The sequence below is a fragment of the Watersipora subatra genome, chromosome 9 (genome assembly GCF_963576615.1).
Source record: "Watersipora subatra chromosome 9, tzWatSuba1.1, whole genome shotgun sequence".
NCBI lineage: Eukaryota > Metazoa > Bryozoa > Gymnolaemata > Cheilostomatida > Watersiporidae > Watersipora > Watersipora subatra.
In genome coordinates this window covers 19,051,329-19,333,317 of record NC_088716.1, presented here as the reverse complement: position 1 = coordinate 19,333,317, position 281,989 = coordinate 19,051,329, and the positions used below count along the sequence as shown (strand labels likewise).

The 281,989-nt window shown below is 35.2% G+C and overlaps 8 protein-coding genes across 11 annotated transcripts; 2 read left to right on the top strand and 6 right to left on the bottom strand.

Annotated features, from left to right (window-relative positions):
• Positions 1 to 44,811: 44,811 nt before the first annotated feature.
• On the top strand, positions 44,812 to 63,101 carry LOC137404863 (carboxypeptidase B-like). The gene is made up of 10 exons (XM_068091091.1): positions 44,812 to 44,890; positions 45,692 to 45,767; positions 47,142 to 47,275; positions 51,208 to 51,307; positions 52,530 to 52,631; positions 55,834 to 56,055; positions 58,617 to 58,704; positions 59,896 to 60,101; positions 62,381 to 62,465; positions 62,899 to 63,101. The coding sequence occupies exons 1-10, from the start codon at positions 44,814 to 44,816 to the stop codon at positions 63,099 to 63,101; spliced, it is 1,293 nt and encodes a 430-aa protein (XP_067947192.1). The 5' UTR covers positions 44,812 to 44,813.
• Positions 63,102 to 65,837: 2,736 nt separating this feature from the next.
• On the bottom strand, positions 65,838 to 79,092 carry LOC137403796 (arginyl-tRNA--protein transferase 1-like). Its single transcript, XM_068089846.1, has 10 exons — positions 78,895 to 79,092; positions 78,227 to 78,290; positions 76,413 to 76,538; positions 75,257 to 75,366; positions 74,539 to 74,738; positions 73,549 to 73,710; positions 72,383 to 72,555; positions 69,547 to 69,639; positions 66,812 to 66,939; positions 65,838 to 66,086 (listed from the first exon to the last, which is right to left on the bottom strand). The coding sequence occupies exons 1-10, from the start codon at positions 78,983 to 78,985 to the stop codon at positions 65,905 to 65,907; spliced, it is 1,329 nt and encodes a 442-aa protein (XP_067945947.1). The 5' UTR covers positions 78,986 to 79,092; the 3' UTR covers positions 65,838 to 65,904.
• Positions 79,093 to 83,620: 4,528 nt separating this feature from the next.
• Positions 83,621 to 95,902, top strand: LOC137404396 (endoribonuclease LACTB2-like). Of its 2 annotated transcripts, XM_068090596.1 has the most exons (8): positions 83,621 to 83,837; positions 87,577 to 87,674; positions 88,434 to 88,573; positions 90,258 to 90,366; positions 92,361 to 92,456; positions 93,542 to 93,663; positions 95,347 to 95,552; positions 95,678 to 95,902. In XM_068090596.1, exons 1-7 carry the CDS (start codon positions 83,677 to 83,679, stop codon positions 95,509 to 95,511), a joined length of 891 nt encoding a protein of 296 aa, XP_067946697.1. In that variant the 5' UTR covers positions 83,621 to 83,676; the 3' UTR covers positions 95,512 to 95,552; positions 95,678 to 95,902. The 2 variants fall into 2 exon arrangements, with proteins under 2 accessions (XP_067946697.1, XP_067946696.1); XM_068090595.1 differs by having other exon boundaries at positions 95,347 to 95,902.
• A 672-nt stretch (positions 95,903 to 96,574) lies between these two features.
• On the bottom strand, positions 96,575 to 133,358 carry LOC137404365 (transcription initiation factor TFIID subunit 10-like). Of its 2 annotated transcripts, XM_068090564.1 has the most exons (5): positions 133,260 to 133,358; positions 109,771 to 109,914; positions 103,712 to 103,776; positions 99,062 to 99,170; positions 96,575 to 96,878 (listed from the first exon to the last, which is right to left on the bottom strand). In XM_068090564.1, exons 2-5 carry the CDS (start codon positions 109,903 to 109,905, stop codon positions 96,789 to 96,791), a joined length of 399 nt encoding a protein of 132 aa, XP_067946665.1. In that variant the 5' UTR covers positions 109,906 to 109,914; positions 133,260 to 133,358; the 3' UTR covers positions 96,575 to 96,788. The 2 variants fall into 2 exon arrangements, with proteins under 2 accessions (XP_067946665.1, XP_067946664.1); XM_068090563.1 differs by lacking the exon at positions 133,260 to 133,358 and having other exon boundaries at positions 109,771 to 110,075.
• Positions 113,558 to 126,644, bottom strand: LOC137403980 (chloride intracellular channel Clic-like). The gene is made up of 5 exons (XM_068090131.1): positions 126,522 to 126,644; positions 122,458 to 122,638; positions 118,360 to 118,538; positions 115,645 to 115,877; positions 113,558 to 114,567 (listed from the first exon to the last, which is right to left on the bottom strand). Exons 2-5 carry the CDS (start codon positions 122,617 to 122,619, stop codon positions 113,747 to 113,749), a joined length of 1,395 nt encoding a protein of 464 aa, XP_067946232.1. The 5' UTR covers positions 122,620 to 122,638; positions 126,522 to 126,644; the 3' UTR covers positions 113,558 to 113,746.
• A 5,124-nt stretch (positions 133,359 to 138,482) lies between the features above and the next one.
• LOC137404241 (target of rapamycin complex 2 subunit MAPKAP1-like) lies at positions 138,483 to 151,977 on the bottom strand. 2 transcript variants are annotated; one of them, XM_068090405.1, is made up of 12 exons: positions 151,828 to 151,977; positions 151,525 to 151,592; positions 151,050 to 151,166; positions 150,125 to 150,267; positions 148,887 to 149,050; positions 148,421 to 148,502; positions 146,830 to 147,020; positions 146,354 to 146,447; positions 145,653 to 145,779; positions 144,144 to 144,332; positions 141,553 to 141,687; positions 138,483 to 139,357 (listed from the first exon to the last, which is right to left on the bottom strand). In XM_068090405.1, exons 1-12 carry the CDS (start codon positions 151,974 to 151,976, stop codon positions 139,167 to 139,169), a joined length of 1,650 nt encoding a protein of 549 aa, XP_067946506.1. In that variant the 5' UTR covers position 151,977; the 3' UTR covers positions 138,483 to 139,166. The 2 variants fall into 2 exon arrangements, with proteins under 2 accessions (XP_067946506.1, XP_067946507.1); XM_068090406.1 differs by lacking the exon at positions 141,553 to 141,687.
• A 2,181-nt stretch (positions 151,978 to 154,158) lies between these two features.
• Positions 154,159 to 269,974, bottom strand: LOC137404862 (uncharacterized). The gene is made up of 9 exons (XM_068091089.1): positions 269,887 to 269,974; positions 268,045 to 268,261; positions 264,943 to 265,083; positions 176,975 to 177,063; positions 173,824 to 174,040; positions 159,545 to 159,685; positions 158,061 to 158,201; positions 156,182 to 156,322; positions 154,159 to 154,441 (listed from the first exon to the last, which is right to left on the bottom strand). Exons 1-9 carry the CDS (start codon positions 269,954 to 269,956, stop codon positions 154,159 to 154,161), a joined length of 1,440 nt encoding a protein of 479 aa, XP_067947190.1. The 5' UTR covers positions 269,957 to 269,974.
• On the bottom strand, positions 234,844 to 242,722 carry LOC137404475 (target of rapamycin complex 2 subunit MAPKAP1-like). The gene is made up of 11 exons (XM_068090695.1): positions 242,574 to 242,722; positions 242,271 to 242,338; positions 241,795 to 241,911; positions 240,867 to 241,009; positions 239,911 to 240,074; positions 239,448 to 239,529; positions 238,999 to 239,189; positions 238,698 to 238,791; positions 237,999 to 238,125; positions 236,497 to 236,685; positions 234,844 to 235,857 (listed from the first exon to the last, which is right to left on the bottom strand). The coding sequence occupies exons 1-11, from the start codon at positions 242,720 to 242,722 to the stop codon at positions 235,847 to 235,849; spliced, it is 1,335 nt and encodes a 444-aa protein (XP_067946796.1). The 3' UTR covers positions 234,844 to 235,846.
• Positions 269,975 to 281,989: the final 12,015 nt, after the last annotated feature.

The window sequence follows — 281,989 nt, the reverse complement described above, 5'->3', positions numbered from 1 at the left end:
CCAGTCACAAAATGATAACTCTACGGGCAGTTTTGCCTGTAGTAATACTCCAGACAACAATGATATCTCTATAAATATTGTGTGGATAACAGTCCCACAACACACAAACATAGCTCTATGGAATGTGGGGTTAGCAGCGTCACATTAGACAACAGTGATAACTCTATATAATTGTGTGGATAACAGTAACAAATCAAAAAGCTATAACTCTATAGATTTTGGGAATAGCAGCAACAATGAGATCTCCACAGACACCATTTGAACTTGATGGTTCAGTCTGTTCAAGACGCTCAGCAAATTTAAACAACTCCGGCTCAGCAACTCCAAAGCTACCAATGCACCCAGGAAATTCATATTTGCGATACGTTGATGACACGCGACAATTCAAAACAGGTGCTTAATTTTTATATCGTACTGTATAGGAGGAAAGTTATGTGCGAGCCTGATCAACTTAAAGGCCCACTTAAAATATCTGTGCTAATGAATGGCTCATAGAAATAGTATGTCTATGATTAGGTTTGTCCTAGGCAGGTGTCTATGGTCTAGGTAGAGTGAACCAAAAGCTATTACAACAGCAACAGGTTTTAACCATTAAAATATTTATATGGCTCAAATGATATAAGCAGGTCAGTAAGAAAATATTTTATACCTAGAAAAGAAGAACCCTACCGTTAGGGAGAGATTACAAACTTGAAACAAAGAAAAAGGTCAATGAGAAACAAAACATTCAATGAACTGACCAATAAGAAGCAAAACATTCAACGAACGGACCAATGAGAAGCCATAAACTCGAAATAATGTAACTAACCAATGAGAAACTATCCCCTCAAAACACTGGTTACTGACCAATGAAAAAAAATACCCTCAACGAACTGACCAACCATACACTCAACAAACTGACAAATGAGAAACTATACACTCGACAAACTGACCAAGGGGAAACAAAATAACCTAAACAACAAAATATTGTACTTTAGAAATAACTAAGCTACAACAGTAAGATTTCACAGAAAAAAAGCGTGGCAAAACTACTGCCATGTTTGATGTTAGCAAATATACACAAAACTGGTATAAATATTCATTCTAACTGAAATTTCACCTAATGTTGGTCTCAGTATCAACTCACAACCTATAACTTAAAGTATTTCAGCAGCAAATGCAAACAAACACTTTAATGCTACCATAGAAAATGAATGCACATTTTGGCCAATAGGAAAGGAGAAGCCTTTCCTTTTGACTAATGGAAAAGAAGAAGCCTCACCTTCTGACCAATAGGAAAGGAGAATCCTTGCTGTAGTCTCATACGAGAGCAACTAATAGAAGCTAGTTGATCGAAGAGTCTAATGCCTTCTTCTTCCTCTTCTTCGTATTCCTCATCTTCATATTCTTCCCCATTGTCTTCTCCTTGAAGGGGCCCCTCTTCTTCGTCGCTGCCATAGTAACCCTCCTCAAACACACTTCGCATGTCTAGACACACTTCTGTCATTGCCTGATGACAAAAGAAATCTAGTAGACCCCTTGTTGATCATCATACTAAAGACTTAGCGGGAGATTAGCCAGTCCCAGCACAAATACAGTATCTAATACAAATAGCCAATCATAGATGATCAGAGCAACATACTAACCAATCACCGAAGGTCCTCACCTCAACCGTAATCAAATAAGACTCACCAGTAACCTTTCACAAACAACAACCAATAAAAAAAATTGAACAAGTGGTACATACTTGTGGATTGTAGCTACGCATCTCCTCTTGAAATCTCTTTTCCTCCAGAAACCTTTCATAGTCTTCAACAAACTCGCGGGAGGACTTCAGGTCTTTGACCTTAACAACGAGCTAAAAACGACAAATATTTACAATTTTACACACTCTTTCAACTTTGTATAAATGAAACTGTAACAAAAAACAGATACTCGGCGTAATAGCATGCAGATGAATACCAGAGATATACTAAATAAATCTAAAATCGTGAAAAGATCTAATAGAATTTGGATTTGGAGACCAACAGCATTTTTGTTGTGACTACTTTTTGTAATAGCCTATGCCGAAGGCTTGTTTTACAGTCAATTTTCAAACAAAAAGGTTTACAGCAAATAGCCAATAATGGTCTCAATTTGTTGGTTAGATGCCCTCGACAGGGTGCTGACTAATGACAGTACAGTCATAGCTCGAAATATGAGTGCCCAAGATACGAGAAAATCGAGATGCGGGCGACATTGCGAAGTTTCTTCCTTGAGATACGTAATCTTAGAGATACGAGCCGGTTAGTAATGGCCGCTATATGGCCGAGTGCGCGAGAGGACAGTTTTCAGAACAGCATGTCGCAGTCTTTTTCCTTGATTAAGTTTGATAAAAGTATTTAAAAGGTTGACTAAAAGTTAGAGCGAAAAAAGTACAACCAGAAACAGAAAATAAAAAATTAAGACAACCAAATCAAAGTTTCGTAAAAAATCAAAGCTTGACTTTAGATGCGTGTTTAGTAAAGTAAATACATTTAAGTTAAATTCAAAGCTTCTGTTTCGTATCGTCTCAAAAGTTTAGTGTACCAAACGTGTTGCTGCCGAGCGTCTCTCCGACGGCCGTTAGCTACTACCTTTGTATCCAAGGTAAAAACTTACAGTAAGTAGAGCACATAGTGGTGCTACATTTTATTGCAAATTTTAACAACTAAATGGGTATTTGTTACTTTGTTAACGGAGGTACTAAATTACAACACTTAAAAACACATTTTTCCATCGTAGTATCTTGTTTTATGTGTGTTTTTGTACTCGTAACGGGTTAATTTGTATTTAGTTATTTTATGTAGGAAATACATGTGGTGCCTTGAGACACAAGTAAATCGACATACCAGCGCAGTGCCAGTACGCATTAAGTTCATAAGTCAAGGCATGACTATGGCCATATTCAACAAGAATAACTAATTATGGTTCGAGACCTTTTAAGCCCCTTCCATACAAATTGCTTCATCGATGCATCTCCATTCATCACTCACCCTTGACTAGGCTGTTTTGCAGTTACAGAACTTCAAGAAGTGTCAGTGAAGTTGAAATTGTCTACTTGTGTTACCACCTGGCCAACCCTTGAAGATGAGCTTACACAAAGCACTCGTGAATTTCATCAATAAGTATCGATATTTTTAGAGCACTTGCGATAGTTTTTTTTATGTTTGAGGTGATCTCTGACTACCTTGCTTCAAGATCAAAACCTGATCGCGTTTGAAACGATAAGAAGAAAAATACACGTGAAATGATGCCATTAGTTGCAATCCTTGCTATAGTTGATATCAGCTATTGCGTTCAAGTTGTGACCTTACGAGTCTCTATTCTGTCAGTCTCTTTGCAACTATAGATATCATCATCGAACTTTCGCTTGATCGCGATCCAGTTTTGTCGATTTTAATCATGAAACATCCTGGCAGTCCGATCACCTCAAATATCAAAAACAATCACAAATGATAGAAAAAATATCAATACTAAATTTGGTGTATGTCTATCTTTAACCTGACAAGATAAAAAACTTCAAGCAAGAAAAACTTGTTTCTGGAAATTTCTCCAGTCAATCAGGGCTCACCTGCTGGTTTTCAAACTCTGCAAGCCCCTTCGGTCCAAGAGTATCATAAACACGGCGTAGATGTTCATCACAGAGAACTACAAGGGATATTTACTCATATATCAATGCTGACCATAAACTTGGAACTATGTAAGCGAAGAGACTACAACATGAAGATCTATAAAAAACTAGTGAGAAGATGCAAGTCATAAAACTTTCAAAGGCAAGTCTCATTTAAATCTATATTTTGTACTCGATGTCGGTAGGCAATATCAATCACACACAGTTATCTTGCCATGACTTCTACATACAAATCTTTTGATCTGACATGAAAATTAACCAAATAATTGTTTTAATGTATGAAGTAATGTTCAACATTATCTCAAATTCGTGCCAACATTACAGTTCTGCAAGTAAAAGCAAAAGTAACCGGGAAAAACTGAAAATAATTCATACGAATAAATTAAACTATAATATAAAATATAAAGAGTACTTAGCTGTTAGTCAACCACTTGTAGTGAATATCTGACAGTTAAGTGCTCTTTATATTTTATATCATTGAGTATAATGATAATTATAATGATTATTATACAACCATTGAACGTTTGCTACAGGTATTATTACAAGAAAAAATCCAAAGAAATGAACTCATAAAAAACAACGAGTGAGGTTCACAGAACCTGAGCATTACTACTAGCCATAGGCTAAGGGTAAATGGTGACAATACTGAAAAGTTTTACATTGCTGTACCAAAGAGGACTTGAGGGGTAATCCAAGTGATGAATTAAAGCTTTGTTCAATTTTATAATCCCATTTATAACACTAGCTTTTAATATATTTGATACATTCCTGTCATTTCATAGATTTATATTATATATTTTTAATGAATATCCAGCAAACTTATCGGTAGTGCTTATCTAGCAGCTTGCTTATCTAGCAGTTTGCTAGCTTGCTTATCTAGCAGTTTGCTAGCTTGCTTATCTAGCAGTTTGCTAGCTAGCTTATCTAGCAGTTTGCTAGCTAGCTTATCTAGCAGCTTGATAGACCGTGTTACTTGCTTATCAGCAGGCATGGCTTATCAGTAGTAGGGTCGTATGTGTTTAAGGGCAATTTTATGGCATGAAACTAGAGCTGATGGAAACCAAAAAGTGTTTGTTAGGCTTCCAAATAAAAGCAGTTAGAGTTTCCATCCTCCCACATAAAAGATGAGTTCAGTATTGTAGTAAAAACATTAATATCATTAATAATCGAATTTATTTCCAAAATTCTTTGCCCTTAATAACCCACCATCTCTGGCCCGTTTGATGCGTTGGAAGAGGTTTTCGGCTGCCTTCTGCGATGAAGGGGAGACATGCTTGTCTGGGTGAAACTGAAGACTCAGCCTTTTGTAAGCAGCATTGATTTCAGCAGCACTGGCCTATTACAGTAAAAAATGATAATTGAATGAGCGAAGCATCCAATTTCGCTGGAAGTCAACAGCATTACCCATTACGGTATTTCCACTTGTACCGCGAAGGTAGGCAAGAAACAATCCTGACTCCAAAACTATAGAGAGCTGTAGTCATTGAAAAAGGAATCTTTCCAGTGCAAAGTTAGTCAAGGTTGAGAATGTCTATATTGTTTTCACTACAGACCTGTCCACATGGTGTTTTAGACAAAATCCTACTGGTTACTGAGAGTAATTTCTAATAATAGAATTGCTGAGTCACCAATGAAATGTAAAATCGATTCCAGAAAATACATTTACCACAGTGATCCAAAATAAACTACAGTATTAATATGAACTATAAAATGCTATATATAAGCAAAAAGAAAATCCGTCTAATGTAGGCCTAAGTGGCGTTCCAATCTAGTTAAATTGGAAATGTTAGATGTTAAATGTTAATTAGATTGTCCAAGTGTTGGAGGCGTTTGAGTTTAGGACACTTTGGTGAAACGAAAGGTCATAATGTCAAAACTCCATATATGAAGTCATAAGATTCAAACAGTATTTTTTGCAAAATTTAATTTTGGCTTTTGCTATACAGATAGCCAGCCTAGCAGTGCTGGTAAGACTCAAATTCAGAACGCGAACAGTGAAAAAATTGTCACAGGGCCTTTAATTTTCATTAAAATTGCAAACCAGTCGTTGAAAACGTTTTTATTTGTTCTAGTGCTATTTAATTTGGAGAATAAAAAACTATTATAACATGGATTTTACAATAGTTGCAAGTCTGCAAGGTATTGAAAACTAACTAAAGCGATTAATTTTTACTGCATACCTTCCTATCAACCATTAAAATTCCATAATAAGCCCATCGTTGCTCTGAAGCTTCGCTATCAAAGGTATCACCGTCTTCATCATCGGAGTTTACAACTTCATCTTCAAATATTAAACGCTCACCTTCGGGCCGCTCATGTTCTACGGAGGCTGACATATTTGTTTGCACTCGCTAACAGTGCCGTGCCTTGGAAACATTTTGTGCAAAATTGTTTTTGATTTTTTATCAAATACAAAATAAATAAAAAATAAAATTTTCAAATAAAAAGTTTTCTGAAACTAAATAACACAAAACCATCTTGAGACTAGTGTGTGACAACTCCAAATTTCAGCTCCAGACACAGAAGGAGAAAACCCCATAGTTTGCGAGTTGAAGTGATAAGCAACGGCAAGAGGATAGCATTTTACAGGATGAATAAGTGCGTTATATTCCTATAAATTATTCGACCTATTATAACTATGCATTAAAAACCCTTAAAGTTTTGCTAACAGCAAGCAATCTGCCTCTATAAGTTTATAAATTAGAAAGGGTGCACCATCTCCCAGTGTGCTTTATCAACTACATTGTTAAAAGAAATTATTAATGAGAAAATGTTGTGTTGCCAACGATGTGATGAGAACAAACTAAAAGAAAATTAAACGTTTTTTGTGCATATTACCATCTGCTATTTTCACTGCAGAATCATTCCATCATACAAATAGTTATATTTTTCTTACAGGCAAACAAGCTCGATACTTCAAACTTTATAATATTATTTCTTCTACATTTCACTATTTGCTGTCATACTTATACTGTACTCCACATATGTTTAAAAGTGCATTACAACTTACTTCATACATGCATCTGTAAGACATTATTGTTTACTGAGAGGGAGGTCTATCTCAATACAGTCCTACATGCATATGCACTTAGAGATATATACACATATATAGGCTACACAACAAACATACATGTACATAAACACCTACCTACACATCCATATACGCAAGCATAGATTTATATATGCATGCACACCCACACACGTGTATAAATATATTAATATATATATATATAATAGTAATTATATATATATATGTCTCTTAATCCTATTTATTTTAAACCTATAAATGCTTTGCTTGCGTTTATACATTTTACCAACTTTTGATCATTTTACCTGAAGAGTGCACCTACTATGCACAAAAATATTTAGTAGTAAAATGCTTTAACCATTTTAGTAACTTTTACTCAAACTTGATTTTAGTCAGCCTTAGTTTTACTATTGAGTCCTTTTTCAAACAATGCAATAATCTTTCATATATAATAGTAAATATAATATGTATTATTTCTAGATATATATTATATATTACATTGTATATACAATATAGACCTATATAATTATAAATCTGATATGTATTATATATATAATTGCATGTATATATATTACATATATAGTTTCTTTTCTAGATTACACTAATTTTATCTGTTTTGACCTTCTGATCCAATAGACCAAACGACAAACAACAGGCACTATCAGCTTTATAATGTGGCAATTTATTAGTTATTATTATTATTTATTGTCATTGACTGTTGTAGAGAATTAAATGTTGGTCTAATGTGTGAAATTTGACAAAACAGATAACTTAACAAAACAGATAACACAAAACAAATAACTTAACTAACCTGATAATTTAACTAAACTAATTATGGTAAAACAAAAACCTCATATTCATCCAAAGTTATTCACAGATGAGCCCAGAAAGTTGTCACCAGCTTCTTGTATGTTTGACTTTTACTCTTTAGCATGCGTCAACATGAGCTCTTCTACTCTTTAGCATGTGTCAACAGGAGCTCCTCTACACTTTAGCATGTGTCAACAGGAGCTCTTCTACTCTTTAGCATGTGTCAACATGAGCTCTTCTACACTTTAGCATGTGTCAACAGGAGCTCTTCTACACTTTAGCATGTGTCAACAGGAGCTTTTCTATTTTTAGCATGTGTCAACAGGAGCTCTTCTATTTTTAGCATGTGTCAACAGGAGCTCTATGCAATGATCTATGCCTCCGTCTATGTATCCAGATTCGACAACAACAGTAGACAAATGTCTCTCGTTGTAGCATCCGTACAGTGATGCGTATCAGGGTAGAAGGTAGTTACTCAGGCTTTTGTATTGGTTGGCTATTTATAAGAAGTAATATATTTTTAAGACAAGAAGTGACATCCTATCAAACCTTGGTATTTCCAGACGATAGCTTGTGGAGAGCTCTAAAATTCACACCCATAGATCTATTTATTAGCCGTCAGGGTAGAATTTGCTTGGCGACACATTATTTGGTTTATTTTCTATTGGTTCTTATTAATCTTTCATAGAATTTGGCATTTTTGTTCTTTAATTTTTATGTTTAGACTGTGAGCATTCCTTTTAACATGCATAAAAACAATGAGATGTAACTCTATTACATGCGAACCAATGAGGAGTAACTCTGCTACATATGAACCAATGAGATGTAACTCTGCTGCATATGAACCAATGAGGTGTAACTCTGCTACATGTGAACCAATGAGGAGTAACTCTGCTACTTGCGAACCAATGAGGTGTAACTCTGCTACTTGAGCACCCAATGAGAAGTAACTCTGCTACATATGAACCAATGAGATGTAACTCTGCTACTTACGAATCAATGAGGAGTAACTCTGCTACATGCAAACCAATGAGGTGTAACTCTGCTACATGTGAACCAATGAGGTGTAACTCTGCTACATACATAAAAACAATGAGATGTAACTCTGCTACATGCGAACCAATGAAGAGTAACTCTGCTACATAAAAACCAATGAAGAGTAACTCTGCTACACACAAACCAATAAGGTGTAACTCTGCCACATGCGAACCAATAAGGAGTAACTCTGCTACATACGAACCAATGAGGAGTTACTCTGCTACATACGAACCAATGAGGTGTAACTCTGCTACATGCATATAAACAATTAGATGTATCTCTGCTACATATGAACCAATGATGAGAAACTCGGCTGCCCTTCAACTACTGCTCATAGCAAATTTTTTAAACATTTAGCATTGAAAAAAACCACGTAATTTTTATGAACTTCACATGTTTTCAGTTATGATGATGATGCTTATGATTTTTTTATTATGCTGTGCTTAAAACATAAAGCATCGCTTTTGTTTTATGTATTTGTTTTGTTGTATTCCCCATTGCGAGTGCATTTTTTTCCTATGATGCATACAGTTCGAACTAGTTATAAGCATGGAGCAGTTTTTTAACATTTCTCACCTAAGTTTTAGTATTATAGCTTTCTATTAACAGGATACAATCACGTATGTGTCAAAGTTGTCTATCCTTTTACTAATCAATGTTTATTTCCTGCATTAATCATTTGATTCTTCGGACTTTTGTCAATTCAACTGGTTTTATATCTCTATTTTTCTTGCAGCATCAATTTTAGAATCTGAGATTATTTTAAGCTTTCTTATTTACTCCTTCCAGCTTTTTTCATTTAGAGGTCACCACCGCAAATGCTATGCATAGCAATTTGTTCATGCGATTTAGTACAGGAGCAATCATGACTAGATGCCCTTCCTAACACCATTAATGGTTCTCATGTGATTTGAACCCATGACCTACTGATCATATGCCAGCGCACTAACCACTGAGCCACGGCTGCTCCCCACATGATTACATACTAGTGCTGGGCACGAGTAGTAATACTCATTGAACTCACGGGTTTATCTTCTTTCGAGTATCGGGTAATAGAGATTTTGGGTCTTTCGGTTTCGGGTTTTGACTTTCGAGTTCGGGTTTTGGTATACGGATCTGTCGGGTAGTGTGAACAAAAACTCGGTCTATTGACATGGTCATTCTCCTAGCGTGGGATTTGCTGTGACCATTTGCTTATGATATTCAACACAAGAGCAATTGTGACTAGATGCCCTTTCCTAACACCACTAATGGTTCTCATGTGATTTGAACCCGTGACCTACTGATCATATGCCAGCGCACTAACCACAACCAAAGTTGTTCCCTCTTTCATACTTACTAATAAAGGTAAATATGTAATACTTTGGCAGTTTCATGTACTGTGAGAGATTGTCAGATGAGTTGATAAGCGTAAAATTAAGTATATTCACAATTATTCGACAATGTCTAATGCCGTAAACTGGGGCAGATGTCATCATATTGAGCTACCAAACCTAATGCTGCCATCTTGAACCCTGTTTGGTAGTTTCACACCGTTGTTTCAGACAGACTACTATGGCTCTTATTATAACAAAGACTAGCATGGGTATTAATAACAGCTTATAAACATAGGCAGGTGTTGTAGTTGCCCATCACTTGCTATTAGCGTGGCACATTGTCAATGGCTAATTTGAGTTAGCTAGTATCCATATTGCTCAACTTACTAATACGAGCCGTGAGAGCAAGCTTTGGTGACATTGCGCATAACGCAGAAAGATATGCGTATTTTATCCCAGAAAACCACTCATACCGCAGTTGCATCTTGCAAAGCTTAATGGGTTAAGGTATTGCCTGGTGAATGGGATGTTCCGAGATCAAACCTTCTGCAATACGGAATTGTCATTGCTAGATACTAATCGCTATACCTGAACAAACAGACGACAAACTATGAGATTTATATATATAATATAATATAATATACTAAGACAATAAAATCTTCAGTTATAAGCACTCTTCAACATCACAGTTAAAGGCTTGTTTTTAAAAACTGTTTTCCAACAGATGATTTAAATAAAATCAGATGTAATTTATTCTGTTTTCTCTAATATGATGGCGTTTGTGATACAAAACAATAATAGCTTGTACCTCATACCTTTGACTTCGCTTGGGCCTTTTTACATGTTAGACTTTTCAAGTCATATACTCTTTTGCCTTCCCTGTTTAGTTTACCTATAGCCTCACTAACTACTTACTGACTTGTGTGAACATTTTATTTGTTAATGACTAGCAGTTATGTCCAGTTGACAAAAAAATTTTTTTATTTCTAATCAGACAGGTAGGTGTTTAGGTGGTTGACTCTCAGAATTCTGTCGGAGATTTGAAACCAAATGTTTTCAGTGTTTTGGCGGGAGGCACAGAACATATGCATGTGAGATTTAGATGAAAAGTGTCAGAAAAATGTGGAAGTGCATAGTGTTTATGCAGACTAATAGACATACACACACACACATGCGCGCACGCGCACACATTCTAGTAAACACGTGCAATTAGGGATGATGTATTTTTACCATCACTTTGAGGACAACTTTTTTCTGTATTAAGAGCTCTAAAGTTTAACAGATAAAGACCTTTTCTAGGTTTTTACTTGCACTGCTTTTGAAAATTGTCAACAGTGTGTAATCGTGTTTTGAGGTCTTATGTAGCCTAACGATGTCTAAGGCAATGGTGAGACGCTACTAGAAGTCGAGGTAAGTGATGCTATCACCATGGCATTAAAGCTATCAGATTAACAGTATAGGATTCACGGCATTATTGGCTTCTCGGTGCTATGACATATACATGTAAGTTACACGGCAACTCACGAACGAGCTCATTCTACAGTGTTGTATCAAGGTATGTACTTGCACGTTATTTAACAATCACTGTATCTGTTTTCAAACTACAGCTCATGTGAAATTTTACACTAACTTTGGGGACTCTAGCTGACATGTGTGTAAATTTTTATCTAATAAATAGGGACTTATAGATTGAGAAGATAACTTTGGTTTAATGTTTTTTCTTTCATCTATTTTGAAGTTGTCGATACCTGATAATTTTTGTAAAGCTTTGTAACTTATGCTTTTGATAATTTCATATTTTTAATAAATTTTGCATGACTTAATTTTTTCTCAAATCTGAATTCAAAGGTTTGATGGTTATTGATAAAACATTTGCAGCACACGCATGCACGCACCATAACACACACGCACACACACGCACACACACACACAAAATAGTGTAAACTCTCAATTTGCTTCCGAAGCTACATTTTAGATAAAAACTCACAAATATTGTGACTTTTCACTCACAAATATTGTGAGTTTTCATCTTTTGTAATTTCATTCTTGTAGAAACTCGCAAATATTGTGAGTTTTTACAAGATAGAAATTAGCTCCCCAATAAAATATATGTCCCCAATTGTTAGGTAAAAGGTTTCTATGAGAAGAAAACTCCGCAAATATTTGCCTACTATCAAATGGAAACAGGTCAAATGTGTGTGAGAATTTAACAAACTTTATGGGAACTTACATATTCTTTCACACACCCACACTCACAGATGTTCTCGTACAAATGCAGGCAATTGGGGACAGTGCTCAGATTTTGTCGGAAGTTAGATTAAACTATATATTTTTTTGTTTTTTACAAGAAAAAAGGGGTTAAAAGATTGGGGACGTCCCCAATTTTCGAACGTCCCCAATTTGTCTGTTAAATTCTGGTGTGAGTCCCAATTGCATGCATTTACAAGTTCACACACACGTACACACGCGCACACACACACGCACCCGCACGCAAACACACACACACACATGCAAACACAATGACAAAATGTGATCTATTAATATCAAAAATATTTTCTCACCTACTGGCTAATGAAAAGAGCCAAGTACTAACTTTTTAGAATATTCTATATGTCAGCATGCTAAACAAAAAGTATTTTATATTACTACTAGGATGAAACACAAAAAGATCAGATTGATGAAAAGGAAGTAGGAGGAAAAATTTTTAAGTTCCCTTAACTTAAATGACAATTTAATTATTTCATGATTGATTTTCATTTTCACTTGTCCCTCCGCAGTCTGGTGTGTTGTCAGAGATCACCACGCAAATCAAGCACAGAGAACCAGTATCTGCACAGTCATTTAGAAATCTAGGTAGTTGGTTGTTTAGCCCAGTTATTAAAGTGTTCAGGAAACTAGCCGTGAAGAGTTTGAATCCTACATTAAATGTATCTTTTTTCTAAGCACCTTTTTTTTTTCACCCTTGTTACAGGTGGACAGACAGATAAACCTCGCTCTTATTATAATGAAAATTCTCTCAAAATTCTCTCCTTTAGTATGATTATAGATTGTTCTGTTTTTGTAATCAGTTAAGCAGTTACAATCTTTTATATTTTATTTCTAGTCGGGTCGTCAGTGACAAACCGGCTCTCCATCTGCGCTCTCGTGTAGATGAGCAGGGTAGCTAGCAATCCTGCAGGACTAAAATACAAAACCTGACAAAGAGTGAAGAAACTCTTATGCCAGCCAACAGCCAGCTAGATAGAAATTTTGTCTCAATAAAAGCACCCAACAGAAGGCAATGGCACAACACCATAGATATATAAACCTAGATTGGCCAATAATATCTATTCCTATCGGTTGCCTTATCAGACTTAAATAGCATGACGTAACGTCATTGTATTGTACCTCACGCTTGACTGCACTGCTGGCAACAATAAAGCTTATGAGGAGAATTTAACAAAATCACATTTATTTTCACATAAAAACCTTCTTGGATACATAATCCAGTAAACTAAAGCAATTATGTGATAATATCTGATAACCACCTTAGATTAAAACTATAAGAGGTATGAAGTGTTGCACACAAATCATGAGCCATCAGGGCTTTATTTGCCACCCTCTCCTATCCCTATTCTCTCCTTTTCCCTTCTCCAAAGAAGAAGTGAGAAGGGGAAAAGAGAGAAGGGAGAAAGGAAATGGGGAGGCAAATAGTCCACCTACTTAAAGAGCCAGACCCTGGCTAGGTAAATAGACTAATATCATGCTGAACTAAACATGACTCAATATGATGAGTATGCAAGTACGTTTTAAGTTAAAAATGAGACAGAATGATTATTTTACAGATGGCTATGTAGCTGGCTAGGTCACCAAAGCTGAAATGTAATGATTGTATCACTAGCATCGTAGATGTTACCAACTATGATGTAAACCAAGCAACAAATTCTCTAATCACAGTTAAGAATCGTGGTGGCTTGACTTTGTCTTCGCCTGTGGTGATTAAGTTTTGCAACCACAGTGAGAAAGTGACGAGAGTGTTGCTTAGTAGTGCTGGATTGGTGAAAAACTTTTCCAGGCTAGCACTAAGTGCTACCATGGAGAAGTTGCTGAGGTTCAACATCACGCTATTGTTTAAAGGTTGACTTGCAATAAAATTCACATTACAGTTATTTGGTGTCAAAAGATTCACCATGTCTTACTCTGTTGTGTTGTAGGTGCAAAATATGTGGAAATGTGATTACAAGCTCTTAAAAGTTAAAAAACAAACAGTTAATCGCAGCCACACGAGACCGCCGTAGTTTGGATTCGCTTTCCCAAACGGCTCAAATAGGACGTAGTTGTTACAGGATGGTTTCTGTTTACACTTTCATGCAACCTCATTCGTCAAAATATTTTTACAAATATACTTCACGCATTCAATAAAACCATGTCTATTGTTCTTACGCATCTGTTTTATCGTCATTGTAATGCTGTCACTTTTAGCACTGATATCTTATAACTTACCGTAAAAAATCGTTAAACTTTTTAACTTTAGCTCGAAGGAGTACATATCATTGTCTGATAATCATGACGAGCCTGTTGGTCACCTGTGATAATCGAAAAATGCTGCAAAAATTATTTTCGAAATATTGGGTCACGCGATCAGATGATGACTTGACGATTGAATAATGCCGAAACAAAACTGTAAAGTAGCGAGCATCTATATTTGATACGGGATATTCGGTAAAACCCGAAGTGTTTGTCATAAACTAGTGCTACGATAAGTTTTATATTTAGCTTTTTATTGGCTTTTCAACTCACGTGAGAACATCACGTGACAAAACGATAACCAAACTGTAATGTCTACGTCATCGAAATAAAGAGATTCCAATCTACGGCGGCTTTTCGTTTTTGAGCTTTTAAATGCTTGTAATCATCTTTCCACGTATTTGGCACCTACAACACAACAGAGTAAAACATGGTGAATATTTTGATACCAAATAACTGTAATGTGAATTTTGTTGCAAGTCAACCTTTAAGCTACAAAGAACGGTCCACCTCGATACTATTCAGGCATTTACAACAAGGACATCCTGAGGAACTTAAAAGCGCGTCTAAGAACCTTCAATCCAGCAAATTTATTTTATTTTTAGTTTCTTTCACTAATACCAGAAGTTTTAGGGAAGTGATGGATTTTTGTTTTCCACTTATGCTGGATTATCTATTTCTATATTTGTAAAGTATTTCTTAACTAATCTCTTGTTGATTATAATAGCAGTTTCAAAATTTGTAATAAAAACACTAGCCAAATCATGCCATTAATCTATCACCCATTGAATAGCATTGATCCACCAATGTCTAGCCATAAATTGTAGATTGCATCCATAAACCAAGCCACAAAATATAATGATTGGTGTAATAAGGGTTTCTTCTATCTCAGTTTATTGATGTAACAACATTAGGCTGTAATAGAACTATCTTTTAACCTTAAATGAATAAAAAATCATGCTGACCAGGTCCGACCCGATCTTGGCCCTCATTGCTGACCCCGAGTCTGGTCCGACCCTGCATTCCTTGGTCTCGTTCCAGCTCTAGCTAAGAAAGCCGTTGGTTCCATTTCTCTGATCAGATCAAAACTTCACAGGCTCATCATATTTCGTCATGTTTAGTTCAACATGATATTAGTCTATTCACCTAGCCAGGGTCTGGATCTTTGAGTAGGTGGGCTATTTGCCTTCCCCCCCCCTCTCTTTTCTCCCTTCTCCCTTTTCCCCTTCTCACATCTTCTTTGGAGAAGGGGAAAAGAGAGAATGGGGATAGGAGAGGGTGGCAAATAAAGCCCTGATGGCTCATGACTTGTTCGCAACAATTCATAACTTTTATAGTTTTAATCTAAGGTGGTTATCAGATATTATCACAGAATTGCTTTAGTTTACTGGATTATGTATCCAAGAAGGTTTTTATGTGAAAATACATGTGATTTAGTCAAATTCTCCTCATAAGCTTCATTGTTACCAGCAGTGCAGCCAAGCGTGAGGTACAATACAATGACGTTACATCATGCTATTTAAGTCTGACAGGCTTTTTCCCTATTGGCCAATCTAGGTTTATATATCTATGCACAACACTGTTAAAATCTGCTATCCAATGTCATAGTTATAGGAGGTGGAAAAGAACCATGATCACCAGAGTCCTCACAGAACGTTGTATTTAGAGAGAAAAAAGCAAAGTTTAGAATACAGCTACTATCATTATCGTTTTAATTATGGGTGTTCTGTTATCACAACAATTATGGGTTTTCCCTAAATTATATAAATAACCTTTATCACATCAATGGTGAGTAGCCACAATGGAGTATAAAGCAGAGAGAAAAACCCAGAGAAGGAGGGAAAAAGAGAGAAAGAGCAGGGAGTGAGAGAGGAAATGAGACTGATAGAGTGAGAGAGTGAAAGAGAGGGAGAGTGAGTGAGAGAAGCAGAGAGGGAGGGATACACTCCCAGATTAACCAAAAAGGTCTGTAAGTCAGCATCTATTATGCTTAGTCCCGACAGCATATGAGTTTTATATTTTGAGTTTTGAGTTTATCTTGAACACTTTGTTATAAAGTAAAGCAAACAATGTAACTTTTTTACTTATAAAAAAGCTCATAATCTTAGCGTTTTCATGTTATGATACATTTATTTGCATATCTATACTTATGTAGAGGATCCGCCACGAACTCTTCACTTAGAGCCAACCACTTTGTTCAAGAATAATGGTATATGTTTTTATACAGTTAAGATTGTGTACATGCAGTCAACTGCCTAGACTGAAGCTTTTTCATGCAAGGCTGGATCATCGCTGTCGTACTTCTATTACACTAACTGGGATTGAGCGAGGCTCTGTCTCCTTCTGTGGCCGGATGCCGTTTTGTACCAGCCTTGCAGCTGGTTGGTTCCTTCAGTGCTGGCTCGGTAGCCGGCTAATCCTTCTACCATCTGACAGCTGGCTAGTCGTACTCCCAACTGGCTAGGCTTCTCTTTGGCTCGGTCTGGTATGAACGGCTCAAGTCCCTCTTGGTTAGGCTGGGCTGAGCTGTCCTTTTGTAAGCTGGCCGGTGGGACGCATGGACAGCTGGGACCAGTTGTAGTTTGCTCTTTCCATCACACTTACATGTATAAAAACATTTTTCAGACACAAAGTAAGACTATCGGCTACAATAGTCTGAGACTACAAGTGTTACAAAGCAAACAGGATGTGCCTTAATAAAGATAGAATCATCTTATAGAACACGAAGTGTGTGTACATGCTGACCGTGGGTCATACACAGATGTGATAAAATACATGAACTCATAGATAAATTGGACCAATTTGATGAGTGAAAAACTCACCATCTGGAAGATTTCATTGTACAAGAGCAAGTTATACTGTCAGCTGCCTGAAGAGCAACTATGCAGAGGTTGCTAGCTATTATATTGCTTTTCATAGCACCGACCATCTGCCTCGCAAAAATTGTAAGATATGATGGGTATGTATGAAATATATTACTACTGAGCAGCTAGTCTAAAATTTTAGAGTATCATTTTTGCTTCAACAAATATTTCCTATAATGAGAGCCATATCAGTCCATTCAAATCTGCAAAGAAAGGTTACAATGCTTGAGATTTGAACCCATTACATTCAGTTCAGAATCCTGAATGCTACCACCTGAGCTAATAATTCACCTATCAGATATTTGAAATAGCTATGCATTTACTTATTCTGTACACTTTATTGGCACACAATCAAGGTCAATGAGACTGTCAAGACACTAGTTTAATTTGATCAATAGAGTCTATCAACTGAATCTGCATGCATTGTAAGTAGAGATCTGCCAATAAGTATAATTTTAAACACTATACACTGTATGTCAAACAGCTTATTGAATTTCAGTAGTAGCCAAGTGTTGCCCTTTTTTTTGCTTTTTCCTTTATTGTTTTTCTGTTTTCAGATCTCCTCAAACATCAAAACAGTTGCAAATTGTAAAAAAATACTGAGACTTTTTTATAAAATTTACTAAAATTATGTATAAGTTCATTTTCTAACACTAAACCTTGACATAGCTTAGAATACATCTGATTATTTATAAAGAGTAACAGTGGTGAAATTCAAACACTCATTTCTGGTTCTTTTAGGCACAAGGTAATGCGTGTTCAGGCTTCTGACCAGGAACAACTGAAGTGGCTTGGAATTCTTCATGATAGCACTCTGGTATATTTAGTTAAACCCTTTATTAGTTCACAACAGAAAGATAAATTTGGTGTTCCTTGAAAGTAAACTGACTTATTCACCGCTAGAAAGAAGTAGTAGTCACAGTGATCAGAATTGATGCGATTAAGCTCAGAAATGGTTTTCAGAATTCCTTTTTTTTTAGATTCAAATTTAATTATAAGTACCTTGTTACGGACTCCGATAAAATAGTTAGCACAAGTACAATAGCTGACTCATTTATGGAGTAATGAGTTATTCTTATTTTGTTTACATTAGTTGGTTTTATGTCATTATTAGTAATACTGGATATTGATCTATTATACTGATTATAACCAATCAATCGATCTATTATTTGATATTATTTATGAATAGATCTATTATTTGATTATTAGCTATCACTATATCTACCATATTGATTACTAGCTAAAGGTAGGTTTATTATATTGATTATTAAAAAACAATAGATCTATTATCCTGATCTTTAGCAATCAATAGATCTATTATATGATATTATCTAGAAATAGATTTATTATATTGATTATTAGCTATCAACAGAAATTAATATATTGATTACTAGCTATCAATAGATTTAATATATTGATTACTAGCTATCAATAGATATACTATATTGACTATTAGCTATCAGTAGTTTTCATGAATACAGTTTAATCTCGATGTGCCATCACCTTAATTTGATCATTTGTAAGATCTGGCTCATAATTTGAGCTAAGTAATTTTCATAACGTGATGTCGAAGGTTTCTTAAAACAGTTTTGTAAGCAGAATATAAAATCTGGTATAAACTAGAGAGTAAACATAAGAATAATAAAGATAGATAAAATGTTTATTTAGAAATATATCAAGGGCAAGAATACATTACGCCATCTACAGTATCATATTTATGCTTTGACAAGCTTACAATTTGCTTACAGATCTGTAAGGTAAAGTAACGATGAAAACCTATTTGTATCGATTATCTTTTTAATTTCTCAGCTTTTAGACATGATTTCAAGTTGACATTATTTTATATGACTTTATATAATGTATTTTACTGCTATTACTGTTATTAAATGAAATATTTGAAATTATTATATTAATAATTTCAAATATTTCATAATAAATAATAATAATATAAGAAATAATCTTAATGATAACAGCTCGATTTCTGGACTTACCCGAGTCTGGTTCGTCCAACAGACATAAGAGTAAGCCCAGAAGAGTTCGAGCAGTTGGCTGATGACCTGGTAGCTCACGGCTTCAACTACACCATTGTTCAAGAAGATGTACAGAAGTAAGATTTTATGCATAGTATTAAAGCTAGCAAAATAATTTAGCTGGTAATTTAATCACTACCAGTTTGTTTTATTTATACAATAGATATATATTACGCATTTTACTATAATATAAATTATATATATTATAAATATATATGTATATTATATACATATTATATTTGTATATAGTAATCTAAAATCTTCTTTAAATTTACAAGGTTGATAGAGAGCATGGGTCAGCACCCTCATAGTCCAGACAAAAGGCAAGTCAACATCATTCGGGAGAATGTGCTTGGAGGATTCCCAACTTATTCAGCTGTGAGTACCATCAGAGTTTCACAAAAAAACCACTGATAAGTTAAAAATCTATTTTTACAGCAAATTGCTTGAGAGCGTCTCTAATTTCAGAAAGTTAGTTGCGTATACATGTACACTACTTAAGTGAACTCATCATGGTATGAGCCACTTCTAACTTCTAGTGAGTCATCTAAAAACATGTTTTTAGTGAGCCCACTAAAAACATGAAAAGACTAGGCGTGTGAGTTGGTGCTCACTTCCAATTTTAATAACTTTGTGTCAAAGCTTGTATTATTTCTTTTAGCCACTAGCTTTTGAATTGCAAATATGAATAGAGCGTATGGAATAGAAAAAGCATTTTAGAGTGGCTTGTTACTAGTTGCTCTTTTATTTGTGTAAGCTATGGCAAGTCCACAGCTGTTTGATTGCTTAAAGTCCATTATATTCAGCCAAATATGACGTACCTTTGCTATTATTTCTCAAACAACACAAAATTTATAAAAAAGCAATATTTAAATTTATAAGGCTTATACATAGCTTGTGTTAATGGTAGGGTAACTCCCACAAAACTGAAAATTCTGACAAATTTGGCGAAAGTACATCGTTTGTAATTATTTGTGTTATTTAATAGATCACCATCATTGCAAGCAACACGAATTGTTTAATAATTTCATTTTCACCTGCTGACATTGCATTTGGTTCATAAATATTCTTGCACTACAATATTTTAGGAAGGTTTTACAAGTAGATAAATTTATTCAAAGCTCTCTTGTTTAGGAAATAGAAAGGAGACCACATTATAGAAACTTGTAATTTTTTATCATTATTGCTTAGATACAGAGATCAATATGGGAAGTTAACAAAAATATACTCAATAAATTATATTATTTATCATATAATTAATTATTATCAATTAAATAAATAATTATATAGTAATTAATTATATATTATTATATAATTAATATTATTAATTATATAATAATATATAATTAATTATTGTGATTGTTGTGATTGGCTGATTATTGTGAGCTTCTACCCAGACTGTTTTTTGAACACTTTACTTATACCCAACACTCCAAACTTGAACGCAATAGTCGATGTCATAACCAAAAGGACAAACAGAAAGCACGACCGTTGACGTATTTTTTGAGGATGTCTGGACACATCTTTTTTTAATGTTTTAACTGTGATCAAGCTTTGTCGACTTTAATCTTCAAGCATTCTGGCAGCCAAATCACCTGAAACAACCAAAAAAATCTAGAATGACAGAAAGTATCAATACTTTCTGATAAAAACTACTAGAATTTGATTTAATCCCAACTTTAAGCAAAATGACGTTGTTTGTCAACTGACCCTGGGAAGGTTAACTGGACCACATGTCTCTCCTACAATAACTTATAACACCGTCCTTATCTGTCAATGGTAAATGTTGTTTGTCGTTTTGACTACTGAAAGCTGTTTTTTATGTGCTGTAGATATACAACTGGGCTCAAGAAAAGAGGTCTCAGAATGAAGACATAATGAGCCTACACACTCTTGGAAAGACCTATCAGGGCCAAGATCAGTATCTAGTCAAGGTAGGGGCATAGGGTACGATGTTCACTTGATTTCTATCTTACTTTTAAGGTACTCAACTTCTTGTTTTCTTTAGCCAAGTAAATGTATATAAAATTTTTGTCTTTTGTCAGTTGTATGTGTTAAATTTCCTCTGCACAAAATTATAAAACAAGCAGTCTTATTGGTTATCACTACAGGTGTATTTATGGTCTGGTAGCATCAATCATTATTTAGAACAGAACTCAATGTAGCCTACATGAAATGCATTATGCTCACCAAAATAGTGTTTTCAATTTATATTCTTATTGGCTGTTGACCACCCGCCAGCACGTTTTCAGTCATAAAACAATATTTATTCTCTGATTGACACAATTATCGTAAGGCCTCAGAAAATGGCCAATCAGCTCAGTTGGTTAGAGTGGCAGTCTAATAAGCTGAATTTCATTGGTTGAAGCCCCATTATGGCCAATATTTTAGTCATCTCATTAATTGCATGTACAGAATTTCGGTAACATGCATGAAAGTTGGCACATTTAAAACTACTGCTATTGGTACCACAGAAATACAAGGCTTTGACATCTACACTGCACGTTATCATATCGGATAATTTAGCAATTATTTAAAAATCACCTTTTATTAATGACGAATCTGTGAGTCCTTTTAAATCTCAAATGTAGCTGATTTCAGATAGAAGGAATTACAATAAAACTTGTAATCTGTCCAATGAGGTCCATTCATTTCAACAAATCAAATATACATAAATTTATTTCTTATTCATCAATAAAAAGGCTTTCAGATGAAGAGAATGACAACTATCATTTAAAATGTCTCAGGTTAATAAAATAATATTTGAAATAATTCTCTGTTTTAATCATAATTTTAAGCAAACTAAAAAATAGCAGCAGCTAACATTCAGCTTGTAATATTTACTGTCATAAGAGTCGTGTCTGTTTGTTCATCCATCTGTCTGAAGTGAAGGTTAGAGGTTAAAATAAGAGATTGCTGTAAGAAGTATTCAAACTTGACACGTTCAGCTTTGTAGACTGACACTCTAGGCACTCTAACATCTGCACCATGTACTGGCGATACCAAATTATTGTGCAGATAGTTACTTTCTGTCCTTTGGTGGCACTCCTGATGATCTCTCACAGCGCACTAGGCTGACAGGGTACTGTTGTATTAAATATGAACTTACATATAATCTAAGTAAACTTTATCATAAAGTATACGTATTGTTCTATCATTTGCGATTGTTTTTTATGTTTGAGGTAATCTGATTGTCAAGATGTTTTAAGATTAAAAATCACTTGACTGCAGTTAAAACCCTCAATTCAAGCAAAAGTGTGATTATCATTGTTGTATTCTTACTGTAATGTTCTTTATTCCAGTACTGAGTTTACAATGAATTGGTAAGAGACATCCCAGGTATATATGTGTATAGAGAGCTGTTAGCAAAAGTATTATCCTGGAATTATACATTAAGCAATTAAAGTAATATGTAATTACTCCATAGATAACCAGCTATGTATAATGACATGTAATACACTGGCTATCCATTGTAATGTCTCAACACCTCCCTGCTAGCTTGAAGTTGTATGGGTGACTTCAGCGATTAGATTGTCTCTTTGAGCATCTGGGATTGTCCCTGTTGTATTCATTGCCATCAGGTAATCTTGGATTTCGTTTTTTTGGCTTTGGTACTGTAGCTGTAGGCAATTGTTGCAATTGTGGAAGACTGCTTGGAGCGGTTGGTATTTCGGCAGGTGGTTTGGTATCTTCTGGTGAAGCATATGTCAAGGACAAAGCTGTTCCAGATGTCTCTTCCAGGTTGGTCCTCTGAGTAGTACTCTAACATTGACTGTTTGGCTGCCAAATACCTTGATAACAAGAGCTTCGAACCATTTAGGCTGTTTATCTCTTTTGGGTCCACAGTATAAAGCATAGCATGGTGTTCCAACTGTGTAATGATGAACTGCTTTAGTTGATCGGTTATCCTACATCTGTTTGCTTTGAGCTAAGTGTTTAATATTCTGCGATTGGCATTGGTTGATTAATCCATCAACTGAGATTCCAAGCTGTCGAATACCATTTCTTCCTAGAAGGTTGAGACTTGGTATTTTGCTTACAACAAAATGTAATTGCTTCTCATGTTGATGTGAATCTAACTTTGTTTTGACGAGACAGACTCCTAGTATGTCGATATTGTCTTTTGTTGCGGACTCATAATGAACTTCTGAAGTTTTGAGTGTGGGGCTCCCCATTTTCCTCTAGTTGTCCAAGGATATGAATTGTCTCCCGCTCCAGTGTCCACTTCCAAGGTCATTGTGTGACCTTGTAATTCAAGGTTGACGTGTAGCTGTGGATTAGTGTTGACGGCCTTCATTAAGTTCAAAGGCTTAGCACCTTTCTGCTTTTTACGACGACTTCTAGATGTCCAGTGAGTTTACAGTAATTGCAGATAGATAGATAGAGTTGTGGTTAGATTTTCCACACCGGTAGCATTTCTGTTGATCTGCAGATGTTGACAGTTTTGAGGTTGAACTCTTCTTTTTTACCGCCTTCACATGATTTGCTGCACCATAGACTGTTTCCTTTGCCACTTTTGCTGCTTCCTCCATTTCCATAGCAATTCCGCTAGCTCTGGCCAAAGTAAGGTCTTCATCTTTCATTTTGAATAGTGCTTTAAGTATTGCTTCATTCCCGACTGAGCAGATGAATCTTGTACATAAAGCTTCATCTTGTGCATCGGTAATACTTGCAAAGTCACAAGTTATAGCATCATGTCTTATTCTTGCCACTAACTCTTGAATTGTCTCACCTGGATTTCTTTTCATATTGCTCCAGTAACGATCTTTCTCTAACAATGAAAGTTCTAGGGTTGTATTGAGCCATCATGTAGTCCTTAATATCTTCCATTGTCAGTTTGTTGACTTCTTTTTGGGAGTTTGATCTGACCAATCAGTTAATTGTTTGTAAACAACTTTCAATTGATTGGTTAAAAATATCTGTGGAACTCTGTCTTCAGTAATAGAATTGGCTCCTATGAATGTCTTGAAGCGCAGTAAATAGTCTGTCCGCAGCTCTGTATTTGGGTCAAAAGCACTAAAATTAGGAGTAGTTCCTCCTGCTTCTTTTTCGGTCTTCTGCATTAAAAGTTCGATCAGCCGTCTATTTTCTTCTTTCTGCTGTTCCATCTGCTCCTGCTGCGCAATTTGTTCTCTTTGAAAAGCCATCAGTTGAATCAGTTGCTTAGTTTGAGTAGACATTGTAGGGAAAATCTAGAGTAGAGATGAAGTGTAGAATGTCTAGCTGGAAAGTGTCCTTGTGGCCAATTATAGCCTTGTCGCCAATTAATATGTTGTATTCTCACTGTAATGTTCTTTATTCCAGTACTGAGTTTACAATGAATGGGTAAGAGACATCCCAGGTATATACATTATGTGTATAGAAAGCTGTTAGCAAAAGTATTATCCTGGAATTATACATTAAGCAAATAAAGTAATCTGTAATTATTCCATAAATAACCAGCTATGTATAATGACATAGCCAATATCATTTGCCATGTAATGCACTGGCTATCCATTGTAATGTCCCAACAATCATGTTTATAGTTGCAAAGAAACAGACAGAATAGAGACGTGTAATACTTCAACTTGAAGGCAATAACTGATATAACCAGTCACAACAATAGCAACTAGTCAAGTTATTTTGCACTTATTTTTCTTTTGAACATTTTAATCGCAATTAAGTTTTTTTTTAACACATCCTGGCAGTTAGATCACCTCAAACATTAAAAGCAATCACAAATGAAAGAACAATACTGGTATTTCCAGATAAAATTTTCAAATATTTTGTGTATGTTCATCTTTGACATAGTTAAAGATATAAAATAGTAAAAGTGTTTTAATAAACTATGTTGTTTCATAAATGTGTTTTTTTAATAATTTAAAATATATTTAGTTTCACTATTATTGTAAATTAATTTGCTTTTTTAAGTATAACCACCCATATTTCAAATTAATCTTAACAACTGTAGTTTAAGTAAATTTGAGTTATTTGGTAAAACAAAAAATGATTTTAAATGTTTTGATTTTGATTTTGTAACTTTACCGATGCATAGTGTTTATTTTAAATTAATTAAACGTTCCAAGATTTTTCATGGTTTGTGTCCTCATTTTTTTTATAGGACAGTCACAGGTTTTCAACTCATTTCAACTTACATAAATAAACAAATCACATAAAATATCTGACAATTACTTTGAAAATATCATTGCTAGCTCTTTTAACAAACTTCAACCTAATATTTGTTCTTTTAACAGAGAAAGTTATTTTAAAAGCTATATGTCAAACCGTTTATTTGATTTTACTGGATAACTGCTGCCCTTCTTTGCTTTATGAGTTTTTGGTGGCTTAATTTAGAAATCATTTCTGTTTAAAATAAAATTATTTCTAATAAAGCGATATCGAAAACTACAAAATTTAAAGAAATACATTTTTCAAATAACCTTCCATTTAAAGAAATTAAAAGTGTTACCTAACTAACAGCAGAACAAAATGCCTCCATAACTCAATCCCAAAGTTACACAGCTACAGATTTTATAGACTTTACATAAATATCAATATATTTACATTTCGATGATTTAACATATCTTTACGTTGTCATTTATTTATAGCTAGGAGTCAACAAAAATACGGCAAAGCCAGTGGTATGGTTAGACTCAGGAATCCACGCCAGAGAATGGCTGAGTGTGTCGACAACGATAAACATCATCAATAAGATGCTGACGCAGTACAAGGCAAAAGACAGCACGGTGATGGATTTACTCTCGACCTTTGACTTTTACTTTATCCCAGTGGCTAATCCTGATGGATACGTTTATTCTCACACTTCAGGGGTAAGTAGATAGATAACATACTTACAGTGATATACTTACTGGGGTGTGCGAAATAAACTAGATTACAGTATTATTATTCATTGTGAATTTAGTCAATAGGAATAAACTGTTATAGCAATTGCAAAGTGAGCTTATTTAATTATATATTAGTAATAAAGTAATATATAAAATTAAATTGTTAAATAATTAAGGAACAAAATTAAATCCTTATTTTTTCCTGAATTCAAATATGTAAAGCAAACAGGTGTGAAATAATGTGTGTAAAGGACTGTTTGGTAAATTTTGAACATGTCATTTTTAATGGTTAAAGATAACAATCTGTACAAATATGATCATACCACATACATTTCATTTTCTTATTTCAAAAATAAGCAAATGAGAATGTATGTAGCCCTTCAGAAGTAGACAGATGGCACCTATGCCTATTTGAGAAGGATATAAGCAGCTCTGTTAGTAATCTGAGACACATAACGAGAAGTTGAACTAGCTAGAACTAAGTCAAACACAACTAAAAGTAAATATAGAATAAATATGATATAGCGCATAACTGATATGTATCATTTTTAAACAGGGTCTATATGCCCTTAATGCTGAGAAGCTAAATGTGTTTTCAGATATTCGCTGTTTAAAATACTCAAATCATATCTCCAATCTGCCTGGTCATTACATTTCTACATTCTTAAAAAACTGGTACACCTCATACTAGACACCAGCACTTTGCCAACTTACATTATAGAACAGAGTTATGCAAAAATAATTTTTACTTTCAATATACAGGCCTATGATTCACTTGACTATTTTTTTCTCATGGTCTAATATGCTCTAAATGGCATTGAATGGTGTAGGTAAAATCAATATCTATCTATATTCTTACAGATGATAGAACAAATTAATGTTTATACCTTGACTGTTTAATTGTTAACATCAATAGCCTAAAAGTTGGAGCAATAAAATTTTCCCACATGTTTAGTTCAGCGGCTACGTACTAGGACCCACTTTTATTTGATGGTTGGATTAATGGGCTATATACATGCTGCTTGCCAAGTGGTTCCAGTTAAGTCTATACCTAGATAGCCTATAACATTCCCACCCTTACATTCGGGTCAAAGTTGGGTAGGAAATAAGCTAAACTGGTGTAGATCATAGACAAAATGTATGATTTTTGTCGAATCAAAGCCATCAATAACTGGTAAATTGTATTTCGCATTTGTTTGCTCTATATATATTTGTGAACTGCGGCAAAACAAAATGGTTTTAAAAACATGACTTTTTAACTAGCAACATAACTTGGTAGATACAGAAGTACATATATGATATGATAGTTTGATTAGAGTCATCTGTAGCTTGTCTGTTGTTTTATACTTTTATAGAATGCACATTTTTAAGGCAAGGTTGTGGAGGAAGACCAGAACTAGGCATGTCAGTGGATCAATTGGCGTTGACCCAAACAGGAACTGGAACTATCATTGGTGTGGTGGGTGGTTACAACAATTTGTTGTTTTTTAATTTCTAAAATTATGCGCCAAGGCTGGTTTTGCATTTTATGACTACATGACTACTTTTTTGCTATAAACAAAATGATAATAGTAGGGCAGCAGCCAGGCAGCTACAAAAAACTCAAAAATCCTATTGACTATCATTAGCTGATCAGATTATAAACTGCTTCAGTGAGCTGGTCAAATTTGTGTTTAAAAAAAACCTGGTTCATTTTTATTTCAACATCACAATTAAGAATTTTGATATAATATGTGGTAAATTTCTTTGATGACTTGAAGAGTCATTATTAAACTTTAAAGTTTTAATTTTATTAATAAGTTGTCACAAGTTTTATTGGTCAAAAGGACCTGAGAGTGACTCATGACTCAAGAATATTATAATGGTATTCACCTAAAACTAGCAAAAAGTATACTTTGATTTTTTTCCATAATCTGTCACTTTTCTTCATGGCTAACATTTGCCCTTTTTTCTTTTTCTTTTGTATTATTTTTATATGGCATAATTTGAACGGCATTTCTATTCAAAATGAAATTATTGCCAATTAAGCAATAGAAAAATTTGTTTTTTAATACAATCAGTAGTTATGCTTATATGATGGTTAAATGTGTTATGTTTTCTTTTATACTCAAGTTGACAACAAAAGAAGTTTTTTGAAAAATTCTTTGAAAATTTCTCTATTTTTTGAAAAAATAATAAGCGATGAAAAAACTAAAAAGCCTTTGTGTATCCAAAGTTTATTAGTTTACGGATTATTTCTGTAGATTTGAAACATATTTTTCATGATACGTTTGATAGTTTATCTCAGGAAATGCTACATTCCTTTCTCTTTTAAAAATATTTTTGCATAAGGGATTTCTGATTGTCTTTTCTACAAGTCAATTTGAAATCAGCATTCATATGAAAACTTTGTATACGTTTTTGCAAAAGTGTATTTAAGTACATATGAGCAGATGACAATATCACGGTGCATAATGATGCAATCATATAAACGTGTCATTGGGTGTTCATCAAATCAAGTTAATGTATCCTTATTTTATTCAAAGATCTCTACATGTTACAAGAACCAAAAGTTTTACAAGTCTGGTTGACCTTGATAATGCTTTGTGTTTTTTACTCAGACAATAATCTTTTCAATAATATCAAAAATATTTTATTAGTATCTGGATCGTCTCGGTCAGCGAGCTCTGACAGTTACTGCGGTCCTTATGCCTGGTCAGAGAACTGCGTGTATAACATGAAGCAAACATTGCAGAACCTCGGTTCACGTCTAAAAGTCTTCATGACTTTTCATAGCTACGGGCAGATGTGGTTCGTGCCTTATGCTTGGTCTAGATATGCTTATCCCACAGACTACAACGAACTGGTGAGAACTTCCACTGACTATTCCCGTGTTTCTAGATGGTAGCGATTTCATGAGACTCTCTCCTAAATCTGGTTTTCATTAACTTTTTTAGTCTTTACAAGGCACAATTGCCAAGTTTCAATACAGAGATAGCGATGCAACACTATGCGCTGCAATGCTATCATAGAAACAGTTTGTCGCTTTCATTCTGTCTTAATCCAGAGTTACTGGTTTGAAAGTGAAACTCTTGTGTGATGCGACATTTTTGTGTTGTCAAAGCGGTTTTAGCAACCAACGGCATTGCACTTGTGCTTGACCTTTTCAAAATACAACCTTTACCAAAAACAACGGTGCACAGCCATCCCTTTACTATAGCACTTTATAGAAGCCTGATTGGTGGCCTAGCGTAGCGCTTCTGCATTGAAGCACCCAGGTGATAGGCTCATTGATAGCTTGATAGATGTATGCATACGGTCTTAGCTTACTGAGTCTGTCTGTTTATTAATCAGTATGTTACTATGTTATCAGCTATTGTCAAAGCTCTTACAAATAACTTTGCCAAATGTTTCAGTTTGTCCAACATTCAATGGTTTGAAGTGAAAAAGGAAAAAGCTGTCAGGAATTTTTAGGAAGTTCTTCACTGTTCAAACGTCCTTTATTATAATTACATTTGCATATATGCATGTTTATCATACAATATACACATGTGTATCATACAATATACACATGAGTATTGTACAATATACACATGTGTATCATACAATATACACATGTGTATTATACAATATACACATGCATATCATACAATATACACATGTGTATCATACAATATACACATATGTATCATACAATATACACATATGTATCATACAATATACACGTGTGTATTATACAATATACACATGTGTATAATACAATATACCTATGCGTATCATACAGTACACACATGTGTATCATACAATATACACGTGTGTATCATACAGTATACATATATGTATTATACAATATACGCATGTGTATTATACAATATGCACATGTGTATCATACATTATACACATGTGTATCATACAGTATAAACATGTGTATCATACTGCATACACATGTGCATCATACAATATACACATGTGTATCATACAATACACACATGTGTATCATACAACATACAAATGTGTATCATACAATATACACATGTGTATCATACAATATACACATGTGTATCATACAATATACACATGCATATCATACAATATGCACACGTGTATTATACAATATACACATGTGTATCATACAATATACACATGTGTATCATACAATATACAAATGTGTATCATACAATATACACATGTGTATCATACAATATACAAATGTGTATCATACAATATACACATGTGTATCATATAATATGCACATGTGTATCATACAGTATACACCTGCATGTCTGTTGTATATACACACATTCTTTTCAAACTTTGTCAAACGACTGTAATTTTCAAACTTCATATCATGAAGAATATTTTTTGTGCAGGTCAAGTAAATTTTAAAAACATGAAATAAAAGAGTTTAGGTGTAAATGTGATATAATTAGCAAGTAATAGCTAAATTAAGTCTGTTTTATGATGATTACAATAAAATATGATTCGGCAATGATGCAACTAATACGAACTGAGGAAACCAAATAAAAATCCTGAATATGTTGAATTAATAATACCAATTATTGCATAGAAGTGTGTATATAAAAGGTTACTGCTCCACCAGAAGCTATCTATCAAAACTTTGAATGCGACGATACTGGTACCTCTCGATACTGGTACATAGGTGAAAATGAGATATCACCCTGTCTTTGTCTGACCGAACGAAGAGAGAATGTCGAGGCTCGTCCTACAGAGATAATATAATTGTCCGCGTGAGAAAAAGTGGCTTTGACTTTAGATATAGTGATTGAGCCTTGCGAAAAATATTAACAGGGGCTCCGTAGCATATGGGCGCACCGCTAAAATAATTAACATGCGTATACTGCTATACGGTATATGATAATGTCTTAAACCATTACGCCTTGTATGGCTCAGTGGTAGAGTGCCTGGATTTCAAACTTGCAGTAACAATCTCGGTGAGATTAAATCCATCAAAACGTGTATATATAAGCTCTGAAATTTTATTAGCTATAGCTGGACACGCATACACACGTACACACATGTACACATACATACGACCAACATTGCGGAATATATATACATGTATACTAGCTATGCCTCCCGGCTTTGCCCGAGTATTAAAAATCGGCTTATAAACAAGGAGAAGTGATGAGAGTTGCCTACCACTTGTTATTAGCCTGGCACATTGCCAATGGAGAATTCCAGTAAGTTAGTTAATAAGTGCTAGGCTTCTAATGACGTACGACATGACATTGCGTCAGCGTTGTTCAGCTACAGCAATTCTAATAATAGCTATGCTTGGAGGGACACACATACACACTTTGAGAAATTTGTATATAGAAATAGATAGATATTTTTGTATGTGTTAAATAATACATATCCTACACATGCATGGGTATTAATGTTATAAGTGTATAAGTAGTTGTCTATCCTATGTTTATGTTCAACATATATGTACATATATTTATATGTACATATATGTTGAACATATATTTATATGTACATATATGTATATGTATATACTAAGTGGCATAATCAGTTTGAAGGAAAAGTGTACAAAAGTATATACGTACAATGAGTATTGCCTCAGCAAACCACAACACTGGCTGGAAGATCCTAAGGCTCCTCTAAAATCTCTGTTTCCTTTTCTGACAATGAACTGTTATTGTTGGCATTTACAGGTAAACTTGAGCATTAGTGCAACCTCTGCTATGAGGCAATCTACAGGTGCATCATACAGAGTGGGACGAGTGCCAGAACTTCTAAGTAAGTCCATCCCTAGTTTTCCAGGACTTTTCTTCATTTGAATCTGTAAAGGTTGTGTCCAATTTTCGCATGGGAAAAAATTGAGTTTATTTACTTTTTAACCAGTTATAGGTTATAATTTTTTAACATCTAATTACTGCTAAAAAATTAAACTAAATTATTGCATAACCATTAAAAACGTTTTTAAAAAGTGTTTTGACAATATCTAGAAAAATATATTATGTATATATATATTATCTATTATATGAGTTGTTTTCATATTGCAAGGAAAATTTCTAATTTTTTTTCCAATTTTTTTAACTTCTACTTTTAAGAGTCTAATTTTATCTAATTTAATTTTTTTAAATCTAATTTTCTAAGTTAATTTTAATGTAATCTCTAGGTCTAACTTTCTTAACTTTTCAGCATTTTTTAAAACCTATGGACATTGATCTTGGGAATGGAAAAGTTTGCACTTACAATACAAAAGGAAAATTTTATTGCTATTGTAACAGTTTTTAGTTTACAAACTTATATATTTACTTGTTACCATGGTGATGACATACACATGCTCAGTGAGGTATTTCCTGTATAGATGACATACTTGTTCATTACTCACATCCGGCATTCTTCGTTTTGGCTTACTAAAAAACAGACGTATTGTTTCTCTTGTATCCTGGACTAAAATAAATGCTACTTGGACAATAATTCTAACTAAACTAATATATATAAAACTCGATATGGCATCGTATGCGACGAACATTGCTTTGTTGGATGTATAGCTGGACTGAATACTACTTGAAGTGAGATTGTTGGAGTTTGAATAGGCCCGTTGTTTTTCAGCGTGTTTGTGCTGAATTGTGACTGACTTTTGGTGTTAGTCTGGTTTGGTGTCTTATTCAACAACATTATGGGTGACTTCAAGGTGTCTGCTCCAAAAGAGATGGATTTTTCTGCACCGCAGAGCTGGCCGGAATGGAAGAGGAGATTTTTGAGATATCGCAGTGCTTCTGGACTGAATGAAAAGAATGCTCAGCGTCAGGTAGACATGCTGCTGTACTGTATGGGCGAGGAGGCGGAGAGTATATAGGTCAGCTGACTGTGCGCCTTCCCCGTGTGGCTAATCCAGATGTCGGTATTGCAGCTGAGGACGCAAATGGTACGTTGTTTGATAGAACTGTGGAAGCTCTGGATAATTACTTCACTCCTCGTGATAATCACTAGCATTACGCAGTGCTGCTGGGTTCCCGAGTTCAACTTCCTGATGAGAGTAATGAGGAATTCATAAGGAACGTGCATGAACTGGCTGTGAAATGTAGCAATTGGGATGATAGACACCGACAGGATATGTTACGCACTCGACTTTTGGCAGGTATGAAGGATAAGGACTTGAGTCATGAGCTACAGTTACGTGCAGACATAACACTTGAGCAGATAAAGCAGCAAATGCGTACTAAGGAAGTAATCGCAAGGAACCAAAAGGCTGAACTAGATGGTGTTCGTTCAGTACAACCAGTAGGCTCGTATCCATATAAGCCTAGAAACTATACACCGCAAAGCCAGAATAATGCAGCAGCTAATCACATGATCACAGATTGTTCATTCTGTGGCTATGATCATGTCAAAGGTAAATGCCCTGCTTATAATAAGACGTGTAACGGCTGTCACTTACGAGGGCATTTCAAAAAAAGTGTACTGGTCTGAAGAAGAGTAATGCTACAACTCAGAGAGTGTCATTTCTACAAGCGGGTGATGCTGACGTTAGCTCAGATGATGACATGATGTTCAACGTGCACACACTGGATATGGCTGATGTCAGAACTAATGGTGTCCTTCATGAGAACAAGTGGCTACTGACAGTAAACATTCTAGATCATGAAGTGAGAACAAAGGTCGATACTGGTGCCCAAGTTAGTACTATGGCCATTTCCCTCTTCACTAAACTAGGAGGTAAGAAAGTTACTAGAACCAATACTAAGCTAACTGGGTACGGTAACAAAGAGATCACTGTAGTTGGTAGAGTAAAACTAGATGTGCAGCTACAAGATGGTAAAACCGCACTGGTCAAATTTTATGTCACCGATGATGATAATCAATTATTATTGGGCATGCCGGCTATCAAAGATCTAGGATTGTTGTCTAATGTTAAAGTTGTTGACCAAGTGAATGAAGTGCTAGGTGGCGAGTTCTCTGATGTTTTCACTGGTCTAGGCAAGGTGGGTGAACCAGTTACTTTAGAACTCAAACATGATGCTAAACCAAGGGCTGCACCTCCTCGTGTTGTACCCCACCGACTCAAACAACAACTAAAACGAGAGCTAGATAAACTACTAGGTGAGGGTGTGATAGTAAAGGATATATCACCAACAGAGTGGCTATCACCACTGGTACTGGTGAATAAACCTAATGGTGAGTTAGGTGTTAGATCCGCAGTACTTGAATACACAACTGGTAAGAGCTCAATGTGCAATACTGACCACCACTGAGATATTTTCAAGTATGTCTGGCTCGAAATATTTCACCACTACAGATGTCAAATCTTCATTCTATCAGATTCCGCTTGATGAGCAGTCCTCTAAGCTATTGAGTTTTGTCACTTCATTTGGGAAGTTCAGATTTGTAAGACTTGGTATGGGTATCTGTAACGCCACAGAGATATTTCACCAGAGAATGGTTGACAGTTTCGCCGATATGCCATTCGTGAAGGTCTATGTAGATGATGTTGTCATCTACGCTCCATCGAAAGAGCTGCATGACAAGTTTCTGAGACAGTTCCTACAGAGGTGTCGAGAGATTGGGTTGACTTTGAATCCTGATAAGACTGTGATTTGTAAGGACTCTGTGTCATATCTTGGTCATGAGTTAACAGCTGAGGGTGTAAAACCTAGTCATTCAAAAGTCGAGGCTATCAAGGATATGGTTGCTCCGGTTGATAAGCAAGGTGTTCAGAGGTATCTTGGCTTTGTTAACTATCTTGCTAAGTTCATTCCAAATCTGAGTGAGCATGCTAAGCCTCTCCAAGATCTGTGTAAGAAGAATGTGCAGTTCATCTGGGAGGAGGCCCACATTCAGGCATTTGAAAAGCTCAGGAGCCTGATTATACATGCCCCTCCTCTGGCATATTACTCAGGAGGCGAGGTGACCTTGAGTACTGACGCATCATCGCACAGTATCGGCTCTGTAGTACTAGAAGATGGTAAACCCATTGAGTTTGCTGCTAAGTCCCTGACAGAATGTCAATCGAGGTATAGTCAGATTAAGAAGGAGTTGCTTGCAGCGGTCTTCGCTTGTGAGAGATTCAAATATTACTGCCTTGGTCAGAAACGAGTGGTTGTTGAGACTGACCATCTCCCTCTGATTGGTCTTATGTCTAAGGATATCAATCAATTATCTCCAAGGTTAGCTGCCATGCGGATAAAACTGCTGGGCTATCCTATAGAGCTGTTGTACAAGCCTGGTCAATATAAGGTCCTGGCAGACACATTAAGTTGATCATGTCCAGAGGGCGCGAACAGCTATGATGACCTGGGTGTAGATCCTCTCAGATCTGTGTGTTCTGTTGTAATTCGTAGTGATGGAGTTATGGACAAGTATCAAAACGCTACTTCTCAGGATGAGGAGTTGCAGGTAGTGCTAGAGTATGTAAGGAATGGTTGGCCCACACACAAAAAGTCGTGTGGTGCTCGTTGTCTGGCTTTCTGGAATCTGCGTAATCATCTCTGTGAACTGGATGGATTGTTGTTCTATGGTGAGAGATTGGTCATTTCTACACAGTTGAGGAATGATGCGTTGAACCAGCTGCATATGGCTCATCAAGGGGTCACGAAGACTCTACAGAAAGCTATGCAGTCTGTGTTCTGGCCTGGTCTCAGGCGTCGCATAAAGGACAAATGTCAGTCTTGTCAGGCGTGCCTCAAGTCGGAAGGCTGTCAAAAGAAGGAGCCATTAATGCCTTTTACTATTCCCAACACGCCATTTGAGATGATCGGTGTAGATTTGTTTCATCTGAATGGAAGTGATTATCTTCTGTTAGTTGACTATTTGTCAAAGTGGCCTGTAGTGAAACATTTGCCTAAGAGTACAAGTAGTGGTGTCGTTATCAAGTGCTTGAGAGAGATATTCGCTGATTTCGGTCAGGCAGATGTTATTGTATCGGACAACGGTCCTCAGTTTTCTAGTGATGAGTTCAAGAGATTCTGTACTGAGTTGAAAATATCTCATCAAACAAGTTCACCTCTGCATCCATCAGGTAATGGTCAATCCGAGAGGACTATTGGTACAGTGAAATCAATGATGGCTAAGTGTGCAGATGAAGGTACCGATTGGTTAGGTGGTCTGGTAACGATACGTAATACACCAGTATGTGATGGCCTACCATCTCCGGCTGAGCTGCTTCAAGGTAGGCTGTTGAGAGATTCAATGCCAGTATCTACTGAGAAATACAAAGTCAACAGTTATGATTTGGAGCATGTTAGAAACAAGTTGGGTAGTATGAAGAGTTCTGATAAGTATTATCACGATAGACGGGCAGGTAGCGAGAAATCTCCCCTCGAACCAGAACAGTCCGTGTATTTCAGAGCTGCGTCAGGTGAGTGGAAACCAGGACGGATAATTGACATAGCAGGGGATCGCAGTTACCATTTATCGACAGGTAGTTGTACCGTAAGACGTAACCGTAAAGACATAAGGGTATCACAGCTTCCTGCGCCGCAGAATCAGAGTTATACCCTGGCTGACCATTTCCCAGAACAGGCTGAAGATCTTTGTACCCAGGCAAGAAAAACAGCCCAAGATAGTTCACTATCAGCCTCAAACGACACTGTACCCATTCCCAAAAACCCGCCAGAATCTCCACGTTCGTTACCATTATCTGAGCCAGCCTCTGATAGCAGTGTCCCTGACCAAACCCCTAGACGTGTTTTGCCTCCCCGGAATAGAAAACTCCCCTTCCGATACGCTGACTATCTGATGTTCTGACCAACTTAGAAGTCCAAACCAGTGACATTGTTACATGTTCACATCATATTTCATACCATTGTACTTACCAATGATTTTGTGTTTGCTTTAATATTTCCATGGAAAAGGAGATGTAACAGTTTTTAGTTTACAAACTTATATATTTACTTGTTACCATGGTGATGACATACACATGCTCAGTGAGGTATTTCCTATATAGATGACATACTTGTTCATTACTCACATCCGGCATTCTTCGTTTTGGCTTACTAAAAAACGGACGTATTGTTTTCTTTTGTATCCTGGACTAAAATAAATGCTACTTGGACAATAATTCTAACTAAACTAATATATATAAAATTCGATAGCTATCACCAAAATTGCTAAATAAGATTTGGTTTTATGAATGCTTAAAATTCAATGTTTCTTCATCACTTATTTTCCCACTTTTCAGATGAAGCCTCAGGATCTTCTATGGATTGGGTGAAGGGTGTACTAAAGACTAAATATGCTTTCGCTATGGAGCTGAGACCAACATTAAATGTTGCAAATGGATTCATAGCTTCAGTATCTGATATCGCCCCAACTGCTGAGGAAGTCTGGGAAGGCTTCAAAGTTGTAGTTGAGAAGGCTAAAGGAAATATATTAGCTGTCTAGTTCTATACACTTGTATGACCAGTATCTCAATAGATATACTATATATACTTGCCACTAGCGTTATTCTCTCAATTAATTACTACTAAAATAGCATAATAGTATGATAGTATATACATTTATATACCATATATATACCTGTAAATTATACATATACATTATATATGCATCATAGATATGTATATCCTATATATGATGTATATATACATAACATATACATGATATAGGTACATCAGATAGACATTACTGTTTCGGCTATTGAAGCCTCATCCGGGCAGCTCAGAGCAGGCAAAGGAGACAAATCATATTGCCAATGAGAGTTGACTTCCTCCCACGCAACAACTAGATTGCCTCACAGACTTTAAGAAAGTCCATGTGCTGACACCAGAGTACTCAAATCACAAAAGTGATGAGCTTTGCACAAAGGCTAATAGTGCCTCACTTCTCACAGAGAGCTCAACCAAATCGAAGTAAGGGAGCATAATTTATACTCATGCTACATACAGCACTGTTTCGGCTATTGAAGCCTCATCAGTGCAGATCGATTGGTAGGGCAGCGGACTGGCAATCGAGAGGTTCCGAAATCAAATATTCTGCAATACGGATTCTATGATCAGAGATTTTAATAGCTATAGATGGACATATACAACGACAACAAACTTTGAGAAATACATATATAGATGTATATGTATACTAGCTGTGCCACCCAGCGTTGCCCGTGTAATAGAAGTCTTTGGACAGAAAATTGATTTGTATTTAACGTATAATAACATTTGCCATTATAATTTTCAAAGTATACATATCATGAGAGAAGTGTGTCGTGTAGTTGAAATAAATTAAGAGAAAAATAAAAACAACTGTAAAGGTTTTAAAACTTTGTCAAACAACTGTACCTTTCAAGCTAGTAGCCTGGCATATTGCTAATGGAAAACTCCACTAAGCTAGTTAATAAGGTTAGGCTTCCAATGACGGTAAGCCATGACTTTGAGTCTGTATTGTTGTCCGGCTCAGCTGTTCTAATAATAGCTATAGCCGGATTTCCAACAAACTTTGAGAAATATATATATACAGTGAAACTCGGATAACTCAAACTTCAAGGGACCGAGCAAAAGTGTTCGAATTATCAGAGTGTTCAAGTTATCAGAGCACTGTCACAAGTCCATGTATTCACTTATTTATTAGTAGATACATGAACATATACAAACTATAATATAAATCAAAAGCACAAAAGGCTTGTTTCAAATTAAATGCTTCTAATGTAAAGTTTAAAAAGTTTTTATCAAAAAGTATAGAGATTTTTCTATCACTTGAGATTGGTTTGTTGTTTGAGGTGATGTTATTGCCAGGACGTTTTTTAGATTGACATTGGCAAAACTTGATCGTTGCTGAAATGCTCAAAGAAAAGACATCTTTTTCTTTTGAGCGTTTTACCCACGATCAATTTTGCCGATCTTTCTTGAAGTTTATGGAAAGATTACCTTACTTTACCTGGGATTCGTTAAGAGCAACACTCCGAGGCAGTTCAATTAAAAGTTTTACGAGGTTTTACAGTACATTGTATATCACTCACGCTTTTTGAATGGATACTTATTGAATGTACACACGTATTTTGTGTTTAGGTCAAACGATGAATAGTTTTTTTTTAGCTAAGATAACGTATACGTTTGATTACAACATTTTTTAAGACGTTTTAAACATTCAACATTCCGACGTTAATTCAACACGGAATCAACGTCGGAAAACTAATCATCACGGGTTAGCTGGGTCACGCACTCAAGGATTTTCACCACGCAAATACAAAACAAAAACAACATGCGATTTTTGTTTTGTATGTGCGTGGCGAAAATCCTTGCGCCCGTGGCCGGGCCAGTCCGTGCTAGTCATCGTATAGCAGTATAAATCAAATTTCACTAAACCTTTAGAACAGTCGTTGACAAAAATAATTTGCCGATGGAGGTAATAACGACGCTTATGAATTACGAAAAGTTGAGGTTTACCTCTATGGCTTGGAATAAAGTGATTTTCTAAAGTGATAGCAACCGTTTCGGTAGCCGTTGGGCAAAAAAACAGTTCGTTATAACAGTGTTGAATTCGAGTTATATAGAGCCATTTATCATTGCGTGGGAACGGACCAAGCAAATCCAGTCGAGTTAACCATGTGTTCGCTATATCCGAGGGCGAGTTATCCATGTTTCACTGTATATATGTATATATATATATATGTAGGTAGCAGACTTATGATTGGCAGGAGAGGTCATAAAACTGACAGTAGTGACAAAGATAAATACAACTATTTTCCATAACTAGTATATATATCCTTGATCGTTAGTCACATGACCTCTATTTTGCTATTATGGTAGAATACACAGTTTTCATCTAAAATCCAAAATTGATATCTGTGATCTTGTTTCCTGCCTTCACAGTCAGATAAAGTTTTCACCCTTTTAATAACAAAAGAGTTCAGAAAATGTCGACCAAATTTGAATTTGATAGCGAACTACCAAAAGTTAAAAAAACAGACCACGCAAAACAGCCTAGTTAACTAGACAAAAAACTTTCACTTGTAACAAGTTCACTTATAGGCAAGGAGTTAAAACTCACAAATGTCAGACATCTAATACGAGTGGTGAGTTATTTTTAAAAGTATATAGGTTTTCAGTTGTCACAGCAATTCTTGGCAAAAAACCATTTCTGTAACAGACAACAACTGTAACAGAAGACTATGTAACGGAAGACTGCTGTAGCGGAAGACTACTGTAACAGATACTATGTAATGGAAGACTACTGTAACAGAAGACTACTGTAACAGAAGGCTACTGTAACAGAAGACTAAAGTAGCAGTAGACTACTGTAACGGAAAACTACTGTAACAGAAGACTACTTTAACAGTAAACTACTGTAACAGAACACTACTGTAACAGAAGACTACTGTAACAGATACTATGTAACAGAAGACTACTGTAGCAGTAGACTACTGTAACGGAAAACTACTGTAACAGAACACTACTGTAACATATACTATGTAACAGAAGACTACTGTAGCAGTAGACTACTGTAACGGAAAACTACTGTAACAGAACACTACTGTAACAGAAGACTACTGTAACAGAAGGCTACTGTAACAGAAGACTACTGTAGCAGTAGACTACTGTAACGGAAAACTACTTTAACAGTAGACTACTGTAACGGAAGATATGTTAAACCATAACTGTCACGTACTTTTATCATATTTTCTAGGTCAATCAAACACGCTGATTCCGATTTTGTACTCAAAATAAAGATTGGTCCACTAACTTTCAGAGTAATAAAGGCTTTTTTACAGCGTTTTAATATCAATCTCGAAATCCATTATTATTTCAAATCAGCTTTAAAAAATAATCTCAGTCTTTTCTGAAATGTAGATAAGCTATTTAACATTGCATATTTAAAAATGAGCTCAAAAAAACGGGATAAAATTGCTAGCTTGTGATAAAATCGCGTTTTTTGAGCTCATTTTTCTCAGCGTTCAGCCTATTTAAACACCATGTAACAAGCTACGAGCAATTTTAAACAGTTTATATATCTTTCATAAAAAACTGAGATTATTTTACAGGCTGAATCTAGATAATAATGTAGTTAAGACACCCATCTCTATTATTCTAAATCGGTCTAAACATCCCTAACTTCCGTTCCTGAAAAGCTAGGTTATGACACATATTTATGGGTGGAGCTTGTTATGCCGATTGTGTTGTTTTCGAGACGGATATTGAAACACTTTAAAAAGCCTTAATGATTTTGAATGCTAGTAGACCAATATTTATCTTGAATACAAATTCGGAATCAGCGTGTCTGATTTACCTAGAAAATACGATAAAAGTTGTATGCGGCAGTTATGGTTTAACATGATAGGGAGATATGAAAGCATCAGAGATGTTGAGCATTGATTTGTTTCAACATCCATCAACCTAGCTAACTAGTTTTACTGTATGCGAACTCCATAATCTCAAACACATACCAAGTTATATTATCTTACTGCTTTAAATTAAACATCTGAACACCAGCCTATCATGGCACCTCTTAATCTGCACACCAGCCTTTCAAAGCACCTCTTCATCTGCACACTAGCTTGTTGCGGTGCCCCCTCATCTGCACTCCAACCGATCACGAAAAGTCTTCATTTGCATACAAGCCTATCACGACAGTGGTTTATTATTTTAAAGACCGATTTTTGGCTATACAGTAACAACAGGTCAAGGTTGTAGGAAAACAACAGGATCTTCACAAGCTTTCATAGATAGCAAGTGCTTATAGAAAAATAGGAGGAAGTGGGTAGTCCAAATAGAATTAAATAGTTTTATCTCTCTCGGGTTCTACCATGGAGGTATTCAAGTGGCCTGTAAATACCGGTCATACAACACATAGACCAACTACTGTTGATGTACGACAACAGTAGCATTAATTCCTGAGATATTTATACTGTGGTTTCATTTGTCAAATAAGATTCTTAGGAGTTGTTATTCTTTAATATCAATAATTGCCTGGTTTCCACATGAATAGAAGATTGTCGGAGGCCAATTTTGAGAAGCTTCATCTTAATTACTGGGTCTAAACCAAAACAGGACCAAGAGCTAATACAAATACCAATTTCATTAGTTTTCCATCTTTTCCATACTCGCAGGTTTACATATATGAATCATCATTGAGATCAACTGTGAAATATTTAGTATTCAGTTTTCAGTGTTTTGGTCATAAATTGGATAACAGTACATTATTTTTATGAAAGCAAACTTTGACAAATTTTTGCATAAAATTATAAGCCTTTAACACAAACAAAATATTGTGTAAGCAAGTTAAAAACTTCAAAGATTGTCACATCCAGTCAACGGACCCCCATAGGACTCAACCATGAAAAACAACCCTATAAGAACTACTGTAAACCATCAGTCATTTAAATTTCCCTGAATCCAATGATGCTATGATAGACTGATTTTTAAAATATGAATGGTTTTTGATACCCTGTGATAATCCTACATAATCTGGATGTACTACATAATCGATGAAATATTGATTCATAGACATCATAAACACCATAGACATCGCAAACAGCATAAAGATATCAAAGATGCAGTGATATAATTTATGAATAGAATAAAGGTTTTAATCCGGTAGGCAAGCGCCTCACACGATGTCAACACAGAATTTAAAGATGTGTTACCATAATATGGTAACACATCTTTAGTACCTATACTATAGTACCTCTCATGAAATATATTATATTTCATGAAAGGTACTATAGTTGATCTGCCTAGAGTAAAATAACTTTGGAGAAAAAATTAAAAAATACTATGACAATGAAACAACCAACCCAGAGATAGAGATAACAGATAGATTACAATTTACAAAATTTTACAATTACAAATGACAATCTATGTAATAAAATATCTTTATGATCAAAATTAAATATGCATCGTCAAAGACAAGATTACATATAGTGTAAACGAAGAGCTTGAATGAACGACATGTTCAAATATTGTATTTAGAGTCATAAATTCACAAAGATACTAAATATTTCAACTTTACCTACAGAATTCTTTGCAAATAGGAAATACTACATTGTGAAGACAACTCCAGTGGCAATACATTGATTTTCTGCTGCATTTTCTGACACATTGATTTTGAGCTTCACCTCCAGCTCACAACTGACTAGCTGTTTCTAACTTCACATCAATGACGCTAAACTTGAGAAATCCAGAAATGCAAATAGCCCACACTGAGCTTGCTGTTAGCTCAAAAATTGACACCGATGTTGCAGCATCAGGGTGTGACAACTCTCAAAGATTATCTATAATTTAGCTAGCGCATGTACAGTAGAATGGATGTAGACAATGTCTTTCCAACTAGCTTCGTGTAGAGTTTTACTTGATCATCGTTGCAGCTTTAACACCAAACTTTTTTAAAAGTATTATACGTATATATTGTGCGGTCGTACCGGCAGCAAGAGCTGCTGAAGTCGCCCTCACTTACTCAATTGGCATCTGCTCAACAAAAAAGACAAGACAATATGAATGGTCTAACAACATGGTAAAATCAGCTTAAAAGATGTTCAGATTATCTAGGTGTACTCTAACAATGTAAAACACCTACTGACTAGGATACAAGATAGAAATTAGTTTAATCCATGGTATAACCAGCAACTTGGAGTTGTCCTCTGTATGCGGCTTGTGAAAATCTAGCTAACCACAATTATTCTATCGATACCTCTACCAATGGATCTAATGACAACATTTTAAGATACAAAGAACACATACTACAATGAAAGTGTTTGGGTATTATCACCTAAAAACAAAAAGTTATTTATGAAGATCTGAGGCTACAATTTAAAAAATGCATTTACCCACTTCGACACCCACTATCAACAGACGCTACCCAGCTCAGTTTTTCCGTGCTTTAATATTTCTTGATAAAAGAAAAACCCACAGTTTTACAATTTTGTGATGTGCACAGTTGGAATCCAAATGTATTACTTGTACCCCATTATATACTCCTTATGTGTATCACTAGTACCCATCATGTATACCTTATGTGTATCATTAGTACCCCATCATGTACTCCTTATGTGTATCATTAGTACCCATCATGTATTCCTTATGTGTATCATTAGTACCCCATCATGTACTCCTTATGTGTATCACTAGTACCCATCATGTACTCCTTATGTGTATCACTTGTACCCATCATGTATTCCTTATGTGTATCATTAGTACCCCATCATGTACTCCTTATGTGTATCACTAGTACCCATCATGTATACCTTATGTGTATCATTAGTACCCATTATGTACTCCTAGACTACAAGTGTTACTATAACAGAGCAAACAAGATAGAATCATCTTATAGAACACGAAGTGTGTGTACTCTTATACTAACTGGGATCAAGCTAGGCTTGGTTTGTTTTGTGCCAGCCTTGCAGCTGGATGGTCCCTTTAGTACTGGCTCGGTGGCTGGCTAATTCTACAATCTGGCAGCTGACTAGGCTTCTCTTTGGCTCGGTATGGTATGAACGGCTCAAGTCCCTCTCGGTTAGGCTGGGCTGAGCTGTCCTTCTGTAAGCTGGCCGGTGGGACGCATGGACAGCTGGGACCAGTTGTAGTTTGCTCTTTCCATCACACTTACATTTATAATAACATTTTGCAGACACAAAGTAAGACTATCGACTACAATAGTCTGAGACTACCAGTGTTACTGCAACAGAGCAAACAGGATGTGCCTTAATAAGGATAGAATCATCTTATAGAACACGAAGTGTGTGTACATGCTGACCTTGGTCATACACAGATGTGATAAAATACATAAACTCATAGATAAGTAAGACCAACTTGATGAGTGAGAAATTCACCATCTGGAAGATTTCATTGTACAAGAGCTAGTTATACAGTCAGCTGTCTGAAGAGGAACCATGCAGAGGTTGCTAGCTATCATTTTGCTTTTCATAGCACCGACCATCTGCCTTGCAGAAATTGTAAGATATGATGGGTATGTATAAAAGTATGTTATTACTGAGCAGCTTATCTGAAAAATTACCTTTTCATTACCTGCTTCTTGAAAAGCTATCTATTGGTTTTCAAATGATGAATGTTGCGATTGGCTCTAACAATACTTTAAACTGTGTGAGTTTGAATTTTTCAAATTTCCAACTATTTAAAATTGGTTAAGCTTATACAAACTCTAAATATGAGCTGACGAAATATTTTAGTAAATTTATATAATATATGATATATATATTATAATATATAATAATATAATATAATAATTTATATTTATATAATATATAAATTTATATAATATTTAGTAAAATATATGGGTATTTTTTATATTTTGATATCGTTTTTTATGTTTGAGGAGATCTGACTGCCATGCAGGGTGTTTCAGGATTAAAATCGACGAAACATAGTTGTGGGTGAAATGCTCAAAGAGATACATGGCAAAATGATGTCACTAGTGGCTATCAATGCAATAACTGATATCAACTATTGTATTCAAGTTTCAGCATTGCAAGTCTCTATTCTGTCGGTCTCTTCACAACTGTAGACGCCATAATCGTACTTTTGTGGTCAAGCTTTATCGATCTCAATCTTGAAACATCCTAGTTGGATCATCTCAAACAAAAAGCAATTGCAAATGATGAAAAAATGTCGATACTTTTTGATAAAATTTACTAAAACTATGTGTAAGTTCACTTTCTAACATTTAACCTTGACATAGCTTAGAATACAGCTAGCTTTTTACAAAGAGTAACAGTGATGAAATTCAGACATTCAATTCTGGTTGTTTCAGGCACAAGGTAATCCGTGTTCAGGCTTCTGACCAGGAACAGCTGAAGTGGCTTGGAATCCTTCATGATAGCACTCTGGTATAGTTAGTTAAACATTTATTAGTTTATATCAGAAAGATAAATCCGGTGTTCCTTGAAAGTAAAGTAACTTACTCACCGCTAGAAAGAATTAATAGTCATAGTACTCAGAACTGTAGCAGTTAATTTCAAAAATGGTTTTCAGAACTCATGATTTTAGATTTAAAATTAATACTTAGTATCTTGTTACAGACTCTGATGAAATAGTTAATGCAAGTACAATAACTGACTCATTTATGAAGTAATGCGTTATTCTTATTGTGTTTAGATGGATTTATTTTATGTCACTATTACTAATACCGGACATTGATTTATTAAATTGATTATTAGCCATAAATAGATTTATCGTTTGATATTATCCATCAGTAGATCTATTATTTAGTACAAGTAAAACAGCTGACTTGTTTATAGAGTATTATGTTAGACTTACTGTGTTTAGATTAGTATATTTTATGTCATACTGGATATTGATCTATTACATTGACTATTAACAACCAATAAATCTATTGTTTGATTATTAGCTTTAAGTAGGTTTGTTATATTGACTATTGGCAATTAATAAATTTGTTATATTGATTATTGGCAATCAATAGATATATTATATCAATTATTAGCTATAATTAGATATATTGTCAAAATTATTGCTACCAAGAGATCTATTTTAATTATTATTAGCTATAAGTATATCTATTATATAAATTATTACCTATGAATAGATTTTATTAATACAGTCTAATCTCAATGTGCTATCACCTTAACTTGATCATTTGTGAGATCTGGTTCATAATTTGAGCAACGCAACTTTAACGTTATGTCGAAGGTTTCTTAAAACATTTTTGTAAGCAGAATATAAAAACTGGTATAAACTAAAAAGTAAACAAAGCAATAATAAAGATAGATAAAATATGTTTATTTAAAAATATATCAAGGGTAAGCAATAATACATTACGCTACCTACTGTATCATATCTATGCTTTGACAAGCTTGCATTCTGTTTACAGATCTGTAAGGTAAAGTACTAATGAAAACCTATTTTTACCGATTATCACTCTAACTTCTAAGGTTTTAGGTCAGAGTTCAATTTGACAATATTTTTATATGACTTTTTATAATGTATTTTACTGCTATTACTGTTATTAGATGAAATATTTATCATTTTAAGAGGTTCAAATAATGTGACATACATTGTATCCAAGTTTGAGTAATTGTTCCAATGAATAACGGTTTGACTAACAAAATGCATATTTAAAGAGGTTATGTTTTTGTGTCAAAGTGTTGCCATTATGAGCTTTCTGTCAAAGAGCTTTTATTAGTGTCTGTTTAGTTTGTAATATTGAAGTATTTTATCTCGTAATTTAATCTTAATGATAACAGCTCGATTTCTGGACTTACCCGAGTTTGGTTCGTCCAACAGACATAAGAGTAGGCCCAGAAGAGTTCGAGCAGTTGGCTGATGACCTGGTAGCTCACGGCTTCAACTACACCATTGTTCAAGAAGATGTACAGAAGTAAGATTTTATGCATAGTATTAAAGCTAGCAAAATAATTTAGCTGGTAATTTAATCACTACCAATTTATATATATGTATATATACCGCTAATAAAACCTTTAAGTTGACGCCACCGCTATTTGACTGCCACTTTGAAAGTCTTTGCTCTTTGCAAACCCATTGTAGAGTGTGATCGGGAGAAAAGTGTCTTCAAAATCGTACCATTAATGACTCCGTTACATCAATAGCAATTAATTCTTTCATTGTTTCTGTTTGTATCTAAGTTTGTTTTTGAACTTCAAATGCTTTTATTCTTTTCGTTAAAATTAATTAATACATTAATTTTTTTTAATTTATTGAAATACTTAACAATTGTTTCAGGCTGTTTTAACGCCGTCTTGATAGTTTGATGTGAATGAAAAATGGTTGATGTTTACTATGGCATATGAGCGACTAGTTTCAGGTTGAAAGTTGTTTGTTGCTATGCTGCAAAAAGTTTATCATTCATGCGAAATGCAATACGCAAAATTTTGCTCTGTCAACAAATTGTTTGGATGCTACGGTCAATTAGATCAGCAGTGCAAAATAAGAGTTGAGATCAAAAAACATTGTAGCAGGTATTGAACAGCTGTGTGCTCCATCAAAAGCAGCAATCAGAATGCAACTGGCTGAGCAAACGATGCAAATAGTTTTGTTTCAAACATGTTAATTTTTGTTTTTTGATGTATTAAAAGAATGATTTATTTATGTCACTTGTTCTTAAATATATTTATTTGTAGCATTTAATAGATTATTATTATGCAACTTATAAATTTGCATATTTGTAGCATATTATTTGATAGCATTCTTGCGGTTATGTTAACATGGCTTACAATGGATCGACGCTCATAACTCCTCTTCTATCGCATATAACAAGCCAGCATTGGCTGCAAACTGTAGCAAACATATCAATGAGTGTAATGAGTTTTTATGCAACCTTGTTAAATAAAGTTATAAAATAAAAATATACTTTCAAATTCATAATGATAAAAAATTTAAAACACCAACAAATTTCAAAGCAGGGCACAAGGCCACAGGCTATAATATCATCGCAGGTTGATTGTAAGCAATATATATTAACTGGTAGAGATATTTCTCAGCTTCTCAATGCATATTTATTGAGAGATCCTTGGTTAGTTAGCAAGTTTATTGCATACAAAAGTTCAATGGAGCTCAGCCGCAGGAAAGTGTAAAATATAGGCAAAATTCGCTTTGCCCGTAAAAGGGTTAAATTTATCTTCATAAAACTCTGACAAGCTATTTGAAAAACACAACACTAGCCTTTATTTGAACAACACCTCCATTTGCCGGCCACTATTGGGAAAGGGTTGGAAAATAAAGCACAATAGCGCTCAAATAGAGGTTTTACGGTGTATTTATATATGTCAAATGTATATATACTCGCATATATATAAATTGTTTCCTCACCCGGATACCCCATATGGGTGGTAGATTCTGCTCTAACTCGAGTCTCCTACCAGAGACCTGGGAGTTTGAGCACTCGCCTCAAGATCTTAGCTGTTCCCAATAGCGCACTTTTCTGCAACTCAACTGAGTTGATTGTTGTTGGTATTTGGGCAAGCCACATTTTATGCGCTGGTGTTATTGCGCCCAGTGCCCCAATGACTACTGGGATTACAGTAACTGTTGTTCTTACATTCCAGCATTTTTCAATCTCTTCTCTAAGAGGGAGATATTTCTCTACCTTTTCTTTTTCTTTGCTGGCTATATTGTAGTCATTGGGTACTGCTATATCTATTATAGTAGCCTTCTTGTTTTCCTTGTCTACCACCACTATATCTGGTTGGTTTGCTAGGACATGCTTGTCAGTTCGGATTTAGAAGTCCCAGAGGATCTTAGCGCGGTCATTTTCATTGACCTTACCAGGAGCTTCCCACCAGTGTTGTGGTTTATTAAGGCCATACTCATCACATAGACTTTTCTATACACAATACCTGCGACATGATTATGCCGCTCAGTGTATGCGTTCCCTGCTAGCTGCCTGCATCCACTGATGATGTGTTGGATGGTCTCAGGTGCATCTTTGCACAGTCTGCATCTAGGATCGTCTCTAGTGTGATAGATTTTCGTTTGGAGTTGCCTTGTTGGGAGCACTTGCTTCTGGGCTGCCATGATTAGCGACTCTGTATTGGCCGTTAGGTTTCCTTTGTTCAGCCACATATATGTCTGGTGAAGATCGCCAACCTTAGATATTTTTCGGTGGTAAGCACCATGAAGAGGTTTCGTGTGCCAGTCAATTTCCTCATCATCAGGGCCTAGGTCCGTTGTAAGAGCAGCCGATTGAAATTCAGCTAGCAACTTATATGAAATGGCCATGGAGACTGCATATGCTTTGATGCTTTGCTCCTCTTCTTTCACTGTCTGCTGTACACTTTTGAGTCCCCTACCGCCATCTTTCCTATCAAAATACAATCTAATAGTATCAGATTTTGGGTGGAGTGCTCCATGCATGGTCAGCAGTTTACGAGTTGCTATATCTGTTTCTTTGATGGCTTCCCCAGTCCACTTTATTATGCCTGCTGGATATCTTATTACTGGCAGTGCGTAGGTATTTATTGCCATGACTTGGTTCTTGGCATTGAGCTGGCTCCGTAAGACCTGCTGAAGGCGTTTCTTGTATTCGGTAATGGCTTTGTGACGTACCTCGCCTTCGTGGTTGATGTTGCTTTATATGTTGCATATATATATATATATATATATATATATATATATATATGTATATATATATATATATATACATATATATATGTGATATATATATGCGATATATATACAGTGTATATATGCGATATATATATACAGTATATATATGCGACATATATATATATATATATGCGATATATATACGATATGTAAATATATGCGATATATATATTGTGTATATATGCGATATATATACAGTATATATATGCGACATATATATATATATGTTGCATATATATATATATACGCGATATATATATGCGACATATATATGTCGCATATATATACTGTATATATATCGCATATATACACAGTATATATATCGCATATTTTTACATATCGTATATATATCGCATATATATATATGTCGCATATATATACTGTATATATATCACATATATACACTGTATATATATCGCATATATATCACATATATATATATTATATATAGTATATATATATCGCATATATATATGTATATATATTGCATATATATATATATATATGCGCGATATATATATGCGATATATATATGCGATATATATATATATGCGATATATATATATGCGATATATATATACATATATGCGAGATATATATATAAAAGGATTACATATATATATATATATATATATATATATATATATATATATATATATATATATATATATATATATGTAACCCTTATGCAAACAGAAGGATTACAAACTGGTTTCTTGGTTCTTATATATATTTATATATATATAAATAAGAACCAGGAAACCAGCTTGTAATCCTTACGTTACGCGTCATAATCTCTCACACAATCATGACCTTCAAGCATGCTAGTAGTAACTAGTAACAGTAAGCTAGTAGTGTGTTTTCGTAAGCGCTTCAAGTGTGTATATTTTAACCGGTGTAATAAGTATGTGCACATTTATTCATCAGTATGACCAGTTGGACTCGTAGTGTAATGAATAACTCTTTTGTATGCGGAATTGAAGGTTCCGTGGTCAAGTCCAGTGCGAAGCAGACTCTTAGTTCCTAAAACCTTGTCGCTATAACTGGCATTACAAATGATGAATGACAAATGTTGTAATTCATATATATAGATGCGTATATAAATATAATATTTATACGTACATGCATGTACTATTATATATACATATTACATGAATAACAATTTAAAGTTTTCTTTAAACTTATAAGGTTGATAGAGAGCATGGGTCAGCACCCTCATAGTCCAGACAAAAGGCAAGTCAACATCATTCGGGAGAATGTGCTTGGAGGATTCCCAACTTATTCAGCTGTGAGTACCATCAGAGTTTCACGCACTGTGCAAAAACTACTGATAGGTTTTTAAAAAATTGTTATAGCAGCTTGCTTGGAGACATGTCTAATTGCAGAAGTCTTGTAGCTGATACGCTACTGGTGGTAAACTCCACAAATCTAGAGCCACTATTAAAATTTAGTGAGTCATCTAAAATACATGCAAATGGTTATTATGATTATTAAGCAAAGGCTAGTCGTCTGAGTTGTTGCTCACTTTCAGTTTTAATAGTGTTATGTCATTGTTTGCAGTACGTCTTTCAACCTCCAATATGATTACAGAGTAAGGCATATAAATAACATTCTAGAATGGCTTGTTACTTGTTGCTCTTCCATGTGTGCAAGCTATGGCAAATCCATTGCTTAATTGCTTAAAGTCTATTATATTCAACTAAATATAACATACTTTTGCTATTATTTTACGAGTAACACCAAATTTATAAAAAGGTAGTATTTACGTTTGTAAGTTTTAAGCACAGTTCGTATTAAGGGTAGGGTAACTCCTCACATGATAAAAAATTCTGACAAATTTGGAGAAAGTACAATGTTCATAATTATTTGCGTTATTTAATATATCACAATCATTGAAAGAAACAAAATTTGTTTAATAATTTCATTTTCTACATGCTGACAGCACATTTGGCTCAAATATAATCTTGCCTTTTGATATTGTAGAAATGTTTTACCAGTAAACAAATTTAATCAAAGCTCTTATGTTTTGGAAATAGAAATGAGGCAACATTATAGCAACTAAGAATTTTCTACCTAGACTGTTTTCGAATACTTCACACATACACAACACCTCAAACTTGAACGCAATGGTCGATGTCATAACCAAAAGGACAAACGGAAAGCACGACCATTGTTGTATTTTTTGAGGACGTCTAGGCATATCATTTTTTAGTTTTTTAACTGTGATCAAGCTTTGTCAATTTTAATCTTGAAACATCCTTGCAGTCAAACACCTGAAACAACAAGCAAGATCTGAAATGACAGAAAAATAGCTATTTGTTCTATAAAAACTACTAGAATTTGATGTAATCCCATGTTTAATAAAAATTATGTAGTTTGTCAACTGACCCTGGGAAGGTTAACTGGACCACACGTTTTTTCTACCATAACTTGTAACACTGCCCTTATCTGTCAATGGTGGATGTTACATATCGCTTTGACTACTGGATGCTGTTGTTTATGTGCTGTAGATATACAACTGGGCTCAAGAAAAGAGGTCTCAGAATGAAGACATAATGAGCCTACACACTCTTGGAAAAACCTATCAGGGCCAAGATCAGTATCTAGTCAAGGTAGGGGCGTAGAGTACGATGTCCGCTTGATTTCAATCTTACTTGTAAGGTACTCAACTTCTTGTTTTCTGTAACCAAGTAAATGTATATAGAATCTACGTCCTTTGTCTGCTGCATGTGTTGAATTTTCTTTGCACAAATAATTAATAACAATATTATTGGTTATCACTGCATGTTTATGGCCTAGTAGTATCACTCATTATTTAGAACAGAACTTAATGTAGCCATGAAGTGTAGTATGTTCACCAAATAGTTTTGGCCATCTATGTTGTTATTGGCTGTTGAACATCCGCACGCACCTTTTCCACAATAAAGGAATTTTTATTCTCTGATCGGCACAATTAGTTTGAGGCCTCAAAAATTGGCCTATTAGTTCATATGATTAAAATTTCAGTTTAATAAGCTGAACGCCATGAGTTGGAGTCTCCCGTTGCTCAACATTATAGTTATCTCATTAAGTTCGTACAAAATTTTTGTGACATGCATGAAAGTACACTTAAAACTACTGCTATTGTATCATAGAAAGAAACGGCTTTGACATCCATACTGCACTTTATCATTTCTGGATAATTTAACATTGATTCAAAAATCACCTTTTATTATGACGAATCTGTGAGTCCTCTTAAATGAATCTCGAATGAAACTGATTTCAGATAAAAGGAATTAAGCCTACAGTAAAATTTGTAATCTATCCAATGAGGACCACACATTTCAACAAATCAATTATACATAAATTATTTCTCATTCATCAAACACGAAGGCTTTTTAATGAAGAGAGTGGCAACTATTATTTAAAATGACTAAGGTTAATAAAAACAATATTTACAATAATTCTCTCTGAACAAATTATAATTTAAAATAAGCTAAAAACTAGCAGCAGCTATCATTCAGCTTGTAATCTTTACTGTCATGTCTGTCTGTCTGTCCATTCGTCTGTTGGTCCAAAGTGAAGCTGTCTGTCCACATTCTGGCGTTACCAAATTATTGTGCAGATAGTTACTCTGTGCTTTATCGACACTCATGATGGTCTCTCATGGCACACTAGACTGCCAGGGTATTAATTCTATTAGAGATGAACCTACATATAATTTAGGTAAACTTTATCAGAAAGTATCAGAATGTTTCTATTATTTGGGATTTGTAGAGTTTTTATGGAAATTCTTAACTTTATTAACGCATAGGATCATTTGCGAGGTGATTTCACTGGTTATTATGCAAGTTACAACCTTTATTGTGTACCATGAAACCTGAAATAACATCTCAGTACTATTCCTATGCCAACTTGTTGAGCACAATAATTATGAATGCAATAAAATATGAAAAGTTACAGTATGATAGCAAGTAAAAGTACTGAACATCAACTGAAATGTGGCAAGAAACAATATAACATGGTATAATAAAATAAAACAGTATATGCAACTAACCTGTAATCTCTAGTAAATAATCCAATGACAATTGACAACCTAATAATTGACCGTAGTAATTCAAATCTGGCTGCCTTCTACAGAAGCTAGAGAAACGTCACGCTATGAGTTAAGCAAAACCTTAGCTTATGACTCAACGCCGGCAACTATCATTGGTCAGCACGGATTAGGCCAATTTGACTAGACATCAACTCCAGGAATGCTAAACTAATAAAATTTTCCTACAGGATTTTATTTTTATTTTTTAGGTGATTGGGCTACCAGGATGTTTTAAGATTAAAATCGACAAAACTTGATCGATGTTATACCCTCAAATCAAACTAAAGTGGGATTACCATGTCTATAGTTGCAAAGACAACTTGTAAAATAGTTGCAATAGTTGCAAAGACAACTTTTATAGCTGTCTTTATTTTCTATTCTGTAGCTATAGACATCATAATGTCTATAGCTACAGAATAGAAACTATAAACAGCTATAGACTATAGACAAACTATAGACAACTACTATAGTTGTTGAAGATGAATTTGCATAAAGTTTTATCAGAAAGTACCAGTATGTTTCTATTATTTGCATTTTTTATGTATGATGTGATCTGACTGTCAGGATGCTCTAGGATTAAAATCGACAAAACTCTGATCACGATTTAAACACTCAGATGAAGCGAAAGTGTGATTATCACGTCTATAATTACAAAAAGACAGACACAATAGAATAGTGTAACACTTCAACTTAAAGGCAATAGCCAATATAACCTCTCGCAACAATAGCAACTAGTGAAGTTATTTTGCACTTTTTTTAGCATTTTAACCGCAATCAAGTTTTTTATTTTTATTTTAACACATCCTAACAGTCAGATCACCTCCTACACCAAAAAAAGTCACAAATGATAGAAAAATATTGATTGGCTATTCCTAATAAAATCTACTAAAATGTTTTGTAAATTAAACTTTAATATAATTAAACATATAAAACACTAAAAGTGTTTGATTCCACTACTTTGCTTCATAAAAGCGTTTCTTATGAACTTGAAGTAGTTTTAGTTTCACTATTATTTTTAATTTAATTTAATTTAATTTTTTTCAATAGGCTTGCCACCACTTATTTTTCAAGTAAGCCTTAACCACTGTAGCTTAATTAAATTTGCTTTATTTTGTCAAACAAAAAAGAGTTAAGAATATTTTGATACTGCATTCAGTTGTCTTTGCATCTTCTAAATTTACTTATGAATAATGTTAATTTTACGTCAATTAAGCGTTTCCAGATCTTTTATGGTCTGCGTTTTCGTTCTACATGACAGTTAGAAGTTTTCAATTAATTTAAAATTTTGTGATATGAACAAACTGCACACAACATCTAGCAATCATTTTAAAAATATCATTGCTAGCTGCTTTAACAACCTTCATTCTAATATCCGTTATCTTAGCAAAAAAAGTATTTTAAAAATTACATGTATTTGGAAAACCATTTATTTAATTTCAGTGGCTAACTGTTGCCTTTTTTGTTATGAAGTTCTGATTTGGCATAATTTAGGAATCATTTATGTTTAAAATAAATTATTTCTAATAAAGTGCTATCAAAAGTTACAAAATTTAAAGGAGTACAATTTTCAAATTACTTTTAATTTAAAGTGTTACCTAGCTAACAGCAAAACAGAATGTCTTATAACTCAATCCCAAAGTTACATAGCTACAGTTTCTATAGAATTTACATAAATATCAATATACTTAAATTTTGATGATTAAATTGTAAGATATCTTTACGTTGTCATTTATTTATAGCTAGGAGTCAAAAAGAACACGGCAAAGCCAGTGGTATGGTTAGACTCAGGAATCCACGCCAGAGAATGGCTGAGTGTGTCGACCACGATAAACATCATCAATAAAATGCTGACACAGTACAAGGCAAAAGACAGCACAGTGATGGATTTACTCTCGACCTTTGACTTTTACTTTATCCCAGTGGCTAATCCTGATGGATACGTTTACTCTCACACTTCAGGGGTAAGTAGGTAGATAACATACTTACAGTGATGTACTTACTGTGGTGTGCGAAATGAACTAGACCCACTTTGGTGGAAAACTAAATTTCCCATTTACAGCATTATTATTCATTGTGAATTTAGTCAATAGTCATAAATTATATATTACTAATTAAATAACATGTTAAAATAAATCATCAAATAATCATATAAAATATTTGTTTTGTTCTAATTTCAAATATGTAGACTGCAAATATGTAAATATGTTAACCAAACAAATGTGAAATTATGTTTGTGAATGTCTGGTAAATTTTGAACTCGAAGTTTTTAATGATTGAAGATATCAATCTGTACAAATATTAACATGCCACATAAATATTTTTTTCAAGTCATATACATGTATTAGATTTAAAATACGCAAATAAGAATGTATTGTGGCCTTCAGAAGTGGACAGATGGGAAATATGCCTATTTGAGAAGAATATAAGTGGCTCTGTTGGTAGCCTGAGATACTGAGCTGGAAGTGTGCAATTTTTTGAGCAAGCCGTAAGTTGTACTAGCTAACTAGCAGAAAACTTGCCAATCAGGTATTTTTGGTCCAATCAAAGCAAGAGGAGGTCAAATTAATGGGCTAAAACATGGCATATCAGTGAGCAATGGTAAATGCTGGTAATATCTATTCTAATGAAACCTCCCCAACACTACAGAATGTAAAAAGCACTCACACATATGGAGTGCCATTTGTAAAATTTTGTGATATCCACACTATAAAAACATTTTTAGTATATCAGTTTACATGTTTAACATGTGAAGATTCATGTTTAGTATGCTAACTTACATATTTAGTATGCCAACTTACATGTTTAGTATGTGAAAATTCGTGTTTAGTATGTCAGTTCACATGTTTTATATGGCAAGGTTCATGTTTAGTATGCTAATTTACATGTTTAGTATGCGAAGATTGGTGTTTAGTGTGTCAAAATTCATGTTTGGTATGCTAACTTTAATTTTTTGTATCGCGAAACGCGCATGTTCGCTATTCCGCTGCGATCCTGTTTGATATGCCAATACGCATGTTTGTTATTCAACTTTTATTTTATTTGCGATCTCCTTTTTATTACATTTCGAAGAAATGCTCCTAAGTCAATCGCGCCCTTTTTTATATGTAGCCTGTGGCCCATCGACCAATAGTTGGCAAACTTGGAGAATTCCTCAATAACTATCTAACTTTTAATAACATCTAATTACTAACTTCCTCAATATATTATAAAAAATGTCGTTGAAGAAATCTACGTCGTTGTTACTACAAAACAGAACAGTAACCTACAATACTCACTAGCTGTGATAAAAATCACATATAGAAAGTTGAGTCTTAATAGAATCTTGACTCTTACATTTTTTTCAAAGTCAAGCAACTTTTGAATTTGAAAGAATTTTCTATTAAACGAGTGTGGCAAAGCTAGCTTCGGATGTACGCAAGTGAGGAAATCTCGCTATAGTGTCTTCGCTCCCCAGGGTTATTGATGGAAATTCTCCACGTTTGCCAACTGTTTATCGATGGGCCGCGGGCTACGTGTAAAACAGGCCGCGATTGACTTAGGAGCATTTCTTCGAAATGTAATAAAAAGGAGATCGCATATAAAATAAAAGTTGAATAACAAAAATGCGTATTGGCATATCAAACAGGATCGCAGCGGAATAGCGAACATGCGCGATTCGCAATACAAAACATTAAAGTTAGCATACCAAACATGAATTTTGACATACTAAACACTAATCTTCACATACTAAACATGAAAATTAGCATACTAAACATGAATCTTGCCATATAAAACATGTGAACTGACATACTAAACACGAATTTTCACATACTAAACATGTAAGTTGGCATACTAAATATGTAAGTTAGCATACTAAACATGAATCTTCACATATTAAACATGTGAACTTATATACTAAAAAAGTTTTTATATTGTGGATATCACAAAATTTTACAAATGGCACTCTATACACACATGGCCAACTTTGTGCTAAACGGCATTGACTGATGTCACTAAAATCAATATCTGTCTATATTCTTACAGATGATGCAACAAATTATTGTATATACCTTGGCTGTCTAATTGTTAACATCAATAGCCTAAAATTCTAAACTACTAGAACTTTCACACACGTTTAGTTCGGCGGCTATGTGCTCGAACCTGCTTTCAATTGATGGTTGGGTTAATGGGCTAAATGCAGGCTGCGTGCCAAGCTATTTCAGTTAAGCTTATAACCGGGTAGCCTATAACAATCTCACCCTTACATTAGTGTCGAAATTGGGTAGGAAATAAGCTAAACTGTTGTGAATCAAAGACAAAATGTATGATTTTTGTTGAATCGAAGCCAACAATAACTGGTAAATTGTGTTTCATAATTGTTTGCTCTACATATACATGTGAACATTGGCTAGACCAAATGGTTTAAAAAGACTTGATTTTCAGCTAGCAACATAACTTGGTAGATACAGAAGTATATGATATGATAGTTTGATTAGAGTCATCTCTAGTTTTCTTGTTGTTTTATAAAATGCACATTTTTCAGGGAAGGTTGTGGAGGAAGACCAGAACTAGGCATGTCAGTGGATCAATTGGCGTTGATCCAAACAGGAACTGGGGCTATCATTGGTGTGGTGGGTGGTTACAACAATTTGTTATTTTTCATTTCTAAAATTATGCACAAAAGCCAATTTTAAATTTTTATGGCTACAACATGGTTTTCTTTGCTAAAAAAAACCAAAATAATATTAGGGCTATCAGCTATGCAAAAAACTCAAAAATCTTATTGAAAATCATTAGCTAGTTAGATTATTAACTGCTCCTGTGAACTTGTCATATTTGTATTTGAAAAAAACTTGGTTTGTTTTTGCTTCAACATTAAAAATTAAAAATTTTGATATAATATGTGGTTAGTTCTTCCTTTAATAATGACTTAAACAGTGATTATTAATCTTTAAAGTTTTAGATTTATTAGTAATTAGTCACAAATTCTAATTTGTGACTAATTATTAATAATTATGTCAGAAGGACATGAGAGTGACTCGTGACTCAAAAATGATATAATGATCTTCAACTAAAACTAGTAAAAAATATATTGTGATTTGTTTCCAAAGTATGTCACTTTTTTCATGGCCAACTGTTGCCCTGTTTTCCCCATTTTTTTTGGCTTTGTTATTTTTTATGCCATAATTTAAAAATATTTTGTATTTGAAATAAAAAAGTTGTCAATAAAGTAAAATCAATTTCTTTCCGTAATACAAGCAGTAGTTATGCTTATATGATGGTTAAAAATGTGTTAAATCTTTTATCATACATACGTTGACTACAAAAGCACTTTGTTTCTAAAAACCTAATAGAAAGGCAATATAACAGTGATAAAATTTAAAAGAAACTGATTATCTCAAGTTGATTAGTTTACGGATTACTCCTGTAGACTTGAAATATATTTTTCATAATACGTTTAATAGTTTATCTCATGAAATGCTAAATTCCTTTTTTTTTTAAATCTTTTTGCTTTTGCATCAGAACTTTCTGATTGTCTAAGTCAATTTGAAATCAGCATTCATATGAAAACTTCTTATAAGTTTTTGCAAAAGTGTATTTACGTACATATGAGCAGATGACTATATCACGGTGTATAATTATGCAATCATCAAAACATGTCATTAGGTATTCATCAAATAAAGTTTGTGTATATTCATTTCATTCAAAGATCTCTACATGTTACAAGAACAGAAAATTTTACAAGTCTGGTTGACTTTGAGAGTTCTGTTGCTTCTTATCTAGACAATCATCTTTTCAATAATATCAAAAATCTTTTTTAGTATCCGGATCTTCTCGGTCAGCAAGCTCTGACAGTTACTGCGGTCCTTATGCCTGGTCAGAGAACTGCGTGTACAACATGAAGCAAACATTGCAGAACCTCGGTTCACGTCTAAAAGTTTTCATGACTCTTCATAGCTACGGGCAGATGTGGTTTGTGCCTTACGCTTGGTCTAGATCTGCCTATCCCACAGACTACAACGAACTGGTGAGAACTTTCACCAACGATTCATGTGTTTCGGGGTAATAACGATATTGTGGGACTCACTCCTAAATCTGGTTTTATACAATTTTTTAACCATTAAAAGTTACAATAGCTAAGTTTTCATACAGAGATAGGGTAGCGACACACCCCCCCCCCATATGGTGATGCAATGTCATCATGGAAACAAATTGTCGCTTTCATTCAGTCATGATCTAGTGTCACTATTTGAAAGCGAAGTACATGTGCGATTGGTCATTTTTGTGCGGTGGAAACGGCTTTAGCGATCAGCGGCATCACACTTGTGCTTGATCTTCTAAAGATAAAACCTTGAAAAAAGGCACACAATCATTGCACACAAACAATCTACTATATCACTCTATAGTAGCATTGTCTGCTAGTCGGCCTAGCATAGCGCTTCGGTACTGGCGTACACAGATGTCCCTACACTATGTCTGTATGGAACTTAGTAAAATATGCTTTACAACACTGTGTAGCATCAATCATTGATAGGGTGATAGATGTATGCATACGATCTAAGCTCACTGAGTCTGTCTATTTATTAATCAATATGCTACTATGTTATCGGTTAATGTCAAAGTTCTTACAAATAACTCGTCAAATGTTTCATTCTTTTCAACATTAAATGGTTTGAAGTGAAAAAGGAGAAAAGCTGTCAGGAATTTTTGGGAAACTCTTCACTGTTTAAACATCTTTTATTATAATTACAGTTGCATATATGCGTGTTTATCATACAGTATACACACATATGTGTGTTGTATATACACACAATCTCATACGTACTGCATGAAAATGCAGTTGCTGGGAATCGAACCTGAGACCTCACAACGCAGACATCCTAAAAACTGTGTGAGATGTATAAACTAGCTGGTTGCCAAAAAACCAGCTATTGCCAATTATTAAAAACAGCTTATAAACAGTGGCAGGTAATGTAGTTGCCTGCGACTTGCCATAATCCTGGCACATTTCCAATAACTAATTTGACTACGCTACTATCCGTGTTGCTAAACTTACTAATAAGAGCTGTGAGAGCAAGCTTTAGTGAAATTGCGTAACCATAGAATGCTATGTATATTTTAACGGACGTAGTGACACATATCGCTTAATGAAATCATTGCATCTCGCCTAGCTTAATTGGTAAGATTATCGATTGGCCATCAGGAAGTTCCGAGATCAACTAAGCATGTAGCAGATATTTCTTTCCTTAATTTAATAGATGGACACACATATAGATATATGTGTATGCATACACATATAGATATATGTGTATGCATACACATATATATGTGAATATATACACATACTAGCTGTGCCACCCGGCGTTGCCGTGTAATAGAAGAGTCTTTGGACAGAAAATTGATTTGTATTTAACATACAACAACATTTGCCATTATAACTTTCAAAGTATACATATCATGAGAGAAGTGTGTCGTGTAGTTGAAATAAATTAAGAGAAAAATAAAAACAACTGTACTTTGTAACTTTGTCAAACAACTGTACCTTTCAAGCTAGTAGCCTGGCATATTGCCAATGGAAAACTCCACTAAGCTAGTTAATAAGGTTAGGCTTCCAATGACGGTAAGCCATGACTTTAAGTGTGCATTGTTGTCTAGCTCAGCTGTTCTAATAATAGCTATAGCCAGAAAACCAACATACGGATCCACAGACGGACTTTGAGAAATACATATATATAGATACAAGATAAATGTGCATATATACACATATATACATGTATGTGTATATATACACATATATAAGTGTATATATACGCATAGAGGTATAATAGAAGTATAAGTAGTTGTCTATTTTACGTTTATGTTCAAAATATATGTATAGCTGTACTACCCGCGGTTGTCCGGGTAATAAAAACAAAAACATCTTTTGTCAGAAAATTTATTTGTATTTAACATATAACAACATGTGCCTTGACCCCAGATATAGTAATCGAACCTTACAAAAAATATTTCTAAACAGGAGCATTGTAACGCGTGGCCGCATCGGTACAATAATTAGCGTGCGCTATACATGTATCTATAGCCAGAATGACAGATCCACATACACACATACTTTGAGAACTATAGATATAGATATAGATGTAAATGTAACTTATATAGATGCATAATCAGGTTGAAGGTAAAGTGTACAGAAGTATATGCAATAAATATTGCCTCAATAAACCACACCACTGGTGGGAATCTCCAAAGACTCACTTAACATGTCTGTTTCCTTTGGTGACAATGAACTGTGCTTAATGATATTTGCAGGTCAGCCTGAGCATTAGTGCAACCTCTGCTATGAGGAAATCTACAGGAGCATCATACAGAGTTGGACGAGTGCCAGACCTTCTATGTAAGTCTATAGCTAGTTGCCCAGTACTTTTTTATTTAACTTTGAAAAAGTGGTGTGCAATTTGCGCATGTTTTTTATTACAATATTTTTACGACTTTCACAATACATTTTCCCAATTTAGTTTATTTTGTGTTTTTTTAAACCAATTATAGGTTATACATTTTTGATACCCAGTTACTGCAAAACCATTAATCTAAATAACTGTATAGCCTACACATTAAAAAAGTCTTTAAGGAGTTTTGAGAAGTTCTAGAAAATATTATGTGTTCTTTTAATATCACAAAAAAATCAGTCTAATTTATTTAATTTTTCGAAATTTTTTAAACATTATGGACATCAATTTTGGGAATGGAAAAGTTTCTACTAACAGTGCAAAAGAAAAATTTCATTTTTTGTCACCAGATTTGCTAAATAGATTTTGTGTACTTTTCAGATGAAGCCTCAGGATCCTCTATGGACTGGGTGAAGGGCACACTAAAAACTAAATACGCCTTCGCTATGGAGTTGAGGCCATCAGAAAATGTTGCAAATGGCTTCATAGCTCCAGTTTCTGATATCGCCCCAACTGCTGAGGAAGTCTGGGAAGGCTTCAAAGTTGTAGTTGAGAAGGCTAAAGGAAATCTATTAGCTGGCTAGTTTTATACACTTGTATGACCAGTATTTCAATAGATATACTATATACACTTGCCACTCGCGTTATTCTCTCGATTAATTACTACTAAAATAGCAAAATAGTATGATAGTATATATATGTACATTATATCTATACCGGCACATTATATATTTACAGAGAAAATAAAATGATGAGATGTTCTCAAGCCGAGTTGTTGAACTCGAGTTGCTGTTGAAAGAACTCGGCTTGGGTTTTGATGAACTCGAGTTGTGCAACTCGAGTTGTACAACTCGAGTTATATTTACAAACTCGAGTTGTACAACTCGAGTTGTGCAACTCGAGTTGTGCAACTCGAGTTGTACAACTCGAGTTGTGAACGCGCAACGCGAGGCACTGTAAGGCGCCATAATTTACACTAGCTGTGCTACCCGGCGTTGCCCAGGTATTAAAAAGCAATGAGAGGTAATGAGAGTTGCCTGCCACTTGCTATTAGCCTGACACATTGTCAATAGATAATTTGAGTAAGCTTTCTAATAAGAGCTACCGTTTCTCATGACGGTACCGCCATCACATTACGCCATGACGGAGAGCGGTAGCATATTTACTACCATATAGCGACATACATCACCTAATGAATACATCAAACTTGTGTGGCCGAGTTGGTAAGGCGTCAGACTGGCAAACCAGTGAGTCTGAGATCAAATATTCTGCGTTCCAGATTCTATATTCCAAGATATTAATAGCTATAGATGAACATATACAACGATGGATGACAACATTGACAAATATCTATATATAGCTATATATAGTGGGATATACCTGTATATATATAGCTATTTTCCATAACTAATATATATGTATATCATTGATCGTTAGTCACATGACCTCTATTTTGCTATTGTGGTAGAATACGCAGTTTTCATCTAAAATCCAACACCGATATCTGTGATCTTGTATCCTGCCTTCCCAGTCAGATAGAGATTTTCACCCTTTTAATAACAAAAGAGTTCAGCGAATATCTACAAAATTTGAATTTAATCGAAAATGACTAAAAATTGAAAAAAAAACAGAACAAGCACCACAGCTTAGTTAACTAGAAGGAAAACCTTTGCTTGTAACAAGTTCGGGCAAGGAGTTAAAAGTCACCAATGTCAGACATCTAATACGAGTGGTGAGGTATTTTAAAAATACACTTTTTCAGTTGTTACAGCAATTTTTGGGAGAAAACTACTGTAACAAACGACAACTGTAACGGAAGACTACTGTAACGGAAGACTATTCTAACAGAATATATGTTAACATGATGGTGAGGTATGAAAGCATCAGAGATGTTGAGCATTGATTTGTTTCAACATCTATCAACCTATCTAACTAGTTTTATTGTATGGGAACTCCATAATCTCAAACAAATACCAAGTTAAATTATTTTACTGCTCTAAATAAAACATCTGCACACTAGCTTATGATGGCACCTCTTCATCTGCACTCCAGCCTATCACGGGACCTCTTCATCTGCACGCCAGCCTATCACGGCACCTTTTAATCTGCACTCCAGCCTATCACGGGACCTCTTCATCTGCACACCAGCCTATCACGGCACCTTTTAATCTGCACTCCAGCCTATCACGCCACCTCTTCATCTGCAATCCAGCCTATCACGGCACATCTTCATCTGCACTCCAGCCTATCACGCCCCCTCTTCGTCTGCACTCCAGCCTATCACGGCACATCTTGTTGTAGGCCAATTTTTTGAAGTTTTCATTTTAATTACTGGTTCTAAACCAAAGCAGGTTCAACAACTAATACAAATACCCATTTTGATCAGTTTTCTACCTTTTTCATACCCGCAGGTTTACATATATGAATCATCAATGAGATCAACTGTGAAATATTTAGTTATCAGTTTTTAGTATTTTGGTCATAAATTAAGCTAACAACACATCATTTTTTATCAAAGCAAACTTTTACAGATTTTCGCAATAAATTATTAGCCTTCAGCACAAACCAAGTATAATTTAGGTGAGTTGAAAACTTCAAAGTATGAACTGTGATACTCTGATAATCCCACAAATTCTGGATGTACTTCATAATCGATGAAATATTGATTCATAGACACCATAAAAACCATAGACATCGCAAGCAACATAAAGATATCAACTATGCAGTAATATAATTTCATGAATAGATTAAAAGTTTGAATCCGGTAGGCAAGAGCCTTACACAATGCCATCACAGAAGTTAAAGATGTGTTACCATATATTTCAGGAGAGGTACTATAGTTGATTTGCCTAGAATAAACAACTTTTTAAAAAAATCAAAAAATACTATGGCAATGAAACAACCAACACAGATATAGAGATAACAGATAGATTTTACGCAAAAGTTACAATCTATGTAATAAAATATCTTTATGATCAAAATTAAACATGTATCGTCAAAGACAAGATTACATATAGTGTAAACGAAGAGCTTGAATGAACGACATGTTCAAATATTGTATTTAGAGTCATAAATTCACAAAGATACTAAATATATCAACTATACCTACAGAACTCTTTGCGAATAGAAAATACTACATTGTGAAGACAACCCCAGTAGCAACACTGATTTTTCGCCAGGCAAAAGTTAAATGACTTGGAGCTACAAGTTGGAGCTTCACCTCCAGCTCACAAGTGACTAGCTGTTTCTAACATCCCACCAATGATGCTAAGTTTGAGAAATCCAGAAAGGCAAATAGCCAACACTGAGGTTGCTGGTAGCTCAAAAATTGACATCGATGTAGCAGCATCAGGGTGTAACAACTCTCAAAGATTTTTTATAATTTAGCTAGCGCATGTACAGTAGCATAGATGTAGACAAGGTCTTTCCAACTAGCTTCGTGTAGAGTTTGACTTGATCTTCATTGGAGCTCCGACGCCGTACTGTTTTAAAACTATTATAGGTATAGATTGTGCGATCGTGCAGGCAGCAAGTGCTATTGAAGTCGTCCTCACTTACTCTATCGGCATCTGTTCAACAAAAAAGATAGGAAAAAGTTTATGGTCTAAAAAACATGGTAGAATCAGCTTAGGATGTATTCAGATTATTTATGTAAACTTTAAACTTAAAGGTGTGAAACACATATTGCTGACTAGGATATGATATAATCATTAGTTTCATCCATGGCATAACCAACAACTTGGAGTTGTCCTCTTTACGCGGCTCTTGACAATCTAGTCAAGGATCATTATTCTATCGATACCCCTACCAATGGATCTCATGAAAACATTTTAAGATACACGAAACAAGATCTACAATCCAAGTGTTTGGGTATTGTCACCGAAAAAAGTTAGGTTGTTTGCGAAAATCTGAGGCTACAATAGTCAAGGATGCATCAACACCCACTGTCAGCAGACGCTACCCAGCTCGGTGTTCCCGTACTTAACATTTCTTGATGAAAGAAAAACCCACAGAAATTTACAATTTTTACGATATACCAAGTTGGAATCCAAATGTATCACTAGTGCCCCATCATGTACTCCTTATGTGTATCACTAGTACCCCATCATGTACTCCTTATGTGTAGCACTAGTACCCCATCAGGTACTCCTTATGTGTATCACTAGTACCCCATCATGTACTCCTTATGTGTACCCCATGTACCCATCATGTACTCCTTATGTGTACCCCATGTACCCATTATGTACTCGCCCACTACTGAATCTGGTCTATTAAATAATTTATCATGACGGACCTTGTTCTGTGGGTGGAGCGAGTCTGGAATATTTGCTAATATCTAGCTGAGGCAAGCAATCCTCTATAGGAGTCCACTTGTAGCTCTCAGGACAAAGGAGGTAAGAAGGACTGAACTGAGCCTTGTATCTACAAACACGGAACTGTTTTGTAAAAGCTAGTGTAGTGCTATTACCGCACTTTTACAAGATGGATTGATTTAAGGCAGCCATGGAACGACTGTCAGGCAGATTTTAAAGCAACAAAATTTTTATCAATAATTAATTTAAGTTAGCCAATGCGCAGTGTTTACTGAAGCACTATTGTTATATGCGGTGTCTACCTACCCTGGGACACTTTTATTGTTAGCCAATGTACGGTGTTTACTGAGGCACTATTGTTATATGCTGTGTCTACCTACCCTGGGACACTTTTATTGTTAGCCAATGTACGGTGTTTACTGAAGCACTATTGTTATATGCGGTGTCTACCTACCCTGGGACACTTTTATTGTTAGCCAATGTACGGTGTTTACTGAAGCACTATTGTTATATGCGGTGTCTACCTACCCTGGGACACTTTTATTGTTAGCCAATGTACGGTGTTTACTGAGGCACTATTGTTATATGCTGTGTCTACCTACCCTGGGACACTTTTATCGTTAGCCAATGTACGGTGTTTACTGAAGCACTATTGTTATATGCGGTGTCTACCTACCCTGGGACACTTTTATTGTTAGCCAATGTACGGTGTTTACTGAGGCACTATTGTTATATGCGGTGTCTACCTACCCTGGGACACTTTTATCGTTAGCCAATGTACGGTGTTTACTGAAGCACTATTGTTATATGCGGTGTCTACCTACCCTGGGACACTTTTATTGTTAGCCAATGTACGGTGTTTACTGAGGCACTATTGTTATATGCGGTGTCTACCTACCCTGGGACACTTTTATTGTTAGCCAATGTACGGTGTTTACTGAGGCACTATTGTTATATGCGGTGTCTACCTACCCTGGGACACTTTTATTTCGCTAATAATCAGTTTCGTGAGTAGCACACAGAGTAAAATTTCGCTGCAACTTAATTTCGTGATGCTGATGAGTGCGAAAATATAGTGATGTGAAAATAAATGCAGCTGAACAAACAGATTAGATTCCTCAGGTCCAGTTCACTAACAAGAAAATTTTTTCAATTTGAGACTAGTTTGTATTTGTTAACTGCAGGTAGAAATGTGTGGTCGAGATCCATAATTCAATTTGATCGCTTGCTGCCATTTGTTTCTTGGACTATCAATGACGTCTAGATCCTTCTATATGACAATTTTATTGTGTATATCAATGAACAAAGCTATTTAATTTCGCATTTTCGCTCGCTCGTTATGATAGTTTAGTTTCGCTCATGAAATCTTCGCGAGAGGATGACTCAGCGAAAACCCGAAAGTTAGATGACCCGAATACATAAGTGTCCTAGGGTATAACCTTGTAACCTATTTAAAAATACATGTGAAATATTTTTTTGGACTATTCGGTATGCACTAAACAGATGACGCCAGCAGCCAACTTTCTGTAGATGAGGATTGCTGATAAGTCAATGACTATATGCTGCCGAAATCGCTGCCAAGGCAAGTCACTAATAAAATAATCTTAGACAATTTTGAAAGTCATCAGAACTTGGAGTAGATGAGTTTCACGTCTATATATTTTGTTTGCTTATGTATATATATTGTTAAATTGTGTGCATAGATTATGTGTATATATCATGAATATTTCATAGAAACTATGTGTTTGCCATAAACCTATTTGTATAAACCTAAAAGTTTATCGTCTGTAGTTCAGTTTGTTCAGCTAAAGCGATTAGTATCTCACAATAAAACATCCGTATGGCTGAAGAATTGATCTCGGAACCTTCCATTCACCAGGCGATACTCTACCCATTAAGCTACGAAAGATGCAATGAATTCATTGGTCGATATGAGTCGTTATCTGGGTTAATATACGCAAAGCACGCTGTGTTAGCAACGTTACTATAGGTGCAAACACAATAGGAGATATGTAGTGTGATATCGTGCTGCTTGGCCCTCATCTGCGCTACGACTCGTTGAGCAAGCTCATGCAGAGCGATAACGCTTGACATTCCTTCAATCAATTAGTTTTTCCCAGAATGCAATTATATGGCTAGTAATTTTTTCGTATCGATGTTCACCAATGTACAGCAACAACATTTTGCTATTTTGTTATAATTAAAAAATCCTCAAAATGAACGCTGAATTTTTCATAAATTTTATACAAGCACTCCCAGCCCTGTATGACACAACACACAAAAGTTACAAAGAAACCCAGTTGTAAACCAACATTTGGAGTCAATCGTTGCGCAGGTTGACCATTTAAAGAATGATAAATATTTATAATATTAAAAATAAAAACTACTAGAAAGTAAACTATATACGTATATACAAATCATTAAATATTACTGTTAAAAATACAAGAATCATTTTTTATGTCTTCTTGTAGCGTACAATCTATGAAAGTGAGATAGGCCTAATAACAAAAGCGGAAGCTGCTTACGTCGTTGCCTAGAAGGGGCCATATTGGCTTAAATTTATTAACAACTCTGAAGAAGCTAATGATACGGAATTTTATTGGCAGTTTATGAGTATGCCCGCGTTATTGTTTGCTGTTGAAAGGCTGAAGTGTATTTAAGTGTGATCTATTACCCATGAGGAAGAAAATGGAGTTTTTGGGTAAAATGAACTCACTTCATCTTCGGACAGGCGTGGATGTAGAAGCCCATCAGGTAGTACTTTAGGCTACTGAGTGACTTGTGCAGCTGTTGTATTAAATAGATTGACCTGTAGCAGACATGTTACCCTCAGGATAATACAACTCCCTATATTCTTAGCACCAATTATTGACTAAACAAGTTACAAAGTAATACCTTGAGATACGAGTGTCCTAACATACAAAGAATTTGAGATATGTGGAAAATTCTGAGCAAGCTTTTGCCTTGAGCTCTCGATGCGACCGCTTGGTGGCCGAGTAAGCCATAGAGGCTACTTATGGGAACAGCATTGTTAAGTTTTTATCAATTTGAAAAAAGTTTTTGAAACGCTGACTAAAAGTGAAAGTGAAAATGAGACATCAGAAGCCAAGTTAGAGGAATAGGAATGTAAGAAATATGAAAGCAAAATAGAATTAAGTTTAAGTTTGTGAGATTGAAACTTATTTAAGTGTTGACTTGCAACAAAGTTCCCATTACAGTTATTTGATATGAAAAGATTCACCATGTCTTACTTTGTTGTGTTGTAGGTGCAAAATATGTGAAAATGTGATTACAAGCTCTTAAAAGCTCAAAAACGAAAAGTTAATCGCAGCCACACGAGACCGCCGTAGTTTGGATTCGCTTTCCAAAACGGCTCAAATGTGACGTAGTTGTTACAGGATGGTTTCAGTTTACACTTTCACGCAACCTCATTCGTCGAAATATTTTCACAAATATACTTCACACATTCAATAAAACCATGTCTATTGTTCTTACGCGTCTGTTTTATCGTCATTGTAATGCTGTCACTTTTAGCACTGATATCTTATCACTTACCGTAAAAAATCGTTAAACTTTTTAACCTTAGCTCAAAGGAGTACATATCATTGTCTGATAATCATGACGAGCCTGTTGGTCACTTGTGATATTCGATAAGTGCTGCAAAAATTATTTGCGAAGTATTGGGTCACGTGATCAAATTATGACTTGACAATTGAAGAATGCCGAAACAAAACTGTAAAGTAGCGAGCATCTATATTTGATACGAGGACTTCGGTAAAACCCAAAGCGTTTGTCATAAACTAGTGCTACAATATGTTTTATAGTGAGCTTTTTATTGGCTTTTCAATACACGTGAGAACATCACGTGACAAGACGATTACCAAACAGTAATGACTATGTCAGATAAATAAACAGATTCCAATCTACGGCGGCTTTTCGTTTTTGAGCTTTTAAGGGCTTGTAATCACATTTCCACATATTTGGCACCTACAACACAACAGAGTAAGACATGGTGAATCTTTTGATACCAAATAACTGTAATGTGAATTTTATTGCAAGTCAACCTTTAAAGTATGTCTATGGCATGCTTATTCAAGTTTAATTTAAAAGTTATGTTATGTAGAGTCACAAAAGTGTAGTAAAACAACACGCATTGTTGTCAAGTCTCCTTCAAACTACCGTTAGCCTCCATAGCCATTAGCCGTAGCCACTACTACCCTATGTCTTGAAGGTAGGAACTCCATACAGTACTGTGAAGGAAACTGCCAGCTGTCTATTAGGCCTGGTTCCCAGATATGCTGCAAGTACTGGCGACAGAACCGCAGGGCTATCAGTGGTGAAATGTGACCCTACGCGCCGAGTACCACCGGCCGTCAACATAATAGTTCACCGCTATTCAACTTTCGCGAAGAGCCGCAGGCAAAACCTTCCCAAAATGCAATGTACAGGTGAAGGTCAGCATTTATGAAACGGCATTGGTAAAAAAAATTTTTTAGGTGATTATTAGCGATGCAGCTTTATGTGAACAGAAGCCACCGAGTCCAGCGTCACAAGTGTTTTGCTGTGTGAGATTACCGCCGGGGTCTCGCATTCGAGATGAAAACCAAGCTTTACTCTCCACAAGGCAGTCAAACATCAACACCGAATGTTAAGTGCCAATGAAATATATGTTAAAATATATAAATAAATATATATAATTATACATTCATGACAGGCAACCAAAAACATACATGCAGAGAGCGTGCACGCAGTACAATTCTGCCTCAACGATTGATTCTTCCTCTTATATATTTTTGTTTACATTAAGGCTCTGCCCCATTTTCTTTGTTCCTTACAGTTTCTTCTCAGTCAGCTTCTTGGTCCCTCGGTCTTCTTCTCGGTAATCCGAGTTCTTACCGGTAGCCGAGCCTCCCTCGGTACCTCGGAGGCTCGGTCCTCCGACCGTGATGACCAGGAGGTCTAGCGCTACGGCCCTGATAGTGCTCTGCCGTTAAAGCATTGTATATAATAATGTCAAGTTTTATTAATCAATAGCTTGATATTAGTTACTTTTTAAACCAAGGTGGTGGCTTAGAACAATTAAAAACACATTTTTCAACAACCATATATGGTTTTCGGTGTTTTTTTTCGTTTAGAGAGTGACAACGGCTTTAATTGTATTCAGTTCTTTTATATAGAAAAATTTGATTTGAGATTAGAGTGAATTAACATACAAGCTCAGTCCCAAAAACATCAAGTTAGTATCTCGAGGTACCACTATACTAATAAAATAAATACCCTAGAATGAGTTAAATAGAGCAGAAGGTTTTGATTGGTAAATAACAATGAATGAGCAGGTAAAGATGTTACAAGCAGAACAGAAGGAAAAACAGAAAGGCATTAGACCTACTAAAGGAGCCATCATGAGTCTAGTTACAATATATCTATGTTAATAATAACACAAAGGAAACTACAAAATATGTCATAGAGATACCACAGACAGAAGAATTGAACCAGTAAATATGGAAACAAAGTGTCCATATTTTTTGAGAAGTTAAAAGTAGCTTTAGTACCTGAACGTGCTGTAAGTGCCGAGAGTTAGAAAGTCATAGGTTGGATCATAGAAAAAATACTTTGACGAGATGCATTCTGGCAGCACGTCCATCACCTCCACAGCTATTATTTGGCCATCAAGTAAGTACTGATAGTGGAAAGAGCCGAGCTCCACACCGTCTTCGCTTGTTTCCTGTAACAATCTCTTCCACATACCAAAGCTAGTATCAACATATTGGTCATGAGAGAATGCCTTGAACATTCATTCATTACTTTGCGTCTTGAAGGACTACTCAGCCAAATTAAAAAAAAATTTATTATAAAGTATATATTTATCATTTGAGATTTCATTTGTTGTTTTAGGTGATCTGACAGTCAGGACATTTCCGGATTAATATTGACAAAACTTGATTGCGGTTGAAACGCTCAGAGGAAACAGACGAGTAACACTGCAAACTTGAAAGCAATAGCCAATGTAATAACAAGAGGGACAAACAAGCAGCACAGCACGAATATTGGCGTCATTTTGGGCAAGTCATGTCTTTTTCTTCTGAGCGTTTTATCTGGGATCAAGTTTTGTCAATTTTAATCTTGAAACATCCTGACAGTCAGATCACTTGAAGCAGCAAACAAAATCTCAAAGGATAAACATATCTATACATTCTGATGAAATCTTTTAAAACTTAATGTGAAAAACCATTTAAAAAAAATAGACCGATAAAAGTGCTTCTTTCCAAAACAGATATGAGATAATCACAAAAGAAAGATGGGGCTTTTATAATGATAAGCGAACACCTTCAGATGTGACAGTATGACCTTTCAATACAGAACTTTACTTTCACCAACTTCAAAACTGAAGACAGCAGTATTAGTTACATTCTTATCTAATACTGCTCATTATCATCCAAAACTTAAATATTGGTTGTTGTCTTCTCATGCTAAAGATCGTAATACTTTACCTGTATGATATATCTCAGACTAGTTTTAGTGAGTACAGCACTCAGATTAGATCATGCTAAAGATCGTAATATTTTACCTGTATGATATATCTCAGACTAGTTTTAGTGAGTGCAGTATTCAGATTAGAAAAAGGTAATAAAGTGTATCTCAACCTCGTAAATATTAAGTAGCATAAACAAACAACGCGAAAACTCTTTTGGATAAGAGGTAAGAGTAGATCACAAACCTTGAGGGGAGAATCAACGAGAAACCTTCGAAACTGGTGCATGTCGACTTTAGACTTGGGATCTCCGTGCACTGCCATCTGGTACTTCTGATAAATTAGATGTTCCTCTGCCACAGTTTCCTTAAAAGTGGCACTTTCAGGGTAGCTCCGTACCATCCTCAACTAAATCAGAACCGTAAATAGAAAGCCTAATCACACTCCAGACAAACTGTTTGAGTAGTACAATATTCCATCAGTGAATCATGAATCAGATCCAAACCGTAGACTTAAACTTTTGCGTTGAGATTTAATAAAACATTTTACCGGAAAATCAAATTAATTACAAATTTTTGTCACATATGACCATGTTCAATTCAACTACAAAAGCATCTATTGAGAAAATTTAGCTTTATTAAACCTTTTGATGCAACAATCTATTTTATATGCAGACAGAATATTTATAAATTATTATTATATGCTGCAATCTATTGAATGTCAGAATCATATTTACCATTACGATGAAATTTGGATGGATGTTAAATAAGAAAAAGTTTAGGTGTTACTTCAGCAATTTTGTGCAGGTGACACAATAGAAGTGCTAGTGCCCTAGCTGTCCAGCGTATCACACAAAATAGTCAGGTGTGTCATATGAGATAGTCAGGGGTGTCATATATGATAGTCAGGGGTGTCATATATGATAGTCAGCTGTGTCATATAAGATAGTCAGCTGTGTCATATAAGATAGTCAGGGGTGTCATATAAGATAGTCGGGTGAGTGAGTAAAAGGCAGAGAATCTTCAGAGAATTGTTAAAAAATGCCTGAAGATGGTCTGTGGCGCAGGTGTATGGCTACTAAGCTAAATTCCACAGGTTCAAATCCCCTACGAAGCAATCTTTTACTCCAACCACGGTTTGTACAGAAAGATGGATACAGCTCTTATTATAGTAAAGAGTGATAAGTGATGATATACTCTACGCAATTAAAATATCTTAATAGCCAACTTTAGCAACCTCAAACTTGTGTTTAGCAGTTGAGGAGTCGTATTCCTCCAGCAGGTCTGTCAGCCCCTTTCCTTGGTTTGACTTATTGGATGGACAACTAGATGTAGCATTAGCTTCTGTATTACTGGTGCCCGCCTTTTCTAGCTTTTTTAACATCCTTAGTTGCTTAGCTTTCATAGCTTTGGGTTTGTTAGGATCCGCACCTACCCCTTAAATAGGAAAACAAAGCTGTTGGAGATCAGGCTACCTTGTGAATATGATAACACTAGCAGGTTTATTACAGGGCAAAGCCTGTTGGTCCATGCATCCTATTTTGAAAATCTAGTTAACCCTGACAAATTAATACCATAACTTCTTAATGAGATACTAAAAGGGTCATAACCTCTGACCTCATGACTTTTCATAACTCTTAAAACCATGAAACTGGTAAAATCTCACATTATGTCAAACTGGTCTAATCCATCAGACAGAGGAAACAGTTCTCAAATAATAAAAATGTAATAACAAAACCAACCGAATCTTGCCTGAATTTTATGGTAGCAAATCCGCTTTTAATCCAGGCTTTGAAACAACTCTATCATTAAATAAACTTACAAGCAGTGTACAATATTAAAACTTGGCCGATTTTGAAACTTTCTTGAAACTTGAGTTCAAGCTAAGAAGGCATCATTCAAATTATTTACAAGTAATTATCTACTCCATGAAGAAAAGATAACTCCAAATTTACCTTTAGTCACTTCTTTGTGAACAGAAACGACTGGACTGCTGGTCTCAGTAGTTGAGCCTTCTTTAGCCGAGTCCTGATTGGTTTCAGTTATACTTCCTGTCATCATGTACCTATGAAAAAATGGCTTTATTTGTGCAAAACGCATAGTGACAATCACAAACAAATAGAAAATACTTGAATATTTTTTGAAGCAATAAGGTTTGTTTGCCATGATTGAATATAGAGTGTACTGGTCCAGCACAGGGGTTGAACAACACAACTAAGCATATCTAACATTTCTACTGAGAGTCACAGGTCGTTCCCCTAGGGCCCAGCTAACAGAACTTCCCTAAAGCAATGACACTACTTTGACCGGCGATATGCGTCATGTACTGTTCCCATGACAGCATAACGCAGCAAATGCACTGAATTATCTTAATCTCTATTAAATAAACTATCTATAAGCAGACAACTCCAAATTTAACTCAACTCGTTGCTCATCCCAAAATACGAACTGCAAGGTCCTGCATATTTAGGCATGAGGAAAAAATAAACTTTTGAACATTGCCGCCATTTAATATTAAAAGCAAAACGATTTAGGCAACCATTGGACATAGTGGCGCATTGATTCATGACTGGAACTTATTTTATGATCACCAAAAAATTACAGCCATAAAAGATGCAATGATCTCTCACTTTCTGAGGTAAACTGAGACTGACGACTCTTGCAAAAAAGTGAGTATGAAATAAGAAATTCTTCTTTTTCGCAAGTTCATTAGATGATTTTAAAAGTCAAGAGTTGAAGAGGCATGATGAAGGGTGTTACAACCACTTTGCACTTTTACACTTCACCAAATTTTACAAGAAAAAAGCAACCCTGCGATGACAGCTATCACAATGACGCTGGCGGAGTGATCTCATTGGGCCAGAGCATGTATTTATATATATTAGTTTTAATTTTTATTAATTTCTAATTTTTTTTTAATGGATATTTCTCACCCCGCGAAGTACTGAAGCCACTAATGCTGAACCTTGAAGGAACATACGGATATGAAAAACAGAATGAGACAACTTCCAAGAGAATAGCCAATCATTGACATACAGCAAATAGACGAAGTTGCACTGAAAACATTCAAACAAAAACAAGTTTTAGAGAGCTAAAAAAAAGCAAGTTGACCTGTTGAATTTTTTGATGACCTTCTTTTGGTGTTTGCTGAGCTTGAAGGCTGACGCATCACAGCGTATCATGTAAGCTGGACAGCACGTCTTGTTCATCCATGGTTTGTAGCAGTAACAGCCGCTTCTGTAGAACAAAACATAACTAGGTATAGGTTCATCATACAGTAAAACTTTGACACCGAAAACTAAAGCATTTGAATATTCATTTGTAAGTCGAAACTATTATATGCTGAAACAAATATTCATATAAGAACACATTATAATTTGTTTAATCTATCCCCAAGCATATAGACAATGAAAAAAATTTACAGTAATTACATATAGCATTAAAAAGATACATTATACAAAAATGAAAAACCTAAACTTAAAACCTAAATGATATGTAAAAATTGAATTAATAAAGTAAAAGCCAATAAAAAAAGATTTTTATTTGTAATGATCTGCAATAGGAATAGGTGAATGGGAGAGAGACTCGGCAATGCTCAGCTTTAATAGTGGGCTGAGTAACAGAATATTCATTTTAAATAACCTTAATAAATAATTTGTATATTTGTTTTCATTTTTTGTTTTATTCTTAATATCCAACAGCTTATTAACTTTGGCTCATAAATAAAGATGTGATATTTCTAAAAATATGATCATTATCTGTCAGAAATTACTTCTTACAACTCAAATTTGAATCATATATTGAAAAACAGAAAAATGAGACTTCCGCATCACTCCTCTTGCATACAAGTAGAGTTACATTTACTTCCTCTAATGAAGATGGTCTGCAATGGATTGATGTAACCACAAAACCTCATAACGACTTCATAAGGAATAAAAAGTTAAAATTCCATACGTTGGCTGAGATTTACTGTCCTTGATAACGTCAAAAATTTATCATGCGAAAAATTGCAGACTTTTGGGGAGACTACTTGAACTTTTTAGTATTTTGCAACTAATTCTATAAATTAATATTATTTAATTAAATTAAATTTATTAAATTATTGGATTTTTCCACTAAGACTACCTTTAGCAAGTGCGTAAACGAGTGTGGAAACCCAATATCTTAATAATTAAGAAAACACGTAACCACTAAGAACTTTGGCAATAGTCAAGTCGAGACGAGACCGATACGAGACCGATACGAGACAGGTCGATACTCGAGACGTCTCGTGTCTCGTTCCACCTCTACCACTAAGAACTTTGTTTACACGTGTTTATGTTATTTCGCTGTCAGTAACTTCATCTGCAGGTTAAATTCATACTTTTCAGGATCTTAACTCCCTTAGTATACGAGGCCAAAACACTAATAAAACGGATTGGTTCTCATATATGGAGTGTAGATATTTGCTCTAAACAAACAATAATTTTACAGTCAGAATAACAAAAATATTTGAAAAGAAAATTACTAAAATAAAATCAGAACAAATACATATGTTCCACTAACCGCATCATAGCGAAAACCAATCATTGCCAAAATGTGCATAAAACTCAAGGACAAAAGATTGACATATCCTGTCGGTTTCGCAAGCTGTTCCTTACAAAACCTCCAAGAGTAGCAATGTTCCACATCACCTAACATGGTGCTTTACAACTGACAAAAATTGCGCTCGCTGTAGTATACTCTGTATTGTCTTCACCTATTTGGTTGAAAACATGAGTACTCCGAGATTGGAAGTTTTAACCTCATTGAGCTGCTTCTCCATCGAACTAACAATTATTTAACAGTAAAAAAGAAAAAACATTGTATCTAAATGTTCATGTTATAGGCCTAATCAGAATATCCAGGTAATCCCTTCACGTTTTGCAAATATCTATTTACCATACCTTCTCCAATTTCGGTTTATAAGAGCCTGATAATCTTGCACTGTCAGTGTGTGGGCCCACATACCTAAAACAAAACAACTTATGTAACTTCTGATACCTCAAAGTATGCATGATGTAAAGATGGCGTAGTGTTGAGCTTGTCTGTAATATGTTAGACAAGTTTAAAGTAACATTTTGGCAATGTTATCAGTATTTTTTATAGTAGTATGAAGTATAGCAAAGTTTATTGGTATTTACTGCAAGGAAAAAACTTAGCAATAAGCAGTAGTTTGAGCTCTTTAGGTGAAACGTAAGCGTCCTTATTGATTAGCTATATAGACTTGGAACAATTTACAAAAAACTGGACATCACAGTTAAAGCTTATCCGTCGATTACTGGTAGAAAATAAGACATATGCAAAGTCTACTATAATCCATACTTCAATTGTTCGCATAATTTTAGTTTTTTAAATATGTGTTAACAGCAAACTGAACGCCAAAACGCTTAACGATTACTAATACAATGAATAATTGTAACAATCAACAATTGTGAGCGAAGAAGATGGGAGTTCTGGAGATCAGATTAAGTGCAAGCATGATGACTTACATAATCCCATTTAAATTGCTAAAATTTACTTATTGAAAAGTAGATAACATATTTACACAAAAATGTGCAGATTGCATGCTAACCTGCGGACGTAGAGCTGTCTTTTCCGGAGCAATATCCACAGTTCTGAGAAGACTCTTTGGACAAAAACTGAAAAATACTGTATGAGGACATCGCCTTAACGCTTTTACGCTGAACGTTTGAACAAAAAACAGTATTACGCTATCTTATCATCAAACTAATGTATATTATGTTAGTATGGTTCAACTTAGAAAAAAGGCTCCGCGATATCCAATAAAGGAAGTTTCACAACTGTAGCTTCTTTTATTTCACGCTGTCAGGTCGGGACCACATTGAGGCGAGCCGTGTATGCACGAAAGTAACTATTATAAGTTGAGTGCAAGAGGAGATAGCTTAAGCGTATTATTTTCGATTACAGAGTCAGAACGGGTTTGGGGGTAGGGTTGCTACAGAGAGCTTTAGCTAGTTCTTCGGCTATTTCAGCACCTGGCTACCGACTTAAGCAAATTTTTTTATTAGTATTTACCACCGCTCCCCACCGCTAGGCCCAATTTGGTTTTCGAGTTATGATGTCGCGTTTATAGATATTGTATTCGCGAAGTTCCTAAGTAATTGTACTATCACAAAGTAATGTACATAGATAACACCACTGAACCTTTCACACTTGAGCGTTTCAGTGCTCCATACAAACTAAGATTCCCATTAGTATGAAAACATGCCAATGTTGTAGGCCTACAAATATATTAAAAGGGGTCCGAGCATGATCCAGTTAACTATGGATTCTATGTCTTTGACTGGCGTTTGTTGTAAGCTGTTGGAGGGCATTGTTCATTCTCACATAAGCACACAGGATAAATATAGCATACAGAAGTTCAACATGGGTTTCGGGCTAAAAGATCTTGTGAGTCACTGCACATTGGATGATTTAACGAAGAACCTTGAAGGAAATATGATAAAGAAATAATATACGCTTTTTTAACCGCTTTCAATTGTTTAAACCATCAGAAATTAATAATACAATATGGAATACACCAAGTGAATGGCAAATGTATATTAATACTTCTAAGTGTTCAATAATTATTTTTGGAAATACTAAAGCTGTTAATATCCAAGATATACAATATAGATTAAACAATGTAGTTTTAAACACTGTAAACAGTATCAAATATTTAGGAGTTACAATAACAAATGATTTTAATTGGAGTGAGCATATAGTCAAAAAACATTCAGAGGCTTTTCAGACTCTCGGCATGCTCAGACGAAATTTCTCATCAGCACCACCTAAAATCAAATTAATTGCATATAAGACCTTATGTCGACCAATAATGGAGTTTGCTCTTGAGGTATGGGACCCGAGCGAAAAAAAATATGTACAATTGCTTGAAATGGTCCAGAACAAGGCAACGCGTTTTATAAGTAATTTGAGGGGAAGGGAGGAAGTCACACAAGAAAAAAGACCAGTTGGGCCTTGTGACTTTGGAAGAACGTAGACAGGTCCAAAGGGTTAAAACTTTACATACTATTATAAAATCAACAGACCCATCTTTGAAGGAATTAAACGATTTTATTGACACTTGTTTTAAGGATTATCGTCCACAAACACGAGCCAAATTCAAGGAACAACCTTTGGCTATTTCTAGTAACCATGATAAATTTTTAAATAGTTTTATATCGAGAACCACTCGCGAACTTAGAATGTAACCATTTTTTACCAATTGATCCTGATGGTCTCCCCTTTCGCCTCGGGGCGGTCTAGAGGCTCTACTTTAACATGAACATGAAGAAATAATAAGTTGGATAACATCTTTTTTGGCCGATAGAACACTGGTAGTTGAGATTGGGGCATGACTTCCGTTGGTATGTTTGCCATTTTCGAAGTGCCGCAGGGTACAGTTCTTATTTGTTGTTTTACTTTTTTCAATGACTTACCAGAGATCATTAATTCTCAGTGTACACTGATGATGCTCTAGTGTATCCTACACAAAACAAAGCAACCATGCTGCAACAAGATTTCTATTATTTTGAATCTTGAGTTAAACTTTAACAGATGAAATTTAATCCACAAAAGTGTTACCATCTGTCTGCTGGCAAGTCACCCCTGTTGACTAATACAACAATTCTATCAAGCTATTTGGTCAACGTTTTCAAAGTGTGACTTTTGATTCTTATCTTTAGTTAGAGTTGCAGAAGTATTTGAAATTTACTAAACATATTTGTAAAATTGAATCTGAGGAAAGCAATTAATTGGCGTGTTTAGGAGGGTTCTTAGAGAAGCAGATCAAAAGGCAAGAAAAGTTGTTTATACTGAACTGGTTAGACCTGGTCTTGAGTGTTGCTGCATGGTTTGGGACCTTTACCTAAAAAGGATACTGACTTGCTAGAGCGAACTCAAAATGCTGCAATAAGATTCGTATTTAGACAAAAAGGTGGGGTTAGTTTTACTGAGACAAGAGAAATTTTGAATTGAATTTTAAAAATTAATTTAAAGTCAAATTAATTTTTTGAATCCTTGAAACAGAGATGAGTTAAACTTCGTCATATTGTTTTTAGTAAAATTCTGACTGGTGATATTGACATTAATGTAGAAGTTAGGGATACAGAGAATAATTTGTCAGAGGAAGTTAAGCCTCCTGCATTCTTAACTTGTTTTAGGCACTACTATCTACCTTTGATTACAACTCACCAGCTTAAATGCTTTTTCTTGCCTCGTACTGTATGACACCTACATACCAAGGTCCAGCAAATATTGAAAATAAAATCAGTTCTGCTGCAATTTTTACCTCCTCGGATGGTCTTTTGCGGAAACTTTTAAACTGAGCTGAGCTTAGTCTTTGGGGTTCTTTGGGCACCACTTTGCAAAAACAGGGTGACTGTTATGGCCTGTCGACGATGATTGTTAGATTATCTATTTTAGTTGGGAAGGGTGTTCTACAATCAGGAACTTACCAAGCTTTTATGACTTCATATAATAAGCCTTGGTAAGCAGGGCTCCACTTATAATTGAATAAGTCATTCTTATAACTAAATAAACACCAACTAAAATTAATTTCTAGTACTAATTGTAGGCTTTAAAACTTAAAACTATGACAATATTCAAACACAGCAAGGTTATTGTGAAAATATGAAGGTTCATAGAAGATTTTAGTCATTGTGAAAAGCAAAAACAGGAGTTAAATGCAGCTTTTGGCTCAATTTAGATATGCTCTTCTGAAATAATGCTTATCTAGAGTTAAATGGGAGCACCATAGTGTTTGCAGATCTGCAAGCTGGTTTGGTAATTATGTTTGTCAACTATAATTGAAAATATGTAGCTCATGTTTAACAACAGCGCATCAAACATGAGCCAGTTAGTCTTTAATTTTCAATCTACATTTAATATTTTCGAAAGGCAAATTATGTACACAAAAACATAAAACTAAGCACACATGCCTACCCATATAAGTACTCTAGTACTACCCATATAAGTACTCTAGGACTACCCATATAAGTACTCTAGTACTACCCATATAAGTACTCTAGTACTACCCATATAAGTACTCTAGTACTACCCATATAAGTACTCTAGCATGTAATTGTTTTGAGAGTGCAAGTAATTTTATGCTGCATCAGACCTCAAAAGTTTGAACCGAGGTAAAGTGATTAAGGTCAGACAGAAATCATACATAAAATTACAAAGATTTAGGTTCCTGATTTAACGAAATAAGCTAACCAATAGGAATGCAAGATCTTTTCAGATGTACTCATCTTATTAGGAAAACAATCCTTAGATTCATCAAAGTAGATTAATAAGTGAGTAACAGTGTACTAAAGGATTATTGAAGGCTGTTTCTATGCTTGTAAAAGGTGATCATATTGAAGCTACCCACCTCACCTGTCCGTTTCCTACCAACTATTTCTTAAAATACAGTAGATGCTCCTACAACATAAATAATCCGTTCCAGGAATGCGTTTGCTTTAGGGGTTTCACGTTATAAGAACAGTAAAATACATGTAAATTGTCTAATCCGTTTTAAGATCTCTTCAAACTCACCCCTTTGGCCATACAAAAAGGAAAAATTAGACTTAATTTTTCAATTTGTTGGCTGTACCATAGGTGCAATATTATTGGTTTGCGTCGACAACTTTTCTCCTTTTTCTGATCAATCTAACTTGTTTCATAGACCACGATTGCGGTAATTTTACAATGAGTTGATGGGAAACACATCTTCGATGTTCATTTACAACGATTTGCTTATTTTTGTAAACATTAAAGTCTATTCTGCAAAGTAAAAATAATAAAAATATTTTATCTCTGCAATAAAGCAAAACAACAAAGTAGTTTACAAAAAGCGATACTACCTGTTCATTATCTATCTGTACCCAGGTATCAAGGTTAGGATAAAAGAGCTTTTGACGATATTCCAACTCATGACATTTAAATTGGTGGACCAATGTTGTAACACCTGCACCAATCGATTGCGTTCAAGTATTCATCAATAATTGCAGCTTTCTATTCTCTGTTTTGTCGACATCTGATGATTGACACATTAAACTAGAATGTCCTGGATGTCGTATATATATAATAGATATAATGCTATACACATGTCGTTTTTCTCTCGCAAGTGCGGCAAAAGAGATTAACATTCAAATTGAATTAGTAAACTCACCCGACTTGAAACTTCACATTATATAGAATTTTCTATGTAGTACGAAGAAAAACCTTCACATAAATTCTTGGCGTTATCTGGAATTTAGATAATAGGAGGTTTACGTTATAGGAGCGTCTACTGTAGTTGTCTTTTAGGGGATTGACTATTGACTCAATACATCTTTAGAAATAGAACAGTTGAAAGATATCTGGTAGGATGGGTCCTCCTCTAACACCCCTAGACAAGATCCGCTATCTCTCCAAACGGGTCATATGTATCCTTGGCTGCAACCCATCACCAATGACCCTCCTTGGTACCAATACCTACCTCGTCGGCTCTGGCAGAGAGCGTATCCTCATTGACACCGGAAATCCTAAGTGAGTAGATGAGATAGCACGTGTATCACTTAGGCTTGTTGTTAACAAGCTATAATGTTGTTTTAGATGTCAGCCTTTGTGATGATTCTCAAAGCAAGAACTTTTCAGTTAGGGTTTGTCAAACTTATGATTTTAAAACTCTGATCATAAACCGTAAGTCATAAAAAGTATTGAATTCAAAAGTAGTGAAATACAGAATTTTGTTATTTACCCGAATTGCACTTACAGTATAAAGGCCGTAATAAAACAGATGGTCCATTGAAGTGGTAATTGTGCTCTCATGTAATTAGGTTCTTTGAATTTTGTTTGTTCCTTAAAGTTAGCAAGTACTATCGTTAAGCCCAGCATTGCCCAGGATGTTTCATTTTTAATATGATAGATCGCAGCACATGTGTTGATTTTTAACACAAATGGCAACACTACTTTCATGATAACAATCCATAAAGGCATTCATTGAAGGTAATTGTTTTTAATGATGTGAGAGTACATTTTTGGGTTTCGAATCTGATTGGAGGCTGAATCTCTGAAACCTGAGAGAGTTTTGAAACCAAATATTTATGGCCACCTGGCGGAAGACATGGTGCATATGCAAGTGAAGCTTAGACGAAATGCGCAGCGTTAACCCAGACTAACAGACACACACACAAAGGGGAATTTATTCATAGTTTTTATATAAATAGTATTCTTAATTGTCTTTCCCAGACTAATTCACTAAACCTTTTCTCTAAAGTACAACAGACGCTCTGGTGGTATGCATGACAGTGTTCCACTAGCAGCTCTTTTAACACTTCGTCTTAATTGAGGGAATATGAATGAGGTTGAGGTCGTCTCGTGGACGTCGTTTGTAATTGATTTTAGTGAGACTATCGAAAGTGCAATTGATTGTAGTGAGACTATCGAAGGGGCAATTGATTGTAGTGAGGCTATCGAAGGGGCAATTAATTGTAGTGAGGCTGTCGAAGGGGCAATTAATTGTAGTGAGGCTATCGAAGGGGCAATTTAATGTAGTGAGGCTGCCGAAGGGGCAGTTGATTGTAGTGAGGCTATCGAAGGGGCAATAGATTGTAGTGAGGCTATCGAAGGAGCAAGCACAATTCTTTAGTTTGAATTGTAAAGGAATTTTTACAGCACATTTTTCAATTGATGAATCTTATAAAGACTCCTTCCATGAATGTAAAATTGTAAATGGTTGCTTTTGAAAAGATGAGTGACATTCTGTTTGTTTGAAATGTGGCATGTGATAGTTTCTATTGTGGCCATATTTATCCGTTTATTAAATACAAAATTATATTAATGCAGATTTGGCTTAAATCTAAACTGTGAAATGTCCTTTTTAATATATAAATAATCTAAAGAGAGGATCAGTCATTCTAAATGGACAGCTCTTACCTCCAACCATCTTAACCTCTTACCTCTCTTACTTCCAAACATCTCCCACGTATATCCTTCCCTTCCATTTTCATTTCTCTAAGGTAAATTAATAAAGAAGCTTTTCTCACTTTTTATAAATTTATCGCACATACTTTTTGCATAAATTTAGTTTTACATTTAGTTTTTATATGGTTTTATATCACGTATTTGTTTGCACGCTGCAAGTAGTACTTCAAGTAGTCATCATTGAGTTTTGGTTTGTGTAGCGAATTCAACAAAATAAAAATATCCGATCTAAAATGTGATAACATGCAACTTCAGTTGTATATAAGTGTGTAACTGTATATTAATCCTTTAATGTTGAATTCAGGAACTTTAAATGGCGCCATCTCCAAGATCTAAAATATGACAGTTATAAAATGTAACACAAGTGTAACTTACATTGTCAACATTTGACTGTATATCAATCTCCCTATGTTGGGTTCATGAGCTTAAAATGAAGCAAATCAAGCCAGGTCTAACAATACTGCTGAAATAAGCTTTGTAGAATCACTTAACAGCTTTCTACTTGGTGAACCCATGTGGATTTAACATGACAATTAACTGAAAGTTGTGACATTTGGCCACGTATAATCCATCGTTTTTTTTTATGTCATCAAGTCGTTTGCACATGCGCTCGTTCACGAAAATACCGCCATATTTATAGAAAATGATCGTTTTTCTTTTATTTAACAGTACTTTTCGGTGTTGTTTTGATACTATAATAAAAAATCGCAAAGCATCGTTTTCAAAAATTCATTGCAAAAGCTTCGTGTTTTTAACGATAAAATTGTCTATAAAGATGGCCAACAACGATAAATTGGCGTCGCGAAAAAACGAAGGGTATGGTCTGAGGGTGGATTCCTGCCCGCAACAATTGCTTCACAGGAACACTGACTCAGCAGAGCTGTGATAGCAAGTATTATAATCAGGAATAATGGTTATAATTCTCACAAGTAGCTTGAATTCTACTGAAAAATCATTTCTACTTGCAACACATAAAATCAGCGAATAGTGAATAATATCAGTAAAACGGCAAAAGAGACAATCCTTTTTTGTCCGGATTAAACCGGCTGGACCATGTCCAGACATTAAAAAAGTTCCAGACATTGAAAATTGAATAAATAGGTACAAAATAATGTCCCAAATTATTCCAGAACCGCATGGAAACACTGGCTAGGTGGGCGAAGAGCTGGCACGAAATGCACCTATCGCTTGCATCATCAGTCGCTAGAGTGGCTTATTGGTCAAAGTTGTAATTCTTTGGATAGACAGCCGCATCGGACAATCATCAAGACTCTGGCCTGTTCCAAGCAATCGAAAGTCTGAGGAAGTAAAGTCGAAAGAAGCAAGAGTCGGCTGCAGTTATTGCTCATTGCAATAATATCATAATTCTGCTGCAAAGTGCAACTTATGAACAGTTGAAATTCCTGCTGCAGTCTTAGAATTTCACACATCTTTATTAACAATTTAGATATAATGAAATAATCACATGTTAGTATGCAAGCAGTTTAATAATAATCGTAGTCTATAAATCTCAGTGCTTGCTTATCATATGTCTGTGGGTCGTGTGTCATCCGTATGTCCAGGTAGAATGATAAAGTTTAAGGAATGAAAAATCTAGTTTGCACTGGATTTAACCTCGAAATTTCTAGGTCTGCAAGCAGGTGTACTAAATCACTACACTGCATATCCAACTGGCCATAACGATGAATAATTGTGAGCATTCTTATGTACCCATTGATTTTAATGGCTTCACACTTCAGCTAAGTATGCTAGAAAATCATGGTTAGGTGAGAAATCATTACGCAATATTTCTCCTAACTCTAGCTTAAGTTATAATGACGACTCCTATTATACTTTATTTGCTAGCTTAAGTTACTCACATTCGTTGGGTAAGAAACTTAGCCAATTAAAAATAAATTTTCTATGCAAAAACATTTTGATTACCCGTACACCGCTGGTCATTCACATACCATTCACATACCGGTAGTAGATTATGAAGACAAATTATATTAGCTCTTGATTTTCATGGCTTTGGTATGCAGTTTGTGTGATGGTTGTACCTTGCTAGGCCTATTATGAATGCTGACTTTACTGGAGCCCTTTTGACCCCATCAGTTTGTGGTGCACGTTTGACATCACCTGAAGTTAAGCAAAATGCCGTTTACAAATTCCTCACATATTTCGTAGGTGTAATAATGGTGATTTTGCCTGACATGGTTCAAGCTTTCCTTAAAGCTATGAAGGCTTAGAAGGGACTTTTGGCATTATTATGTAATGAATGTAACCATCTACTCCATGCAAACTATAACTTTTTTGCATACAGCATCCTGGAATACCAGCAGCTTCTTAACAAGGTCCTGGATGATACTAAGTCTGTAATTTCAAAGATTATTGTCACCCACTTTCATCACGACCACATCGGTGAGTATAATTATCTGTCTTGATATTGCATTAAGTTAGTACCAAAGCCTGGTTCTCATAGATCAACTAAACCCTTGCGGGTGATAAGAGATGATATTGTGGGTTGTGTCTAGATAACCATTTTCATTGCTCGCTTGCTCATCAGCTCTTTTTCGTTAGAAACAATAAATTTAACAGTTTATCACGTTTACAATTTTTAAGTTGTAATTTTCATTTGGTAACAAAAATTTAATTCGTATGCAGCCTTGGCCGACACTTGGCTCGTTGATTGATCCTGCAGAATATATGCTTTCACGAGTTTATTAGACTTGAATATATATTGAAAGCGCTCGTGCTCGGGGGCCAATGTGGACCAAAAAACCGAATTTATGGCTCAGATGTGTAAGTAGCTTACTTTTCAAGTCTGCTTCGCTCGAGGCCTTTGAAAATAAATACGCACAATTGTAAATATTTGTGATTTCTGTGATTTATTCTCATCAACAAAATTAGTTGAGCAAAAGAAAAAAGCTGGAGGAATGATGAAGCCCATAATACGCAATAGCATAGCTAGTCGTGGCGTCGGGCTTGTAGATAATACATAATCTTTTTTACTTTCAACCATAAAGTATTTATTTTCAGTGGATAATCTCCATTCGTTCCACAGTTTCCAAATTATCTAAGGCAGCACAATTGTTTTTGAGTCAGCATTTTGACAGTTGAATCCCAGAGTTGCTTTTTTATTTTCTGCTCTCATTTTTATTTTGAGGACTGCTGTCACAGGTGGGTTGGCAGATGTAAGGAGGTTGTGCAATGCTAATATTCCTGCCTATAAGATGGACTTCATGTCTGCAGCCGAGCGCTCTAAGCTGGGGGAGTATCAGAGTGAAGTTGAACTCATAGAGGGCAATCATACTTTTGAGGTTGGTGCTGTAGGCGTCCCCTAAGCCTTAGATCCTGCAATTAGTTTATGTTACAATGCTATTTGTTCTTAATATTGTTATATCTTTCGTTTCTTTGTGACGTCATTCTATCGTTGTCTGCCATCTTTATGGACACATTTTATTGTTAAAAACACGAAGCTTCTGCAGTTAATTATTGCAAACAATGTTTTTGTTTGCAATCTTTTTATTTTAGTATCAAAACAACACCGAAAAATACTATTAATCAAAAGAATGATGATCGTTTTCTACAAAGATGGCGGCTTTTTCGTAGACGAGCACATGTGCAGACAGGGGTGAGAACGTCAAAAAAACGATGGTTATTAGCTTCCAAGCAATTTTTTAAGACAGCAAATTTTTTACGCGATGGCATTAATAGAATGACAATCGTTTTCTACAAAGATGGCGGCATATTCGTGGACGAGCGCATGTGCAAACAGGGTGATAACGTAAAAAAAAACGATGGCTTGTCACTCACCATGGTCTCCCCTAGATAGAAGAGGAAACCTCATCCCTTGTTTATAAAAACCCTCATATATATACCCTCGTATCTATACACCGCAAAGCCGAGAAGCTTACGACATCAAATAATGTCATTTTAGAGGCGTAGCCTATTAAAGCCAATGTGGTATATTTGGCCCAAATTTCTACAAAATAGTCAGGGGCGCACAAGAGACGTCTGCGTACACAACAAATAAAAGGTTGTGTATTTGGATATTGATTTGTTTGATAGCTTTTGGGTCAAGTAATGTGGTCGGCTTTATTTTTTGTGTTTAAATAAAGGTAATTGTTTTAAATTTTTTGAGTTTGATATAAATAAGCTCATATACGTACATTATGTAACTTTCATTTTATGTGAATCAAATTAACTTAAGTTTTGAACACAATACTTGGGAGACTATCAAGTTGTCTTCTCCTAGAGCAGTCAATCATTGCTTGTTGTTTTGTCGATGAAACACAGTAAGATATATTTGTAACCGCTGTTTGCTGCAATTAATTTGTTTTGAAGCACCAACCTTACGTTTTCTAAAACAGTTTACAAATGAAAATTAAAGTTAACGGTGTCATTTACTGTCTGCTAAAACTTTACTCATGTTGCTAACAGTTTTTCTCTTTTGTTTTAATTTACTTTTTGGGGATACAATATTGGAATAACACAATTTTGCAATATTTTTGCGCCTAAAAATGAGCTTTCTAAATTTCTTCCCCGATTACTCATTCTGCCGTAATCTTTGTATAACATTATTTATTACATGGCGTTCCAGAGATCATTAGGGGTGCCAATAAAGCGAAGAGAGTAAGAATGTGTACAATTATTCTAATACGTTAGAAGGTGGACAATTTGTCCAGGTGTAACAGTGTCGGGCTGACAAGCAGAGTTTGACAGGTTCGAATCCTGTATGATGCAATCCCTTTTACAATGCAATCTTCAACCATGGCCTCAGATGGACACTGCTTTTATTACGATCAAATCTCTGCATGTATTGTAGAATCTCTGCATCTCCCTCCATGTATTGTAGAATGTTCTCACATTGAGAAGACAACTTCTAAAGCTGATTTCTAGTGTATTTTTGTAACGCAGATATAACAATACAGTTCAATTATTTATCTATACTGAAATATAGAAAGCTGATCAGTCTTTATTAATTTATAACCTCTTCAACAGGTGAATGGTGCAACACTGAAAGCACGCCACAACCCTGGACACACAAGTGATCACATGGTTCTTTGGCTAGAGGAAGAGAAGGCTCTTTTCTCTGCTGACTCTGTTTTAGGTACTCTAGCAATATTGCATAGATGGTACTATGTAAGATAACAGGCCTCTTTCGAAGACACGTGCGCCATTTGCCAGTGAAAAAGTTATATTCTTTATTTTCCTTCTGAAGTGCCTATTCATTCATTTCTTTCTAATTCTTTTTTAGACATTCTCATCAATCTGAATCAACTTAAATTTCTATCATTCTCTTACTCTCTATTACTCTGAAATATACTTACATCTGTCCATAAACGCCCTCGCATTCATCATCATAATCTATGTGTTAACTCATGTGTATGTCCTGTGTTTATGGAGAGATGTAAGTATATTTCAGAGTAATAGTGAGCAAGAGAATGATAGAAATTTTAAGATGATTCAGATTGATGGATTGATAAGAATGTCTAAAAAATAATTGGAAAGAAATGAATGAATAGGCACTTCAGAGGGAAAATAAAGAATATAACTTTTTCACTGGCACAGCGCAAATGGTGCACCAGTTTTCAATAAGGCCTCCATGCATTCAGCATAGCTAGACATATTTGTTGCGTGTCTAAATTGTTAGACATCTTTGTGATGCGTGAAACATGTTGGTATGACAATCATTCCATAATGGTTCTGAGTGTGAGCAGGTCGCAAAATTTTAGTATGCCACAGTGATGCATTATAAACTTGAACATATAAAAAAATTATCGGTTTTTTGTGTTTTTGTTGTGTGGTAGGAAATGGTGAAGATAATTGTAGAGATTGTAAACAAATGCATGACTTCAACAAAGCTTTTTTGTCAGAAAAATTACTTTTTTGAGCTCAAAGGCGTCAAGTAAGAAAGGGTTTTCTTAAGCTGTCTGCACATGGTTTGAGAATCTTTCTTGCTTTTTAGCCGAATTCTGTTCTGTATCCGCTCACATGTTCACATTGGTTACCATTTGCCAGCACTAGATAACTACAGAAGGAAAAATGCATTTGCTGAGGATAATTTTTAGGATTTTTCTGGTTTAGCAGAGAATAAAAAAAAACAAATAAAATAAACTTTAATAGCGGATTTATACAGGAACAGGAAATGAAGTTGTTGATTTCACACATAGACAGCAGGGCACTCAAAAAACATGTCAGGAGTAGACAATTTCAAAATAAACAAACTGGAAATACAGTTACAGTTTACATGCACAATTCTACAAACTAGATGAATATTAAACAATATCATTTTGTTTAGAATGAGCTGCTTGAGTAACTAACTTGGTCATAAATTTTCATTTCTGTCGTACACTTTTCATGTGTGAATGGATGCCAGTTTGGAGCAAGTTTTAAAAATAAACTTTCTTATTGCTATTTACTAAAATTTGAATTAGCAAAATTAATAAAAAGTTTAATTTTTATTAAAAATTATAAAAATAATTATGTCTATTCATATACATGAAGTTTCTGTAATTCTATAGCAATCTCGAGTGATGACCAATGATAACCAGCGTTACATGCGCTGGTTATCATTAGTTATTTTTCATTGTTCCTTGTTACACCGGAACGCAGCTCAAAGTGGTAGTTAATAGTTTGCAATTAAGACCTAAAAAATGGACTGGTTTGAAGTTTTTTTTCAGCTGTCTTGTTCCCGTTGCAATAGGACCACAATTTTTTCTGTTTGATAGTTTTACAGTTAAATTTCCGTTGTGTCAAATTAGTCTTTTCTGACTATAGAAGAGTGATTGTCGTAGAAGATTGATTGTCATAGAAGATTTTCTGAAAATTAAAAACAAGTGAACTGAAGTTTTGTTGATTATAAAGAATCTGATTGGCCGATAATTACAAATTATTGTGCATGGCTGACATATTTAGCTAAATCTTCCTGATTGATCTCTAGTATACATTCAGCTGTAAACATCAGTCATATGAGATCTGCTCCAGCAAGGCATTTAAGCCACTTGACTGGCTGTAATTATCCCTGACTGAGACTTAAAAGCAGGTTTTTTAAGTGGTTAAAACTTCACTTTATTTTTTCACACCCACATGGGTGTGTTGCAGGAGAAGGAACCACCATGTTTACCAACCTGTCACATTACATGAAGTCTCTACAGCAGATAAGGGATATGAAACCTGAAGTTATTTATCCTGGTCATGGTTGGTATTCATTTCTAATAGATGCTTCATTGAATGCTTCAACGTAGTAAATCATAGCGTGCTACGCTTGGTGAAACTATGACTATCGGGGCACTTTTGCATTCCTTACACGTTCCCCAGGTCTTATCATCAAAGGACATTTGTTGACCCCCTACTACAGGTTGACATCGCGTAAATGCACCCGCCTTCTGAACACTCGTCTATTAGATATTATTTTGGAGCTAGTGTGTTTTTCAAGCTCAACATGATAACGATATTAGTGATTGAAATATTCGATCATTAGAGCAGAAGTATTTGATAAAAATTGGTGGCTGTACAAGTCTTTTTGTCTTACAAAAAATCTAATATTTTAAACAAATAGTTCACTGTAGTAAAAAGAAATGTGTGGCAGGAGTAATGAGTGTTTGCAGATAAACTGAAACTGTAGGATGAAATTGTTACCATAAAATTATCGATACGAACACATACAATTACAAAATCTGATTAGATTTTGGCTGTGTTTGCAAATGACATGCCAGTAGCTATGACATCAGTAATAAATCCATGTCAGGCTGGGATTTCCTATTGGCTGATATTATTCAAGCAAAGAAAGTTGCTCATGTACTTCTTTCGAGGCTATTAAAATATTTGTGAACAAATAAATGAAATTTTCATTCTGCAAATGCAACAGCATCCAAACGGTGTCATTGAGACTTTTTATATTATGTTGTGGTATGCCTATTGAATCTGAACATGACCTTAGTGTTGTCCTATTTAGTCGTCTTTTTTCCATAGAGATATGCAATAGACATACTGTACAAACTCTCTATCTAAACACCACCACCTTTAAAAGAACCCCACTATAGGAGAAGGGTTTAAAAATACAACCCCATCCCATTTAAATAGAGGTTTTGCGGCACTGTCAATTAGTATCCTTGCTCAGACTTGTTGGGCGTAAATACTTCAGTGTTTATTGTTTGTACTAACTCTTTGCTATGCAGGAAGTGGAGAGACATCTTTTCGTTAGGAATGTCATTTCTGATCGATATGACATTTTTCACTTTTAATACAAACCTTTAACACAAGGTGTATAAATGTGTTTCCAGGTCCTGTGGTGAGGAATCCAGCAGAGCATGTGGACTATTATATCAGTCACAGGCAAGAGAGGGAAGATCAAATAGTCGCTTTACTTAAGGAAACACCACGTTCTGCGAAAAGTATTGTGAAGGTACATGCATACCCAATTTGTGTTAAAGATCCGAGGTTGTGTATACATCGCTGTTGTAGTCTGGTTTAGAACCACTCGGAAATGATGCCCTGTATATGACCTCTTCTGTGTTCTGTTGAAAGTTTCCATACTTACACAAACATAAGTTTGTCCAGTGCTTTACAGTTGGGCAGGTCATCAAGTTGCCGGTGTGCTGCTATTTATAGTAATGGGTACGTTGGCAGTTCCGTGCATATTGGGAGATTATCATCATTTGTATCATTATCTGCACAATTATTGCTTAAAGCATTAAGATGGTCCAGTGGTGCAGTTGGTAAAGAACTTGCCTTGAAAGCTTTGGTACCTGAGTTCAATACCAGTGCGAAGCATCTTTTCTCTAGCACTCCAAGCTTGGCTCAGATAGATAGGGCTCTTATCATAATCAAGATTTAATGAGATCAGTTTGTAAAAGGTTGACTTTTAATTGACCTTGAAATGGTTTGCCGCATGTGCTGATAATATCATCTACTACGCAGGTATGCATATCATTGTGAGTATTAAACCTCCTGTCATATTCTGACATCTTGAACAACTAGCAAGCTTTCTGATTATAAATATTTTACTATATTTTTTAATTTATATTCAAATTATGTATATATAATGCATATTTAATTTTGTAATTTAGCCTACTGTGTTTTACGATCAGAAAGTCTTTTACATGACACAACGACAGCCTAGTATGCCGAGGGAGATCACCGGGTGTAATAACAATGCGTATAACTCCAACTGTAGAAACAAATGGACATGGTGGTTCTTATGATAGTAAAGATATTTAAAAAATCCCTGCAGTTAGAATCTAAAATAGCAGCTACAATCTAAAATAGCAGCTAGAATTGTTTATCATATTCGTGACGTGTATCTTTGATAAAAGGGAAACTAACGAGGTAAGGCTTTAGGGTTGACATTCGCTGGGCTAGACACTATTAATGTTTTGTGCACTTATCCCCCACGTCCATAGTAATATTGATAATAGTCATTGTGTACAGTAATGTAGTATCATTTCATTGCAGCGCAGCCGATCATTCATAGTCAAAGCTAGACATGGGAAGATAATTCCTTGCTTTGTATTAATTATAATATAAGAAAGTGCTCATTTTCTTCAACTTCTACCACTCACACTAGTCTTCTTGGGATGCAAGATGTTAAAAGTTGATACTTATTGTTCAAGCACCGTGGAACCAAACTATGTCAAGACAAACTGATTTACTTACATAACTAATGTTTTGAAAAACTGGGCATCATATATTGGCTGTTAATTTATATGTGGAGACGAATCCTTGCGCAGCTTTAATGTCAAGTATGGAAAAGTTCATATGGTGAGATGGTCATGTTTTTTTACTATAAATGTCCAGCAGCAATTACATTGTGTCATCACATAAGGTTGTGAGCAGCAATTGCTCGAATACCAATGATTTTAGGCAGTTCAGATAAATAGATACTCTTGTGTGACAATAACTGTGACGAACCGAAAATGTGAAACCTAGGTAATTATTAGTTTGCCATAAGCGTTTAATTGCTATAATTTATGTCAGAGTTGTCTGATCTCACATAACAAGTAAAAGGTAAGAGAATATAAGTCCTAATTTCCCAATTTATTTGCTTTTGTTGTCAATAACGTTCAGAACATTTTTCTGTATCTAACAGGTGCTGTACAAAGACTACCCAGAAGCCGTACATGGCCATGCTGCTGACATAATGATTCTTCACCTTCGTAAGCTCTTCGATGACCAAAAGGTGACTTACAAGGATGAAGATGTGAACACAGACACCTTATGGAAGTTGAGAGAGCCACATGCTGGTTCATCTTAATGAGATGCATGAAAGAAACATGTATAGGCTTTAAACTCTGTGTCTTTATATCAGTAAATTAGTAAAATCAATTCCAATGATACCTATAACAATTTTAAATGCCAAATTGCTAATTGATTGAGATTTATTTGCTAATTGCTTAAGATCTATTTGCTAATTGCTTGAGATTGAATTGCTAATTGCTTGAGATCTATTTGCTAATTGCTTGAGATTGAATTGCTCGGCCCCAAGAGTCATGTCTCCCATTCTTAATGCCCGGCGTGAATATTTGCTACTACTTCCATAGAAAAAACATTTTTAAGCCTCTAATTTTATGCTAACAACTTTCATTTGTTGTTCTCTACTGCTCTGTTAGGATTACCAGAGCCATATAGTTTCACAGAGTCTCGCGACCAACATCATGATCTCATCATGCTCCCATATCGGTCGTGACCGATATGGGATCTCGCTCGTTTCCAAACAAACAAGCCACGTCTACCATTTTTATATACATGTAAGTTATAATGGAAAAGCCGCAACGTTAACCAACAAAAATTATTCCCATTGGCAGTCGCTTTAAAATTAATTGTTGTATTATACACTATTTGAGAGACGACAAAATTCCCTGCAAGAAACTACAAATTTTTTTTTGTAAAAAGGTAAAAGTAAATGCAAAAAGTGAGATGTTGAGAGCGAGGTAAGAATATTCCATTAGAGATCAGTATGTTGTTCGGGAAACAAGCGTTTTTGTTTCCGGTTTTTGATGCGGGACTCTGTGAAACTATTCGGCTCTGAGGATTACATAACTAAATAGATTGTTTTCGTGCAGATAAATTATTTTGGTCAGTTCACTTTTAATCATGCACATTATATATTAGGCTTCGATGATATCTACGCTTAATCAAGTCATGGCAATGTTTTTTCTGAAGACATACTGCTCAGCACATTTTGTGTTATCATTTAAATACCCTGATTTGCAATATCAACAGTATGTCAATAAATGCTGTATCCATATTTATTTACATGTATTTTATGGTGAACTCTTGTTGTATTTTGCAGTAAATGAACCCAACAGAGAAGCAGGTAATTTTAAGTATTTATTAAAAACCAACATAAATCTCATCCGTATATATGCCAATAACCCGGTGTGTACAACAATTAGCTCTTTGCAACTGCGTGTATGCTTATAATCTTAATGCTGAAAGAGCCAGTCTTGCTCCCTCAATCCTTTAATGTGTGTGCAAAGATCCGCCGCTCTCAACACTGATGAATAGATGGGTGAAATCATAGACAGAGATTCAAGTGAAGTACGGGGGTTTTCTCAAAGTTATTCCATATTCAGCGAGGGCTGGTGTCAGGTCCTCGACTGTCAAGGTTGTTTTCTTATCCTGCAAACATTAAATCTGTCTTATGATTGAAATACAGATATGATTGAAAAATGTATCTCCGATAAGGTTCGACTGTCTAAGACTTATTGAAAACAAAGATGAAAATGAATAAATATCATGGGTAGAGCTGATTAAACAGCAAGAGTGTTGATCATGTTCCAATTTTTCATACCGGTTGCAGTGATTGCAAAAGGAAATCATACTTCGACATATGAGCTTAATGCATTCCACGACCGAGCTCGTATGTCAAATCGATTCTTGCTATCTAAAATCCCTAAATACAAATGAATCCGTTCATACCCTTTGAATAAAGCATTTAAAACAGGATATTACAATGCAAAAAACATGTTTTTAATTGTTTTAATTCACCACCTACATTCATAAAGTAACAAATACCCATCTAGTGGTTATGATCTCCAATAACATGTAACATTATTATGTACTGTATGGAGTTCTTACATTCGAGAAAGACGGTATCGGCTAAAGGCTAGTTCACACTACCTCTGTATTGATGCCACAATACTTCGGTGATCGTCGATGATAACAAAGTTCACACTGACACAAACCCATTGACTTTTGCATCAGCGAATACTCCGTAATGTAGTAGAAAGTAATCCTTTTTTTAATTTTTGCGAACAGCCCTGTTTGTTATCGCCGGCTTGAGTCAAATTGTAGTTCCGCAGCAATTGTCATAAACGGAATTAAATCATGCTATCCACAATCGCAAATTACTATTGTCGAAATGGTGCACATTATACAAACTTTTAGCCAGCCTTTTCAATGCATCTTTAACAAATCGGATGAGAAAAACCGAACGATGCTTTTCTGGATGTCGGCCTCTCACATACTCAGCCACTTAGTGACCACATCAATAACCATCTCGTCTGCTCATATCTCAAGGCAAAAACTTGCTTGGTACTTTCTTCATATTTTACATTTCTGGCATATTGGTATACTCGTATGTCGAGTATGCCTGTACAGTCCAAATTTGACAAGTATTTGTTGCAGATACTTTGGTAATATTTTCTCGGACTATTTGTACTCGCGCACAAATGAAAGAACACAACATTGATCTCTAGGAGTTGCCCTACACCAAATTTTGCATCCTAGCGATAGCAGGAGCTCTGTAAGCAATACCATACTGTGCATGCTACTTGTAACAGCCTTGACTAGCAAAAGCCAAATCTTGTGTGTTGAGACAGTAACTGCTTCATTACAAGAAAAACTAAAGAAATTAGGATTCTGAGAAAAGAATATTTGACAATTTTCTTGTGAAAACAATAACGATAATATATTATGTGAAACAAACATTTGTCACAGCATGATGTAACCACTTTAAAATTGGCCTGCACACTGTAAGGTATTTGCGTCATCTTAGAATGTAAATTCGTGCATTCATTTCTACAGATTTCGTGTTCTAGACTTTTCTATAAGCAAAAGCTAAATTTAAATCTAAAATAATCACATTTATGTTGGCTCTGGATTGAATAAACTACCGCTTTGTAAAAAAAAGTTCAAAAACCTAAAGAATGTTTTGAATAGCCTCAGACATCTGTGTGAAATTCATGATGGCAATATTTCGTGTGGCCAGAAATTGTGATCCTATGATGATGAAACTAAAGAATCGGAGTTTTTTCATTCTGATCTGGCCAACAGGGTGTTGTCCGTCTAAAAAGATCAACTTAGTCTCTGAAGCAATAATTTAAAGTTTCCCTACAGACGATTGGTGAACGTAATATAAAATATACGCAATTTATGTGATGGAAATACATGTATGTATCACAACCCAAATAGAAAGAATGTGTTGAGTTAGCATTCATATGTAATAAATTTATATAGTAATATATTATATATATAACCCAAACATAAGAAAACTCTGCATTTACGTAACACGGAAGTTCATGGCCAAAATTTTTTTCGTTTTTATATCGGTATGAAGGTTTATCGATACTCAACAAGTTTATGAAAAATTTGGCCATGTTTATTTTCTACAACAAAACACTTTAACAAACAATAACACCCTGTGATTTTAATTACAACTATTTTTTGGTACACGAGTGATTAATTTTCACAACAGAGAAACCATGGCTTCATATGCACTGGCAACTTCTGTAAATATACATGCAAGGAAATGCAAAACAATGATCTCTGGCTAACAGTTCACAATATTGGAGTTATCTCACCTGGCGCTGCTTTTTGTTCACTGCTGACTGCCTCATTTTGAACTGCTGTAAGGAGTCATTAACTATGTCTGATATAAACTTGTGGGTGGATAAAGAGACGAGCCTCACCCTGCAATGATTAATCCAGGGCAATTAGGCTATCCGCTATTGCTCCTTTACTATCCCGTCAAATGTATTGTAACGGTCTTTTCTAACCACGCTAATCAGAGAGCCTGTGAAACAAGGGATTTACTAGCCGCTATCATCTGTTTCTATGATGCAGTTATGCACAAGTTTGTCCGCAAGATGGAAGCAGCCAAAATCTGCTAGTCAAGCGAGTTCTGTTACCCGCAAATTTTTATGAAATGTTTCATGCCTGCGAAAGATGGATTTTTTTGTGCATCATCACTTGTGAATTATGTCCAAAAACTGCCCCAGAAGCCATTCGTTCTTTTTAATTTTTCTACATTTCAGTAACTATTATGTCAATTTGAGTATTTTCGCATGCGCCGGTATTACTTCTGCATAGAAATCCTTATTTCTTTAATAAAGCACATATGTTAATACGCATCATGAAAATGTCCATTGAATCAATTATCGCGTGGTAACACAAAGTGTGCACAACTCCAAATGCGCATCATGAAAACATAGTGTATGACTAACATAAGCTGATCATGTCCATAGCTTGTGGGACTTTATTTATGCCTCTATGCTAAGAGCGACAAATCTCACAAACATTCACTTCCTGTGATAGCAGAAAAACACTGAACAAAAAAATTACGACTACTGGATTGCCACACCAGGAGTAAACATTATGTAAACGCTGTGTTTACTGAATCAACAAGCCAATTCTAAAAATTACCTGCCAAAATTTATGTAACCACACAAAGGCTTGAAATAGCTGGACTGCAATGTCAGCAACCGCGGGAAGCTAATACACGCCTGCTGCAAACTAGCTAGCTACAGCGAACACCTTAACGCTGTAGATAAGAGATAAAGATACATATCTAGGTCTAGATATGTTCATTTTAGGGTGCTTTCAGATCATCCATGTGAATTATATGTACCCTAGGACACTTATATTTCGCTAGTATTTAGTTTCGTGAGTAGCATACAGAGTAAAATTTCGCTGGAACTTAATTTCGCAGCTCTGATGAGTGCGAAAATATAGTGATGTGAAAATAAATGCAGTGGAACAAACATTAGATTACTCAGGTCCAGTTCGCTGGTACGAAATATTTTTCAATTTGGGACTACCGTACTGTTTGGACTATAAACCGCACCTCTATATAAGCTACATGTGCTTTATTTTCCAAAAACGATAATAAAACAATACATAAGCCGCACCTTACTATAGGCCGCAGAACTAAGGACTGTGCTTTTTAACGCCATTTAAAACGGAACAGTGCAGAACGGCACAGTTTCGTATTATCCGACGCTTTTTAACTTAGTGCCTAACGGGACAGTACCGTGAGGCATTGTTTCGTATTTTCTTTCACAGCTAAAAGTGCACTAATTGGAGATTCCCGTTAGTGCGCCCTAGCGGTGAAAGAAAAAGTCACAGAATAAGCCACAGTGATTAGCCGCACCCTTGTAGGCCTACCTATAAGCCGCATAGCTCAAATCATCAGAAAAAGTAGCTTTTAATTGTCCGAAAAGTACGGTAGTTTGTATTTGTGAACCGCAGGTAGAAATGTGTGGGCTAGATCAATAATGTAATTTGATCGCTTGCTGCCATTTGTTTCCTAGACTATCAATGACGTCAAAGCCGCAGTGACTGATTGGTACCAATATTAGAATTCAAGTATTTATAGCACGCGGTGCCGCGGTGGCCATGGCACCGAGTTGTGATTGCTTTTGGTTGGTAATAAAATTCATCACCACAATAATTATTATTCAATTTTATGACTTTTCCTACCAGACTGTCATCCTCATCAGTTACAAATTCAATGACTAAACTAATATCATCATCTTCTTAATTTGTCTAGGCTTTTCCAAAAAAAATTTATTATCTTAATTTGTTTTGCCAAGCTGCTCAGTCGGTGTATTAGCTATAATGAGTTTAGCAAAACTTGCCCAATGAGCCAACCACACACGAAAATTCCCTGCATTTCTAATATGACGATTTTATTGTGAATATCAATGAAGAAAGCCATTTATTTTCGCGTTTTCGCTCGTTCGTTATGATAGTTTAGTTTCGCTCATGAAATTTTCGCGAGAGGCTGTTGCCGCGAAAACGCGAAAGTTAGATGCCGCGAATACATAAGTGTCCTAGGGTATACCATGTATATGCAATATGAATTTAGCTTACTAAACACATACTTGAAGCAAGTTTCAGTATGTATTTGAGTCAACTTAAAACTTTCAACTAAGATTTAATCATTTATCTGTTTGCGAATCTCTTTTTACCATAACAGATAAGGCTGAACTCGCCATGGCGAGCAACGCATATCGTTTAATAACATATATAATCAGTACACAAATCGGCGAATTTTAATTTCGAGAGAAATTATTGCTGATATCCGTCGCACAGAAAAAATTCACCCTAATGAAAAATTAACGAAAAAGCCTCACGAAAATAACGAAGAACAGCTTTTAATATGCCTTGCACCAAGCTGCCTGACCTTCCCACGAATGTGGTCATAAAGTCGGGTAGACGCATGTTGTATAGGCCATAAGTCGACAACTTGCTGTATATTAATGGCGGATGATAACCGAGTCGGGTAACGACAGTCGACAAATGCAAGCGCGGTGATGCAGTATGCAAAGCTGTAGCCCAAGATCTTGATAAATATGCTAATGATTTTAAGCTATGATAACATAACGCTAGTCTCATACTATATCATTCGGTTTAGTGGACTCATTTCGAGAGTAATCATCGAGTCGAATCGAGTCACATACGGATGAAATCGGCGTGTAAAGGTTAACATTTCGCACATGTCCCTTGTATTATCGATAAAAGTCATTGTGTACAGTAATGTAGTATCATGTTATTGCAGGGCAGCTGATCATTTATAGCCTAAGCTGCACATGGGAAGATAATTCTTTGCATTAACGGATAGAAATATACCATCAACACTCTAGTAATGAAGTCTATGAATACAACAAGAAGTAAACAAAAGCTCATCGAGTACCCATTTCATTATTGATATTACCACAATATTTTATAATACGTAAACCCTCTATAAGTAATCTGAAAGCTCCTAGTATTAGATAACTTATTGCCAGCAGGAATCTATATGTCCCTAAAGGTGCATTTACACCAGGATACTTTATGGGAGTTGCTTCCCCTCTGACAAAGTATGTTGGATATAAAACAAAAAGGTTGTAAAAATAGCTTTGTCCCTGTCGCCGACACAAGATCAGTGAAGTGCTGCCTATTATGTTAGTCCGATTTCGATGCAGTAAAATATGGAATTGACCAATCATATCTTGCAACTGAGCAAAAAATACAAACATGACTCTTTTGTGCTTGTAGTGATACGTGGTCAAAATAAAATGGATATTGATGCTGTATTTTATTGACTGAAAACTAAGCCATTTTCTATAGACGGAGTTGGTGTAAAGTCTTTGTAAAAACGTATTTCAAATAAAAACAGAGTAGAAGCCCTTCCAACTCTTTCAGCAGAAACACAACTCCAACAAATCATCTTGGTAGAAGGGCAACTTGACAGTCATTAACAGAACATTGTACAAACTTTTCATCAGTGTTTGACCGATCTAGGCCATGACGAATTCTGCCTTATTTATAGCAAACGAAAACGTTGTTAGTAAGGTCACCCAAAGGTCATCATCTAATTAAAAGAATCATTCTTTACCAATTACTTAATGCTAGAAGCAACATTTACGTTTTTGTATAAAAATAAACCTCCTCAAAAAATCAAATTCCAGATTTTTTAAACATGCTGAATGTAACAATCAGACAAAAATGATGAGCCTTTCTCCGATACATCGAAGCCAATAATTGAAGTGATGTTCATCATGTGGTGAATGTCGCTATTTTACTCACATATGGTAGTAGACAGCAAGCTATAGTAGCACCGATAAGCGTATTATAAGTAGTCAAACCTCGACTTACAATCATCACTACAAACAAATTTTTCAGCGTGCAGTAGACCCCCGCCGTATGACATTAATTTGTTCCGGTGTTGGCATCGTAAGGTGAAAATGTCATACAAAAAGGTATAGAAACCCATAGTAATTATTTAATGCAAACACTCCAGGTAAAAAAACATCAAAACTTTATATACGTACTGTAAATATTGAAAATTAGTAACAAAACAATATATTAACCTTAGTAGCTATAGTTACCTACAGTAACTTTATTGTATTTAGTGGTTATGATCTGCTTATAATTACAGTTATGATTTTTACTTCTTCCTTTAACGTAGTTATCGATTTTAGGATCCATGGCTAATGAACCCAATAATTGGCGCAACAATTTCACCAGCTAGATTTCAGCTAAAGTCACGCGTCTGCTAGATAGCAGTTAGGTGTGTAGTTAGGTTCACCAAATAAGGGAGTTCCTAATCGTAAGTGAGAATTCACTCAGTATCATATCAGAAATTAGGCCCGAGTAGAATGCATCAAGAGATAGCACATTTCACCATGCAGATAAGATAAAGAGACAAAACCAAGCCTTTGCATGGCTATAATAGGTGAGATACATACAGCCTTGGATCCACAGCTTCAAACCCTGACTTGTTGAGATAGTGAGCCGTAACTACGTCTGGAATCTACAATTAGTAACAACTAGTGATAAACTAACCTGAGGTAAAACTCAGTGCTGCACATATATTATTTCTTAAGGAAGCCGGTTCTCTTGATAACTGTGATAACACAAATGACTAACACGCTATAGCTGGGTGGCTTAATTACACAGTAGTAGTACTATATATGTAGCAGTATACGGTAGCAGCTGAAGTAGAACAGGATACAGAGAGAGGTACTACAGCTGATGGCTAACAGTTTCTCTGATTAGTAGAAGTTCAAGACCCCTTGGGGACTCACCACACAGGGTATATGTATGGAACGCATATGCCATTCGGATTATAATTGCAGGGTAATTAAAGTAGAAATGGGTTGTTTTCATCTGGATTGGGTTACATGATGGTACTTTGGAGGCAGTGGATAAGTGCAGGCTATACTAAGCACTTACGAGTCCCACCTATGACACAAAGTGGATGCAATAAAAGCCTGGTGAACATATAGCCATAGATCAGCATCACCCCTGCTTGCCATTAAAGGCCGATTTACACCATATCGCCGTTAGTCAGCGTTTTCCTTTCGGCGTTCATCGTCCATTATGTGAACTGTGAACCGATGACATCGACGAAGCATCGCAGACATGTTGGGAAAGTTTGCAGCTGTTAAACTTTCTCAATATTTCGCCAAGCATCGACGACCTCCTTTCAAGTGTGAACCATTTTGGCGATGGTACTTCACAGTCGCCAAAATCAGTATACCTGCAGTAACTTTAATGTATTTAGGGGTTATGATCTGCTTATGATTTTGGTTACAATTCTTACTTTAATGTCATTATCAATCTTAGAATCCATGGCTAACAAATTGAAGCTATACATATATGCAGTTATATACGTATAATAAATTGTAGTTTATAGTAAATATTATATTAAACACCAAAATGCACAATAAATATTCACTTTTGCGTACTTTTCACTAATTCTCGTTTCACTCACGCAGTATCAAGCATATATGAAAGAAGCGAGCATCATATCTATTTCAGGCGTTGTGAGAGGGATTTTGGCAAATAGCATATTAGCATCTTCATTATTCCAACGTATTCAGCCCACCGCCCACAAAATTTGACTTTTGAGAGACATTTTTGTTGATGTCGGTATGGCAAAATAAATGCTGTAATGAGAGAACGGAAAAGGATTGTGTTCCACATCGTGAGGCAAAAACCATAAAACAGAGACATCGCAACCCAGGGGTGCACTGTAATCGCCAAATATGAACAAGTCATAGACTGAACACTTCAGCTAATTTCTAACAAATAACAATTATTTTCTTTATCGTAGCAGTGAATCTGTATGTTAGTGGTTCTTCACATGGTTTTTATGGTGCTAAAATAACAAAAACAGCACATTATACCATCCCATTATGGCGTAAACATTTTGTGGAAATTCTAGCCGCTAGTCATTTATACAACTATAATCTTGTATCCTTGCTTGAATTCGGCGAACTGACAAAATAATACAGACTTCATAAAAGGTTGCTTTGAATAGGACTTCATCTCGTGACATTCAGCTTGGTAGACCAACACTCTAACCCCAGCGACAATCAACCCAAACTCCTTCCAAATCTGTTGAAGATTGTGTAACAAGAATGGTGTTCTGTTATATTAAAGAGCTTTCAAATGAGGGATGAGTTACCAGAGCTCCCTGCGTTACATATGGTTCATTTGATATGAAAATCAGACTCACTTCAAGCAATGCAGGGCTCAATTGGTAATCCTAGAACTTGTATTGTCCCAGTAAGTGCACCACAATCTATCTGATTAGAACTCAAGAATGTGCATTGGAATGCTTTAAGGACAACTATTAGTATAAATACTGGCCAACGTGAGGCTTGCTCCTAGTGACTACCACAATTCAACTAACAATACATGAAGACCAGAATCACCAGAAAGGTGAGCAGATGTTCTCTATAAAACTGCTCATTTACCAAACTTTCATGTACTGCCATGAAATCATCTCTCCATGGTGATGTAGAGATGGTATAAGATACCATATAGAGGGTAAAATATGGTAAAAGATACCATATTTTTACAGAAATAACGTTTTCATGAAAATATCAAATAGCCCAGCGCAAACCTACTAATAAAACTTACTAGTAGGTTTGTGCCTGACAAACCTGCTGCCTGACAAAAATTATTGCCAGGAAGCATTCCCCATAAAATTTACTCCATAACTCAAACCAAAATTAGTTTTTGGAAGCTAGAGTGAAAACATTCACTAAAAGAAAAGAAATGGCTTGAGAAATATTTACCCGTATTTACCATGAATTTAACATTTTCTGTTTAGAATACCTAATCAACTTGACACAATTTTTGCTATCTAGCGAGGCACGAAGAGGAAGAACTTCTGATGCATTTGAGATTCAGATACACAAATCTATTTGTTGCGCAGATGACTAATAAAAGTTGGAACTAAAAGTTGAATAACACAAACTTGTTCATATCACTGAATAAAATTACAAGCCGTTTTTAGACTACAAGAAGAACATTGGACCATGAATTTCACTGTCAGAAAGTACGAGAATGTTGACAGCATTAATTAATTCAATGGGAGTGCAGTGTGTAAGAGACGGTAGAAATAACAGCAATGCCGTATCTTCAATTTGCACAATTGCAAAGGCCATTGCGAATCATGTTATTATCAACTGTGTGAACAACTGGCATTTATACAGCTTGAATCATGTAAGATTTTACAAATTTTGTGGATCGCCAGAGATTTGGCGTTTGAGGCACCTCTGAGTGGTACTTGTCAACAGTGGTGATTGTCGAAGTCAGTTGGTGATTGAGAAAATATGGTTTCAACTCCTAACCAACTAAATTGCTTTACTGGTACAACCAGTGCCAACCGGAAATAACTGAACACAGTATTGCAAAATACACAATTTTTCTTCTTTAGTACTGTTTGTACAATCAGGTTTCATAGCTGATTATTCGCAGAGACTGAAGATAACTAACAATTCTAACAAAATGAATTCTTTGGTAACCAGACTCGTTGGCCTCTAAGATGAGCCACCACAAACTTTTAGTAGATTCTATCAGAAAGTATCAGTATTTTTCTATCACTTGCGATTGTTTTTGATGTTTGAGGTGATCTGACTGCGAGTATGTTACAAGATTCAAATCGACAAAACATGATCCGGTTAAAATGCCCAGATTGCAGCAGAAGTGCTACTATGACGTCTATAGTTGCACTTCGGCACAGAGACCGACAGAATAGAGGCACGCAACGCTGCAACCTGAACGCAATAGCTGATATCAATAACTAGAGAAATAGGCAGCCGTGCAACTAGTGATTTCGCACGCATTTTCTTCGGAGCATTTTAACCGTGAGCAAGTTTTGTCGATTTCAATCTTAAAACATCTTGGCAGTCAGATCAACTGAAACATCCAAAACAATCGCAAATATTCGAAAATAGCGATGCTTTAAGAGAAAATCTACTAAAAATTTGAAGAAGTTTATCTTTAAAAGGTTCGCAGAGCCGATGGCAACTCAGAAGTTCAGTCAAGCATATAATTCGCAATGCATTCTGTTCTGCTAATTTAATGGGAAACGACATGCCTTAACGCATCACCGATCAGCTGCACAGCTCTGGAAGAGAGACCAACTCGTAGTTACAATCACTATTTACCACAGTTGGTTATGGAAATATTCCCACAAATGCCTGAAAATAAAACCCACAGTAAGTGAGCAGTGACTCATCTTGGCGATGCATTATTTGCTAGTGATGGAATGGCGGGTTGCGAGTTGAATGAATGACAAGTTACTACCGCAACAGGAAACAGGGTCATGGAAATGAAGAACTGCATAATGTATCTGGTAAACCCACCTACATATTCTCCTGCCAAAATTCTTGCTGTATTTATATAGATGGAGACATTCCAACTTACAGAAACTCAATGATTTAGTGCTTGGCGAGTTTCAAAGATTGCTGATTTGAAAAGTTCATTGGTTAAATTATTTAATAGATAGCCTAGGTCTTTTCTTTTTACTGAACGTTTAGCATACGCCCCAACAGTTTATATTGGTTCCTAAATTAAGTTGTTATGTCAAAATTTACTCTGTTTCACACTATTTAGTCATTTGACAGATTAAAGTTTGTTTCTAGACCAAAGCCAGTTGTCTCCCCACGCCACTTGGCTCTTAGTAATTAAAGAACCAAACATATAGGGTTATTATTGACAACACGGAAGCAATACTGCGAGAATTGAAGTGTTTGGTTAAAAACAAGACTTCATTATATCTTGAGCAGAAAAAAAGTTGTCAAGTTGGCCTTTGACTAGCCACTGTCTTGGACCAAAACTAGACTCGAAAGATCAGACTTGCTCATAATTAATGTTATATTTGTCCGTTGGTGTATGAGATTTCACCCAATCATGTTTTAATCACTGTTTCCATGACACGATTAATCCGCACGTCTGTGTGATCTACAAGATGGAAACATCAAACCCGCAAGTCAAGCATGTTTTGTTACGCGCAAATTTTTAAATAAGTGTTTCAGGATAACGAAAGATGGAAACGGCCCTTGCATGTGATGCACAAGAAAATGTGAGACAGAAGTGCGACGCTCTGACTCTGGCGTATGATTCGTTACCTTTTTTACCAAAGCACCCACGTTAATCCGCAATATGCCAATGTCCAATAAAACACTTATCACACAGTAGCTCAACAAGCGCACATTCCCAAATCCTCACAATGGAAACATATTGCATATTTGAAATGCTTGATATTCGCTTTTCTCTGTTTGGTTGGCTGGTTGTAAACGAATTTGTTTATGGCAGAACCTGGAAAAACTATTTGACTTATAATAAAAGTGTAGTCGCTCTAAGACTATAAAAAATATTTCAGAAACAAAAGTACTAAAAACAAATATTAAAAAATCATACAATTTATATTACCAGGATCAAAATAAAAATCGATTTTTAAAAACTTTGAGACCAAAGGTAACGTAACTCTCATATTTGACACCTCAGATGTGTGTTACAACTCATAGCAAGATTAAAGCAGTACTAACATTTCAGCGAATACAAGGCAGAAAGTTCTGCAAATTTCGCAAAGAAAACACAACTTTTTATTTGACCTAATTAGCCATTCCATGCTTCCACTAGCACCACAGGTTGTCTGAACTGTATAAAATATACATAACATGTGGCCTAATGACTAGACAAGTTGGAGAGGCATGCAGCTCATGAATAGAAGTAGAACGAGACATGAAACATCTAGAGTATCGACCTGTCTCGTCCCGGATCGATCTCGTCTCGACCTAACTATTGCCAAACTCGAGACAGGGAATAGAACTAAAGCGCCTACGCACGGCGGTTAAAACATGGCGGCAGAAGAAGTTTTGCCGATTTTGGTTCCACCACCAGCCAAAGAGTCTAAAAGTGTGGTGTGGTCTTATTTTGCCTTTAAAACAGAAGATGGGGAATTTAACCAGCCTATCTGCAAAAACGTGGACAATATGTATCCTATAAAGATTCAAACACATCAGGACTTCATAAACATCCCAAAAGAAATCATCCAGAGATCAATTTACCAGAGAAAAAAGGTATTAATCAACATATAAAATATTGTAATGAACATACATACTTATTTCACATTTTTAGGGAGTTTAACTACACAAATAAGAACTAAATGTTTATAATAATTATAATCAATCAAGCTCAAAATTCTAAGAAATATATAACTAGGCTATTTTAGAGCTGTTTGTGTCACTTTTGTTTACAAAAGATACATGCATATTGCTATTAAAATGTTGTATTTAAATTGTTTACACCAGGAGAAAATTCAATTTAAAAAGAGGCTTATCAATTTCATATACCAAGTGCGCTAGTCCTTGCGTAGTGAAATCATCACCAAATGCTCATTATTTTACTGTCTCGTGTCTCGAATTTTCACAAGACAGTGTCTCGAGTCTCGTCTTGAACTTAAAAAACCTGTCCCGTTCCACATCTACTCATGAACATTACTTACTATGGGATCATAGTCTTGCAGGGTGCTAACAAGCTGGGCCATACTGGTAGTGTTGGCTCCGAGTTGGTCATGAAATACTGTGATAGGTTTTTTATCCCCATCAGATAATACGGGCTTTCTATCTTGCTCAGCCATCGCCTACAACTGCAAATGACACTATGGTGAACAACAACCATTGTTCATCCAGCAGTAGGCCTCTAGTCATCTGTATAGCCCAGTGATGACAAACAATGGCCAGAGATAATAAGGGACAAAGGGTGCTTGCGTAAAAGGAAAACACCAGAGATAATCGAGCCCGACGGAATAACTGAAGATGATAGTAAAGAAACTAGCCTGTGATCCTAAACGTTTTAAAGTTAGCTGTTTAGATGATTCATTTTAATCCAAGCAAATTTAACATGAAATAATAACTAATATCAAAATAAATAAAACGTAATATTATGCTGACAGTGTTTATTACAATCTTTACTATAATGAGATCCGTGTTTGTCCGAAGCTGCGGTTAGAAGTTGGGAAAAGATATTGCCCCGCATGGGATTCGAACTCGTTATCATAATATAATGCACCCCAGGTTACGATTACCCTGTTATATGGTTTTCTTTGCCGTATGATGTGAAACACTATGTTTTTTGTCTCCGTCATTCGACATTTTTTTGCCATACATCGACCGAAATTTCTCTCGACATTTAAATTTGGCAGTCGGTGTGATGAATACATCAGAATAACGAAGATGCTAATACGCTGTTCGCGGAAATCCCTCCCACAATGCCTGAAAGAGATACGTTGCTCATTCTATATCTCTGTTCAGCATTATTCGTTGCAAATTATAATTAAAACAAAACCGGAAATAGATATAATTTAAGACGATGACAAATTTACAGTTTAGTTTAGTAAAATACATACTAAAACTTAGCTTTACGTATTTAACTCTTTACTGTATTTAGCTTTACGTATTTAACTCAAATGTGTTTAGCCAGCTTAACTCATTTGAGTTAAATACAATGTTTATGTTATACATCTGTCTCGAAGGAATGAACTCTCTAAGATACGTACCATACGTAGTACATTTTAATAATACATTTTATTGCAGATCATAATCAGCAAATACATCAAAGTTACCGTAAGTAGCTATGGTTGCCAAGGTTAACATATTATTTTGTTACAATGTTTTAATATGTACAGTACGTATATAAAATCTTTTGAATTTTACAGGGATGTTTGCATTAGATTATTACTATGGGTTTCGACACCCCTCTATTTGAAATTTCCGCCTTACGATACTAACACTGGAATGAATTAATGTCGTATGACGAGAGTTAACTGTAATGATAAATTTAAACAAATTTACCTAGTCAAACATAAACAAGTAATATTGCCTCAAAAGAATTGATTCATGACTCTGTCAGAATCATTTATTTATTCAAACTACTGCTTGTATTCAGGATTTAGGAGTACCTCTGGGTAACTAGTTCAGATGCCTTCCTTATTAGTATAAGAAAACAGCACATGAAAGAAGCCTGACAAACATTTATTTCAGTACAACTGCGGGACATCTGCTAACTCCTCAGGGAACAAAGATGTAATAAATATTATTTCTTTTATGTAGTTGGCTTGGTCTAAAGGGACCTAATCTCAATGGCGGGTTATGAGTGTTTTATTACTCTAATGTGAGAGGATTTCAGCGCTACTGGAACTGTGTCGGGAGGAAATGGCATGAGGTGGAGGGGCCTGACAGTCTAGACGATTAGTTCCCATAGCGATTAGAACAACAAATAGTAGCCAAGTGTGAATAGCCGAGTTTCAAAATAGCGGTCGGCCTACATTCTATCTATATAAATATCAATGTTTGTCCATCAATCTGTCTGTACTTCCGTTTGTCCAGCTATGGCTATAAAGTTTTAGAATGAGAAATCCGCTGCGAACTGGATTTGAACTCACAACCTCCAGTTCTGCGGACATCCATTACCCAATACACTGCACTGTCCAACTGGCTATACCATGGAACAAATTTGAGCAATGCTTGGAATAGGCTTTCATGGCTTCACGTTAAACACTGCGGCTAGCGTTATGCGTAAACCCATACTATAAAAAAATCCCTGACGCCATACCATAAGAAAAATGAATGAACATAGGTGAAGAAAAATGCGTAAACTCATATAACCAACATGACTATTGCAATCATTATAGATATGTAGGGCCTAATAGGCACTACAACCGGTACAGTATGAATTACACAGAAATTAACACAGTAAACAGAAGTAAACAGAAATAGCATGGTACACAAGAAATAAACAAACAGCATCATTTAAAAGTTAGAATGGTAAATGTTGATTTTGAACTTGATTAAAAGTAAAATTCCTGTACAAAAACTTTTGTATTACGTGCGCAACGCTGGGTATCCAGCTAGTGTCAAAAAAAATATCATTGTGAAGCAATCCCAAGCAATCGTATGTTTCCAGTCAACCATGGAACAGAAAGAAGACAAAACGATTTCAAAATTCATGCATTCTCTCTAAACAACGTAGTACAATGTTGTAACTGAATAACTCATGCAAGCTATAAAATGTCATGACTTTTTTCTAAATGTCAAAAAGTGTGTCTTCAGTTGCGCTTCAATAACTGGCAAAGTTTGAATTTATTAGTTTGTAGCTAGATTCAGTTTCAATTGTCAATATGTAGAAAGGAGAGATGGAAACAACTTTCTACTGGCCTTCTATCTACAGACCAAAACACAGTGGAGGCAAAATAAAAAAGTTGCTCCATAGGCACATCGAGACATCAAATACGAGCAAAACCTTTCATCCTTGAAGGTTATAAAAATAATTTTATTACAACACTTAATATAAACTGCAGTTTATCCAAGAAGCAATTTTTATTCGCAATGGCATTATCTCATTTTAAATCACCCAAGTTTCTATTATATGCCAAACTGCATTTATTCAGTATTTTTGGTTTGCGTCCTAAAATATATTCTTTGAAAATCAGCCAGCCAATCATGACAAAGCAATTGGTAACAATACAGAGTAGTTTTTATACACACACTAATAAACTAGTGTTCAGTCAGTGTCAAAGCATAGAATGCACTCGATCTTCCTGCTTAAACTTCATGGTTAATCTTAGAAACAAGACTAAATAAATTTATTAGACTATCTCATTATGACAGGAGTGCTGAGCAGCTGCAATGCTTGTAACAAATTGAGGTTTGAACTATCAAGAGGCAGCATGCTTGTCCAACTACAACAACACCCTTCCTTTTATGGTCATAAATGTGAAGGGATTAGAATCTGGAAAAGACTTGGGTACAAATCAAGGTCATCATGATGATCAGCTAGTAATGCACAAACCGACCAATCCTTTAAAATATTACTATTCATGATAGTCTTCAACTTGCACACAGCAGTTCAACGACAGCAGAAAATTGTTTTTATCAGCAGCGAAAAAATTAGTCTAACAGTCAAAGTAACTTGGACAGAAGATTAGGCATAGACATATTGGACATATAGAGGTTTCAGGTGGACAGAAGATTAGGCATAGACATATTGGACATATAGAGGTTTCAGGTGGACAGAAGATTAGGCATAGACATATTGGACATATAGAGGTTTCAGGTATTGGTAAGATAGTTTAAAGAAAACATGAAAACATTTTTTTCAACTGAAAAATTCATTGACAAAGGATGCAGTAATTACTGGTTGTCGACTGGACAAGCAATCAAACCCATTAAAGGATGACTGGCCAAAAGTTGACCAAGCCAAGCCAGCAAATTGGTAAGGAGAGTGCTACAAGATGCAAGCACACAAGTTTATTGAAAATATAAAAACACCATTCTTAGGAAGGTATATGAATAAATAAGACACTGTCAATTGGATAAAAAACTCCTTTTTCACAAAAGATGAAATACTTTAAACAGCAATCGGTATAAGAATATTGCATAAAATCAAGCCAAATGGCCCTGCCTAAATCTGATAATCTATGATCAATTGGCATCGGGAATCACCTCCTCACCACTTCCAAAAGTTACATGTTTAGTTGTATTAGGGATCTCGCTTGATCGTTCTTTCGGCTCTTCGGCATCAGAATTCTGGTCCACAGCTTTTGTCTCAGACATTCCGGTTAAAATTTCAGTTTTATCAGTCACGTTCTCACTCTCATCGACTTGTAACTTCTCCAGAGAAACTTCTGGACTTGAAGAGTCTCCATTACAACCAGGATCCGGAATAGCCTCGTAGTCATGGCTTTCTAAAGCAGGGGTGTCCTCCGCGCTCTCAACTTTGTTAGTTTCCTCAACTTGACTGGTTTCCGGAATGTTTCCATTAGAGACAGGATCCGGAATAGCCTCGTAGTCATGACTCTCTAAAGCAGGGGGGACCTCCGCGATCTCAGCTTTGCTAGTTTCCTCAAATTGGCTTGTCTCCGTTGCCTCATTCGTTTCTGCTAAGTGACTAGTTTCTTCCACATGATTGTTCTCTACCTCGGCGTATTCAGCCACACTTGCAGACGGTTCTTCGATTTCCTCCGTCTTTTGTTGTTCTTCTGCCTGTTCAGCATGTTCCAAAGAAACAGGTACTTCTGGAAGAGCAGGTTTGACTTCATCTGGAACTTCCAAACAGAACACAGGCTCCGTCTTCACAGAATATTTTTTCCGATCAGCTGCCGATAGACGTGGCACTCCGGTATACTCAGACCAGAAATGGACGATTTCTTGATTGGAAGGTGTAGATGTTCTGAATATTTTGTTTGCATAACCGGAATGAAGATAGCGCCAGAGGTGTTTTAGGTCCATCGGGATGTCAAAGTCTACAATAATACAATAGAATGGTGAATACATCTGACTTATCAATATAACTGGATGGTTTGCTGACCCAAATATATCACGTAAACTATCCAAATAAAAACAGAACAAAGTCTGGAGGGATAAAATTATGTAAAGTTTACATACTTGTACCTATGTAAACAGCAACCCAATTTTTGAGCTAAACCTTAGAGATGGTAGTATACAGTGGAACCTTTAATTACGACAGATTCTGCATGTGACAGTTTCAAGTTATGAAACGTGTCTTGGTAGAAAATTTGCTTTGATTTGAGACGTTTCTCGATAGGAAAAGCCTTTTGTATTTTAGCCTGTTTGTTTCATATCTTGACGCATTCGCATTCCATATGTGCAACATAAAACATATCTCACAGTTTCATTTGCTCGTGAAAATCACTAACTGACAAGCGTTTCTTTTTCGTTCATTATATTATTACACACCGAGTAGGACAACTTTAGTTACTAGCAATTCAAGTTCTGGGTTTTCTGTGTGACGACATAGTTTTGCAGTTTGTGTCAATGTAAATATATCTTTCTATTTACGTTGGTAAAAACAGCTATTCTGAGCAAATCAACTCCAAGACAACAATGCAACACCCAGCTCAGCAATCTTCGCTTTGCCTTGTCTATATGGCCCACATCAAAGACAAGCAAACATACATTCGTAGTTGTCATTTGTTATTTCCTGGTTCTTTCTTTTTTCCATGCAAATCTCTTGTTTAATATATAATTACAACATGTATGTTTCATGGATTTTAATCATAACATGTGTTTATCATTATTACAAAAGTTACGCCCGAGTTTTGTTGGGCTTGGAACGGATTAGGGCATTTATGCAGTAAAATTCTTTTTTACTTATGAAACGTTTTCCCGAACGAATGAATTCCGTAAGTAGAGGTTCCACTGTATTTAATTTTCAACTCATAAAACCCTATTTCAGTTAATATGTCAAGGTCAGTTTAGAATCGAGTCACGCTGGTAATACCTCATACGCAGATGCATCACTGTATCTAGCATATAAGATAATGATAACTGCGATTCTAATATACCTAGGAGTAACCCACCCCTGTAAACTTTAGCAGCAACTCTAATGTGCTGCAGTTTCGGTAACAGCAGACAGTCGACATGAGTTAACGACTTTCCATCCATGAACGGTGTCGAAACATTTTCAAGAAAACGATCGATCTTCACTAGCTCTCTGACGAGTGCTGCTGACGAATTGGTAACACCCTTGATGAAGAAGCAAAACTTGGAGAATAAGTCTCGAATGACAGCAAGAGCTCCGGATCTCTTTGTCCTAGGGTAAAAGTAAAACATGAACAGAATAATAGTAGAGCAATGAGGTAGCCAAAAATAACCAACCAAAGACATAGATTTTGTTTTGGTGATGAAATACTGTAACCAAATAGGTGAACAGGTTTTATCATGTAGACTTTGAAGCAACTGAACATCAGTATATCGAAACAGTCACTGAACACCTACACTAAACTGTCGGTACATTTTTGTTCTTAAAAAAAAACTGTCATATATGGGTCGTTTTTCTTTGTAAGAACTATTTGCAGAAGGGTTTTCATTCGGTCAGAGAGAATTGCTGGTAGTCAATTTTCATTAATTCAATTGTCCTAATAGGCTAATGGGACTATTACACTGCTGAGATTTACAACTTCTTCTGATCATAAATCGCTGCATGAAGCCATTCTTTAGAGAGAGTTACTTAACATTGATTACTGCCACATTGAAGATGTGTAGTAATCATTTTTTGAACAATCACGGTAGCAATAATAAAACATGGTAATTAATTTAATACAAGCCCGATACCACATACGAAAGTTGAAGTATTATAATTTTGAAGGACCTATTTTTTAAAGAATATATATGACACCGAGAAACCTTCCTTCCAAAAATCAAAATTTCAGTTTTGCGAATTTGCGAGCATGGAAGAATTTTACGAAAGGATGACTTCTGAAGCATGGAGACAGTAATATATTGTTGATGTATGGATACGTATTTACGCGGTTAATCCACATAAAATCTAAACCTGAAAACAAAATTGATCTGAAACTGCGGATGTAACGCCAACTCTTTAAAATACAACTTTTTCCGGAGCCTTTGATCGAAGGTCATATTATTAATTTAGTAAATTTATTATGAATGAAATCAATTTTAACTTTTATTTTTCACTATTACTGCTGTGTTTTCGAGACCATATTTAAACCTCCTCCAATACTAAAAAGGTTATCCCCATGCACCATCGGAGGTACAAGTACATGATGAAAAATGTCAGTTGTACCCAAACAAGCTTTGGGATTCTCAATGTATCCACATTTTAACACGAATTTCATAATTTAAGACTACTTAATCATACTACAGAATGCAACAACTCTAAAACGTGGAATAAAATCTCTTACGTTTACTATATAACCTGACTAGAAAAATATATTATTTTCTCACAAGTTTCTTTGAAAGTAAAGTTGATTGATCATCTTATGGTCTGAATATCAAACTACTCAAACTATAACTAATCTAATGGGACTCTGCTTATTGCAATGTGTCCACCAAACCAACCACAAGACAGCAATATGCTAAAAAATCCAGAGTATTTCAATAGAGCCCAACTAATTATGAAATTATAAAAGAGACAAAAATAACAAAATTGGTTACCGTTAAAGAGGAGGAGGGTGCTTAGAGATTTAGTTAACAAAATTTTATTTATGGCCAAAATGTAAACTCAGATTAGGTGATGGAATAGAAGTTATTAAACATATATACTTATATACAAAAAATGTAGTAAAATTCGTAATAGTGCGAAACAGGTTATCTTATGAGAAAAAAAAAGCCTTGAAAATTTATCATAACATATAATACGCAGTTTTATGAAAATAACAACGATGTATTAATATTGCTAGGAATAATGATAAATGATCATTTATTTGGTGGATGCGTTGAATGTGCTTATATTAAAAATGTGCTCAATTTTGCATGATCGCAACAGGCCAAGCAAAAGTGACTCTTCAAAACTCTGGATATATTAACAGTGTTTATAATTGGTGAATTACACACAATTTTCAATGTCACTCTTTACACTCAGCATTGCTTGTGGTTTATGTTACGAAATACTGACTGTACTTTGTGGATGGATAGATAATAACTTCGCTTACACCAGGCTGTTTAAAGCAAATTAGACAATGAGACAAAAACAAAAGATATTAAAATAAATTGCCTGTATTGAATGAAAAAGCTGTTTTTGCATAACACTGTTATATAATGTAAATGGGAAAGGTGTTGGAGTCTGGTATAAAGTGTAGTAGTTTTTTTGTTGAAGTAGGAATGTACTGGATGGTCAAGCAGATTGGAGATACAATTCTTGTTTTTGTTTTGCCTCAAAAAACAAAAACAAAATTGATTTTGGTAGTGCGTTCATCCCATCATGATTCGAAAAGCAGGCACAAGTGGTACAGCTATTTCCACAATTCCACGCTACGAGTTCCTAGAGAAACAGCGATACATTACCCAACCTGACCTACCCTGTTAAAATTCAGTGCACTTTACATATAATCTTCTCTTTCAATATCCAGTTTATTGTACAAAAATGCAGTATAAAGATGCCTCTAACTTTTATCTATTAATGAAACCCATGAAAAATATTTACAATGGGAAAATTCCTTTAAAATTCAACCAAATCGTCTTTGGAATGAAAAAATGTGTTGAAAATAATGGTCGGCATCTACAGGCATCACACCGAACTATGATTATAAGATAGGCAGGTATTCTTAACTTACTCTATGCGATGCTCAGACCAGATGGAGTCGAAAAAGTTGAGAAATTCGTCCATGTCAGTAATGTTGATGCTGTCACCATACTTGAGGAAGGGAACTCTGTTGGAGAAGAGTTTAAACTCATCTGGAGGATTTCGTAGATCGACAGTCTTGATCCTGTAGCTGACATAAGTTAAATCAGCCTACAAGGTGATAAAACAGAGAGGCATATATTTTATTAACAATAGACATTGCAAATAGCGATTAATTTAGAAACAAAACCAAGAATTCCAGTTATACTGAAAATAAATATGGTAAATAAGGAATAAAGAAGGTAAATATGAAACAAAAGCGTTTTTACATGGATTATAATTTGCAACAAGCTACATTGTGAGACACCAATATCCATGGTACTGAGACATGTTTTCAAGCCACGTAAATTTGAGCCAATCTGCAAAACATGGGAAACATGCATCATGGAAAAAAACATGGGATCTCCGCATCATGGAAACGGCAAAAATGAGCAAGTTGAGCGAGTTTTGCAAATATTTATCAAAACTTTATCAAATGTTTCATGCTTGGGGACGATGGATGAACGAATGATGCGCATTAGAATATCGTGCAGGCGATTCCATTCAAAACATTTTTACACTTCAGTCATTTGTATTTCAATTTCTGCACTTCCGAATGGGATAATGGCTAATATTCCAATGCTGCTTAGCCTGACAAGACTGCATCGCTATTTATGTGACTTGTGGGGGTCAATAATTAGCGACAGTGTAGTTTTTTACAGGAAGAAGCCATCGTGGGAATGTCATTGAAACACTTCACAGCAGGTAACTCAACTTGCCCGCAACACAGTGTCATCATGCGTGCCATAAATCATGAGCTAATTATTAACTAGATAGCAATTAGCTAGGTGAAGAATCATCAGAAGGCTCCATCGTGTTTACAGTATCACAGTATGTGGTGATTTTTAGTGCTTATAGGAAACTTTAATTCCCTAGCCATCAATCCTCAAGCTGTTAGTAATGATAAAATGATGCAAAAAGATGGTTACTGTAATAACGGAGCGGGAAATAAAAAGAAATTAGATTGATGGTGGAACAGACGTCATCAGCAGAAATGAGGAAAGCTATCAGTTGGTTTGAAAACCTTTCGAGACTTATTGCACAAAAAACTGAGAAAAAATTCTCTCAAGTCGTCTCATAGACAGTGTTAATAACAAGTACACGGATCATTTCATCAATATTTTGAGCAGTCGCCAAAAACGGGCTTCTCTACATAAGTATTTCTTCAAAATAGAAGCAACAAAAAGCATTGGTATGAAGAGGCGCTGTCATACGCCAATTTCATTTCACGATTCCAACCCCAGAACGGATTAACGTTGTATCACACGGTTCTACTGTACAAAGTAACATGCTAGCTAGCGCATTGTACTGAGGAACAAATTGACTACCATCAATGATAAAACTGTTCAAACAAAAGAATGAGTAAGAATGCTAGTCAATTCACACGTTGCGTATTTAATAAAATCCCTATTTTAGCTAATAGGCCTTTCAGAAGCACTGAACTGATTCATAGTCATGTTAACATGCAGTTCAATTTTTATCAATAGCCATGTCAACATTCGTGTTTGCTCAGTCAAAGGGTTCTTCTAGAGGCCCTACTTCCGTCTTCGTCAAGTGCAATACGCTTTTTAACCGGGGAAAACATGATAATTAGAGAGAATAGCTCTAGTCTCATGCTTATGCTCTCATGAAGTCATGCAATTCGGTAAACAAACAAGTACAACTATGTTGCGACCTTATAGAACAGCCATAACACAAACTTGTTTATACCGTACACTTGTTGGCAGTTTTCTTTTACGCTCACTGGATTTGTCTTCCTTCCTACTATGTACTAACCAATTATGTGATACTAACACTATGTAGCATGTTGCATATAAGAACTCATGACCTTTTTCTTGTTATTTCTCTCCACCTACAACCTCCTAGTCTCACGACTTTTTTGAAACTGATGCAAAAGCTACTGTATATCCCCTCAATTAGGGCTTACACGCAAGATAGGCTTATAGGTGGGGACATACGGTGGTTTCATTTTATGGCAGTTAAGAGTTGCTGAAGTCAATAACTGTATCCATTAACATTTATAAACAGAAACTCATGGCTGGCTAATAATTGAATTCAGAAAAATTGCCCTGGCACGAAGTCCTCTTGTCCTTTTACTAAAACAAGTCATATGCTTTTATAAACGACCAAAATTCTTCTGAAAAACTTGAGATTTTTAAAATATAAAATCGCAGCATAGTAATAACTAACTTTTCACAGTTAATGGGGACCGACTGGTGTTCCTCGCGATAAGTAAACATCTATGAAATACAAACTAACTTTTCTAAGTATACGTAAGAGCTGAAATTTTAACACCAGAACACTTGAATTGCTTTTTAAACATGTACTTATATCCTATAAGTAAATTTAATTTATCTTGATTGACTTTCAGTTTATACTTCAACTTCGGTTCCAGTATTTAAGCCTGAGAATACAGGTACTACGTAGTTTGTCCTAAGTTTGGACTTAATCTGGTCTGAAGATGCGTACTTGTGGTTAACTTGTGGTTGTAAAACCGTATAACAGCATGAAAATAGCTGCTAGCTGACTGCTGCTAGCATGGATGCATATGGAGGAATCTCCCTTGGTCAGAGAGAGAATTATGCATTTTATATAGTATATTTTATATATTTAAAGTTTTAATGCTTTTTTGATAAATTGTCTTTTACTTTTAATGAATATTTTTCAACCACAAAATACTGAAACTGCGAAAAGGTGAGCCCTGAAAAACTTAGGGTTTACTGTATTTGTCGGGTGGTTCAATTCACTAAATTAATTTTCTTAAAATAACTCTGATATCTCAGTCTGCACGTTAATGAACATCAAAGGAGCATGACTATAATTGAAAAATTTCGAAATTACGCATTAAAATTGTGTCCTTATAATTTAAAGTCTTAGTTTTCCTTATAAATGAGCCATGCATGGCTACAACTTCTCGTTGACTCCAACAAATTGGCATTTCTCAGCTGGTTTTTCTCTACGCGCTACATGTTCCTGACAGGGTTGATCTTGAAAATTTCATCAGGTTAATTATATTGACCTGATTTACATCCATTTCTGTGACGTGATGTAAGCCAATGACTATATTTTGAAGGTTTGTTTATCCATCAAATTTATATCATAAACACTGGCTCATTTCATTAAAACAATTTAAAGGATCTACAGTGTCAAGTCCAAAAGGACAGCAACAGAAAATCTCATTGCACTGTGTTCACCGTAACTCTTATAAAGACGATACAGTCGCTAAAGTGAGCTGAACATCAGCCAAAAAAATTCCTCGAGAATCCATGTATATTATAAAAAGAATGTTTCACACTTTTATGAAAATAACATATATATATGTAAAGTATTATTGGCTCAATTAATTGACGATAAATTGATAAATTAAAAAAAATTATTAATAATGATTTCAATGAATCAGTATTTACATACTAACTGTAACGAATATTGTAAACAAAAAATATTTTGTTCAAATTGTTTTAAAATGTTTAATGGCGTGAATGCCTTTTGCGCTCCAGATATCATATGAATATTGGCAAAGGTTGATTTTCTCGATTTACTGTTAGATTCACTGGAGATCACCGCATGACCTTGAACCTTACAACAGGAGTAATATGTGTCCAGTCAGATGATCTTCAAGTACATCTTCAAGGAACAAATTACTGAACTTAAATCTGAACATTCCATGTGTAATGAATTGCCTATCCCCTACATTTATGAAGGAACCCAAAGCACCTTGAAGAACGCCTACCCTTTGGATAATATATATTGGAGAATTTCTTGATATATTGTTTTATCAGAAAAACTGTCTGAAAGTTTGATCCAAGCAATACAAGTTTTAATTGACCATTCAACAAGTCTGGTTAAAATATGAAACATTGCTCTAAATGTTTGGTTAACTGGGGCTTTTTGGCAAAATCAACCCAATTATTGGCAAGTGTGCAAGCAGATTTACTGGCAGCAGAGTGCGTGGCTTCGTTAGCGTCAAATCATATCTTGCAAAATGAAATACCTTGGCAAGGAGCTGCATGACAGCAGTCTGACAGAAAGGACATGCTCCATAGGAGGAACCATTCTGTCCAGCTTTCACATATAATAGAACAGTTGTAACATCAGCTTGCCCTGTTTGGGACATGAATTCCAAACTCACACCTCCTGGAAGTTTGCCAGCCATTATGAGAAGTTGGAGACACCTAAAATAACGATTTTAATGTTGAAATATGCAAATCTACTGAACCACATTTCACAAGAATACAACAAACAGGCAAATCACCACACAATCTCATGTATAATCATCTGGTTCAATAATCTTAGCAACAAAGCCGAAGCTTGTTGGTTGGTTTGAGTTAAGATCATAACTTCAAATAAATAGGTTCGACTACAGATTATATAGGTAACACTTTCTCTAAATGACTGACTATGACATATTTGATCGATAAAGGTCAGCACTTTAGACATTTGGTAAGCATATTGCCTTTCACGGCAATTGCTACCAAATAAAACCTTCGTTTTTTCGTGATGTAATTGTATTGTTGTCGGCCATCTTTATAGACAATTTTATCGTTAACACCACAAAGCTTTTGCAATAAATTTTTGAAAACGATGCTTATAGGACATACGACTGACATTTCGCCTAGTATTAGGTCTTTCAAAGACCACAGCATCATCATTGGCTAATCTCGTACTTGGAGCTACCAACTGGAAAGGCAGCTGCAAAGCTTGCCTTTTCAATTTAGTCCTGATATTGGCATCAGTATAATAGGACTATTATGTTGATGCCAGATTTAAGAGGTCAGCTGCACCCAAAGTACCGGGGTATGTAAGTCATTCAGAAGTAGGGAATTACAGACAGCTGAATCAATAAACAGTGAATAGATGCCTTCTTACATCAGACCAAAACCAACTTTCTAGATATAAAGGAACATCAACAACAACCTAAGGGCATCAGCAGCTAAACACTATATAGGAACACTTCTGTAGTGACACAGCTTGACGTTCTTACGCTAACATATCTTGAAAAAGTAGGTTTTGAGATTTTCTGACTACAAGTGATTTGCTTATGGGATAACCATATTAAAGCATACGATTTTTGGAGTGAGCAATCGTACAAATTGAAGAGGCCTCGCTGACTGGGTTTTCAAAAACAAACTCTAGGATGTATTATCAAATACGTTGCCTGAAATGTTCTTCGAGGTCTGATAAACACAACAAGGTAGATAACAGACGTGTCTATTGCACTTTTCTGACATTCACATGTTAAATTACTGAAGTGATTGATGGCACATTTTTAAACCAGCATGCAAGGGATAACTCCCAGTTTAAGGATAGGTCTCAATTATTGTTTATTACATAACATAGTTGTTGACAGAGATTTGCAAAAAGGTATGATAATCAGCGCTGAAAAATTATGGACACAGACAAACCAGCCAGTGCTACGACTTTGCCCTGCACAAATCTCCAATCTGAAAGTAATGCTACCACTAGGTAGAAAAAACGACGTTATTATAATATCATATTTATGAGAAGATAGCTTTCCGCTAGAAAAGATGGATAAAAACTGGTTCACAGGGAATTACTAACATAGCATGTACAAAGCTGATTCATGTGAGCAATTTGATCATAAAGTTAAGGTGTATAATAGATGTACCAAATATAAAATAATTATATATATATATATATATCATGAAAGGTACATGTAGTAGGCCTAGTTGGTAAGCTGCTTAGTCATAAGCCTATCCACAAACAGGGAGTTATCTTCTATACGTCACTTTCAGCGATATACGACTGAAATGGTGATTACTATAGAATTGGCCATCAAAGAAATCCAATAAAGATGTTAGAATATTTCAAGCAGATTTGTTATAGGGCAAACAGTTGAGTATCATAGCCTAAAACTGATACAACATTTAAAATAACTATCTCAGGCCACAGCTTACGCTGATAAGGCACCACACGCTGTGTCAACAGACCGGCACAATCCGGCTATCGCATAAGTCCTACCGACCTACACCTCACCTCCATCGAGGCAAAAACTACTGGATTTCTCCTAAAAGTTATGAGGCAAGGGTCACGATTTGGATCCGAACTCAGCATGTGTATCTCAGTAACATGACCCTACACATGGAACATCCACAAACCTTCATCAGGTTTAGCTAAAACACAAGTTTTAAGAAACCATGACTCATCGCACACCCTAATGACACTTCCTGCACAAAGTTATGAATCATGAATTTGGTGAAACCAACAACTTCCAGAACCTAATCAACACATTCTCCAATATCTTCACTCTTGCCAAGATGGACTATGGTGCAGACTCCCCATAGACTAGCTCTTGTCAAGATGTTAATGAATAACACTTCCTGTTCAAAGTAAAAACCCTGTGCAAGGTGACTCACACTTGGCCGAGCCAGCTGCTGATGGAGCATGATGCAATCTTTAACAATCTGCTGCACTAGACGTCATTAGCAAAGCCTACACTAGTTCAACTCAACAGCCGATAACCACAAGGTATTGATTAATTGGTAATATGTCCAATAGCGTTAGACAATCACTCTGCCACAGGTAGTACATAATTGACATCAAGGTGGCTAGGAAGATGAACTCCAGCGCTTGTACAAAAGCAGTTACCTGCCTGCACACTACATCTTAACAATTAAACTGTCACTATCCCTCCAGTGGATTTCCATACATAAAGGAAGCATAACTCCACAGCTCTTCAACAAACAGATGGTAAAGTCTACTGAGGTCCCGATAGGCAACATTTAATCAAATATATGGACAGCGATTCAAACAATTGGCCTTTTGGAGGGCAAAAACTTCCAAGGTTGTGCGAACTTTTGGCCGTAAAAATGCTTATTAGCCTTAAAACTTTAGGATATCCATCTTTATTTGCTAATAACTTTCTCTCAACAACCCTTACAATCAAAAATGCTAAAAATGATCAGCAGCCACAACATTACTTTGCCCTGGAGCCCACTCAGCAAGGGGGGGTGGTGCTGAACAACATGCTAGTCATAATTGATGTCTTCAATCAAAAGCACTTATCATTTGAATATGAGACAGAATTCAGTGTGGAGCTATTTTAGACAAATTCATACATGAAAAATTAAAGACATCAAACATAGACATGGTGGCTTTAGTCTAACAATATCATGTTGGTAAAAGATACACATGGTATAAGTAGGAAACATCAAGTAGAAAACATCAAGCGCAAAAGGAACTGATACGCAATGTGCAAGAAGAAACCCTTTGTTGACAAGTTACTCTGTTGACAATTACCTAGTCTAATGAAGCCGGACTCCCGTCCCAAGAATGCTGCCCGGTACAATGAGCTGTACCTAGGTAAGAACCTTAGAAAGCTAATCAAATTTGCCGTCACGTTTCGATTGCCGAGCATCCCCTAATCGTTCCATCAAACATTGCAGTCTGGGTTAAGGCCAATGAAAGAAGTAAGATAAGTTACTGATAGGGAGAACATTAAATATGGCAGCCATAAAATTACCCAGATAGCAAGTGCTGCAAGATAGCTGGGCTTATTAGTGCATAACCGGTCTGATATCAGCAAAGAGAAAACAGGATACTGTTAGTATAGTTATGTACATTATCTAGAGATTTGGGTATACCATAAAGATAGTGCAAGGTGTAGTGAAGGACAGTGAGGGGCTTGTAACAGAGTGAAATGCGCCCCACCTATATAGCCAAGGGCAGCAAATCAAACATGGAGAAATGATAGCCAAGACGTGACATTACTGTGTGAATAGCTTAAGAATTAGGAGTCAGACTCAATGTAACAATCGCCTACGTGCGTTCTGATTGATTTGACAAGCGATTCAAATCTACATGAGGGCTACATGATCAGAAGCTTTCAGCATTCATTTGATCAGATAAATATCAAATCTACATAGATATCTGGCTATGATAGCTACCCGATGTGAGGTAGGCCACAGACGCACAGTTGGAAGGAAGGCTATCTAACGAGCAAATAAAATATTATAACACGTTAAGTAAGCCATATACATCTAGCAAGTTCTACTCATTAATACCGTAGAACAAGTTTGTGCTAGTTGTACAACTCACCTTTGTAGATGCAGGATCTTTTGGTTAATGATAGGATTGTTTGGCCTACTTGGCGGGTCTTACAAACGCTGCACATGTAGTGGAGAAAGCCAGTGCAGCAAGTAACCGCCAATACCGTTGACAATGGCGAATGAACACGTTCGAGCGACTAGAACAAAAAGAATAATGAAACGTCAATCATTACAGTCAACGCCTTAAATACTTTAGCGTGTGCCTCAGTGATGGCTGTTATAGCCACGCTTAAGTATGTTTATTCTATTACTCGTCGACAAGCTTCGTTATACGAGCGTCACTGTACCTTGTAACCTGAGATCATAAGCTAAGGTGAGTTTAATAAACAAGCAAATCCAAAAGCAAACAGAGAGAAGATAAATCTACGCTACTCACCATTGTGGAGACTTGCAAGGATTTCAGGCAGTTCATTTTAACCATGTAACCGATATAATTCCACCACTTTGCAATAAAACCGTTGGAGAATATCATATTCTGCTTTGGAATAAAAGCTTTTATTCAGGGATAAAAAAGTTGACTGCTTCAATAATGCCATTTGTTAACTACTCGTAGCCTTGATGGATACCCAATGAAATACATGTAAATGCAAATTTTTACTTATATGCTAGTATCTATTCAATTTTATAAATTCTATTAGTCGCATGAGGTGCAACGGTTGAACACATCAGAAAAATGTTTACTTAATTAAGTTAAGTACATGATGCCCGCAGTTAAGGATTATGACTAGTTAAATAATTCCAGTACAGTGGACCCTGGCATGACATTAATTCATTCCGATGTTGGCATTGTAAGACAATGTTGGCATTGGAAAATGTTGTATAGAAAGGGTATAGAAACCCAGAGCAATTATCTAACACCCACAGATTGAAAACATCCAAATTTTATATAGGCCCTACAGTGAACCCTCGCCATACGATTTCAATCCGTTCTGGTGTTGGCATCATGAAGCGAAAATTTCGTATAGTGGGGTATAGAAATCTATAGCAAAATGTATTGCAAACACCCCCTGGTGAAAATCGTCCAAATTCTATGTATCTGTACATATTGAAAATTGAATTTCTGTACATATTGAAAATTAGTAGCAAAATGATAGGTTAGCCTTAGTAACCATAGTTACCTACAGTAACTTCAGTGTATTTATTGGTTATGATCTGCAATGAAATGTAACATTACCATTTACAGCACATGCCATATGGAGTTTTTACCTTTGAGACAGGCGTATAACATAAACTTTGAATTTAGCTAAAATGAATTTAGCTTACTAAACACATACAGTACTTAATGCCAAGTTTTAATATGTATTTTACTAAACATTAATTTTGTCATCGTCTTAATTAATCGTCTTAAAATTAAAGAATGCTGAGCTGAGAAAAGGAGAGAGAGCATCGTATCTCTTCCAGGCATTGCAGGAGGGATTTCGGTAAATAGCACATCGGCATCTTCGTGACTCCGACGTATGCAGTATATGAAACTTGATTTTTGTGAGACATTTTGTTGATGTTAAGTAAGCAAAAAAATGTTGTAACGAGGCAGTCAAACAATACAGTGCTCCACGTCATAAGGCAAAAAACCTGTATTTGTAAAAAGGTTTTTCATGCTGCATGCAATAATTTACGCACAAAAGCGAGACTGTTATATACATATGTAGCATCAGCATATGACATAGCAAATGTGTCATAGATTATTTCTTTCTATTGCCAGTCATACAAGGACTTGCCATCACCTCAACACACTAATTGTCAGCATACGATCTAAAATTTAAATAAATTTTGACTCTATGCCCCTGTGGAATTCCCAACATTTCATTCCTGTGGAATTCCCAATATATGACATTTCTCGAAACCTTGTAGTTTCATAATGGAAAGTTAAGAAGCTAGTGAAAACTAAAATGGAAAATGATATGAAACAATAAAAAATACATATTATGAGTTTGTTTCAATTTTATTATCAATATAAATTGTAAAAGTTACGTAACACAACCTTGGAATCAAAACACTGCTGAGCCTACACTTCAGCTCATGTGTGATGATGTGTGAGTAATACTAAAAACTCTTTTTTCATTGGTTAAAATTCTATTTATTTAAATGTTTATATATAATTGTGGTTGTTTTTACAATTTATTTCTCAAAACAGTTTCATAAGATTTGTTAAGATGATCATAAATCAATTAGAAGATTAGTTAAAGACAAATGTTCTTGAAAAGAACCAAATGAACCACAGAGTAATCTGATGGGAATATCGGCGCCAGCCTATCAGAGGAGTGAAAACATGGCAGGCTTTAAATGAAACGATGTCATTCTATAGTGGCAACTGGCCTGCCTTGATTTAACACTTATAAATTTTGAAAATAATGTGAAAATATTTGGAAAAACATTTTGGTTTTAAATGCAATAATTTACAATAAAAAAATATATAATACATGTATATAGAATTTGCAAAAAGGTTAAATAATGATCTTGCAAGGCTTATCTTCTCCCTTTCGCTCAAGAGAAGACAAACCAACTATAAAGAGCTAGACCAATTATACACCAGAGTTTATAGCATAATTTGAGCCTAACGCTTCACTAATAGCAGAACAGGGCATTGTCAAGCCTGTAAGCAAATGAACACAGCAAGAATATTCAGAAGCTTGCAAGTAAAACTCAGTATTCATTTCGATCAGAGAATTCGAAAAATCATACAATGCAATTTGTACAAGGCGACAGAATGTTATATAATGATAATTTCTCAAAAGTTGAGACAATAAAGTTTCCCATAATATTCATATTGACTAAAAATTGGATTCAAAATTATTTAATTATTTCTAAAAAGCTTTTCATGTTTTGTAAAGAAGTTGCCTTGAACTAACCTTGCAAAATCTTTTGTTACCTTTTAGTTTGTGTGACCCAATTGATGTCTACTGCAAAAAAGTGGTTGGTTCTATTGCAGTAAGGGCATCAGTTGTTTAACTACCTTTGAATGCAAGACTTTGGCAACCTTACGATACAGATTGGCTACACTAGATTCATTTAAAATGCTCCCGTATTTAGGACATGTTGAAACTCTACCTATAGCTCTACCTTATACCCTGTGCATACAACCTTGACACACAACCTCAAAGTTGAGAAAATCACAACCATCTATCTCCATAATGTCTTGAAGCTTCACAGACTCGTAAGTTTAAATTAAATTGTTGGAAAGTTTAAAAATAAAATGAACAATTTAAAAAATGAATGAATAGAGTCAAACTGAACTATAGACTGTTAGAATAAACCTTGTTCCACACTCATATCACTCACTCTACCACTGAACTCAAGCCTGGTTGAGTCTACTCCTTCCTTCATGACTAATGCAACATTAAAAAGCTCTTTCTACCAATTACCTCTTTATTAATTTAGTTTGCAAACAACACATTTATTTTAATGCTATAAATAACTATTTGTAACATTTATCATTGTTTTTTATTTATCATTTTGCTATAGGCCTACATATGAAAGTTTCAATATGTACGGCAAATACCGGAATGGATAACCTCCAATGTCAAGGTTCAACTGTATTATGTACAACAAAATTTGGCTTGCATTCATAGCGTATCCATTTTTGAGCATTGCGGCTATTGTGGACTTACGATTAGTACTCACAAGTTTGGCGAATACTCCATAACTTATTTAATTGCTTCTTATTCAATTTAGAATGATACAAAAACTTAAATAAGTTTTTACATACTGTACAAAAAGAGCTTTTTCATTTAGTGCACACAATTTACTTCGCTTTTTCGTTTTTGTTTCATGATCTAATTTGATTTCATTTGCATTGACGGATACTAAAGTGAATATCCACATCTATCTATTCATCTATACATTTTGAAAAAATTAATCAACAAAATTTGTCTGTACAAAACTGTTATTTTACTTGACACTAAGAGGGCTTTTAACAACATAATACATGTGCAATAGAAAATCCTCGTGCTAGGATACAAGCAAATATCGATTATAAATTTATCTTTCTTGGTATGTCCTTGGTGAGATGTTGTTGAAATTTTGCCAACTATGCGTCTTAATAGATGAATATACAATATTTCATTTGTAAAGGAAAAAAAACTGATTGTTAACATATTTATAGTGCAGCTAAAGGTAGGAGAATTGTTCATGTATTGTTTTGTAATATTTAAATACACTAGACACTCTTACAACATAAATAATTCGTTCCAAGAATGTAGATGTTATAGGGACTTTACAAAGTATACAAAGCATAAAATAAATGTAAATTGTCAACTTTATAGACTGTCATGAGCATTATTATTGTATTTATACAATAATAATGGTCGCCGATAGATGTAATTTTTGTAACCGTACTTTAAAAGCACACATTTGGTTCAAAGATTACTTCATGATTTGACGGCATCAAGCTAGGTCTGTATCAGTCGGGCAATTTGAAAAACTTCAAGTTCAGAGTCACAAAACATCGCAAATTAATTCCAATTTTTCATTTTTGTCAGAGAAACTGGCTTTTTAGACTTGGAATATCCAACATTGCTTTCAGATGCCAGGGTATCAAAGTGAAATCTCAAACAAAGGCAGAAATTAGTAAAAATGTCCTGTGCGTCACAAGTACTTCCACATGCTTATAAAACAGACACGTGCTGTATTTTCAGCAAATTGGTGAGTTCGGCTAAGGCATAGCAGCCCAAAATCAAATTATAGACTTTTTGACCTCAGATAACTTAGGAAGAACAGGCCGCAACTAAATACACTAAAATGATGTGCGGGACAAACTATTCTTTGCTCGCCTGAATGGTAAGGAAAAATCGTATTTGCTAGGAAAAAACACCCGAGCTAAAAAATCTACTTTGTATTGATTATAAAATAAAAGCAAAATTTATTTCAGAATGAATAGCAAAGTTTTAGAGAAGAATACCTATTATCCCGCTTGTCACACACCATACCAGAAAAATCTCCTTGCATACCCCATATCATCATGAGAGAAGAGTTCATAATAAAAATTTGCATCTTTTTGTATGTCTGAACATATTTACTCACTAATTGACAGAAAATCATGATCGTAAAAGGTAGAAAAAAATTGCCTTTGTGTGTGACACTATGCTTGGCCTTGCCCATAACAATATTGGTATTGTATTATTAGCATTGTATTATTAGTATTGTATTATTAGTATTGTATTATTAGTATTGTATTATTAGTATTGTATTATTAGTATTGTATTATTAGTATTGTATTATTAGTATTGTATTATTAGTATTGTATCATTGTATAACAGTCCATGTTATTAGACCGTTATGCAGCATATATAATAGATTCCCCAGATACTTCTATACGTTGTCTTCTCTCCCAAATGTGACAAGAGGGAACATGACGACCATGACTAACTATGGAACACTCGTTAATCAAATTGAATCGGATGAATTGCACTGACTTGGTGCTTTACCTTGTATGGAATTTCTTATGCAATATGATGCAGAAGCTTAACAAAAATTCTTTGCATTTAGTGGAATTTATATATAAGGTAGTCTACTGTACTGTAAGTTTAACAAATAAGACAATTCAATTAAAATACTTGTACATGGCTGACTTTCCAGGAGTTACAATAACTCAGTAAGCCTATTGCTCGTATTGATAAATAGCAGAATGGCAAAGACTTCAATTCCTTAATAATGCGTACCCAAAAGACCTAGCAGAATGACACAGTGAAGATATTATTTTATCAGTGAAACGATCTGCCTTTTTGAAGGAAATAAGATATCTTAAACAAAGCCTTTGACAAATAGTGAATGATGTAGCAACAATCCTTTGGCCAGAGCATCACGGAGATAGCCAGCTAAATGACAATAATGTGATGAGCGTGCCTTTGTAACTGGCCTGAAATATGATTTTAATTTGCTTCAACAGAAAATCCCTGCTAAATATATTAAAGTTATCTGCCTTATAATGAAGACTGCTGCTCTCACAATACTTTAAAAATTCTTAAATAGAATTAGAAATAATGTCAAGGTTAGTCTGCATTGCTTTAATTTATACCTTATCTAATAATCAAAGGAGTATTTTGAAGAGCCATGGCAGCATAAAAACTCTTTTTCTAAGCTGTTAGAAGAAATTATTAACGATCTACTAGCAGCAGATTTCTCCTGAACTAGAATAAAAAAGACAAAAAGATTTAAGAAGGCCACAATTATTAGTAGCTCTAATGTTTTTGAGCAGTAAGCTTCAACTTTTTTTACTACGTTTCCAAATAATAGAACGCGTTTGAGTTCACGTGAATACCTTGAAAATTTATACATGGTTTACAAATGACGATTAAATTAATTTATTTAATTATTACTATATGTAACTACAAAAAACTAGGTTAAACCTAAAGGGTGTATAGCTATTTTCAATACCCTACTATGGTTCACCGCGTCTTGAGAGATGGCTGTTCTTTGCCCTACTCCTTAGACACCGTGTGATCACAAAACGCATGACTTAGTTGAACATTTTGGAGTCCAAATAAAGATTATGCAGTTTTACAAAAATAAGGAATGCGTTCAAAAACCAGCTTTAGAATAATTTTTAACTTGTTTTCATTCGTCATGTAGCTTTTGAATTGTCCAGTAAATCGTACAAGATTCCAACTTCCAGGGATCGTTAACGATGAAGTAAGCAGCATGGTCTATTGAGATACAACTTAGCATGTATATATTTTCCATATGTTAAGAAGTTGTGTACAAACAGAAGTTATAATTGATAAAAACCAACCTTGTTTCCCGTACAAAAATGATCAGTTGCTGTTTATCGAGCTTTTAGACAATGTAAGCAATTGTAGAATATTAACAAGTTTCCTGAATTTATCGTAGCTGTGAGGGTCCAAACGTAACACCGCGAATCGTTTGTTATAGCGTAACTATATTGGCGTGCCCTACTATGAGCAAAAAAGCAAATTCAAAAGCGCGCATATAGCGAAAAAAAACTTGGGGGTTCACGTTCGGATCCCGTCGGATACATCTTACGATCTTATACATGTACCATCAATAATATACAAAACTGTTTTTGTTTCCATCATGTGTTGCTACACAACAGTCATGCTAAATTTCATTATTAAACATTTGCAAGCAGTGATATGTCAAAAGTTTGAAGTGGATTTGGTTATCAGGCTAAGGGAGGTTGTCCGATCTCCGACCCTCTGTTCGCAAGGATCGCAACTCCAAACTTGTTGCTGCTTTTAAAAATACCACCTTTTGGGTGCTGATAAGTGGAAATGGCCAGGGAAATACAACTGTCCTGTTGGTGCACTAGAACGCTTGTGCAAATTAGGAAATTACCATCCTAGTTGCTAATTGAAGATGATGCTTGCTGGTGCACTGTGTTGCTGATGAAATTTAGGAGAATTCCAACCTAGTCACTTATTGACGATGATGCTGGCTGGTGCATTGTGAATGCTGGTGCAATGCAGAAGATTTCTAGTTAATTCATTCTTGTAGAAAGATTCAGAGAAGGTTGTAGTATGTCTTGTATTGTGCACAAGAATGAATATAACTATACACGCAGAGGTATTTATATCCTAGAGTGTGGGCAGTTAGCAAGTTCAAGAGGGTAAAGAGAATAACTAGGTATATAAAAGTTACAATAATCTGTAGTCAGCAGAAAACAGGCCCCATCGTCAACACAAGACTATATAATGGCTGGTCCTGATATACACATATAATGATAACACACTAAAAGGAATAATTAAGGATATGTATAGTTTATTATTTATACCAATCCATATCAAGTTTATCAAAGTATTTTTGCTGCCTACAATAATTACCAATTTAACTGGTTTACTATCATTGACTCGAGTTCAGTATTCAAAAAATCGTTGTCTGGCTGGCAGTTTATGTATAAGATGATAATGGTTATGTTATCGTCTGGTTCATAATCATGGTCACATGATTTTAAGCTCGTGAGAATTTTCACAATGAGCGAAAAAATTCAGATGACATGACCGAACACCACAAACTGACAAAAACCAAACAAACGATTAGCTTCGCAAGTTGCATTTGTCAACCGTAATTTAAGTTAATCACACAAGCAGTCTTTCTCTTGCTAACAGTTACTCATGTGCTCAAAAATTTAAAAACGTTTACTCTATTGCAATAGACCACTGTCTGTCTGACATTCTCTCTATTGTGCAGCATAGAGTAGAGTGAGGAGTCCCCGTGATATATGAATTTATTTCTACATGTATCCATTAGTACAATCAATTAATTCAAACTTTTGTCCATTTTGCCAAACAAAATTTTTAGTTTTTCATATCTCATGTATATACAACTTAATCTATTGTACTCCATTCTGTACTTACTTACTTACATACTTACCCTACTCTATCTACTACTCATACAATATAACCATTCAAGTTCCATTTAGTTGTTTTTCGTTTAACAGTGAGTTCGACAGAATTTTATTTTCTCACGCTAACCTCCATAAACAATAATAATAAATAAATTATAACAACAAACATGTGTAAGTGTAGCTTTTGTTCATTCGTTGATAATGCTTTAACTTCGTTCCTTGTCAATTGAGCATTGACAGACTCTTTCTCATTGCAGGATGAGTAAGTCATTTTTGCTACGAACTGCCTCAAATGTTTTTGCTATTCTTGTTGAAGTTTGGCTATTTTAGTATTTTCTGACGTGTTATATAGTATTATTATAGTATTATATAGTATTATTATAGTATTAATATAGTATTATTATAGCTATTTTCTGACGAAAATAACCGTTACAACATGCTTCATGTTATTTTATAGGTTCCTATGACGTATACAATTGCTGTTCAGTCTCACTCATGCTTAATACCATCACTTCTCTCTAACTGAAGTAAAATGGGAAAATTGGCTATCTTTATGTTATTCAACGGGGACGGTGACACAGGGAAAACCTCGAATATCTTTATCGAAAATTATTTGAAAAATTTTATTTTTATGGAAATTTCTTTACTGTTAACTTATTCTTACGAAGCAGATATAAAAAATCTTCATCAATCTATTATATGTTGCCATTTATATTTAATATATTTATATTTTTCATGACTAAGGATAAAATGTATGTTTCAATTTAGACGCAATACCAATATTGATATTGATATATGATATTATATGATATATATGATATATATTGATATTGATATATCAATATTTCAATATTGATACGTATATCTGTTGATATCAATATTGATATATTAGTTGCCGTTCCTATTTAGAATCAAGCCATAGTGCTTTTTTCAAAATAGCATGTTGCTTTCTGGACAAATTTGTAAAAGTCCTCACCAACAAACATATTGAGTGTCGAAAATCTCTCACATATACTCATTTAGTTAAGTAAGGGCAGATCTTCCAAATGTTAGTTGATTATGACAACGCACTAGGTTTAATCGTTAATCTTCAAAGATTTTAAACTATTAGTTGTTGTACAAGTTAAATGCAGATTTTTCATTGAAGTAAATTAATTGAAATTTTAATTTAATGTAAATTGAAATTTAGTTTACATTAAAGTAAATGTAAATTGAAAGATTTATTTTAAAGTAATGTCAAATCTTGACAATGTAAATTACATCTGAGTTTATCTGCAAACGTGGGTCATAAGCTCAAACAGTGCTAATTTTTTGGCTTTAGAATCAATTTGCTATTTGTATGCCATTTGCCTATCATGGGTGTATGCAGAAGTGAAGTTTTTGTCATTACATTTTCATTCAACAATAGCAGCCTAGTTGACAGATATATACTGAATATCCCCACATATAAGCCGATTCAACAACACAAAAGTTACCAAAGCAAGGGGTCTGGCTTATAAACGCCTAACTCTGATTGAAAGCAAACAAAATGTGATTATGCTAACTTAATTTCAACAACCACAGCTTGAACCTTGCTAAGAATGTGGCGGGTAGTCTGTTACTTACAGTTTTTCCGTACAGTACTGATGGCTTGTACTTGAAGAAAAGCCGCATGTGAAAATTCATTAAAAAAGACATGCAATGGAACTGGTGAATTTAGCCTGTTTCTGTGCAGCTTTTGTTTTCACGGTAAGAATGTTCAAGTGATAGTACGCTTTTGTGACAATAACAGTTTGTGGTTGGTTGGACATACACATGACCATCACATGACCGTCACATGCATTTGCACTAATAGTATTGCTAGTACAGTGAAAAAAATGTCTGGTTTTACCCATGAAAGGAAACGAACGTCTTACACTGTTTCTTTAGTCATGGTTTCCACTACCATTAACTCTTTCGCTAAATGTTTTATCTTTAAAAATTAAATATTGGATAAAACCAAATATTTGTCATCGGTCAATGGTGCATTGGTTGTCACAGTATGTAGAGTTTGTTCGAAACTCTAAATATTGAATTCACTCAGGATTTTAAGAGAGACGATTTCACTGGTTAAGTGTGCGGTTCACAATCTTTATTTTTACCGCGAAACCTGAAATAATATTTCAGTACCATTTTTATACCAACTTGCTAAGCACAATAATTATTAATGCAATAAAATATGAAAAGTTATAGTATAATAGCAAGTAAAAGTACTGAACATCAAATGCAATGTGACAAGAAAGAATATAACACGGTATAATAAAATAAAACAGCGTATGCAACTAACCTGTAATATCTAATAAATAATCCCTTAGCAATTGACAACTTAATAATTAAGAGAAATAATTCAAATCTAGCTGCCTTCTACAGAAGCTAGAGAAACGTCACGCTATGAGTTAAGCAAAACCTTAGCTTATGACTCAATGCCGGCAACTATTATTGGTCAGCACGGATTAGGCCAATTTGGCTTGGCATGAACTCCAGGAATGCTAAACTAATAAACCTTTCCTACACAGCATTCGACCAAATTGATTAGCATAGAATTTTACATAATCTGATGTCATAAAAAACATCTCAAATGTGTTGCAAAATGGTTCGGACACTTTTTTGTCCTTTTCATACTATCATGGTGGACAAGTTAAGCATGTTCCATGTCAGATGAGTTATCACTATTACTATAGCTAACATCATTATTATTGTTACTGTTCAAAATAAATACTCACTGTCACTACTACTATCGCCCAATAGGTAATCATCAGAAGTCCATTGATCTACAATTTGTGAAACCTATGTAGCTGTGACGTGTCTGTCATCACAAAGAAAAAATAGCTATAAAAAGTGATTTTGCAAAGCGAAACTAAGGTCAATGTGAGATGTCAACATGTTTTCCATAGCCCTCACCAATCAGAGATGTTTTATACTAAGCCTACAAAAGCCTCTCCATTTCCACATTTCTATTTTTCTCTGGTTGATACGTATGACCTGCTATGATTTTTGGCTTGCCTTATATACGAGATGCGTTACATACAAGGACATACAGTATATTGTGGCGCTAAGAATCAACTACACCTGTATATATAATTCTCAGTGTATGTGATTCAGTCTGCCGAGCTCTAGCGATTAGTGTCTATCAATGAAAAATCCATACGACTGAAGATTTGATCTCGGGACCTTCCTTTTACCAAGCAAGCTAACCGATTGAGCAATGCATTAGATTCAGTAGGCGATATGAGTGGTTATTTAGGTTAAAAACGCATAGCGATTCTGCATTACATTACGGCGCAGCGTCACGAAAGCTTGTTCACACAGCTCTTATTAGCAAGTTTAGCAATACAAATTAATACTAGCTTGCCAAAATTAAGCATTGACAATGTGCCAGGCTAATGGCAAGTGGCAGGCAAATGCATTACCTGCCTTTGCTTATAGGCAGCTTTAATACCCATGGAAGGCCGGGCATTTCGCTAGTATTCATAAATTCACTGTATTTAAAAAGTAAACATAACAAACTTCCATGAGCAACAAATCATAAGCTATAGAAATATATATTTTCGTAATGCATTTCATAAAATGAACTCATTTAAATTGCATAAAAAGATAATAAACATAGCGATTAACAGCTATTAGATAGTTGGACTAGTTTGGCAACTGATCAGCTATTCACACGATATACAGAGATCTTGCATGCTTATTAGTTATATAATTCTCCTATTCAGATACAGTCAAAATACAGATAAAAAAATTTGTGTTTCAAAAAATGAAAAGCAATTAGCCTCTGATCAGTTTTTGCTACCTTGACCTAATATAGACCTTGTAACCACGACTATTACCATCATTGCTACACCATTTGTCAAAAAATTACTCAGATGGTTATTTACTGCAGCGCCAGAAAAATGGACACAGTAATTGTGAAATAACAAATGGCTAACTTTCTATGAGGCAATGTTACAATCATGATTCTATTAAGTGGATACATAGAAATAAAACTGTACTATTCAGTACTGCATTGGCACACCAGAGATTTAACCATGGATCATGCTGTTCAAAATATCATCATTCTTGGTGCTTATAGAGACAAAAATGAAATCGGCAAAAAACTGTAGGCGACCTTGACACTAACAGGTCACTGACTGTTGATTATATTTCAATCAACAATTTAGTATGGAAATTCATTGCGTTGATTGGCTCACCATCGTATGAGTGGATCCTAAACGTGCAATTGGCTGATCAAACCATAGTGGCTTCAAGCTTTGGTGTGAAAAAAATTAACAAAAAAATGACAAGAACACAAATGCTTGGAATGTGGAAACTGTCTCCAGACTAGTACAAGGAGCTCTGCCTTCTCTGCTTTTGCTCTTTGAGCAATGGGTTTTCATCACTCTTGACTGTCAGTTCATTAATCAGAGACACAATTTCATTGGCTATCGCTTCACTAGCCTCAAAGTCATGCTGCCGGATACTCGGCGCTGTCGAATCTCCAGCGTTAAAGTGCAGGCTAAAGACAGTCTTTCCTACAATACACACATTTGAAGATAACCAGCAGAGATGTTTATAAGGCTTTAAAAATGACTTAATTCGATTCATTTCTCATAAAAAAATTAACAATTCAATTTCCAATTCTTTTACATCATGTTGTGTAAGAATCGATTCAATTTACAACTATTGCAAAACACCGCAAGTCCATTCTCAATCTTTGGCTATCCTAACTTCAATGACTCGACTCAATTCTCCAAAATAAAAAAAATCAATTCTCTATCAATTCTGACAAAAATTGACCTAATGCGATATATAAAAATAGCAATAACCCATTATTGCTATCTTAACTCCTCGCATTAGCTCAGTCCATTGACTGTTTGTATAGCAAATATAAACTATTTCACTAGGGATTTCATTGTTTTTGAAGATGGAATTCAGCCTTGCATGCCATTTTCTTGCTGCCACAAACTCGACATTTTCACTGTAAAAATATAATTTCTATTATATAAATTTTTTTGTTAGAGTTTTTTGTTATATAATCTCAATTTAAAGTTTTTAGAATCAACAAACAATTCTCCACAAGAATCAATACATTTAAAAAACAAAACAAATGTTTAATATTTTTGTAGTTTAGTGAAACCGGCCGCAAAGGTAAAACGTTATCGTTTTTGTAGTCTGACCAAAATGCAGACTTGCATATCTAATATAAAAATGTAGTAACCAAAATTAGTCCAGTGTTGAAGGATTTTTCTTGCAGAAATAGGTCGCTGTTTAGTGCTTACAATCTTTTCTCTCATTTATCCTAAACTAAAAATTAAAATATTGAAACCACTATTTTGTTCTGTGTTTCATGTGTAAAGGAAAAACTATGTAACTGAAGCATTTTTTGCAAAATAATAACCTTTTTTCAATTTATTGTGGCAAAGTTTTGGGTGGATCGGTTAACACTGCAATCTGTGATCAATGTTTTCGTGTAGGCATTATAAAGGCTTTTCGGCGGAATGAACAATATTCGCGAGCAGTTATGAAGCTTATATATAATCTTATTGTCAGTACGCAAGCAAACGATAAAGCTAAACTATATTATTGCGTAATACATGATTATGACCAATAAAATATATGCACTGGTATCGAGGTATTGTAAAAACGTGTGTGGCTGGAAACATGGGACTGCACTGACATCTTCGCTTTGGCGCATACTAAGTAATAATGAAGGGAAACATGGTTTCTTTTAACTCGAGTCATTTTGTTTATTGAAAATAGAAAATCGAGTCAATTCCTCCATGGTGACAGTAAAAACTCAATTCACTTTAATCCTTATTGGTAGAATGCCTTGAGTCGCTACAACTTTACAGTAAGTAAAAGATACCAGAGAATCAATTTAATTTAATTCATCTGTGCGATGTCTTAAAGCTTACTCAAGCATGTTAACTCAAGTGCCCATCGCTGATAACAAGAGATGCTTTTTGACGGATCAGTTGCTTTGCAGCTGGACAGCTAAAAATGGGCAGCTGCTGGACTAATCAAAGAGTTCATTCAGACAGAAATGATCAAACCTAATTTATCTTAAGGCCCTATTAAATATTAGAGTGATTCCATGATTCTTTGATACCATAGACTAACCCCCAGCATATAGGCTACAGACGTTCTAATATAAAAAAACATTTATCATCGTCATTACTTTCGACTCAATGCTTTGACCAATTAACCAGGGGGAGTGAAGGATTGCTATTAAACATTTTTAAGTATCAAAGGCGTCATAGTACAACATAGTGCTTGTGGATGACAACTCCAAATTTACGTCATACCGTTATTTTATTAATAGAATGAGAGAGTTTTAGATTTGGGACTTCAGATGTTTTTAACTTTTGCGGCTTTAGTAAGACGCAGGGTAAAAATTACTAATTGAAATATCAAAGATAATAAATGAAAATTGAATAACTAAAATGCATGAATCTCTCTTATGACGTAAATATGCTTTTGACACTATTCACATGTTACTGTGCAGAAATAAATTTAAAAAAAATGCAAAATGCATTTAGCAAAGGAGTGCTCTAGTGGCAATTAGGGTTGATATATGAGCGGACAACTCCAAAGGTGGCACCTTATTGATAATTATCGATCGAATACTGGTTGGTAAATGCTTCTTTATCCAAGTAGACAATTTTATTTGTCATAAACCATGAAATCTAAAAGAGAGTTTAATTATAAAAAATATTGTATGACTCACCACTAGATCGTGATTTGGTTACAGCACAGGCTAATATGGCGCTACAGTCTATAATTGATGTTTTCTTCATCAGCAAACTCTTTATGGCACTTTTTGTATTCACAGGTTGTATCTCAATACCACTCGTAGATATACCTGTAATATTTTGTGAATGGAAACTATCCAGTATGCAAAATATGACAAAGTATTGTGTCCATATATATATTTCTCAAAGTCCGTGTGTTGGAAATCCGTCTGTCGGAAATCCGGCTATAGATCTTAAAATCTTGGAATACATATCCCGTACGGAAGAGGATTCGATCTCGGACCAAGCCGTTCACCAGTCTTACGCCTAGCCCACTAGACTACGGAAGTCGAATTGCCAGCCTGCCAATATAAGTCATTTTATCAGAGCAATACCTAACTGCTTTACGTATGACGCGGGTCATAGCATAACGTCACGAGAAGCTGTTCGCTCACATTATTAAACTGGCTAACAGCAAAACTCTCACTACTTCTCATTGCTTATAAGACAAAAAACTTTTCTCATGATATGTAGTTTGAAAGTTAGAATGGCAAATGTTGTTATATGTTAAATACAAATCAATTTTCTGTCCAAATACTCTTCTATTACACGGGCAATGCCGGGTGGCACAATTAGTGTATCTATATATCTTTCTGCAATTTAAATTTCAGCGTTCGTCGTTTTGTTAAACCATGTGTCTAGTTATAGCAATGAAAAACCTGCATGACATGAGATTTGATCTCGAAACATCCAGATATAGCGACCGCAAACTTAACCATTATGCTACACGGAATATAATACATTCATGATAAAAAATAGTCATTACATTGGTTAAAATACTAACGCTTGAAGCATTTGCTTGGAGTTAATAACTCAAGCACTGTTGACTGTTACATTTGTTAAGCTGTCCCAAAACGTGCTTATTGTTTTAGTAAAGATTTTAAAAAATATCGAGCCTTCCAGGTGAGTTACTCAAATTCATTGAATAATTATTCTATTACCCGTGCAACACCCGGCGTTTGGTGTTATTACAACACTCATTTATTGTTTTAGGTTTTTATCGGCGATGGGTGAAGCTAAGCTACCCATCGTTTACACTAAATTACTATGACGAATAACGTAAAAAATTGTATAATTTACATTTGATTTGTTTACAAAATATAAAATCTTAAAAAGGCAATAAAAGGTCAGAATAAAATTCGTTTTCAAAGCAGTCTTCTTTTCATTCAATGGCGCAAACTTCCTCGTCAACTATAGACGACAGCAGGGATGGCCAAATAATTTTGGTCATGATCCGTTACAGCCAAATCTGACGCGTTAAAGATCCACAACGAGCTGTAGATGCGCACTTTTATTTTTACCTTACATAAACATGCAATTATTTATGCACATCTTAACACAAGGCCTCAAACACGATTTGAAAAGTTTTTGCTTATATAAATAATTGAACTATAAATCAGTGAATGAATGTACTGCAATAAATATGTCTGATATCAGTGAAAATGATGATGAATGGGCTTTGACTACACATTAAAACGCGGTTTTTGCTACTTCTAGCAACTCTTAAAGTTCACGAAGATGAGTATTTGTGAGTCGTGTCCTATGATTGCTTTTTACAAAATTCATTGCTGAAAACAATGAATTTACAAAAATTCCAAGAAAAGTTGACAAAAGTATTTTTAAAATCAAACTTTTAAAAAAAATTGAAAGTTTTTTTTGACAGGCAACTTGAAAGATCCACAAAAAAACTACAAAGATCTGCCATTTGGCCATAGCTGGACTACAGTGTATGCAAATCTCAGTTCGCCTACACTGACTTGACTGTCAGTTGCCTTCCTGCTCGGTGCGAGTGACATGCGTCTCCGTTGTCAGCTTCCTCATCGCTTGGACTGCATTAGTCCAGTCCTGGGCGACCTGATGTAATTACTAACTGTGCAGCTATCTACTCTCTAAACAGAGAATAAGATAACTGCGCAGTTGCTCATAAATACAAAGGCCATCGGTTGGTGCAGGTGTTACAGCATCGGTCTACCAATCTCAATGTCACGAGTTATAGTATCGTCAAAAAATTTTTATGCTAACTTTGACCCCTGGATACAAAAAGGATATGAACAGGCAGTACCACTATTTATAGTAAAAATCTTTGGTTGTTTTGCTTTATTGTAGGCGTATCAAATATTTGTTATTAGTTTTACTTTGAAGAATAGACTTTGCTGTTTAGAAAAAATGGCAAATCATTGTAAATGAACTTTGAAGATGTGCGTTCCCCATCAACTCGTTGTAAAATTAAAATTACTGCAACTGGTCTATGAAATCAAGAGATTTATCAGAAAAAGGAGAGAAGTTCACGATGCAAACCAATAATACTACAGTTACGGTACAGCCCAAAAATTAAAAAATTCAAGTCAAGTTTTTCCTTTTAGTATGAAAGGGATGAGTTTTAAAAGATCTTAGAAAAGATTAGGCAATTTACATGTATGTTACTGTTTTTATAACATAAAATCCCTATAGCGTATACAATCCTGGAACGAATTGTTTACATTGTAGAAGCGCCTACTGTATAATAACTGGTGGTTCAGGGACTCACTGAGTTGAACCTGTAGGTTGGAGAATACCCTAGTCACAAGGTTGACAGAGAAAAGCTTGCTTTGTGAAGGATGAGAAACCATAGATGAGTGAAGAGTTTCGGTTTCATCTGTAGTCACCGGGTCAATATCTGGGAACATATTGCTGTCAGTTGTGCTGCCAGCATCTATCATAGAAACCGATCTGGGTCCTGGAATACATGAATGTAATTTAGTCATGGTAGCTTGCCTGACCTATAACACCTTATGAAATTTTAGAGAGGCTACCTCCCAATTTTGAACAAGTTAAACATTGCAAGGAATAGCAACTTTATAGATGAAAAACAGGATGGACAATTGTCTGAAAATTGTCAAGAAAGCCAACTTTTTTAATCACAAACACTTTAGATATTATGTTGTAAAGGGGCAAATTCTTAATCTAGAACAGTCGAGACACAGTAAGGAAAGGCAACTTCTCCCCTCTAGAACAATTTAGACACTGTAAGAAGAAACAACTTTTCCAATCAACAACAAGTACGTATTTTACATGTGACACTTATGGGTTGCCTTCTTTAGCAGTGTTACATGATAATAATAAAATAATTATTATTTATTATAACCATATAACACTACTATTATTAGGAATAAATTATTACTTATGATAATTTATTCCTAATAATAATTTATGAGGAATAAATAAGCGTAGGTGTGGGTCACAAAATTACTACATGAATTAAAGAGTCAACAATTTTATAACGACAGCTTCATGCCAAAGCTAAAAAGCAAGTCAGAGAAATTGTAAATGCTGCCAAAACTGTTTAGGGATGCTGACCATGATATGCCAGTGGCTAATGAAATGTGTTTAAAATATTAAGGTGTCTTTTTCAACGTTGCATAAAAACGCTCGCACAAACGCACTCGAGGTATGATGCCGAGGAGGTAGATCAACCTATCTCTATTGGTAACCATTCACGCTATCATCAATTTGAATCAGCATGCCTACCTTGCAAAAAAACAAGAGAAATACTTTGCGCCATGATTTGAGACAAGTATAAGATGCAAGATTACAAAGATTGAGGAGTAAACGATGAGAAAGTGACAGAATGAACAAAATAAATCACGCTTACTTGTGAATGAAGTTAACTATTTTTAGCACTGCTGTAGAGAAAAATAAATTGACTAGCAGTTGTTTAAATTGTGCGGTTCAATAAACACTGCTCAGTTGTTAAATCTGACCGCAGCTCTTTTAGAGTCAGAATTAGTTAGATTGTGCAAAACAAGTCACCCTGTCAGCATTACGATGATCGTTTCAATATAAATAGTTTTGTAGTAAGAGTGCAGTTAACTAGGTACATCCATCGTGTAACCAATCAGTGGGCTAGAAATTTACTGAGTTTAATGTAAACAATTGTTTTCTGAAAATAGAGTGAGTTGAGTGAACAGAAATCATTAATGCTTGGCTAAAAGACATGAGTGACAAACGCTCCACAACTCACTGGTATGTCTGGTCTTCAGAAGTTCTAGTAACTAACCTACAGGGGTGCGAGAACAAGTCATATAGAATTCTCTAGAAGAAGAGTCAGCAATCAGGACATCCTCATCCAACTTCTGATTGAATTCATTTCCGAGTTGAAATTTCTCATTGGCCACTGAGAATAACTGAAAACAAAAAAAACTTGATCACCTTATGATCGAAGATGTTGAGTCAAAGATTAAATCCATACTAGGAACAGAGTTTTGAGAGTAGGTAAAGCTATAGAAAGAAAAAATTTAGTACCGGTGTGGAATTTCCTGTGTTCATTGCTCACTTCTGCTATCATGAACACTAAGATCAGCATGTTGATGCTTGCTAAAAGTGCTTGTGCATAACTCACATTCAATTGGTTAATCCTGTTATCAACAAGAATATGTTGTTATTTTGAAACAACTCTTCAGTAATTTTTAAATTAAAATTTGACAATAATTTATTGTCAATTTTCTACATGCCAACCAGTTGAAAGTGGAAATTTATCCCCTTTGTAACACAACAGCTTGGTCAGAGTAACATCAGCACACTCAAGTTTGGTCCTGTTGATCTGCATTAAAGATTATCTCAGGATTAACACACATTTCATGCATTTTTCAGGTGGTTCAAATTGAAAGCGGTTTGGCTGTGAACACAGACTTGTACGTAGAATGGGAACTTAACAACAGGTTGGGTATGAAGTACGCCAGCCTGTAGCAGAGCACGTACATTGCGTCTCTCCTGTACGAGCTGCAGAAGCTGTCCAACTGTCACAGTGCTGACATCTACTAGTAACTTGGTAGAGCCATGATCAGGGATGTGTCTGTAAAATAACATGAGATGTGTACTCGCTGGAATCAGCTGCGAAATATCTGGTTTTAGCGAGAAATTTTTACAAAGCAAATAAATGCTTTCAAACAAATTTCAACAAAAGCTGAGAAATTTATCTTGTATGTACAGTTGAAGCCATGATCAGGGATGTGCCTACTCACTACAATACAAAGTTAAATATCTGTTTTGAGAGACAAACTTGGATATAATGTACCAATTTTGACAAGGCAAATGAATACTTTCACACAGTTTTGTTTTAAATTGATCAAATTATTTATATGTATAGTTTAATCTTTTCCAAAATGTTAACCAGATGAACATCATGAAAAAACTACAGCATTGTCTGAGCAAGCACATGTATATACAGAACTCACATGGTGACCAGCTGAGTGTTCCTGTCTAGTGTGCTAGCTACGTTAGACCTCCTTACTCTAGGCACAGCTTCGGTAGGTCTCTGGCCCACCTCCCCCAACCTTGTGTAACGAGCTGCAGGCTTGGAAACCGGTTGTGGAGGACGCTGCACTACCAGAGCTAACTTAGCGAATCCAAACTTTGATATTGGTTGCTGGAACAAAAATCTCACAACAACTAGAGAAATATGAAAGAACTTTAGACTATGGAATCTTATTGCTTATACAGTGAAACTCGGATAACTCAAACTTCAAGGGACCGAGCAAAAGTGTTCGAATTATCAGAGTGTTCAAGTTATCAGAGCACTGTCACAAGTCCATGTATTTACTTATTTATTAGTAGATACATGAACATATACAAACTATAATATAAATCAAAAGCACAAATGGCTTGTTTCAAATTAAATGCTTCTAATGTAAAGTTTAAAACGTTTTTATCAAAAAGTATAGAGATTTTTCTATCACTTGAGATTGGTTTGTTGTTTGAGGTGATGTTATTGCCAGGACGTTTTTTAGATTGACATTGGCAAAACTTGATCGTTGCTGAAATGCTCAAAGAAAAGACATCTTTTTCTTTTGAGCGTTTTACCCACGATCAATTTTGCCGATCTTTCTTGAAGTTTATGGAAAGATTACCTTACTTTACCTGGGATTCGTTAAGAGCAACACTCCGAGGCAGTTCAATTAAAAGTTTTACGAGGTTTTACGGTACATTGTATATCACTCACGCTTTTTGAATGGATACTTATTGAATGTACACACGTATTTTGTGTTTAGGTCAAACGATGAATAGTTTTTTTTAGCTAAGACAACGTATACGTTTGATTACAATTTTTAAGACGTTTTAAACATTCAACATTCCGACGTTAATTCAACACGGAATCAACGTCGGAAAGCTATTCATCACGGGCTAGCCGGGTCACGCACTCAAGGATTTTCGCCACGCAAATACAAAACAAAAACAACATGCTGTTTTTGTTTTGTATGTGCGTGGCGAAAATCCTTGCGCCCGTGACCCGGCTAGCCCGTGCTATTCATCAAATAGCAGTATAAATCAAATTTCACCAAACCTTTAGAACAGTCGTTGACAAAATTATTTTGCCGATGGAGGTAATAACGACGCTTATGAATTACGAAAAGTTGAGGTTTACCTCTATGGCTTGGAATAAAGTGCTTTTCTAAAGCGATAGCAACCGTTTCGGTAGCCATTGGGCAAAAAACAGTTTGTTATAACAGTGTTGAATTCGAGTTATATAGAGCCATTTATCATTGCGTGGGAATGGACCAAGCAAATCCAGTCAAGTTAACCATGTGTTCGCTATATGCGAGGACGAGTTATCCATGTTTCACTGTAATTATTTAAAACTCGTTTATCATTTCTCAAAGACTGTTTATAAACTGTTGTACACTTAATTATAGTGAATGATGAAACTATTGCTAGCGGAGCTATGATTAGCATTCAATATTGCCTTGAGCAGACAACTCCTGATGCTATTATTCAATGGGAATACTCATCACATAAATTAAACAGAAAATAATGTCACAATTAACTAACCTTGTGATCCAGAGCAGGAAAATCATCATCCACTTCGCCATCATCTTCTGTCATGTGGAGGGAATACAACTCCAGGTCTTTACTAGTGACAAACGAAATTAATATGGTTGAAGCAGCAATTACACACAACTACGAGAGATTGAAGCCCAGCTGCAAGCTCTAGATGAACAAACAAAAAAAGAGATAGCAACTCCACCCAGTGTTAAAGTGACACCCAGGGTAGTAGTAACAACCACTCGGTGTACTTGTGACATCAATTATATCAGCACAAATCATTACTAATAAGACTAATAATCGCATTATGTATCCAACAGGGATATTAACTATCTAAGTGAGAGTTGTGCTCCCATTGGTCATGCTGAAATGCAACCATTTAGGCAACACTAAAGATGTTCCAAGCTTTCACTTTGTGTAATGATAAGTGATAGAGAGGATGTGACAAATTGTAACCAATCAGTAAACTAACTGAAGCTCAGGTTTCCTCCCTTCTCTAGTGTACTTCCAGCAAGTCAATCCTATTGTCTGCTGCACAGTTGCTGTTGTTATGACAGTTACAGGAAGCAGCTTCTTTGACAACGAAGTATCCTGCATTGTCATATAGATGTCAATGTTCTTTGTGTCCACCTGATTCTACAAATAGACAGTAGGCTATTATTAAAAGCAATTAATTCTGATATACAACTTTTCAAATTCATCAACTGATAGAAATAAGGCTATAACTGAAGATCTACCTTCCATTCTGATATACAGCCTATCAAATTCATCAACTGATAGAAATAAGGCTATAACTGAAGATTTAACTTTCATTCTGAAATACAACCTATCAAATTCAGTTGATGAATTTGATAGGTTAATTAAAGCAATAACGACTAGACTGCCATAGACTCCCTAGACTGCCATAGACTCCCTAGACTGCCATAGACTCCCATAGAATCCCTAGACTCCCTAGACTGCCATAGACTCCCTAGACTGCCATAGACTCCCATAGAATCCCTAGACTCCCTAGACTGCCATAGACTCCCTAGACTGCCATAGACTCCCTAGACTGCCATAGACTACCATAGACTCTCTAGACTGCCATAGACTCCCTAGACTGCCATAGACTCCCTAGACTGCCAAAGGCTCCCTAGACTGCCATAAACTCCCTAGACTGCCATAGACACCCTAGACTGCCATAGACTCCCTAGACTGCCATAGAATCCCTAGACTACCATAGACTCTCTAGACTGCCATAGACTCCCTAAACTACCATAGACTCCCTAGACTGCCATAGACGCCCTAAACTGCCATAGACTCCCTAGACTGCCATAGACTCCCTAGACTGCCATAGACTCTCTAGACTGCCATAGACTCCCTAGACTACCATAGACTCCCTAGACTGCCATAGGCTCCCTAGACTGCCATAGACTCCCTAGACTGCCATAGACTCCCTAGACTGCCATAGACACCCTAGACTGCCATAGACTCCCTAGACTGCCATAGACTCCCTAGACTGCCATAGACTCCCTAGACTGCCATAGACTCCCTAGACTGCCATAGACTCCCTAGACTGCCATACATTACTTTTTTAACAAATAAACATCTCATTACAAGCACCTACAGATACAAATGTATTAGCCGCATGACCTCTGCTGATATTAACTCCAAACTATTGTTTTTTTTCTGTATTTTCAACTAAAAACTATGCATGAGATTGATATGTACCTCTCCATTATACTTCTTGTACTCGTCAAAAGGATTGTTAGACTCCGCTTCCTTGGTTGACGTCAGAAGTTTTGCAAGATTTGATGTGGGTTTTTGAAGCTTTATTGGTTTTTTCCCAAACAACTGTTCAAGAGTTTCTTCGTCTATGTAAGAATATATAACTCGCATTAATCATATTGATATCTCCATAAAATTATCACAATTGATGCAATGGGCATCCAGTTCATAACGATGCTAATCTAAATCTAAACTCAATTTGTGAAACAACTGGTGGCTGGAAAATCTGCAGACAGCAGAGTTGACAGCCAGATACATGCCATGCCAAAAAATGACCTGTATATTTACATTAATTAATTTATATAAATTAAAAATATTTCATTAACTTTGAAGTTTAATTGATAATATGCTGCTTAAATTTGAACATATAGAAATGTGTCAGTAGAAGCAAATTAGCCAAAGAGCGTAAATGAATGATATCAAATCATGGCATCAAATCAACGCGAGTAAAAATGAAGCCAATATTCATATTATATAAATTGTATATATCAATATTATTATATAATTATATATAATAAAAATATATAACATATATATGATATATAATATAATTAATCATATATATGATATATAATATAATTATATACCGTAATATATATTATATATTTTATCTCTAATATATATATTATAAATAATATAATTATATAATATATATATAAAATTATAATTTCATATATTATATAATTATATTAATATAATATATATGAATAATTATATAATTATTTATATTATACAATTATGATATACATATAATATATATAATTACATATATTTATAATTACTTATTTTATAATTATATAGTTATAATATACATATAATAAATAATTACATATATTATAACATATTATATAAATACACATATTAAGACCTGCTTCTGTTGAATCATTTTGTCTCCATTTTATGGATTTGATTTTCGCCCTGCTGTTCTTCTCCTGCTTTATCTTTTCAATCCTGTAGGCTGTACTAGAGCGCATTCGCACTCCACCTGTAATGTAACAGAATTATACATGTTAATAATAAGGTTACACAAAACTGGTGCAATCAAGCATATCTTTAAAAAAATTCCTAAAGTTGAAAATGAAGTTTAATTAAAGATGGTTGATATGTGAGACCCATCGATTGGAAGACAACAGTTAATGAAAACCTGAAACTTTTCCTATTCCCTTTTCTTTGTAAACTTTCAATGTATACAACATGTACTTTACTATAAATTCACAAATTCAAGTGTGACAAAACACACAATTCTTTTAAAGCTCAACACCATAGGCTACACATCGAGTCCTATCATGATCATTACCAACAAATGGATTTAAGTGTGTAAAAACATCATATGATCACATTACCAAAGTCCATGTCTGAGAGGATATCTGGAGAAACACTAATTTCATGCTCACTCCCTGAGTGTGAGTTGCTAAAAAGAAAAATCAGACAAAAAACGTGAGTTTCATCCAAACATTTCCATAACGTTTGAATTTCAAAACTAAGCCACTGATACAGATTGATCGAATAGATAGAATATGAGAACACTAAAATGAATGCAAATGAGTTTGAATTTAACTCAATGCAGTCAGATCAATAACGTGAAGATAGCAGTGAGCGAACGATTTGCAAATGTAAGGGTGAGAACAGACTTGTGTTTAACTGACTTGCTTAACTTTGAGTTGGATCTTTTTCTTTGATCAGCACGAATAAGGTCGGGCTCCACAAGCATTTCGCAAAGACCAGATTCATCACTTGTGATAAAGCAGGTACGAAGGTGTCTTAAAAGGAATTGCGGATCATCAACTGTACTCATTGCGAATTAAGGCAAGTTGCAGACGTATCTAATATCTCGATATTATTACGAAATTGCAACAACGAAAAGTGTATTCAAACTGCTAATAATGATTGGCTAAATAAATTAGTTAAAATAGTATGTATAAGTAAGTTGTAAACGTATCTGGATGCTTACAAAACTCGTACACTTCACGAAGTACAGAGATAATCTTCCGGAAACAAATACGAACGTAGTTTAGTTGACTAGCTGACGCGCAACTGAGTTTACCGTGTACAAAAAATATTGCGGGCTCTCGGCTTAATTTTTATAATGAGAATTAAACTAGAACACCGCTACGACCTGTACGAATATCCATTTATGTGATAGACGTAAAACTCTGAGTAGGACATAGAAAAGTTGAGACAATCGTGTAAACAATTTTTATCAAAAGCCTCACTTCCTGTAAAGCGTGCGTTTAGAAATTTGACATACACTTGCCTTACACTTGCATTGAACTGAATTTATTTTTACACTTTTTGAAGTTTGTAACCAATGCTGAAAAAAGAATTGACTGCAGAACTTTTATATCAGTCTTAACTAGCAAAGAAGTCTAAATTTTATCAAGCTGCAGGTAAAATTACTGAAATAGATCAACTTGTATTGTTTAAACGTACAGCCTGCCTGTACGAGCTAGAGCTTCACATAATGGGAAGAAGTTGATGAGAATTTATGTTAGTCCTGATCAAAATTAGGTTTGCAACTTCAATATAAGCAATACAATTTTATGATACATCACTGCTTTGTCCTTTTCAACAGAGTTTCAATTTTTATAGATTAATTACCAAAACCCACAGCGTATTGATCTTGAGCTAAGACCCACAGCATATTGATCTTGAGCTAGACATATATGATTAGTCATTGTTGTACACAAACTGTACAGTAGTAGTAATCTTGGAAATCACCTCAATCATAAGTTTTATAATACTACTGTCGCAATGATTCAGACGGAGACCCAGGATTGATTATGGATCCGAGTTTGCTGTTAATGTAGATGATCACGCATTACCTTTTGAAATTTAATTTTCATGCACAGTGAAGGGGAGGAAGGGGAGTTTAATAATACATCATGCATGCTCCACCAGCCAAGAAATTTTGTCAGTTTTTTTTAAAGTCATCAAATGCTGTTTTTCTCCCTTTCAATCCCACTAAGCAAACAACAATCTACTACTACATGCCGTCAAAGGTTTACTTCAATGTCCCCCTACAAGTTCTACATTTAATGTACATCATGCTGACCTTTTTAAATTAGTTTTAGTGCCAAGCAGTTGTGCAGCACCTCTTTGAACTAATCGAGGCTCGGGGTTTACTTTTCATCGGTTCTCAAAGACTGACTTACTACGGAACCAATGGCTGGTGAATATGAAACGCCTCTCCTCTTTCAACTCTGGTAAAGGGGACGAACTGTGGCAGCTCACTAGCTCAGTAGGTTGTAACATTTTATAAAGAGATTAAGTTTATTACTAAGTAGAAAAGATCGCCTATTTAATGAGTCTTAACATAAATGCTGCTATTAAAAGTAGAGGCTGTCGCTTAGTGTAAAGGAATCTTTTACAGGACTAGGAATTCATAAGTTTGAAGAAAATCTTAGTCTTTATAAGCAACTCATGTCATCACCCGTTGCGCCACTTCAACTGGTTTGTTTGCTGCTGGGTCGGTTACATTTATCATCAGGTAACTTTATGCATATTTTGTTTGTATTTTTTAGATATGCGTTTGTTTTCGGTTTTACTACTACATATGCAAAATACTTGTGAATTGGATATTGTACATTGTGTATTTTTTGTAATATGTAATACTTGCATACTATTGTACATTGCATATTGACTAAAAGTTTCATAGTCAAATAAGTAAAAGATGTCTCGGTTTTTTTATCATACTTTTAATATTGTGAAATTAACATTTTATCAATTATTAAACTAATGTCTTGGTTGCTAGTTCCGCTGCAAACTCGTCAGTGTAGCCAAAGCAAGAAGTTGGACACATCTACAAACCTTAGGGTCAAACTAATTCTCAAAATATTTGCAATTTATTTATTCCAAAAACGGATTTTACCAGTTATTGTAACCAAGTAATCACTGTATTGAAAGGTTCATAATTGTTCTGGAAGGGTTGATACCCAGAGATGTGTGAAGCAGTAATTGGTGTGCTATATATAATCAACCTATTTTTTTCTTCCCTGTCTAAAAACGTTGAAATATTCCCGAATTGTGTGGATTCCTTCTTGGCATACACCATACGAAGGAGATACTAGTTTCAAGCAGCCATCACATGTTAGCTTTTGAAGCTTGTTGAGAGCCATAACCTTCTCATCGATCTTTGTAAGTTCACAGTTAAACCTAATGTCTAGCTCTGTCAACGCTGTGAGATGAAACACAGCCCCAGGTACTTCCTTCAATTCATTTTCCTTGATGTTAAGCTCCTCCAACTGACTCAACTTGCTCAGCCTACATAACAATGGTAGCATCTCAATATAAAGTCAAAAAGCAATTAAAATGTAATATATTTTTATAGAGTTATCTGTAGGAGTTTTCTTGAGTGATCTTGGAAATTATATCAGCTAACAAAGTGACAAGGCAAGTTTACTGGCAGCCATTATAAAGCTGTTACGACATTTACTCTGTTGGCCAAATATAGTAACACGCTATCAAAATGCGGTTAAATTTAAACGATTGATAAATGACATGTCATGAAGTTTGACCGTAATTGAACAACATAAAAGGTTACAAGCATTCATGTACTGTAGCAAAACCCACAAAATGTGTTATTAATAGAGTTATAGGTGTGATATTTAATTACCATGATAGAAAATGTGTTATTAATAGCGCTATAGGTGTGATATTTAATTACCATGATAGTAAATGTGTTATTAATAGAGTTATAGGTGTGATATTTAATTACCATGGTAGTAAATATGTTATTAATAGAGTTATAGGTGTGATATTTAATTACCATGATAGTAAATTATTATTCAACATGATTTATAAATATGGTAAAATCTTCAAGATAAACATATCAGTTGAAGCAGTCAACTGTTTAGTAAAATAAAATGCTTTTGAAAGCCAGAGCTGGTGAATCTCATCTAACACTGTATAAAAACTATGACTGAATATTTACCAGTGAAAATATAGAGTAATAACCAATAAAGAGACTTATTGTTACATTGCGTGAAATACATGTGAATTGTGTCTAGACTCAGCAATGTATAGGTTTAGTGAGTTAGGTCTGTGAATATTACTAGTGATTGTGATATAATAGTGATATACTAAATATCACTATTATATTAATATAGGTCTCAGTTTGCTATGACATACACATCGAACACATATTTTAAACTACCATGAAACCTCTAATTTAATGCCAAGGTGCTCTATTTTTTAACCCTGCCTCTATGGTGGCGGTCAATTGGAGGTGGCGTTCAAATAAAGGTGGTGTTCAATTAGAGGTTTTACGGTAACTTTATTGATATAGTTTTACTCTTTTCATATTTTATTTCAGTTCAGGTTCAAATCTCTTTTTATTTACAAACTTATGTTTTGGCAAACTTTGAATGTCATATATTGGAAACTACTTTGTAACATGAGACAAAGATTTTTTCACAATTCATGTCATGAGTCAGAATAGGCGTAAGTAGAGCTGATCGTAAGTTGTGATTTAATTGTATAATCATTTATTTTACAGATTTTCATATACATTTGAAAACTATAGTAAATAAAAAATAGTTGGTGGAATGGCAAATATATTTATAAGAAGTAAAATCTTAGTTGTGATTTTACTCGCTGATATCAACCTTGTTACAACAAATTGAGAAAACTTGAACAGTTTGTGGTCTCAGTCTTATAATGTTTATGATAATATTTAAGGATGATAATCAGTGGTCGAGTGGTGAATAATTTATTGGGTGGTCTCGACCACAAAAGAGTAGAAATAGTAGGTAGTAGTAAGAGACAGCAGGAGGTACAAAGACCTGAGGAATTGACAAGTTTAATGTGTGGTTACCATAAAGTAAGATAGATTACATTTTTACATTCCATTTTTCCTCTCGAAAGATCAAACTTTATAAGTACGTATGTTTATATATAAAGGCTAAAGATGAAATGATTCTGCAAAAGATTTTGAAATGTAGTGTTGGAGAACATACTCATTTTGCTCAAAAACTTCCTACAGAGAAACTGGGTTCTACTTACGATTCAGGGAGGTCCTGAAGTTGGCAGTTGTTCAAGAATAGCTTAGCGAGAGAGGTTAGAGATCCAATAACTTCAGGGAAGCCTTGTTTGAAGTTGTTTTCACCTAGCCATAGCACCTTGAGATGAGTCAGAGAGGATAGACTGTAATATATACATCTGATAAATTAAAGGTATAATAGTATAGGTTCACAGGCTATGATAAAGTATCTCAGTACATAAAAATGGATTTTTTCCATTATTAAATGAATCACTACAAAGAAAATCTGCAGCTAAATTGAATGTTCTGTTGTAACAATAATTAGTGTTTTAGATAAATTATATTTTGAAAGGAAACATTAAAGACAAACTATCTGGGTGTCAACTGGATTCGAGGAGAACTGAAAAATCCTTTTTCAACTTTTCTTTTAAAGAGGCTGCCTTGCTTTATATTGGCATATTGCCAGGTATATTTGAGATGAGTTTTATGACAGTCAGTGTGATCTGCCAGTTGAAATATATTTTCTGTCATCGAGGATACATAAACCATTAGTGCTACCTAGTTTAAATACACAATGATAATCACAGTGATTCTATTCGAATACATTAGGATTAGATAAAACAGGATACAATAATGTCGTATCATGAACTAATGTAGCACTGCTATCTCCTGTATTGATATGGAATCAATCCATAATTTATTCTTGTCCATGTAATGCATTGATTATTAGATCCAATTTCTTATTTTTAATTGAGGAAAGCTAAAACTAATAGTTGAAACACGATGTACAATTATTACATGGGAGGATAGAAGGCATAAGCTAAAGAATTAATTCCTAAGAAAATGATATGAAAAACATATTTGGTCCTCTTATATTTTAGGTGAAGGGTGCGGATGATAAGATAATAATATAGAACTCTTCAATGTAAACCTTATACATTGCTGGTTAATACATCTTGGGAGTGTTTCACATAACAATAACTGTTAAACCTCTATTTGAAGGACACCTTTATTTAAACATCACCTCTAATATAACACCACGATAGGGAAAAGATTAAAAATGTTCACAAAATGGTACAAATAAATTGATGACTCGGGTACATTAATAACAATCAATTCTTTCCTTGTTGCTGTAATGGTTGCCATGACTTTAGTGACGGTATATTGGAGAAAATCTATCGCCACCATGACCATAACTACACTCTAATTTCAAGTCACTAAGGTCTAAATCTGATCCATTGTTTTCCGATTTGTTCATGATGAGGTTTACAATCGACTTCAAGAGTTTTAAGTGTTTTGATCAATTATGAGCATACTTTTTAGGAACATCGAACAACCTAATAGCATTAGCTATTATCAATGTAACAGCAGCCATTGTTATGGCATATCAAAGTCTATTTTCTAACACCAAAGCTTTAAGTTTTTTCTGTAAAACTTTGAAAATGACACCATCAAACTAACTATAAACTGTAACCTGCTAATATGACTTTTTGAATGTAGATCCTTTTTTCAACTCGATCTGATACTTTGATGTAGGCCTAGATGCTAAAACGTGTTAGCAAAAATGTTGAGACCCACGGTATTAATGTTGTTCTGTCCGAAGAAGGGTACAAAATATAGGTGAAATTAGCATCGCTTAGCTGATAAAAGGTTTAAAATTATTTTCCCAAAACTAGTAAAAAGATAACCCGCCATCCTCTATTTGAACATCACCTCTAATATAACGCCACTATAAAAGAACGATTAAAAAATACAGTGTTATAGCACCCAAAAAGATATTTTACAACAACTAGAATCCTTACTATTATGTTAACTGCCATATGAAAGGTCCTGAGGTATAGCGGTGGAGAATAAGCTTAGTTTGTATAAAAACGTCCTACAGAGAGACCGAGTTATACTCACAATTCAGGGAGGTCCTGAAGTTTGCAGCTGATCAAGCGTAGCTCACTAAGAGATTTAAGAGCTCCAACAACCTCAGGGAGGCCTTCTTTGAACTTGTTGTAGCTCAGCACTAGCACCTCCAGTTGAGTTAGAGAGGATAGACTGTAATATATACATGTGATAAATTAAAGGTATAATAGTATAGGTTCACAAGCTATGAGAAATTATCTCAGCACATAAAACTCAGTCTGTTCCATTATTAAATGAGTCCTTAAAAAGCAGATGGGCAGCTAAATTGAAAGCTTAGTTATCATAAAAATCTGTAAATTATTAAAATAAACCCCAATTGTCAAACGTAATAGTAAGGAATCGATTCATGATTAATTATTGTACATGCGAAATATTGATTAATTGATCTATTTAATTTTTAGTGATTTTAAAATGAAAGAAAACTATTAGTTAAATACATGAAGCACTTGCGTCCTTAATGTTACACTTTAAATACTATTTTGACAAAGATTATTAAAAATCAAAATATCTAAGAAAAGTCATACGATTATGTGCATGTGGAGGAAAAATTAGAAAGTTTTGGAATGTAGTGTTGGAGAATTCCGTAGAACCTTTATTTACGAAATTAATTCATTCCAGAAGCCATTTCATCAGTAGAATACTTTGTAAGTAGGAATGCATTTGCTATACAAATGCCCTAAACCATTTCAACCTCCAGAAAACTCAGACAAAATATTTTTATAAATTATAAATACATATAATGATTAGAACCTGTAATAAATACGTATTACAATTATGATATTACATACTAAATGGAAAAGTACACTTGGAAAGAATAGAGAATAGAGGAATGATGGATAAAAACTATGAACTGTTGGTTATATTTAGCGTTAGCCACATAGGTGAGGGTATGCAAAGACAGCAGAAAATGAGACAATACTGTTGTTGTGAGAGAAGCAGCTGGTTGCCGTATTGTTGATTTGGTTTGGTTTTGCTCAGAATAAATATTTTATAAACATGAACAGAAAAATTTATGTACATCGGCACTAACTGAACAACTGTATGTCATCATACAAAAAAGCACAGAACTTGAATTGGTAAAAGCTAGAGTTGTGCTACTATGTAGGTGATATACGTACAGTGTACAGTGTGATAACGTCAAATTAAACAATTGGGATGTAGGCGGCCAGTGCTTGAAAGATAAAATTAAACGTAAAGGGCTGGCTAAATTGAAACCATTCACAGTTAGTTCAAAATGAACACATAGAGTAAAGGTGAAATTATTGTTCTTATTTTTTTGGGTTTTTATATTAAATTAAACAAATGGGTTAAAAACCAAAGGTTTTCATATCTAAAAGCATTTTTCGTAGGTTTAGGCAGTACATCTACCAGGAGAAGTTAAAAATTTTGTGTGTAAATTACTTTGTTATGTAGAGGTTATATTGTATACTTCTTTTGCCTAGAAGTTTTCTACAGAAAGACTGGGTTATACTCACGATTGAGGAAGGTCCTCAAGTTGGCAGTTGTGCATGTGTAACTCAGTAAGAGAAGTAAGAGTCCCAACAACTTCGGGGAGACCTTTTGTGAACTTATTGTCACCCAACCATAGCATTTTCATATGAGTCAGAGAGGACAGACTGTAATGTACACATGTGATAAATTAAAGGTGTTAACTGTAGAGGTATCAGAATAGAATCCTGCAAAATAGGATTTTATCACGTTGCAGCAGTGATAGTGTGTATATATTGTTCAGTCAGATAAAGTGAGGCCTCCGTAAACAGTGCTAGTATTGAACATGTGACACAGAAATATATATATAAGTACAGTAGATGCTCATATAATGTAAGTAATCCGTTGCAGAAACATTTATATTGCAAGGACTTTATGTTATATGAACAAACAAATTAAATTGTAAAATTGCTTAATCTGTTCTAAGATCTTCTAAAAAAAAGACTAGACAGCTGTTTAACTTAATTTAATGATTTCACAGTAACTTTAGTGTGATTGATTTGTATCAGCAGCTTTTCTCTGTTTTCTTATCACTATCACTCGGGTTTATAGTCCATGATTACAATGGTTTTACGATAAGCGCCTTTCTTCTGTTGAGTGCATCTGGTTACAACCATGTTTAATCATACTAGTAGTATATAGAGAGCAGATCTACACACAAAAGTGACGGATCCAGCGGGGGGATAGAAAAAGGGGGTTGTGAATTAAATTGGCTAGGGGTGTAGATTGAATCGTGTGGAGTTGAATGAGATGTTGGGGTTTGGGGGGAAATTGTGGTGTAGAGTAGGGGGTTGAATTCGAGGGGTTACGGATCCGCTCCTGGCGTAATCGGCGGATTATCTGTGGATGAGTCATCCGATTAGCGGGGGATGAGTCATCCGATTAAACGCGGATTATCGCAGGATTAGTCGGGGGAATCGTCGCGGATTAGTCGGGCGAATCGTCGCCGATTATCGGTGGAATAGTGGGGGTGAATATCTGGGACATCGAGGGCTGGATGGTTTTCCGGAGTGGATCTCGCGGATTATCGAGGAGAGCGAGAGATTACCTACCGGATGAGTGAGGGGGTTAATATCTGGGACACCGAGGGGTTGATTTTCCGGAGATTGTTATATATTTGAAACATGGAATATATATGAGAAAGTGTTTATGTGCAAAGTGGAGAATGTTATATATTTGAGAACGTTGAATATATATGAGAAAGTGTTTATGTACAAAGTTTTATTTTTTGAAGATTTGATGTTTTTGTAATGTTGAAGCTCTTGAATGGTTAAGAATTTTAAGGATTTTTATTTTCGGTTTTTTTTTTATATATGTTGAATGAAAGATCAGTTTTATTACAAAATTATTCACTTTAAAAGATATATTTATATGTATTATTCATTATTTCCATCATCATTTCGTTTCAATAAAAATAAAATAGTTTATGTTTAACTTGAAATATATGAAATGTACAAGTAGATAAGTCACAATAAAGATAATATAGTATAAATGAAACATTGAATATATATAAGAAAATGTTCATGTACATTCTTTAAAACGAAGTGTACAAGTAGATAAGTCAGAATAAAGATAATATAGTATAAATGAAACATTGAATATATATAAGAAAATGTTCATGTACATTCTTTAAAACGAAGTTTGTATCGAGTTGTTCATCAATCACTCATCGTCATCGGAAATAAGTGAGATAGCAGGATCCTTTTTGCATTGTACCGAACTCTCGTAAAATCTGCTTGCTTCTTCATGTCCCATGACTACTACATCGTAGTATTCGCGAGTATTGTGAGATGTTACTAGCCCCTTGTATATAATGATACCCGGATAATTTTCTTTCAACGAAAGGGCACATCTCGAAGGCATCGTTAAAGTTCCTTGAACTTCCTCTCCATCAACTTTGGTTGAAAATGCTACAGTTGGTACCACATCCACATTGCCTTCACCATCTTTGTATTCACTTGCTCCAACATTGTGATAGTGGAAAATAGATGGTGCTTTGAACTCCTTGAGATGACGAATCTCGAAATGTTGTATAAGTTTTTCAAGTTTCTTCGATCTCAGATTGGCTAGAGTACGTTTCATGTCCGAGGGAGTTGAGGTTCCTTCTGTTACTCTTCTTAAGTCATGGTAACTTCCCTGTCCATTACTCTTAGGTTTTAATCCAAGATATACCATAATACTTGGATAAGACAGCGATCCATCCAGAAATCGTTGTGGAGCAAATACAGCAGTAGATTTACTAATCCCATTTTCCACATAGTTGAAGTGAATGATACAGCACGCTCCATGGATCGAATGAGCTTCTTCCGTTTTTGTCACCTCCATAATCAATCCTATTGAAAGATCTGACATTCTCTGCAGTGATTTTGCTTCCATTAAAGTAGCCTTACTTAATGTTCTTAACTTGTCTGCCACATCTTTTACCCTTTGCTCCAAATTCGTTTCGATTTGGTTGGATTTCTTCTTCTTCGTTGAAGGAGTCGTGTTAGAAAGAGTTACAGGTGAAATTCTCTTTTTCGTCATCTTCACTGAACTATTCGATCCAGGTTTTATCACTCCAGATTGAGTATTATCCTCCATAGTTGTGTAGTGTGTTAATTCTCTGAGTTTGAATGAAGAACTGATATCGTTTTAGTAAAATTCTGCTGGTTATATACAATTCTCCTCATCAAATGATTAATGAGTTTTGATAAATTTAGTTGCATCATCCATAATATCAGAAGACTTTTCGCGAAATTGAAAATCGCGAGATTCAATTTCGCGAAAGTTGACTATATAATATATATAATGTGTAATTTCGCGAAATCCAATTTCGCGAAATTCACTTTTCGCGAAATTCAATTTCGCGAAAGTTGACTATATAATATATATAATGTGTAATTTCGCGAAATCCAATTTCGCGAAATTCATTTTTCGCGAAATTCAATTTCGCGAAAGTTGACTATATAATATATATAATGTGTAAATTCGCGAAATCCAATTTCGCGAAATTCACTTTTCGCGAAATTCAATTTCGCGAAAGTTGACTATATAATATATATAATGTGTAATTTCGCGAAATCCATATTCGCGAAATTCACTTTTCGCGAAATTCAATTTCGCGAAAGTTGACTATATAATATATATAATGTGTAATTTCGCGAAATTCAATTTCGCGAAAGTTGACTATATAATATATATAATGTGTAATTTCGCGAAATACAATTTCGCGAAATTCACTTTCGGGAAATCCAATTTCGCGAAAGTTGAGTGAGACAAGTTGGATTAGAAGTGATTTATAGCTTTTGTGCAGGTTCCACCTCGTTGAACTTGACTAGTATAAATACAGCCAAGTTTGATGGACTCACCATTATCGAGAGTTTTTTTCGAACTATTTCTATACCTAACTGGATTATATATCTCACAAAAGTTTGGATTAATTCTACAATTTGGATATCTACGTATAATCTTCTCTCAGAACTTTGGATTATATTTCTCTGAACTAACTGGATTATATATCTCACAAAAGTTTGGATTAATTCTACAATTTGGATATCTACGTATAATCTTCTCTCAGAACTTTGGATTATATTTCTCCGAACTAACTGGATTATATATCGCACAAAAGTTTGGATTAATTCTACAATTTGGATATCTATGTATAATCTTCTCTCAGAATTTTGGATTATCTCTGTTTCACTGGATTATATTTCTCCGAACTAACTGGATTATATTTCTCACAAAAGTTTGGATTAATTCTACAATTTGGATATCTATGTATAATCTTCTCTCAGAACTTTGGATTATCTCTGTTTCACTGGATTATATATCTCCGAAATTTGATTACATCGAGGAAATGTATCTGGCAACTCCCCATTCAGAAGGAGAGTGGAGCAAATCTGATGAGGTAAGTTGATTTACAATAATTGGTGGAAAAATTTTTAATGAATGAATAAATGTAGAGAGAATAGTAAAATGAGTTTTTTAAATCTTGACAGTTGGAATTCTTTCTCAAAGATGTTCAAGCTTTCACGAGAGCATAATTTAATTTCTTCGGAAAATTCTACTCCTTCCACTTCAATTGATAATAGAGAAAGAAGCAGAAGTAGGGAAAGAAGTGCATCATCCGTTTCAGCTAATAAATATATCTGCTTAGAATGTTTGACTTCATTTAACAAAAAATCAAACCTCAAAAGACATGTCAAGCACATTCATCTCCAATTGAATGAAAGTTCAGAATCGTTTACATCAATCATCAACTAATGATTCTTCGGAACAATATCGCAAATATGATGATAGCTCAATTATTATACAAGTTTCCGATCACCCTTTCATTTTCAAAAAAGTAAAGAATGATTCTCATCATTCTTCATTTCGTTCTGCTTCAACTCAAATTGGAAGAGGAGATCCTACTCGATCTAAGATAACAGTAACTCCTATTACTCGTAATCTTGCTGATGATGAAACCGATGAATCAGATGTATCAGAAGAAGAAAATACAAATGAAATCGAAGAAAATAGTTATTTATCTGATCAACCTACAAATCAAATCGAAAGAAATGAAAATGAAGTGGACGCTGATGATGACAATTTAGTTGGTATTAATGATAGAGTCGAGCCCATCGTTCCTATCGAAAATGAAAGAGAACAAGATAATCAGGATATCATTCCTGTTAATGATGATGAGGAATGGGATGAGTTAATAAGAAGATATTGGAATGCTATGAAAACAAAAAGACGACGAGGAAGAGTTGTTGAAACGTTAAACGTAAATTTATGGAATGGAAATATTCCTCAAGCAGAACTTCCAACTCCAAACCATTCGGAAAGAATATGGAACGAGATGTTGACAACTTGGAATGGGTTACAAACAAGAGCTAAGTTAAATTGTAGTGTGGGATGCATTCTTGAACATAAAACTTCAGGAGAATTAAGATAATTTCATGCTTCATCGAATAATGCTACAATTTTCAAAAAAGCAAAACTGATTACAACAAGACAGGAACTACAGAATTTCTTTGAAGAATTGACAAGACAAGATCTTGCTGCTATAGCGATTCGAGAACGCCCGAATACAGCTTGGAAATTGAATGTAATTACCAATATTTCATTCTATTTCTATAAATTGATTGGAATGGGGCAAATAGGGATGGCTTCAGATCTTCCGACTCACATTCTTAACAATCGACATGTAATCACTATGCATAACATTCCTCGTAGCTGCACTCCTTACACAAACAGTCTCTGTTTCTTCAGATGTTTAGCATTGAAGGTAATGTGTAAGTGTTCAAACCGATGTAGTTGCACCAGACAAAGACCAAAACAGCAACTTGTGAAGGTGCTATTTCAAAAGTACTCGAATCACATTTCTTCTTCCTCATCCAACAAAGATCTGATGAATAATTTTCCTGGAATTGAGTTAGGAGACTTAATTTCTCTTGAGAAATGTTTTGACCTCCGTATAACCGTATTTTCTCTGAATGCTGATGAAACCTCAACAGTCATCTGGACATCGTCCCAAAAAGAGGGAAAGGAACTCTTCCTCGATTTGCAGAACTCTCATTTCAGTTTCATCAAGGATGTTAATGCTTATACTAAAGGGTTTAGTTGTCCTTCCTGTGAAGTGAGCTTTACAAAAAGAGGAAATTTCAATAGACATAAATGTAGTCAAGAAGTAGTAACAAACTTCATCTTCGAAGGAGGAAAGTTTAAGGCAACACCTACAATTTTCGAACAACTGAAACGAGAGATAGGAATATCCGTGGCTGAGGAAGATACTTATTACCCCTTTTTAATCACCTATGATATCGAGTGTTATCTTCCAAAATCCGACCTTCCACCAAATTCCAATTCGGTTACATTCACATCGAGACACGAATTGATGAGTATATCAGTTTGTTCAAATGTACCCGGATTTAAGGATCCAAAGTGTTTTGTAAGTGAGGGAGATACTGATTCTTGTATATCTTCTTTTGTTCAGTATATTTCCCAAATTGCTGATGAAGCCCGGGATATCCTTGAAAAAAAACTTTACTACATTAGACAGTTGATGAAGGCAAAAGCTGAAAAGCAAGGAAAAGTTGAAGAAAGATTTAAATCCTGCAAATTTTCCAATCCTCGAGTATACCATTCAAGAGAGGAATTTTGTCATTTATTTAATCGTTTCGACAAATTCATCTCATGTATTCCGATTCTAGGATTTAATTCACAAAACTACGACCTGAATGTGATGAAAGGACCTCTACTTGGATGTCTTCAAGACACAGAAGACGAAGATTTTGATTTTGTAGTGAAAAGAACAAACAAGATGAGCTGTATTCAATCAAGAAGATTCAAATTCTTGGATATTTCCAACTTCATTGCTCCAGGATTTTCCTATGCAAAGTATCTCAAAGCTTTCAAATGCTCTCAACAAAAAGGATTCTATCCTTATGAATATATGGATGATCTTGAGAAGTTGAAACAACCGTTTCTACCAGCTAAAGAATGCTTTTACAGTTCTTTGAGAGATGAACATATTTCGGATGCTGATTATGAAATCTGTTTAAACATTTGGAAACAAGAGAAGATGAAAACGTTAAAAGATTTTCTAGTATGGTACAACAATCTCGATGTAGTACCATTTGTTGAAGCTGTAGAAAAACAAAAAGAAGTTTACAGAACCATGGGAATCGATATGTTGAAAGATGCCATTTCACTTCCTGGATTGGCAGTAAAATGGATGTTGAAACTTTCAGATTCGCCTCCTCATCCTATGAGTTCTCATCATCAGACAATCTCATCACATCATTTCAAAACTTGTCAACCTGTCTGTCTGATCAAGGAAAGTGATAAAGATATTTACTTTACTATCAAGGACAATATCGTAGGTGGACCTAGCATTGTTTTTCACAGACTTCATGAGTCGAAGAAAACACTGATTCGAGAAAGAAAGTTTGGAAAGGAATCCAAACTTTGTGAACTTATTTTAGGAGTTGATGCAAATGCATTATATTTGTGGAGTATGATGCAAGAAATTCCTACTGGAAACCCTAGAATAAGACGATTCGAAAATGGATTTGCATACACTCATTCTCGAAAAATAGCATGGCTGCTCATGGATGGTTACAATTTTTGACTTGGAAGGACAATATTCAAATCTTACATGAAAACAACGATAAAGAATTTAGAATTGGACAACATAATCTTCCTGTTGATGGATATTGTGAAGAATCGAATACAGTGTTTCAATTTCATGGATGTTTCTGGCATGGACATAACTGTAACAAGACCAAAGGAATAAGTATACATCCATATAAGAATCGACCCATGAGTGAAGTTCTGGAGGAAACGATAAAGAAGGAAGAGTATGTTAAAGAACTTGGATATCGTTTAGTAAGAATCTGGGAGTGTGAATGGAACAAGATGATTGAGGATAACACCGAGATTAAGAACTTTATTAGTATCTCCAACGAAGAGTTTTATCCTTCCAATTCCTTTGCCACCGAGGATGAGATTATTCAGCAGATTATAAAAGGGGAGATATATGGATTCATTGAATGCGATATATCTGTTCCTGAAAACTTATACGAAAAGTTTTCAGAAATTAGCCCCATTTTCAAGAATACATCTTTGAATAGAAGTCATCTTAGTGAAAGTATGAAAGAATTTGCTGAAAAGGAAGGAATGCTACCTCAAGAACAACGAACTTTGGTGGGGAGTATGTTTGGAGAAAAAATTTTACTACTCACCACTTTAGCAAAATGGTATCTTAATCATGGATTGATTATAACCAAAATATATCAAGTCATAGAATACACCCCTAGAAGAGTTTTCCAGTCATTTGGAGAATCTGTCTCAAATGCTAGAAGAGCTGGTGACAAAGATCCTGACCAAGAGTTGATAGCCACAACCAATAAACTCATTGGAAATTCATCGTACGGGAAAACAATCACTGAGAAATTAAAACATCGAAATGTCAAGTATATTCAAGGAGATTATGAAGCATCCTTGAGAATACGATCACACAGATTTGAATCTTTGGAGGAAATCGATGATAGCTTCTATGAGTTGACTCAACACAAGTCTTCGGTTAGTAGTATATATTTATTATCTTATTGATATAATTGAATCATAATGAAAAATTTACTTGAGCTAATATATGTAAAGGAATCTAATAAGACTGTATATATATTTATTCAGATGAAAATGGATATACCTGTACATATCGGATTCTCCATATTACAACTGGCTAAACTTCGGATGTTGGAGTTCTACTATGACTTCATGGATAGGTAAGTAATCTCATTTGTATCTTTTAGAAAAAATATGTATAATGGTAAACATTTGAATGATAATTTTTGAAATGGGAGTATTATAATACTAAGATAACAAGAATTAAGGATTGAAATTTTTTTATTTTAGATACTTCGACAGAAAGGACTTCCAGTATGTGGCGATGGATACAGATAGTGCCTACATGGCTCTTTCAGCACCTATGGATAATATCGTTAGAAAAGAGATCGCTGATATATACTACAAAGAATATGGAAAATGGTTTCCTAGGATGTATTGCGATCGACACGCGGATGATTTCCAACTCTGTAAATCTGTTCCTACAAAGTTGTGGGAATTACAAAATTGTTGCAAAGAAGTATATCAATATGATATAAGGACTCCTGGTTTATTCAAAGTAGAATTTTCAGGTCATGGAATAGTAGCCTTAAATTCTAAGACTTACTTTTGCTGGAATGATGAAACTCATTCTACAAAGCATAGCAGTAAAGGATTAAGTAAAACTACGAATAGTTTTACAAAAGACACTTTTTTTACAAGTATTACAAGTAGTAGACAAGTATTACATTCAAGATCTCCTAAGGAAGGGGTAAACAAAGGTTTTGTAAAAAAAGACAATAGAGTGTTCTCATACACTCAACTTAGAACTGGATTAACATATTTTTATTCAAAAAGAAGAGTATGTAACGATGGAGTGAGCACAGAATATATTTTAGCATAATTTTTAGAAGTGAATTTGTTGTTAAGTATATATGATAGTAGAGTTTTGCTCCTCGATGTATTATTACTATAAAATTTTATTTTCTTCATTGGCTCTTCTTTTCGTATATACAATATCAATAATATATAACTAAGCTCATATAAATTCAATATACTATCCAATGTAAAATCATTTCGAATGTAGACTTTCTCATAGTAACATGACTCAAAACATTCTGATTAAAGATTTTGTTCCATTCGAGGTTGCAGAAATAATCCCAGATAACATCTTGGTTCATCTTGACAAAAATGAACAAATTCGTACACATCTTACCGAGGAATGTTTATACTACATTCTAGGAACAGCTGCTTTTAGAAAAGTTGTGTCATTGAAAAGATTAAAGTCCAACTGTGTCTGCAGTGCGTTGGAATGCAGGGAATGTTTGGAATCAACATTATGTGTAAAAGAAATATCGATAACACCCTCAGATTTGAAGATGACCTTTGAATGGGTTGATCTTGAAGCTACCATTCGAGAAGGTAAAATTGGAAAAGAGGTTGATTTAGAATGGATTAACAGATTTATCGCGACCGATTTTAAAACGATGGAAGAAACGATTTTTGAAACCGTGTTTTGGAATAGAATTCGGCACTACATGACTCATCCTACTCAACGTGATGAAACGAAACAACTGCTCTTCAGAAGACTCATTCATATAGCACAATTTCCATTAATCGGAGAAAGAGTGGAAGAGGAAATCGAGCATGAAATTGATGATGTAATTATAGATGAAAAATCTGTTGGATGAAAATAAAAAATAAAAAAAGATTCGGAATTAAGTCTACTCCTCTAGATTTCTCCACCATTCTTCAATTTAGCTTTGTTGGTGAAGAAACCAAAAAAAAAAAAAACGAAGAAAACAGAAACAATGTCGGTTATATTTCTAGAGGAGTTTATTCCAGCTCATCTTAAGGATGGACAATTATCAAGAGTGGTTGTAAAGAAAAACACAAAAAAATTCATCAGAAGAGTTACTGAAGAAACTTTTTACTATGTTATCGGATTCTATATCTATAAACGTTTCGTAACATATTTAGAAAGTCGGTGTGGATGCTTCGAGGGAGCTCGAGGATGTCAATATTGTATTAGAATAATGCAAATACGATATGGAAAAGAAGGATTGACTCGACAAGAACTTCATGAGACTTTTGCCGAACTCGATATTGGAACGTGTTTGGAATCTGCTCAAATCGGACCAAGGAGTGACAAAGTCCAACTATCATTATTATCCTCACTTGATTGGAACACACCTTCAAACATAATATTAACCGAAACAAGACTTTATTCATATTTGAGAGGAGAAGCCAATGATCAACATGCTACAAATCGTTACTTCAGTGAACTCCTACATATCAATGGGAAGAATTGATAATCATCACAGTTAGACTTTGCATAATTCTTTATATTTAATCACTTTATATCCAAGAAGGATTGACTCATCAAATAGAATTGAATAACTTTTTTTGTATAGTATTTCAAGATAATTTTGAAGAATGAACTATATATATTATATTGACATACTTTTTTATGCATTTTCTTTGCCTACTTCAGTCAAGAGAGTAGTATTTTAAAAAGACACTATGACTATAATGAATTTGCACATTATAATATTTCTCATTTTACGCTTTACGGGAATAATAAATGGAAATCAAAGAATTCAATATGTTACCGATGCGAATAACTGCTTAAGCAGAACACTCAATGAATTTGAAGTTTCATTACTACTTCCATTCGAAGAAACTACTTTATATCACAAGAATAATGAAACATGCGGAAGAATATTTCCATTGGACTACTTTCATTGTGGTTATCCATTACCAGGCAATCACAGATTTGCGTGTAAAGAACTACTAAATGAAGATGAAACAGATGGAAAAAACCTATACCTTAATCCTATAGTGTCAGCACTATAGTGTCCTATAGTGTGAGCAAGTTCTAACATATTCTGAATGTGAATATTCAGTTCAAAATTCCACAATCGATATTCTAATTGATTTCAAATTATTCTACAGAGGAGAATTATGTGGATATAACTCTACTCTTTCAATGTTGCAATGTCCTCCAGGATCGAATTTTCAAGATATTGACTTTATCTGTAATCTTCAACCTATTTCAAATTCTACTACACCTAAAGATACCTTCATATATGATAATATTGGAAATAATGAAGGATTAGATTTGTTACTTCCTGTTCAGTTTTTCAATTCTTTGGGAAAATCAACTCTTATTTTAGTTCTTCGATGTGACACAGAAATTGATGAAAGATGTATTCCAAAACTTTCCTTTTTAAAACGAATGACAGAATGATTTTGAATTTTTTGTAACATTTATAGTTTATATTTTATAATAAAAACTTATCTCTCATTCAACCAAATATATAACAATCTCCGGAAAGTCAACCCCTCGGTGTCTCAGATATTAACCCCCTCACTCATCCGGTAGGTAATCTCTCGCTCTCCTCGATAATCCGCGAGATCCACTCCGGAAAACCATCCAGCCCTCGATGTCCCAGATATTCACCCCCACTATTCCACCGATAATCGGCGACGATTCGCCCGACTAATCCGTGACGATTTCCCCGACTAATCCCGCGATAATCCGCGTTTAATCGGATGACTCATCACCCGCTAATCGGATGACTCATCCACAGATAATCCACCGATTACGCCAGGAGCGGATCCGTAACCCCTCGAATTCAACCCCCTACTCTACACCACAATTTCCCCCCAAACCCCAACATCTCATTCAACTCCACACGATTCAATCTACACCCCTAGCCAATTTAATTCACAACCCCCTTTTTCTATCCCCCCCCGCTGGATCCGTCACTTTTGTGTGTAGATCTGCTCTCTATATACTACTCATACTCGCTAGTATATTACTCATATGCAAACTCACTATTTCATCTGTGTAACTGCTCGGCAATAATGTCACTATTGTTTTTTATCGTTTTCCTGTAAACTACTAATTACCAAATTAAACCGTCCGCTGGAGTTTCCGGCAGTGCTAAGCTTGACGCTTCTACACACAGACGTTTATTTCTATCTCTGAAAATAATCCACACACTTCTAGCACGAAACACCTTCAATGTCAATTTACATCAATCTTTTTATTTTTTTAGACAGCACCATCTAGTCTGCAAAAAAATAATGAAAACCATTTATGTCGACAATAATGTAAAACAAAAATATGTTAAATCTTTATTTTATATAATAAGAGCGTTTGTCTAATTCCCTTTACTTTATCGACATGCCTAACAAATTCTCATGGCAAACTAGACTGTCAGGATATTAGTATATATATAATAATAATAGATTTAAATCAAATAAGTCTTTACATCGGCTTTTTTCTTAAATGTAGCATGAGAAAAAGCGATATTTTTAAAGCTAGCTATGAGATTCTCGCTATTCAAATCAAATTTGAAATCATATATGTACACTGACTTGACACTTTCCGATATATGGAATTTTGTACGAAGTCTGAAACAAAAACTTTACATAAATTATTGTCGTTATGTGGAATTCATGTGATAGGAAGTATTTGTTATAGGAGCTTCTACTGTACATATAAATAGCTCAGTAGTCAAAGAAACAAGTAGATATAAATAATTCAATGGTTTACTATTGGGGTCCTACCATGTTTTATGACGATATTGACGACCCGACGACAGGGATATTTGAAAAGTGACAGACGAGGCGACCATTTATCACTGTAGGTGACGAGTGATGATGGTTGTGTAAGTAGGCTTACTGAAGGTACTGCTACACATAACAAACTTTTTGTTGGTTCTGAATTTTAACCGAAATCTCGAAATGAATGAAAAACACAGAATTATCTGAGCTGTGCATGCCCACCGAATTCGTTGACAAAACGCTTTAATGCGAAACGCTTAAACTGAATTACGATACACAATAAAAGTGCGAAGGCAATTCAACATAGTACAAGCAATGTAACTGGTAAGGTTGCGCTATTGTTGGTTAGCGAGCATGATTCTAGCAACTTTTAAAGTATATGTAGTTCGAAGCACATAATGGGACATGTAATAAACATATCACGGCAATTCACCATAGTAAATACGATGCAACTAACTTGATTGCGCTAAAGATAGTAATATTTTCTACCACAAAACTTTTCCTGCTAAAAAGGAAATTGTTATTATTAAAAAAGAAACGATTGGTAGCTATAGTGTATAAACTACAAATACCAACAAGAGCGTAATTTAAGCAGTCATTGAATTGCAGTCATACTTTAATTGTGTGTAATTATACGTCTCTTGGACTATACTAATTGCAAAAGCTGCTAGAATCGTGCTCGCTAGCACGATTCTAGCGGCACAGAATAATTCTGTGGGCTGCCTTCATTTTGTGATTTCGGTCAGAACCAATGAAAAATTCGGTACATGTGGCCGTACCTTTACTGACTTATTATTTGTCCATAAATCAACACGATCAAACAAATCTTCGCTAGTTTCTGTTTGAAGCATCTGGCCCAGCATTTATAGACTGCCATGTAATTTAAGTAAACAGCAATGAAATGCCATGACACACTGTCAGCTAATCCGTTTCCAAGTCTGTGACTGACAGTGATTATTAAAGACAATCTCGGTCTATTTTCAGTACAAGTGTAGCCCTAAAAACCTAAGACGCCTGTCACTCTTTGCGGAGTAATCAGCAACGCTCCCAAACATTACTAATAAGTTTGTGAAGGTCGTTGGTTGAGCCATGCTTTTGATTAGCAGAAGTTCAAGCTGAGCAAGTTCCCGGTTTTCATCGAAACCCAGTGCCACCAGAATAGATATTGGTAATAAAACAACGAATGTGAAGAAGGAGATTGTTTTGGTTACCAACTTGAAAGAGGTGACGACAGTGATTTTAAAAGTGACGACAATGATTTTAACAGTGACTATTCTGACGACAACTTTGTGTGGTAGGACCCCCACACCAATACCGTGGTAATAGGTTACATATTCGAGCAAATGAGGTCCTTTAGTACCTTTTTTCACCAGAGTTTCACTAAAGTATATGTTGCTGTAATGTACAAGTTACTGTAACAAATCAGGTAAATATATAATAACATTTTCAATGGATGAAGGAAATGTAAGGGTTATAACTTGGTATGAACTACAGACTGATAATATAGCAGGATATTCCTATACTAAGGTATGGTATGTTATTTATTCACTTAGTTTATTACAGTTAGAAGGAGAATCACTACTCTGGTTGTATAAGTGAAGGTAACTATGTACTGTTTTACCTTTCCAACTGGCAGTTCTCTAGAATGTTCTCTAAACACAGCTCCTTCACCATAGGGCAAAGTAAGTTCAGTGAAGGAATCTTTCCTTTGCATCTAAAGTGTGTAATGGAGACTTCACCAACATCCTTAAGTAATTCCTCTACTGTTTTGTCTTGAAGAGAAGCAAAGAGCCAATCGTAAGACTTTCGTGTAGACAGACTGTACTGAACTCTGTAGACTATAAAATAAGTGGTGAGAATATAATAAACGCCTTATATTATTTACAACTATGTTTTCGTCATATTAACAACAGTAAACTCTAAACAGGAAAAAAGAACCATCATCCTTGAGATGGACTAAAGTTTATATCTACTGAATGTTTAGAAAAATTTTATAGTTTGAAGATAACACATAGATATCCTTTCCATAGAGTTATTTTACCACAAGTCAGCCAATAACATTTGATTATCAATATTCATAAGATACTTCTCAGCGTCAGCCGTGTAATACGCCACTGCAGGCTAATACAGCTTCAAACCTGGCTGATCTTGTAAATTGTGCCAAACACAATAATTGTAGCATTATATATATTTAGAATATGCAGTCATCCTGATAGTTTTCTGAGAGCTCTGTTACTTATTTTCCTGTGGTTCACCAATGAGCCGATCATCAAAACCATATCAAGGTAAGAGCGTCAGGCCGAAGTAACAGACTGAAGAAGAATAGGCTTTAAATTCGCAAACACTTTGTGATTGATGATGATTGGAAAACATTAGAATACTAGTGAAGTACTGAGGTTCACTGTTGGTCTCATATACTTAACACCTTTCAGGAAGTTAAACTAGCTTGACATAACCCTCTATCACTAACCATTTCTCTGCTAGATATTCCACCTTCATCTCTACCTAAACCCTTACTATACCTTCAACTTCAATATCCATGAACGGGAAAGTTAGTACTTGTTAGTGTCAGCAGGTTACCAAGCTGAAAATTAACAGCAAACATTTTTACATAAAATATCAAATAATATGATTCTCAAAGTCTGTCATCTGTTTTCTATGGCGCCTTACAGTGCCTCGCGTTGCGTGTTTGCAACTCGAGTTGATCAACTCGAGTTGCACAACTCGAGTTGTGAACGCGCAACACGACCTTTCAAAAGTAAGGTGCAATATATTGGTTTTACGGTAGCATAACCGTAGATATGGTTATATTTACGATGGTACATCAAGAGGCACCCGTTAGCTAATAGAAATTAAACTATGTGTGTACTGTAAAACTAGAACTAATAGCGAATTATTAGAATTATACTGTGCCGAGTTTGCAACTCGAGTTGTACAACTCGAGTTGCAGAACTCGAGTTGTACAACTCGAGTTTGTAAATATAACTCGAGTTGTACAACTCGAGTTGCACAACTCGAGTTCATCAAAACCCAAGCCGAGTTCTTTCAACAGCAACTCGAGTTCAACAACTCGGCTTGAGAACATCTCATCATTTTATTTTCTCTAGCAATATTTTCTATATACGGAATTTATTTTGGTGCATCATTAAACGCCGTTAAAATAATTTCTATGTTCATTTTGGTGTTCATTCAGTTTCTTGTCAGATTCTAGAGAGATGACTCTTTTTTTATTTGAAAAAGAAGTTGCCCGGCTGGCTGCGAATTTCTTTTTCCCAAACAGGTTTACATACGGCAGTAAAATTTTGGCTCATGATTGGCTTTAGTAATTGAGTTTTAGTAACCAAAACTTACATCATTACATTAGAAATCAATGGTTATAATTAGAAAGCAACACAAAATTCTAAATAACGTAGCAAAACTGATGTTATCATTCAAAAAGTGCTGTTAAAGCGTAAGAGGCGCTCACTTAAAACTCATTAATTTAAGCCATTTTGAATAATATTTTGGAATTTTGTGTTCCTCTCTAATTACAACTATTGACTTTCAATGTAATGATGTAGGTTTTGATTACTAAAACTCGATTACTAAAGCCAATCATGAACCAAAATTTTACTGCCGTATGTAAACCTGTTTGGGAAAAAAAAATTCGCTGCTCGGTTCTCATATAGATTGTTTTTAGTTTGCTTTTTAATAATATAATAATGCCAATATATAATTTAAATATGTATACATATTTAAATCATTATTATTATTAATATTAAATTTCTGTAAATGAGACACCCCAATTACTCACTTTGCTTTCTTTACGAACCCGTGTTAGTTTTGCGTATAGGTAACACAACTCGAGGTCATAAACCCAGGCCGAGTTGTACAATTCGGCAACTCGAGTTGGACAACACGGCAACTCGAGTTGTACAACTCGAGTTGTGAACGCGCAACGCGAGGCACTGTAAGGCGCCATAGTTTTCGGTAAGATCACCGATAGCTATTATTAGAATCTTGGAATAAAAAATCCGTACTGAAGAAGATTTTATCTCGGACCCTCCTATTCGCCAGTTCAACGCCATCCGATTCGGCAACAGAAATTGATAGACTTGCTAGGCCATATTTGTCGCTATATGGGAGCAAATACAATGACGCAACGTTATGGCGTACCGCCAGTAGAAGACCTAGCTATGATTAGTAAGCTTACTGAAATCTTCCAATGGCAATGAGCCAGGCTAATAGCAAGTGGTAGGCAACTCTCATCACTTCTCAATGTTTATAAGCTGATTTTTAATCTCCGGACAACGCCGGGAGGCACAGTTAGTATCAAATAATAGAGAAGTAGTGTGCTAGTAGGTAGATGTATTGTAAAGGAAAGTATACAGAGATTGTTGATTAAGTAGATGTTAACAGTATCAGGAAGTGCTGACTAAGCACATCAAAAATATAACAGAAAATGCTATAACTCTTCCTTATCCTTATAATTTGATATTTACACCCATTTCTTTATTAATCTAATTGAGATTAAATTTTAAATTAAAATTTTTAATTAAATTTTAAAATAAACTTTCATATTAATTCATATTGAAATGTAAATTAAGGTTGCAAGGTAAAGTGACATTGTTTTAACCAGCGCTACTGGTAAAGCGAAATAGTGGAAGGGCTAAAAATAATGATAAAACATATTACTAAGAAATAATCAGATATTTTATCCAAACTATAAAATGACAGTCAGCAAATTTGGTCTCCATGCTAACCATACTCTTTCATATAACAATTTATCTTACCAGTGGGTTTTGAAGACCTATCTTTTTTACTGGGTGTGCCTTTGAGTTTCTTACACTTGCGTTTTGGCATAACTCCTGAATGACTGCAGCTAAATATAAAAAGTCAATACATTAAGAATCAAACTTGACAGATCACAAACCCCACAAAAACACAATTTAAGACAATTTGGACAATTTTAAACATCAGAGAGTGTAAATTTTTAGAAATCCATTTTGTAACTAACGGCTTGCTGCACAAATGTACCGTCGTATATTTACTTTCTGAGATAGAGACAACTCTCAAGGTAAAAACAATTCTCGTGTGGTATTCAGTATTTTGAATGCGTGCTATTTCTGGTATACTTTTCACAATTTAACAACAGGTCAAATTATCCATGAGCTACTTAGGATGGTTCTAGAATTTACTAGAGAGAAGCTTTATAACTTTAGGTGAGTAGCACATTCAGTTGATAGTTGTTTGTTGATCAGAAAAGGCTCTCAGACTAGCTAATAATAGTCATATATTGTAATTGACAGAGTCAGCGTTATGTATTGTTAATTTGACACTTGTCCAAAATATTCAGCATCCTGGCTATTTTAAACATAACATTACATGTGCTAGAGGGTTAATCCTTATAATATATGCGATGGGAAAACATTGTAACATATTGTAATATATGTAACACATTGTAACATATGTAACATATTGTAACATATATAACACATGGAACATATTGTAACACCTGTAACATATTGAAACATATGTAAAATATTGTAACATAATGAAATATATATAACATATATACCATATTGTAACATATATAACATATTGTAACATATTGAAACATATGTAACATATTGTAAAATATGTAACATATTGTAACATATATAACACATGGAACATATTGTAACATATTGAAACATATGTAACATATTGAAACATATGTAACACAATGTAACGCATTGTAACACATGTGACATATTGTAACATATATAACACATGGAACATATTGTAACACCTGTAACAGATTGTAACATATGTAACATATTGTAACATATGTAACATATTGTAACATATATAACATATTGTAACATATATAACATTTTGTAACATAAGTAACATATTGTAACCTATGTAACATATATAACATATTGTAACATATATAACACATGGAACATATTGTAACACCTGTAACATATTGAAACATATGTAACACATTGTAACATATGTAACATATATAACATATTGTAACATATTGTAACACATGTGATGGAAAGAAAACTGTGACAACCAGTTATTAAGTAGTAAATAACGTAATAAAGTATTAAATAGGCAGAATTAAAGCCTGTCAGGTCTTCTCTGAATGTAATCTCTGAGGAACTCTCAGCTTCATGTATCTGCAGATGTCATAGTTTACAAGAGCCAGCGCTGACATTTTACCCTTAACCAATCAGAGACAGTATCTTAAAGCAGGTACCTTATTTATTCCTTTATTAGACATGAAGTAGTCTTCATTATATTTATTGTTGGTTTCCTCAAATTTTTCATTAGATATACTCAATGAAATGGTACTCAATATATGATTGTCTTTCTAGATACTTTATATACAGTAGATAAACATGCCTCATTCAGCAGATTTTATGCCTGATTTCCATATGACAGCGCAATGATCGTGCTCGGCCCAGTGATCGTGCGCAATGCATTTCTTGGGCCGCGATGCAGTGTTTCCATATCGCGCGTAGGCGCCATGCTTGCATTGGACAGGGTGGATAATTTTCTTACTTTTTCGTATGAGAGACATAATTCTTCGGAAAAAACAGCCTTCTGTTGCGAAATTGCGCTGTCATACAAAAACCAGGCTTACTCTTTCGTACGGGAGGCCGATTTCTTAGGAGCCACAGCCCTCCGTTTGAATTGTGGGATAGATTGAAAAGGTCTAGCAGTGTATTGTGGGATACATCATCGCACGCACCAGCGTATCATCAGCGTACGCACGTCGCGCGATCGTCGTGCGCTGACGTTTTCATATCAAAGCTGGCCTACGCACGACGTCATGCGCCTTGTTGTGAGAGCCTTGCGCTGTCATATGAAAACCAGGCTTTAAAGGTAGAGCAAGCAGCCTTAGGCTATAAAAACAATGAAGTATTGAAGTTCCTTACAGACCAATCAGTAATTAAACTAGTCCTAACACCTAATACTGATATTCTTGAACACTTTACAGACTAAGGCTAGACCAGCAAAACATGTGATGATCACAAATGTACGCTTATATCTGTGAGTTTGTAAACTATGTTAACCACAGATATGAGTGTTGTATTATGGGATTTGTTAGGCACAGGCTATATTGGTCTCTGAGCTCACAGGTGGTCTTGGCTCACAAACAGTACAGGTGGTCTTAACAATTACGGTAAGTGAATAAAGCTGGATAAAGCTAGAGTATAAAGCTAGTGGATAAAGCTAGTAGATTAGGTAGTATAAGGCAGTGTGGGGAGTATATAAGAAAGTGTAACTAAAGATGTACTCTCTTCTTCGCATCAATACATGTAAGTCTATTCATTTATACAACAATGAGATGGTGAGAGTTCCTCAGAGAATTTACACAAATGAGATTTGAAATAAGCAACAGCCCAGTACTTGGCAAGTTATTCTGAGCTCTGTTTGATAAATTATAGTAGAGAGTTACTTACTAAATTGTTATTGTAACTTGTCAAACTAGTTCAAGTTATGAACAGGGATTGGCTATCAGATCATACCATAAGAAGATATATCTGCCAGGTCTCTCCCAGATATTAGAACATCGGCTTTCACAAGCTGTAAGTGTTCGACTACCCTTAGTTACAATCCCAACAGTTAAACAAGCGGAGGCCAAAGATATGAGCCGCAGCTTGCCAATCACACTAGAGTAGGTATTCAAACAGACAATGAAACTAAAAACTAGTTTTATAGCAGTCAAATCAATAGAATTACTAAAGGCCTGTGCGGTTCGCGCTCATTCAAATCATTCATACTATCGGTGCTCATTCAAATCAAGGTTTAGCCAATGATATACAGCCCCCCTCATGGGGGCTGTATATCATTGGTTTATCTGTGCGATGGACCAAAATGACTATCTGTTTTGACATCATCACCAATAATAAGTTGTGCACACTAGGAGCGACTGTCAGTGACCACTAACCAATAATCAATATAAATTCAGAACTTGCATTCCTGATATCGAGAGCCTTCTGTTACATTAACATAGATCTTCTGGCATACACCACGAGCCTAGTTATCTACCATGCTTGCCGAATGACGTTGACCTTCACAATGGTTGAAATTGGAACCGATGCTACAAAAACAGCCAATCAAGATGCTAACGGATGAATTATTCGGTGTTGAAATTCAGCAAGTTGAAAGTCCATCTCATCGTCATTAGCAATGATGAAGTTGGGCGCTCATTGTAAAATGATGTCATAACAGCTAATCGTTGCGGTCCATCAAACAGCTATACATCGATTGGAGCATTAATTTGCATAGGCCTTCCTAACAAACAAAGTAGGAAAGATTGAATTTTAGAAAATCTGATTAAAACTAGCTGCTGAGATAAAGTTGACCGCGCACCAATTGTGAGCCAAAACCACCTAGTTCATCAGAAAATCGACTTTCCCCAATTTCTCTCAACAGCTTTTGCTGTATGACTTTGATATTGAAAAATAGATAGATTCAGTACATAGGTTACACCAATTATTTTAGAGACTTCTAGTGCACTATGTACTTCTGGTGTAATGGTAACATTCAATTTACTAGTGGTACCTAATGTACTGGAGACACCAAGTGTACTAACAACTTCAGTGTATTATAGTGATGACAGGTGTAATAGTAACACCTAGTACATATATGACATAAAGTGCACTAATGAATCCGATTGTATTTGTGACATTCAGTGTAATAGCGACACTGTGGACTAGTGGCTACTAGTGTAATAGTAGCACCTAATACAGCCAGTGTACCAGTGATCCCAAGTGCACTAATGACACCCAGAGTACTAATGACACCCAGAGTACTAATGACACCCAGAGTACTAATGACACCCAGTGCACTAACAAAATCCTTGTTACACACAGCTGAAAACTATTTTTTGCACAAATAAAGTATTGATAGGCATCTGTAATGCATTGTTTATGAGTCGTGTCGAAACAAACAGAGAGTAGACGGTAGAGATTGATCTGATGCATCGACGAATGGCTTGAATAGTTATTATGATCTCAACACAATTTTAATGTTTTCCAGTACACGCTAGTTGTGTACAATATGAGCTTTAGAATGATGATGACAGCAGAGCTTCACACATACAGCTATTTATATATGTAATTGGCCAAAGGCACTCCCACTAATAACATATACACGAAAGTCACTAGTATAAATTGAAGTTGTTCATAAAACGTTTCATATCATTTTCTCGATAATTAAATATGTAAAAACCCTTGTTTTAAAGCTCAATATCACAAACTAGAAATATCTTTGTACTTACTTTCATCATTTAAAGCATATATAAAATTAAACAGACACTCATAAAACAGCTAATTTTGACAAGAACTTTAGATCCCAATACTGTATTGTCTGACTAAACAGCATATGTGGAGCATACAACTCCAAGATGTTCATACCTAAAAATTGTATATGATTTGCTGGTTCTTTGAAACCTACTAAGAATGTAAAAATTCTATTTGTGCTACTTGAGTATTAGTCAAAGTACATGATAGAAAATACACAGCAATGTTATTTAAACTAAAGTTTATACACAGTATTTGCTATTAAATGTTCAACTAACTTGTGCACTGGTAATCAAGTGATGAAATTACTTAAGGTAATAAAGAATTGTTCATCATTAGACATAATCTCATAATCAAACCTGTTTTTGTCAAGTCTTTTTGTCTCCACTTGATGGATTCTACTTTCACTCTGCTGTGCTTCCTTTAGTAATATTGCAAAAACTCAGGATTGTGTTCCTTTAGTGTAGGATGAGATAACTCTGAAGTAAAATGAAACGGCTGAAGAGCTTCTGCAAATGTACAACTTGGTGTGCCATTTTTTGAAATTCATAAAAAACTAGCTTTGTTTGTCAAAAGAATCCTAAAGATTAGCTATGTGAAAATACTAAACTGTACCAGGGCATATATTGGTGACAAATACTGATGACTTTTATTTAGTTTATTATTTGAAGACTAATTAGAAACTACTGGTATTGCTTGCTGCCACAACGTTTACTATAATAAGAGCCGTGTCTGTCCATTTTTTCAATTGTCTGTGGCCACAGTGAAAGCGTTCAGAAAAAATATTGCCCCATACAGGACTTGAACCCAAATATCTCTAATGCAGCCAAGCAATCTGTCGACTGCACCACTTGATCATCTTGCACTAATGTAGAATACTTATGCACATAGTTACTACTTATGATGATCCCACGCAGCGCTTGGGACTACCAGCACACTAGTGGTTTGCAAAAGCCAAATGGTTTTTATACAATCAACTTCTAGGACAGCTCTGCGCGATTTTCTATATACACATTAAACGATTGACTGACTTCAATCAAACGATCTAAACAACTAATTCGACTAAACGATCAAACTGACTTTGCTTTGTTGGGTGATGAAACAAAAGTTGACACAAAGCGTAGAGAGACAACTCCAACTTCCAACAATACTTTAATCTTCCTTTTCAATGCATATCAATTTGTTAGTTGTAATGCTTAGTGTCAAGTCATAAAAGTCTGTAAATTGCCAGATTATCTATCAGATCATAGGATACACTAAACTATATAATATTATCAGTAAATAGTTGCAAAAATAAACAACACTGCATGATTGACCCACCTTAATTTGGAAAGATATACAGTAAAGACTCACATAATATAGGCTTAACTGAACGAAAATAATTTATGTAAAAGCTTCTCCTTTGTACTGCATAAAAAACTTTAACACAATCTAAGGTGGAAAGTAGATGAAAGGTTTGCAGAGCAATTTGATTAACGTGAATCCTATAGTTACCGTTCAAAATATCGCTTTCTCTCTTTCCATATTTAGGAGGCAACATAACCTATAGGAGTATTTTTCTTAGTTCCTTAGCATCACATGTACGAATAGAGTAAAGAGAAGAAGTGGCTGCACAACTATTCAGAAATATTTAAATGAAGTCATTTGGAGCAGGTGTTGGAATGTCGCTCTCTCAGCCTGAATGTCACGAGTTGGAGTCTAGCTAAAGAGCATCTTTTATTCTAGAACTTCACCCTGGCTTTGGACAAATGGACAGACAGACACCTGATGACCCGGTTGCAAATTTATGGAGTTGTATGCCTGCCTATATGACTCCGGGAGGTAAAAAGCAAGGAGGTCGTTAGGTTGAGCCCCATCAGTGAGAAGGCAAATCTTGAAATGCCTTTCTTCGTGGCTCACCGGTATGTTATGAAGCTTGAAAAGCTTGTGATAATTTCAAACAGTCGACCCCTTTGTACGGACAAACATTGGCAATTGTTACCTGGCAACGTGCAAGTGGTACAAGAGAAGGTAATACTGGCTAGGACCAAGAAAAAAGAGACCCCAACCGAAATAAGGGCTGAGCTGGAGTTACTAAAACATAGGCCTGAGGACCCAGAGTTTAATCAAGAACGCGGGACCTAGCTAAAAGATCAGCTGCAAAGTGAACAGAAGGAATAATGAAAGCGCAATGTCCCAAAAGAGGCAGCCAAGCCCGCGAGTCCCTCGCTGGCCCAACCCTCGAGGCCGGGCCAAACGGCACTTGATGTCCCTTGGCAAAGCTCTCGACCATCTGACCAATAGTTTAAATTGTGTGTGTATTTGTCTCAGTAAAATAAATAAAAATTTTTGTATATATGCTCATAAAAATTGATGCTGACTAAAAATACATAAATTAAAATAAAAACGTGAAACCATAAAAATCATATTACTTGGTAAAAATGTGATTAAGATATGATAGGCTATACACATAGATCTATAAAACGGTGTTTGCATAGGTTCACTCTAAATTTTATTGTAGACAGGCGTTCTGAGGATAGTTTTGGCAAAACAAAGATTGGTGCGGCTTCTGATCTGGTTTGAGCTTTTTATGGCTAGGCGGCAGTCATATAGCTGTTGGACAGACTGCAACTCTGAAACGCCGCTAAGTTTCATAGCTGATTTTACTACCCTTTGTAATAACCTCTTAGAGTCATTGGTGAGATGGGCGGATTGGATGTGGGTGTTGCCCTAACACAACGGCAGGGATGGAGAGCGTTTTGGCCAGGCTGCCATTGTAAGCTAATGACTCTAATGACGGAAAAACTCATGTCGAGTCACATGTTAATATGTTTGGTTGCATACAAGTAGTGAACAACCAGTACTTGCTTATATCAATAACAAATCAGTATGTTGATAGTCTGTGCTGCTTTGTTCTGGGTTGTTTCAACCTATCTGACATTGACAAATATGCGGTTATGAAACTAGGGCTAAAGATTATAAAAAATCCCATGAAGCAATGAATGAATTGAAGCAAGTGATTAGTTGTTTTGATCAAGTACATAATATGTAAGGGGTACAGTTACCACCTACCTAACCACTTCCTTGTACAGTTAACACCTATCTAATCATTTCCTGGTACAGTTAGCACCTACCTAATCACACCCTGGTACAGTTAACACCTACCTAGTCACTTCCTGGTACAGTTAACACCTACCTAACCACTCCCTGGTGCATTAAACACCTACCTAATCACTTCCTGATACAGTTAATACTTACCTACTCACTCCCTGGTACAGTTAACACCTACCTAATCACTCCCTGGTGCAGTAAACACCTACCTAATCATTTCCTGATACAGTTAATACTTACCTAATCACACCCTGGTACAGTTAACACCTACCTAATCAACAGTACGCCATCACTTTGCGTCATGGTATTTGCTCCCATATAGCGACAAATATGGCAAGTAGCCATGTTTTGATCGTCCGTTTTAAAATGTTTCAAGGAGATAATTATACCTTGTGCTGCAAGCCTCTAAAAAAGCTTGCAGCACAAGGTTACGTCTAATGTGATTATTGAATAACCAAGTCTTTTGCCTTTGAATCATTTTGTTAAAATACATAAATCTCCTATATATATCAATGGGAGTTGATTATGGAAACGAGTTTATTGAAGAAAATAGTATAACAGATGCTCTTAAACAGGTCTCAATGAGACAAAATTAGGCAGATTTTGAGAAAACAGGCAACACAGGAAATCAGAAAATACACTTGTCCTCTGGTCAAAAGGTTAAAACAGACCACTCAAAATATTATAATTAAGAACATATTCATATACAGTAGACGCTACCACAATGTAAATAATATGTAAGGGGAACAGTTACTGAAAATTCAAGTATGTTCATAGAATACCGATTTTATTGATTTTTCAAAAATAAATTACATGATTTGCGGTTGTTTTGGCGAGGCTTTTATCCGGCCAAAGGGTTAACGAAAAAATGAGAGACCACAAAGAGTGAAAAACTTGACCATCGTGTTAGCCCACCTCGCCAATGAAACAAGACTGCCACCTGTGATAATATGTACATTTTTAGCGTAAAAGCCAAATGCCGCAATGCAGATTTCTGTCAGGAATTCAAGTACGAGAAGAATGATGGATGGACGATAGTGGATGTGTCAAATGGAATGCAAAAGTGGGGGTGTCTCTCATAATATTTAAATTGATAGATTGACACTCGAACACCTGACCATTCAACAGTCTTTATGTATTTCAGAATGATTATGCGATTATTCTCTGCGCTTCAACACACCTGATGACCTTTTATGAAACACTAGATTGGCAGTGTACTAGTATACATAACGGAGATACCCATATGTGCCGTTTTCTCTCCCAAGTAGGCCCACGGCCTGAGATAACACAATGTTTTAAGGTTAACTACGAGACTATAAGAAATCAGCTTTGGGACAAATCAAATAGTTTACAAAAACTCTTTAAAGGTTGACTTGCAATAAAATTCACATTACTGTTATTTGGTATCAAAAGATTCACCATGTCTTACTCTGATATGTTGTAGGTGCAAAAGACGTGGGAATGTGATTACAAGCTCTTAAAAGCTATAAAACGAACAGTTAATCGCAGCCACAAAGACCGCCTTAGTTTGGATTCGCTTTCCAAAACAGCTCAAATATGACGGAGTTGTTACAGGATGGTTTCTGTTTACACTTTCATGCAACCTCATTCATCGAAATATTTTCACAAATATACTTCACGCATTCAATAAAACCATGTCTATTGTTTTTACGCATCTGTTTTATCGCCATTGTAATGCTGTCACTTTTAGCACTGATATCTTATAACTTACCGTAAAAAATCGTTAAACTTTTTAACCTTAGCTCGAAGGAGTATATATCATTGTCTGATAATCATGACGAGCCTGTTGGTTACCTGTGATAATCAAAAAGAGCTGTAAAAATTATTTGCGAAGTATTGGGTCACGTGATCAGATTACGACTTGACGATTGAATAATGCCAAAAGAAAACTGTAAAGTAGTGAGCATCTATATTTGATACGGGGTCTTCGGTAAAACCCGAAGTGTTTCTCATAAACTAGTGCTACGATAAGATTTACATTAAGCTTTTTATTGGCTTTTCAATTCACGTGAGAACATATGTGACATGACGATAACCAAACTGGAATGACTACGTCAGATAAATAAACAGATTCCAATCTACGGTGGCTTTTCGTTTTTGAGCTTTTAAGAGCTGGTAATTACATTTCCACATATTTGACACCTACAACACAACAGAGTAAGACATGGTGAATCTTTTGATACCAAATAACTGTAATGTGAATTTTGTTGCAAGTCAACCTTCAAGATATGTGTAATTTACTTTATAGGAGGTATACGTTATAGGAGCGTCTACTGTACGTTGAAAGCTGTCTACTATATACAATAATTCCTGTGCAAAAGCTTGTGATAAGATAGCCAATCAGAAAAGTGCTCTATTGTCTTTCAGTTGGCGGAGGAGTGTAGCCAGGAAATAGGTAGAGCTTTTTACCATCAGTTGGCCAACACATCAGGGTGGGCTGCTGTCTGCTTACTCTTGGATATCTGTTGTTAACCTCTATGCTTTTTGCTCTGACCTTCTTTGCTATCTACAAGGTGAAGCTTACTTTAGTGTACCCAATAAAAGCCCTGCTTCAGTTGCAGAAGTACTATGGTAGACAGCCGAGCATGTTTGTGAAGGGGCATACGTTCCTGATGGTTGGACATGCATGTGGTGGAACTGATAGAGTTTTTACACCGAGTTGAGAGTTTGAGCAGATATGCCGGGGTAGCTAATACTGCTGATAGATTAAGGTTTGCCCTAATAGTGGCAGTCAATGAGCTGAGAGAGAGAAAGATGAATAGAGACTAGATGAAGAATGATAATTTGACATGGAATATGTTGAATGAGGCATTGAGGACTCAAAAGGTGGTGAATAACTCAGACAGGTTCTTGAGAGTGGAGAGTAGAGGTGGTGACTTGAAAATTGAGATTAAGAAGGGAGTCAAAGAAAAGCAGTCAGGCATAGTACCCAAGGGGTGGTGATGGGCGACATGATTTGGGAGGTATGTATTCTTGTTGGGGTAATCCTACAGATAGCAGAAAGTATTATGAAAATAACAGTGTAGATCATGATGTTAGTAGGTATGGGACAAGGAGTTGAGAGTATAGTAAGGACAGAGACAGTAGGAGGAATAAAGACAATATGTTAGTAGGTATGGAGCAAGGAGTTGAGAGTATAGTAAGGACAGGGACAGTAGGAAGAATAAAGACAATATGTTAGTAGGTGTGGAGCCAGGAGTTGAGAGTATAGTGAAGACAGAGACAATAGGAGGTAGAGAATGTAATGGAGAGAGAGGCTGCTAAAATTTCAAGTGTAGTGGTCATGAGATGCAGTGTTGTCCCATCATTAAGTATTTTTCTTGTAGGAAGAGTGCACGTAACCTGTGACTGCAGGGACAAGAATAGAGCAGTGAGATATGAAAGGCGAGGTAGCTGAAATAAGCAAGGTGGTAACCCTGACAGCAGCTATGAGAGATATGGTAGTCGAGGTAGTAGTAGGGAAAGATCGTCATAAGTAATACTAGGTGAATACCAGGCATTGCTTTAATTGAGAAATAAAAAGAGTTTTGCACAGATTTATTTTTCTTTAACATATACAACATTTATCATTCTAACTTTTAAATGAAAGTGTTTGTTTTTTTCTGCGTGTTCGGCCAATGCGTAACGCAAATATTTGAAATCTCGAGGCATAACTCAAACAGATTGTTGAAAAACATTTCTTATTCTTCAAGATTTAAAACAGATAATTAGAGACAGTGGCAGGTAATGTAATTGCCACTGTTAAGTTTCTTTACTCAATGAATTTTAGTAACTTAAGCTAGTAACTTAGGCTAGTCTAAATATTGACTACATTAAAAGCCATGTCCATTCGTCAGAAGCCAGCATTTGGAAAAAATATTGCAAGTAACTGGAACCGAACTCGTACATTCGCATGCACGGATGTGAAGCCAAGCATACTACAACTAAGCCTTGCAATAGGCCTTGGAAGTGAGGCTTGGATAAGGAGAAAATGGCTGGGAAACCAAGGCTTGGAATTGTGCATATAATCGGATATATGATCTCTCATGGCACATGGGACTCAAAGCGTGCTAGCATGCTTGCTTTTTAACCAATCGCTATTAACTGGACATACGAGTGACGAACAGACAAAATACCAACGCATGATTTTATATAATTAGATAAGTAATAAGGGTGTGTCACCATAACTGGAAATCTAAACTAGAAATTGTCATTTTCTGAAGTACAGAGTAAGCAGAGTGTTCTTATGGTTTGTCAAATGATAAAACCTACTTTACAAATCTCTGATGTCTAAGAAGCTGAGAGAAACACCTCAAAGTATAACAATATTTACTATGATACTGTTTAGTAAGAGGTGAAAAATGAATAACGAGAGTTATTGACACTATTATAGCTATTATTAGGTAGTACCTGCTCCTCAAACAGCCTCTTCACATCTCGATGACAACTGTGTTTGTAGAAAGCTTCCACAAGGGCTCTTATAAAGAAGGAACCGTGAGCATCATGTCTTACAGAGATATAACCTGTAAATACAAACACAGCAGTAGCTTCATTTACTCCCAAGCAGTATAATAACGATATATTCATCTTATTATTGTCTAACAACTCTGAGCCATGGAAAATGAGATGCTGCAGAGATTGTACAGAAATATCTGTTACCAGGGAAAATGAGACGCTGCAGAGATTGTACAGTAATATCTGTTACCAGTGGAAATAGAGAGACTTATGATTAAAGATGATCTCCATTAGCAAACATTAAAAAGTACAAAAACTATAATTTTAGTGATTAATTTAAAGCTAAGCAAACCTTGGCATTGCACAAAAATATATAACCTACAGTGATTACAAGCTGAAACTCACTATGTGTATGTACACAAGGGTTGACAGAGTCTATAGTCTAAATACATACAGCAATACTTGACACGTTTAGTGTTTAGTTCAACTACTAAACTGTTCAATCGAAGGTTCACAGGCTAGCAGGTTTTAATTGTTGTGAAAACCGAAACAACAATAGATGAGAACTTAATCAGATGTAGTACATATCACTTTCACTTTGTGTTACAACCCAACTTATAGGCTAGACAATCTCCTACCACAGACCCTTTAATATACGCATAAGTAGATGATTTACCAGGAAAGCTCGCAGTCATGATAAAAAAGTCATCCCCCGCCAAGAAATCAGCTAAGTTAGTACTTGTAGACTGATAGCTAGATGTGGAAGGAAGGGCAACAGTTGGAGTAGGGTCTGGAGATCTAGAGAAATGAGGGATATCTCCAGATGGTAGATCATAGCTGCCTGCAATAGAAATTCATATGTTACCAGCAGCTGGATAATTACTCTGTGCTGTGGAGGAGGTAAATTTGAGTAATTTAGGTATATCAAGTGAAGACCAGAAATTCAAAATTGATACTAGAGATCCTCAGAGGTTTGTGTGAAACTGATTCATTTATGTAGAGTTGTCTGCTCTCACTATACATACACTGAGTTACCATGAACTTTATCAACAGCCATAGACACATTCAATCAGTGAAACCACATCAATTGATCTGAACTTCTTTCATAACATATCCATTTATGTTATATGTGTTTACCCGAAAAGCAATGTTAGTGTTTTCATGGAAGGATGAAGATATTTTTTACTCCCTCTTCTAAAGTCAGTAGTTAAATTACCCACAAATCTCAAGCGATTACAGCTATGAAAAACAGACTATCCATCCTAGATTCTAGATAACCTGGTATTACCAACATGTGTTAAACTTTTCAGTATATTCACTTAATACAAAGATATAATTTATACGATCAATTTGCTACTGCTGCAGGACGTTGACGTATAAGGGAACCATAACCATATATCAGTAAAATCTGATGGCAGTTGCTGAAGTCAGCAGGTAAAATTTCTCAACTGACAGTAATAGTCTTTGGCTGTATAAATTAAAGTGTAAATAGAGAACTGTCAACCTACCTCCAGAGCAAGCTTGAAAAATAAGTAGCTTGGGTTTTCCTGCCATGCGAGGAAAACTCCAAGGAGATAGCAGATGATTTACTGAAGTACGAGAAATTACTTGTCGGTCTGTACCAAAGAGATGTGTCTCATTCCCGTGTGTCATGACTACGAGTACAAACATGCCATAGTCTTTGTGATCTTCAACCTCTGTCTCCTCACGTATAACTTTCAGCATCTCCTGTATATATTACATGTACATGAAGTTGACCATCACTCTAACATCTACTCGGCTGTTTATTTTAAGGCTGCTTATGAAGATAAAACAAGTGGTTTTACATTTACTAGCTACTAAAAGCTATGAAACCAGAAAAACTTGATAAAAAAGCTTAACCATTCAATCTATTATAACTGCACAGTTAAAACTTCTGTTGCCACGAAAAACAACATTAAATATATACTGCATTAAACATATAATAGAGAAAACTTAGTCACAAGATTGTCTATTGACCTGTGCAGGAAGATCCTCATGGATTTTGGTTACAAAAGACAGGTTTTTAAAAAGGCCAACTACATTTTTCTGATCTGTTTGTGACCCAGCTCTTTCACTCCCGTCGCTGTCCACGCCGCCATCAGGTCCAACAAAGTGGATGTTGTTGATGACCAAACAACGCCCTCTCACAGGAGTTGTCATCTTATAGACCTAAACAAAACAGGATTGGCAGTTGACCAAAGTTCTAACTTGAATGATCCTTCGAGAATGCCATGAATAATGTTTCATATCATGAAAAGAAACTTACAGATGAAGAGTCAAAGAGCTTCTTAGCCCAGGCCTTTTTACTAGGTTTCACTCTCAAACGGATGATAGCCAACTCAGTTTGATGTTCGTCCAAGTAGTCCAAACTATCAGAGAGCTCACTGTCACCATCTTCGGTTTTGAGTTGAGACTGAAGTTGTACTCTCTCCCCTCTCACATATTGTATGGATGATGATGCAACTTGGGGCCTTGGATGTGCTGTAATGTTGCTAATTTGGTAACATATATGACGGTTTGATGAGAAAGAGTAGAAAGAGTGGAGCTGTCTTTGTAAGAACAGTTGATATTATCTATGATAGTGAATTTGACTAAATTCACTATTCATAATTGACTATTCATCATTTGACTAAATTCATGGAAACTACTACATTGTAACTCAAGAACAATCAGATCTCGAGTATTTTCAGTTAATCTTTTATTAAATTCCAGAAAAATTATGAGAGAATATGAGTGCTTTTTCTTTAACCAATAAAAATTAGAGTTATAATTATGTTATTTGGAAGTTACACAGCGCACTTACCACTAGAAATAGCACATCTTTGAGAGATAATTTTGGACAGGTACTCTGTCACGTTTTGTGTTTCATCACCTGAAAGGCTGTAACCTGCAACAAAAAGAAAGATTAACACAAATACAAGTTTTTCTCATAGCAACCATTGAAACAAAGCGACCATTGAAACAAAATCAAAAATTCACTCACATGGGTAGACGAGTGGAGAGGGAATGGTGGGCCTCCCACCTGCCTCGCTTTTTGCCTCTCGCTTGCTGCAGAATGTAGGCTTAAATCCAAAGAAAGATTCCACGTGAACTTGTAATTGGCATTTCATAGGACGATCAGCTACTGTTGAGAACACGGGACAGAGCCAGTATGGATCCACAAAGGTGCCAGGGTGAGGATCCCGTAAATACAGACAGTGTGAGCAGATAACTTTAACTGACGGTCGACAGGCTTTCCAGGTTGATGTGATGTATTCCAGGATAAGCTGAGTGGTTTCTATGAGACGCTTCCAAGAGGAAGCGAGCAGTTGTGTTGAAGTTGAAACTTGAACAGTAACTCTTTGCTCTTTGAAGAAATGGACAAAATGGGTTGAACTTTCCCCGTGGTAAATCGTTGAGCCATTGTTTCGTACCATCATAGTTGAAGGAAGACTGGTTTCCTCTTTCAACACATCCAAGAATTTCACTATCGCTAGATGAAACGCATAGATAGGTAAGGGCAAGCCTCCAAACTGTATTTCAAGTCGAAGTTGAAGATCTCCATCCGTCTCCCAAGAGCCATCCATGCTAGACTGAGAGGCAAAAGGAATGAGATAGTATTTGTTTGAATGCTTATGCACTGGCCCATGCAACACCTTGAAGCTCTTCAGTAGCTCTACAGCCACTTTCCAGGGAAACTTGGCTGGCTCCTTTGTCAACAGATAGTACAGAAGAGCTGAGTCTAGTATGCCATCATGTTCAAACTCCTCAACCATCTCCTCGTATTTAGCTTTGATTATGCGTCGATCTTGATACAGATATGGGGTAAAAGTAGCCAGCCGCTCTTTCCATTTCTCTTCCGCTCGATGATGAAACAAGAGAGTTATTGTTTCGGTGATATGATGAATCTGGTGAAAGACGTATGGTTGGAGTGAGTTTATTTGATTATACCAGAGGATGCTACCAGTATTGTGCATATATCTCAACACTGTGTGAGATTCCTTGATAGAAAACTTCTCCTCAATAAGTGAAAGTTTTATGACTGACTCATCAGTTTGATCCGTCACAAACTCTGTGATTTCATTCCACACTCCTGGAATCACTGTTTTGAACACCTGACACCTCCTATCTAAAGCCAGCTTGAGGTTCCTAATGTTCGACGTTTCTTCCTGATCATCACTGAATATAAAAACCTCTTCAGGATGAAATACTGGTGCTTCGGTATTAGACAAATGTAGGATCTTCTGAAACTCTCCCTGCTTTTTGCCACTAAACTCACTTTCCTCTTCTAGCATATTTCTTCGAAGTTGGTCAATCTGCTCCAAGAAGTTGTCTTGGCAGACTTGCACACTCTGATTTGAGACAGCATCAGCATGGGTGAACACGAGTAAAGGCGGGCCAAGAAGGGGACAGGACAAATACAAATGAGACATCCAGTCCCAGCACGTTTCTTTCGCAGCCACTCGTGAACCCTTTTTGTGTAAAACTTCCAAAAATTGCTTGAAACTCACAACAAACAATGGAATGTTATTTTCTTTCAGCACATATTGGTAAGCAATATGGTAAACATTCTGGCCTCCGTGATCGATAAGGTTGGCAGTAGATGCTGGTAGCTCTAAATCATTAACTTTGAAGCCTCTTGTAGCTTCATCTATGAAGGACACATCTGACTTGGATCGCTTTGATAAAACACGTTTCCCTTGCCGAAGACTTTTAACAATACTAGTTTTTCCAGCAAGGGAGTTTCCTACAATGGCGACTGGTGCGTTACAGACTTCTATTTCTCTTCCCTGGCTAAGAGCGTTGAAATATTCCCGAATTGCATCAATTCCATCCTGACATACAGCGTATGGAGGAGATATTAGTTTTGTACATCCATCACAGTACAGCGTGTGAAGTTTGTTGAGAGCCATAACCTTTTCATCCATCTTTGTAAGTTCATAGTTCATGCTGATGTTAAGCTTCTCCAACTGACTCAACTTGCCCAGCCTACATAACAACTGAAGCATATTAGTCTTATCTTAATGTTATTTATAATTGTATTTCTTTACTAGGAACTCTTAACAGTAACACTAACACAAACTAACATCACAACCATAACATTCCATCTTATTTTAACTGAGTGTATATTCTACCTCTAACAATGCAGTACCAATAATTAACCTTATCACACCTGCTGAATGTTTCAAAGAGACGAGATAGTAGACATAAAATGTTCTTTAATCATAAAAGGTGTTTATGTAGTGGTTATGAAAAAACAATAATTCTGGGCTGGATAATTTTTCCCAATTATTTACAGCACTGACAAATGATGCCTGGATTCCTTTGTTAGAATGTTAGAAAAACTTATAAATATAGTTATAAAATGAATATATATCTTCAAATTTAGAACCAAGTAAAAAAATTGAAAGCACCAACAAATTGCAAAGCAGTGCAGAGGACCACACGCTAAATTATCATCGCAGGTTAATTGTAAGCAATAGATGTCAACTGGTAGAGATATTTATCAGCTTCCAAATGCATATTTATTTAGAGATCATTGACATGCAGATTTATTAAATTCATTGTTCGCAAATCCTTCGCTCTGCCCGGAGGAAACTAACAATATGGGCAACATTCACTTCACTCCTAAAAGGGTTAAATTTACCTACTCTAAATTCTAACAAACTATTTAAAGAATACAATGACAGCCTCTATTTTAATGCCACCTCTATTTGATCGTCACTATGAGGGAAGTGTTGAGAAATAGAGGGCATTGACGATCAAATAGAGGTTTCATGGTATCTTTCAAAATTTTCTCTAGCAAATTTTTTCCCACTTAAATCAGCTAACATAGTGACAAGCCAAGTTTGCTCGGCAGTCATTGTAAAGCTGTTATGCAATTTTTTCCATTAAATAATTATAGCTATAGTGGATGCAACCAACAAACAGTTACATTTGAAAAATTGCCAAATGACATGTAATGACTTTTGTATGTGAGTGAGAGATGTGACAGCTTAGAAGCATTTATGTACTGCAGCCAATCTTAACAGATAACTCACAAAACACGTGTTTAATAGAGTCATTGGTGTGATAATCAATTACGATGATGGCAAATTATCATTCAACATGATTAATAAACAAGTATGTATTTATATTTATATATATAAACAGTACTTATGTAATTGATGTGCTTTAACAAAGTGTCATGATTCAATAAAATTTGAATGTTGTATTTTGGATATTATAGCAACTTCGAAACTTGTGACAGAAATTTGTGACAAAAATATATTTATAACACATAAAACTTTAGTTGTGATTTTATTCACTGATATCAACCTTTTTACAACTAAATCTGCATATTAAGAAGATATGAACTGTTTGTAGTCTCAGACGTCTAATGTTTATGATCATATTTTAGGATGATTATTAGTAGTACATAATGTGTTGGGTGGTCTCTACCACAAGACAGTGAACATGGATGTACAGAGACCAAAAGCTATGAGGAATGAATGTGTGGCTACAATGGAGTAAAATTGGCACATCACATTAGGTGATTGTGTCTTTAAATTTCATGTTCAAAAACTGCTGAACAGATGATAAGATTTAAATTTCGACATATCAGCAATATTAAAAATGATCAACTTGGTATGTCAAGGTTGTACTGTACTAAGTTAGATAGAAACCAGCTATGTTTTTCCTTTGATCTCTTCTGCTAGTTACTAAATGATCAACACAGTATGCCGTAAGCCAGTCAGGAGTATTGGACGAGATGAATGAAAACCAATCAAGTGCTACAATTTGGCTACAAGAGATAATCTATTGAATAAAAAGCCAAATTTGAAGAACTAGTATATCGGCAAAGGAACGTTTAAAATGGAGACTTCCTAAAACCTGCAAGTGATAGCTTAGATATGACATATTGTAAGATTAGCTTTTGGGTTTATTAGAGTATAAATGCTCCACATGGAGGTTAGATCAGATCTAAGAAAAATCCAGCCCACCCTACCCAGGCCAGCAAGTATTAAAGCCAAACTCCAGCCTGATAATTAATTCTAATCACATTGCTGAATCCATCATGAACTTTCGCACTACACTGTAGAGCTATTAGACGCTGAATGCATAACTGTATGGAGATGGCAAATAGAAGAAGTCTGTGGATGTTTATGTGACATATCTATTATATATAATATCAAATAGACATCCCCATGTCTATGTATAGAAATGTCCATGTAATAAAGACTCATGTCTATGCCTTGGTTATATGTACATGTATGTTTGGAATTAGTTTCTGACATGAACTTAGCATACTTAGGCTGATCTCAGCAGCCAGAATTTCTCACACAGACCAGGTTGCAGTAGATTTCTTTGACAGCTAATAATAGGAACAGACTCAATCTGCTGAGACCACACATGAGTGATCAGATTGGTTGACACACTGGAGACAATCAAAGCTGAAGCTGTTTACGCTGAAGCTGGTTTCGTTTCCAACTTTCAAACACAATCGATTGTGGGCAATGTGTAGTAACAGTGACAATGCTGAACAGACACATGGAAATCCAGCAGTGTCAGGTTATCCACAGTATCAACTTCATACTAATGCATAGTTGCAGTATGTATGCAGTTTAAAGTTTTGAAGAATGCATATTCACAGTATGCATGAAATGCTGGGTTTCAGGTAATATATCATGGAAATAAATGTGCAGTAGACCGTAGTGGGTAATTGCCAGTTGGAGTGCAGTTGCAGTAAATGTCTACTGTGCATTAGAGAGATGTAGTGCACTTAAATGTACTGCAATGACTCAGTGCAGTTCTAATGCATCACAACCATAGTTTGTAGACATGAAAATGATTTTGTTCCATTATTATCCACTACCATGATTATTATTCCATGGTTTATTATTGTATATGTAATGTATTGATTCATTCATCAATATTTTTGTATTTTTAAATTTGAAATAAAACTCTTAGGTAATCATATGGCACCTGATACACAACTACTGCGTACAAAAATTAAAAGAGTAAAGAGTATAGGAACTCTGCTGAAAAAAATTATTACATAACAGAAAATGAAAGGTTGACAAAATTCATATTACAGTTTTTTGGTATCAAAAAATTTACCATGTCTTACTCTGTTGTGTTGTAGGAGCAAAATATGTGGAAATGTGATTACAAGCTCTTAAAAGCTCACAAACGAACAGTTAATTGCAGTCATCACGAAAACGCTGTAGATTGGAATCCCTTTCCAAACTGGCTCAAATGGGACGTGGTTGAACACGATGTGCCTCTGTTTACACTTTCATGCAACCCCATTCGTCGAAATATTTTTACAAATAAACTTCATGCATTCAATAAATCCATGTCTATTGTCTTACGCGTCTATTTCATAATCATTGTATTGATGTCAATTTAAGCACTTATATCTCAAAACCTACGTAAAAATTCGTTTTATTTCTTAACCTTAGCTCGAAGGAGTGCATATCATCCTCTGATAAACATGAGGAGCCTGTTGGTCACCTGTGATCATCAAAAAATGCTGCAAAAATTGTTCGCGCCATCTGATAGGAAGTATGGGTCACATGATCAGATTACTACTAGATGATTAGACCGAGTTGAATGGAAACTGTAAAGTAGCGAGCATCTATATTGGATACGGGCTTTACGGTAGAACCAGAAGTGTTTGTCATAAACTAGTGCTATGAGAGGTTTTAATATTGAGCCTTTTATTGGCCTTTAATTTCACATGGTAACATCACATGTCAAAACAATAACCACAATTTTTGAGTACGTCATCAGGATAAAGATATTCCAAGCTACGGCGTTTTTGTGATGGCTGCGATTAACTGTTCGTTTTTGAGCTTGTAAGAGCTTGTAATCACATTTCCACATACATGTATTTTGTACCTACAACACAGCAGAGTAAAACACGGTGACCCTTTTGATACTAAATAAGTGTAATGTGAACTTTGTTGCAAGTCAACCTTATAAGGTAATTTTGAAAATTAAAATAAATCTTTACATGTGGTAGCAAGAGCAAAAAAGATCCTGAAATATAATGGTGGAGAATATACTTCTTTTGCTCAGAAACTTCCTACAGAGAGACTGAGTTATACTCACGATTCAGGGAGGTCCTGAAGTTGGCAGCTGATCAAGCGTAGCTCAATGAGAGAAGTAAGAGCTCCAACAACCTCAGGGAGGCCTTCTTTGAAGTTGTTGTTACTCAGCCATAGCCACTTCAGTTGAGTCAGAGAGGATAGACTGTAATATATACATGTGATAAATAAAAATGGTATACTAGTATTGGTTGACAGGCTATGATAGAGTATCTCAGCACATAAATTGAGTTTGTTCTACTATTAAATGAAGAGCTACAGAGCAGATGGGCAGCTAAATTGAATGGTCAGTTAGCATAATAATCTGTATGAATTATTAAAATAAACCAAACTATCACATGTACTGATAAGGAATCAATCTATGATTTATTATTGCATATGTAAATACTATTAAGTCATTACATCATAACAGCGCTACAATTTTTTCTAATACGCAGTATTGGTCCAATGAAGGTATTACCTACTGCACAATAAGCAGTGCTAGATGCAGTTACAGTGTTGCTAGTGCGCGTTTCACAGTGCTGGATCTATCAATGACTTTTCATTACACTATAGATCTATTAGACAATCTGACATATATATATGTGACATTTCTATATCGCATAGACATCATCATGTCTATGTATAGAAATGTCCATGTGATATAGACCGATGTCTGTGCCTTGGTTATATGTACATGTGTGTTTGGAATTAGTTTCTCACATGAACTTAGCATACTTAGGCTGATCTGAACAGCCAGAATTTCTCACACAGACCAAATTGCAGTGGATTTCTTTGACAGCTAATAGTAGGAACAGACACAATTTGCTGAGACCACACTAAGTGATCAGATTGGTTGACAGACTGGAGACAATCAAAGCTGAAGATGTTTACTCTAAAGCTGGTTTCGTTTCCAACTTTCAAACACCATTAATTGTGTGCAATGTGTAGTAACAGTGACAATGCTGAACAGACACATGGAAATCCAGCAGTGTCAGGTTATCCACAGTATCGACTTCATACTAATGCATAGTTGCAGTATGTATGCAGTTAAAAGTTTTGAAGAATACATATTCACAGTATGCATGAAATGCTGGGTTTCAGGTAATACATCATGGAAATAAATGTGCAGTACACCGTAGTGGGCAATTGCCAGTTGGAGTGCAGTTACAGTAAATATCTATTGTGCATTAGAGAGATGTAATGCACTAAAATGTACTGCAATGATGCAGTGCAGTTCTAATACATCACAACCATAGTTTGTAGACATGAAAATGATTTTGTTCCATTATTACCCACTACTATGATTATTATTCCATGGTTTACTATTATATATGTAATCTATTGATTAATTCATAATTTTTTTTTTAATTTAAAATAAAACTCTTAGGTAATCATATGGCACATGAAACACAACTACTGCGTTAATTAATTAAAACCTTTGGAGTATAAAAACTCTGCTGAATAAAATTATTACATAACATAAACTGTTAATTGATTTCAAAAAGTAAAATAATTTTTTGCATGTGGTAACAAGAGCAAAAGAGATTCTGAAATGCATTGTTAGAGAATATACTCCTTTTGCTCAGAAAATATAAACTTGATTGTAATATTAATGTAAACTTGTACATGAATTAAAAAAGTGGAAAAAATTCTGAAATTCAGTACTGAAGAATATTTTGTTGCACAGAAACTTCCTACAGAAAGACTGAGTTATACTCACGATTCAGGGAGGTCCTGAAGTTGGCAGCTGTCCAAGTCTAGCTTAGTGAGCCCAGTAAGAGCACCAACAGCCTCAGAGAGGCCTTCTTTGAAGTTGTTGTAACTCAGCTGTAGCACCTCCAGTTGAGTCAGAGAGGATAGACTGTAATATATACATGTGATAAATTAAAGGTATAATAGTATAGGTTCACAGGCTATGATAAAGTATCTCAGAATATAAAAATGAATTTGTTCTACTATTAAATGGAGAACTACAGAGCAGATGGGCAGCTAAATTGAATGGTCAGTTATCATAATAATCTGTATGAATTATTAAAATAAACCAAACTATCACATGTACTGATAAGGAATCATTTATGATTTATTATTGCATATGTAAATACTATTAAGTCATTACATCATAACAGCGCTACAATTTTTTCTAATACACAGTATATTGGTGCAATGGAGGTATTACCTACTGCATAATAAGCAGTGCTGGATGCAGTCCCAGTGTTGCTAGTGTGTGTTTCACAGTGCTAGATCCATCAATTACTTTTCATTACACTATAGATCTATTAGACAATCTGACATATGTATATGTGACATTTCTATATCACATAGACATCATCATGTCTATGTATAGAAATGTCCATGTGATATAGACCGATGTCTGTGCCTTGGTTACATGTACATGTGTGTTTGGAATTAGTTTCTCACATGAACTTAGCATACTTAGGCTGATCTGAGCAGCCTGAATTTCTCACACAGATCAGGTTACAGTGGATTCCTTTGACAGCTAATAGTAGGAACAGACTCAATCTGCTGAAACCACACATGAGTGATCAGATTGGTTGACAGACTGGAGACAATCAAAGCTGAAGATGTTTACTCTAAAGCTGGTTTCGTTTCCAACTTTCAAACACCATTGATTGTGTGCAATGTGTAGTAACAGTGGCAATGCTGAACAGACACATGGAAATCCAGCAGTGTCAGGTTATCCACGGTATCAACTTCATACTAATGCATAGTTGCAGTATGTATGCAGTTTAAAGTTTTGAAGAATACATATTCACAGTATGCATGAAATGCTGGGTTTCATGTTATACATCATGGAAATAAATGTGCAGTAGACCGTAGTGGGTAATTGCCAGTTGGAGTGGAGTTGCAGTAAATGTCTACTGTGCATTAGAGAGATGTAAAGCTCTAAAATGTACTGCAATGACTCAGTGCAGTTCTAATGCATCACAACCATAGTTTGTAGACATGAAAATGATTTTGTTCCATTATTATCCACTACCATGATTATTATTCCATGGTTTACTATTGTATATGTAATGTATTGATTAATTCATAAAAAAATTTTTTAAATTTAAAATAAAACTTTTAGGTAATCATATGACACATGAAACACAACTACTGCGTTAATTAATTAAAACCTTTGGAGTATAGAAACTCTACTGAATAAAATTATTACATAACATAAACTGTTAATTGATTTCAAAAAGTAAAATGAACTTTTGCATGTGGTAACAAGAGCAAAAGAGATTCTGAAATGTATTGTTAGAGAATATACTCCTTTTGCTCAGAAAATACAAACTTCATTGTAATATTAATGTAAACTTTTACATGAATTAAAAAAGTTAAAAAAATTCTGAAATTCAGTGCTGAAAAATATTTTGTTGCACAGAAACTTCCTACAGAGAGACTGAGTTATACTCACGATTCAGGGAGGTCCTGAAGTTGGCAGCTGTTCAAGTATAGCTCAGTGAGAGAAGTAAGAGCTCCAACAGCCTCAGGGAGGCCTTCTTTGAAGTTGTTGTCTCTCAGCTTTAGCTCCTCCAGTTGAGTCAGAGAGGATAGACTGTAATATATACATGTGATAAATTAAAGGTATAATAGTATAGGTTCACAGGCTATAATACAGTATCTCAGTACATAAAATGAGTTTGTTCTACTATTAAATGAAGAACTACAGAGCAGATGGGCAGCTAAATTGAATGGTCAGTTATCATAATAATCTGTATGAATTATTAAAATAAACCAAACTATCACATGTACTGATAAGGAATCAATCTATGATTTATTATTGCATATGTAAATACTATTAAGTCATTACATCATAACAGCGCTACAAATATTTTCTAATACACAGTATATTGGTGCAATGGAGGTATTACCTACTGCATAATAAGCAGTGCTGGATGCAGTTGCAGAGTTGCTAGTGTGCATTTCACAGTGCTGGATCCATTAATAACTTCTCATTACACTATATATCTATTAGACAATCTGACATATGTATATGTAACATACCTATATCACATAAGCATATCCATGTCTATGTATAGAGATGTCAATGTGATATAGACCGATGTCTGTGCCTTGGTTATATGTACATGTGTGTTTGGAATTAGTTTCTCACATGAACTTAGCATACTTAGGCTGATCTCAGCAGCCAGAATTTCTCACACAGACCAGGTTACAGTGGATTTCTTTGACAGCTAATAGTAGGAACAGACTCAATCTACTGAGACCACACACGAGTGATCAGATTGGTTGACAGACTGGAGACAATCAAAGCTGCAGCTGTTTACTCTGAAGCTGGTTTCGTTTCCAACTTTCAAACACCATCGATTGTGTGCAATGTGTAGTAACAGTGACATTGCTGAACAGACACATGGAAATCCAGCAGTGTCAGGTTATCCACAGTATCAACTTCATACTAATGCATAGTTGCAGTATGCATGCAGTTTAAAGTTTTGAAGAATACATATTCACAGTATGCATGAAATGCTGGGTTTCAGGTAATACATCATGGAAATAAATGTGCAGTAGACCGTAGTGGGTAATTGCCAGTGGGAGTGCAGTTGCAATAAATGTCTACTGTGCATTAGAGAGATGTAATGCACTAAAATGTACTGCAATGACGCAGTGCAGTTCTAATGCATCACAACCATAGTTTGTAGACATGAAAATGATTTTGTTCCATTATTATCCGCTATGATTATTATTCCACGATTTATTATTATATATATAATGTATTGATAAATTCATGGAGATTTTTGTTATTTTTAAATTTGAACTAAAACTCTTAGTTAAATATATGACACCTGAAACACAACTACTGCGTAAATTAATTAAAACCTTTAGAGTATAAAAACTCCACTAAAAAAATTATTAAACTAAAAAAGATTCTGAAATACTCTGGTAGTGAATATACCTCTTTTGCTCAGAAACTTCCTACAGAGAGACTGAGTTATACTCACGATTCAGGGAGGTCCTGAAGTTGGCAGCTGCGCAAGTATAGCGTAGTGAGAGAAGTAAGAGCACAAACAACCTCAGGGAGGCCTTCTTTGAAGTTGTTGTAACTCAGCCATAGCTCCTTCAGTTGAGTCAGAGAGGATAGACTGCAATATATACATGTGATAAATTAAAGATATAATAGTACAGGTTCACAGACTATGATAAAGTATCTCAGTCCATAAAATGAAATTGTTCTACTATTAAATGAAGAACTACAGAGCAGATGGGCAGCTAAATTGAATGTTCAGTTATCATAATATTCTGTATGAATTATTAAAATAAACCAAACTTTTACATACACTGATAAGGAATCAATCTATGATTTATTATTGTCCATGTGTTGATGAAGTTATTACAGATAAGAAATCTTCAGTTGAAGCCACTCATTGATAGTAAAAGTTGTTTGAGGATACTTTGTGTTGATTTATTACTGAGTAATATACTATCATGCATCAGAATATGTGTAAGTATTCAAACTATTCAAAAATGTAAGATATAAAACCATCTGTGATTGACTTAGATAAAGTGATGCCTACCTGAACAGTGCTAGTATTAAACATGTGACACAGAAGTAGATATAAGTACATAGAAATAGTTCAGTAGTAAAAGGAACAAGTAGATACCCATAGAATACTTGATGATTTACCATAATGGTTATGATAGATCACATAATACAGCATATGAGGTACTTCATTACCTTTTTGTCACGAGAGTTTCACTAAAGTATATGTGGCTGCATTGGGTTATTACTTGGTATGAACTGCAGACTGATGATATTCCCATACTAAGGAATGATGTATATTTATTCACCTAGTTTATTACAGTTGGAAGGAGAATCACTACTCTGGTAGTATAAGTGAAGGTAACTCGGCACAGTTTTACCTTTCCAACTGGCAGTTCTCTGGAATGTTCTCTAACCACAGCTCCCTCACCATAGGACAAAGTATATTCAATGGAGGAATCTTTCCTCTGCATTTAAACTGTGCAATGGAGCCTTCACCAACTTCATTAAGTATCTCCTCTACTGTTTTGTCTTGCAGTGAGCCAATGAGCCTGCGATCAGACTCCTGTGTAGACAGTCTGTAGTGAACTCTGTAGACTATAAAATAAGTTGTGAGAATACAGTAAACCTCCTATAATATTTACAGCTATATTTTTGTCATAATTATGAACAACAGTGAACTAGTGGCAGCAGTGTAATAAATCACAATGACAGCGAGTCAGATTTTGTGGCAACAGATCCACTGTATATACTAGGAGCTGTAACTGTATATAGCTGCAGCTTCAGACCTGTCTGACCTTGAAAATTGAGTCATACTTACTAGTTGTGAAAATACATAATTTTAGAATGTACAGGCATCAGGACATCTTTATTAGAGCTCTATTACATATTTGATTGCGATGAGCATGGTTCAGTCAATAGTTAAATAGCTGGCTGATGCTGCAGGGTATAAATAATGCTTTTGATAAGGTTATAAATTCACCCAAACCTCAAGTAAGCAAGACTATCGCAGGTCATTTTGTCTACCTCTTACATGTCAAAGCTGACACGCATAAATGCATGATGTGAAATACAATTTTCACCCTGCTAGCATCAGACAACCAATAGACTGACTACTAATAAAATAATGACACTCATTGCAGGTTTCATATACTTTTTACGTTGCAGGAGGTTAAACCAGCTTGAAATAAATCTTTGATAATTAACCATGTCTCTGCTAGATATTCCACCTTCATCTCTACCTGAACCCTTACTATACCTTCAACTTCAATATCTATGGAAGGGAATGTTAGCAGTTGTTAGTGTCAGCAGATTACCAAGCTGGTAATTATCAGCAAACGAGTTTAAATAAAATATCAAATAATAGAGAGGTAGTATGCTAGTAGGTGGAAGTATTCTGGAGAAAGGTATACAGAGTTTGTTGACTAGGTAGGTGGTAACTGTACCAGGATGTGATTAGGTAGGTGTTAACTGTACCAGGGAGTGATTAGGTAGGTGCTAACTGTACCAGGAAGAGATTAGGTAGGTGTTAACTGTACCAGGAAGAGATTAGGTAGGTGTTAACTGTACCAGAGAGTGATTAGGTAGGTGTTATCTGTACCAGGAAGAGATTAGGTAGGTGTTAACTGAACCAGGGAGTAATTAGGTAGGTGTTAACTGTACCAGGAAGTGATTAGGTAGGTGTTAACTGTACCAGGAAGCGATTAGGTAGGTGCTATATGTACCAGGAAGTGATTAGGTAGATGTTAATTGTACCAGGAAGTGATTAGGTAAGTGTTAACTGTACCAGGAAGCGATTAAGTAGGTGCTAACTGTACCAGGAAGTGATTAGGTAGGTGCTAACTGTACCAGGGAGTGATTAGGTAAGTGTTAACTGTACCAGGGAGCGATTAGGTAGGTGTTAACTGTACCAGGAACCGATTACGTAGATGTTAACTGTACCAGGAAGTGATTAGGTAAGTGTTAACTGTACCAGGAAGTGATTAGGTAGGTGTTAACTGTACCAGGAGGTGATTAGGTAGATGTTAAAATTTACCAGGGAGTGATTAGGTAGGTGTTAACTGTACCAGGAAGTGATTAGGTAGGTGTTAACTGTACCAGGAAGTGATTAGGTAGATGTTAACTGTACCAGGAAGTGATTAGGTAGGTGCTAACTGTACCAGGGAGTGATTAGGTAAGTGTTAACTGTACCAGGGAGCGATTAGGTAGGTGTTAACTGTACCAGGAACCGATTACGTAGATGTTAACTGTACCAGGAAGTGATTAGGTAAGTGTTAACTGTACCAGGAAGTGATTAGGTAGGTGTTAACTGTACCAGGAAGTGATTAGGTAGATGTTAAAATTTACCAGGGAGTGATTAGGTAGGAGTTAACTGTACCAGGAAGTGATTAGGTAGGTGTTAACTGTACCAGGAAGTGATTACGTAGATGTTAACTGTACCAGGAAGTGATTAGGTAGGTGTTAACTGTACCAGGAAGTGATTAGGTAGATGTTAACTGTACCAGGAAGTGATTAGGTAGGTGTTAACTGTACCAGGAAGTGATTAGGTAGATGTTAGAATTTACATGGGAGCGATTAGGTAGGTGTTAACTGTACCAGGAAGTGATTAGGTAGGTGTTAACTGTACCAGGAAGTGATTAGGTAGACGTTAACTGTACCAGGAAGTGATTAGGTAGGTGTTAATTGTACCAGGAAGCGATTACGTAGATGTTAACTGTACCAGGAAGTGATTAGGTAGGTGTTAACTGTACCAGGGAGTGATTAGGTAGATGTTAGAATTTACCAGGGAGTGATTAGGTAGGTGTTAACTGTACCAGGAAGTGATTAGGTAAGTGTTAACTGCACCAGGAAGTGATTAGGTAGGTGTTAACTGTCCCAGGAAGTGATTAGGTAGATGTTAACTGTACCAGGAAGTGATTAGGTAGATGTTAACTGTACCAGGGAGTGATTAGGTAGGTATTAATTGTACCAGGGAGTGATTCGGTAGGTGTTAACTGTACCAGGAAGTGATTAGGTAGGTGTTAACTGTACCAGGAAGTGATTAGGTAGATGTTAGAATTTACCAGGGAGTGATTAAGTAGGTGTTAACTGTACCAGGAAGTGATTAGGTAGGTGTTAACTGCACCAGGAAGTGATCAGGTAAATGTTAGAATTTACCAGGGAGTGATTAGGTAGGTGTTAACTGTACCAGGAAGTGATTAGGTAGATGTTAACTGTACCAGGAAGTGATTAGGTAGGTGTTAACTGTACCAGGAAGTGATTAGGTAGGTGTTAACTGTACCAGGAAGTGATTAGGTAGATGTTAACTGTACCAGGGAGTGATTAGGTAGGTATTAATTGTACCAGGGAGTGATTCGGTAGGTGTTAACTGTACCAGGAAGTGATTAGGTAGGTGTTAACTGTACCAGGAAGTGATTAGGTAGATGTTAGAATTTACCAGGGAGTGATTAAGTAGGTGTTAACTGTACCAGGAAGTGATTAGGTAGGTGTTAACTGTACCAGGGAGTGATTAGGTAGGTGTTAACTGTACCATGGAGTGATTAGGTAGGTGTTAATTGTACCAGGAAGTGATTAGGTAGGTGTTAACTGTACCAGGAAGTGATTAGGTAAGTGTTATCTGTACCAGGGAGCGATTAGGTAGGTGTTAACTCTACCAGGTAACGATTACGTAGGTGTTAACTGTACCAGGAAGTGATTAGGTAGGTGTTAACTGTACCAGGAAGTGATTAGGTAGGTGTTAACTCTACCAGGAAGCGATTACGTAGATGTTAACTGTACCAGGAAGTGATTAGTTAGGTGTTAACTGTACCAGGAAATGATTAGGTAGGTGTTAACTGTACCAGGAAATGATTAGGTAGGTGTTAACTGTACCAGGAAGTGTTGACAAAGAGATGAGGGGTTAAAGTCCCAATTTTATTTCATCAAAGAATTTTTAACATCCCATAAAAACTGTTGACTAGCAAGACAGTAACTGTTACCATTAGTTTATGATAGAAGTTAATAAGTTAATAAGGGAGAGTATTGTAGAAGAACAACTATGACAATAGTAAGATTATTAAATGACAAATATACAGATAAATATACCATCTGTACTGTAGCTTGTTGTGTTTGAGGGAGACAGCGGAGAGTCCTCTAACTGTAAGCTGTATGACGAGTCTGAAAGAGCTCTGGCACTAGAAGATGATGACCCTTCATCCCGACTGCTAGATGGACCAGACTCTCCTGACAACCAAGTTGGAGACACGAGTGAAATATTGGTACTGAAGCAGACTTCTATAGCATACCTGATGTTACTAGCAGATGATACTAATGCTAAATATTAGTATCATATGCTAGAAACATGACTTCGAACATCACTTTACGATACAAGAGTTTAGTAGCATAAATTGTAGTTCATCAGGAGCCTTGTTGCTATAGCAATGAAATCATAAAGTTTTGTTTCAATTTCAATTGCAATTAGAAATTGAAACTTGGAGATGATGAAATTCTCAGTCTCTGACTATCATAAGTTGTCCTGGTTTATTCTCTCTAGTATTATTTCAACTTGGGTGGTCATTGATAATTCAGGCCAGTCAAGTGTCAATTCTCAGGCACTAATTATAAAGAAGCAAGATGAATGACTACAGTCAAAGCCTTTAAACTGAGAGTTCACATTAGAAATTTTAAAATAAAGTTCTCTTTCTAGAACAAAAACATTAGTAATTATTTGCCAACGCAAACTATGAAAAGGTGTTTTTTTATTTTCAGTCAATCTATTTATTTTTTAATTTTATTAGCGCAAGCTGTCCGCAAAGTTGAAAGTGTTCAACTCGCTCAACGAAGAGCGTACATTTGACCCCAATTTTTAAATCACAGATGAGGTCAACAGTAAAAAACAAAGTATCTAGAAACTTCAATTGGATCTATTCTGCTTTATGCGGTGGCACAAAATTTTTAATTGCTTTCTCAAGAGACTATGAATAGCCTAGTTTATTCCCAATACTGTTTCAAAGTTCTAGAAAATCTAGAGAGGGGTATAGCAAAACCCTAGTGCATGCTGTTTTAGAAACAACACAGGCTCTGAACACTTAGTACAAAAATGGGTCAGTCTTCAGGCAAGTTAAAATATTTCCTTGGAACAACAGATGATTTTAGTATAAAAATGACAAACATGTGAGTTGACATTACAAGTTAGCATATTAAGTCTCAGTGCTGACCATACTCTCTCATATAACAACACTTTATCTTACCAGAAACCTTTTTACTGGATTTGCCTCTAATCTTTTTCCAAGCTCGTCTCAGCATGACTCCTGAATGACTGCAGCTAACTATAACATATCAGTGCGTTTAGAGTCAGATTTAAGTGTTGACTTGCAACAACATTCACATTACAATTATTTGATATGAAAAGATTCACCATGTCTTACTCTGTTGTGTTGTAGGTGCAAGATATGTGGAAAGGTAATTACAAGCTCTTAAAAGCTCAAAAACGAACAGAAAATCGCAGCCACACGAGACCGCCGTAGTTTGGATTCCCTTTCCAAAACGGCTCAAATGTGATGTAGTTGTGAGAGATGGTTTCTGTTTACACTTTCTTGCAACCTTATTCGTCGAAATATTTTCACAAATATACTTCACGCATTCAATAAAGCCATGTCTATTGTTCTTCCCCTCTGTTTTATCGTCATTGTAATGCTTTCACTTTTAGCACTGCTCTTTTATAACTTACTGTAAAAAGTCATTTAATTTTTTAATCTTACCTCAAAGGAGTACATATCATTGTCTAATAATCAAGACAAGCCTGTTGGTCACCTGTAATAATCGAAAAGTGCTGCAAAAATTATTTTCGAAGTATTGGGTCACATGATCAGATTACAACGTGACGATTAGTTCAAGCGAGCATCTATATTTGATAAGGGGTCTTCGTTAAAACCCGAAGTATTTGTCATAAACTAGTGCTACGATAAGTTTTATATTGAGCTTTTTATTGGCCTTTCAATTCATGTGAGAACATCACGTGACAAGACAATATCCAAACTGTCATGGCTACGTCAGAGAAATAAACGGATTCCAATCTACAGCGGCTTTTCATTTCTGAGCTTTTAAGAGTTTGTAATCACATTTCCACATACTTGGCACCTACAACACAACAGAGTAAGATATGGTGAATCTTTTGATACCGAATAACTGTAACATGAATTTTGTTGCAAGTCCAACTTTAACATATCAAAAGCATTGTATGACTCCATCATTAAGTTATGTATGACACTGGAAACAGTGAACATCACTGTTTCAGAGTTAGTGCTGCAAGGGAATGTAGATTTCCAGAAATCAATAATATAACCTTCAGCTTGCTGCAAATACATATGCTCTCACGTAGTTGAGTCTGAAATAGAAGACAACTCCTAATTTGGACTCGGTATTTTGAATAATTATTATGGTAGATATACTTTTCACCATTTAATAATAGGTTAACATGGTCCGTGAACTACTTAAGATGGTTCTAGAATTTACCAGAAAGAAGCTTTATAACTTTAGGTGAGTAGTACATTCAGTTGATAGTTGTTTGTTGATCAGAAAAGGCTCTCAGACTAGATAATAATAGTCATATATTGTAATTGACAGAGTCAGCGCTATGTATTGTTAATTTGACACTTGTCCAAAATATTCAGCATCTTGGCTATTTTAAACATAACATTACATGTGCTAGAGGGTTAATCATTATAATATATGCGCTGGAAAAACCTCCGACAATCAATTACCGAGTACAGTGGAACCTCAGTTTTCGAACCCTTCGTTTCTCGACCAACTCGCTTTTTGACCAAAAATTTTGAGATTTGCCCGTCTCGGATCTCGACCATAAATTCGGTTCTCAACCAAACCGGAACATGAGAATTTGAATTAAATGTTCGAAACAGCTCCGGAAACAGCATGTTTATACGTTTAACGACGTTGTTATGAGCCACTTTTGGAAGGTTCTCAAACAAAGGGAGAAGTTTCGTGTCATTAATTCTTTACAAAAAGGAGACATCTGTTTCTATTTTCTTTTTCACACGATTTTCGATGTAAATGACTTGTTGCATTTTTTTGCTGTTTCATAATCAATTTCTGCGATTTTTGGTATTTTATCGTAACCTTTAATGTTTTTGATGTTTTAAGAGCAAAGCATACAAAATGTTTACTTGTTGTTTTCTTTTCTCATCATCATAGATAGAAAATATTTTATTAAAATTAAACACGATCTATATCTAACCGTTTTTATTTATAGTATATCGTATACAGTACAGTTTATTGTGTAAAATGTTAAAAAATACTTTACTGAAGTCGTTAAATCGACTTGGAACGGATTAAAATTTACATACATTAATTCTAATGGGAAAACTTGTTTCGGATCTCGAACAACTCAGTTTTCGAACAACCTTCTGGAACGGATTGTGTTCGAGAACCGAGGTTCCACTGTACTGCACTACATCTGTCAAAATCATTTTATAAAACGTGTGGGTAACTCTTCAGTTTTTGTAGTCTCAATTGTGCTCTACGTTCAGCACGCCTAAAAATGAACATACAATTATATTAATATAATAACGGTAACTTAATTTTTTAATATAATTGCTGCTGACAGCACAGATTTATACTTCATTTCACTTCATTGTTTGGTATTGTTTCTGATAGAGATACCCTCTGTAGGAGCCTATAATTGAAAATCTGTATATTACCATCTAAATATGAATTGAGTTGGTAGTAACCTGTTAGGTTTAATGGAATTATGACACTCACAAATGATTACAGGAGAGACAACACTATTCCAATCTGTAATAATTCCCTTGTGAAAGCTATTGTAAACCATCGACATGTTTGTGTACAAGCAGTCTCACAGGTCATAGACAAATTATGGTAAAATTTAGTACATATTCTACAGTACCTAGGCTAACTGAAAACTTATAAAATTACAAACGAGGTTTTCATACATGTATAACCATGTTTATGGTAATATGAAAGTCAGATAAAAATGACTATTAAAGACAACTGTGGACACATATTGTTGATGAAGTTAAGTCTATCATGGACCACTGTATACCATTACAACTCATAGTCTATCATTATTGAAATAGTTCACAATTCAGTAAAGTTATTGCTACCTTTTTTTATTTCTTTGTATAAAGCTTATTTAAATAATATAAAAATGGCACACCCTAAAACTTCTATTTTTCACTGTAATGTACTACAAGTACGAAAAAAATGGATTCCAATTTTAATTACATGAAGCATTAGGTAGGCAGCATTAAAATATTAGCCCTGAGGATGAGCTCACCTTTGAAACTTACAATTAACCAGCAACAAAGAAGTTTTAAAGTGACAAACAAATAAAACCTCCAGATGAGTCACCAGGTTATACTGAGTAGAGTTACTTACGAGGCTGTTATTACTATTCATCAAATCAGTTTATGATGAAAAGATGATGTTTTGTTGTGTAGTTCTCTACTATAAAGAATAGGGAAAGAGTTAACTAGGCTGCTGATGAATACTACTTGCACAGAAGCTAGCTGCATGTGAAATGAGCTTAGGGCTTCCCAGGCAATCAGGAGTGAAGCTGATCACGTGTTAACAGTCTCAGCTGATGCTAAAAATAGCAACTAGCAGTTGTGAGCCAAGAATGACACCATCGCTACGCAGGACTTGGTAGTCTAGTAAAGTCCATCATATTTGAACAAAAGAATTCTTCATCTTGAAACTTCGAACATTCACAGACTTTTAAATTCATAACAATAATGGCAAACTACCTCACGTCAGCATGCTGCCTAGGTATGACCAAAAATATTTCACAAAATAATAACAATAGTCCATTATTAATCACATTTGTAATTAAGCTCACTCCTGATGGTCATCTATGTAAAGACAAAGAACTATATCATGCCTCCCATGTTAAACTATGGTTGTATCAACATCATATCCTGAGTGGGCACTGTATATGTTTTCATAACTTGAGAAGTAATTGGTATTTCTTCAAACTAAAATACTGCATCTTATTCAGCACAAAATTTCCTTTTCTAATGATCTATAAAATACTAGCTTTACTAAATTACTAAACACCATAAAAATGGGAAAAGATGGTTCAGTGAAATAATTTTAAATCGCCTCTAAAGCGTAGGATATTATTGGTAATTAACAAACATTAGTGTTACACAATGTTTTGTGATCTCCTATGTTAGCCATGTATATGATAGCGAGCACTGAAACCTTGTCATCATCATAGCTTTATTATTTTACACTACAAAGGACATATTTCCATCAAACACCACGAGAAGCAATGAGTAGGATTGTAAAAATTGTCTGATGAACGCTCTTTTGTATTCTTTGAAGCTTAGAATGTTCTTTGAAAATTTGTACAATACTTTGTAATTTGTATTTTTAAGCTATTTAAAAAAAATCGTTTGTAGACTTGATATACAAAGAAAATTCCAAAACCAGAAGCCCGTGCAAAAATGACAGTTGGGTAAGGGTAACTAGCCAGTGAGATCGGTTGATCAAAAACTTTGCTAAAACACCTTCGATTAGTTGGAGCAAAATCAAAAACTCCTGGAAATTTCACATAACAAAATTCACGTTGATTATGCTACTCCTTTCATAGCAATAAATTAGTTAAACCGGATACTTGACTCTGGCTATTAATTACAGATTTAATAACATAAAAACCACTCAATTCAGCGATTTAAACTTGAAAATAGGTTGCATCTTGTAAAGAATTTTACGGAGAACACAGCTAAAAGATCATTTAGCTACTGTTAGTGGTTGCCATGCAACAAGCAAATGAACTGCGCAGTATTAAAAGGCCGATGGGAGGGCTTGCCGACTTTGAAGAGTTAAAAAGTTGGCATATACGATGGTGATAAGTAACATGTCATAGTGATTTGTTTGATGTTGGGATGTTCCATTTGTAGCTATCAAAATCATGTTCTGAAGTAACTAACGGAGGAATGCTAATGATTTTCATTAATGTGTTGATACTGAGTCTGCTGAAGAAGACATATTTATATATATAAAGTATCTATAAATACTATCATATATTGAGTACCATTTCATTGAATATATCTAATGAGAAACTTGAGGAAACCAACAATAAATATAATGAAGACTACTTCATGTTTAATAAAGGAATAAATAAGGTACCTGCTTCAATATACTGTCTCTGATTGGTTGATGGTAAAATATCAGTGCTGGCTCATATAAACTATGATATCTGCAGATACGTGAAGCTGAGAGTTCTTCAGAGATTACATTCGAAGGAGATCTGATGTAAGTAACAGCCCAGTACTTGGTAAGTTATTCTGAGCTCTGTTTGATAAATTATAGTAGAGAGTTACTTACTAAATTGTTATTGTAACTCGTCAAACCAGTTCAAGTTATGAACAGAGATATACTATCAGATTATACTATGAGATGATCTATCTGTCAGTTCTTCACCAGATATTAGAGCAGCTGTTTTGACAGGCTGTACATGACTGACTCCCCTTAGTTACACTCCCAACAGTTAAACAAGCTGAGATGTATGATATGAGCTGTGACTAGCCAATCACACAAGAGTACACATTTGCAGGGACAATTAAACTAAAAGTTGCTACTATGGTGATGGAGTCTTTAAGCGCAGCCCCACCGAATTGACGTGAAGGAAGCCTCCATTGGGTGAAGCAGCCAAAGCATACTAACTTGCAACCAACCAGTTTTAGTCACACTTGATTTCATTCAGCTCAGCGCAACAGAAGCTGTTTAAAATATGAGCTATGACTAACCGATCACACGAGAGTTGGCAGTTAAACAAACAATGAAACAAAAAATCACGTTGTCTGCATTGTAATGTTGTCTCGTGTCAATTAAAACCTGACATCACATGACCTTCACAGTGCTAGCAGGTACTTGACCATAATATACCACCACTGTCATAGAATACATACATAAGAATCCTTTTAAAGATGTAGTTGCGTCAAAATTTATGTTGATCTTAAAAGAAAGCATTTTTTTTTCTCTATCAGTTGATATGTTGTTTGTTGTGTTACGCAATCGCATTGCCAAGATATTTGAAGATTAAAACCGAAAAAATCTGATCACCGTAAAAACGCTCAGGCCACAAAAACGTGCCCAGCCTCGCCAAAAATGATGTCACGCGTTTGGCAACCTGTCTCTATCTCTCGTATTCACATCGGCTATTTGCGATAAAAGTCTAGTCTTACGCGGCTCTATTGGCATATATCTTATTTTGTATTTGCTCGTGTTGGCTAGAATAAAATTTTAAATCCTGCTACAGATGCATTATTATGAATGTTTAAAAGGCCTCAAATAACGAAAATTGAAAGTTTGTTCTACTCACTTTCTCCAAATGTTGTGTAAACATTTGGGTACCGACTACCAATTCTACCGGTCTACGGTAATTCTGTCTAGTCACTTTATGTAGAACGCGGTCTTTGTATCAGCACAGTTCTGCAGCTACCCATATAAACGATATACAGCCTCCCATAAGCCCCGCCCACATTATGTCGCCTATTACCTATTGCCTACGTACTAGTTTCTTACTAGTATTCTTACCGAATACTAAATAATTGAAATAAGCAAGCCACCTCTTTGAAAAGAATATAGACAGGGATAGAGTTTTAAGGATGAGAAGTCTGCTGCAAACTGGATTTGAACTCACATTCTCCAGTTCTGCGGACACCCATATACCATATCCGATTCACTACAATATTCTGCAAATCATGTTTTGCATTATCTTCAACAATATTATTTTATTATATAATTTTTACAAGCAAAAATATTTTCATCTCGGCATAAAGCTTTTATTAAAAATATTCATCAAGTCGTGGCCACTCACATAGTATTAGCTGATACAATAAGACAAATTCATCTACTGCAACAAACTCAAACAAAACATCATCCAGCACGCATTCAAGTCTCGCTTTCTCCTTTATGGCAGTTTCCACACAATGACAAAGCTTCTTCGGCTGGTGGGACGACATAAACATTCTGTAATCAGTAAAACAAGTAAATGTAAACAAAGTAGATGCATTATATATGTCATTCACAGATATGTCATTCTAAAGCGTATCTATTGACAGCTTCCAAATTGGGAGTTAAATAGATTGCGAGTGTAATTTTAAAAACGAATAAACATTTAATAAAGGCACAAGTACGCCAAGCCAACGATTTGAAGCTTTGGTTCTGGAAATTAAAGATTTGCAATGATCAATCGATTTTACCCACTTCCTACGAGTGAAAATAATTTGTAATCATGACTCTAATTTACCAAAGAAAATTCGAAAAAAATATTATAGCTAGGTAAAACGGCAGATAAGCTATGAAACGATGATTGGAGATAGCAAAGAATTATCATTTTATTAATTAGTATATGTATTTATGACTATAAAAAATATTACATTTACTAAAGTATAGAAGACTCTAAGTTAATTTACCTCCATTCTGTCTTCTTCTGCAGCAAAACGCTGCTGATGCCTGTCAGCTTTGGCCATAGGCTGTCTACTCTAATCTTTTACTAAAAGTTGCTCAGATAACTCTGAGTAGCGGTCGCTCGAACTTGAAGCCATTTTAAAACTATGTATAACTTAGAAATTGTTGAAACGCGTTGAATCGCGTTGAATCAGTAACGATGAGAAATGAATTCTCTAGCGATGAGAATCTTCGAGATCACAGACAACGCGTTTTACGAGTGATAACATTTATTACGGCCTATATAAAAATTTCGCGCTCGTGATTGGCTAACGAAGCGACCTCATATTTATCGCTTGTGGTGTCGTTTCAGATAACAAGCTTGTGACGTCACGAAATAGCCACCCGCTGGAACGTGAGCTTTTTAAAAGAGGGCCTCATTCAAACGCATATATCTCTGGACAGGGTTGGTCTACAAAGACAAAAATGGCATCAAATTGTAGCTGATGTTTTAGCCTTTTATGGGTCCTAATTTCATTTTTGACGCAACTACATCTTTAAGAGAGAACAGCATCAACTGTTTTACTGACTTCACCTGTTTATTATAACAGACCTCATCATACAGTCAATAATAATCATTACCATTGATAAAACTGAATTGAGTACATAATACTGACAAATGTCACAAATTCCTATTGATTTGATTGGCTCAAGAGGCACAGCAACCCATAATAGACAAGTTACATAGACTAAACTTATTACTCTATGGCACACTATTAACAGCTTTTAGAGATTTATTATTTTTGTCAATCATCATGGTTCTGGCTATGATTATAAACCCTAATGACTACCTCTTCGATTATATTACAATATATTATATTAGTTGGTTACTAAGTGTAATAATTATAATGTTATTTATCTGTTATTATTTGTTTTATTGCTTCTGCTTAGAGGCATTTTTTAGCTTCAAATGGTTCCCTTATGCTGAAGCCTCTAGTAACAGTTTTGCAAAGATCACTCTACTAAGATAACAGGAAGCAAAATATTTTGACCTGGAAAATGCTCAAAATGGAATAGCTTGCGCAGCAGTTTCTTGCGCATCATTTGTAAATGTCATTTCTATTTTTCGCAAGCTTAAAACATTTGACAAAAATTTGTGAGTAACAAAACTCACTTGACTTGCAGATTTATGTAATTTCTATCATTTGGATGACTCCAACTTGTATATTACCCCAACATGAAAACACAGTGATCGATAGCAACCATCAGTGGTAAAGTCAATGTCCATAAACTTGCTACAATATTCTTCCATGTTACTACAGCATTGAAGAGTAGAACCACTATAACGGGGGATAGTGAAATTTAAAACTTATCATTCAATAACCTCAACCCAGACAACCAACTTCTCACTAATTTGAAGTAAATGTTATGTTAGCAGCAGCTAACCTCATCGACACCTGAGGCTTGTAATATACAGTCACACCTCGACATACAAACTTAATGAGTTCTGGGACTGAGCTTGTATGTTGATGTTCTTATATCTAAATGTAATATTTCCCATATAAAATAACTAAATACCAATTTATCTGTTACTATACTATGAGAAAAATCACCTATTACAATGGAAAAACATGTTTTAATTACTTTAATTCAGTAAAACACTCACAAAGTAGCAAATACCTATTTAGTTTTTAAAAACCGCAATGAAATGTAACATTACTATGTACAGTACTATGTATGGAGGTTTCTCCTTTGAGACGGACGCAGCGGCTAACAGCAGTATGAGAGAGACTTGACAGCAACGAGTTCAGTACAGTAAACCTTTGTGACGCTACGTAACATCAACTTTAAACTTAACTTAAATGAATTTAGTCCACTAAACACTCACTTAAAGCTAAACGTTAATCTTTTACTAAAGTCAACTTTAGGTCACCTTTTATCATGTTTTCAGCTTGGCACATTTTGCCTCATGTGTGCTATAAATTTTAGCTGACCTTTTTAAAACTTTTTTCAAACTGATTCGACGAGACAGACCGAGCGATGTTCATGAAAACAGCCTTTCACATACTTGACCGTTTAATGGCCATTGAGAATTGGCACATGTATATGCTTGTATCTCAAAGGTTTCTTGTATCTCAAGGCAGAAACTTGTCTAAAATATTGCTCGTATCTCAATTTTTTCATATGTTGAGGCACTCATTATTAAGGTATGATTGGACTTAACTTTTACTGATGCGCTGAGTACATTTCTACTAAATGTATGTAGAATCAGCTAAAATAGAAATGAAATGAATGTAATAAACCGATATACAAACAATAACACTAAATAAGACTGATATATTATACTCTACATAATAACTCTGATCGTAATTGAATATAAATGATTCCCTCCTTCGAGCTGCCTCAAAACCAACTCTAATTATCTTTAAGGCAGCTTTTCAGTATCCTCTGCAAGGAAACCCACCATTATGAGGAGCATTATGAGTACAAAAGCTAACAACTCTATACTAAAGCCTGGCTCCCATATCGATCGCACGACTCCGACAGCAATATTGGGCAGCAAAACGCTTGCGACGCTAGACTCCAGTGGCTTATGCTCACATGAAGCTGCATCGCTAACAACGGCATAAAAATGTTCGCTCGCCATTTCAATAATGCTGACCTTCAACTGTACAGTGCATTTAGGGAAGGTTTTGCTTGCGGCTCTTCACGAAAATTAAACAGTGCCAAACTCTTGCGTTGCCACTGGCAACTACCGGCAGTCCTCGGCAATACCCGGGATGTATAGGTTCTCATTTCATTGCTAATAACCTGCGGTGCTGTCACCGGTGCTTTGCGACGTATATGGGAACCAGGCTTTACCAAAAGCAATACATAAAGGTTGTTTACATATCAGAATGTTCTGAAGAAAAGTTGAGGCCTTTGTTAGCGAATCTCAAAGCCTCGCATCGCCCTCAAAGAATCGCCTTTTGAAATAACGCCATGGTATGCTTTTAATTCTGTTTACATTTTAATCACAAAGACGTCTCTGTAACTTGAGTGAGATTGTGTAAACTTCTTACAAAAACATTTAATAATGAAAAGAGGCAAATTTCACAATGTGAACGGAACACCAGCAATGTCATGAATAGAAATAAGTGAAACCGATAAGCTTTCACAACTGTTTGTAAATCTTAGAGACTATTCAAGGCGAGCAAATCCTTATGAAAGTCAAATGCAGTTGCATTGTCGCTTGTTCAAACATCAATAAATTTAAACAAATAAAAAGAACATCATAGATTTACTGGCAGCTCAGGTCTCTACTACTGCAGTCATACAAACTCTACCATTGTCAATATAGCTAGTAAGATTTGATTTGTTAGTTACCTACAAGTAGTAGAATATTTGCATTAAAAGGCTGACAAATAATTCATATGGAGTATAAACAGAACAATATTTATGCAGAGATAGGCACTCGAGTTAACATGCTTGATCAAGCAAGCCTACAGGACAATCTATAACTGAATCGGATTGAATTGAGTCTCATCTTTCATTTACTGTGGGACTGAATTGACTCAGCGCATACTGCCAGTAAGAATTGAAATCAATCGATTCTTTACTCCCACCAGAGTATCTGAATAACTGCATGTCCCACTATAGCTATTAAAATCGTGGAATCAGGATTTCCCATCTTGCTGGATTTGAACTCATGTTTATTGCAACCACAGGTTTGCGATCCAATTGTCTAACCACCAGTCCACGGAGGCTCTTACCATTCAAAGCCCTTGCTATATACTTTATACACACTTTTCCCAATTTCATAAACTAAATGACGTAATCTTCGAAACTCTATTAACTCTATGAAACACGAAAGAGTTTCATAGAGTTATTAATTTAAACTATGAATTCCATTAACTCTAAGGCCAATACTATCCACCCAGACAATTCTATTATCTCGAGTAGAGCCTCTACATTTCCTCTCCGTTTGGTCAGAGAAAGACAGTTTGATATCTTATTTTTAAATTGGTACCAGTATCGAAAGGTAGTAGTATTGTCGTATTATAAGTTTTGATGGATATCTTCTGCTGGAACAGAAACCTTTTTACACAGACGCGCGCACACGATCACGGTATTCTTTTTTGTTCGTGCTTTTTCTACGATGAATTCTCTAGTTTGATAATCAGTGAGCCGCTAGTGAAATGCCTGCTGATCAGTCTATATCGTTAGCAACAAGCTTGTTTTCATAGAAACCAAATCTTATTGGTTTATCTGAAATGAAAGCTGAGTAATTATTAATAAACTAATGCAATGTCTAAAAGCCGATGTATCGGCTTCCAGTCACAAAGAGAAGGAAACCTGAGCTGATACATTGGCTTGCAGTAGTAAAAGAGTTACACACTTTTATAGTCGTTTTATTTTTTCCTAATTCATTTGATTTGCACAAAATATTTTCCTCCTGATATGAAGTTTGAAAGCAATAGTTGTTTGACAAAGATTGAAAACCTTTACAGCTGTTTTATTTTTTCCCTCAATTTATTTAAACTGCACAAAACACTTTTCCCATTATATGAATTTTGAAAGTTAGAATAGTAACTGCTGCTGTATGTTAAATAAAAATAAGTTTTCTGTGCAAAGAGTTTTATTACCCGGGCATTCAACTAGTCTATATATATTGTTATCAATGTCTGTCTGTCTGGCTATAGCCATTACAATTTATGAATGATAGTATCAAAATATCCGCATCGTGCTGAATTTGATCTCGGTACCCCCTGTTCCCAAGGCACTTATAGTACCAAATAAGCTATGCCATTCATTAGACTGTATGAGTCTTTGTGTCGGTTCAAAGACGCATAGCACTAAAGCTTGCTCTCACTGATCTTGTTAGTAAATTTAGCAATACTAATAGTAGCATACTAAAATCGGTAGTTGGCAGTGTGCCAGGCTAATGACCAATGGCAGGCAATTACATTGCCTGTCACTGTTAATAAACTGAATTTTTTACCCGTGCATTCGGCTAGTCATAGCATATTTTATAGTTGTAAAACACAGTGTTTTAGTATACCATATGGTTGAACCAGTTAAACATGCAAATTTGTTATCTTGATAACGCAATTTCTTAGTCAGTATAACATCAACTCATTTAAACTAGTACAAATGTTAATAAGTGAATATCATGAAAAGACTATTGCATAGGCTAAATACAGCACAATAAATACCTATATTATACACAACTTACACAGTGACCAGTTGGGTGTTTCTATCGAGTGTGTCAGCTACATTAGACTTCCATACTCTAGGAACTGCTTCAGTAGGTCTCCAGTATGGAGACTGGCTATAGAGGTTGCTGCTCTACCATCTCTAGCTTAGCGAATTCAAACTTTTCATGGGTTCCTGTCTTTCATGGGACATGAAAGACCTCTAACGACAACTAGAAAAATATGGAAGGACTTTAGACTATCAATGAAATGCTATTGCTTATAATCATCTAAGATTCGTTTATCAGTTTTTGAAGGCTGCTTATAAACTGTTGTACATTTAACCTTAGTGAATGATGAAACCATTGCTACAGACACTATGATTAGCAGTCAATATTGCTTTGAGCAGACAACTTCTAGCATGAATGTTCAATAGTAATACTCATCTCATAAGTTAAGCAAAAGACAATGTTACAATCAACTAACTTTATGATCCAGAGAGGGAAGATTACATCCACTTTGCAAACATCTTCAGCAATGTGGAGGAAATACATCTCCAGCCCTTTAATAAAAACAAGAAAAAGTCATGATTGACGTAGCAGCCACACACAACAAATGTAAAAAGTTGAAGCCCAGCAGTATGTCCAGTGGTAAGAACTAAGAAAACCAGTAACAATTCTATACAGTTTAATAATTGTCATATACAATATGATTAGCAACTATTTATTTTACAATTCGACTGTGTACTAGTGACACCCGGTGTACTAGTGGCACCCGGTGTACTAGTGACACCCAGTGTAATAGTGATACCCGGTGTACTAGTGGCACCCGGTGTACTAGTGACACCCAGTGTACTAGTGACACCCGGTGTACTAGTGACACCCAGTGTACTAGTGGCACCCAGTGTATTAGTGACACTCAGTGTACTAGTACACTAGTAACACCCAGTGTACTAGTGTCACCCAGTGTACTAGTGACACTTTGTGTACTAGTGATACCCGGTGTGCTAATCAAATATTATTAGTATCACAAGTAAAGTATTGACTCAAATTCAATAGCAACTTCCTGTTGTTATGGGAACCTGCTTCTTCAAAGGGTAATAAGATTACGTTACTTCGGAGCATCTAGAATAAATAAATTGGACAATTATTTTGAACAGACAACTCCTAACTATTACAATCCAAAAATCGTATGCTTCAAATGGCACCATTCTTTGTCATTGTACATTGACAGTCCGGTGTCTATGAGAAATTGCTAAGTTACCAATAAAGCACAGAGAATAAGTTTATGCACAACTATTTCAAAATCCATGAAGGAGCACTCTTAGCACGAATGACAGCATGCCAGGCTGCTACGCAGAGTGTTGTGAGGTTGAACCCGCATGATGCAGTATTTTTTCACTTCCAATTTCGGACAGACAGACACAAGTTTTGTTATACTAAAAATTTGCTGGTTCCTCGGCACATATTAGGAAAGTCATAATTCTCTCTGTTAGCTGGTCTCATTTGAATATCAGACTATTTTGTGCTGCTTGGATATCAGGCTAAGTATGATGTCCACTTGATGGATTCTACTTTTATTCTGCTATTTTCTTACTTTTTAATATTTTTAAACCTGCAGATCTCATTCCACTGCTTTCAGTGTAGGATGAGATAGCTCTTCATTTGAATGAACATGCTGATCGGGCTCCTAAAAAGTAAACCATAGTATGTCATTTTCACAATTAAGGAGACAATAGGACTAAACTTGAAAGAAATGTAATCTGACATTGTTCAAACAAGCACTAAACAAAGGAATCCTAAGTAGCATTGTTCATTTACCCCACAGCAGTACTTAACTACAAATATCAATGATTTGTAGTTAGTTTATTCCTTAAAGGCTAGTTATAAATACTGGTAATTCTTGCTTCTTTAATAGCTCTTGAAAAGCTCAACTATTATATTTCTACCACCAACTTCTTCTAAAGACAGCTCTGTGTGATCCCTTTTACAGGTACCAAATCATTGATGACTGCTGTTTATCTTTGTTGGGTAATGAAACAAAGTTTAACACAGAACTCCAAAAGACCTGACTCCAATTTGCAACAATATTTTACTTTTGCTACGAGCGTATTATTGTGTGAGTCGAATGTTTAGCATAAAATCATAATAGTTAATGAGCAGATGATCTAATAAATCCTAGGATAGAACAATTCACCATATTAGTAGTAAACACAATTGCAAAATTTGACTGCTATGCATTGGTGACCCAGTCTAATCTGAGAAGATATGATTTGTATATTACATATAAACAGTACGCTGTACAAGGTTTATAGAAAGATTATGTGGTTTGACAGCATCAAATAAGCTCTGCAATTTACATGTAGTAAAAATATTATACGAATGGTTCAGTAATACTATTAATATACCCATTATAATTATAATCATCGTGGTATATAACTTCTGACTAACACGTCTGAGACTAACAGGGTTAAACATGTCCGGCACTAACACGGTTAAACACATTTGGGACTAATTGGTTGAACACATCTAGGACTAACAGATTAAACGCATCTGGGACTAACAGGGTTAAACACATCTGGTATTGAAAGGGTTAACCACATCTGGGACTAACAGGGTTAAACCATAAATGTAAACCATAGAATGTCAGATTCACAACTGAGGAGACAATAGCACTAAACTTGAAAGAAATGTAGTGTGACATTGTTCAACTACCCCACAGCAGTACTTAACTACCAATATCAATGATAAACAGAGAACATTACTTATACAATTGAGGAGAAACTAGCACCAAACTGAAAAGTAATCTAGAGTGGGATTGTTCATTTACTCCACAGCAGTACTTAACTACAAATATCAAGGATTTGTAGTTAGTTTATTCCTTAAAGGCTAGTTATAAATACTAGTAATGCTTGCTTCTTTAATAGCTCTTGACAAGCCAACTAATTATATTTGTATCATCAACTTCTTCTAAAGACAGCTCTGTGTGATTTATTTTATAGGTACCAAATCATGGATGACTGCTGTTCTCCTTTATTGGGTAATAAAACAAAGTTTAACAGAAAACTCTAAAAGACCACTCCAATTTGCAACAATATTTTACTTTTGCTGCAAGCGTAATATTGTGTGAGTGGAATGCTTAGCGTAAAGTCATAATAGTTAATGAGCAGATGATCTAGTAAATCCTAGGATAGAACAATTCACCATATTAGTAGTAAACACAATTGCAAAATTTGACTGCACTGCATTGGTGACCTAGTCTAATCTGAGAAGATATGATTTGTATATTACATATAAACAGTATACTGTACAAGGTTTATAGAAAGATTATGCGGTTTGACAGCATCAAATAAGCTCTGCAATTTACATGTAGTAAAAATATCATACGAATGGTTCAGTAATACTATTAATATACCCATTATAATTATAACCACCGTGGTATATAACTTCTGACTAACACATCTGAGACTAACAGGGTTAAACATGACCGGCACTAACACGGTTAAACAAATTTGGGACTAATTGGTTGAACACATCTAGGACTAACAGACTAAACACATCTGGGACTAACAGGGTTAAACACATCTAGGACTAACAGATTAAACACATCTGGGACTAACAGGGTTAAACACATCTGGTATTGAAAGGGTTAACCACATCTGGGACTAACAGGGTTAAACACATCTGGGACCAACAGGGTTAAACACACCTGTGACTAACAGGGTTAAACACATCTGGGACTAACAGGGTTAAACACACCTGGGACTAACAGGGTTAAACACATATGGGACTAACAGGGTTATACACATCTGGGACTAACAGGGTTAAACACACCTGGGACTAACAGGGTTAAACACGTCTGGGACTAACAGAGTTAAACACATCTAGGACTAACAGATTAAACACATCTGGGACTAACATTGTTAAACACATCTGGTATTGAAAGGGTTAACCACATCTGGGACTAACAGGGTTAAACACATCTGGGACTAACAGGGTTAAACACACCTGTGACTAACAGGGTTCAACACACCTAGGACTAACAGGGTTAAACACATCTAGGACTAACAGATTAAACACATCTGGGACTAACAAGGTTGAACACACCTGAGACTAACAGGGTTAAACACATCTGGCATTAAAAGGGTTAAACACATATGGGGCTAACAATGTGAGGAAACAACATAGCTAACATAAACTTCAAGAAAGTCCTAGTGTAGCACACTATATTTTATGATTGTATAGAAATGCACTCAGAGTGTGCTTAGCATACCATATGAAGTCTCGTATTCGTCTAGCATATTGTTTATAGAATACCATACAGTTGCATGGCATAGTTTTCATATGTGCTAGCAATTCTCTAACTGTGTATTCTACAATTGGTAAACTAATGTGCTACAGCGTCGACTTCCTCTCAGTGTTTTACTACCAGTTAACTATTACAAAAATGTATAGCTATATATAAATATATATAACATTTACCACAGAAACTGTTTAACCCTTGCCAGATTAAAACCAATCATAACGTAATCAGGAACTTTTCCCAGCATACCGATTCTCCGTCTAAACCTGTCCCGATTCAGTTTTCGACAGATATTTTTTTAAATCCAACGTTTTGTTTGTAAATTTTTATTATAACAAATAAGTTTTGGTTTGTATGACAGAATTTGTACTAATATTTAAAGGATAAAATTTGTGCTTTGCACACGTGAAAAAGCTGGTCACGTGGTTAGAAGTTTCACTTTATTTACGCCAAAAATTTGTATTACAAATGACAACGTGTAAAAATATTGCTCAGTTAAAAAAATGGTGAAAGCTATATTGACTAGTTCAGCAGCGCTGGAGAATTGAGGTCAGAAGACAGTGTAAAAAGTGTTGAACAGCCAGAAAAAAATTGAAATGAGTCAAACAGTGGCAACAATCAGAACACAACTGGCCAGCAAATGACACAAAAATTTTTGTAAAAATATTGGTTTTGTTTGCGCATGTATTATGATTATTTTTGTTTGTCACATGTTTTAACGATATAATTGTAGCATTTGATAGATTATTATTGTGCAACTTATTAATTTGCAGACTGATAACATACTTTCAAATTATTTTTCAAAAGCATCATTGCCGTTATCCGAACGAGGCTTTCGGCGGATCGATGTTAATAACTCATATTTTACCAGAGATGGGCATTCAAGTTAACATGCTTGTTCGCGTAAGCCATAAGGCTCACTTTGTTAATGAATTGAAAAAATTGATACTCTAATATCTTGTATTTATTATAGATTTGTATCGACTCGGAGAATCCTACAAGAATCGAATCTTTACTGTCACCATAGAGGAATTGACTTGATTCTCTATTTTTAATAAGAAAACAATTGAGTAAGAAGAAGCTAACGCTTCTTTTTAAAATTACTGCGATAAAAAAAACTCCACATTGCCAGTGATGCCCTAAGTATCACAATCTGTAACTTGATGTGGGCCAAATCAAAGATGTCAGTGCAATCCCATGCTGCTACCTGCATACATTTTAATAGACTTTGATATCACTGTGTAAATGCTATTGATCCATAATATGTACAATGCACTATCTTTATGGTTTGCCTGTGCAAGGACAATAAGCTTATTTATAATCTTTAATAGCTGCTCGCGAATATCTTTCATTCTACTGAAAACCCTTTATAACGACTCGCCTTTGTACTTATACTAAAACAATGATCATGGATTGCAATGTTATCAGATCCATCCAAAATTTTGCCACAATAAACTTTAGAACTTAGGTTATCATTGCGCCAAAAACATAAGTTGCATAGGTTCTACTTTATTTATGAAACAAAGCGTAAAATTGTGATTTCAATTATTTTAATTTTCACTTTAGGATGAATGAAAGAAATATTGCAAACAGTGGCTTATTCGTATTTCCCCAAATGAAATCCTTTAACACTAGACCAATGATATTTTTGGCTTCGACATTTTTATAATAAATAATGTGTGTCTGCGTTTTACTGAAACTGCAAAAGCGATAGCAATTTTCTTTTGCATCTACAAAACTGGGTTCACAAAACTACAGAAAGATTAGACATTATTTTTTCACATGCATTGATTCTTGTGCTGATTGCAAAACCTTTAAATTAAGGTATATGACAAAAACACAGCTATAACAGCAAAAAACCAAGTGTATGCTAGCAAAAAACAGTAGGCATGACTTAATTCCTCCCAAAAAAGGATTGAAATCTCTAGTGAAATAGTTGATATTTACTATGCATACAGTCAATAGACTGAGCTAATGCATGTAGATAAATTAGCAAGTGGTCAATTGTTATTTTGATATATATTGTCATAGGTCAATTTTGTGAGAATTGTTTATTTGGGAGAATTGAATTGAGTCTTTGAAGTTAGGGTAGCAAAATAATTGAATTGTGATGTTTTTGCAACAAACTGAAAATTGAATCGATTATTACATGACATATAACTCAAAAGAACTGAATTGTTAATTTTTTGATGAGAATTGAAATGGATCGATTCATGTTTCAAGCCTTTTAAGCATATGTTGTTACAGCACATACCAAGCCAGTTTGTGTTGCAAACTGTAGCAAACATGACATTGGGCTTGAAACTCATAGCAATGAGCTTTCCACAAAATTGTTAGCCATTGTTATAAAATAAAAAATCTACCGCAACTAATCAAGTGTGACCAGTAAATCCCTCTTTACAACCTAATACTAGCCTAATAACAATAGATCTTCATGGGTTAATTTCAAGCAATAAATACCAACTTGTAAAGACGTTCCTCAGCTTTCCAATGTATTTTTATTTAGTTATTTATGACCAGTTAGAGATAAGTTAAGTCAGACTTTTCGCAATTATGTCAAATGATAAAATTACCAACTGGCAGGCCCTGTAGGTTGGACAACTCACACGTATGCTACCGGTGGAAAAAATACATCAAAAACTTGAGCATTGCTCCTAAGCACATAATTACACAAATTGTTTTATTATCTATGGTCAAGAACCTTATAAACAAGTAGATACTAACCATTATTGCATTAGTACAACTTGGTGAGCCTAAAATACTTTTTAAAATTAGTAAATGCAGAATGTATTGCCTATTGTCTATGTAGAATGTACAGCCTATTGCAATGCTTACATTACGTCAGGCTTGATGCAATGATTTGTGTTAGAGATTCACTTGCGTTTTGAATTTGAATAAACTGAGTGTTCGATAAACATACCATAGTAAACTGTATGACAAGCAAAATATCATATAAACTACATAAAAAAATTCAGCACTGCACGTGTAGACCTTAAATTAATTTAGAAATGCAGTTTCAATCTGATACTAAAGAGACCTATCTACTGCACACGATCGAAAAAGCCGAATAGAAAAATGTATCGACCTTAGTCTAGCTTAGTTTTATTTATTGAAACGGGCTTATGCAAACTTTAAAAAATCTTAAGATTTTGGGTTACGGTTAATAAAAAGCATCAACCGGAATCACTAAATATGATTTAAATGGTGACTTCCTGTGATAACATGACAAGTGTGACAACTCCTCAATACTTACATCCTCCATTTGTGATTATCTCATGGTCCTATTAAAACATAATATACAAGCATAATACACATAATATACAGGGTCTAAATGAAAAGCCATGTAAGTGGTTGAATTCCTGAGTTTTAAATAAACACTAAGTTAGCCTATCTTTCAAATTTTATCATTTTCCGGGACAAAATTTTCACTGGCACAAACCTAGGTATTCTGTTATGTATTGACTAGTTGCCTACTAGAATCTTGTGTATTCAAGCGTTACAGATTGTAAATAATAAGTCAAATCTTTATCATAAATCTCTTCAGTAGTAATCGTTTGTGATTAGCATAAATTTGTTGAATTGTAATTTTGTTGAACTTTCAATTGAAACTATCTGTACATTCTCATAGACAAAAAAACATACCGTATTGTCAAATCACTGAAGCAATGCAGATTCAAGTGAAACTTTATTGAATGGTTGATACCAGTCATTCAGTTATAATATTAAAACATATCATTTACAATACCGTTATGAGCAAGTAAGAACACATTGATATAAACAAGTTGAAAATTGTCTGCTATATACAATAACTCCTGTGCAAAAGCTTGTGATAAGATAGCCAATCAGAAAAGTGTTCTGTTGTCTTTCAGGTGGTGGAGGATTGTGGGCAGGATATAGGTAGAGCTTTTTATCATCAGGTGGTAAGCATATCAGGGTAGGCTGCTGTCTGCTTACTCTTGGATACCTGTTGTTAACCTCTATGCTTTTCGCTCTTTCATTTTTTGCTATCTACAAGGTGAAGGATACTTCAGTGTACCATGTAATAACTACTATTCAATTGAACTTCATCAATCACAAAATTTGCAAAGTTTTCTTATGTTTTATCAAATAATAAAACCTACTTTACAAATCTGTAGTATCTAAGAAGCTGAGAGAAACACCTCAAAGTATAACAATATTCCCACGACCACACGAGCGGAGCGGAAGTGTGGGAGTTTTATGATAAATGCATGCGCACACAACTTACGAAAATTATTCATCAACAATGAGACGAACCCTCGTCAAGAAATTTCATCAAAAAATTTAAGCATCGGAATTTAAAGTCGTTAAAGTATAATAACGATACAAAACACATTTAAAACTATTTAAATATGTTATCAAGTCTTTGTAAACCTATGATAATATCTTAAAACTCACCCATCTGATCGGGTTATACACAAATAGACAGATTAATTTCAACGAAAATCGCCACAAAACACTTGAAAAGCTTGGTTTAATAAAAGTTAAGACCGGAAACTAAAACGCCGAGGGACAGATAATAGAACGATGAAGTATGAAGATGTCTTGCGCATTTCACGAAAAAGTAACGTGCACTTTTCACCAGTCTACAGCATTGTCGAATTGCCGAAGGTTTTGGCCATTAACATAGGAGTACAGAAATCGTTTCATTTTTGCTGATTTCAATTTTTTCATTTTCATTTGCCAACACATTTAAATACTTTCCCATTCTAACTGATGTCCAACGCAGTATAAGTAAAGGCAAGCAAATTACGATGATATTTTTTAACGTTTCTTATGAGATTATTACAATAATTAACTATAAGTTTGGACGACTACAGAACAATGACTACGTAGTACAGACTTTCTAAAAATCTAACGCAGTGTAAGTAAAGGCATGACGATGATATTTTTTCTAACGGTTCTAATGAGATTATTGCAATAATTAATTATAAGTTTGGATGACTACAGGACAATGACTACGTAGTACAGATTTTCTAAAAATCTATATAAATATCACAACTTCGTGATATTGTTAGCTATGCCGTTTTGAAATGTAAACAAAATTTGGATGACTACAGGACAATGACTACGTAGTACAGATTTTCTAAAAATCTATATAAATATCACAACTTCGTGATATTGTTAGCTATGCCGTTTTGAAATGTAAACAAAATTGTGCATTGGTTTTTTATTATTACTATATAAATAATATTGGTTATTCTGATAATATCAGTGCATTTTACTTCTAATATTGGCCAATCTTGCATTTCTTTTTTTGCAGGAGGAGAGATATAAACATATAATCTTTTCCTTTCATTATTACTATTTGTTGTATATAATAACACCCACTACATTACAGCTACCATTGCAGTTATCCTATTTGACTGCTAATATTGCATTTCTCAACCATCAGTACCCTTTCTTTTTTCCAATATCACTTTGTTCGTGGGCTGTATGACAGTGGAATTTCTAGAATTTCTAAAAATAAAGATCGCTTATCAAAACCATTCTACATTCAACGCAACCAACTTTCAAACTGTGTATAGTACACAGTATCTAATTTTGCATTTCTAATCTTCTAATTTTGCATTTCAGAGTTATAATAAACATATTTCTTTATTGTTGTTGAATTACATACATTACAGTAAATTAGGCCTACAGCTTTATAACACTTTAATAACAGCTTTTATTTTGCTGCAGTTTGCAGAAATCTTCGAGACGCATGAACGCTCATAGGTTTTCTATTATTGCTGTATTACTATATTAACAATATTGGTTATTTTAATAATATCAGTGCATTTTACTTATAATATTGGCCAACATTGCATTTCTCCTATTGCAAGGGAGAGATATAAACGTGTAATATTTTCCTTTCATTGTTGTTGTTTGTCATGACCAAACACTTTTTAAATAAATTTTCTAAAAACCTATATAAATACCACTTCTCGATATTGCTACCTATTATGTTTTGAAATGTAATCAAAATTGTGTATTGTTTTTCTATTATTACTATATTAATAAAATTGATTATTCTAAGAATATCAGTGCATTTTACTTCTAATATTGGCCAATATTGCATTTCTCCTATTGCAGGGGGAAAATATAAAGATCTTTTCCATTCATTACTGCTTATTGTTGTATATAATAACACCCACACCCAGTACATTACAGCTACCATTGCAGTTATCCTATTGCACTGCAGAGCCATTTGATTGCTAATATTGCATTTCTCAACCATCAGTACCCTTTCTTTTTTTGCCAGTATCTCTGGCCATCTCTTTGGTCGTGGGCTGTATGACAGTGGAATTTCTAGTTACTAAGATACTGTTTAGTCAGAGGTGAAAAATGAAAAACGAGAGTTATTGTCACTATTAGAGCCATTATTAGGTAGTACCTGCTCCTCAAACAGCCTTTTCACATCCCGATGACAGCTGTGTTTATAGAAAGCTTCCACAAAGGCTCTTATAAAGAAGGAACCGTGAGTATCATGTCTTTCAGTGACATAACCTGTAAATATCAACACAGCAGTAGCTCCATGTATGCACAAGCTGTTACTTGCAGAACAAAAAATGTCATTGTATACTCCAAACATGACATAGTTTTAATATATTATGTAATACTTGCTGTGTAAACAGCTCCTATTGGCCACTATGAGATATTCTAGCAAGGGAAGGCAAAACATAACACAATAAAACATGTTTCTGAAACATTCATGTCATTCTAATTTGGTAAATAAAATTTTTTATCATTTAACAGAAATATTTGTTACCAGTAGAAACAGAAAGACTTCACATTAGATATGATTTTTATAAACAGACACTAAAATTACAAAATTTTTAGAATTTGTCAATTTAGAACTGAGCAACCCTTCTCAAGGCATAAAAATAGATAACTTGGATGTACACAGAGAATATAAGACAGCCTATACTCTGAATACATACAGCAATACTTGACATGTCTAGTGTCTAGTTCAACTAAACTGTTTAACTGAAGGTCCACAGGCTAGCAGATTTAAATGATATCAATGTCAATAGATGTCAATAGAAAACAATTTAGACAGGTGCAGTTTCTATCACCTTCATGTTATCATGCAATTTATAAGGCAAACAATCTCCTACCAATGACCTTCTCATCAATATACCTGCAAAAAGATAAATTAATTTTCAAGTTACCAGAAAAACTTGAATTCATCATGAAAATGCCCTCAGGCGTCACGAAATCAGCCGAGTTCGAGCTTGTAGCCTAAGATTTAGATGTAGAAGGAGTGGCAACAGTTGGAGTTGGGTCTGAAGATTTAGAGGAATGAGGGCTATTTATAAGTGGTAGATCAAAGCCGCCTGCAATAGAGATATTCATATTTTACTAGCAGCTGCATAATTACTCTGTGTTGTGGAGGAAATAAAACTAAGTAATTTAGTTACATTAAGTGGCAATCAAAACTTTTCAATTGATACTAGAGATCATCAGGGGTTGTGTGGAGTTGCTTTATATCTGTAGAGTTGTCTGCTCTCTATGCATACGAGTTACTAAGAACTCTTTCAAAACCTATAGACACATTCAAAGCTGATGCAGTCAAGTTATTTACAATTATTAGTTATTAATACTTGTATCATGTACTTGTATCACTCTGTTTAAACTCTTAATTTTCCTAAAATATTGGAACCAAATTTTTAAATTGAGTTTGTGGTTTGGATAAGGGTCGTTGGGTTTGTTAATATTTTGTTGGCCTTTTCAGCAGACCTTTTAATGTACTGACAGACTCCAGTAATAATTTGCAGATCAAAGTTTGAGCTATTACTAAATATTTAATACACTTGTGAAAAAATTCATAGTCAATCTGTGAGGTCAATTACTCAGTGAAAAGTGCTTTAATGTTAAAAGTTTTAATCTTATTAGAAGAATTTGATTCTCATCTGTCTAAAGATGTACAATACGCATGACTCAAATATAGTACACAGTAAATTAAGTCTAGTCAAAGCTAATAAAATTTCCATTAAATGGCTAGGCAACAAACGCAACGGAGTTAATAATTTCATTCATGACACCGTCTATAGAACTCACATGGTTGCCAGGTGTATGTTCTTGTCCACTGTTAGCTGCATTAGACTTCCTTACTTGTGCTGCTTCAGTAGGTGTCTGACCAACTGCCCCCCTAACCTTGTGTAAGGAACTGCAGGCTTAGAGACTGACTGTAGAGGGCGCTGCTGTACCAGTGCTAGCCTAGCGAATCCAAACTTTGTCATGGGTTTTGGGGACATGAGAGACCTCTAAAGACAACTAGAGAAATATAAAAGAACTTTAGACTATTCATGGAATGTTATTGCTTATAATTATCTAAGATTCGTTTATTATTTCTCAAAGTCTGTTTATAAACTGTCGTACACTTAACCTTAGTGAATGATGAAACTATTGTTAGAGGAGCTATGATTAGCACTCAATGTTACCCTGAGTAGACAACTCCTGACGCTAATATTCGATGGTAATACTCATCCTAGTGTCACAGTTAACTAACCTTGTGATCCAGAGCAGGAAAATCATCATCCCCTTCGCCATCATCTTCTGTCATGCGAAGAGAATACAACTCCAGGTCTTTAGTAGTGACAAACGAAATTAATATGGTTGAGACAGCAATTACGCAAAACTACAAAAAACTTAAGCCAAGCTGCAAGCTCTAGGTGAACGAACAAAAAATGAGATAGCAACTCCACCCAGTGTTAAAGTGACACCCAGGGTAGTAGTAGCAACCACTCTGTGTACTTGTGACACCAATTATATCAGCACAAATCATTACCGATGCGACTAATTGCATTATGTATCCAACATAGGGATATTAACTATCTGAGTGAGAGTTGTGCTCCCATTGGTCATGCTGAAATGCAACCATTTATGCAACACTAAAGATGTTCCAAGCTTTCACTCTGTATAAGGATAAGTGATAGAGAGGATGTGACAAACTGTAACCAATCAGTAAACTAACTGAAGCTCAGGTTTCCTCCCTTCTCTAGTGTACTTCCAGCAAGTCAATCCTATTGGCTGTTGCACAGTTACTGTTGTTATGACAGTTACAGGAAGCAGCTTCTTTGACAACGAAGTATCTTGCATTGTCATATAGATGTTTATGTTCTTTGTGTCCACCTGATTCTACAAATAGACAGTAGGCTATTATTGAAAGCAATTAATTCTTATATACAACCTTCAAAATTCATCAACTGATTGAAATAAGGCTATAACTGAAGATCTACCTTTCATTTTGATATACAGCCTATCAAATTCATCAACTGATAGAAATAAGGCTATAACTGAAGATCTAACTTTCATTCTGAAATACAGCCAATCAAAGTCAGTTGATGAATTTGATAGGTTAATTAAAGCAATAACGACTAGACTGTCATAGACTCTCTAGACTGCCATAGACTCCCTAGACTGCAATACACTCCCTAGACTGCAATAGACTCCCTAGACTGCCATAGACTCCCTAGACTGCCATAGACTCCCTAAACTGCCATAAACTCCCTAGACTGCCATAGACTCCCTAGACTGCCATAGACTCCCTAGACTGCCATAGACTCCCTAGACTCCATAGACTCCCTAGACTGCCATAGACTCCCTAGACTCCATAGACTCCCTAGACTGCCATAGACTCCCTAGACTGCCATAGACTCCCTAGACTGCCATAAACTCCCTAAACTCCCTAGACTCCATAGACTCCCTAGACTACCATAGATTCCCTAGACTGCCATAGACTCCCTAGACTACCATAGACTCCCTAGACTGCCATAAACTCCCTAAACTCCATAAACTCCCTAGACTGCCATAGACTCCCTAGACTGCCATAAACTCCATAGACTGCCATAGACTCCCTAGACTGCCATAGACTCCCTAGACTCCATAGACTCCCTAGACTGCCATAGACTCCCTAGACTCCATAGACTCCCTAGACCGCCATAGAATCCCTAGACTGCCATAGACTCCCTAGGCTGCCATAGACTCCCTAGACTGCCATAGACTCCCTAGACTCCATAGACTCCCTAGACTGCCATAGACTCCCTAGGCTGCCATAGACTCCCTAGACTGCCATAGACTCCCTAGACTCCATAGACTCCCTAGACTGCCATAGACTCCCTAGACTGCCATAGACTCCCTAGACTGCCATAGACTCCCTAGACTCCATAGACTCCCTAGACTGCCATAGACTCCCTAGACTCCATAGACTCCCTAGACTGCCATAGACTCCCTAGACTGCCATAGACTCCCTAGACTGCCATAAACTCCCTAGACTGCCATAGACTCCCTAGACTGCCATAAACTCCCTAGACTGCCATAGACTCCCTAGACTGCCATAGATGTGCAGCTATCTACTCTCTAAACAGAGAATAAGATAGCTGCGCAGTTGCTCATAAATACAAAGGTGATCGATTGGTGCAGGTGTTACAGCATAGTTCTACCAGTCTTAATATCATGAGTTGGAGTATCATCAAAATTTTTTATGCTAACCTTGACCCCTGGATACAGAAAAGGACATGAACAGGCAGTACCACTTTTTATAGTAAAAATCTTTGGTTGTTTTGCTTTATTGTAGACGTATCAAATATTTGTTATTAGTTTTACTTTGAAGAATAGACTTTGCTGTTTAGAAAAAATGGCAAATCATTGTAAATGAACTTTGAAGATATGCGCTCCCCATCAACTCGTTGTAAAATTAAAATTACTGCAACTGGTCTATGAAATCAGTGAGATTCATCAGAAAAAGGAGAGAAGTTCACGATGCAAACCAATAATACTACAGTTACGGTACAGCCCAAAAATTAAAAAATTCAAGTCAAGTTTTTCCTTTTGGTATGAAAGGGGTGAGTTTTGAACGATCTTAGAAAAGATTAAGCAATTTATACGTATGTTACTGTTTTTATAACATAAAATCCCTACAGCGTATACAATCCTGGAACGAATTGTTTACATTGTAGAAGCGCCTACTGTATAATAACTGGCGGTTCAGGGACTCACTGAGTTGAACCTGTAGGTTGGAGAATACTCTAGTCACAAGGTTGACAGAGAAAAGCTTGCTTTGTGAAGGATGAGAGACCATAGATGAGTGAAGAGTTTCGGTTTCACCTGTAGTCACCGGGTCAATATCTGGGAACATATTGCTGTCAGTTGTGCTGCCAGCATCTATCATAGAAACCGATCTGGGTCCTGGAATACATGAATGTAATTTAGTCATGGTAGCTTGCCTGACCTATAACACCTTATGAAATTTTAGAGAGGCTACCTCCCAATTTTGAACAAGTTAAACATTGCAAGGAATAGCAACTTTATAGATGAAAAACAGGATGGACAATTGTCTGAAAATTGTCAAGAAAGCCAACTTTTTTAATCACAAACACTTTAGATATTATGTTGTAAAGGGGCAAATTCTTAATCTAGAACAGTCGAGACACAGTAAGGAAAGGCAACTTCTCCCCTCTAGAACAATTTAGACACTGTAAGAAGAAACAACTTTTCCAATCAACAACAAGTACGTATTTTACATGTGACACTTATGGGTTGCCTTCTTTAGCAGTGTTACATGATAATAATAAAATAATTATTATTTATTATAACCATATAACACTACTATTATTAGGAATAAATTATTACTTATGATAATTTATTCGTAATAATAATTTATTAGGAATAAATAAGGTGTGGGTCACAAAATTACTACATGAATTAAAGAGTCAACAATTTTATACCGACAGCTTCATGCCAAAGCTAAAAAGCAAGTCAGAGAAATTGAAAATGCTGCCAAGACTTTTTAGGGATGCTGACCTCGATATGCCAGTGGCTAATGAAATGTGTTTAAACTATTAAGGTGTCTTTCAACGTTGCATAAAAACGCTCGTACAAACGCACTCGAGGTATGATGCCGAGGAGGTAGATCAACCTATCTCTATTGGTAACCATTCACGCTATCATCAATTTAAATGAGCATGCCTACCTTGCAAAAAAACATGAGAAATACTTTGCGCCATGATTCGAGACAAGTATAAGATGCAAAATTACAAAGATTGAGGAGTAAATGATGAGAAAGTGACAGAATGAACAAAATAAATCATGCTTATTTGTGAATGAAGTTAACTATTTTTAGCACTGCTGTGGAGAAAAATAAATTGACTAGCAGTTGTTTAAATTGTGCGGTTCAATAAACACTGCTCAGTTGTTAAATCTGACAGCAGCTCTTTTGGAGTCAGAATTAGTTAGATTGTGCAAAACAAGTCACCCTGTCAGCATTACGATGATCGTTTCAATATAAATATTTATGTGGTTAGAGTGCAGTTAACTAGGTACATCCATCGTGTAACCAATCAGTGGGCTAGAAATTTAGTAAGTTTAATGTAAACAATTGTTTTCTGAAAGTAGAGTGATTTGAGTGAACAAAAATCATTAATGCTTGGCTAGAAGACATGAGTGACAAATGCTCCACAACTCACTAGTATGTCTGGTCTTCAGAAGTTCTAGTAACTAACCTACAGGGGTGCGAGAACAAGTCATATAGAATTCTCTAGAAGAAGAGTCAGCAATCAGGACATCCTCATCCAACTTCTGATTGAATTCATTTCCGAGTTGAAATTTCTCATTGGCCACTGAGAATAACTGAAAACAAAAAAAAACTTGATCACTTTATGACCGAAGATGTCGAGTCAAAGATTAAATCCATGTTAGGAACAGAGTTTTGAGAGTAGGTAAAGCTATAGAAAGAAAAATTTAGTACCGGTGTGGAATTTCCTGTGTTCATTGCTCACTTCTGCTATCATGACACTAGGATCAGCATGTTGATGCTTGCTAAAAGTGCTTGTGCATAACTCACACTCAACTGGTTAATTCTGTTATCAGCAAGAATATGTTGTTATTTTGAAACAACTCTTCAGTAATTTAAAAAATTAAAATTTGACAATAATTTATTGTCAGTTTTCTACATGCCAAACAGTTGAAAGTGGAATTTTATCACCTTGGTAACAACAGCTTGGTCAGAGTAACATCAGCATACTTAAGTTTGGTCCTGTTGATTTGCATTAAAGATTATCTCAGGATTAACACGCATTTCATGCATTTTTCAGGTGGTTCGAATTGAAAGCGGTATGGCTATGAACACAGACTTGTACATAGAATGGGAACTTAACAACAGGTTGGGTATGAAGTATGCCAGCCTGTAGCAGAGCACGTACATTGCGTCTCTCCTGTACAAGCTGCAGAAGCTGTCCAACTGTCACAGTGCTGACATCTACTAGTAACTTGGTAGAGCCATGATCAGGGATGTGTCTGTGGAATAACATGATGTGTGTACTCGCTGGAATCAGCTGCGAAATATCTGGTTTTAGACAAAGCAAATAAATGCTTTCAAACAAATTTCAACAAAAGCTTATAAATTTAGCTTGTATGTACCGTTTAAACTATTCCAAAATCTTGACCAGGTGATCATCATGAAAAGACTACAGTATGGTCTGAGCATGTGTATACAGAACTTACATGGTGACCAGCTGAGTGTTCCTGTCTAGTGTGCTAGCTACGTTAGACCTCCTTACTCTAGGCGCAGCTTCAGTAGGTCTCTGGCCCACCTCCCCCAACCTTGTGTAACGAGCTGCAGGCTTGGAAACCGGTTGTGCAGGACGCTGCACTACCAGAGCTAGCTTAGCGAATCCAAACTTTGATATTGGTTGCTGGAACAAAAGTCTCACAACAACTAGAGAAATATAAAATAACTTTAGAATATCCATGGAATGTTATTGCTTATAATCATCTAAGATTCGTTTATCAGTTCTTGAAAACTGTTTATAAACTGTTGTACACTTAACCTTAGTGAATGATGAAACTATTGTTAGAGGAGCTATGATTAGCACTCAATATTGCCCAGAGCAGACAACTCCTGACGCTAGTATTCAGTGGGAATACTCATCCCAGTGTCACAATTAACTAACCTTGTGATCCAAAGCAGGAAAATCATCATCCACTTCGCCATCATCTTCTGTCATGTGGAGGGAATACAACTCCAGGTCTTTACTAGTGACAAACGAAATTAATATGGTTGAAGCAGTAATTACACACAACTACGAAAAATTGAAGCCCAGCTGTAAGCTCTAGATGAACAAACAAAAAAGGAGATAGCAACTCCACCTAGAGTTAAAGTGACACCCAGGTTAATAGTAACAACCACTCGGTGTACTTGTGACACCAATTATATCAGTACAAATCATTACCAAAAAGACTAATTGCATTATGTATCCAACAGGGATATTAACTATCTAAGTGAGAGTTGTGCTCCCATTGGCCATGCTGAAATGCAACCATTGATGCAACACTAAAGATGTTCCAAACTTTCACTCTGTATAAGGATAAGTGATAGAGAGGATGTGACAAACTGTAACCAATCAGTAAACTAACTGAAGCTCAGGTTTCCTCCCTTCTCTAGTGTACTTCCAGCAAGTCAATCCTATTGTCTGCTGCACAGTTGCTGTTGTTATGACGGTTACAGGAAGCAGCTTCTTTGACAACGAAGTATCCTGCATTGTCATATAGATGTCTATGTTCTTTGTGTCCACCTGATTCTACAAATAGACAGTAGGCTTTTATTTAAAGCAATTAATTCTGATATACAACCTTTCAAATTCATCAACTGATAGAAATAAGGCTACAACTGAAGATTTAACTTTCATTCTGAAATACAACCTATCAAAGTCAGTTGATGAATTTGATAGGCTAATTAAAGCAATAACGACTAGACTGCCATAGACTCCCTAGACTGCCATAGACTGCCATAGACTCCCTAGACTGCCATAGACTCCCTAGACTGCCATAGACTCCCTAGACTGCCATAGACTCCCGAGACTGCCATAGACTCTCTAGACTGCCATAGACTCCCTAGACTGCCATAGACTCCCTAGACTGCCATAGACTCCCTAGACTGCCATAGACTCCCTAGACTGTCATAGACTCCCTAGACTGCCATAGACTCCCTAGACTGCCATAGACTCCCTAGACTGCCATAGACTCCCTAGACTGCCATAGGCTACCTAGACTGCCATAGACTCCCTAGACTGCCACAGACTCCCTAGACTGCCATAGACTCCCTAGACTGCCATAGACTCCCTATACTCCATAGACTACTAGACTCCCTAGACCGCCATAGACTCCTAGGCTCCCTAGACTGCCATAGACTCCCTAGACTGTCATAGACTCCATAGACTGCCATACATCACTTTTTTAACAAATAAACATCTCATTACAAGCACCTACAGATACAAATGTATTAGCCACATGACCTCTGCTGATATTAACTCCAAACTATTGCTTTTTTTCTGTATTTTCAACTAAAAACTATGCATGAGATTGATATGTACCTCTCCATTATACTTCTTGTACTCGTCAAAAGGATTGTTAGACTCTGCTTCCTTGGTTGACGTCAGAAGTTTTGCAAGATTTGATGTGGGTTTTTGAAGCTTTATTGGTTTTTTCCCAAACAACTGTTCAAGAGTTTCTTCGTCTATGCAAGAATATATAACTCGCATTAATCATATTGATATCTCCAAAAAATTATCACAACTGATGCAATAGGCATCCAGTTCATAACGATGCAAATCTAAATCTAAACTCAATTTGTGAAACAACTGGTGGCTAGAAAATCTGCAGACAGCAAAGTTGACAGCCAGATACATGCCATGCCAAAAAATGACCTGTATATTTACATTAATTAATTTATATAAATTTAAAATATTTCATTAATTTTGAAGTTTAATTGATAATATGTTGCTTAAATTTGAACATATAGAAATGTGTCAGTAGAAACAAATTAGCCAAAGAGCGTAAATGAATGATATCAAATCATGGCATCAAATCAACGCGAGTAAAAATGAAGTCAATATTCATATTATATAAATTGTATATATCAATATTATTATATAATTATATATAATAAAAAATATATAACATATATATGATATATAATATAATTAATCATATATATGATATATAATTATATACCGTAATATATATTACATATTTTATCTCTAATATATATATTATAGATAATATAATTATATAATATATATATAAAATTATAATTTCATATATTATATAATTATATTGATATAATATATATGAATAATTATATAATTATTTATATTATACAATTATGAAATACATATAATATATATAATTACATATATTTATAATTACTTATTTTATAATTATATAGTTATAATATACATATAATAAATAATAAATAATTACATATATTATAACATATTATATAAATACACATATTAAGACCTGCTTCTGTTGAATCATTGTGTCTCCATTTTATGGATTTGATTTTCGCCCTGCTGTTCTTCTCCTGCTTTATCTTTTCAATCCTATAGGCTGTACTAGAGCGCATTCGCACTCCACCTGTAATGTAACAGAATTATACATGTTAATAATAAGGTTACACAAAACTGGTGTAATCAAGCATATCTTTAAAAAAATTCCTAAAGTTGAAAATGAAGTTTAATTAAAGATGGTCGATATGTGAGACCCATTGATTGGAAGACAACAGTTAATGAAAGCATGAAACTTTTCCTATTCCCTTTTCTTTGTAAATTTTCAATGTATACAACATGTACTTTACTATGAATTCACAAATTCAAGTGTGACAAAACACACAATTCTTTTAAAGCTCAACACCATAGGCTACACATTGAGTCCTATCGTGATCATCACCAACAAATGGATTTAAGTGTGTAAAAAACATCATATGATCACATTACCAAAGTCCATGTCTGAGAGGATATCTGGAGAAACACTTATTTCATGTTCACTCCCTGAATGTGAGTTGCTAAAAAGAAAAGTCAGACAAAAAACGTGAGTTTCATCCAAACATTTCCATAACGTTTGAATTTTAAAACTTAGCCACTGATACAGATTGATCCAATAGATAGAATATGAGAACACTAGAATGAATGCAAATGAGTTTGAGTTTAACTCAATGCAGTCAGATCAATAAAGTGAAGATAGCAGTGAGCGAACGATTTGCAAATGTAAGGGTGAGAACAGACTTGTGTTTAACTGACTTGCTTAACTTTGAGTTGGATCTTTTTCTTTGATCAGCACGGATAAGGTCGGGCTCCACAAGCATTTCGCAAAGACCAGATTCATCACTTGTGATAAAGCAGGTACGAAGGTGTCTTAAAAGGAATTGCGGATCATCAACTGTACTCATTGTGAGTGAAGGCAAGTTGCAGACGTATCTAATATTTCGATATTATTACGAAATTGCAAAAACGAAAAGTGTATTCACACTGCTAATAATGACTGGCTAAATAAATTAGTTAAAATAGTGTGTATAAGTAAGTTGTAAACGTATCTGGATGCTTACAAAACTCGTACACTTCACGATGAGATAATCTTCGGGAAACAAATACGAACGTAGTTTAGTTGACTAGCTGACGCGCAACTAAGTTTACTATGCACAAAAAATATCGCGGGCTCTCGGCTTAATTTTCATATTGAGAATTAAACTAGAACTTCGCTACGACCTGTACAAATATCCGATAACGTGATAGACCTAAAACTCTGAGTGGAACATAGAAAAGTTTAGACAATCGTGTAAACATTTTTATTAAAAGCCTCACTTTCGGTAGTAGCGTGCGTTTATAATATTAACATACACTTGCCCCACACTTGCAGTGAACTGAATTTCTTTTTACAGTTTTTGAAATTTAAAACCAGTGCTAAAAAGAAAATTTTTGACTGGAGAACTTTTATATCTGTCTAAACTAGAAGTCTAAATTCTATCAAGCTGCAGGTTAAATTACTGAAATGGATCAACTTGTATTGTTTAAGCGTACAGCCCGCCTGTATGAGCCGGAGCTTCACATGATGGAAAAAAGTTGATGAGAATTTATCTTGGTCTTAATCAAAAAATTTGGTTTGCAGCCTCAATATAAGCAATACAATTTTATGATACATCACTACTTTGTCCTTTTCAACAAAGTTTCACTTTTTATAGATTAATTACCAAGGCCCTCAGCATATTGATCTTGAGCTAAACGTATATGATTAGCCATTGTTGTACACAAACTGTACAGTAGTAGTAACCTTGGAAATCACCTCAATCATGGGTTTTATAATACTACTGTCGCAATGATTCAGACGGAGACCCAGGGTTGGTTATGGATCTGAGTTTGCTGTTAATGTAGATGATCACACATTACCTTTCAAAATTCAATTTTCATGATCCGTGAAAAAAGGAAGGGGAGTTTAATAATACATCATGCATGCTCCACCAGCCAAGAAAGTTGTCTTCCAAAGGCTGGTTGTCATTTGCGAGTTTCAAAATATTATTAATTTTAACATAGACTTAGTTAAAATGTTGTGTCAGTTTTTTTAAAGTCATCAAATGCTGCTCTTCTCACCTCCAATCTCACCAAGCAAACAACAATCTACTACTACATGCCTGCAAAGGTTTACTTCAATGTACCCCTACAAGTTCTACATTTTATTTACATCATGCTGACCTTTTTAAATTAGTTTTAGTGCCAAGCAGTTATGCAGCACCTCTGCACTAATCGAGGCTCGGGGTTTACACTCCGTCGGTTTCCAAAGACTTAATTACTACTTTTTTGGATTGGATATTGTAAATTGCATGTTTTTGTAATATATATGTAATACTTGTATACTACTTCATGAATTTGATAGATGTACCACCCACACTAAAAGTACCATAGTCAAATAAGTAGGAGATGTCTCCGTTTTGTTTATCATACTGGTAAAATTGTGAAATTAACATTTCAATTTATCAATTATTAAAATAACGGCTTGGCCGCTGTTTCTGCTGCAAATCTGTCAGTGTAGCCAAAGCAAGAAGTTGGGCACATCTACAAATTTTAAGGTCAAAGTAATTCTCAAAATGTTTCCAACTTATTTATTCCAAAAACGAATTTTACCAATTATTTGATATACAGTGTTGGGGTTATCTTTTTAAACATCTAGGAAAGGAAAACTCCCAATATATGGGAGTCATCAACAAAATAAAAAATCAATAAGTGGAATTGTTGTGGTTAAGTAACCTTAGCTACTTTTTGAAGTGGGGTTTATAGTGTGAAAACTAGCGACTCAGTAATATGTTATCAATTGGAGGCATGGCATTTCCGCCGCCACGGCTAACTAGCTATGACGTTATTGACTAAATTCTCATATTCGTAAACTCAGGTAAAACTGTTTATGGAAATGTCTGAGTCAATCATAGCAGCTGCATCACCTCAAACTTATGATTAGACTATCGCCTAATCGCTTTCATGCAATTTTGTTATCCACATGTGCTAGTGCATTGATTTCAGGCCTACGTAACAGCAAAAAATCCAGAATGATAGGCAGAATCGAACGGCCTGATTTCTCAATGCACTGCTCCTAGCGCGTAGGCATGAAATGGGCTGATGGTTTATCCATCAAAGTTAGGCAAATAAAAAGCATTAAGCATTATATATATTCTTCTGTTTATGTGTAGCATATAATAAAATAGATGGTGTAATCAACCTAAACTAGTACAATGTATAATACTGTCTAGTTTTGTGATTAATGATCACATGTGGAATCACGTGAGATTTGGACATGGGGTGATTTTTGTAAGGAAGAGTTTACCGTAAGAATAAATGTCAGTAAAGCTCTTTTAACCAGTATCTCGTATTCACAAACATCTACATAACAAAGCATGGTGCCAGATCAATCTCATACTTACACCTATTCAATGATAATGCCTGTATAGCTTGATTGTGTAAAGGATGTCTGCAGGACACCTTTACTTATCTCTGACCCTAGCTAGTAGAAACAACACAGTATGTTTCAGACCAGTACAAATATTTTGCTTCTTTTGTGATACAGTACAAGAGCATGTACAGTCAAGCAATGGCAAAATGACTCTGACTAGCTGCGTCCCTTTCTCGTCTTTATATATCTGGTCATGGGCATTGGCTCTGCTTATTCCTGATTCGGCCCCTAAGTGGTTGTAGAGCTGAACCGACCCGGGTTACGTCGCCAGGTCTTATCTGGCCTACCTTCCGCCACACACTCCCTCCATTAACAGAGCCAGCTTCTAAATTGAGAGCAGATGTCGCCATAGAATGACAGTAGTGGAGTGAACGTTGTCAAATATACTGAAACATTAGTGAGCTCAATGAAGAGACAGGCAGTTCAAGTACAAATCTATATTCTGTTGTATATTTTAGGTCCATAGAGTGAAGATTTATACGTGCAGTTGAGCATAGAAAAGGAGGGTATAACTCTTGATACATGTTTAACTGTTTCATTACCAAATTAATTTCTTTACCATATTCGGTAAGACTTAATATTTGACAAGGGCTCATATAAATTGTCATAGCCTTCGAACAACACGATCTATAAAAGATATTTTACTGCCAAATTATTCAGCATCAAGCTTTACATCAGGTGATGCCATAAAGAAGCCACAAATGTCTTGCAGAATGAGCTTGACCCCTTTCAGCCATTTTCACCACAATCATGAGCATTTCCGAGTACAACGGTTTATCAATATTATTACAGCTATGAAATTATTATTACTGCAACAAAATAAAATAATCACTCTCAATAATGTTCAATAAAAATCATTCAGTCTTTTGATCTAAAATTAGATAGGCCAATTAATCAATGACCCACTAATAAGAAATGTTTTGTATGAAGCCTTCTAAAATGGCATCTTCGGCGCTTGGTCATCCAAAAACACTTTGTCAAGTCATTTTATGCTGTTCATGGTAGCAAAAGAGTTGAAGGTTTAACTGAATAATTTCAACCCAATTTTTAACCTAAACCAAAATGCTTAATGGAAAGTAGCCAACGAGGAGTCTGCGGATGAATATGTATCAGGTGTTCACGCTCTAGCTGTGAAATGCATATTTAATACTAATTTCAATCAAGCAGACTTGATTAAAGGTAAGGCTACACGTAAAGAATTTCGTTAATTTGACTGAATTCACGAATTCACAGAGTTATTTGGCCGAATATCAAAGAATTATCTGAGCTGTGCATGCACATTGAATTCGTCGATGAAACGCTTTTAATTGGCTAAACAATTTTTATTTTAGTGAGCACGATTCTAGCAGCTTTCACAGTTGGTGTAGTCTAAGACACGTACCACGACACACAATAAAAGTAGGTATTATAAAATACAAGTAGTCAATTTCTGGCATTACTTCAGTATACGAGTTTTCCCATGAAACAATGGCTGTCTTATGTAAGTTTAAGAAAGCACTCTAGGACACTTATGCATTCGCCTCATTTAACTTTCGCGTTTTTGCGGAGTCATCCTCTCGCGAAAATTTTATGAGTGAAACTAAACTATCATAACGAACGAGCGAAAACGCGGAATTAAATAGCTTTGTTCATTAATAGTCCAAGAAACAAATGGCAGCAAGCGATTAAACTGCATTACCAATCTCACCCACACAATTCTACCTGCAATTCACAATTACAAACTAGTCCCAAATTGAAAGTTTTTTCTTACCTGTGAACTTGACCTGAGGAATCTAATTATGTTTGTTCCACTGCATTTATTTTCACATCACTATATTTTCGCATTCATCAGAACTGCAAAATTAAGTTTCAGCGAAATTTCACTCTGTATGCTACTCACGAAACTAAATACTAGCGAAATATAAGTGTCCTAGGGTAGGTCTAAAGCTAACACTGAAAAAGTGTTGTGTTAAAATCCTAGCAAAGTGAGTGTCAGTTTCATGTATCACTCTTTCCTCTGATAAAGTTCAAGCTATACAGCCGTGATATACTAAACAAGCGGCGATCGCCCCTTTTAAGCAAAGCAGAAGCAAAATTTTTTCTGGAAATGATCACCTACCTCGTCAAGTTTTGTCTAAATTTATTAAAATACACGAAAGTGCTAAGAGGCCTATCAAAAGAGATAATAAACTTTCGTTAAAAGGCTTCTCTTGATAAGGCTATTGGAGACATTAAACAATTAGTAAGTATTGCACCTTGCTTTAATTGCTATCTAAACAATGCAAGTTGTAAAAATCGATGCGAGTTCCTCAAGCCTAAGAGTTGTGTTACCGCAAGACGGGCAGCTATTATGATTTAACCCTCAGCCATTGACTCCCCCCACAGTGCTTATAGGCTCAAATTGAACAATTGGGGGGAGTATTTCTCGCTTGATCAAAACAAGCTATGTCAACATTGCGATAGTATTGATACAAACACATGGTGTAAAATGCAGGTTACTGTTTGTTGTAAAGGTTAGTCTACATATGTTGAGGCAATAGACAGGATGTTTTCCAGTTAATTAGGTCATAATCTACTGACTTTGTATTGACTAAAAACTGATTAACAGCCTGATAGAAAACTGAAAATTCAACTGAGAATCATGTTGCAGGAGTTGTCTGTACTATATCACTCACAAAAACAACATATCACTAGAGTAATGTACATTCAAGTAACCACTGTATTGAAAGGTTCATAATTGTTCTGGAAAGGTTGATACCCAGGGATGAAGCAATAATTGGTGTGCTATATATAATCGACCTATATTTGTCTTCCCTGTCTAAAAGCGTTGAAATATTCCCGAATTGTGTGGATTCCTTCTTGGCATACACCATACGGAGGAGATACTAGTTTCAAGCAGCCATCACATGTTAACTTTTGAAGCTTGTTAAGAGCCATAACCCTCTCATCGATCTTTGTAAGTTCACAGTTAAACCTAATGTCTAGCTCCGTCAACGCTGTGAGATGAAACGCAGCCCCAGGGACTTCCTTCAATTCATTTTTCGTGATGTTAAGCTCCTTCAACTGACTCAACTTGCTCAGCCTACATAACAACGGCAATTAACAAAGCAATTAAAATGCAATACATTTTTATAGAGTTATCAGTAGGAGTTTTCTTGAGTGATCTTGGAAATTATATCACCTAACAAAGTGACAAGGCAAGTTTACCGGCAGCCATTATAAAGCTGTTACGACATTTACTCTGTTTACCAAATATAGTAACACGCTATCAAAATGCGGTTAAATTTAAACAATTTATAAATGACATATCATGAAGTTTGACCGTAATTGAACAACATAAAAGGTTACAAGCATTCATGTACTGTAGCAAAACCCACAAAATGTGTTATTAATAGAGTTATAGGTGTGATATTTAATTACCATGATAGTAAATGTGTTATTAATAGAGTTATAGGTGTGATATTTAATTACCATGGTAGTAAATGTGTTATTAATAGAGTTATAGGTGTGATATGTAATTACCATGGTAGTAAATGTGTTATTAATAGAGTTATAGGTGTGATATTTAATTACCATGGTAGTAAATGTGTTATTAATAGAGTTATAGGTGTGATATTTAATTACCATGATAGTAAATGTGTTATTAATAGAGTTATAGGTGTGATATTTAAATACCATGATAGTAAATGTGTTATTAATAGAGTTATAGGTGTGATATTTAAATACCATGATAGTAAATGTGTTATTAATAGAGTTATAGGTGTGATATTTAATTACCATGATAGTAAATGTGTTATTAATAGAGTTATAGGTGTGATATTTAATTACCATGGTAGTAAATGTATTATTAATAGAGTTATATGTGTGATATTTAATTACTATGATAGTAAATTATTATTCAACATGATTTATAAATATGGTAAAATCTCAAAGATAAACATATCAGTTGAAGCAGTCAACTGTTTAGTAAAATAAAATGCTTTTGAAAGCCATAACTGGTGAATCTCATCTAACACTGTATAAAAACTATGGCTGAATATTTACCAGTGAAAATATAGAGTAATAACCAATAAAGAGACTTATTGTTACATTGCGTGAAATACATGTGAACTGAATCTAGATTTAGCAATGTATAGATTTAGTGAATTAGGTCTGTAAATATACTAGTGATTGTGATATAACAGTGATATACTAAATATCACTATTATATTAATAAAGGTCTCAGTTTACTATGGCATACACATCGAACACATATTTTAAACTACCATGAAACCTCTAATTTAATGCCAAGGCGCTCTATTTTTTAACCCTTCCTCTATGGTGGCGGTCAATTGGAGGTGGTGTTCAATTAGAGGTGGTGTTCGATTAGAGGTTTGACGGTAACTTTATTGATATAGTTTTACTCTTTTCATATTTTACTTCAGTTCAGGTTCAAACCTCTTTTCATTTACAAACTTATGTTTTGGCAAACTTTGAATGTCATATATTGGAAACTGCTTTGTAACATGAGACAGAGATTTTTTCACAATTTATGTCATGAGTCAGAATAGGTGTAAGTAGAGCTAATCGTAAGTTGTGATTTAATTGTATAATAATTTATTTTAAAGATTTGAATATAGAATTGAAAACTATAGTAAATAAAAAATAGTTGGTGGAATGGCAAATATATTTATAACAAGTAAAATCTTAGTTGTGATTTTACTCGCTGATATAAACCTTGTTACAACCAATTGAGAAAACTTGAACAGTTTGTGGTCTCAGTCTTATAATGTTTATGGTAATATTTAAGGATGATAATCAGTGGTCGAGTGGTGAATAATTTATTGGGTGGTCTCGACCACAAAAGAGTAGAAATAGTAGGTAGTAGTAAGAGACAACAGGAGGTACAAAGACCTGAGGAATTGACAAGTTATATGTGTGGTTACCATAAAGTAAGATAGATTACATTACATTAGGTAATTGTATCTTTAAATTTTATTTTTATAAACTTTCCAGCTGATGGCAACATTTTAAAATTTTGACATGAAAAACAAATATTAAAAATGAGCAAATTGGTACAGCAAGGTTTGACGGCGCTGAGTTAGAAACCCTCATAGAATCTGTAATTGAAAGTTTAGACATGGCGTATTGAATGATCAATTTTTCCTTTCGAAAGATCAAACTTTAGAAATATGTTTATATATAAAAGCTAGAGATGAAATGATTCTGCAAAAGATTTTGAAATGTAGTGTTGGAGAACATACTCATTTTGCTCAGAAACTTCCTACAAAGAATCTGGGTTCTACTCACGATTCGGGGAGGTCCTGAAGTTGGCAGTTGTTCAAGAATAGCTTAGTGAGAGAGGTTAGAGATCCAATAACTTCAGGGAAGCCTTGTTTGAAATTGTTTTCACCTAGCCATAGCACCTTGAGATGAGTCAGAGAGGGCAGACTGTAATATAGACATCTGATAAATTAAAGGTATAATAGTATAGGCTCACAGGCTATGATAAAGTATCTCAGTACACAAAACTGAATTTGTTCCATTATTAAATGAATCACTACAGAGCAAATCTGCAGCTAAATTGAATGTTCAGTTGTAACAATAATTAGTGGATTAGATAAATTATATATTGAAAGGAAACATTAAAGACGAACTATCTGGGTGTCAGCTGGATTCAAGAAGAACTGAAGATTTTTTTTAAAACTTTTCTTTTAAAGAGGCTGTCTTGCTTTATATTGGCATATTGCCAGGTATATTTGAGATGAGTTTTATGACAGTCAGTGTGATCTTCCAGTTGAAATATATTTTCTGTCGTCGAGGATACATAAACCATAAGTGCTACCTAGATTAAATACACTGTGATAACCACATTGATTCCATTCGAATACATTAGGATTAGATAATACAGGATACAATAATGTCGTATCATGAACTAATGTAGCACTGCTATCTCCTGTACTGATGTGGAATCAATCCATAATTTATTCCTGTCCATGTAATGCATCGATTATTAGATCCAATTTATTATTTTTAATTGAGGAAAGCTAAAACTAATAGTTGAGACACGATGTACAATTATTACATGGGAGGATAGCAGACATAAGCTAAATAATTAATGCCTAAGAAAATAATATGAAAAACATATTTGGTCTTCTTATATTCTAGATGAAGGGTGCGAATGATAAGATAATAATATAGAACTCTTCAATGGAAACCTTATACATTGCTAGTACATCTTGGGAGTGTTTCACATCACAATAACTGTTAAACCTCTATTTGAAGGATACCTTTATTTGAACATCACCTCTAATATAACACCACAATAGGGACAGGATTAAAAATGTTTACAAAGTGGTACAAATAAATTGATAATGACTCGGGTACATTAATAACAATCAATTCTTTCCTTGTTGCTGTAATGGTTGCCATGACTTTAGTGACGGTATATTGGAGAAAATCTATTGCCACCATGACCAATACTACACTCTAATTTGATGTCACTAAGGTCTAAATCCGATCCATTGTTTTCCGATACGTTCATGATGAGGTTTACAATCTGACTTGAAGACTTTTAAGTGTTTTGATTAATTATGAGCATACTTTTTAGGAACATCGAACAACCTAATAGCATTAGCTATTATCAATGTAACAGCAGCCATTGCTATGGCATATCAAAGTCCATTTTCTAACACCAAAACTTTAAAAGCCTTTCTGTAAAACTTTGAAAACAACACCATCAAACTAACTATAAACTGTAACCTGCTAATATGATTTATCTAATGTAGATCTTCCTTCCAACTCGATCTGATACTTTGATGTAGGCCTATATGCTAAAACGTGTTAGCAAAAATGCTGAGGCCCACAGTACTAATGTTGTTCTGTCCGTAGGAGAGTACAAAATATAGGTGACATTAGCATTGCTTAGCCCAAAAATGGTTTAAACTTATTCTCCCAAAACTAGTAGAAAATAAACCGCCATCTTCTATTTGAATATCACCTCTAATATAACGTCACTATAAAGAACGATTTAGAAATACAGTGTTATAGCACCCAAAAAAGAGGTCTTACAACAACTAGAATCCTTATTATTATTGTAACTGCCATATGAAAGGTCCTGAGGTATAGTGATGGAGAATAGGCTTAGTTTGTATAAAAACTCCCTACAGAGATACCGAGTTATACTCACGGTTCAGGGAGGTCCTGCAGTTTGCAGCTGATCAAGCGTAGCTCAATAAGAGATTTAAGAGCACCAACAGCCTCAGGGAGGCCTTCTTTGAAGTTGTTGTAGCTCAGCGCTAGCACCTCCAGTTGAGTTAGAGAGGGCAGACTGTAATATATACATGTGATAAATTAAAGGTATAATAATATAGGTTCACAGGCTATGATAAATTATCTCAGTACATAAAAATGAGTCTGTTCCATTATCAAATGAGTCCTTAAAAAGCAGATGGGCAGCTAAATTGAAAGCTTAGTTGTCGTAATAATCTGTAAATTATTAAAATAAATCCCAGTTATCAAATTTAATAGTAAGGAATTGATTCATGATTAATTATTGTACATGCGAAATATTGATTAATTGATCAGTAGTATGTAGAGAGCAGATCTACACACGTTTGCACTTAAAGTGAGATTTTGGGTACATTTTAGCCCGAGAACCTCGGAGAATGGTGTTGTCTGATGGAAAGTTTGGGGGGGGTAGGTGTGTGAGTGTTGGGAGCTAAGGTTATGAAGTTTGAGAGGAATTGTGGGAAGGATGCGGTGCTGGTCGAGAGGAATTGTGGGAAGGATGAGGTGAAGAAGGCGATGGTTTCGGGTTTCGATGCGATGGGTTTGGGGTTCGGGTGTCGACGAGTTGAGCGATCGATCGTCGAATGGTTGGGGTTGGGTTGGCGACCGGTGGGGTGAACGGTGTTATGTCGTTTCGGTTGAATGAACGCCGATGTTGGACGAGTTCGGGCGTGTCTATTCGTGGAATCGGTTAAGTCTCCCTTCGTTATAAAACTCTTTAAAGATGAGTAATAAGAAAGGGGAAAGTCGAATGATTTATTCATTATGAAAAAAAATTCTTTTGAGAAGACATGAAGAGTCTTTATAGAAAACTAGATGATATAATTCAAATTTCTCCAATACTATTTATTAGTTTTGGATTTTTTTCGGTTAACGGTGAATTTTTACGAAATATAATTCAATTAGAACATAACCCCTCGGATTGTACTTATGGTATAGCTAGTTATGAAATTATTCAAAGGTTGGGAATTACTGAACGACTTGTTCAATGGGCTAATCCATCTTCACGGTTAGCGAGATATTGTGTAGGCAACTCAGCTCGTTCAAGGTTTTGTGGAAGGAGAGCATTGCCTATTAAGTTTGTTTGTCATCATCCACATTTCGAAGAAAATAATGGTAGATTTACAGCCCCAATTAATACTTCCACTACTCGATCCACCATCAGAACTACACACACATCCAGAATTCCTACCACCACCACAACTACACTCGCTAGTACAATTCCTACTACCACCACAACTACACTCGATACCATCATTCTAGCAAGTGGAATCACAACTCTTCCATCATCTGAAAATCTTAAGGAAAATATAACTAATATCCCATTTGTACCAACAACCTCAAGATTATATAATCCGAATAATGAAGAAAGAGAATATGGAAATGAAAGTTTTTCTGTAGAAAGATCCACCATCAGAACTACACACATTTCCACAATTCCTACCAACATTGCAACTACGGATGTTACCACTATTCCAGTGAGCAGAATGACAACTCAGACATCATCTGAAAATCTTAAGGAAAATATAACTGATATCTTATTCATACCAAGAGCCTTAAGATTATATAATCCAAGTAATAAAGAAAGAGAGTATGGAAATGAAAGTTTTTCTGTAGACAAATTACAGGATGTCGAAATTTTTTATCATAATCACATGCTGTTGCTAAAGTTGTAATCTAATTTTTATGCTTTTTCTAAATTTTTATTCCACAATGAAAATGATATGTGAATATTGTATTGATTTTATTTTAATAATAGTATCTTAAAATATACAATAAAATATAAATTCTCCATCTTTGGAGATGAAGATTTTATTTCTAAAGGATCTATTGATTTGCATATATATTCATTCAAAAAAAAAAAAAAAAAATTCTTTCTTATAAATACTAATTGCCAGTTTTCTGTGGAGTTGAAAAGCTTGTCACTTCAGAATATTGTAATTCTTTCTTATCGAGATAGAAGTATGTGATGCTTGACTCGCTTTTCTCATCAACTTCTTTTTGTTTTGCATCATTACTGTTTAAATATATAAAACATTGAGGATTGAGAAAGGATGAAATAAATGGATAACTATATATCTTTGGATTTAAAATTCTCAAAATCTACTTACCAAAATATACATTGAGCTAAGCCATCGTATACGACTTGTCCACATTTACAGGAAGGTAATCCATCTATAGGATAATCCAATGGTAAATCCAATTGCAACTCCGTTTCACTATTTTGAGAGTTTGTTTCTTTCGAGTTGTTTTTTTCATCAGTTTCCTTACCATCTTCTTGATACCTGTTTAATTTTTTTGAAAATTCATTGAAAATTGAGAAAAGATGATGTATATAAAATGAATAATTATATATTCATATAAAACTTTAGAATTTAAAATTTCAAAATGTACTTACCAATGTACACATTGTGCTAATCCATCATATACATATCCACATGTACAGGAAAGTAGTCCGTGTGTACAATATTCCCATGGTGTAGCCCAAATTTGAAGACAACTATCTGTACATTTCCATTCTGACATTTTACCCTTCTCAGAATTCTGTTAGCTTATGAAGAGTGTTAAGATAATAATGATTTGTTCTCGATTGCTTTATATAGTTGAACGTCTGTAAAACGCTTGAGTGAGTTTAATGAAAATTTATAAATAGATTACAAAACATTCCTCTATGCTTACAATTTCGCGAAAATGAATTTCGCGAAATTACACATATATATTATATAGTCAACTTTCGCGAAATTGAATTTCGTGAAAGTGAATTTCGCGAAATTGGATTTCGCGAAATTTCACATTATACCTATATATATTATATAGTCAACTTTCGCGAAATTAAATTTGCGAAATTTCACATTATATATATTATATAGTCAACTTTCGCGAAATTGAATTTCGCGAAAGTGAATTTCGCGAAAGTGAATTGCGCGAAATTGGATTTCGCGAAATTTCACATTATATATATTATATAGTCAACTTTCGCGAAATTTCACATTATATATATTATATAGTCAACTTTCGCGAAATTGAATTTCGCGAAAGTGAATTTCGCGAAAATGGATTTAGCGAAATTTTACATCATATATGTTATATAGTCAACTTTCGCGAAATTGGATTTCGCGAAATTTCACATCATATATATTATATAGTCAACTTTCGCGAAAGTGAATTTCGCGAAAGTGAATTTCGCGAAATTGGATTTCGCGAAATTTCACATCATATATATTATATAGTCAACTTTCGCGAAATTGGATTTCGCGAAATTTCACATTATATATTATATAGTCAACTTTCGCGAAATTCAATTTCGCGAAAATCTGTTTACTATTTTCACCTCATTAATTCCTTTGGACACACCCATCATTCTTCAATTCATTATATAAGCGTTGCATGAACTGATGGAATATTCTGCCTCCTTAACCATCTCTTGATGCCTACTTATATACAGACTTGAGAATTTGGGTCGATCGATTTGGCACTAGTTGATACCATAAGGCTTGTATGCTTCAGCTAGAATTCTGTTAGACGGCTACTCGCGATTAAGTTCGTTGAGTGTCGCTGTGTTCAGGCTGTTGTGTGGACAAGCGCCTTGGCATTTGACCTGATTGTTTTCCTAGGTTTACCTATGGAATTCTCCTGTTTGGTTTGGCTTAACCATTCCATATCAGTCTCTCGACCAGTAAATAGATGAAGATGATGAACTAGTAAAGGGGCATACATGGATTAATATGTGGATTATTTTGAGGATAGCTCCAACTCAGCGTGAGTATATCAATATATAAAACTTATATCAAAAAGTAAATAATATTCGGTTGTATTTGTCACCAAGTTTATTTCGATATAAAGTATATATGTATATTCAATTGTAAAATATAGAAAAAATTTATGTCAGTTCTTCTAGTAATTTAACAATTTGGGAAGTTCCTTGAATATGTACATTGTCATCACCTTCATTTTCTTCGTTATTAAGACTTTTACTAATTTTTCCATTCCAACCATATCTATCTAGTATAGTTTTTCGAACTACATGATCTCGTGTATCTGTTTCAGAAATTTTTAGCATAACTGTTAGAAAATCTTCTATTGAAAATCCTCTGCTCCAAAATATTGCAAAGAGAAGACAGTAATCTCCACATGTTGTTGAAAGAAATCCTTGGAGTAGAACATCATTCCATTTAATTAACTTTATTCCAGAAGGTTTTAAGATTTGAGCGACATCTGGATATGTTGAAGGATCTCGTCCTGTTGAATCGAAATAATTAATTTCGGATTTTGTTCGAATAACTCCTATCCAGTGTTCTCCTGGTTGATAAGAATAGTGTGTGTTAAAAATATATATTCCTTCATTCGATAAAAATTGTTCTTTAAATTCATTTCTTGCACAGACAGCAAAAAAATGATTATTAGTCATGTGATCTTGGGAAAGAACATCGAAAATATTTGCTGTATTCATCCTTAGAATATGCTTCCGCCACTGAGTCGAACGCTAAAGTCAGAAGCGATTTCCATCATTCCATCTTTTTGTATATATGTATTAAGATAGACATTTTCTGGTGTTGCAGTCCGAAAACCGATATCGATTGTTAGTGAAACATGTCTCATTAAATGAAAACCTTCGGATGAGAGATCTCCTGTCAAATCGAAAGCGTATATTGCAAGTCCAGTTTCATATTCAGTCAGTCCAATTCCACTTCCTTCAGAAGAAAGATCTTTTCCCATTGCATTTAGAAGTTGTACATATGGTCGAGTATACATTCTATTTTCAAAATTTGGAGTATATCGTTTTCCAAAAGGTAGTCCATCAATTTGTAGTTCTACATGACTCACATCGTAATGACCAAATTTGAAAGGATTACGATTGTATGATCCATTTTCTCCATCGTGTGATGAAAGTGAAACAAGTATTAAATTTGGTCTAAGTGTGTTATCAGCAATTTTAATTTGAGTATGGGTTAATCCAGTATTCACATTATAAGATCTGGTGTATACCCGAGAAAGAGGATACTTTGCATTAACACCATTAAGTAGTTTTTCGTTATGTAAAAGCTGAATTGTTTGGTTGATTTTTAATTTTCGAAGATGAAGTACACATTTCGTCAACTTTACTTTTCCCCCTCCTCCAGGAGCAGCTCCTGTTGCCATCAGACAATAACTTGGTTTACTTCGGTCTAGTTCTAATTTACAATTCAATCCTGGAATGAGATATCTTTCCTGTTGAAAAATGCTAAGATGGAGTCGTCCAAAAAATTCAAATGTGTTTGATCCTTTAATAAGATTCTTTCTTGCTGTAGACGCAGTATTATCGAAATCCGCACCATCTTTTGCAAGATTATCATCTTGAAACCATCCTTCTGCTTTTAATTGGTATTGTTTTGCTTCTCTGCTATTATTGAGAAGGGTTTCTATGAACGATCTCATAGGATAATCACTTGAATGTTCAACAACGGATCCATTAATTTTGAATGTTGCTGTTTTGATTAGCGAATGAAAAAACGCATCCCCTGGTACAACATTTACGTTACCAACAGTATTGTCTAAATTGGAACCATCGTCCTTGACTACTTTTCCTTCGATTTGCAAATATGAATTACTTAAATCGATATAGTGATCTACATCTCCAGGTATTTCAATTTCAATTGGTCCATATTCACTGAGTCGTGACGGACCTAATTCACTATAATATCCGTGCTCCACCGAACTATGTGTGCCCGGAACATCAAATATACCCAAACTTTCGTTTATCGTAAAAGGAGAACCCGTTATTTTTAAACCTGTTGAACCAATCTCTCCAGAACTCATCTTTCACTATTGATGTATGTCAATGAAATGAACTAAAAATATTGAGATAATAATATATAAAACATTTCAAATTTTAAAAAATATTTGGAGTGGCTTTTCTCCGTCGTTTTGCAGGTTTGCTACGGTTATTTAATTTTCTTTTCCCAGGTTTTCTAACTCTTGGAATTACTACTTCATCTGTTTCTTCTTCTTCTTCTTTTGGTCTCTCTACCATGTTATTAAGATAATTGGATGCAGCATCTAACCCTTTTTTCCCTAATGAGATAGCCGTTTTTTTTGCTAGAGGCGCAACAGCTTTTGCTAATTTTTTAAATATTCCTGATAGTCGTCCATTTCCCATCACTCTTTTTCCTTTATATGGTGTCAATCCGCCATTTCCTGTTTGATTAGACGTGTAATATTGAATGTAAAAGTTTTTTGAGTCTTCTGGAGTATATGGAATTAATATGGAATTCATTGTTTCTTTCTGAAATGAACCGTTAGTATAACCTTCCCTCCATCAAATGGTACTTTTTCTCCATCATCACTTGTTATAAGGGTCTCTATCACATCAGTAGAAATTTTATCTACTTCAACGTAATGCGCTTGACTGAATTCTGTATAAACTCGAGAGAACTTCTTTCCACTTACTGGGACAACTCGTAACAATCGTACATTTGCATCTCCAACGAGTCTGTTACTTACAATTGATGAATATACGTATAATGATGTAAATCCATAGTTGATATCCGGAGATGTGATGTTTCCGTGTTTTCCCACATTATAAGTTATCTTCGGATCTAATCCTAAGATATTTGCGAAATCTTGTGAAAACGAAACCTGAACACTCGAATCTCTTACATACAACATAGATTTGTTGGATATTTTGTCGTATTCGAATTCTATAGTTGGATGGAAATTGAAGGATTTTAGAACATCATGAGCTCGTTGAATTACTTCATCTATATCTTCGTATCTTCCATTTCCAATTTTTATGTCGAAACGACGAAATCTCCCATTAAGTTCCGCTTTTGTGATGCTTATTATCCCTTCTACTACATTTGGTCAATTATTTAAAAACGATATATCTTTTAGAGCAACTTCCCATTGTCCTTCTGTAAAATCTACATATCTGGCTAGTCTAACTGTAAAGTTTGAATTAGTATTTTTAGGAAAGTCACTAAAACTAGCATCAGAAGGAAGAGTTACGAACTCCGACATTTTCAATTCTTTCAATGAAGTTCAATTCCTTATCATCCTCTTTTATTTAACAAAATCTCTTTCATTGACCCAGCTATTGAATGAATCAGGATATCCCATCCATTTAACGAGTATTTCCTTTGTTCTTCCTCGTTTCCGAGATTTGAGAATTTTCTCGATTCGAAAAAATGCGGGTTTTTTTACTTTCTGTAGTTCATCTTCATAAAAAGTTCCATCAACCGGTTCATTTGCCAAATCACGTAATTTATAGATAATCGGTCTTTCAAAATCAAGTACTTCTGTAATTTGAAAAACTTCAACCGTCCAATTTATTGTGAAACCTCTTTCGAAAGCTGTTCTAGCTTTACTAATACGAACGTAATCATCAATATTGAATTTGGGAGTACTGTCAGAACTATATTCTCCATTTTCATAAATCCTATTCCAGATTCTTTCTTGATTTTCATAATTTACATCATTCGGTTTTATTCCTAATGTTGTGTGAATAGTATTGTTATATGCTTTTACCATTTGTGGTAAAACATCAATATATCTACGTTCATCCGAATATGTCATGAATCTATACATCTTCATCCGTAATGTTTTGTTGAATCGTTCTATGATGGAAGCTTTAATTGTCTCATTCTCAGATGTAAACCATTTTACTTTATTTTCTTTCAAAACCTTTTTGACATCTCGATTATTAAACTCTTTTCCTTTGTCTGTTTGAAAAACTCTATAATTAGTTCCATCCAATACTTTTTTTAAGGCTTTTGCTACCAATATACCTGATTTGTTAACAAGAGGCTCTACCCATGCTTTTCTTGAAAAAACATCAATCATTGTAAGTAAAAATGTAATTCCATCATTTTCAGCTCGATGAGATCTAACATCCATTAAATCAGCCTGTAATTGTTCACCAACTCCTGCAACAATTGTAGGTCTTCTTCTAAATTTCGTTTTTATTTGTTTGTGTAACGTATAAGCATCTTCACCACTTAACCAATCTCTAACTTCTTGTTCGCTTTCTTTTCTCTGAAGTGCTTCAATCAGTTTTCGTGCTCCACCTAATGAAGATGGTAGATCCGGGGTATAATAGAATTCATTTAGTAAGTCGTCCATTTTCCTCTTGTTCCTACATAAGGTTTTCGTGAAGACGATCTATTCAAATTGGATTTTGATTTATTTGATAAATTCGAGTTCGACTCCTTGATAATTTTTTCAAATATAGGTTAAATTGTTTCTCAAATGAACTTGGAGAAAAGGGAGAAGATACAATTGATCTATCTTTAACACGAAACTTTCTTTCAAGAAGATTTCGTAAGTTCTCAGGTTTAATCTCTCCTGTAGATCCTGTTATTTTCCCGGTTAAAGAATCATAATTTCCAGACTTTTCCAATTTTTCCAGAAGTTTTTTCGCTTTAGTTTGATCTTGTTTCGAACCGAAGTCTTCAACTATTGAAGAAATGGAATAAGATCTAGAAGATTTTGACGATGGTTCTTCTTCGTTTAACTTCGGTGGTGATAATGTGTCTTCTTTTTTTGGTGATTCTTTTAAAACTGTAGAGTCTTGAGACGAATTATCTTCGGGTAATTCAGGTGTGTCTTTCTTTAGAGTTTCTTTTGAATTTTGAGGTGCTGAAGGTGTTTGTGACATCATTGAAATCGGTTTTCGAATAGTCGGAGACTGTTCAATTGGATAACTCCGAATTGATTTCATTTCATCTAAAAATTTTTGAAGTTCAGCTGCATACAAATTAACTTTGTTATAGTCTGAAATAGTGTTATCATTATTAATTTGACGCATCCTATCTCTGGTCTCCTTAACCTTACTTACTCTTGGATTTTCTATTGGATTAAAACGAAGTGACGAACTATAGCCATCATTGATAATTTTTGAATCCTGTTGACTTTTAAATTGGTTTCTTTTGTACTCGTCTTCAGAAACCAAAAAAAATTTTTTTGTGTACTTAGGAAAGCTCATCTTCCTGCTGAATGATTAATACAAGTTGAGGGATGGCTTTATAATCCGTTTCAATAATCCTCTTCCGTTTTGCAAAATCTTTCGTTTATATTTAAGAGGTTTGTTTTCATCGATAATATTCATCAACTCCTTTTTATGTTGACTCAGAGAATGGTATTGATTTTTCGTTAAAGGTACATTCCCATATATAATATTTTTAACAATTTCAAGTAATGTTCTAATTACTTCTTCTTTCATATGAGGTAAAGCAGAACTTGCAAGTTCATCTGTAAGACTGTTCAGTATTTGCAGAATTACTCTGTTTTTTTTCATTCTCTTAGAAAGTGGAGAATTATCCATGATAACTTAATTATCTTCTTTTTCGTGGTTTAAACAATCCTCCGAGCAATGGTTCAACTAATCCTGGGAGTATAGCACCCGCGATCGGACCTAGTAAAGCCGATAAAAACCCTCCTTTTTGCAAAAGTTGTTTCTTTTCCAAATTTGATGTTTTAGGACTAATCAGTCGAGCGATGTTCGTACTTTGTCGACTCAAAGCTTTATACTGAGCATCAGTTAGTCGTTCTTTTCTTTTAATGAGTAATTTCACACAATCAATAATTGCTAAAATTAAATCCGTTTTAGCATTTTTAATAATTGAATGTTGAGAAGAAATAGAATCACCAACTAGAGTTAATAAAGTTAGTAAATTTCGTTGAATTCTTTTTGTTTCAGCCATATCTATGTGATAATTTTAGTGATGTTATAGTAATCACTCAGAGGAAGATACAGAAGTAGTATGGTGAATATTTAAAGAGAACTTGGAATATATACTTGTTTTATTTAATTATGGAATACCAATCAAAATCGATTGCTTAATTAGGCTTATAAATAATCATAGGCGTAGAGTCAACAGGAGGGAAATTTCCCATAATTCTCATTGTATCATCGGTTTCTTGTCGGAGGTCCAGTCTCATGAAGGAATATGGTGAAGATGTTGCATCTCGGTAGGATTCCTGAAAATATTTAACTTGTCCAGGAAAAACTTGTTTTCCTAAAAATGTGATTGATGTAGAATCCCTGGGGTTTTTTCCTATAAAAAAATAGTGACTATTCAACGAAATTGTTCTAAGTTTACCAAAGAATAAGTTTTGTGTAATAGTAAAAATACTAATATTTAGATGGTGACTTTCTCGAGTATACAAATTGTTAGCCATCTTGATATTTGATGATAATTCCTCCATTAGATCATCAATGATCATCCATCTATTTTCTCCATCTTTGGGAAAAGTACTCGGATCTTTCAATCCTTCATGAAATTCCACTCCTTTCATATCCTCAAAAGCTTCCTGCCATATTCCATAGCAATATATAATTTCGATTGGAGAAGGGGTAGGTATTAATTGAGATTGTTCAATCAACCGTTTAACGAGTTGAGTTTTTCCTGATCCTGTTGGTCCTGTTATCATAGATGTGAAAGGAGAATGTAACCTCACATCAATTGATTGTAGTCCGTCTTTCTCCATGTTTTGGTAATTACTAACATTGAAGTTTTCATTTCAACTAATTATAATGATGAGGAGATGTTTTCAAAAATCATACTTTCATTATTCATAAGATTTTGAAAAAATACTTCTACATAGTTCACAGTAGCATTCATCTTTTCTCCTGTAATCCGAATAAAAAAATATTCAATCAAAGATGAAGCTACAGTTATTGCAAGTAATATTAAAACCGGTCCAAAAAATTGAAGCAAACTTTGTCGAAGCGGTTTTGATGTAGATTTAGTGATGTTATCAAAATGTTTATGTAATAATACAGCATCTTCAACTAATCCATCTGTATTATCTTTTTCTTCTTCACAAGATTTGTAAACTTTAGAATTATCCTTATGAATAGTTTCCATAATTTTATATATTTTTATATTCCTTCTAGTTGAACGAAATTTTTCATAATGAATAAATCATTCGACTTTCCCCTTTCTTATTACTCATCTTTAAAGAGTTTTATAACGAAGGGAGACTTAACCGATTCCACGAATAGACACGCCCGAACTCGTCCAACATCGGCGTTCATTCAACCGAAACGACATAACACCGTTCACCCCACCGGTCGCCAACCCAACCCCAACCATTCGACGATCGATCGCTCAACTCGTCGACACCCGAACCCCAAACCCATCGCATCGAAACCCGAAACCATCGCCCTCTTCACCTCATCCTTCCCACAATTCCTCTCGACCAGCACCGCATCCTTCCCACAATTCCTCTCAAACTTCATAACCTTAGCTCCCAACACTCACACACCTACCCCCCCAAACTTTCCATCAGACAACACCATTCTCCGAGGTTCTCGGGCTAAAATGTACCCAAAATCTCACTTTAAGTGCAAACGTGTGTAGATCTGCTCTCTACATACTACTTTGATCTATTTAATTTTTAGTGATTTTAAAATGAAAGAAAACTATTAGTTAAATACATGAAGCACTTGCATACTTAATGTTACACTTTAAATACTATTTTGACAAAGATTATTAAAAATCTAAATATCTAAGAAAAGTCATATACGTAATTATGTGCATGTGGAGAGAAGAATTAAAAGGATTTTGAAATGTAGTGTTGGAGAATCCCGTACAACCTCTACTTACGAAATTAATTCATTCCAGAAACCATTTCATCAGTAGAATACTTTGTAAGTAAGAATCCATTTGCTATACAAATGCCCTAAACCATTTCAAACCCCATGAAACTCAGACATAATATTTTTATAAATTATAAATACATGTAATGGTTAAAACCTGTAACAAATACGTATTACAATTGTGATATTACGTAATAAATGGAAAAGTACACTTGGAAAGAATAGAGAACAGAAGAATAATGAATAAAAACTATGAACTGTTGGTTATCTTTAGCGTTAGCCACATATTGTAGTTGTGAGAGAAGCTGGTTGCCGTATTGTTGATTTGGTTTGGTTTTGCTCAGAATAAATATTTTATAAACATGAACAGAAAAATTTATGTACATCGGCACTAACTAAAAAACTGTATGTCATCATACAAAAAAGCTCAGAACTTGAATTGGTAAAAGCTAGAGTTGTGCTACTATGTAGGTGATATACGTACAGTGTGCAGTGTGATAACGCCAAATTACACAACTGAGATGTAGGCGGCCAGTGCTTGACAGATAAAATTAAATGTAAAGGGCTGGCTAAATTGAAACCATTCACAGTTAGTTCAAAATAAACACATAGAGTAAAGGTGAAATTATTGTTCTTAATTTTTTTTGGGTTTTTATATTAAATTAAACAAATGGGTTAAAAACCAAAGGTTTCATATCTAAAAGCATTTTTCGTAGGTTTAGGCAGTACATCTACATGTACCAGGAGAAGTTAGAAATTTTGTGTGTAAATTACTTTGTTTTGTAGAGGTTATATTGTATACTTCTTTTGCCTAGAAGTTTTCTACAGAAAGACTGGGTTATACTCACGATTGAGGAAGGTCCTCAAGTTGGCAGTTGTGCAAGTGTAGCTCAGTAAGAGAAGTAAGAGCCCCAACAACTTCGGGGAGACCTTTTGTGAACTTATTGTCACCCAACCATAGCATTTTCATATGAGTCAGAGAGGACAGACTGTAATGTACACATGCGATAAATTAAAGGTGTTAACTGTAGAGGTATCAGAATAGAATCCTGCAAAATAGGATTTTATCACGTTGCAGCAGTGATAGTGTGTATATATTGTTCAGTCAGATAAAGTCAGGCCTCCGTAAACAGTGCTAGTATTGAACATGTGACACAGAAATATATATATAAGTACAGTAGATGCTAATATAATGTAAGTAATCCGTTAGAGAAACATTTATATTGCAAGGACTTTATGTTATATGAACAAAAAATTAAACTGTAAAATTGCCTAATCTGTTTTAAGATCTTCTAAAGTAAAAAAAACTAGACAGCTGTTTAATTTAATGATTTCACAGTAACTTTAGTGTTATTGATTTGTATCAGCAGCTTTTTTCTGTTTTCTTATCACTTTCACTCGGGTTTATAGTCCATGATTACCGTGGTTTTACGATAAGTGCCTTCCTTCTGTTGAGTGCATCTGGTTACAACCATGTTTAATCATACTCGCTAGTATATTACTCATATGCAATACTCACTATATCATCTGTGTAACTGCTCGGCAATAATGTCACTCATACTATTGTTTTTTATCGTTTACCTGTAAACTACTAATTACAAATTAAACCGTCCGCTGGAGTTTCCGGCAGTGCTAAGCTTGACGCTTCTACACTCGGACGTTTATTTCTAACGCTGAAAATAATCCACACACTTCTATAGCACAAAACACCTTCAATGTTTATTTACATCGAACTTTTCATTCTTTTAGACAGCAAAGTCTAGTCGGCAAAAAAATAATGAAAACCATTTATGTAGACAATAATGTAAAACAAAAATATGTTGAATCTTTATTTTATATAATAAGAGCATTTGTCTAATTCCCTTCACTTTATCGACATGCCTAACAAATTCTCATGGCAAACTAGACTGTCAGGATATTAGTATATATATAATAATAATAGAGGTAAATCAAATAAGTCTTTACATCGGCTTTTTTCTCAAATGTAGCATGAGAAAAAGCGATATTTTTAAAGCTAGCTATGAGATTCTCGCTATTCAAATCAAATTTGAGATCATATATGTACACTGACTTGACACTTTACCATATATGGAATTTTGTACGAAATCTGAAACAAAAACTTTACATAAATTATTGTCGTTATGTGGAATTCATGTGATAGGAAGTATTCGTTATAGGAGCTTCTACTGTACATATAAATAGCTCAGTAGTCAAAGGAACAAGTAGATATAAATAATTCAATGATTTACTATTGGGGGTCCTACCATGTTTTATGACGATTTTGATGACCCGACGACAAGGATATTTGAAAAGTGACAAATGAGGCGACCATTTATCACTGTAGGTGACAAGCGATGATGATTGTGTAAGTAGGCTTACTGAAGGTACGGCTACACGTAACAAACTTTTCGTTGGTTCTGAATTTTGACCGAAATCTCGAAATGAACGAAAAACACAGAATTATTTGAGCTGTGCATGCCCACCGAATTCGCCGACAAAACGCTTTTAATTGGCTAAACAAATTATTAGTGAGCACGATTCTTGCAGCTTTAGCAATTAGTATAGTCAAAGACACATATTATGATACACAATAAAAGTACGAAGGCAATTCAACATAGCACACACGATGTAACTGGTTAGGTTGCACTATTGTTGGTTAGCGAGCATGATTCTAGCAACTTTTAAAGTTTATGTAGTTCGAAGCACATAATGCGACACATAATAAACATATCACGGCAATTCACCATAGTAAATACGATGCAACTAACTTGATTGCGCTAAAGATAGTAATACTTTCTACCACAAAACTTTTGCTGCTAAAAAGGAAATTGTTATTATTAAAAAAGAAACGATTTGTAGCTATAGTGTATAAACTATAAATACATACAATAACGCAATTTAAGCAGTTGAATCGTGTGTACTACGTTGAATTGCAGTCATACTTTAATTGTGTGTAATTATACGTCTCTTGGACTATACTAATTGCAAAAGCTGCTAGAATCGCGCTCGCTAGCACGATTCTAGCAGCACAGAATAATTCTGTGTGCTTCGTTCATTTTGTGATTTCGGTCAGAACCAATGAACAATTCGGTACATGTGGCCGCACCTTTACTAACTTATTATTTGTCTATAAATCAACACGATCAAACAAAAGTTCGCTAGTTTCTGTTTGAAGCATCTGGCCCAGCATTTATAGACTGCCAGGTAATTTAAGTAAACAGCAATGAAATGCCACGACACACTGACAGCTAATCCGTTTCCAAGTCTGTGACTGACAGTAATTATTAAAGACAATCTAGGTCTATTTTCAGTACAAGTGTAGCCCTAAAAACCTAAGACGCCTGTCACTCTTCGTGGAGTAATCAGCAACGCTCCCAAACATCACTAATAAGTTTGTGAAGGTCGTTGGTTGAGCCATGCTTTTGATTAGCAGAAGTTCAAGCTGAGCAAGTTTTCGGTTTTCATCGAAACCCAGTGCCACCAGAATAGACATTGGTAATAAAACAACGAATGTGAAGAAGGAGATTGTTTTGGTTACCAACTTGAAAGAGGTGACGACAGTGATTTTAAAAGTGACGACAGTGATTTTAAAAGTGACTATTCTGACGACAAATTTGTGTGGTAGGACCCCCACACCAATACCGTGGTAATAGGTTACATATTCGAGCAAATGAGGTCGTTTAGTACCTTTTTGTCACCAGAGTTTCACTAAAGTATATGTTGCTGTATTGTACAAGTTACTGTAACAAATCAGGTAAATATATAATAACATTTTCAATGGATGAAGAAGATGTAAGGGTGATAACATGGTATGAACTACAGACTGATGATATATCAGGATATTCCTATACTAAGGTATGGTATGTTATTTATTCACCTAGTTTATCACAGCTGAAAAGAGAAGCACTACTCCGGCAGTGTAAGTGAAGGTAACTTATGTGCTGTTTTACCTTTCCAACTGGCAGTTCTCTGGAATGTTCTCTAAACACAGCTCCTTCACCATAGGGCAAAGTAAGTTCAGTGAAGGAATCTTTCCTTTGCATCTAAAGTGTGTAATGGAGACTTCACCAACATCATTAAGTAATTTTTCTACTGTTTTGTCTTGAAGAGAAGCAAAGAGCCAATCGTAAGACTTTCGTGTAGACAGACTGTACTGAACTCTGTAGACTATAAAATAAGTCGTGAGAATATAATAAATGCCTTATATTATTTACAACTATGTTTTCGTCATATTAACAACAATAAACTCTAAACAGGAAAAAGGACCATCATAATTCTTGAGCTGTACTAAAGTTTATAACTACTGAATGTTTAGAAAGATTTTATAGTTTGAAAATAAAACATAGATATCCTTCTCATAGAGTTATTTTACCACAAGTCAGCCAATAACATTTGATTATTAATATTCATAGGATACTTCTCAGCGTCAGCTGTGTAATACGCCACTGCAGGCTAATACAGCTTCAAACCTGGCTGATCTTGTAAATTGTGCCAAACACAATAATTGTAGCATATTATATATATTTAGAATATGCAGTCATCCTGATAGCTTTCTGAGAGCTCTGTCACTTATTTTCCTGTGGTTCACCAATGAGCCATTCATCAAAACCATATCAAGCTAAGAGCGTCAGGCCAAAGTAACGGACTGAAGAAGAGGCTTTAAATTGGCAAAAACCTTGTGATTGATGATGATTGGAAAACATTAGAATACTAGTGAAGTACTGAGACTCACTGTTGGTCTCATATACTTAACACCTTTCAGGAGGTTAAACTAGCTCGACATAACCCTCTATCGCTAACCATTTCTCTGCTAGATATTCCACCTTCATCTCTACCTAAACCCTTACTATACCTTCAACTTCAATATCTATGGAAGGGAATGTTAGTAGTTGTTAGTGTCAGCAGATTACCAAGCTGGTAATTAACAGCAAACGTGTTTACATACAATATCAAATAATGTGATTCTCAAAGTCTGTCATCTGTTTTCGGTAAGATCAGCTATAGCTATTATTAAAATCTTGGAATGAAGAACCCGTACCGAAGAAGATTTTATCTCGGACCCTCCTATTCGCCAGTCCAACGCCATACCGATTCGGCCGCAGAAGTTGATAGACTTGCTAGGCCATATATGTTGCTCTATGGGAGCAAATACCATGACGCAACGTTATGGCATACCGCCAGTAGAAAACCTAGCTATGATTAGTAAGCTTACTGAAATCTTCCAATGGCATTGAGCCAGGCTAATAGCAAGTGGTAGGCAACTCTCATCACTTCTCAATGTTTATAAGCTGATTTTTAATCCCCGGACAACGCCGGGAGGCACAATTAGTATCAAATAATAGAGAAGTAGTGTGCTAGTAGGTAGATGTATTGTAAAGGAAAGTATACAGAGATTGTTGATTAAGTAGATGTTAACAGTATCAGGAAGAGCTGACTAAGCACATCAAAAATATAACAGAAAATGCTATAACTCTTCCTTGTCCTTATAATTTGGTATTTACACCCATTTCTTTATTAATCTAATTGAGATTAAATTTTAAATTAAAATTTTTAATTCAATTTTAAAATAAACTTTCAATTTAATTCATATTGAAATGTAAATTAAGGTTGCAAGGTAAAGTGACATTGTTTTAACCAGCGCTACTGGTAAAGCAAAATAGTGGAAGGGCTAAAAATAATGATGAAACATATTACTAAGAAATAATCAGATATTTTATCCAAACTATAAAATGACAGTCAGCAAATTTGGTCTCCATGCTAACCATACTCTTTCATATAACAATTTATCTTACCAGTGGGTTTTGAAGACCTATCTTTTTTACTGGGTGTGCCTTTGAGTTTCTTACACTTGCGTTTTGGCATAACTCCTGAATGACTGCAGGTTGGGAATATAAAAAGTTAATACATTAAAAATCAAACTTGACAGATCACAAGCTCTACAAAAAACACAATTTAAGACAATTTGGACAATTTTAAACATCAGAGAGTGCAAATTTTTAGAAATCCATTTTGTAACTAACGGCTTGCTGCACAAATGTACCATCGTATATTTACTTTCTGAGATAGAGGACAACTCTCAAGGTAGAAACAATTCTCGCGTGGTATTCAGTATTTTGAATGCTTGCTATTTCTGGTATACTTTTCACAATTTAACAACAGGTCAAATTATCCATGAACTACTTAAGATGGTTTTAGAATTTACCAGTTGATAGTTGTTTGTTGATCAGAAAAGGCTCTCAGACTAGCTAATAATAGTCATATAGTGTAATTGATAGAGTCAGCACTATGTATTGTTAATTTGATACTTGTCCAAAATATTCAGCATCCTGGCTATTTTAAACATAACATTACATGTTCTAGAGGGTTAATCATTATAATATATGCGATGGGAAAACATTGTAACACATTGTAACATATTGTAACATATTGAAACATATATAACATATTGTAACATATATAACATATTGTAGCATATTGAAACATATGTAACCCATTGTAACATATGTAACATATTGTAACATATATAACACATAGAACATACTGTAACACCTGTAACATATTGAAACATATGTAACATATTGTAACATATTGAAACATATATAACATATATAACATATTGTAACATATATAACATATTGTAACATATTGAAACATATGTAACACAATGTAACATATTGTAATATATGTAACACATTGTAACATATGTAACATATATAACATATTGTAACATATTGTAACATACTGTAACACATATGATGGGAAGAAAACTGTGACAACCAGTTATTAAGTAATAAATAACGTAATAAAGTATTAAATAGGCAGCATTGAAAGGTAAAGCAAGCAGCTTTAGGCTATAAAAACAGCAGAGTATTGAAGTTGCTTACAGACCAATCAGTAATTAAACTAGTCCTAACACCTAATACTGATATTCTTGAACATTTACAGACTAAGGCTAGACCAGCAAAACATGTGATGATCACAAATGTACGCTTATATCTGTGAGTTTGTAAACTATGTTAACCACAGATATGAGTGTTGTATTATGGGATTTGTTAGGCTCAGGCTATATTGGCCTCTGAGCTCACAGGTGGTCTTGGCTCACAAACAGTACAGGTGGTCTTGACAATTACGGTAAGTGGATAAAGCTGGATAAAGCTAGCGAATAAAGCTAGTGGGTAAAGCTAGTAGATTAGGTAGTATAAGGCAGTATGGGGAGTATATAAGGAAGCGTAACTAAAGATGTGGTCTTTTCCATGAGAATCTACACAAATGAGATTTAAAATAAGTAATAGCCTAGTACTTGCTATGTTATTCTGAGCTCTGTTTGATAAATTATAGTAGAGAGTTACTTACTAAATTGTTACTGTAACTTGTCAAACTAGTTCAAGTTATGAACAGAGATTTGCTATCAGATCATACCAAGAGAAGATATTTCTGCCAGGTCTCTCCCAGATATTAGAACAGCTGCTTTAACAAGCTGTAAGTGTCTGACTTCCCTTAGTTACACTCCCAACAGCTAAACAAGCGGAGGCCAAAGATATGAGCCGCAGCTTGCCAATCACACTAGAGTAGGTATTCAAACAGACAATGAAACTAAAAACTAGTTTTATAGCAGTCAAATCAATAGAATTACTAAAGGCCTGTGCAGAATATCGCTTTCATTCAAATCAAGGTTTAACCAATGATATACATCCCCCCATAAAGGGGGGCTGTATATCATTGGTTTAGCTGTGAAATGGACCGAAATGATTAGCTGTTTTGCCGTCATCACTAATAATGTGTGCACACTAGGGGCGACTAACTGTCAGTGACCGCTAACCAACAATCAATATAAATTCAGAACTTGCATTCCTGATATCGAAAGCTCTTTTGTTACATTAGCATAGATCTTCTGGCATACACCACGAGCCTAGTTCTCTACTATGCTTGCCGAATGACATTGACCTTCACAATTGTTGATTCACAATTATTGAAATTGGAGCTGATGCTACAAAACAGCCGATCAAGATGCTAACTGTTGCGTTACTCGGTGTTGAAGTTCAACAATTTGAAAGTCCATCTCATCGTCGTTAGCAGCGATTAAGTTGGTCGCTCATTGTAAAATGATGTCATAGCAGCTAATCGTTGCGGTCCATCAAACAGCTATACATCGATTTGAGCAATAATTTGCACAGGCCTTGATAGCCAACAAAGTTTACTAGTGGTACCTAATGTACTGGAGACACCAAGTGTACTAACAATTTCAGTGTACTATAGTGATGACAGGTGTAATAGTAACACCTAGTACATATACGCAGGGCCGTATCCTCCTATACTGCAGCTACTGCCATGGCAGTACCATTTTTTGAGGCTCAAAATTCCGAAATTGACGTCATTTTTGCTTGATTTTAACACTTTGGCTGGGGAAATGGCCAAAATGTCGTTTATCCGTTGTGTGGGGAAACGGCATTTACGTCGCTTTTAGTATAAATCCGCCGTCTCGTAACGTTAAACAAAGGATATGAATGCTAGTAAGTTTTAAATATCATCAACAAGATAATAGTCGATAAATTAAGATATGAAACGATTATCCGAAAGGCGTTGCTTCGTGCTAATGAAATCGCGCCTCCTTGGAAAAGAAAAAAAGCTTTCAAAACGGTAAAACAAAATATTATTTGATTCTCCGATTGTAAGTGATTTTTTGGTGTGATTAGAATAACAATAATTCAGATGATGGGAGTAATGTAAAATTTTTAGACTTTTATAATACTTAGAATATACAGAGAAAAACGATCGTTGTGGTAGCTCGCACGGCAACGTTATAGCGTTGGACTCTACCGAAAGGAATGCTTCAAGCATTTCATACAGAGACAATTGTACATGGTTGTATTTTTTTGCAACATGCAACATGCATAGCTCAAACTTAAATCTACTAGGTACTACTTGCTCAGTATTATAGACTATAGTATAAGTACATTATTTTTAACATGGTGCTCTATTAATTTTACTTTTTAACTCTACAATATTATTTAATTAAATTATTTCATAGGAGACTACTCATCTCCTACACCATTCAGCATTGTACCCGGTGATAATTCTACCTCATGCTAGCTGTGGCCAACCCCTTTAGCAGCTCCCATTTACATTATATTTTTAATAAGCGTTGTTAGACACAATCTCAATAAACAGTTTTATATTTAGAAAACTGGATTATAATGTCAAATTTTCTGTTAGAACATGTGCCCCATCAGGAGCCAAGTGTGCTAGATTTGCATCATTTTGACTAGTTATACTAAAACTTTTCCCGGGGGAGAACCCCTGGACCCCCCCCTCCCCCCACCAAGAGGGCGCTCGGTACCCCTCTTGGACTCTCCCTGCAGTACCATTTTCAAACAGGTGGATACTGCCCTGATCACCACCCCTTGGGTGGTGATCAGCTAATTTAAAAACAGCTAATTTTGACAAGAACTTTAGATTCCAATACTGTATTGTCTGACTACATAGTATATGTGGAGCATACAACTCCTAGATGTTCATACCTAAAAATTGCCTGATTTGCTGGTTCTTTGAAATGTATGAGGAATGTAAAAATTATATTACTTTGTGCTACTTGAGTATTAGTCAAAGTACATGATAGAAAATACACAGCAATGTTATTTAACCTAAATTTTATCCATAGTATTTGCTATTAAATGTTCATATAACTTGTGCGTTGGTAATCTATGCTATGTTGTCTATAATCTAATACTATGTTGTGTTGTAAGTGCCAAATATGTGGAAATGTGATTACAAGCTCTTAAAAGCTCAAAAACGAAAGGCCGTCATAGATTGGAATCTATTTATTTCTCTGATGTAACCACATAATTTGTTTATCGTCTTGTCACGTATGTTCTCATGTGAATTGAAAGGCCAATACAAAGCTCAATATAAAACCTATTGTAGTACTAGTTTATGACAAACACACCTGGTTTTACCGAAGACCCCGTATTAAATATAGATACTCGCTACTTTACAGTTTAGTTTCGACATTATTCAATCGTCAAGTCGTTATCTGATCACGCGACACAATACTTCGCAAATAACTTTTGCAGCACTTTTCGATTATTACAAGTGATCAACAGGCTCGTCATGATTGTTAGACAATGATATGTACTCCTTCAAGCTAAAGCTAAAAAATTAAACGAATTTTTACAGTAAGTTATAAGATATCACTGCTAAAAGTGACAGCATTACGATGACGATAAAACAGACGCGTAAGAACAATAAACATAGTTTTATTGAATGCGTGAAGCATATTTGTGAAAATAATTCGACGAACAAGGTTGCAAAAAAGTGTAAACAGAAACCATCTCCCACAACTACATTACATTTGAGCCGTTTTGGAAAGGGAATCCTATGGCGGTCTCGTGTGGCTGCGATTTTTTGTTCGTTTTTGAGCTTTTAAGAGCTTGTAATCATCTTTCCACATATTTTGCACCTACCACACAACAGAGTAAGACATGGTGAATCTTTTCATATCAAATAACGGTAATGTGAATTTTGTTGCAAGTCAACCTTCAAGGTAATAAAGAATCGTTCATCAGTATGATTTGCTGGTTCTTTGAAACCTACTAAGAATGTAAAAGTTCTATTTGTGCTACTTGAGTATTAGTCAAAGTACATGGTAGAAAATACACAGCAATTTTATTTAAACTAAAATATATAAATAGTAATTGATATTAAATGTTCATCTAACTTGTGCACTGGTAATCAAGTGATGAAATTACTTAAGGTAATAAAGAATCGTTCATCAGTAGATATAATCTCATAATCAAACCTGTTTGTATCAAGTCATAATTATTGTCTCCACTTGTTGGATTCTACTTTCACTCTGCTGTTCTTCCTTTATCAATATTGTAAAACCTGAGGATTGTTCCTTCAGTGTAGGATGAGATAACTCTGAAGTAAAATGAATAGGCTGAAGAGCTTCTGCAAATGTACAACTTAGTGTGCCATTTTTTGAAATTCGTAAAAAACTAGCTTTGTTTGTCAAAAGAGTCCAAAAGATTAGCTATGTGAAAATACTAAACTGTACCAGGACATATATTGGTGACAAATACTGATGACTTTTATTTAGTTTATTATTTGAAGGCTAATTAGAAAATACTGGTATTGCTTGCTGCCACAACCTTTACTATAATAAGAGCAATGTCTGTCCATTTTTCCAATTGTCTGAAGACACGGTGAAAGCGTTGAGAAAAAATATTGCGCCATACAGGACTTGAACCCAGATATCCCTAATGCAGCCAAGTGATCTATCAGCTGCACCACTTGATCACCTTGCTCCATTGTAGAATACTTATGCACATAGTTATTACACATGATGATTCCACGCAGTGCTTGAGACTACCAGCACACTAGTAGTTTGCAAAAACCAAATGGTTTTTATACGATCAACTTCTAGGACAGCTCTGCGCGATTTTCTATATTCACATTAAACGTTTGACTGACTTCGATCAAACGATCTACACAACTAATTCAACTAAACGATCAAACTGACTTTGCTTTGTTGGGTGATGAAACAAAAGTTGACACAAAGCGTAGAGAGACCACTTCAACTTCCAACAATACTCTAATCTTCCTTATCAGAGCATATCAATTTGTTAGTTGTAATGCTTAGTGTTAAGTCATAAAAGTCATCTGTAAATTGCCAGATTATCTATCAAATCATAGGATACACTAAACTATATCATATTATCAGTAAATAGTGGCAAAAATAAACAGCACTGCACGATTGATCCACCTAATTTGGAAAGATATATACAGTAGAGGCTCCTATAACATGGGCTTCACTGAACGAAAATAATTTATGTAAAAGCTTTTCCTTTGTACTGCATAAGAAACTTTAATACAATTTAAGGTGAAAAGTAGGTGAAAAGTTTGCAGAGGAATTTGATTAACGTGAATCCCATAGTCACCCTTCAAAATATCGCTTTCTCTCTTTCCATACTTAGGAGGCAACATAACCTATAGGGGTATTTTTCTTAGTTCCTTAGCATCACATGTACGAATAGAGTAAAAAGAAGAAGTGGCTGCACAACTATTCAGAAATATTTAAGTGAAGTCAATTGGAGCAGGTGTTGGAATGTCGCTCTATCAGCCTGAATGTCACGAGTTGGAGTCTAGCTGAAAAGCATCTTTTATTCTAGAATCTCACCCTGGCTTTGGACAGATGGACAGACAGACGCCTGATGACCCGGTTGCAATTTTATGGAGTCGTACGCCTGCCTATATGACTCCGGGAGGTAAAAAGCAAGGAGGTCGTTAGGTTGAGCCCCATCAATGAGAAGACCATTCTTGAAATGCCTTTCTTCGTGGCTCATCGGTGTGTTATGAAGCTTGAGAAGCTCGTGATAATTTCAGACAGTCGACCCCTTTGTACGGACAAACATTGGCAATTGTTACCTGGCGACGTGCGAGTGGTACAAGAGAAGGTAATACTGGCTAGGACCAAGAAAAAAGAGACCCCAACCGAAATAAGGGCTGAGCTGGAGTTACTGAAACATAGGCCTGAGGATCCAGAGTTTAACCAAGAACATGGGAGCTAGCTAAAAGAGCAGCTGCGAAGTGAACAGAAGGAATAATGAAAGCGCAATGTCCCAAAAGAGGCAGCCAAGCCCGTGAGTCCCTCGCTGGCCCAACCCTCGAGGCCGGGCCAAACAGCACTTGATGTCCCTTGGCAAAGCTCTCGACCATCTGACCAATAGTTTAAAGTGTGTGTATTTGTCTCAGTAAAACAAATAAAATTTTTTGTATATATGCTCATAAAAAACTGATGCTGACTAAAAATACATAAATAAAAATAAAAACGTGAAACCATAAAAATCATATTACTTGGTAAAAATGTGATTAAGATATGATAGACTATACACATAGATCTAAAACGGTGTTTGCGTAGGTTCACTCTAAATCTTATTGTAGACAGGCGTTCTGAGGATAGTTTTGGCAAAACAAAGATTGGTGGGGCTTCTGATCTGCTTTTGAGCTTTTTATGTCTAGGCGGCAGTCATATAGCTGTTGGACAGACTGCAACTCTGAAAGGCAGCTAAGTTTCATAGCTGATTTTACTACCCTTTGTAATAACTTCTTAGAGTCATTGGTGAGATGGGCGGATTGGATATGGGTGTTGCCCTAACAAAACGACAGGGATGGAGAGCGTTTTGGCCAGGCTGCCATTGTAAGCAACTCTCTAATGATGGAGAAACTCATGTCGAGTCACACCTGGTTGGCGCTCTGTCCTCTATCGATCAATCAGGATTAGACCTACAGAAGTCTGTAGTGGGAGGCCGGCAACGTCGACCCTATGTATGACTGGCCATCCCATTGCTGAAGAGTAATTAGGAACGCTGATGTCCCTAATTGGAGAAGTTTGTAGTGGCAGTCAGTCAGGCACCAACACCGCTCCGCCGACTGGAAGGTCACAAAGTGGTGGCATGTATGCATCATAAGCTGAGTGATTGCGATTGTGTGACAACCAGCACTACTGACAGAATCAAGTTGGCACAGCAACACGATCGTCCGGTTGTTTTAAACAAAATTGGTCAACTAAGCTATCTTGGCTATACTCCGCCAGCTTAAATGACTTCATTATGATTTACATGTGAAATATTTACATATGATTTACATATGAAATATTTACAATATTTACATATTGGTGCGTTGTTGCTTGACGATCTTGTGGACAGTAAAGGAGTCGCTGTTTCCTTTACAATTTGTTAATTTCTATACTGTTGATGTATTCCTACGTAGTCATAGTTACACTTATAACCTCATCACCTCAACACAGCTACTTACAGTATATACACAGTAGCTTAAAAATAAAATGCAAAAGATTATTAATAAGTTGAAAAAATCAATAATATAAGTAGCAACTTTTTGTGGATTTCTGCCATTTTTAATGTGATTTAAATCCCTGCAAACAGAGAGTGAGAGATCAGACAACTTTCCTTAACCTGATAATCAAAATCTACTTTTGACGATAGAGCTAGGATTGATACACTGTCATTATAAATCTAAAAACTCAAATGCGATGCTTGTTAATAATTTAAACTAATGAATATTATAACTAATAGCTTTTGTACATGTATATATTATATACAATAATCCTCTTGTATATGATTAAAGAAAGAACAAATTGTTTTAATTGCTGCCATTTTTAATATGATTTAAACAGCCTGCAGAGTATTTTTAGTCGCATACAAGTAGTGAATAACCAGTACTTGATTATATCAATAACAATTCAGTATGTTGATAGTATGTGGTGCTTCGTCCTAGGTTGTCAGGCTAATAGCAAGTGGCAGGCAACTCTCATAGTTTATAAGCTGATTTTTAATACCCAGGCAACGTCAGATAGCACAGCTAGTATTATATATAATAACCCTCTTGTATATGACTAAAGAACACACTGTATTCTTGGAGTGAATTGCTGTCCTTTTTATTGTAGTGTAAACAGTCTGCAGAATATGTATTATCATATTAATAATTATTGAATAACCAAGTCTTTTGCCTTTGAATCATTTTGTTAAAATACATAATTCTCCTATATATATATCGATGGGAGTTGATTATGGAAATGAGTTTATTGAAGAAAATAGTATAGCAGATGCTCTTAAACACATCAATGAGACAAAATAAGGGATATTTTGAAAAACCAGGCAACACAGGAAATCAGAAGATACACTTGTCATCTGGTCAAAAGGTTAAAACAGACCACTCAAAATATTATAATTAAGAACATATTAATATACAGTAGACGCTACCACAATGTAAATAATATGTAAGGGGAACAGTTACCGAAAATTCAATTCGATTTTATTGAATTTTCAAAAATAAATTACACGATTTGCGGTTGTTTTGGCGAGGCTTTTATCCAGCCAAAGGGTTAACGAAAAAATGAGAGACCACAAAGAGTGAAAAACTTGACCATCGTATTAGCCCACCTCGCCAATGAAACAAGACTGCCACCTGTGATAATATGTACATTTTTAGCGTAAAAGCCAAATGCCGCAATGCAGATTTCTGTCAGGAATTCAAGTACAAGAAGAATGATGGATGGACGATAGTGGATGTGTCAAATGGAATGCAAAAGTGGGAGTGTCTCTCATAATATTTAAATTGGTAGATCGACACTCGAACACCTGACCAATCAACCGCCTTTATGTATTTCAGAATAATTATGCGGCTACTTATTCTATGTGCTTTATCAACACACCTGACGATCTCTTACGAAACACTAGATTGGCAGTGTACAAGTGTATATAACGGAGATACCCATATGTACTGTTTGCTCTCACAAGTAGGCTACGGCCTGAGATAACACAATGTTTTAAGGTTAACTATGGGACTCTCCAAATCAAATTTGGGACAAATCAAAAACTTTACTAAAATTCTTTAAGCTAACTGTAAATTACTTTAGAGGAGGTATACATTGCATTAGCGTCTACTGTATGCTGAAAGTTTTCTACTATATACAATAATTCCTGTGCAAAAGCTTGTGATAAAATAGCCAATCAGAAAAATGGTTTATAGTCTTTTAGACGGAGGATTGTAGTCAGGAAATAGGTAGAGCTTTTTACCATCAGTCGGTAAGCACATCAGGGTGGGTTGCTGTCTGCTTACTCTTGGATATCTGTTGTTAACCTGTATGCTTTTTGCTCTTACCTTCTTTGCTATCTACAAGGTGAAGCATACTTTAGTGTATCAGGATACTTTAGTGTACCAAGTGAAAGCCCTGCTTCAGTTGCAGAAGTATTATGGTAGACACACGAGCATGTTTGTGAAGAGGCATACGTTCCTGATGGCGATACAGGCACTTGGTGAACTGATGGAGAGTTCTTACACTGAGTTGAGAGTTTGAGCAGATATGCCGGGGTAGCTAATACTGCTGATAGATTAAGGTTTGCCCTAATAGTGGCAGTCAATGGGTTGAGAGAAAGATGAGTAGAGACTAGATGAAGAATGCTAATTTGACATGGAATATGTTGAATGAAGTATTGAGGACTCAAAAGGTGGTGAATAACTCAGACAGGTTCTTGAGAGTGGAGAGTAGAGGTGGTGACTTGAAAAGAGAGATTAAGAAGGGAGTCAAAGAAAAGCAGTCAGGCATAGTACCCAATGGGTGGTGATCAGGGCAGTATCCACCTGTTTGAAAATGGTACTGCAGGGAGAGTCCAAGAGGGTGCCGAGCGCCCTCTTGGTGGGGAGGGGGGCCCGGGGGTCTCCCCCGGGAAAATTTTTAGTATAACTAGTCAAAATGGTGCAAATCTAGCACACTTGGCTCCTGATGGGGCACATGTTCTAACACAAATTTTGACATTACTGTATAATCCAGTTTTCTAAATATAAAACTGTTTATTGAGATTGTCTTTAACAACGCTAATTAAAAATATAATGTGAATGGGAGCTGCTAAAGGGGTTGGCCACAGCTAGCGTGAGGTAGAATTATCACCGGGTACAATGCTGAATGGTGTACGAGATGAGTAGTTTCCTATGAAATAATTTAATTAACATTGTAGAGTTAAAAAGTAAAATAATTATAATAGAGCACAATGTTAAAAATATTGTACTTATACTATAGTCTATAATACTGAGCAAGTAGTACCTAGTAGATTTAAGTTTGAGCTATGCATGTTACATGCATAGCTCAAACTTAAATCTCACTTATTGCCCCGCTCTTGGGTTGGCAGGTCTGTGCATAGCTCAAACTTAATTTATTTCTATGAACAAAATATTTTGTACATAAGCATTCATTTAAATATCTACTACTACAAAAAAATACAACCATGTACAGTTGGCTCTGTATGAAATGCTTGGAAGCATTCCTTTCGGTAGAGTCCAACGCTATAACGTCGACGTGCAAGCTACCACAACGATTGGTTTTCGCTGTATATTCCAAGTATTATAAAAGTCTAAAAAATTTACATCACTTCCATCACCTGAATTATTGTTATTCTAATCACACCAAAAAATCATTTACAATCGGAGAATCAAATAATATTTTATTTTACCGTTTTAAAAGTCGAGACAATGTTGACTGGTATTTCCAGCTTTTATTCTTTTCCAAGGAGGCGCGATTTCATTAACACAAAGCAACGCCTTTCGGATAATCGTTTCATATCTTAATTTATCGACTAATATCTTGTTGATGATATTTAAAACTTATTAGCATTCATATCCTTTGCTTAACGTTACGAAACGGCAGCTTTATACTAAAAGCGACGTAAATGCCGTTTCCACACACAACCGATAAACGGCATTTTGGCCATTTCCCCAGCCAAAGTGTTAAAATCAAGCAAGAATGACGTGAAATTCGAGATTTTGAGCCTCAAAAAATGGTACAGCCATGACAGTAGCTGCAGTATAGGAGGATACGGCCCTGGTGGTGATGGGTGACATGATTTGGGAGGTATGTATTCTCGTGGAGGTAGTCCTAGAGATAGTAGAAAGTATTATGAAGATGACAGTGTAGATCGTGATGTTAGTAGGTATGGGGCAAGGAGTTGCAAGTATTGCAAAATTGCAAATATAGTGGTCATCAGAGGAAGAGTTTTTCCATCATTAAGTATTTTTCTTGTAGAAAGAGTCCATGTACCCTGTGACTGCAGGATCAAGAGTAAAGAAGAGCAGTGAGATATGACAGGTGAGGTAGCCGCAGTAGACTAAGAGGTAACCCTGACAGTAGCTATGAGAGATATGGTAGTCGAGGTAGTAGTAGGGAAAGATACATATAAGTAATACTAAGTGAATGCCAGGTATTGCACGAGTAATAAAAATATTTTTGCACAGATTTATTTTTCTTTAACATAAACAACGTTTATCATACTAACTTTTAAACGAAAGTGTTTGTTTATTTTTGCCTGTTCGGCCAATGCATAACGC

Excerpts from the sequence above, each read along its gene's own strand:
- LOC137404863 (XM_068091091.1), top strand. The coding sequence starts at position 44,814 with ATGCAGAGGTTGCTAGCTATCATTTTGCTTTTCATAGCACCGACCATC. Across the intron at positions 45,768-47,141 it reads TCCTTCATGATAGCACTCTG|CTCGATTTCTGGACTTACCC; the intron begins GTATAGTTAGTT and ends TAATGATAACAG. Across the intron at positions 52,632-55,833 it reads AAGATCAGTATCTAGTCAAG|CTAGGAGTCAAAAAGAACAC; the intron begins GTAGGGGCGTAG and ends ATTTATTTATAG.
- LOC137403796 (XM_068089846.1), bottom strand. The coding sequence starts at position 78,985 with ATGTCCTCATACAGTATTTTTCAGTTTTTGTCCAAAGAGTCTTCTCAG. Across the intron at positions 73,711-74,538 it reads CTGCTAAACACAAGTTTGAG|TTGAGGATGGTACGGAGCTA; the intron begins GTTGCTAAAGTT and ends GTTCTGATTTAG. Across the intron at positions 66,087-66,811 it reads CGCTCCACCCACAGAACAAG|ATGCCGATAGAGTAAGTGAG; the intron begins GTCCGTCATGAT and ends TTTGTTGAACAG.
- LOC137404396 (XM_068090596.1), top strand. The coding sequence starts at position 83,677 with ATGGGTCCTCCTCTAACACCCCTAGACAAGATCCGCTATCTCTCCAAA. Across the intron at positions 87,675-88,433 it reads CTTTCATCACGACCACATCG|GTGGGTTGGCAGATGTAAGG; the intron begins GTGAGTATAATT and ends CTGCTGTCACAG. Across the intron at positions 90,367-92,360 it reads CTCTGCTGACTCTGTTTTAG|GAGAAGGAACCACCATGTTT; the intron begins GTACTCTAGCAA and ends GGTGTGTTGCAG.
- LOC137404365 (XM_068090564.1), bottom strand. The coding sequence starts at position 109,905 with ATGGCTGAGCAAGATAGAAAGCCCGTATTATCTGATGGGGATAAAAAA. Across the intron at positions 103,777-109,770 it reads TGCAAGACTATGATCCCATA|ATTCCAGACGTAGTTACGGC; the intron begins GTAAGTAATGTT and ends TACTAATTGTAG. Across the intron at positions 99,171-103,711 it reads GAAGCTGTGGATCCAAGGCT|GGTGAGGCTCGTCTCTTTAT; the intron begins GTATGTATCTCA and ends TAATCATTGCAG.
- LOC137403980 (XM_068090131.1), bottom strand. The coding sequence starts at position 122,619 with ATGGCTGGCAAACTTCCAGGAGGTGTGAGTTTGGAATTCATGTCCCAA. Across the intron at positions 118,539-122,457 it reads TCATGCAGCTCCTTGCCAAG|GCTGATTTAACTTATGTCAG; the intron begins GTATTTCATTTT and ends ATCACCTTGTAG. Across the intron at positions 114,568-115,644 it reads TGCTGCTAAAGTTTACAGGG|ACTTTGACATCCCGATGGAC; the intron begins GTGGGTTACTCC and ends GTATTATTGTAG.
- LOC137404241 (XM_068090405.1), bottom strand. The coding sequence starts at position 151,976 with ATGAGTACAGTTGATGATCCGCAATTCCTTTTAAGACACCTTCGTACC. Across the intron at positions 149,051-150,124 it reads ACAAGAAGTATAATGGAGAG|AATCAGGTGGACACAAAGAA; the intron begins GTACATATCAAT and ends GTCTATTTGTAG. Across the intron at positions 139,358-141,552 it reads AACCAAATCACGATCTAGTG|GAAAGACTGTCTTTAGCCTG; the intron begins GTGAGTCATACA and ends TGTGTATTGTAG.
- LOC137404475 (XM_068090695.1), bottom strand. The coding sequence starts at position 242,722 with ATGAGTACAGTTGATGATCCGCAATTCCTTTTAAGACACCTTCGTACC. Across the intron at positions 238,792-238,998 it reads AACACTCAGCTGGTCACCAT|ACACATCCCTGATCATGGCT; the intron begins GTAAGTTCTGTA and ends GTTATTCCACAG. Across the intron at positions 236,686-237,998 it reads TTGTTCTCGCACCCCTGTAG|GACCCAGATCGGTTTCTATG; the intron begins GTTAGTTACTAG and ends CATGTATTCCAG.
- LOC137404862 (XM_068091089.1), bottom strand. The coding sequence starts at position 269,956 with ATGCCAAAACGCAAGTGTAAGAAACTCAAAGGCACACCCAGTAAAAAA. Across the intron at positions 177,064-264,942 it reads CTTGAGGACCTTCCTCAATC|CTGCAGTCATTCAGGAGTTA; the intron begins GTGAGTATAACC and ends TTTTATATTTAG. Across the intron at positions 159,686-173,823 it reads GAGAACTGCCAGTTGGAAAG|TCTGTCCTCTCTGACTCATA; the intron begins GTAAAACAGTAC and ends TGTACATTACAG.